Source organism: Carettochelys insculpta, chromosome 29, assembly GCF_033958435.1.
Source record: "Carettochelys insculpta isolate YL-2023 chromosome 29, ASM3395843v1, whole genome shotgun sequence".
Classification (NCBI taxonomy): domain Eukaryota; kingdom Metazoa; phylum Chordata; order Testudines; family Carettochelyidae; genus Carettochelys; species Carettochelys insculpta.
This window is the reverse complement of record NC_134165.1, coordinates 1,607,468-1,833,627: the sequence shown is the minus strand read 5'-3', so window position 1 is coordinate 1,833,627 and position 226,160 is coordinate 1,607,468. Positions and strand designations below refer to the sequence as shown.

General features: G+C 58.8%; 5 protein-coding genes and 1 long non-coding RNA gene across 29 annotated transcripts; 2 read left to right on the top strand and 4 right to left on the bottom strand.

Annotated features, from left to right (window-relative positions):
• Nucleotides 1-1,063: 1,063 nt before the first annotated feature.
• On the bottom strand, nucleotides 1,064-9,274 carry TSPAN16 (tetraspanin 16). Its single transcript, XM_074980386.1, has 6 exons — nucleotides 9,227-9,274; nucleotides 7,531-7,605; nucleotides 6,359-6,466; nucleotides 4,790-4,942; nucleotides 4,161-4,244; nucleotides 1,064-1,122 (listed from the first exon to the last, which is right to left on the bottom strand). The coding sequence occupies exons 1-6, from the start codon at nucleotides 9,272-9,274 to the stop codon at nucleotides 1,075-1,077; spliced, it is 516 nt and encodes a 171-aa protein (XP_074836487.1). The 3' UTR covers nucleotides 1,064-1,074.
• A 93-nt stretch (nucleotides 9,275-9,367) lies between these two features.
• Nucleotides 9,368-24,829, bottom strand: LOC142003389 (uncharacterized). Its single transcript, XR_012642820.1, has 3 exons — nucleotides 24,682-24,829; nucleotides 10,005-10,110; nucleotides 9,368-9,424 (listed from the first exon to the last, which is right to left on the bottom strand). It is a non-coding gene; the product is annotated as an uncharacterized LOC142003389 (long non-coding RNA).
• A 2,120-nt stretch (nucleotides 24,830-26,949) lies between these two features.
• Nucleotides 26,950-76,093, top strand: DOCK6 (dedicator of cytokinesis 6). 11 transcript variants are annotated; one of them, XM_074980327.1, is made up of 50 exons: nucleotides 26,954-27,082; nucleotides 31,860-31,950; nucleotides 34,405-34,580; nucleotides 36,498-36,566; nucleotides 37,061-37,172; nucleotides 37,280-37,492; nucleotides 37,728-37,813; nucleotides 38,449-38,515; nucleotides 38,674-38,823; nucleotides 38,914-38,994; nucleotides 39,382-39,538; nucleotides 40,676-40,800; nucleotides 41,420-41,513; nucleotides 41,863-42,025; nucleotides 44,788-44,905; nucleotides 45,568-45,638; nucleotides 46,100-46,238; nucleotides 46,692-46,793; nucleotides 47,376-47,462; nucleotides 47,843-48,074; nucleotides 48,751-48,915; nucleotides 50,907-51,079; nucleotides 51,285-51,389; nucleotides 51,788-51,877; nucleotides 52,884-52,979; nucleotides 53,271-53,411; nucleotides 53,962-54,075; nucleotides 54,445-54,615; nucleotides 55,250-55,374; nucleotides 56,723-56,892; nucleotides 57,236-57,384; nucleotides 58,187-58,369; nucleotides 59,493-59,619; nucleotides 59,950-60,034; nucleotides 60,120-60,216; nucleotides 60,481-60,615; nucleotides 61,007-61,159; nucleotides 61,714-61,872; nucleotides 62,344-62,444; nucleotides 69,183-69,375; nucleotides 69,860-70,003; nucleotides 70,117-70,248; nucleotides 70,671-70,685; nucleotides 71,954-72,079; nucleotides 72,407-72,496; nucleotides 72,745-72,981; nucleotides 73,430-73,573; nucleotides 73,774-73,880; nucleotides 74,579-74,746; nucleotides 74,995-76,093. In XM_074980327.1, exons 1-50 carry the CDS (start codon nucleotides 27,039-27,041, stop codon nucleotides 75,035-75,037), a joined length of 6,315 nt encoding a protein of 2,104 aa, XP_074836428.1. In that variant the 5' UTR covers nucleotides 26,954-27,038; the 3' UTR covers nucleotides 75,038-76,093. The 11 variants fall into 11 exon arrangements, 10 of the variants coding, with proteins under 10 accessions (XP_074836436.1, XP_074836437.1, XP_074836428.1 ...); XM_074980328.1 differs by having other exon boundaries at nucleotides 53,959-54,075; nucleotides 72,757-72,981; XM_074980326.1 differs by having other exon boundaries at nucleotides 53,959-54,075.
• Nucleotides 76,094-83,289: 7,196 nt separating this feature from the next.
• KANK2 (KN motif and ankyrin repeat domains 2) lies at nucleotides 83,290-98,720 on the top strand. 5 transcript variants are annotated; one of them, XM_074980137.1, is made up of 12 exons: nucleotides 83,290-83,365; nucleotides 89,623-89,738; nucleotides 90,405-91,580; nucleotides 92,844-92,933; nucleotides 93,020-93,095; nucleotides 93,482-93,688; nucleotides 94,225-94,312; nucleotides 95,292-95,511; nucleotides 95,687-95,829; nucleotides 96,037-96,237; nucleotides 96,467-96,613; nucleotides 97,220-97,984. In XM_074980137.1, exons 2-12 carry the CDS (start codon nucleotides 89,702-89,704, stop codon nucleotides 97,280-97,282), a joined length of 2,448 nt encoding a protein of 815 aa, XP_074836238.1. In that variant the 5' UTR covers nucleotides 83,290-83,365; nucleotides 89,623-89,701; the 3' UTR covers nucleotides 97,283-97,984. The 5 variants fall into 5 exon arrangements, 4 of the variants coding, with proteins under 4 accessions (XP_074836238.1, XP_074836241.1, XP_074836239.1 ...); XR_012642806.1 differs by lacking the exon at nucleotides 83,290-83,365 and adding an exon at nucleotides 97,990-98,720 and having other exon boundaries at nucleotides 89,318-89,738; nucleotides 97,220-97,902; XM_074980138.1 differs by lacking the exon at nucleotides 83,290-83,365 and having other exon boundaries at nucleotides 89,316-89,738; nucleotides 94,225-94,309.
• A 5,382-nt stretch (nucleotides 98,721-104,102) lies between these two features.
• On the bottom strand, nucleotides 104,103-129,311 carry LDLR (low density lipoprotein receptor). Its single transcript, XM_074979473.1, has 18 exons — nucleotides 129,172-129,311; nucleotides 121,644-121,766; nucleotides 121,223-121,345; nucleotides 120,442-120,810; nucleotides 119,723-119,845; nucleotides 119,258-119,380; nucleotides 118,857-118,976; nucleotides 118,276-118,401; nucleotides 117,776-117,947; nucleotides 117,069-117,296; nucleotides 116,759-116,877; nucleotides 116,120-116,259; nucleotides 115,597-115,738; nucleotides 115,340-115,492; nucleotides 114,610-114,810; nucleotides 113,440-113,517; nucleotides 106,826-106,983; nucleotides 104,103-105,857 (listed from the first exon to the last, which is right to left on the bottom strand). The coding sequence occupies exons 1-18, from the start codon at nucleotides 129,245-129,247 to the stop codon at nucleotides 105,822-105,824; spliced, it is 2,610 nt and encodes an 869-aa protein (XP_074835574.1). The 5' UTR covers nucleotides 129,248-129,311; the 3' UTR covers nucleotides 104,103-105,821.
• Nucleotides 129,312-148,777: 19,466 nt separating this feature from the next.
• SMARCA4 (SWI/SNF related BAF chromatin remodeling complex subunit ATPase 4) lies at nucleotides 148,778-205,405 on the bottom strand. Of its 10 annotated transcripts, none has more exons than XM_074979413.1 (36): nucleotides 205,240-205,405; nucleotides 200,072-200,167; nucleotides 192,441-192,690; nucleotides 190,829-190,961; nucleotides 188,952-189,350; nucleotides 188,234-188,332; nucleotides 186,968-187,226; nucleotides 186,265-186,391; nucleotides 185,788-185,961; nucleotides 185,296-185,469; nucleotides 184,964-185,131; nucleotides 182,688-182,738; nucleotides 181,194-181,324; nucleotides 180,524-180,581; nucleotides 178,473-178,591; nucleotides 174,734-174,884; nucleotides 173,259-173,422; nucleotides 170,952-171,018; nucleotides 169,955-170,065; nucleotides 168,467-168,709; nucleotides 167,463-167,576; nucleotides 166,270-166,377; nucleotides 164,579-164,665; nucleotides 160,949-160,995; nucleotides 160,274-160,440; nucleotides 159,291-159,454; nucleotides 157,859-158,086; nucleotides 157,542-157,640; nucleotides 157,202-157,279; nucleotides 155,871-156,098; nucleotides 154,533-154,786; nucleotides 152,896-153,004; nucleotides 151,260-151,361; nucleotides 150,825-150,957; nucleotides 150,062-150,201; nucleotides 148,778-149,271 (listed from the first exon to the last, which is right to left on the bottom strand). In XM_074979413.1, exons 3-36 carry the CDS (start codon nucleotides 192,660-192,662, stop codon nucleotides 149,239-149,241), a joined length of 4,941 nt encoding a protein of 1,646 aa, XP_074835514.1. In that variant the 5' UTR covers nucleotides 192,663-192,690; nucleotides 200,072-200,167; nucleotides 205,240-205,405; the 3' UTR covers nucleotides 148,778-149,238. The 10 variants fall into 10 exon arrangements, with proteins under 10 accessions (XP_074835514.1, XP_074835516.1, XP_074835517.1 ...); XM_074979415.1 differs by having other exon boundaries at nucleotides 152,896-153,001; XM_074979416.1 differs by having other exon boundaries at nucleotides 155,880-156,098.
• Nucleotides 205,406-226,160: the final 20,755 nt, after the last annotated feature.

Genomic DNA, 226,160 nt, shown 5'->3' with positions numbered 1-226,160 from the left:
CGGGAAGAAGTGGTGATGAGAGGGGGATTCGCCTTCTGGTACCATACCTGTCCCGTACACCCATGTGATGGGCTGGGGCAGGAGTCCTTTGGGGCAGGTCTCTGGGCTGTGTCATACAGGAGGTCTGACTAGGTGATCACAGTGGTCCCTTCTGGCCTTAAAAATGTATGAATCGCCTGAGCCCTAGGCCTGGTCTGTGCTCGAGCCCTGTGCTGGCATTGCTGTGCTGGTCAGCAGGGGCAAAAGGTGGGCTCTCGGACTGGTGTTGTGCCCACAGAAGCACTTAGTGGAGATGCAGCTGTGCCAGTCAAACTGCACCTTTATGGTATAGTTTGTTCTCCTGTAATGGAGGGGGCATAAACTATATCACGTTGCCACGGAGCTGTGTCTACACTAGGACTGCTTTGCCAGCAAACGCTGCTGTTCCTATAGGGACAAAGTATTTCTCGTGTAACACGTCCTCGACCCTGTGCCTTAACTCCAACCTCCTTCATTCACTCTCCTTTCTCTTCAGTGGCCTGAAATCCTCCATCCCTTTTTCAGTCCTTCTCCAGCAAAAAGAGTCCTGCCTGTGCTGAATTAAAACCTGATCTCTGCTCAGGTAAGCAAGCTGTTGATCGGTATTTTAGGAAGACGAGACAGACCCTAAGAATCAGTTTCCCCATTTTTATTTTCTCTGTTGAAATGGTATTTTCCTCCCAAAGAGATGGGGGCTAAAAAGTAGGCAGATTTCAGTACATTCATCTGTCAGAAGCACACACATAGGATGTGGAGAGTGGTTTTCATATTCAGAGCTCTGAAGGAGGCTTGATCCTGCCTATTGATATGGTTCCCAGGATTTTCTGTTATGAGAATACGGGGCTTGAAATCTGGGTGAATGAAAGTCCCCATGACTGCCATAGGGCAGGATCACTAGTGCTTGGTACTATTTCAGCTTTGTGGTTATGCAGTGCGATATGGGTGGTTTCCCCTCTCTTTTCCTTATCCCCACTGGCCCCAGTGAAACAAAACTCCAGGTGTTTGGGAAATGGATCCAATTGCTCAGGTCCTTTTGCTACGCTTCTTCGAATATTCTCACCCCAGTTTCACGAACAGCGTTAAAGAGACCACCATAGCTGCCAGCTGCAGGGGGAGAGAAAACATATAGAAGTAGTTCATAAAATTCTTAAGGATTATGTCCAAAAATTTCCAACCCTTGGCACCTAAAGGCTGGCATCTAAACTCATGATTATCGTTGCATACATTTTCCACGCAGCGTACAAGGGTTAAATAGTAGTAGGGATGGACCAGAAAGAAGTCAACTAAATGTTGACAAATTTTATACATGCTTACGTACAAATCCAAGACATGGAAATGCTACAATAGGTGAACCCGAGAGCCTGGAATGAAATGAGGCTGTTGATGTAAGAGCCATCACAGACACTTGTTGGAATGGTGATATTCAATGGGACACGGTAATACCAGGAGATAAAATATGTAAGAATGACAGAGTAGGTTGCATTGGTGGGCGGGTGGCACTCTAGGTGAAGAAAAGTGTGGAAGCAAATAGAGTAAAATCTTAAATGAATCAAATAGACTTGGGCTTGTATAATAAGAATGTACTAGAATATATACGTATAATAAGAATATACAGAGGCCGGTAATGGATGACAGGAGAGAGATAAATCAATGATTACCTGCTTTGTTCACTCCCTCTGGGGCATCTGGCATTGGCCACTGTGGGAGGAGAGGGTAGTGGGCTAGATGGACCTTTGATCTGACCTAGTGCGGCCATTCTTATGTTACTGTCCACCTGACCAGGATGGTGACAGTTGCTGTGAAATGCTCAGGAAGATAGAGAAGCTACAAAAACAAACAGTCCAATCATAGTGGTGGGGGGGGGATCTCAACTATCCTCATATTGAGAGGGAACATGTCACCTCTGGATGGGGTTCAGCAATAAAACTTTTTGACATCTCCAACTGCTTTGTGAAACAGCCTGTTCTGGAATCCACAAGAGGAGAATAGCTCTTGATTCAGTCCCAAGTGGTGCATAGAATCTAGTCCAAGAGGTGCAAATTGCGAAACACAGTGGCCATCGTGCGGTCACGTTGAACACCCTTACAGGAGGGAAATGCCAAAGAAACACACCCCAGAAGCATGTCACTTTAGCAAGGGGGGAACTGTGCAAAAGTGAAGAAACTAGTTATGTTGGAAACACAAAAGACCAGTCACAAGAGTGAGATGCCTGCAAGTTGCAAGGAAATCATTTTAAAAGAGCAAAATAAAGACTCGAGTGAAATCTATACCCCAAATGAAAATAAGTAGAGGAAGCATGCAAGGAAGACAAAACTGTTGCAGAAGAGCTAAGTGAATTCTCAGCAGGGGATGTGAGGAGATTCCCACACCCAAGCCAGATCTGAGAAACTGTCCCAGGCTGAGATTCAGTAGAGGTGGCTTCGGAACAAACTGATAAGTCAACCAGTGGGAAGTCACCAGGACCTAATGGTATTCACTCAAGAGTTCTGAAGGAACTCAGACATGAAATGACAGAACTTCTAGTTGTGGCAGGTAACTTATTGCTTAAATCAACTTCTGACACCAGTGCTTAAATAAGACTTTGTAGGTGATCCTGGCAGTTACAGGCCAGTGAGTCTAACTTCTGGACCAGGCAAATTGGTTACGACTACGGTAAAGGACAGAATGGTCTGACACATAGATGGAGACCGTTTGTTGGGGAACAGTCATCACAGCCTTTGTAAAGGGAAATCACACCTGAACAATTAAAATTCTTTGAGGTGGTCACCAAACAAGGAGGATCCAGGAGATACAGTGTACTTTGATTCTCAGAACGTCTTTAACAAGCTCCCTCACCAAAGGCTCTTAAGCGAAGTGAGCTGCCATGGGATAAGAGGGACGGTCCTCGCATGGATCGATATCTGGTTGAAAGACAGGAAACAAAGGATAGGAATAAATGGCCAGTTTTCAGAATGGAGAGAGGGAACCAGCAGAGTTCCCCAGGGGTCCGTACTGGGACCAGTCCTATTCAACACATTCCTAAGTGGTCTGGAGAAGGGGTAAAACAGGGAGGTGGCAAAATCTGCAGAGGGTACAACGCTAGGCAGGATAGTTAAGCCCCAGGCAGACTGTGAGGAGCTACAAAAGGATCTCCCCCACCTAGGCAACTGGGCACCACAGCCGGGGGGCGGGAAGAAAAGAAAACATCCTTCCAGCTCTACCTACCAAACGATGGGATCCAAATGAATTGTTCCCACTTGGAAGGAGAGTTTGGAGACATTGTGGAAACTTCTCTGCAAACACCCACTCAGCATGCAAGTGGCAGCCAAAATAGTGAATTAAATGTGGAGGCCCATTAGGAGAGGGCTAGCGAATAAGACAGAAAATACTGTATTGCCTCTGTGTAAATCCCTGGGATGCCCATGTCTTGAATACCACAGGCACACCTGGTTGTCCCAGTTTAAAGATACATTCCAGTTGGAAGAAGTACACAGCAATGATCAGGGGTCTGGAACGGGCTCTGTGTGTGGAGAGATGGACAAAATAGGTCAGCTCGTCTTAGAAAAGAGACACCAGGCAGGGGGGTGAGAAAGGTCTGCCAAACGGTGAAGGGGTGGAGAAAGCGAATCAGGAAGCGTTATTTACCTCATCACATGACACAAGAGCTGGGGGTCGCCGAATGACATTAGAAGGCCACAGGTTTCAAGCAAACGCGAGGAAGTGTTTCTTCCCGCAAGGCACGATCTGTGGAACTCCCTGCCAAGGGATGTGGTGATGTTGTCAACTATCGCTTGGTTCAGAAGAGAATTACGCCAGTTCCCAGAGGACAGGCTGATGAGCCATGATAGTAGATGATGCCACCTGGTGCTCTGGGTGTCCCTAAACCTCTGACTGCCAAATGCGGGGACTGGACAACAGCGATGGGATTGTTTGGTGATTGTCCAGAAGATGGGAGTCTAGGCGTGAAAGACCATCGGGCTGACCCAGTCTGGCTGTTCTTATGCTTATATAACCCCTTTACATGTAACCAAAGTCAGGCCCTGCTGTGTCAGGCGCTGTACGTACCCATCCTGGATCTGTGTATAGCTGGTAATTGCGCATCACGGGAGTGTTTAAAAGCAAACCTGTCTCTTTAAGGCCAAGCTCACTCAAGTTACACTCACTTGCAGCAGGGCAGCCCCGATGGCAATCCCGCCAAGCAATAGGCTCTTCTCTTTGATCAGGGAAACCAGCTTGCGGAAGCAGCCCTGGAGGGTTAAAAACACGGGGCTGGGCAGGCTGCTTGCAGAGGAATCGGGGTAGCCTGTGCCCTGGTGGGTTCTGCACATTTGCTGGGCAAACTGTTGTATGTTCCCTTCGCAGAGGAAGTGGTGGAGTGCGGGTTGAGAGTGGACTTAGCCCATGTGTGGCTGACTGGCCCGAGGCGTCTGGCTGACCCTCAATCCACAGATCTCAAAGAGATCTGTATTGTCATTCTCGCTCACGTTACAGAGGGGGAAACTGAGGCACAAGAACGGCTTGCCCAAAGCCGTTCTGCAGGACGAACCAACCCAGGGCCCCGCCCACTATGCCCCACAGCCGTCACTTAAGGAGCATAGGAGGTGCTTTCTGGGTTCGGAGTTAGAACTCATTAGAGGCACCGCTCTTGCCGTGAGAGCCCTGCGGCTGCAGGGATACACCCGGGCCACGTCCGCAGCAAGATCACCACCGTGGGGCTCCGCTCCCTCCGATGCCAACAGCCAGCGGAAGTTTTCACCACCTCTTCCCGCTCAGCCACCAGAAGGGCTGCTACCTCCTGGTGGATGACCTCGCTGCTAACGTCGCGTCCGTCGCAGGCTGGGCTCTCTGGCTCCTTGCAGCAGCTTTTGGGATAAGTCAGGTTGGTGCGCATTTGAAAGGCAGAGCCGGAGAAGTCGGTGTAGTTGTGAACACCGCAGCAGTTCAGCTGGGAACGACACACACAAGGGTTGGTTACAATTGTTTAATTTTTCCTTCCTGCCTCCCCTGCCCTGCTGGATCCTGGCCCAATGTCCTCGGTGCCCCCTTTGCTTCAAAGGTGAGTTTACCCAAGAAGTACGTTTAACCCCTCGGTTGCTATCGGACGCCTGTGTTGTAAATGCCGGCTGAAATCCTAAGGCCCATGGTCCGCAGGTCAGACTAGGTGAGGAAAATCCTCCCATCTTGCATGCTGCTGTGGGGCTTTTCCACCTTCTTCCAAAGCATCAGAGAGCAGAGAGATGGGGCAGCTCCTGGGCCTGAGCCATGTGCTCTGAGCAGGAGCAGAGACTGGGGTGGTGGTGGCTGGGGAATCAATTGCTCAGATCACTACATTTAGGATTGGGAAGAAAACCCAGCTCAGAGCAGCAGGGACCATGGGGGGAGAGGGGATGCGTTCCTCCACAGTGCGGGGTGCGGTTGCTGCTGGCGTCGGGGTCTTGTCTTATCTAATCAGCGTCCGGCAGGGCAGGGTGCTGCCTGGACGGCCCCTAAGCTTGGCCTGTGGCTCACAGACAGGTTAGACGCTGAGGATCCAGCTAGGACATCGGGTGGAGTTTAGAGACCTGCGCTAACCGGGAGTCCGACAAGCCATCCCTCCCACCTTTAAATTATATGGGACTCCTGGCCTCAAAACCCTGCAGGGCAGCTCTGCAGCCCATGGGCATCACCCTGGAAGATCCAGCCCGAGGACTCTCTAGCATTTGAGGGCAGGCGGTGAAGATGCCGACCTGGGATTTGATTCCTCGCTACACGACAGGGACTGCTCTGCGTGTCCTTTCCTAGCTGTAGGCCGGGCATACAATAACCCTCCCTTTCCCCTGGCCTGCCTGCTTACATCCAGCTAAGGCCCAGCTGGGACCTCATCACTCCGTCCCCTCTGGGGACCTGAGAAGCTGTGATGTATTTGTAAGGCTGACAGACCCTGGTCATGGGCAGGAGGGTCTGCACCTGCGACCTTATGTGCCTCTTCAGCAGGAGGGAGAAGCCAGCTGGCTGTCAGCTCAAGCTACTGAGCAGACTTCCCTCTCCCTTGGTGTCACTCAGGTTACATGGACGTCACCAACAGCTCAGCTATTACCCCCACAGTACAGATGGGGGTCTGCTGCCCAGAGAGGCCAGGAGACCAGCCCCCTGTCTCACAGGGAGTGCACAGGAAAGGGGGGAATCAAACCAGGATTTTCTGCCCCAACCATCTGCCTGTCCTTCCTCGCACAGTGCCAGGGCTTGTGCCTGTGCGCATACAGCACCAGGCGCCAGAGGCCGGCCTCTAGCAGCTACTAGAATACAGCTAATAAGATGAGGGGTGGGGGACAAACAAGTCGAGTCCCTGAGACAGGAGGTTTGGGGGCAGCAGGTCCCCCACCTTCAGCATGAACGCGTTCCAGCCGTAGGACACGATGTCGTCGTGCTTGTAGCCACTGTATTTCTTCTTCAAGGTCGACAGCGACTTGTCAAGGATGATGCTGCGAGCCTTAAAGGGGGAAGGAAATGGGTCTAGAACTGGACAATTTTTCCTCTTCCCATGCCATCCTGTGCCAGAGCGTGGCCAGATCCCCAGCTGGGGTAGACCAGAACAGCTCCCCCCAGGTCAGCAGAGCTGATCTGACCCACGCCCACTGAAGCTCAAGCCCTGGGAGAGCAAAGTGGCATTGGTAGCGGTTGACAGCCTCAGACGAGCAAGCTGGCCCTGATCCTGCAGCCACGTGCTCACGCACACACTAAACTTCCGGACAGCATTAGGCAGGAGGTGGCGCTAGCTCACAAGGGTTTGTTGGAGCCTTAAGCGCTGTCGGTCTGTGCAGAATCTGGGCCGTAGCTGTGCAAACGTATAGCTTTATCCAGGGCTGTCCCTAGAAGTAGGCAGGGCCTGATAGGCATGGAGACCGGGGCAGCCCCCACTTCCCCTCTGCAGACCCTGTCCCCACCCTGCTCCTTCCCACCCTCTTGCCCAAAGTCCCCTTCTCTGAGGGGGCTACCGGGGGCCTGGCGTGGGGTGGCAGCAGGGCGTCCCCCACCCCGACAGTGGCTCAGAGTGGAGCAGGCTGATGGGTCATCCCCAGGCTGCTCTGGGGTCTACCCATAGGATGGTTGAGGTGCACAGGGCCTGGGGCTGCCACCCTGAGCCATCCTAAGGACTTGACAGCTCTGCTCTTTTCTTCTTGGGTCTCCACTTTCGATACAAGTTGGTCCGAATTCCGCCCGCTCTCAACGATCAGAGCCTGGAGCGGAAACATCACGGACGTTTTTCCTTCACACAACCCGCGTTCCAGCTTTGGAACCTCTGGGCCGGTTCTTTCGCACAGTGCGATTTGGAAGAGGTGGCATGAGATGCTTAAGCTCCTGTGTGACTCAAAACCAAGTCCTGGGGTTTCAAAGGGCCTTATAAAGTTGGATGCTTAACTTCCCTTTGGAATTTTTTCCCCCTTTGGGAGAAAGGAGCCAATCCCAAGTGACTCTGCTTTGTCGAATCTGGGCCTGGATCTTTGTCAGGGAGCACACGCATTTCCCCAGCAAGGGGGAATTCTTTGTACTCACGAAGGAGGTGAAGGCAAACACGACCACAGCGGCTGTGATTTCAGCAACAGAGATGACCAGCATGACTGAGAAAAACTGGGAGAGAGCGGGGGATGGGGAATTGGAAGAAGACCATTACTGCATGCAGGGAAGGCCCTTCTCACACCGACACTACCGAGTGCTGTTGCCGAAAACGGTGACAAAACAGTGCGAGCGTCCACCCTGCAATGTGACTCTTGTCCAGAGAAACGCCATTTTTAGCAACAATTCACTTCCATCCCAAGGGCTTGTCTACACTGGGGCAAAAACCCCCTTTTCCAGGAAAAAACAAGCTTGTGTCCCCACTACAGAGCTTGTTATTCATGAACCACAGGGCGCTTAACTCCCAGTGTAACTCCACCAAAACAACCAACTTTCACCCCCCCGCCTTCAATTTCAAAACTGACTCAGTGTGTTCTAAGCAGAGGTGACTCTGACTTAATTGGCCTCCAGGGAGGCAGCCTGTCCTTGCTCTTGTTTCAAAATTGGGCTCTCTAGTGTGACTGCGCCAGTCTGAAATGCTCTTGCAGCATGAACACTCCTTTCAGAAATAACTGATTTAGGTGTTAACGAAGGTCGCAATCAGCTATTTCTGAAAAACCCCGCAGTGCTGACACAGCCTTCGAGAGACTTTTGGCTTTTCCCCTCCCTTTATGGTCCACAAAGAGGCTGTTTGTTTTGTCGACAGATCTGGCCTCCCCCAGTATCCCACAATGCCCTGCCCTGGGGGTTATGCGGTTTGATCTCTGCTGCCCTGCAGGCCTGCGCCCCTCCCTTTTCGAAGCTCTGGAAAGCATCTGACAGCTGAGGGAGCTGCTCCCTTAGGGAACAAAGAAAGGAGGAATCATTGGACCACTCCTCAGCCCAGGCAGATGGCTGCCGCAGAGGGAAGGGAGCAGGCCACTGTGCAGCTTGGACATACGTAAGCATGGAGAGCTCACCGCCCTACTCAAGATGCAGTGGGAGGACTCGGAGGGCATCCCAAGATGCGCAGGGATCAGCTTGGCCTTCCCACACCACTGCACTGTGGGATGCTACCCACAGTGCATTGCTCACACGGTGGAAGACGGTGCCCCTAAGGTGGCTGTGCGCCGATGACGCAGGGAACCAGTGTGACCCCCCCGGGAGTTTTACTTTGTTGACTTTCAGGCATCAGCAGAACTGGCTGGTGTCGCCAGCCCCTCGGTTTCTTTTGGGAGGGAGGCGGCGGGACACGCAGCGTGAATCACACGGGCCTGCGCTGAAAGGACTTGGCCCCCGGATGAAGGTGAACTGGTCAGCAGGCCCAGCCCATCCAGAGATCCGGGAGAGCTGCTGAGTGCGTCTCTTGGGTGGGCAGAGAGCCGGCACACGTGGTCCGAGCCCCCCCAGGACAGAGGGCTTGGGGAGCGCAGAAGCTGCTCTGAAGTGGCGAATTGCTCTTGTGCAGCTCCCTTGGGATAGGCCGAGTTTCACCCGCGGGGGCCGGAAGAGGACAGTTTGGGATTGCTCTTTCGTTATCTATGAACTCGGATTAGGGCCACATCTGGGGGGTCGGATGCCCAGCCGGGGTAAATCACGTGGGTGCAGCGTGACGGCCCCTGTGACCTCCCCTTATCACGAGGGGGCAAAGACTGCACTCCCCTGCCCGCGCCCCGGGACCCCATCCACCCGGCCAGTGGCACCCGCGTGGTCTCACCGTCAGCAGCAGGCATCTGTTCTCCTTGGCTGCACCACAGCAGGCCATGAAGCCCAGCACGGCCACGGCGCTGCCCACCACGATGGAGAAGTATCCCACATGCACGAAGTACACCGAGCTGGCACCCAGCACCCTGACAAAGGAGGCGCTGCCCAGTTTAATCCACAGGCCCAGCCCGGCCATGGCGCAGCCCACGAGCTGGGGGGAGAAGAAAGGTAGACATGCGTGCAAGGGCGTGCGCTGCTCTGCCCCCGATTCACCCCTTCCCCATGGGCGGGAAGTGGACAGGCCAGCTTGGGAAGCCCCTGGACTGGAGCGGTGAGAGCCAGCCCCTCTGTGCCCCTACCTGGCCAGTCCTACCAAGCAGCCAACGGAGGCTGCTGAACTGCACCCCAGTCCCTACCGCCTGTGGGGGGACAGGAACCGCCGGCGAATGCTGAAGGCCAGCTCCCCTGTTGATGTAAATCAGCGTCCCTCCATCAGTACCAACAGAGACCTACACCAGTGGAGGAGTTAGCCCCTGACCTTGGAGAGGCAGCCTGGCTCTGGACTGACTGGTTTCATTCTCTGCTGTGCCCCTGATCTGCTGCACGATTGTGAACAAGTCTCCCCCCAGCTCTGTGACTCAGTTTCCCCTCCCACACGGTGCCTGGTGAGGCTGTGAGCTCTGCAGGGCAGGATGGTCTCGCACTCTGAGCCCATGCAGACCATGGTACCGGGGGCCCTGGTGCCAATGTAATGCCCCTAAATAGACGTGGGTGGGGTGAAACAGACTCACGAATATAACGGTGTTGAAACAAATCATGACCGTCTTCAGAAAGGCGTAGCCACTGCCGGGGGGAGCCATGGGGGAGCAGACAGCCTGGCCACTCGCAGAGAGGGTTCTGCGTTGGAGAGAGGGCAGAGATGGGTTAGTCTGCTTCCGACAGCAGCTTCTTAACCGGCTCTAGTCCTGCCTTGGGTCCGTGGGAATCCCACTAGCTTAAAACAGGCCAAACCCTTTTATAGGCAGGGAGGTAATTGCCATGGGTAAGGCGGCGCCTGGCACAACGGGGCCCTGATCTCGGTCAGTGTCTGTGCGATTCCCGGCACAACGGGGCTCTGATCTCAGTCAGTGTCTGTGCGATTCCCGGCACAACAGGGCCCTGATCTCGGTCAGTGTCTGTGTGATTCCCGGCACAATGGGGCCCTGATCTCGGTCAGTGTCTGTGCAGCGCCCGGCACAACGGGGCTCTGATCTCAGTCAGTGTCTGCGCAGTGCCCAGCACAACGGGGCCCTGATCTCGGTCAGTGTCTGTGTGATTCCCGGCACAACGGGGCCCTGATCTCGGTCAGTGTCTGTGCAGCGCCCGGCACAACGGGGCTCTGATCTCGGTCAGTGTCTGTGCGATTCCCGGCACAACGGGGCTCTGATCTCGGTCAGTGTCTGTGCGACGCCCGGCACAACGGGGCTCTGATCTCGGTCAGTGTCTGTGCGATTCCCGGCACAACGGGGCTCTGATCTCAGTCAGTGTCTGTGCGATTCCCGGCACAACAGGGCCCTGATCTCGGTCAGTGTCTGTGTGATTCCCGGCACAATGGGGCCCTGATCTCGGTCAGTGTCTGTGCAGCGCCCGGCACAATGGGGCTCTGATCTCGGTCAGTGTCTGTGCGATTCCCGGCACAACGGGGCCCTGATCTCGGTCAGTGTCTGTGCGACGCCCGGCACAACAGGGCCCTGATGTCGGCCACGGTCTGGGCAGCACCCAGCATGACAGGGCCCTGATCTTTCTTGGAAGGCCCAGGCAGCACCTGTCCCAGTGATGCCCCAGTCAGTATGGCATATAAATATCCATCAGTAGTTGCCCTGGGAAGTTGTTGCAGCAGGAGGGAAAGTAACTTCAGTTTTTACAGGTCGTGTCCTACCCTAACCCTCCCCACCGGTAGGAAATGCTGCGTGTGGAGTGGAGTGTAAGGGAGGGCTCAGGGCAGAGCGGTGGGAAGAGGGTGTGGGACTCTGGGTTGGGGGGCTGGCAGACCTATAGCAGAGTCCATGGGACCCACAGCAGGGGACCAGTGGGATTCTGTCTCTGTTCCCTGCATCATGCCCCAGGCCGGGAGCTGGCAGCCCTGCATGTGACGTATCTGCCACCCAGGCCTTCCTTGGGACAGAGACTCCCACGCCTGGCGCTAAGGGAGCAGGCAGGGCAGCTCTGAGCCGGCTCAGCAGCCTGGAGCCTGGCTGTACCCCTGGGACCCTGTGCTGGCGGCCTGTCCACGCCGGCCTGGCTCCTGGCCCTCATACCAGCCGGGGCTCACGTGTCCTTGGGCCTGGCTCCGTGTCCCACAGGCCCTGTGCTGCGACTCACCTGGCACCGGCTGCTTGCCCTGTCGGGATTCCAACCGTCGCCCAACGGCTGTTGGAAGGGGCAGGGGCATGGGGGAGCCAGCTCCATTGTGAGGCAGTGCCTGCCTCCTTCCTCTCTAGGGCCCAGGACTGGGACAGCCAATGGACCCAGTGTGATGGGGTTCAGGGGTCCCCCTGCACTGCACCCCGTCCGCTGGCAGGAGTGACTCTCACTCAGCAGGTACAACAGGAGGTTTATTAGGCAACAGATGCCCAGTTTCTCACAGAAGCGACAGTACAGCAGCCAGAGACAGTCCTTCCAACCCGTCCTGGGGGGAAGACCCCGAGGGGTGCCCCTCTGGGGTGTAGCTTTCCCCCTCCTCAGGCTGGCTGCCTTCCAGCTCCTCTTCCCCTCCTCTAACTGCCGCCCCCGATTCAAAAACCCAGCTCGGCTCCTCCCTCCTCTTTGTTCAGGGCAGAGGTGTTACCTGCCACTTGTAGCCCCAGGGTCATCCTTAGCCACTGGGAGCTGCTCTGCTTGTCTCTCACATCCAGCCTGACTCACGCATGCACTCCCCCCACTCCATCACATCTCTCCCCCCTTCCAGACCGAACTGAACGGGGTCACTTAGCCAGTGACCTGGGGAAGTTCGGGGCCCTCCCTGCGTGACAGGGCATCAGCTATGGTGTTGTTGTTCCCCTTCACATGGACCACCTCCATGTCGTAGTCCTGCAGGAGCAGACTCCACCGCAGGAGCTTGGCGTTGGCCCCTTTCACGTGATGCAGCCAGGTCAGGGGTGAGTGATCGGTGTACACGGTGAAACGCCGTCCAAACAGGTACGGCTGCAGCTTCCCCAGCGCCCACACCATGGCCAGACATTCCTTCTCTATGGCTGCGTAGTTCTGCTCCCGGGGCAGCAGCTTCTTACTCAGGTACACGATGGGGTGTTTCTCTCCTTTGTCATTCACCTGCATTAGCACCGCCCCCAGCCCCATGTCTGAGGCATCGGTGAACACCAGGAAGGGTTTGTTGAAGTCTGGATTTGCCAGCAGTGGGGTCTTGACCAGAGCCTCCTTCAGCGCGCAGAGGGCCTCTTGGCACTGCTCGGTCCAGACCACCTTGTCAGGCTTTCCCTTTTTACACAGCTCCGTGAGGGGGGCTGCGATGGAGCTGAAGTGGGGCACAAACCTCCGGCAGTACCCCGCCATCCCAATGAAGGCCTGGACCTGTTTCTTAGTCTGGGGTGTTGGCCAATCTCTGACAGCCTCCACTTTAGCTGCCTCTGGTTTTAAGCAGCTGCTGCCCACCTTAGCTGCGTCTACACGTGCACGCTACTTCGAAGTAGCGGCACCAACTTCGACGTTAGGCGGCGAGACGTCGAAGTCACTAACCTCATGAGGAGATAGGAATAGCGCCCTACTTCGACGTTCAACATCGAAGTAGGGACCGTGTAGACGATCCGCGTCCCGCAACGTCGAAATTGCTGGGTCCTCCATGGCGGCCATCAGCTGGGGGGTTGAGAGATGCTCTCTCTCCAGCCCCTGCGGGGCTCTATGGTCACCGTGGGCAGCAGCCCTTAGCCCAGGGCTTCTGGCTGCTTCTGCGGCAGCTGGGGATCTATGCTGCAGGCACAGGGTCTGCAACCAGTTGTCAGCTCTGTGTATCTTGTGTTGTTTAGTGCAACTGTGTCTGGGAGGGGCCCTTTAAGGGAGCGGCTTGCTGTTGAGTCCGCCCTGTGACCCTGTCTGCAGCTGTGCCTGGCATCCCTATTTCGATGTGTGCTACTTTGACGTGTAGACGTTCCCTCGCTGCGCCTATTTCGATGTTGGGCTGAGCAACGTCGAAGTTGAACATCGACGTTGCTGGCCCTGGAGGACGTGTAGACGTTATTCATCGAAATAGACTATTTCGATGTTGGCTGCACGTGTAGACGTAGCCCTTGTGGCCCAGGTAGGTCACCTCAGCCATTCCCACCTTGCACTTCCCTGCCTTGATAGTCAGACCAGCCTTCTGGAGTCGGTCCAGCACCTGCTTGACCTGAGACACATGGTCCTCCCACGTCTGGCTGAAGATGCAAATGTCGTCCATTAAGCCAGGAAAAAGCTCTCCATCCCTTTCAGTAGCTGGTTCACCAGACGCTGGAAGGTAGCGGGTGCCCCCTTGAGGCCAAAGGGCAGGACCAGGAACTCGTAGAGCCCCACAGGGGTGATGAAAGCCGACTTGAGCCGGGCATCTTCATCTAATGGCACTTGCCAGTACCCCTTGGTGAGGTCTATGGTGGTGAGGAAATGGGCTCCCCTCAGCTTATCTAAGAGGTCATCGGGCCTGGGCATGGGGTAGGCGTCCGATACAGTGATGGCGTTAAGCTTGCGATAGTCCACACAAAACCGAACAGACCCATCTTTTTTAGGGACTAACACCACGGGAGAGGCCCAGGGGCTGGAGGAGGGTTGGATCACCCCCAGAGCCAGCATGTCTTCAACCTCCCGCTCTATGTCCTGAGCCGTCCTCCCTGTGGCTCTGAATGGCACACACTTGATAGGGGTGTGGGTGCCTGTCTCTATTCGGTGGACAGCCAGGTCAGTGCGTCCAGGTCTGTCCGAGAACAGCTGTTGGTGCGAATGCAGCACCTCCTTGATCTCCGTCTGCTGGGCGGGGGTCAGCTGGTCTGAGAGGGGAATAGACTCCAGCAAGGAGCCGGCTCCAGTCCTTGTGAGCAAATCCACCAAGGGATCACCCCCCTGCCCCTCCCAGTGCCTGCACACGGCCAGCACCAAGTTCTCTCTGTCCCAGTAAGGTTTCATCATGTTCACATGATAGACCCGGTGGCTGTGGGCCCAGTTTGACAGTTCCACCACATAATTCACGTCATTCAGCTGTTTGACGACCTTGAAGGGCCCATCCCAGGCCGCTTGCAGCTTGTTCCGCCGCACAGGTACAAGGACCATCACTTGGTCCCCGGTGGCATAGGCTCGGGCCCTGGCGTTACGGTCATACCAGACCTTTTGCTTCCTTTGGGCCATGGAGAGGTTCTCCCTGGCCAGGCCCATGAGCTTGGTGAGTTTTTCCCGGAAGGTCAGTACATACTGTACCACTGACTCCCCTTCAGGAGAGGCCGTCCCCTCCCACTCTTCTCTGAGCAAGTCCAAGGGTCCCCGTACCCTCCTTCCATACAGCAGCTCAAACGGGGAGAACCCCGTGGATTCCTGGGGCACCTCCCTGTATGCAAACAGCAGGTGGAGTAAGTACTTGTCCCAGTCACGGGGGTATTGATTCATGAAGGTTCTCAGCATCTGCTTCAGAGTCCCATTGAACCTCTCCACCAGCCCATTGGTCTGCGGGTGGTAGGCTGTGGCCCAGGTGTGCCAGACCCCACACTTGTCCCACAAGCTTTGCAGCAGGGCCGACATGAAGTTGGACCCCTGATCTGTGAGGACCTCCTTGGGGAACCCCACTCTGCTGAAAATGGACAGCAGTGCATCTGCCATGGTGTCAGCGTCGACAGAGGTCAAGGCCACTGCTTCTTGGTATCGCGTGGCAAAATCTACCACCACCAAAATATATTTCTTCCTCAAACGCGTTGCCTTCCTGAAGGGTCCCACTATGTCCATAGCCACTTTCTGGAAAGGCTCCTCTATGATGGGCAGTGGCCTCAGGGCAGCTTTCCCCTTGTCCCGGGTCTTCCCCACCCTCTGGCAGGGATCGCAGGACAGGCAATATAAACGGACAGCTGCAAAGATCCCAGGCCAAAAAAAGTTCTGTAACAACCTTCTCCTGGTGCGGTGGATCCCCTGGTGTCCTGCGAGCGGGACATCATGGGCTAGGTACAGCAGCCTGCGCCGGTACTTTTGGGGGACCACCAGTTGCCTCTGTACCTTCCAAGGCTCCGCTTTGCGTCTGGGAGCCCACTCCCGGTACAGGAATCCCTTTTCCCACAGGAATCTCTCCCTGCAGCCCTCCCCCAGCTGTGGAGCTGGGCTGAGACTGGCCAGTTCCCTCAGCTTTCTGCAAGGAGGGGTCTCTCTGCTGCTCTGCCTGGAACTCTTCGTCTGGGGCAGGGGCGGATGCTACTTCCCCATCCCTGCCTGGCTCCAGCACCCCTGGCCTGTGAGATCTGGTTTTTGGGGGCCCCCTTTCTCTCAGGGTTGGCCCCTGTGGCTCCTGTGGCTTTGGCTGGGCCTGTACCCCTGAATCTGGTGAGCGCACCCCTCGTTTTCTTTGGCTATGGGTCAGGACCAGGGCACGAGGGCGTTCACCTGGCCAGTTCTCCAGGTCAGCCCCCATCAGTACATCCGCTGGCAAATGGCTGTGCACGCCCACCTCCTTGGGGCCTTCCTTCTTCCCCCATTTCAGATGCACCCTCGCCATGGGCACCTTGAAAGGGGTCCCATCAATTCCTGTTATCGTCAGGTGGGAATTGGGTATCATGCGGCCCGGTGCCACCACCCCGGGTTGGGGCAGCGTCACGTCAGCGCCTGTGTCCCAGAACCCTCTTTTTTCCTGTCTGCCTCGAGGTGTTTGAGACACTTGCTCCACAGAGGTAGCGCTGTCCCCACTCTGTAAACTGGCCTCTGAGTATTTTGTCCCCCTGAGGAGCTGGTCTGTGGGGCGGACTCGGCCCAATCCGCGTGCCCACTGTCAGCACCACCCACCTTGGCCGCCAGCCCCTCTGGCTTCTGGGACTCCACCCAGTTGACTCCATGACCCCCCAGCCTGCTCAACCTGTCTGGGAGCTTGGGGCACTGGGCTGCTCTATGCCCCTTTCGCCCACAGCGATAACAGCCTGGGTCTTGTTGTGTCCCTCGGGCCGGCTGCTCTGTCCAGGCTCTGCTTGGCTCTCTGGGGGGTGGGTGGCCGGCCCCTCTTTCCTGGGCTCACCCAAGAGGTGGTCCCCTCTGTCGTATGGTCAGGAACCGGTCTCTCTGAGATTCTCGGTCTCTCCAGGACTCCCTCTCCCTCCAGGACTCCCTCTCTTTGTGGGGCTCACTTTCAAACCTGGCCCGGCTGTTTGTGAAGTCATCTGCCAGTTTCCCTGCATTGTGTGAATCCTCTGGCCTCTGGTCCACGAGCCACACCCTCAGGTCAGGTGAGCACATCTCACAGAATCGCTCCACGACCGCCACCTCGATCAGGTCCCCTACGGACTGGACTCCCATTCCGAATGCCCACTTCCGGTAGTATTGCCTCAGGCGGGCGGTTGTATCTACATGGGTTTCCTCTGGCCTCTTCTGCGCCTCCTGGAACTTCTTCTTGTACATCTCCGGAGTCAGCCCAAACTTATGCAGCAGGGCCTGTTTGAACCGTTCATAGTCCCCAGGCTGCAGCCCCACCAGCTGGCTGAGCACCGCTGCGGCCTTCTGGCCCAGCAAGGGGGTGAGGTGCCGGAGCCACTCATCTGGGGGAACCTCATGCAACTCACAGGCTCGCTCGAAGGCGGTAAGGAACTCGTCCATGTCCCCTGGGTCCTGACACTGGGCCAGCACACGCCTCTTCAAGTGACTGGCCACCCCGAGCCGTCTGGCCCTCTCCCCGCTTACCGCAGCTGGGGCCTCTTGGCATCTTGCCTCTGCCATGGCCCGCTCATGCTCCCGCTCTCGCTCTCTCTCCTCCCGCTCTCGCTCTCTCTCCTCCCGCTGTCTCTCTTGTAGCTGGCGCTCATGTTCCCTCTGTCTTTCCTGGGCTTCCAGTTCCTTTAATCTCACCTTGAGCTCCAGCCGTCACAGCTCTGCGGCGGGAGACTCTGCCCGCGATGGACCACCGCTAGCTGAGCGCGACCTGGCGGGCACTGTGTGTGTCTGACGGCGTCGAGCCCCAGCTCCTGTTGGAGAATCCAAAACGCTTCCCGAGGCTGACCAGCCACTTTCTGCCAGGACAGGCTCTGCCCCCCCAGATCGGTCATTCTCTTCCAGCTGGGCAATCAGCTGGGCCTTGGTCGCCTTCCCCACGGTCAGGCCCCTCTCTCTGCACAGCCCCGCTAGCTCTGCCTTCGGGAGTCGGGTATAATCCATCTCCCTGCTGTCTCCCGGGGTATCCACTCACCAGCAGCAGCTGCAGGAATTGCTCTGTTTCCCCTCTGGCTCTTGTGAGGCTCCTTCCTTCTCTTGCGCTCAGTCAGCCACTGCTGGGAGCTCATCCGTGGGTGCAGTGCAGTCCCCCTGCACTGCACCCCGTCCGCTGGCAGGAGAGACTCTCACTCAGCAGGTACAACAGGAGGTTTATTAGGCAACAGATGCCCAGTTTCTCACAGAAGTGACAGTACAGCAGTCAGAGACAGTCCTTCCAACCCGTCCTGGGGAGAAGACCCTGAGGGGTGCCCCTCTGGGGTGTAGCTTTCCCCCTCCTCAGGCTGGCTGCCTTCCAGCTCCTCTTCCCCTAGCCTCTAACTGCCGCCCCCGATTCAAAAACCCAGCTCGGCTCCTCCCTCCTCTTTGTTCAGAGCAGAGGTGTTACCTGCCACTTGTAGCCCCAGGGTCATCCTTAGCCACTGGGAGCTGCTCTGCTTGCCTCTCACATCCAGCCTGACTCACACATGCACTCCCCGCACTCCATCACACCCAGGCCTGGGGCTGGCTCCTGGGCCACAGGCTGTGACCACTGGAGGGTCAGTGTCTAGAGGGTGTCGCTACAGGGCCCATGGCTTGGCATGCTGTCATCCTCACTGAGGAATGGGTGCCCACCGCCTGAGGGCTGTTCCTTTGCTCCTGCCCCTCTGCCACTCCAGCCACCCCTGCCAGGATCAGGGCCATCCCAGCAGAGGCCAAGGAGGCCAGGGACAGCCTGTGACCTGCAACCCTGGACTGCAGCTCCATTCAGCAGGAGATGGGGGATTCTCTTCTGCAGAACCATGCAACTCCCAGGGACACTGCAGCTGGGGTGGGGCACAATGCCCAGTCCCACTGCTCCCTGCATATAAACCCCAGGCTGCAATCCCATAGCAAGTGTCCCATAGGGCCGCTCTGCCACACAGGGGCTATTCCAGCCTCTGCCACAGATCACCTGTGTGACCTTGGCCAAGTTACTTCCCCTCCCTGCGCCTCAGCTTCCCCACCTGTAACATGGAGATTGTTCTCCTTCCTTAGATTCTTTGGCAGCAGGGGCTGTTTATTCAGGTGGCCTCTAGGTGCTGTTGTAACACAAACAATAAACACGGACAAAACAAACTCCCTTCTTCCTTTCACCAATGAACCAAACGCTTGAATTCTAGGAGGACGAGTTTCCCCTTGTGCGAAGCCCACAGGAGTTTGAGATCTTGGGCTGGCTGTAATCCCAGAGACGAGTTTCACTCCAAGACGAGGAAAAGAAACCTTCGTTTTTGCTTCCCAAACCCCAGCTTTGATCATTCCTCCACCCTGCCACTTCCAAACAGCCGCTCCCAATAGCCAAGCTAACAGCTCCTGTGTAGAGCGAGCTACTGCTACGGCCCCTTTCTGTCTTGAGACATGGTGGTTAGCAGTGGCGGTGAGGACCTACGGGCAGGGTTTGAGTCTGCCACTTGTCTCATGGCTCATCCGTCCAATATTGGCTTTGCCCAGTTGATTGCAACAACCGCAAGTCGGTCTATTTCCAAATTCTTGAGTCTGAGAGTTTTTCCTTCTCAGAGGAAGTCCTTTGGCGTGGCTTGCACATACACTACCAACGAGCACAGCTCGGGATTTCACTTATGCACATTCAAGACATTGGCGGGAATTAAAACAGGGCGTCAGGGCAGAAAACCAACTGCTCACCGATGACTCGGTCTTCTCGGAACACGCACAAGGAGGGGGGAAGAAGGGACGTAGAATGTTTGTTGTGCTATGCCTGTGGAAGTGCAGTGGTTCAGGGTTCCTAGACCGTTGGGCAGGGTTAACACTCGAGTGAAAGGAACAAAAATTCACAAGTCTTCCCCCACGTCTCTGCTTTCGTCCCAAGACCAGGGTGTGATGGAGTGGGGGATACCTGTGTGTGTGTGAGTGGCTCACAGAGGGTGAGGGGCTCCTGCTAAGGGTAACCCTGACGACCAGGTAACACCTTTGTACTGCAGACAAAGGAGAAGGTGGAGCCTGAGGGGTTTGAATTGGAACTGGGAGTTGGGAAGCAGTTAGTCTGGGCTGGGAGAGAGAGACAAAGGAGGGGGCCAGGCCCCAGCTCTGGGGGCCCCTCGGGGCCTCCTCTCCCCAACATGGATTGGACTGGCTGTCTCTGCCTGCTGTACTGACTCCTCTGTATGGTGCTGTGTCCTATCGGCTAATAAACCTGCTGTTTTCCTGCTGAGTAAGAGACTCTTCTGCCTGCGGACAGGGTGCAGAGCTTGGGGGACCCCAGAACCCCATCACACTGGTGTCAGAAGTGGGATGTTCTGCACCCTGAGGATGGAGCATCCAGTAGTAAGTGACCGGGGCCCCGGAAGAAGTGGGGCCTGTGAGACCCAGGTGTGCTGAAGGGCAGTGAGGTGCAGTTCCCCAAGGCAGAGGGGCCTGCGGCCGAACCCAAGCAACTGCGGTCGTGGTTCTCAAGAGGGGGTGCCACACCCGAGCAGGGGTTACTCCTGGGAATCTGTTGGAGTCGGTCCCAGAAGGTGGAGGGGCTAAGGGCCCAACCCCCAGAAAACAAGTGACCCACAAGGAGGCTGACGCTAAATAAGTTCTTCCCAAGACAGTGTGCTCATGGTCCTTAAGAGTGGGTGTCACACTAAAGAAGGGGTTCCTCTGGGAGTCTGTTGGAGTCGGTCCCAGAGGGCAGAGGGGCCTACGGCCTAACCCCGGGGAGCTTGTGACCCGCAAGGAGCCTGGAACACTGAAGGGATTCTTCCAGGAATCGTGGGGTGCAGAGGGCATCAGCCTGAGAGCCTGCAACCACGCTGAGCAACTCCGCTGTGAAGTGGCAGCACCTGGAAACTGAAATCGAGATTAAAGAAGCTGGACAAGGCAGCGTGGATGTGCAGTGGCAGAGCTGAGGGTTAAGGAGAATCCTGCAGAGGTGAGCCCGGATCGGGGCAGGGAACCCTGGACTGCCTGGAGCTCTGAACCGAGTGGCCTGCCACAGCTCAAGGAGGGAAGGAGCGATTCCAACCCATCATCTACTAGTGGCCAAGACAAACCTGCGAAGAGTTTTCCAGGCCTGGGCCGAGGAAGGTGCCTGTGTGTCTGTGCAGGAAAGCAGCTGATCCACTGGGAATGGCAAGTTGTCTGTGAGAGAAGCTGCTTCACCTTCTGTGTGTGTGTGGAGACCAGCCGGGGGGCTGGGACAAAGGAGAGAGTGTCTCCCATTGTCTGTCTGTGTTGAACAGCAGCAGCAGCCTGGGGAGAGAGCAAAGCCTGCGTTTGGAAAAGGTGCCAATGAGAAAACTAGCCCATTGTCTGAGGAAGACTTCCCCAGCCTAGGGTGGCTGGAGAAGGATCCACCAGAAAAGAGCATTCCAGGTGTGTCTCTGAATCCAGCCATGGGGGCTGGAGCAGAGGGAATGGCTCTGGGATGGGCAGTGGTATCCCTGCTAAGGACACTGGTCCTTGGTGCAAAAAAAGTGCATCTGCTTCTGGGGAAGTGAATCCTTTGCCTGAGCCTGTGGGGGCTCAAGATGGAGCCAAGATCCCAGAGCTGGATCTGAGGGCAGCTGAAGCCCAGATGGGAAGTGGGCCTACCTCTGTGTCTCTCAGGGGGGATGATGCTTTAACTTGGTCTAATCCAGTTAGTATCATCAGGGAATCCCAGAGACCAGACGATTCTGGTACTTGTTCTTTGCCTGATGCTAAGGTGTTACTGGGAGGGGGTGAGAGGACTCTGTCCTACCAGAGTCATCCTCTCACCAGGACACAAGAACAGATGGGCAATGGAGTTATGCTGAGTGATGAAGATAAAGGAGCTGGTAGCAGAAGGGAGGAAAGGGATCCTAACCTTCTGTCCGGTGGTACTGGCTGTCTGCCTGGAGGGGGATTATGTGGGAATCTGCCTGATGGGCCAGAAGTGATCCTGGGTGTAGGTGAAACCCAGGAGCTGGTTGTGCCTCAAGGGAGCAGTGCCCCTGTGAAGCCAGACAGGGGTGAGTTATTGTTTGGGGGAGCTCTTGAGGAAGAGAATTTCCCTGAAACTTTTCCTGACCCGTCTGTGGGGACTGCAGAAAATGGGAGTGAGGTGAAGGAGAGTGAACAGGAAAGGTGCTTGTCTGTAAGAGCCAGAGCAGCCCTTTGCCTGGGGAGAAGTTTGTTTCAGCTCCTCATGGCCAGGACCTGCCTGAGTGTGAAACCACTGGCTGTGCTCTGGAAGGGTCCAAAGCAGGCAGTGTAAAAGTTTCTCAGGAATTGGAAGCTGGTGCAAGTAAAGTAAAAACTATCAGGGAATGTGAGCAGCCCTGTAAAAACCAAGTAAAACAGCTGCACAGCCAATCTCTGTAGGATGCAGGAGAGCGCCAGCAATTCCCCATCTCCAGATGGTGAAAACACTTATATTCTCATACTGGATTCGACTTCTGATTCCATGGGGAGGCAGTAGTTGGAGGTGGAAGGACAAAGGAGCTTTGGGCCTGGTGGGCCAGTAAGGAATAAACAGGAATTCCTTCATGTGGATTCTGCGTCTGGAACTCACAAAACAACTCTCAGAAAGCAGTTTGGTTTGCAAATTTCCAGGCTGGCTGGGAGGGGGCCGTCTCCCTGAGATCATCAATGGCCCAGCTCTTGTTAAAAGGGAGGGCACAGCCAGAGAAATCAAATTTCCACCCCAGGGGGCAAGGGAAAAGATTAGAACTTGATGGTGCTAAAAAAGGCCTCAGCCATTTATCCCCAAAATACCAGATTCTCAAGGATGGTGCACAAAGGTTGTGGTCTACCAAAGAGCAACGTAAATGTACAGTTGCAATGGGTTTGTTCTGTTACTCACACTAACTGCTGTAACCAAGGGGTGCTGCTACCAAAAGCTGTAAAATTGTACCATGCACTAAATGTTTGAAAAGAGCCATGTGACATAATAACATTGATGTAAAAGCATAAATTGTATGTTGAAGAAGTCTGTAACTCTAAAATGTCACCATTGTTCCCTGTAACTAGTCTTGCAACCTCTCACGTGAGGAGAAACATTCCAAACCTATTGTGTGGCATGGAAGGGGAAACTGAGGCACGCAGCCATTGTGGTGGTCTGGCTAAATGCCAAGGGTGGAAGCATTTGTACCTTCTTTTACTGGACTGTAACTAAATTCCAAACATTGGCCGGAGCAGCTGTATGGGCTGGTGGTCAGATGGGGCAGAACCCAGACCACAAAAGACCTGTTTAATCTGTTGGTGCTGCAGCATCTGTATGGGCTCTGCCCGCCCAACTTGAGAACATGGCTAACGGACCGGAGCCGAAGCAGGGAGACCGACCAACCCAAGGGAACTCAAGGGACTTGCCCGGCTGCATCACATGAAAAGGGCCAAGACCAAGCTCCTAACTTGGAGCCTCCCCCAGCAGAACTATGATGTGGAGGTGGTGCACATCAAGGGGAGAACAAAGGGTACAGCCAATGCCCTGTCACAAGGGAAAAGCCCCGAACTTCCCCAGGTCACCAGTTAAGTGACCCCGCTCAGTTCGGTCTGGAAGTGGGGAGAGATGTGATGGAGTGGGGGATACCTGTGTGTGTGTGAGTGGCTCACAGAGGGTGAGGGGCTCCTGCTAAGGGTAACCCTGACGACCAGGTAACACCTTTGTACTGCAGACAAAGGAGAAGGTGGAGCCTGAGGGGTTTGAATTGGAACTGGGAGTTGGGAAGCAGTTAGTCTGGGCTGGGAGAGAGAGACAAAGGAGGGGGCCAGGCCCCAGCTCTGGGGGCCCCTCGGGGCCTCCTCTCCCCAACATGGATTGAACTGGCTGTCTCTGCCTGTTGTACTGACTCCTCTGTATGGTGCTGTGTCCTATCGGCTAATAAACCTGCTGTTTTCCTGCTGAGTAAGAGACTCTTCTGCCTGCGGACAGGGTGCAGAGCTTGGGGGACCCCAGAACCCCATCACACAGGGTGTGGGGAGTCAGTCTGTGGGGCTACCTAGATGAGCCGCAGTCGGTGCAGGTGCATGTTTTGAGTAGGGTCTATAAGAAGCTGTGGAAGGGGGCATGCTGGTTGCGTTCTCTGCTTTTAGGAGTTTAGACTGACGCCTCTAAGCTCATTTCTTGTTGAGGACACAGGGAAAAAAATCAGATCCAATTTATCCAACTAAACCTTGTGGGGGAAATGGGGTGGAAGAGACACCCCCCCATCCCCCATTTCACTGTAGTGCCATTGGTGCTGGAGCTATCTCGGGGTTCGGCGCCTGACAGCGCTAGGAATGGGAGTTGCAAAGAAACTGCAGTTTACAACTCAATCTTAAGTCCTGGGCTTGGGTGCTCCTTGCCAGAGACACAGACAGAGCTGGATACTCACAGCTGGGCCCACGCATGGCCCATACGGGGACGAGCTCCAGGGCGAAAGCCCCTTCTCGGGGGCTGCTCTCTCCTGGGGTAAAGCTCCTCTGCCGCCTGGGCATGGCCCACCTCAGAGCCCCCAGAGCACCTGTCTGTGCCGGGGACCTGCAGGGTGTCCCCTCACTCTGCCCCCCAAGCCCCCAGGGAGCAGCACAGCCTCATTCCCCAGCCCAGAGCCGGCCTCACACAGGTCGTTGAGCACTGACCCCAGCACAGGACTTCCCCGGCCTGTGGGCCTGGCCTGCCCAGCACTGCCCGGCTGAGTCTGCCCTGCCCCATCCCGCACCCCTGCTTCCAGCCAAGCCTCTCATCCCCCAGCAGCTCCTCCCTCCAGGCCTTTGTCCTCTGGCCAAGCAGCCGGGCTGAGCTGGGCCCCTCTCCGCTCTCCTCTCGCCTTGTCCCTTGGGCTCCGGTAACCCACACGCATGGGGGGCCATGTGGTGGCACCGAGGCCACTTCCAGGGAGGAAGGAGGAGTCTCCTCCCAGCCTGAGCTGCGACCCTGCTGGCTTTTGGCTTGACCAGGTTCGAGGCTGGAGTCCGGCTGTGCCATCCCAGCCGGCACCAGTCACCGGGGGGCCCCATTCTCCAGGCTGCTGGTCTGAGCTGGGCCCTGGAAACCACCCCTCCCTGCGCCCCTTGTTAGAGCCGTGAGGCCGAGTGCTGCCCCTCTGCACGCAAACCTTCGGCCCCCCCACGCCCCACGTCCTCGGAGCCCGTGTAACTCACCCTCTTCGGAGCTAGCCCGTCTCCTCTGCACAACCGTGGGCTCCTATGGTTGCCGCATCCCCACCAGGCTACGCGGGTCTCGGCTGCACCGCAGACCTGCCGCCTCCTGACCGAGGCTTCTCCAGCCAAGAGGTCCGGGACGCCCAGGAGACCCTCGTCTGACAGGCGCCTCTGGCCTCCCCTCTGTCCCTGGCCCAGGGCCTCCCCCCCGGCCTGGCCCCCCCGCCGCTCTGCACCCTGCCGCCCCTCTCTGGTGGCTTGGCAGCAGCTGTCTCTGCACGGAGGGAGGCAGCCCCAGCCTGGCACTAGGGAGCCCAGAAATGAGGCTTGTGGGGGGAGGAGGGTGTCCCTCGCCTCTGCACGCCCCACCAGTTCCTGTCTTGCCACCAGCCATGGCACGGCCGCCCTCAGAGCCTCTGGCTGCCCAGGGAGGGGGCAGCGTGGCCTGGTGGGTAGAGCTGGACTGGGTCCGGGGAGAGCAAGGTTCTAATCCTGGATCTGCCCCTGGTCTGCCCATCATCACCGTGGGTCAGACCCAGGGTTGGTCTCGCCTGGTGGCCTGGCCCAACCAGGTGCTTGGCCGGCACCGCAGAGGGGAGGAGCAGCTCTGGGGTGATCCATCCCTGGCCGTGCAGCCTGGGGTTCAGTGACACCGAGAGAAGGGCCTTGCGGCCAGGGATGCGGCGGCTTCTCTGAACCGGTTGTACTTTCGGGCAGCAGCCGCCGCTGGCTGCGAGTGCCTCAGACTCCGGGGCTGCAGTCAGAGATGTTGTGATGGAGTGGGGGGTACCTGTGTGTGTGTGAGGGGCTCACAGAGGGTGGGGGGCTCCTGCTGAGGGTAACCTTGACGACCAGGTAACACCTTTGTACTGCAGACAAAGGAGGAGGTGGAGCCTGAGGGGTTTGAACTGGAACTGGGAGTTGGAAGCAGTGAGTCTGGGCTGAGGGAGAGAGAGACAAAGGAGGGGGCCAGGCCCCGGCTCCAGGGGGCCCCTCAGGGCCTCCTCTCCCCAAGCATGCATGGGACTGGCTGTCTCTGCCGGCTGCACTGACTCCTCTGTACAACGCTGTGTCCTGTCGGGTAATGAACCCGCTGTTCTCCTGCCGAGTGAGAGTCACCCCTGCCTGCGGACGGGTGCAGAGCTTGGGGGACCCCGAACTCCACCACAGATGTGTCTCCTGGCTCTTGTCCTACGGGCTGGGGGAAGGCATGAGCCCCTCTGCACCCCAGGCTGGAGCCCACGGTCACAGCCTCTGCCTTAGCCCCCCGCCCCAGCTCTGCAATGTTCTCAGGCAGCAGCTGGTCCAGCCCCTCCTCTTTGGGCTGCCCTTCTCCCTGCTTTCGCAGCGCAGCTCCTCCTGGTTTGAGACAGGGAGGGTGGGCCAGAACTGCAGGCAGCTGGGAGACTGTGGGCAAGACCCTGGCCTGCTGTGTGCCTCAGTTTCCCCTCCAGCCTTTCCTCTCTGTAGGCGGTGAGCGCATTAGATCAGGGACTGTCTCAGTGTAGGTCCGGGCAGTGCCCGGCCCGACGGGGCCCTGATCTTGGCAGGGGTCTGAGCAGTGCCTGGTATGATGGGGCTGTGCTCTGGGCTGGGGTCTGGGCAGTGCCAGCTACTACAGGGGCCTGTGCTACAATAGGGCTCAGCGGGCCTTGGGACACATGCTGGGACTCCCATCTCTAGGGTGCTGTCAGGGGCTTGTGGTGTCTCTGTGAAGCGGACGCATCCCTGGCCACAGGTGTGCACGCATGTGTGTGAGTTCACGCGTGTGCGTGGGTGCGTCCAGCCCTCACTATCCAGGCAAAAGACCCTCCAGCCCCACAGAACAATGAACGCCCCTTGGGTCCCCCCTGCCCGGGAGGGGCGGAGTCGGCTGCCCGTGGGGGGTGGGGGCTAAGGTCAGAGCTGTGTCTATGGGGAAAGGGCTGGGTGGGGGGTGTCCCGGGAGCTGGGCTCGTGTTGCGCGCTTGTAGGTCTGCCGGGGCCCGGGCTGTTCTGGTGCCTGGCACGAGGGGTCTGTGTACAGGGGACCCCCAGCGGGCCGGGGGCTGCCTGTAGGTCCCCAGAACATAAGGGCGCTAGGGGAAAGGTCGCGCTCTGCGGGGTCTCCACAGGGGACGTGAGCTCCCCGCAGAGGCAGCGGGGGCCTGTCTATAGGGGCCGCTATAGGGGTCCCTGGGGTGGCCCTATGGGGAGGGGCTGGCTCGGGACGCGCCCCCCTGTGGGGCTCCGGCCGGCAGGTGGCGGCGCAGCCCTGCGGCCGGACCCGGAAGGTGCCGCCCCGGCTCGGCCCCGCCTGCCCAGCCCGGCCGGCCCGGGGCTCAGCGCGGCGCGGGGCCGGCGGCGGGACGGGACACATGGCGGCGGCCGAGCGACGGGCCTTCGCGGGGCGCATCAACCGGTGAGCGCCCGGGCCCCCCTCGAGCCCCCCCGGCCCCCCCTCCCTCGAGCCCCCCTCTGGCCCCTGCCCGAGCCCCCCGGCCCCCGCCTGAGCCCCCCTCGAGCCCCCCCGGCCCCCGCCTCCCTCGAGCCCCATCTGGCCCGTGCCCAGAGCCCCCCGGCCCCCGCCTGAGCCCCCCTCGAGCCCCCCCGGCCCCCGCCCGAGCCCCCCTCGAGCCCCTCTGGCCCCTGCCCAGAGCCCCCCGGCCCCCGCCCGAACCCCCCTCGAGTCCCCCCGGCCCCTGCCCGAGCCCCCCTCTGGCCCGTGCCCAGAGCCCCCCCGCCCGAGCCCCCCACCGCTTCTCCGAGGCTCCCACCCACCTACAGCCCCTGCTCCGTGGGCCCCGCCCCCCTCCCGAACTGCTCCCTTTGCCTCCCATGGCCCGGAGGCCCCACATCAGCCCTGACCCCCGATCTCTCCCCAGCCGAGCCGGGCTGGGCCAGGCCGTGTCCCGCCTTCCCGTCCCTCCACCGGTCGATCGGGGGGGGGGGGGTCACAGCAGGGTGTTGGAACGGGGGGCGGCCCCTGAACCCCTGTCCCTGGCCTCCCCGCTCCCCCGCCTGTCCCTGCACTCCCCATTCCACAGTGGCAGGATCCTGAGAACTGCCCCCCCCAGCCCCGTGAGAGCTGAGCCACATCCCCAGCCCAGGCGACGGGAGTGGGGCAGGAGTCCTGGCCCTGCCTGGGGCACCCGCATGCTGGGGGTCTGTGGGGAGGATGCCAGGACCCGGCCGGTGTCCCCAGTTTACCTCCTGCCCCAGTGTTGGCGGGACTGCGGGGATCACGGCTCGGCTGCCCCGAAAGCTTTGCCCAGCGGCAGGCTGGTCTGGACGGGGCTGTGCGAGGAGGATGGAGCGGGTGCCGGCTGCCCCCTTCCCCGGGTGCAGTGTGGATGGGCGAGGGGGCAGCAGTGGGGCAGAAGGGGGACATGTGGACGGGGCTGGTCTGGGGGCAGCCCTCGGTCCTGCACAAGAGGGGCGGCAAAATGACACCAGGATCTTCACGTGTGTGTGCAAAGCACCGGTGCCCTTTGGGAGCAGGCCCTGGTTCCTGGCACCGCCTCCCCTTCCTGGCAAGCCGGCCCCACTCCTGCCTGTTGTTCCTTCCCAGCGGAAGGAACTGGAGTGGTTTCCTGGTCTCTGCTTGGTGGTGGGGGTGGCCTGCTTTGGCAGGGAGCCTGGGGCAGCTGGGGGGTGGAGGGGGCAGCTGTCTTTTCCTCCAGTGTGCAGTGTGTGGGGCTAACCCTGGGCAGAGCCTGGGACTGCATGTAGAAGCCAGAGGCCGCGCCTGCCCATCCCCCTTGCAAGAGCCGTTAGCGGACATTGACCCACACGGGCTGGAGTCGTGGGTCTTGGCCGCGTCCTCGTCCTTCAGCTGAGAAGCCCGAACACTCCCCGCCCCATCCACCCAGGGCAGTGCAGCCCCATGGGCCAGCCAGGCTGTCTGGCCTGGGGCTGGGAAAGGGAGTGCAGAGGGGCAGAGCTTTCGGCTCCCTCTGTCCGTGGCTGGCTCTGGGGGTGGCCGTGGCCGTGGCCGTGGGGAGGTCTGGGTGGCCGAGCGGGGGTGGCCATGGCCGTGGGGAGGTCTGGGTGGCCGAGCGGGGGTGGGCCGTGGCCATAGGGAGGTCTGGGCGGGCGAGTGGCCTGTCCCCAGCGTCTGTCTGGGCACTGGGGACCACAGCAGCCTGGCCTGGTGGGTGACCTGGGCCAAGTCCTGGGTGCTGCCCTGTGCTTCAGTTTCCCCTCCTGCTTTGTGCCTGGATGAGATTGACTATAAGTGCCTTGGGGCAGGGACCGCCTCGGGGGGCCCCCGTGGAAGTGGCATTCGGGCTTCCCTTGACTTTCCCCCACCCTCCGCCCCCAGAACGTTTCCTTCCTGGGGCTGGGGGTGCCGAGCTCCTGTTGCAGGAGGGGCGAGGGGCTGGCCTCTTTCAGCCCCTGGGGCCATGTGAGGTTGCAGGGCTGGGGTGGCTGGATTCCCCCTCCCCGCACTGCGGGGAAGTGGCTGTTGCCAGCCAGGGCGGGCTGAGCACAGCTGACGTCTGGCCTCTGCCCCGCTGCCCCCCTCCTCCCACGCCGGCTGGGGCTGAGGGCACCGGCTGCAGCTGTGGGGTCCTGGCTGTGCCCGTCCATGGCTGCAGCCGGGCCTAGGACCTGGAGAAGGCTGGGGGCAGGGAGGCGGCAGGCCCGGTGGCCTGGCCCGAGGGGGCAGCTGCTGGCCACAGGGGGTCCCAGTTCCGGTCTGGACCTTAAGCCACCGCCTCCCGCCTGCGTTGGGGTTGCTCTGATTTGCCGGACTCGATGTGTCCAGCCTGCAGTGGAGGGGCTCTGCCTGTGGGGTAGGTGTGAGCCAGTGCCCCGGCTGCCGGGACTCCTCTTGTGCTGTGATTCTGGGGGGTCAGCACCTGGGGGTCCCTTCCTTTCTCTGCAGGGTCGTGCCAAAATCGGGTCATTTCGGTCTCCCCCTGCAGCGAGGGGCCCTGCTTCCCCTGGAGTTGACAGCCCCGGTGGGCTTTCTTCCCTCTGGTTGGGGCACTGCCTGCAGGAGACCTGGGACTCGGCCCCCATCTTCCGGGGGGTGGCAGAGCCGGGTGGTGCCCCGGGGTTGTGGGGTGGCTTGTCTCTGGCTGTATTGTCCTGGGGCAGGCGAGGGGCTCAGACTCTTAGGCCTTGTCTGCGTCCAGCCACAAGCAGGTTCCCGCTGGTATTTCCCACCCGGGCGTGGAATAAAGTTTTTTCTGTGCACCGAGCCGTGTGTGAACGTGCACCACCAGTAGAACACACGCTGCCAGCTGGGGGCTCTGCTGAGCAGCTGGGTCTCACCTGACCCACCCCTGGGCGGCCGCCCCAGCACTCAGCTTACGGGACCGGGGGCCTTCAGCCTCTTGTGAGGTGCTGCACCTGCAGTGCCGGCAGCAGCGAAAGCCAGGGCGGTCGGGGTCCCGCTGGGGCTTGCTCGGGGCACTGGGCCAGGCTGCCGTCCTGGCACTTCCCCTCCCTGCCCCGCAGCCGGGAGCCTGGCCAGTCGGTGGTGGAAAAACATCCTCTCCCCAGGGAGCTGGGCCCGGGGCAAGCCTGGCAGCTGCTGCTCAGAGGTGGAGCCATAGAGCCGGTGGTAGCCTGTGGCGCTGCCTGGCTCTGCCGCCCCTGGGCGGTGCTGCGAGTCCCAGGCCGCGGTGGGGGCAGCGGATCTAGGAGGGCCCTTCCCGCCTGCCCCATTCAGTGCACCGAGGAGGCCTGGCCCCGGCGGGCTGCTCTGGGGCGGAAGCGGCTCCCCCACCCCGGCCCCCAGGGCCCGTCGCTGGCTCGGCAAGCGCTGCGCACGTCGGCAGGGCTGGTGTCCCAGAGCTACGGGCGCTGCGGGGGCCGGGGGGAGGAGCTGGCAGGGGCTAGGACGCCTGGGTTCCTTTCCCGGCTCTGCCCCGACTTCCTGGATTTCTATGGGAGAGAGACAGAGGGGGAGCCAGGCGACCACGGAGCGTCCCTCTGGGAGCCCCTGGCCCAGCTCCGAAGGCCCCCCCAGCTGCCCCTCCGTGGGGGAGCTCTGCGGGTGCGGGGCCGCCTGGCAGTGCCGGCTCGTGCGTCTCCTTTCACGCGTGCCCGGCCGTGCCAGTCTTTGTATCCCCCTCCCCCCCGGGGACTGGAGCCGGCGCCAGGGCTGATGTCACCCGCAGCTGGGCTGACCCCCAGGCTGCCATCCGCTCCTAGGAGCTGCAGCCCTGTGGTCACTGCCAGCCTGGAAGGAAATTGGGGCCACCCTGTGGGGCCCAGGGGATGTGGAGGGCATCAAAGCCCCGCCCCAGTGTGGGAGAGGGTCTCTGCCCCCAGAATGCTTGTGCCAGGGCCACAGGCTTCCTGGGTGCCATTCCTGCCCCCAGCCTGCTGGGTGACACCCCGCCACCCCGTGCTTCAGTTTCCCCACCTGTGAAAGGAGGACAAGCGTGAGCTCCTTTGGCGAGAGTGCGCGGGGGGCCGGGCCGGTGCCGCCCCACGTCCCTCACCAGGGTTGTGTATTGTGGTGGCAGTAGGAGCCCTCACCACGATTGGGTCCCTGCAGGGCTGGGCTCTGCACAGAGCCAGAGCCAGGGAGAGAACCCAGGAGTCCTGGCTCCGAATCACTGGCTCTAACCATTAGACACTGCTCCCCTCCCAGAGCTAGGGAGGAAGCCCAGTTCCTGCCTCGGTGAGCTCACAGAGCGCAAAGAAAAGCAAAGGCGTCAGTATCGGCTTGGTACAGGTGGAGAAACTGAGGCCTGAGCACGTGCCCACGGTCACCTGGGACACCAGCGGCAGAGCCCGAGCTAGGCCAGTCCGCCTGGCGGGGAGAAGGGGCGTTATCACCCCCCTGCTGGAGTGAAGGGACAAGGGTGCTCCCCAGGGCTGCTCCCTGTCGCGGCATGCTGGGGGGCGGGGAAGGGGGGAAGTGCGCCATGGGCCTCGTGTGGCCCAATCTGCAGCATCGGCCTGGGGAGGGGCCGCCGGCCCTGGGAGTGTGGCGTAGTGGTTAGAGCAGAGGCCTGGGACTCAGGTAAGACACCTGGATTCCATTCCTGCCCCTGCGGGTGGGGCCCAGTGGTTGGAGTGAAGAGGAGCAGGGGCCCTGGGTTCTCTTCCCAGCTGAGAGTCACTGGGGGACTGGTCCCCATGCCGTGCCTCAGGGTCCCCTGTGGAGTGGCAGGCCTGGCTTGGAGACGGCCACGCCCCAGCCCGTCTCTAGCCCTGGCCCCCCTCTCTTGCAGGACGGTGGCTGCCGAGGTGCGGAAGCAGGTGTCCCGGGAACATGGCGCTTCCCCGCAGCTCCCCAAGAAACGCGGCGGCTCCCAGCAGTCGGTGAGTCCCCCCGCCCTGGACCCCTGGCAGCAAGTGGCTCGGCACGGGGGCTGGCGCGTGTCGGGGCCCAGCACCGCCTCCTGTCAGTTCTCCATGGCCCCAGTCCTCCCCATGCCCCTCTCGCCCGCCTGTGGCTGCGGGACCCGGGGCTCCCTTGGGCGGCCTTGCGGAGGGGCCTTGGCAGAGAGCTGCTCAGCACCCGTACAGCTGTGCCCAGCCCCTCACCGGCGCCGGCCCCGTGCGGCAGCTGTAGCAGGAGGCGGAGTGTTTGGCGGGGTAGTGGGACTGAGTGGTTAGAGCAGGGATGACTGGGAGCAGGGCAGCTGAGCAGCGGCGAACAGACCTTTCCGTCCGTGTCCTGGGGCGGGTGCCGGAGCGTTGGGGGTAACGCGGCTTATCACTAGCCACTGCGGTTTCCCCTTCCCTTCCCCTGTGGTTTCGGTGTCCTGCCCTCGCTTCCTGCCGGCGCTCGCAGGCAGCTCCGCGCGGAGGCTCCCTCTGGCACAGCTGGGCTGCTACCTGGGCCCGGCTCCCAACGCCCCGGCCAGCTGCGGGCCAGCAGCCGCTTGGGGGCCAGGCCAGAGGCTGCCTGGAGGGGAGTGGGCAGGGCGGGGCTGGGGCTCACTAGGGGGCGCTCTGTTCCCCGCCGGGAGTGGGGCGGGGGGCACTCAGCTGGTGCGTTGAGACGGTACCCAAAGCACACACTGAGTCTGGGTTGGCAAAAGAACTCAGGAGTCCTGAGTCTCCCACTCCGATCATTGGATCCCACTGCCCTCCCAGCACTGCAGAGAACCCAGGAGTCCTGGCTCCCGGCCCCCCTGCTCTAACCACTAGTCCCCACTGCCCTCCCAGCACTGCAGAGGACCCAGGAGTCCTGGCTCCCGGCCCCCTGCTCTAACCCCTAGTCCCCGCTGCCCTCCCAGCACCACAGAGAACCCAGGAGTCCTGGCTCCTGGCCCCCTGCTCTAACCACCAGCCCCCCCTGGTTAAAAGACAGGAAACAAAGGGTAGGAATAAATGGTAAATTTTCACAATGGAAGGGGGTAACTAGTGGCGTTCCCCAAGGGTCAGTCCTGGGACCAACTTGTTCAACTTATTTGTCAATGATCTAGAGAAAGGGGTGAGCAGTGAGGTGGCAAAGTTTGCAGATGACACCAAACTGTTCAGGATAGTCAAAACCAAAGCAGACTGTGAAGAACTTCAAAAAGATCTCAGCAAACTGAGTAATTGGGCAGCAAAATGGCAAATGAAATTTAATGTGGGTAAGTGTAAGGTAACGCACCTTGGGAAAAATAACCCCAATTAGACATACAATGTGATGGGGGCAAATTTAGCTACAACAGATCAGGAAAGGGATCTTGGAATTATAGTGAATAGTTCTCTGAAAACATCCACGCAGTGTGCAGCGGCAGTCAGTAAAGCAAATAGGATGTTAGAAATAATTAAAAAAGGGATAGAAAATAAGATGAAGAATATCTTACTTCCCCTATACAAAACTATGGTACGCCCACATCTTGAGTACTGTGTGCAGATGTGGTCTCCTCACCTCAAAAAAGATATATTGGCATTAGAAAAGGTTCAGAAAAGGGCAACTAAAATGATGAAGGGTTTGGAACGGGTCCCATGTAAGGAGTGGCTAGAGAGACTGGGACTTTTCAGTCTAGAGAAGAGGAGACCGAGGGGTGATATGTTAGAGGTATATAAAATCATGAATGGTGTGGAGGAAGTGAATACAGAAAAGTTATTTACTTGTTCCCATAATATAAGAACTAAAGGACACCAAATGAAATTGATGTGTAGTAGGTTCAAAACTAATAAAAGAAAGTTTTTCTTCACACAGCGCACAGTCAACCTGTGGAACTCCTTACCAGAGGAGGCTGTGAAGGCCAGCACTCTAACAGAGCTTAAACAAGAGCTCGATAAATGTTTGGAGGTTAGGTCCATAGATGGCTGTTAGCAAGGGGTAAGGTACGGTGCCGAGCCTGTTGTCGAAGGCGGGAGATGGATGGCAGGAGACAAATCAGTTGATCATTGTCTTCGGTTCACCTCCTCTGGGGCACCTGGCACTGGCTACTGTTGGCAGACAGGATACTGGGCTAGATGGACCTTTGGTCTGACCCAGTATGGCCGTTCTTATGTTCTTACGTTCACTGCTCTCCCAGCACCACAGAGAACCCAGGAGTCCTGGCTCCCGGCCCCCTGCTCTAACCACCAGCCCCCCACTGCCCTCCCAGCGCAGCGGAGAACCCAGGAGTCCTAGCTCCCGGCCCCCTGCTCTAACCACCAGCCACCACTGCCCTCCCAGCGCAGCGGAGAACCCAGGAGTCCTGGTTTGGTGCCCCCTGCTCTGACCCCTTAGGCCACACTCCCCGCAGCATGGGGTAAGCTGGGTCGCCCTTGGGGCCGCTACAGGCGTCATCCTGCTCTCCTGACTGGTCCGTCGCTCTCCCCCAGGTGCCGCTGACGGAGGTGGTGGAGCCGGTGGACTTCGAGGAGTACCTGGCAACCCACCCGCTGGAGCCGGAGCCTGGCCTGCTCCGTGACTTGGTCGAGTTCCCCAGCGATGACCTGGAGGTGGTCCGAGAGCTGCGGGAATGCCGCACGCTGGAGCCGGGGGTGCCTGACGAGGGGTGGGTGCTGGCTGGGGCTAGATACTGAGCTGTGGTGCAGGGAGGGGGGACCACACCCCGATACTCCCCAGACCATGGGGGTAGGAACTCGGTACTGCCCAGCCACCAGCAGGAGGCAGCACGTCTAGCACTGGGTCCTGCAGCTTGGGGAATTTTGTAATGGGCGGGGGGCCTACTGTGGGCTCCAGGTGTTGTCCTTCTCCTGGGGAAACTGAGGTACCGGGGGCCTGACCAGCCTGGGGGAGAGGCTCAGGCTGAGCAGCATGGCCTGGGCTGTACAAATAGTGGGGTGTGGCCTCAGGCTAAGGGGGTGGCCTGGGCTATACAGACTGGCTGGGGCGGGGCCTCAGGCTAAGGGCGTGGCCTGGGCTGTACAAATAGTGGGGCGTGGCCTCAGGCTAAGGGGGTGGCCTGGGCTGTACAGACTGGCTGGGGCGGGGCCTCAGGCTAAGGGCGTGGCCTGGGCTGTACAGACTGGCTGGGGCGGGGCCTCAGGCTAAGGGCGTGGCCTGGGCTGTACAGACTGGCTGGGGCGGGGCCTCAGGCTAAGGGCGTGGCCTGGGCTGTACAGACTGGCTGGGGCGGGGCCTCAGGCTAAGGGCGTGGCCTGGGCTATACAGACTGGATGGGGCAGGGACTTGGGATGTCAGAGCTCGTGAGTTCTCAGTGCACAGCCCCGTGCTGCTCCAGGCCGCCCCCCGCAGCCGCACCGAGGCTCCGTGATACGTTACGCTGCCTAGTCAGCGGGCGCCGGCCTCGCTCCGGGCCCTGCAGGTTAGGGCTCTGCGCTGTGGGGCTCCCGGCACCGGCTGGGTTTCAGTGCCGCCGCCTCCCGTTCCCCTCTCCCTGCTAACGTCCTTCGCCGCCTTTGGGAAGTGGAGATTCCACCCGGGGACGTTCCCCTCCCGACGAGCCCGGCCCACGGGCTGGCTCCCGCGCCAGAGGCCTCGGCCGCGCCGTTCCCGATCACGTTCTCCCTCGATTTGCTGCCCGAGGCTCTGTCCCCCTCTCGCCCTCTCCCTTTCCTGAGACGCAATCCCCGGTCAAGGCGCGTCCCGTTGTGCTGGCACAACCAACCGCCGGCTGGGCCGCGCGCCGGGACAGGATGACGCCGGACGCCCCGTTTGGTGGCTGAAGCTCTCTCCATCCAGGAGTCCTCGAGCGAACGGGGTGTGGGTTAACTGGTGGCGGCAGAGTGTGACGAGCCGGGCGGGAGTCTCCCAGGTGCCTCCCTCTCCCAGGCCTCATGAAGCGCTTTACACAGCAGGGCGGTCAGCCCTGGGCTGCAGGTGGGGAAACTGAGGCACGGGAGGGGCGTGAGTGCTCCGGGTCACCGGGCCAGCAGCGGAAGCAGGAACGTGGCTGCTGTGGAGGCCCCGGCTGGGAAAAGGGGCACGTGGGTTGGCGGTGTGCCCGCTGCCCCCTGGAGCTGCCCGTGCAGCCCCCTGTGATGGAGTTGGGGGAGTGCATGTGTGAGTCAGGCTGGATGTCTGAGGCAAGCAGCAGCTCCCAGTGGCTAAGGATGACCCTGGGGCTACAACTGGCAGGTGACACCTCTGCCTGAACAAAGAGCAGGGAGGAGCCGAGCTGGGTTTTGAATCGGGGGCGGCAGTTGGAGGCTAGGAAAAGGGAGAGCTGGAAGGCAGCCAGCCGGAGGAGGGGGAAAGCTACACCCCAGAGGGGCACCCCTCGGGGTCTTCCCCCCAGGACAGGTTGGAAGGACTCTCTGGCTGCTGTGCTGTCGTTCTGTGAGAAACTGGGCTTCTGTTGTCTAATAAACCTTCTGTTGTACCTGCTGAGTGAGAGTCACTCCTGCCAGCGGACGGGGTGCAGTGCAGGGGGACCCCTGAACCCCATCACACCCCTACCCCGGTGGAGCAGTGGGAAGCTGAGCCCTGTGTGTTTCCCTCCCGCCAGGAAGCTGGAGGCGCGGGTGCGGGACGCGGTGCAGGTCTACACACAGGACTGGGTCGTCGTGCGGCGGAAGTAAGTTGGCGGCGTGCCAGACCCGGGGCCAGGGCCGGTGCTGCGCTCTGGGTCTGGGACTCGCTGCCCCAGGCCGTGCTGGGCGGGAGGCCGGGCGTGGGCCCAGCGGGTGGCCGGTTGCCCAGGCCTGTGCTGCAGCCAGCTGCCTGCCCCAGCCCCTGGATCTGCTCCGTGCTCTCAGATGGGGGGTGGGGGGTGCCCAGGGCTTGGTCCGCCCTGCCCGACTCCGCCTTGTGATGGGTGCGGCTGAGGGCCGGCGGTCGGTCTGTCTCTCCCTGTCCATCCGTCCGCCCAAGTTACACAGCAGCGGACTCCTGGGGGCGGGCAGCTAGGGAAACCGAGGCACAGCAGGGGCGGTTCGTTCCCGGCTCTCCCTCCTGTGTGCCTGCTGGACTCAGGCGGTGGGATGGCCGTGCTGGGGCAGCCAACAGCCTGCCGTCGCGGGGGGGCTGCGTGGGCAGTGGTGGGTGACACTGAGGCTCCTGTGCCCCCAGGTACCAGCAGCTCAGCACCATGTACAGCCCCCCGCCAGCCGAGCGGCAGCGCCAGCTGCAGAGGGGGCTCTCCCGGCAGGTCTTCGAGCTGGACGAGGTGGTGGAGGAGCCGGTGAGGAGGCCACGGGGGGGTGGGGGCCGGCTGGGGTGACAGGATCGTGGTGGGGGGCGCTGGGGCAGGACCCTGGCTCAGAGCCTGTCCCCGCCCACCCGCCCCAGGAGGAGCTGAAGCGCCGCTCGCCCTCGCTGGACGACACGCCCCGGGGCAGCTGGGCCTCCAGCATCTTCGACCTGAAGAACTCGGCGGCCGACCCGCTGCTGCCGGCCCTGCTGGAGCGCCCGGCCCTGGAGGAGGTCGACCGGCAGAACCAGGAGCTGCGCAGGGAGAACCGGCACCCCGAGCTGCTGGCCCTCTTCCCCACCCCCGACGAGGTGAGTCCCGCCCTGTTCACGCTGGGCACTGCCCACCCCCCACAAAGGGCTCCTGGGGAGAGGGGAAACTGAGGCAGGAGGCTGGGATTTGCCCAGGTTCAGCCGTGGGGTCAGTGGCAGAGCTGGGGCCATCTGGGTGAGGCCAGGCTGCCCACTTGGGCCCTGCCCATGCAGCGGGGCGCTGGGGGGTGCAGGGTCCAAGGGGCTGTTCTCACGGTTGCCCCCCGGCTGGCAGGAGGAGGCAGTGGAGCGCTGCAGCCTGCCCGAGCTGCCCCGGGAGCACTTTGGCCAGCGGATCCTGGTGAAGTGCCTGTCTCTCAAGTAAGTCCTCACCCCTCCCGCCAGCGCCAGAGCCGGGAATCAGGGGTGGGGGGTCCCTGCGGCTGGGAGGGGAGTGTGGCATTTCCTTCCCTGCTGGAGCCAAGCCAGCTGCCTGGGCAGAGCTGGGCTGGGCTAGTGCAGCAGGAGGAGAGGGCTGGGGGTTCCCAGGCTCCCCCCCAGGAATGAGAGCTGAAGGGCCGGCTGTTGGGAGCCTGGGACACCCTGCTCAGCTCTGCTCCTCCCAGGAGCCTTGGAGGGTGTGGAGGGGCAGCTGTGTCCATATTGGAGGGGAAACTGAGGCACTGGGCAGGCAGGGCTCGGCCATCGCTGCGCGGTGAGTGATTGGGGGGTCTAGAAAAGTAGCCCAGGGTTCTGGCTCCCAGCCCCCCCTGCTCTAAGCACTATGCCCTGCTCCCCTGGAGCCAAAATCGGAATGCAGGCATCCTGCTCCCAACCCCTAGGCCATGCTGGTTCTTAAGTGCAGCAGGGTGTGGGGCCAGGGTGATTGCTGGCTGTCGGGCTGGGGACGCTGATGCAGCAGCCGTGGGGTTGGGGCCTCTGATGGAGCGGCTGTGGGGGTGGGGCCTGGGGGACGGTGTGGCTGGGTCTGACAAACGGCATCTCTCTGGCGCCAGGTTCGAGATCGAGATTGAGCCCATTTTTGGGACACTTGCCTTGTACGACGCCAAGGAAAAGAAAAAGGTACCGATGGCTCCTCCCCGGAGCATGTGCTGGGCCGGGATGGGGCAGGGACACAGGGGTGTGGCCTGGGCTGTACAGACTGGGGGGGCGTGGCCTGGGCTGTACAGACGGGGGGGGGGGGGGCGTGGCTCAGGCGGTCACTTGTGTCCCCTCCGTAGATCTCAGAGAACTTCTACTTCGACCTCAACTCGGAGCAGACCAAGGGGCTGCTGCGGGCCCATGGCAGCCCCCCAGCCATCTCCACCCTGGCACGCTCCGCCATCTTCTCCATCTCCCACCCCTCCCCCGACATCTTCCTGGTCATCAAGGTGAGCCTGGGGCGGGTGTGCCCCCCCCCCACTCTAACCACTCGACCTCGCTCCCTTCCCAGCGGGTCACTCCTGGCTCTGCTCCCCCAGCTGGAGAAGGTGCTGCAGCAGGGGGACATTGGCGACTGCTGTGATCCCTACATGGTCCTGAAGGAGACGGATGCAGCCAAGGTAGGGGCTGCTCAGAGCCAGCCTGGGCCCCACAGGACGGCTTGCCGGGGGTCCTGGGCTGGCATGGGGCTGGCCCCCCACACCCTGGGCTCCCCGTGCCCGCCCTGCAGTGCTTCCTGGGCTGCTTTCTGGCATCCCAGCACCCCACTCTTGCTCTAGCCACGAGGTCCAACTGCCCACCCAGGGCTGGGGAGAGAACCCAGGAGTTCTGACTCCCAGCCCCACCTGCACTAACCACTAGGTCCTGCTGCCTGCCCAGGGCTGGGGAGAGAACCCAGGAGTCCTGGCTCTGACCGCAGGAGTGGGAGCTCCCCATGCCCCCTGGGGGCTCGGTGGGGGTGAGCGGGTGTCTCTGCCCGGCCGACTCCATGGCTGTCCCTGCCCCAGAACAAGGAGAAGCTGGAGAAGCTGCGGGGGGCGGCCGAGCAGTTCTGCGGCCGCCTGGGCCGGTACCGCATGCCCTTCGCCTGGACGGCCATCCACCTCCTGAACATCCTCAGCTCCGCCGGGGGCCTGGAGCGCGACGCCGCAGAGGCCGAGAGCGGTGAGCCCAGGGCCAAGCTGTGGTGCTTCTACGCCTGGTGTTTGGCCACCCACACCCGCAGCCGGGTGCTGGGGGGGGCTTGGTGTGGGGTGCTGAGCCCTGTGTTCCAGCCTGGCACCGGGGGATGCTGTGCTGCAGGGAGTGGGCCAGGGCCACTGGGCTGGGGGGCCCGCAGGAGGCCCAGGGCTGTGGGGGTCAGGGGTCCAGCAGGGGGCGCTGTCCCCAGCAAGCAGGCTAGACTGTGGCAGGGGGTGCTGAGCTGCTGGGGGGGATCCCAGAGAGGTACTGGGCTCTGGTGGGAGGGGCGGGGGTCCAGGGGGTGCTGGGCTGGCGGGAGTGGGGGTCCAGCAGGGGGTGCTGGGGGGGGGCAGAGGCCCAGAGGGGCACTGGGCTGTGGTGGGAGGGGCAGGGGCCCAGGGGGTGCTGGGGGTCCCAGCAGGGAGAGCAGGGGGCGCTGGGCTGTGGTGGGAGGGGCAGGGAGTGCTGGAGGGGCCCAGCGGGGGGTGCTGGGCTGGAGGGAGCAGGGGCCCAGTGTGGGGAGCAGGGGGCGCTGGGGGGGCAGGGGCCCAGCGGGGGGCACTGGGCTGTGGTGGGAGGGGTAGGGGGCGCTTGGGGGGCCCAGTGGGGGGTGCTGAGCTGGGGGGGCAGGGGCCCAGCAGGGGATGCTGGGGAGGCAGGGTCCCAGTGGGGTGTGCTGGGCTGTGGTGGGAGGGGTAGGGGGCGCTGGGGGGGCCCAGTGTGGGGAGCAGGGGGCGCTGGGGGGGGCAGAGGCCCAGCGGGGGGCACTGGGCTGTGGTGGGAGGGGTAGGGGGTGCTGGGGGGGCCCAGCAGGGGGTGCTGGGCTGGGGGCAGCGGGGGCCCAGCATGGGGCTCTCTCCCTGGCAGGCAGCTGGGCTGCCCCAAGGCCCCAGCAGCTCTGGGTGACGGAACCCAGACCGGCCCTGGCCATGGGTGGTCAGTGGCACCCGTTCGCCTGTGTCCGAGCGCCGGCCGAGCTGGTCGCCATGGGTCCAGGCGGCTGCGGCCCTCCCCAGAGGTGGCCGCCCTTGAGCGGCAGGGGGAACTGCCGCGGCCCTGCAGCCCCGGCGAGGAGGAGCTGGCGGAGCCCGGGCTGAGCACCGCCCCCCGTCCCCGCAGAGCGCCGGGGCACCTGGAACGAGCGCAGGCGGCGGGCGCTGGAGCGCGTGAGCGCTGGGGAGGAGCTGGGCAGCTTCGGCACCTTCCGTCCTGCCACCCTCACCGTCACCAACTTCTTCAAGCAGGTACCAGCGGGCGGGGGGCACTCCTGCTGCTGTGGGGGTGCGGCCTCGGGATCGTTATGGGCGGGGCTTGGGACATGGGGGGCAGAGGGACTCGGGGTGTGGGGCCAGGGCTTGGGGGGCGGAACCGCTGTGGGTGTGGTTGGCGGTACTGGATTTGTGCGCAGAACTTGGGGAAGTGGGGGCAGGGCTATGGGGGGATTCGGCTGGGGGCGGAGTTTCAGGAAGGAGCTGGCTGGGGGGGCGGAGCTATGGTGGAATTCAGCCGGGGTTTCAGGGGAAGCTGACTGGGGGGTGGAGCTATGGGGGGATTTGGCTGGGGCGGAGTTTCAGGGAGGAGCTGACTAGGGGGCGGAGCTATGGGGGGATTCGGCTGGGGGTGGAGTTTCAGGGGAAGCTGACTGGGGGCGGAGCTATGGGGGGGATTCGGCTGGGGGGTGGCGTTTCAGGGGAAGCTGACTGGGGGCGGAGCTATGGGGGGGATTCGGCTGTGGGGTGGAGTTTCAGGGGAAGCTGACTGGGGGGCGGAGCTAGGCGGCTGTCACAGGGACCCGGCCCCCTTGTGTCTCTGGGGCCGGTGCCAGGCGCCGCCTCAGCTCTAACGCCCACCTGGCCCGTGCAGGAGAGCGACCGGCTGAGTGACGAGGACCTGTACAAGTTCCTGGCGGACATGCGGCGGCCGTCCTCGCTGCTGCGGCGCCTGCGCCCCATCACAGGTGGGGCGACGCGGGCATTGGGTGCCAGCCAGCACCGCCGGGCTCCGTGTGCTGTGGGGGCAGGGGGAGGGGTTGCCACCCTCGGCAAGGGCCCATACGCCGAAGTGAAAGCCTCCGGGGAAGCTGGCTGTGTGGCCTGCAAAGGGTAGGGCCTGCGGGCAGCCACAGAGCCACACCCATCGTGGCCGATGCACCCAGGGCAGCCCCCACAGCTGCTCTAACGTATCTCAGGCCCATGCAACGTACAGCTCCCTGCAGGTCCCGCCTTCTCCCAGCCCTGGCCCCTGGGCTCAGCCGCAGCTCCCCTGCCCCAGGCATTCACCTCACAGCCGCCCCTGCCTCTCCGCAGCTCAGCTCAAGGTGGACATCTCGCCGGTGCCCGAGAACCCCCACTACTGCCTGTCCCCGGAGCTGCTGCATGTCAAGCCCTACCCAGACCCCCGGGTGCGGCCCACCAAGGAGACCCTGGAGTTCCCGGCCCGTGAGGTCTATGCGCCCCACACCACATACAGGTGGGTGGGGCCTGGGAGTGCTGCCCTCCGCTGGGGAGCCGCCAGCCAGCAGCTGGGCACTTTGCAGGCAGGGAGGGCTGGGCTGGCGGGGGGCTGCAGGTTGGGAGTGAGGGGCACGGGGGAGCCAGAGGGGAGCTGGGCTGGCAGGGGCTGGAGTGAGGGGCACCAGGGAAGCCAGGGCCAGGTGGGCAGGAGGCTGTGGGTTGGGAGTGAGGGGCCCCGGCGGGGTGGGGAGGTTTTACCCAATGCCCCTCTAGAACTCACAGTCCCTTCTCTCCAGGAAGCCCCGGGGGGGCAGCTGCTCCCCCCGTTTGTTTATTTCCCGGGGTGATTGGGGGCGGGTCTCGCGCTCGGGACCAGGCCCTTGTGCGGCAGGGCTGTCCCTTGGGAGCTGGGCTCCAGCTGGCTGTGCCTGGCCTCGCGGGGGCCCTTTCTGCAGCTGGCTGGGTGGGGGCTGGGGTAGGGCTGCCCGTCGCGGTGCTGAGGCTTCGTGTGCTGCCCTCGGCCACCTGGTGGGGTCCGCTCACGTCCTGTCCCTGGCATGGCCCTGCAGCTGCAGGAGAGGGGCAGGGTGAGTGCCGGGGGGGAGGGGTGGGGCGCGGCGCAGGGCGCTGTGGTGCAACCTGGGGGGGTGACTGGTGTAGCTGGGATGCCCCCTGGGCTCCATCCCCCAGCAGCACCCAAGGGAGCCAACCATGGGCCCCAGACAGGCCTGACTCCAGCCCCTGGGCTCCAGAGGCTGAGGCTGTCATACCCGAGCACCAGAGATCATAGGCAGCATGGCCTAGTGGCTAGTGCAAGAGCTATTGGGCGCCTGGTGTGCTAGGCCCACTCTGCCTCAGTTTCCCCTCAGGTAGCAGTGGCGCCCTGAGTTGTGCCCCCCTCCCCCTTGGGGGTCTTACCTGCTCCCGGAGCTGGGCCAGCTGCTCCCCCTCTCGGGCCGCACCCCCCAGGGACCGGAGGGTGACGTTCTGCCGCTCCCCGTGCGTCTGGGGAGGGGATGGGGGTGTCAGGCACAATTGGGGGGCATCCCCCATGGGCAGGTCAGGTGCTGGGTGTCCCTTGTCCCCCCACCAGCTGCTGTCTCCCTGACTCCGTTTGTGTTATGCTCTGGCCTCCCCCAGATACCGCCCCCGAGCTGGGGGCCCCCCGGCATCCAGCGTCAGTGTGTGGCCTGGAGCTGAGCCCACCAGGGGGGCCAGGTCCCAGCTGGGGTCACTGGGGGGCTCCCTGCGGGGGTCCCAGGCGGCTGAGCCAGGCTGTGGTTCAGGGCGCCCCCTGCTGGCTGTAGGGTCATCGGACGCCTGGGCCCGGAGCCAGGTGGGGTCAGGGCAGTGTGGAATCAGGAATCCCGGGGGCCTGGCCCCCAGCGCATGAGTTACCTTGAGAGTGGCCAGCCCAGCCAGCGTCCGCTCCAGCGCCTTCAGCCGCTGCGCCAGCCGGAGGTGTTCGGCCAGCGCCACCCGGAGGGTCTGGGTCCTGCTGTGGGTCTCCAGCTGCAGCGCCGCCTCCTCGGCCTGGTGGTGGGGAGAGCCGAGCGCCATGGGGCCAGCGAGCCTGGGCCGGGACAGCAAACGCCTCCTGCCCCTTTAAGGACGGGGAGGCAGGGCAGGGCCGGGCCGTGTAATGCCTGTGCCTTAGTTTCCCCACCTGGGGCTGGTAACCCTGCCCTGCCCTCAGGGGTGATGGCGAGGAGCTGGGGGGCTGCAGCTGGGCAGGGGAGGTGGGAGACCCAGAGGTTAATAGAGATGCCCTCCCCCACCCCCGGGGACACCCGCACATGGGGGAGCCAGGAGCCTCATCCTTGCGCTGGGCTCTGCAGGCGCTAAGGCAGAGGCCCTGGTCCTACAGCTGGGGAAACTGAGGCACCGATTTGCACCCTGAGGTTCTGAGGAAGAGTCCCAGAAGCCCTGGCTCCCTTCCCCCCGGGTGGGTACCTTGAGCCTCTCCGCTGCCCTGCGCAGCTCCTCCACGCCCTGTTGGGCCTGGCGCGCCTGGCGCTGCAGGGCCCCCAGGGAGCGCTGGCAGTGCTGAAGCCGGTGCCTGGCCTGCTCCAGCCGCTGCCCCGTGGTGCCAAGGGTCTCGTGCAGGGCCTGGCTGAACTGCAGCACTCCGTACACCAGGATGTCCAGCTCCTCCTGCGGTGCTGCCCCCGCGGGGGGCACGGCCGCGCTGTGGGGCAGCAGGGCCAGCAGCAGCCCCAGGCTCAGCATTGCTCCGGCACCGGGAGGGCGGCAGTCGGCCTTATGTGGGCCGGGGAAGGTGTAAGGCAGGACTGTTTGGTGAGCGTCTCCTCCCTTGCCCGCCCCAGCAGACTTTGGCAGCTGGCACTGTGCCCGCACTGTGTCCTGACGGCTGCCCCGGAGCACAGCGCCCTGGCCAGGGCAGGGCAGTTGCGAAAGGGGATTGCAGCAGAGAGGCAGTGCGGGGTTAACAGTGGAGCCAGCAGGCACTCCTGGAGCTCCCTGCAGGTGCCATGGGCTGGGGGTGAGGGCAGAGCCCCCCGCACAGCCACAGATCTCCTAACGGGGACGCTACTTGTGCCACTCCCCTCCCGCAGCTGTGGAGAGAACCCAGGAGTCCTGGCCTGGCCCTGCTCTAACCGCTGGACCTCCTTTGCCCTGGCATCAAGCCTTGCCTCAGTTTCCCTGCCTGCCCTGCGGTTGGTGCCCCCTGTCTCAGGCCTCCGGAAGGCACACGCCAGTCCCAGCCCATCACCGCCAGTCCCAGTGACTCCCTGCCTGTCTCTCCCACCCTCCCAGGAACCTGCTGTACGTCTACCCCCAGAGCCTCAACTTCAGCAGCCGCCAGGGCTCCGTGCGCAACATCGCCGTGAAGATACAGTTCATGGCGGGCGAGGACCCCAGCCAGGCCTTGCCGGTGAGTGCTGTGCTGGCCCCACCCCAGAGCTCTCTGGTTCCCCCCGCCCAACGGTGCTGCAGTGGGACCCAGGAATCCTGCCTAGTTCTGGGGCAGCAGAAACGGAGCTGAGAAAGGGCCAGAGATCTAGGGGTGCGGCTGCGATGGGTCTGTCTCCCCCTGCTGCTCCTGTTCTCAGCCTGGCAGCCGAGTCTGGCAGGGAGGCTGTGGCCCTGCATTGAAGGCCACCCCTGGGAGCAGGCAGGCTGTGGTTCCCAGCACCTCGCGGAGGTTTGGGAGCTCACAGCAGCATGAGCAACAGGCTCCGAACCTCCAGTCTGATCGGGGGATTTCAGGGGCCGGGCTCCAGCGTTTCACTCCCTCAGGATGCCCCGAAAAAGGCCGGCGCTGGGTGGGCCCTGTGATCCCTGCAGCGCTGGTGCCCTTCCAGGCTCCTCGTTAGCCCTGAGATCAGGTCGGGGTCCTCTCAGTGATGCTTTTGGAGGGACCCCAGATTTCCAGGCCTATGGTCACGCTCAAGGCACACCTGGTGCCTGACCCCTGGGCAGCACAGTCCCTCTCCCACCTCGCCCTGGGGACGCTGCCCTGTCTCTGCCCCAGCCCAGGGCGGCCAGTCCCAGCCCTGGCCCCTGCCTAGGGTGACGGTGTTTGTCCTTTGCCAGGTGATCTTTGGCAAGTCGAGCTGCAGTGAGTTTGTGAAAGAGGCCTACACAGCCGTGGTGTATCACAACCGGTGAGCACTGCCTGCGGCTGGCCGGCCACTGCTGGGGGGTTCGCTTAGCACAGTAACAGGTCTAGCGGTGTTCGAGGGAAGGGGGAAAGTGGGCTGGATTTGAGGCTGGGGTAGCTATTCCAGTAAACATGGTGACCGCTGGAAGAGTGTATGGGAGCAAGAAGGAGCTGGACTGGATTTGGGAGGAGCTCTTTCTGGCAATACGGTAGGGGTGTCTGGGGGGCTGGATTGGGGGGGGTGGGATATTTCAGTTCCTGCAGTAACTGGTCTGGGCTGGATTGGGGGGGTGGGATATTTCAGTTACTACGGTAACGTGTCTGGGCGAAGGGGGGCGCTGGCCCTGCCTGTGGGTCTCCCTGGGATGTGGGGCTGGGGCCCAGAGCAGCCCCCCAGCCCCGGTTTCAGTACAGCCAGGGCCCCCCCACGGCTCGGGAGCTGACTGTCACTGCCGCTGCCCCCAGGTGCCCCCAGTTCTACGAGGAGTTCAAGCTGCAGATCCCGCCTGCCCTGACAGACAAGCACCATCTGCTTTTCACCTTCTCCCACGTCAGCTGCCAGCCGAAGCCCAACACGCCCCTGGAGACGCCCGTCGGCTACACGGTCTGTGCGGTGGGGTGGGGGCCTGGCCCGGGCTCCTCCCTTATCCCCGTCACCTCCTCAGGCCCCCCACGGGCGCTTCCCTGGCCATGGCCCCCCGGAAGACGGGGGCGTTCGGGGTGTAGCTGAGCTGGAGGTGCCTGCGGGCGCCTGCTGACCCGACCCGTGCGGAGCGGATGCCATCGCTCTAGCTGGGTGCCTGCGCCTCCCAAGGGGTGAGCCCAGCACCTGCCAAAGCAGCTGGGGCGGTACCTCCCCACCGGCCTGGCGCCCGGCCCGCTCGTGGGCCCAGCCTCCCGCCGAGGTCTCCCCGCAGCCCCGAGCCGCTGCACCCCACGCCGGCACACGTGGCCCGGTCGCGTCCACCGAAGCCGCCGCTCGGCAGGGCCTGGGCTTCGGTGCCAGCACCCGCATGGGGTCCGGCTGCCCCGTCTGAGCCCCTCTCTCTCCCGCCAGTGGGTCCCCCTGCTGCAGCACGGCCGCCTGCACACCGGGCACCTCTGCCTGCCCGTGGCAGTGGAGAAGCCCCCCCCCAGTTACTCCGTGCTCACCCCGGACGTGAGTAGACGTGTGCCAGGGACTGCCCCAGGGAGAGGGGTCGGGGCCGGGCCGGGTGAGGGGGGCTCAGCCCGGGAGGGGGGAGGCATCCGTCTTCCTTTGGGCGCCCCCTGCCCTGCCGCTGTTGGGGAAACTGAGTCACGGGGCCTGCGGTGTGGCCAGATCCCAGGCGGGAGCATGGCTGCCCCCCCGGCCTGGGGTGGGAGCAGGGGCAGGGACAGGGCCCCGCAATAGGAGGTGGGACCCCGGCGGGGCGCTGGGACCCACGGCTGAGGGGCAGGGACCCACAAGTGGAGGTGAGACCCTGGTGGGGTGCTGGGCCCCAGGGCTGAGGGGCAGGGACCCACAAGTGGAGGTGGGACCCTGGTAGGGCGCGGGGCCCCACGACTGAGGGGCAGGGACCCACAAGTGGAGGTGAGACCCTGGTGGGGTGCTGGGACCCACGGCTGAGGGGCAGGGACCCACAAGTGGAGGTGAGACCCTGGTGGGGTGCTGGGACCCATGGCTGAGGGGCAGGGACCCACAAGTGCAGGTGAGACCCTGCTGGGGCGCTGGGACCCACGGCTCTCCCTCCCCCGGCAGGTGCAGCTGCCCGGCATGAAGTGGGTGGATAACCACAAGGGGGTGTTTCACGTGGAGCTAAGGGCTGCGTCCTCCGTGCACACGCAGGTGAGGGGCTGGGGCAGAGCTGTGCCGTTCCCAGCAGGGTGGGGGCTGGGGGCTCTGTCTGGCTTCCCAGTGGGGCCGGCTGGGGCGGGGCTGCAGCGCCCCTCGGGAGGTGCTGTGGGTGTGGCCGAGGCACCAGGCCCCACATCTCGTCCTCAGGCCGCCAGCGCCCAGGGCTGCTGGCTCTGCCCCTCATCCCCCCAGCCCCTTGGCATCACAGACTGCCAGTCCTGGCCCTCTCTGCCAGCGTCCCTATGGCTGCCAGGCCAGTTCCGCGTGCGTCCCAACCCCCCCAGGCCTGGACGCCTGGGTCCCCCCGCTGCGGGTGGAGCTGCGCTGTGGTACGAGGAGCCTCCGGGTGCCACTTGCCCCTGCCCCGGCAGGACCCTGCGCTGGATAAATTCTTCACCCTGGGACACATGCTGGAGGGGGGCAGCTTCCCGGTGCGGCTGCCAGACGCGGTGCTGACGGAGGGCAGCCTAGAGGGGGAGCTGCGAGCCAGTGTGGCCGGGCTCCGGGGCGCTGGCCTGGACGCCCTCCTCGCCCACTGCCACCAGCTGCTGGACAAGCTGCTGCTGCTGATGGCTCGCCCGCCCCTCATTGGGGGCCAGATCGGTGAGTGTCCCCTGGCTCCCAGCCCCCGCAGCGACTCGGCCCTGGTCGGTATGCCCGTCTCCCTCCCCTGTGGACCTCCATGCCAGTTGGGGAACGCCCAGCACCCCTCGGGGATCACGCCCCCCTCAAGTGTGGGAGGACGGGGTAGCGAGCACTGGGCTTAATGGGGTCTGGAGAAAGTGGGGGACCCTGTTGCTTTCTGCAGACACAAGTCTGCCTCCCCCAGCGCCTGGGGGGCTGGGCTGGGGTCCCCTCCACCTTCACAGGCCAGGTGGTGGGAGGGGGACATGGAGCTGCAGCTGCTCTGATTGGCTGCTCTACCTTGGGAGGCAGGGCAGAGAGGAAGGCAGCCAATCAGAGGGGGTTCCTCCCACGGGGCTGTATTTTTGGCCAATTGATTGCGCAGCTGTTCTCCAGGGCGTGTGGTGCCCCATGGCAGAGCCCCTGCGGTCAGCCCAGGCCCGGAGACCATTAGCTGTGCTGCCCAGAACGGGGAAACTGAGGCACTGGGTGGGCTTGAGCCCAGCCCGCTGGCCAGTGGCAGAGCCAGGGCGTCTCGTGTGGCAGGGCCAGGGTGGATGGGGACCCACCCCCAGCCCCGGAGGAACCCAGGAGTCCTCTGGCCCAGCTGGGTCCCCCTCCCGGCTCAGTCCTGCTCCCTTTACGTTTCCCCCAGTCAACCTGAGCCGTGCCGCCTTCGAGGCCATCGCCATCATGGTGAACCAGATCCACCGGGGCCTGGAGGCCAGCCAGGACCAGCATGGCCGCAACCCGGTGCTGGCCTCCTATGTCCACTTCGGCTTCCGCCTGCCTGCTGCTGAGCCGGCACTGCCAGGCAGTGGTGAGCAGGGGGTCCTGGGTTGGGGGGCTCTGAGCAGCCGGTGCTGCCAGGCAGTGGTGAGCGGAGGGTCGTGGGGGAGGCTCAGAGCAGCTGGTGCTGCCAGGCAGTGGTGAGCGGGGGTTCCTTGGCGGGGGGGGCTCTGAGCAGCCGGTGCTGCCAGGCAGTGGTGAGCGGGGGTCCTGGGTTGGGGGGCTCTGAGCAGCCGGTGCTGCCAGGCAGTGGTGAGCGGGGGTTCCTTGGGGGGGGGGGCTCTGAGCAGCCGGTGCTGCCAGGCAGTGGTGAGCGGAGGGTCGTGGGGGAGGCTCAGAGCAGCCGGTGCTGTCAGGCAGTGGTGAGCGGGGGTTCCTTGTGGGGGGGGGCTCTGAGCAGCCGGTGCTGCCAGGCAGTGGTGAGCGGGGGTCCAGGGTTGGGGGGCTCTGAGCAGCCGGTGCTGCCAGGCAGTGGTGAGTGGGGGTTCCTTGGGGGGGGGGGGGGCTCTGAGCAGCCGGTGCTGCCAGGCAGTGGTGAGCGGGGGTTCCTTGGGGGGGGGGGCTCTGAGCAGCCGGTGCTGCCAGGCAGTGGTGAGCGGAGGGTCGTGGGGGAGGCTCAGAGCAGCCGGTGCTGCCAGGCAGTGGTGAGCAGGGGGTCCTTGGGGGGGGGGGTTCGAAGCAGCCGGTGCCGCCAGGCAGTGGTGAGCGGGGGGTCCTTGTGGGGGGGGCCCCTGAGCAGCCGGTGCTGCCAGGCAGTGGTGAGCGGAGGGTCGTGGGGGAGGCTCAGAGCAGTCGGTGCTGCCAGGCAGTGGTGAGTGGAGGGTCGTGGGGGAGGCTCAGAGCAGCTGGTGCTGCCAGGCAGTGGTGAGCAGGGGGTCCTTGGGGGGGGGGCTCGGAGCAGCCGGTGCCGCCAGGCAGTGGTGAGCAGGGGGTCCTTGGGGGGGGGCTCGGAGCAGCCGGTGCCGCCAGGCAGTGGTGAGCGGGGGTTCCTTGTGGGGGGGGGCTCGGAGCAGCCGGTGCCGCCAGGCAGTGGTGAGCGGGGGTTCCTTGTGGGGGGGGGCTCTGAGCAGCCGGTGCTGCCAGGCAGTGGTGAGCGGGGGTTCCTTGTGTGGGGGGGGGCTCTGAGCAGCCGGTGCTGCCAGGCAGTGGTGAGCGGAGGGTCGTGGGGGAGGCTCAGAGCAGCCGGTGCTGCCAGGCAGTGGTGAGCGGGGGTTCCTTGGGGGGGGGGGGGGGCTCTGAGCAGCCGGTGCTGCCAGGCAGTGGTGAGCAGGGGGTCCTTGGGGGGGGGGGGCTTGAAGCAGCCGGTGCCGCCAGGCAGTGGTGAGCGGGGGGTCCTTGTTGCGGGGGGGCTCTGAGCAGCCGGTGCTGCCAGGCAGTGGTGAGCGGAGGGTCGTGGGGGAGGCTCAGAGCAGCCGGTGCTGCCAGGCAGTGGTGAGCGGAGGGTCGTGGGGGAGGCTCAGAGCAGCTGGTGCTGCCAGGCAGTGGTGAGCAGGGGGTCCTTGGGGGGGGGCTCGGAGCAGCCGGTGCCGCCAGGCAGTGGTGAGCAGAGGGTCCTTGGGGGGGGGCTCGGAGCAGCTGGTGCCGCCAGGCAGTGGTGAGCAGGGGGTCCTTGGGGGGGCTTGGAGCAGCTGGTGCTGCCAGGCAGTGGTGAGCGGGGGGGGGGGTGGTCCTTGGGGGGGCTCTGAGCAGCCGGTGCCGCCAGGCAGTGGTGAGCAGGGACACCCACCCCTCAGTGTCCAAGGGCTGGGAGTTCGGGGGGGGCGGTGGAGGCAGCAGCTGCTTCTGGGAAGCGGAGGTCTGCTGGGGGGGGGGTGGCTGGGGATAGAAGGGGGATCTCCTGGTAAATTTCCCTCTGGGGGAGCCTCAGGAAAGGGGGGGCTGGGCTGGTATGCAGAGCTGGTGTGGGTCTGGGAGGGGAGTGGTGCCTAGTGGTTAGAGCAGGGGGTTGGTGCCAGGCGGCCTGGGTTCTGCAGGGAGTTGGGCGCCCAACCCCTTGACTCCCCTCTGGCGGGTTTGTTCCAGAGGCCGGGGCGCTGCCCACTGGGGCTACCCAGTGTGCCACCCTGTCCCGTGCCACTGGCCGCCCTGCCAGCCTCACCCTGGCGCGCTCCAAGAGCATCAGCAACAGCAACCCGGACCTGGCCTCGGCGCCCGGCTCCCCAGACCTCGAGGTGCAGAAGATCATGAGCAGCAAAGTAAGGCTGGTGCTGGCTGTGCCCTGGCAGGGGTGTCCTGGTCCCTGCACCCCAGACCCCCCAGCTCTGCCGCTCTCCCCAGGCTGGCCTCACCCCGGGGCGATCGGGGCTGTTCTCCCTCCTCGCTGGGTGCCTCTGGCTCACTATCCACCCTCCCCGGTGACGGTTCTCGCTGCTTTTCTCTCTCCCGCTGGCCGCGGTGCAGGGGATCGACCGCTCGCACTCCTGGGTCAACTCGGCCTACGCCCCCGGCGGGCCCAAGGCCATGCTGCGCCGGAACCCGCCCCGCGCCAGCGCCGACCACAAGCAGGTGCCCGTCTCTGCGTCACTTGCGGCCCACTTCCCGCGCCGGGCGGCACCGGGCTCCCTGTCCACCGAGCCAGGGGAGTCAGGTGCCGCCCGGCTGATTGGCAGAGCACCCACAGCTCAGCTTTGTGCTTCTCTTGGTGGTGCGCGTGCCCTGGGGTGTGCAGTAAAATGTTTTCCCCACACGGGACTGCCGGCGCGGACCCCTTGTGTGTGGCAAGGGTCATGGCACTGCTTCCCTCGCTCTGCCGGGGGCGGGGTGGATGGAGCAGCGCCGTGGATGGGCGGGGGGGGCTCAGCCCAGGCGTGTGGCTGCCCCCGGCGAGCAACCTCGTTCATGTCTCTTCTCTGCTCCACCCTCATCCCATTAACTCCTGTCCATCACCGCCCCGCATCCCGCAGGCCTGCGAGCGAAGCTCTAACCGCCTCTCGTCCTGCCTGGAGACCTGCTCCAGCCAGCTCGCCGCCCCGGCCAGGCCCACCGCCAAGAAGGTAGAGGGGGGCGGCCCAGAGTGAGGCTGGGGGCGAGGGGGGCCCAGGTGCAGCTCAGCTGCAGGTGCCTGGGACAGATCTCACCCACCGCTCACTGTGCTGTGAGCCAGGACTCCTGGGTCCTGTCCCCTGTGCTGGAGGGGAATAGGTGTAAGGCAGCATTCTCTGGGCACGGCTGCAGCAGGGCTCCTGACCACCCCGACTGGGCTCCTCCGCTGCACGGCACCTCAGTCGCCTGCCAGGCCAGCGTCCCACGTGCCACAGCCCGGCCCTGTCACACAGTGAGAGGTTCTGCCCCCCAACCCCACCAAATCCACCCAGGGTCCGGCCGCAGCCCCGGGCCTACGTGCAGCTCAGATCTGAGCAGCTGGGCCCGGCCGTCAGCATCCCGCCCCCGGGGTTGTTAGGACGAGAAAGCCCCAGGGGAGCGTGAAGTCGAGCGGGCCCCTGCGCCAGTCCCCCAGCGCTTGGCGCAGGCTGCAGCCGGCGGGATCCGCAGCTCTGCCAGTGCCCGGAGCCGTCCCCTGCTGGGCCGGGCAGCGACCCACCGGACCCTGCTCACAGCTCCTGACGGACAGAGCTGGGGCAGAGACAGGACAAGGAGGCACCTCGGGGTCCTGTGCCCTTTCCACCAGGCTCCATCTTGCTCTCCTACATCCCCTGCCCTGTGCCGCTGCCGGCCACCCACTCTCCATGTGCCATCTTCTTCCTCCTCCTCCTCCTGCTCGCTGGGGAGCCTCACAAGGCCACCCTCCCCACCAGCCCGGCCTGGCCTGGGGGCAGCCCCAGGGCTGAGCCCCTGCTGCGCACCGGCTGCAGGCCTCGGTTTCCCTCCTGTGCCGGGGGGTGGGGGGGGTTGCAGCCCGGGTGGGGGGCACTGCAGCGATGGGGAGTCCGTGGGGTAAAATCCTGCCCTGCCCCCGTCGGGCCTCGGAGCCGGGGGAGGGAGGGGCTGGCCCCCCCCCGCTGCCGGCCCAGCCCTGTAACGGCGTGTCCGTCTGCCCAGCTGCTGCACGAGGAGCTGGCCCTGCAGTGGGTGGTGAGCACCAGCGCCCTGCGTGAGGCCCTGCTGCGCCAGGCCTGGTTCTTCTTCCGCCTGCTGGTGAGTCGGGGGGCGACCCCCCATCCCCGCCCTTCCCCCGGCTCGGCCTGGCTCAACCTCCTCCTCCCCCCCAGCCCTGTGCAGCACCTCCCAGCCCCCCTCGCCCACCGTAGAGCGGTGCTGCCCCCACTCCACCAGGCCGGCTGTGGGGGCATCGGGGGGGGCAGGAGTTGGTAGCTGCCACTCCCAGGTAGGGATCCTGGGACGACCAGCGCTGCCGGGGGGTTGGTCCCACAGCCCTCGCCATGGCCCCCTGGCCCCCCGTGTGCTCAGCTGGGCTGGCTCCCGCAGGCGAAGAGCATGGCCCTGCACCTGCACCAGGCCGACAGGCTGTCGGCCCCACGCCGCCAGCGCTTCCCCGGCCGCTTCACGGACGACATCGCCGCGCTGGTGGGCGCCGTCAGTGCCGAGATCGCCAGCCGCTGCCACAAGGTGGGTGCTGCCCCTGCTCCGGTGGCCGGCCACCCCCAACGCCCAGCGGTGTCCCCCGCCGATGGCCTCGCGCCCCGCCGATGGCACCCCTTCTGCAGCAGCGTGCCCCCGGCCCGCAGGCCCCTCTCCTCTCCTGCCTCCTGGTATGGAATGCATTTTGTTCCAGGCACTGAAGCAGGCCTGGCTGTGCACCACCCGTGGGAACGCCGCCGGCTACGGGCGGGCGGCACCCGACTCTCTCCTGGGTGGCCGCCCCCGCACTCGGCATATGGGGATCCCTGCCAGCAAACCCCCCATCACCTAGCAGTGTGTCTCCCCGTTCCCCAGCACCTGTGTGACCCCCAGCCATGTCTCTCTCTGCCCACCCACCAACCAGCACCTTGATCGTCCCCCGCACCTTCTGTCTGTCTGTCTCTCTCCATCTGTCCTGCCCTCGCCCCCCGGCACACCCCCAGCCTGGCCCCCCTTCACACCCCACCTATTTCCTGTGGGCTACCCACCCACTCACCATGTTTGAGGCTCCACCCATGTAACCCCCCACCCCCAGCAGGATGTGGAGCTGGCAGAGCGTCTCAACGCCAGCCTGGCCTTCTTCCTCAATGACCTGCTCTCGCTCATGGACCGCGGCTTCGTCTTCAGCCTCATCCGCTGCTACTACAAGCAGGTGGCTGGGCCGGGAGGTGCTCAGGGGGTTTGCCCCACACGTCCTGGGACTGGGGTAGCTCTGCAGGCCATCAGGGTCCGTGCCTGGCGCAGTGGCCTCTGACCCAGGGGTGTCCATCTGTCCGTCCATCCCTCTCCCTCCCTTGGGGCCCCCACACGTCAGTCATTGACTGCCCAGGGCTGGGGGTGGCATGGAAGGCACAGCTGGGCTGGGGGTGCAGGTAGGAAAGGGGGCGGGGGAGGCGGGGGGGCAGGTGGAGGGGCAGGAGAGGGGGCGGGGCAGGCAGGGGTGGCAGGAGAGGACGGGGAAAAGGAGAGTGTGGTTGGGGGTGTCCCCGGAACCCCCCCCGTGACCGGCTGCCCCCCCCAGATCGGAAACCGGCTGCCCAGCACCCAGAACCCCCCCGCCCTGGTGGCTCTGCGCCTGGATTTCCTGCGTATCGTCTGCAGCCATGAGCATTACGTCAGCCTCAACCTGCCCTGGCACCGCCTCTCGCCCCCCTCCTCACCTGCGCCCTCCGCGTGCTCCGCGTCCTCCCAGGTAACCCCGCCCCCTGCCTCTGCTCCGCCCCCACCTCTGGTCCGCCCTGGGTAACCCCGCCCTGCCTGCCTCTGCTCTGCCCACAGGTAACCCCACCTCCCCTGCTCCGCCCCCAGGTAACCCCGCCCCTGCCTGCCTCTGCTCCACACCCCCCCCCCCCCCCCCCACGGTACTCTGCCCTTGCCCTCTCTCTGCTCCACTGCCCAGTTCCCCCCACCGGTGCCTCCCTGCTCCTGGGCCAGTGGGGGGCTGCCTGTCCCAGGGGGGTCGCTGACCCACAACCAAACTCTGCACCTCCCCCCAGCAGAGGCAAATGGTCTCCTGGATCCAGGGGCTTCAGCTCTGTCGTGGAGCAGCCCACACTGCGCTCTGGCTCTGTGCAGCCCCCCTCCTGGGGGGCAGAGGCAGAGGTGCCCACGCTGGGGGGCAGGACTGGGAGCCAGAGGTTGGGAGGCACCCATGGCGGGGGGCAGGACTGGGGGGCAGCATTTGGGGGGTGCCACAGCGGGGGCAGGACTGGGGAGCAGAGGTCAGGGGATAGACAGGTCCAGGCCAGGGGCTGGTTGCCAGTGGACAGGTGATTTCTGGCACCTGGTCCCCTGCACCGTGCCCACACACCCCCTTGTCCCCGCAGGGCCCAGCCCAGGACCCGCGGGTGGCCGGCATGTTCAAGCTGTCGGGGCCCTTCCGCCGGCAGCACTTCCTGGCGGGGCTGGTGCTGACAGAGCTGGCGCTTGTCCTGGAGCCGGAGGCCGAAGGGTGAGCAGCACCTGGGGTCCAGCCCACGATGGGGGGGGGCACTCGGCACCGCACCCGTCATACCCAGCCCCACTGTTGCCACCCCAGTCCTGCTGTCCCCACCCCAGCTGGCACCGCACCCATCACACCCAGCCCCGCTGTCACCACCCCGGCCAGCACCGCACCCGTCACACCCAGCCCCCGGCCAGCACCGCGCCCGTCACACCCACCCCTGCTGTCACCACCCCGGCCAGCACCGCGCCTGTCACACCCACCCCTGGTGTCGTCACACCCAGCACCGCTGTCACCACCCTGGCTGCCCGCCACTGCACACACAATTCCTTCTGACACCCAGTGCCCGTGTGACCATCTCACACAGAGCTGGGTTCTGCCGGCCCCTCGCCCCACGTCCACATGGGTTCCTCCAGCCCAAAGGAGCCGCCCCCGCCCAGGTCCAGGTGTAGCTCGGAGCAGCCGAGCCCGGCCCGGCCTTCGGCATCCAACCCCCAATGGGGTAGGAGCAAGCGAGAGGAAGACAAGGGTGCAAGTAGCATCACCAAAGCCGTGGACGTCGGCTCAGCCGCTGCGCAGTGCTCACCCCGAGGCCCGTCTGCTGTGGCTGGGGGCGCAAGCCCCCCAGGCTCAGCCCGGAGCAGGGGTGCTCCTCGGGGTGAGCTGGGCTGGAGACAAGCGGAGGCACCTCAGGGTCCCTGGTATCCCCTGGCCCATGTGGGGGGACGTCCCTTGTTCTCCCTGCGTGGGAGCCTGGCCGGGGCCTTTTGGGGTGTTCTGCCCTTGGCAGCCTCCCCGCTGCAGGTCAGCAGCCGGACTCCCGAGGCGTGGCTGGGAGGCAGCGCTGCTCCCCTGTGCCACGTCTGCCGCCGTGGTCGCCCTGATGGTGACGTTCCGACACGGGCCCAGAGCTGAGGCTCGTCATGCCACACGAGCCACCTCCCTTGGGGCAGAGCTGGGACGGTGCCGACAGCAGTGGGTCTTCCCGTCATTCGAAAACCCCAGTGTCACTGAGACTGGGAGCCGGACTCCTGGGTTCTCCCCCGGCTTGGGGAGGGCAGTGGGGTGCAGTGGTTAGAGCGCAGGGGGGCTGGGAGCCAGACTCCTGGGTTCTCTCCCAGCTCGGGGAGGGCAGTGGGGTGCAGTGGTTAGAGCGCGGGGGGGGGGGCGCTGGGAGCCGGACTCCTGAGTTCTCTCCCAGCTCGGGGAGGGCAGTGGGGTGCAGTGGTTAGAGCGCGGGGGGGGCTGGGAGCCGGACTCCTGAGTTCTCTCCTGGCTCGGGGAGGGCAGTGGGGTGCAGTGGTTGGGGGGGGGCATCTCCCTCCCAGGTCCCCTCTCACACAGCTTCTTCCTGCAGCGTCTTCTCTGTGCACAAGAAGGCCATCGGCACCCTGCACAACCTGCTGCGCAGCCACGACGCCGACGCCCGCTACGCCGCCCCCAGCGCCCGCGCCTACGTGGCCCAGCTCTACCTGCCGCTCCTCGCCCTCGTCACCGACGCCCTGCCGCAGCTCTACGACTTCAACGGTCAGCGGGGGCTCGCCCCCCTCTTCCCCTCCCCCGCTGGCATGCAGCCCCCGCCCCCCCAACACTATCCACCAGACCCTTTTCCGCTCCCAGCCCCCTCCCTCTCTACCCACTCGGTCCCACTCCCCTCCCAGCTCTGGGGATTGAATCTTGGCTTCCTGACTCCCAGCCAGCCCCACTTTATCCTCCAGACCCCACCCGCTCCCAAGCCTGGGGCGTGAACCCAGGCGTCCGAGCTCAGCGCCAGTTGCCCGGCCCAGCTCCCAGCCCCTCCCTGATCTCTGGGGGGCCTCTCGGCCGGCGGGTGCCCCGCGTGCCCCAGCCCTGCGCTCTCTCCCCCCAGAGCACCACAGCCCGCGTGGGCGCCTGGTCGCCGGACCCGGGGACGACGGGGAAGACCCCAGCACCATCAGCCAGTCGGTGGCCATGGCCATCGCCGGCTCTTCCCTGCCTCACGCCCACCGGGCCAGCCCCTTCCCCACGCCTGCAGGGGTGAGTACCGGGGCATCCCCGGGCCAGACACGGCTCTCACTCCGTGGGGGGAACAGGCGGGTTAGGGGGCGACAGGGACACAGCGCAGAACAGACTGGTCAGCACAGGGCCCAGAAGCCACCAGTACCACCCATCCTGGGGAGAGGGGTCCCCGAGCTGGGCCCTGGCCCCCTTCCCCCCTCTCTGGCCAGACCAGACTGCCCCACCCCAGCGCCTGGGTGTCATTCAACCAGCCAGGCCCCTCTGCCGCCTCTGTCCTGTTCCCCAGGGAAGGAAGTGGGGGGGGGGGGTCACCTGGTTGCCATGGTTACAAAGAGCCGGGAGGACCTGGCCTACCTGTGAGAAACCATCCCACCGATGCTCCTCTCCCCACTAGGCGCTGGGGCTGAGGCTCCCACCTTGGGTTCCTGTGGGACGGCGGGGAACGCACGCGACCTAACCCGGGATTGAAACCCCCCCACCCCCTTCGTCACAGCGGCCTAGAGCCACCCAGGGCATCGGAGCAGCCCCAGGGGCTGCAGACAGGCTGCCCCTTTCCTGGAGATCCCACCTGCCTCCCCGAGCCCTGTGTGGAGAGACCCCGGCGTCCCACCTGCCACTCTAACTGCTAGGCCCCGCTACCCCTGCCAGAGGTGGGAGATTGTCTCGGTGGGGCTGGGCTGCTGACAGCTGAGTGCCCCCAGGTGGAGGGGGCCGGCGGCTTCCGGCTGAATGTGGGGGCCGAACAGGCTGGGAAGCGGGAAGCTGCTGGTGGGTCGCTGGGTCCCTCACCGGCCGGCGCTGAGCCGTCTCCCCCCCGCAGCCCCCCCGCCCACCCAGCGCGCTCTCGGCCGAGGCCACCCGCACCCTGCTGGCCTGCCTGCTGTGGGTGCTGAAGAATGCCGAGGTGGGGGCCCTGCAGGGCTGGTTCGCGCAGCTCCCCCCACTGCACCTCGCCCACTTCCTGGACCTGCTCTACCTCTGCGTGGCTGGCTTCGAGTACAAGGTGGGGGGCCGGGGCTGGGGGACCCAGCAGGCGGGGGCAGAGTTCAAGCAGGCTGGGGGGGGGGTCGGCTCTGGGGGCGGGGGGGCAGGTCTGGAGCAGGGACATGGTGGAGGGAGGTTATCTATGGGCAGGGACCCAGTGGCCATGGGGGGCAGATCTGTGGGGCAGGGACCCAGTGGGGGGGGACCCAGTGGCCATAGGGGGCAGATCTGTGGGGCAGGGACCCAGTGGGGGGGGACCCAGTGGCCATAGGGGGCAGATCTGTGGGGCAGGGACCCAGTGGGGGGGGACCCAGTGGCCATAGGGGGCAGATCTGTGGGGCAGGGACCCAGTGGGGGGGGACCCAGTGGCCATAGGGGGCAGATCTGTGGGGCAGGGACCCAGTGGGCGTGGGCACAGGTCTGGGACAGGGACCCGGTGGCCATGGGGGGCAGACTTTGGGGCAGGGACCCAGCTGGTGTGGGGGCAGGTCTGGGACAGGGACCCGGTGGCCATGGGGGGCAGATCTGTGGGGCAGGGACCCAGTGGGGGGGGACCCAGTGGCCATAGGGGGCAGATCTGTGGGACAGGGACCCAGTGGGCGTGGGGGCAGGTCTGGGACAGGGACCCGGTGGCCATGGGGGGCAGACTTTGGGGCAGGGACCCAGCTGGTGTGGGGGCAGGTCTGCGACAGGGACCTGGGGGGGGACCCTGTGGCAGGGGGGCAGATCTGTGGGGCAGGGACCCAGCGGGCGTGGGGGCAGGTCTGGGACAGGGACCCGGTGGCCATGGGGGGCAGACTTTGGGGCAGGGACCCAGCTGGTGTGGGGGCAGGTCTGCGACAGGGACCTGGGGGGGGACCCTGTGGCAGGGGGGCAGATCTGTGGGGCAGGGACCCAGCGGGCGTGGGGGCAGGTCTGGGACAGGGACACGGGGGGGCAGATTTTGGGGCAGGAACCCAGGGGGCATGGGGGATGGATCCGGGACCTGGTCCCCCAACTCAGCCTTGAGCATCTGGGCCGCCCACAGGCAGGGTCTGTGCCCCAGCCAGGAGACCCCCCAGGGGCTCCACTCTTCCCCGCTGGGGGCGGGGGCCGACTCCCAGGGAGCCCCCAGCCCCGTGCCCAGCCCCGTCTCCCCCCAGGGCAGGAAGGCCTTTGAGCCCAGCAGCAGCCTGGCCTTCCGGAAGTCGCTGGACATGAAGGCGCGCCTGGAGGAGGCCATCCTGGGCACTGTGGGGGCACGCCAGGACATGGTGCGGCGCAGCAGGGGTGAGCCGGGCGGGGGGAGGGGCCGACACCCCCAAACACCTCAACCCCTCCCTGCGCAAGAGCCACAGCGCCGCCGCCTCGGGGGGGGCTCAGATCGGGTCACCACCTGGCTCATTGTGTCCCCAGGCCCCGCCCCCTCCCCCAGGCCCCGCCCCTCCCCTCCCCCCCTCACTCCATTCCCCTCCTTCAGCTGCTTGCACTCTTCCTCCCTCACTTTCCCTGGGCGGGGGGCCAGGAGGCTTAGGGTGGGGGGGCTGCAGAGCTGGGGGCTGCACGTCCCCATGCCCCTGGGGGGCCGGCGGCTCCTGATTCCCCTCCTCCGTCCTGCAGAGCGCAGCCCCCTGGGGGGCCAGGAGAGCGTTCGCTGGCGGAAGAGCCTCACCCATTGGCGCCCCAACTCCGACAAGGTGGACAAGTGCGTGTGGGGCTGGGCCGGGCTGGGGGGAGCGGGAGGACAGAGGCTGGGGGCTCTGAGCCCCCTGCGCTGGCTGTGTCCACAGGAGCCGGGAGGAGGTGGAGCAGGAGTTGCTGCTGGAGGGGAACCTGGCGACTGAAGCCAACCTGGTGGTGCTGGACACGCTGGAGATCATCGTCCAGGTGGGGGCAAGGCGGGATCACCCCCTCCCAGTGTCCTGCCCTGTCAGCGCCAGCTGCGGGCCCAGCCCTCCCATCCCCTCCCCCAGCCGGGATGGAACCCAGGCGTCCTGGCGCCCGGCCCCCCCCACCCCCAGCCGGGATGGAACCCAGGCGTCCTGGCTCCGGCCATCGGGCGCCCACCCCATGCTCGCTGGGGCCAAGCTCCTGGGGGCTGCGCTGCGCTGCAGGCCCTGGCCCCCTGCCCTCACGGCCGTGTCCCCGCAGACGGTGCTGCTGGCGGAGGCCAAGGAGAGCGTGCTGGACGGGGTGCTGCGGGTGCTGCTGCATGGCATGGGCCGTACTCCCAGCGCCCTCTTCCTGCAGCGCTGCTTCGCCTCCCAGAGGGCGCTGGTGAGCAAGGTGAGCCCCTAGCGCCAGAGACCGGGGGGAGCTGGGCCCCTGCACCCCAGGGAGAAGGGCCCTGATCGGAGCTCTGGGGGCGGCTGGGCTGGGCTGGGCTGTCTCTGGTGGCGCCCCATTCCTGTGCCACCAGGAAGCCCCCCGCCCCGTCTCCCACCCGCAGGCAAGGCAAGAACCCAGGCGTCCTGGCGCCCCGCTGCCCTGCCAGCGTCGAGGGGGAACCCAGGCGTCCTGGCGCCCCGCTGCCCTGCCAGCGTCGAGGGGGAACGCAGGCGTCCTGGCGCCCGGCTCCCCACCCCCGACTGCACCTGCTGGATCACCCTGCCCAGGCAGCCCTGGGAGGGGACCCAGGTGTCCGGGTGCAGCTCTAACCCCTCCCCACCCGGCACAGTTCCCGGAGCTGCTCTTCGAGGAGGACACGGAGCTGTGCGCCGACCTCTGCCTGCAGCTCCTGCGCCACTGCAGCAGCCGCGTGCCCGCCGTCCGCGCCCACGCCAGCGCCTCGCTCTACGCCCTCATGTGCCAGAACTTCGCCCTCGGCAACGTGAGCACACGGCCCCCCCCCTCCGCCCCCTCCGGCCCGTGCTGGGCAGGGCCTCCCCCAGCCCCGCCATGGGGCACAGCCCCCCGACCTCAGCCCCCAGCTGGGCAGGGCCCCCACCAGCCCTCCCATGGGGCACAGCCCCCCGACCTCAGCCCCCAGCTGGGCAGGGCCCCCCGCCTCAGCCCCCACTGCTGGGCACAGCCCCCCCGACCTCAGCCCCCCTCCTGGGCACGGCCCCCGCACAGCACAGCCGCCACCTGACCCTTCCCCTTAGCTGGGAATGACCCTCCATGCCTCTGCCCCCCCCAGCTGGGCACAGCCCCCCGATCCTGTAGCTAAGCGCCACCCCCCGCCAGGCAGGGCTGCCTCCCCTGGCTGGGGCAGAGCAGTGGGGGCGGTCGTTGGTCCTTGGAGGCTCCAGGCCCCCCCACTCCTGACCTGGCTGCCTGCTCAGCCCCATGGCGGGGAACTCGGGCACAGCCAGCCGGCGAGATCCCGAGCCGGGCCGGGGGTGGGGCGCTGCGGGCTCCTGGGCTCACCCCGCTCCCCCACAGAACTTTGCCCGGGTGAAGATGCAGATCACCATGTCGCTGTCGTCGCTGGTGGGCACCTCGCCCGGGTGCAGCGCCGAGCACCTCCGGCGCTCCCTGAAAACCATCCTCACCTACGCCGAGGAGGACGCCGGCCTGCGGGACAGCCCCTTCACCGAGCAGGTACGGGGCCTTTCCAGGGGGGATGGGGCCCCTTCGCCGAGCAGGTACAGGGCCCTGCCGGGGGGGCGGGGCCCCTTCGCCAAGCAGGTACGGGGCCTTTCCAGGGGGGCGGGTCCCCTTCGCCGAGCAGGTACAGGGCCCTTTGCTGAGGGGAGGACGGGGGCCTTCCTGGTGGGGGGGGCCTTTGCCCAGTGGGTATGGGGGTGGCTTTGCCAAGTGGTGGGGGGAGACCTTGCAGCTTGGCACCATTACTGATCGGGGTGGGTGGGACCTGCCCTGGTTTGGGGGGACACCGTCCTGCCCCCCCCGAGCAGCTGCGCCTGGAGTGGACTGGGCTCTGGGCATGTGGCAGGCGGGGCTCTGGGGCCTGCGGGGACAGGCTGGCGTGTGGGTGGCGCTGCCGGGGTCCCGGCGCAGCCACGTTCCTGGCAAGGTGCTGGGGGGTGTCTGAGCCCCCCGTCACTCCCCCAGGTGCAGGATCTCGTCTTCAACCTGCACATGATCCTCACCGACACCGTCAAGATGAAGGAGCATCAGGAGGACCCGGAGATGCTGATAGACTTGATGTACAGGTGGGACCCGGACTGCTCCTGCCCTGCCACTGCCCAGCCACGCCCCCTCCTGCCCAGCCACGCCCCCTCACGCCACCCCCCGGCCTCCATAGCCCCCTGCCCAGCCACGCCCCCTCACGCCACCCCCCGGCCTCCATAGCCCCCTGCCCAGCCACGCCCCCTCACCCCCCCCGGCCTCCATAGCCCCCTCCTGCCCAGCCACGCCCCCTCACGCCACCCCCCGGCCTCCATAGCCCCCTGCCCAGCCACGCCCTCTCACGCCACACCCCGGCCTCCATAGCCACCTGCCCAGCCACGCCCCCTCACCCCCCCCCGGCCTCCATAGCCCCCTCCTGCCCAGCCACGCCCCCTCATGCCACCCCCCGGCCTCCATAGCCCCCTCCTGCCCAGCCACGCCCCCTCACGCCACCCCCCGGCCTCCATAGCCCCCTGCCCAGCCACACCCCCTCACGCCACCCCCCCGGCCTCCATAGCCACCTGCCCAGCCACGCCCCCTCACCCCCCCCCCCGGCCTCCATAGCCCCCTGCCCAGCCACGCCCCCTCACCCCCCCCCGGCCTCCATAGCCCCCTCCTGCCCAGCCACGCCCCCTCACGCCACCCCCTGGCCTCCATAGCCCCCTGCCCAGCCACGCCCCCTCACGCCACCCCCCGGCCTCCATAGCCCCCTCCTGCCCAGCCACGCCCCCTCCCGCCACCCCCCCGGCCTCCATAGCCCCCTCCTGCCCAGCCACGCCCCCTCACGCCACCCCCCGGCCTCCATAGCCCCCTGCCCAGCCACGCCCCCTCACCCCCCCCCGGCCTCCATAGCCCCCTCCTGCCCAGCCACGCCCCCTCATGCCACCCCCGGCCTCCATAGCCCCCTGCCCAGCCACGTCCTCTCACGCCCCCCCAGCCTCCATAGCCCCCTCCTGCCCAGCCACGCCCCCTCATGCCACCCCCCCGGCCTCCATAGCCACCTGCCCAGCCACACCCCCTCACGCCACCCCCCCGGCCTCCATAGCCACCTGCCCAGCCACGCCCCCTCACCCCCCCCCCGGCCTCCATAGCCCCCTCCTGCCCAGCCACGCCCCCTCATGCCACCCCCCGGCCTCCATAGCCCCCTGCCCAGCCACACCCCCTCACGCCACCCCCCCGGCCTCCATAGCCCCCTGCCCAGCCACACCCCCTCACGCCACCCCCCCGGCCTCCATAGCCACCTGCCCAGCCACGCCCCCTCACCCCCCCCCCGGCCTCCATAGCCCCCTCCTGCCCAGCCACGCCCCCTCATGCCACCCCCCGGCCTCCATAGCCCCCTCCTGCCCAGCCACGCCCCCTCACGCCACCCCCCGGCCTCCATAGCCCCCTGCCCAGCCACGCCCCCTCATGCCACCCCCCGGCCTCCATAGCCCCCTGCCCAGCCACGCCCTCTCACGCCACACCCCGGCCTCCATAGCCCCCTGCCCAGCCACGCCCCCTCAACCCCCCCGGCCTCCATAGCCCCCTCCTGCCCAGCCACGCCCCTTCATGCCACCCCCCGGCCTCCATAGCCCCCTCCTGCCCAGCCACGCCCCCTCACGCCACCCCCCGGCCTCCATAGCCCCCTGCCCAGCCACGCCCCCTCACGCCACCCCCCGGCCTCCATAGCCCCCTGCCCAGCCACGCCCCCTCACGCCACCCCCCGGCCTCCATAGCCCCCTCCTGCCCAGCCACGCCCCCTCCCGCCACCCCCCCGGCCTCCATAGCCCCCTCCTGCCCAGCCACGCCCCCTCACGCCACCCCCCGGCCTCCATAGCCCCCTGCCCAGCCACGCCCCCTCACGCCACCCCCCCGGCCTCCATAGCCCCCTCCTGCCCAACCATGCCCCCTCACGCCACCCCCCGGCCTCCATAGTCCCCTCCTGCCCAGCCACGCTCCCTCACGCCGCCCCCTCCTGCCCAGCCACGCCCCCCCCTCCCGCCACCCCCCCAGCCTCCATAGCCCCCTGCCCAGCCACGCCCCCTCCTGCCCAGCCACGCCCCCTCACACCCCCCCCCCCCCGGTCTCCGTAGCCCGCTCCTGCCTAGCCACGCCCCCTCACACCACCCCCCTGGCCTCCATAGCCCCCTCCCACCCAGCCACGCCCCCTCACGCCACCCCCCCGGCCTCCATAGCCCCTCCTGCCCAGCCACGCCCCCTCACGCCACCCCCTCCTGCCCAGCCACGCCCCCTCACACCACCCCCCTGGCCTCCATAGCCCCCTCCCACCCAGCCACGCCCCCTCCCGCCACCCCCCCGGCCTCCATAGCCCCTCCTGCCCAGCCACGCCCCCTCACGCCACCCCCCGGTCTCCATAGCCTCCTCCTGCCCAGCCACGCCCCCTCACGCCACCCCCCGGCCTCCATAGCCCCCTCCTGCCCAGCCACGCCCCCTCCCGCCACCCCCCCGGCCTCCATAGCCCCCTGCCCAGCCACGCCCCCTCACACCACCCCCCCCCGGTCTCCGTAGCCCCCTCCTGCCCAGCCACGCCCCCTCACACCACCCCCCCCGGCCTCCATAGCCCCCTGCCCAGCCACGCCCCCTCACGCCACCCCCCCGGCCTCCATAGCCCCCTGCCCAGCCACGCCCCCTCATGCCACACCCCGGCCTCCATAGCCCCCTGCCCAGCCACGCCCCCTCACCCCCCCCGGCCTCCATAGCCCCCTCCTGCCCAGCCACGCCCCCTCATGCCACCCCCCGGCCTCCATAGCCCCCTCCTGCCCAGCCACGCCCCCTCACGCCACCCCCCGGCCTCCATAGCCCCCTGCCCAGCCACGCCCCCTCACGCCACCCCCCGGCCTCCATAGCCCCCTCCTGCCCAGCCACGCCCCCTCCCGCCACCCCCCCGGCCTCCATAGCCCCCTGCCCAGCCACGCCCCCTCACACCACCCCCCCCGGTCTCCGTAGCCCCCTCCTGCCCAGCCACGCCCCCTCACACCACCCCCCCCGGCCTCCATAGCCCCCTGCCCAGCCACGCCCCCTCACGCCACCCCCCCGGCCTCCATAGCCCCCTGCCCAGCCACGCCCCCTCATGCCACCCCCCGGCCTCCATAGCCCCCTGCCCAGCCACGCCCCCTCACCCCCCCCCGGCCTCCATAGCCCCCTCCTGCCCAGCCACGCCCCCTCATGCCACCCCCCGGCCTCCATAGCCCCCTCCTGCCCAGCCACGCCCCCTCACGCCACCCCCCGGCCTCCATAGCCCCCTGCCCAGCCACGCCCCCTCACACCACCCCCCGGCCTCCATAGCCCCCTGCCCAGCCACGCCCCCTCATGCCAGCCCCCGGCCTCCATAGCCCCCTCCTGCCCAGCCACGCCCCCTCCCGCCACCCCCCCGGCCTCCATAGCCCCCTCCTGCCCAGCCACGCCCCCTCACGCCACCCCCCGGCCTCCATAGCCCCCTGCCCAGCCACGCCCCCTCACGCCACCCCCCCGGCCTCCATAGCCCCCTCCTGCCCAGCCATGCCCCCTCACGCCACCCCCCGGCCTCCATAGTCCCCTCCTGCCCAGCCACGCTCCCTCACGCCGCCCCCTCCTGCCCAGCCACGCCCCCCCCTCCCGCCACCCCCCCAGCCTCCATAGCCCCCTGCCCAGCCACGCCCCCTCCTGCCCAGCCACACCCCCTCACACCACGCCCCCCCCGGTCTCCGTAGCCCGCTCCTGCCCAGCCACGCCCCCTCACACCACCCCCCTGGCCTCCATAGCCCCCTCCCACCCAGCCACGCCCCCTCCCGCCACCCCCTCCTGCCCAGCCACGCCCCCTCACACCACCCCCCTGGCCTCCATAGCCCCCTCCCACCCAGCCACGCCCCCTCCCGCCACCCCCCCGGCCTCCATAGCCCCTCCTGCCCAGCCACGCCCCCTCACGCCACCCCCCAGCCTCCATAGCCCCCTCCTGCCCAGCCACGCCCCCTCACGCCACCCCCCGGCCTCCATAGCCCCCTCCTGCCCAGCCACGCCCCCTCCCGCCACCCCCCCGGCCTCCATAGCCCCCTGCCCAGCCACGCCCCCTCACACCACCCCCCCCGGTCTCCGTAGCCCCCTCCTGCCCAGCCACGCCCCCTCACACCACCTCCCCGGCCTCCGTAGCCCCCTGCCCAGCCACGCCCCCTCACACCACCCCCCCCGGCCTCCATAGCCCCCTGCCCAGCCACGCCCCCTCACGCCACCCCCCGGCCTCCATAGCCCCCTGCCCAGCCACACCCCCTCACCCCCCCGGCCTCCATAGCCCCCTGCCCAGCCACGCCCCCTCACGCCACCCCCCCGGCCTCCATAGTCCTCTCCTGCCCAGCCACGCCCCCTCACGCCACCCCCCGGCCTCCATAGCCCCCTGCCCAGCCACGCCCCCTCACGCCACTCCCCGGCCTCCATAGCCCCCTCCTGCCCAGCCACGCCCCCTCACGCCACCCCCCCAGCCTCCATAGTCCTCTCCTGCCCAGCCATGCCCCCTCCTGCCCTGCCACGCCCCCTCACGCCACCCCCCAGCCTCCATAGCCCCCTGCCCAGCCACGCCCCCTCACGCCACTCCCCGGCCTCCATAGCCCCCTGCCCAGCCACGCCCCCTCACGCCACTCCCCGGCCTCCATAGCCCCCTCCTGCCCAGCCACGCCCCCTCACGCCACCCCCCCGGCCTCCATAGCCCCCTCCTGCCCAGCCACGCCCCCTCACGCCACCCCCCCGGCCTCCATAGCCCCCTGCCCAGCCACGCCCCCTCCTGCCCAGCCACACCCCCTCACACCACGCCCCCCCCGGTCTCCGTAGCCCGCTCCTGCCCAGCCACGCCCCCTCACACCACCCCCCTGGCCTCCATAGCCCCCTCCCACCCAGCCACGCCCCCTCCCGCCACCCCCCCGGCCTCCATAGCCCCTCCTGCCCAGCCACGCCCCCTCACGCCACCCCCCGGCCTCCATAGCCCCCTCCTGCCCAGCCACGCCCCCTCACGCCACCCCCCGGCCTCCATAGCCCCCTCCTGCCCAGCCACGCCCCCTCCCGCCACCCCCCCGGCCTCCATAGCCCCCTGCCCAGCCACGCCCCCTCACACCACCCCCCCCGGTCTCCGTAGCCCCCTCCTGCCCAGCCACGCCCCCTCACACCACCTCCCCGGCCTCCGTAGCCCCCTGCCCAGCCACGCCCCCTCACACCACCCCCCCCGGCCTCCATAGCCCCCTGCCCAGCCACGCCCCCTCATGCCACCCCCCGGCCTCCATAGCCCCCTGCCCAGCCACACCCCCTCACCCCCCCGGCCTCCATAGCCCCCTGCCCAGCCACGCCCCCTCACGCCACCCCCCCGGCCTCCATAGTCCTCTCCTGCCCAGCCACGCCCCCTCACGCCACCCCCCGGCCTCCATAGCCCCCTGCCCAGCCACGCCCCCTCACGCCACTCCCCGGCCTCCATAGCCCCCTCCTGCCCAGCCACGCCCCCTCACGCCACCCCCCCGGCCTCCATAGTCCTCTCCTGCCCAGCCATGCCCCCTCCTGCCCTGCCACGCCCCCTCACGCCACCCCCCAGCCTCCATAGCCCCCTGCCCAGCCACGCCCCCTCACGCCACTCCCCGGCCTCCATAGCCCCCTGCCCAGCCACGCCCCCTCACGCCACTCCCCGGCCTCCATAGCCCCCTCCTGCCCAGCCACGCCCCCTCACGCCACCCCCCCGGCCTCCATAGCCCCCTCCTGCCCAGCCATGCCCCCTCACACCACCACCCCCGGTCTCCGTAGCCCCCTCCTGCCCAGCCACGCCCCCTCCTGCCCAGCCACGCCCCCTCACGCCACCCCCCGGCCTCCGTAGCCCCCTGCCCAGCCACGCCCCCTCACACCACCCCCCCGGGGCCCTGCCACCCCCGGGCCTCCATAGCCCTCTGCCCAGCCTGGACCGTCCTGCCCTGCCACGCCCCAGCCCTTCCCCCACGGCCTCAGCGCTTCCCCTATGGTGTCTTCGGCCACACCCCCACTCCCCACTGTGCAGGCAGGAATACCTCTTCCCCCGGACGTGGTACCTCCCTGTGGAACACTGGGGATTCGCCGCTGAATCCTGGGTCCCAGCCCCTTGCTCTAACCACTAGCCCCCACTCCCCACTGTCACCAGAGTGGGGGGTCCCCAGGCCCTGCCCCCCCGCAGCCAGACGCGGGGAAGCAGACGGGGCGACAGGGACACAGCACAGAACAGGCTGGTCAGCGCAGAGGCCAGGTGCCGCCAGTACCACCCATCCTGGGGAGAGGGGCCCAGACCCAGAGCTCCTCCTGCGCCCCCTCTCTGACCCTGCCCCAGCCAGGCTCCTCCTCTGGCCTTTGTTCTGCTTCACCTGATTGCCCTCCACCCGGCTCAGGTGAGGATGTGGGAGTCGGACCCAAAGTTCCCCTCGTCGTATAGCTGTTGGTGCAGGGCCCAGGGAAACCGAGGCACACGCCAAGTCGCTGTGGGACAGACGCACTCGCGTGCAACATGATGCGGGAATAAAATCCCCTTTGTCTCATGCTCCCAAGGCCGGGGAGAGAACCCAGGCATCCTGGCTCCAGCCTCCCCTCTAACCCACCAGCCCCCACGCCCCTCCCAGGGCCGAGGAGAGAACCCAGGTGTCCTGGCTCCAGCCTCCCCTCTAACCCACCAGTCCCTGTGCCCCTCCCAGGGCCGAGGAGAGAACCCAGGTGTCCTGGCTCCAGCCTCCCCTCTAACCCACCAGTCCCTGTGCCCCTCCCAGGGCCGAGGAGAGAACCCAGGTGTCCTGGCTCCAAGCTCCCCTCTCTCACAGGATTGCCAAGGGCTACCAGAACTCGCCGGGCTTGCGGCTGACCTGGCTGCAGAACATGGCCGCCAAGCACGCGTCACAGGGGAACCACGCCGAGGCGGCCCAGTGCATGGTGCACGCTGCGGCGCTGGTGGCCGAGTACCTGAGCATGCTGGAGGACTGCCGCTACCTGCCCGTGGGCTGTGTCTCCTTCCAGGTGAGCGGGGGCTGGAACAACCCCCATCCCCCTCCTGGGAGGACAGGGGAGAGCCCCGGAGTCCAGGCCCCCACACTCCCCACTCTAACCATTAGTCTCTGCTCCCCTCCCAGTGCTGGGGAGAGAACCCCGGAGTCCTGGCTCCCGACCCCCCAGCTCTAACCATTAGTCTTTGCTCCCCTCCCAGTGCTGGGGAGAGAACCCCGGAGTCCTGGCTCCCGACCCCCCATTCTAACCATTAGTCTCTGCTCCCCTCCCAGTGCTGGGGAGAGAACCCTGGAGTCCTGGCTCCGGCCCTAACCATTAGTCCACACTGCCCTCCCAGTTCTGGGGAGACAGCCCAGGAGTCCTGGCTCCTGGCCCCCCCAGCTCTAACAGTTAGTCCACACTGCCCTCCAAGTGCTGGGGAGAGAACCCCGGAGTCCTGCCCCCTGCCCCCTTCCGCTCCACCCCAGCCTGGGGGCTCTCCCCTCTCCCCACACAGGGCATCTCGTCCAACGTGCTGGAGGAGTCGGCGATCTCGGATGATGTGCTGGCGCCGGACGAGGAGGGGATGTGCTCAGGGAAGTGCTTCACCCAGCTGGGGCTGGTGGGGCTGCTGGAGCAGGCGGCCGCCTTCTTCACCATGGTGAGCGCGCGGTGCAGCCGCCCGGAGCCAGCCGGGCCCGGCAGACCCTGGGCTGTGCGGCGCCTGCCCCCGTGCTCACCGGGCGGGGGCTGTGGCCCCTCTGACCCCCGCAGGGCGGGCTGTACGAGGCGCTCAACGAGGTCTACAAGCTCCTCATCCCCATCCTCGAGGCCCACCGGGACTTCCAGAAGCTGGCGGTGCTGCACGGCAACCTGCAGGACGCCTTCAGCAGGCTCGGCAGCCAGGTGAGCGCCGGCGGGCCGGGCCTGGGACTCGCAGCCAGGACGCCTGGGTTCCTCCTGGGGCGGGCAGGGGCGGGAAGACTAGTGGGTAGATTGGGGTGGGGGCTGGGAGCCAGGACTCCTGGGTTCTCCATCTGACTTTGCCCGGCTGCTTGTACCTTTGGGCAGCCCTTCCTGTCTCTGATTCCCCTCTGCACCGTGGGGTGACCCCCGAGCCTGCAGGGACGGCCTGGTCCCTTGGTACAAGCCCCCCCTTGGGGCCAGATGTGATGTGTGGGGAGCAGACCCCAGCGTCCCACCGAGAGCAGGCGGGAGCCTGCCCAGCCCCCACAGGCATCACTCGGAGTGGGGGGGAATCGGGCCATGCCGGGGGGTCCCACTGCCACTGACCTGCTCTCTCCTCTCTCCTGCTCGCCGTCCGTCAGAGCGCTGGCTGGGAGGTAGGACCCTGTGTGCCTTTGTGTGTGCTCCCCGCCTGCCCCCCCTTGTGTGTGTGGCGCCCTCCCCGCCACTTCCGTGCATGGTCCGGGCTGCCACTAACCCTGCACCTGTCCAGCTTGGGGAGGGGAGTGGGGCCCAGTGGTTAGAGCGGGGGACAGGGAGCCAGGACTCCTGGGTTCGCTGCTCGGGGAGGGGAGTGGGGCCTAGTGGTTAGGAGCCATGCGCTCCCTGCTGCGAGTGACCCTGGGTGTGCTGAGTTGGAAGGCTTTGGCTGTCCCAGGCTGAGGGGTCCGGATCCCTGGCTGGAAAGGGCTGGGCCAGGGCGGGAAACCCCCCCGGCTGGGGTGCAGCCCCCTGCCCCAATGCGCCAGCCTGCCGCCTTTCACCTCCCGGGGGGCAGGTCTGGGGGATGGGGGGCTGCATATATTGTGGCTTCAGCCCCATAGCTGGGGGGGAGATCTGTCCCAGCTCCCCCCGGCTCACCTGCTGCTTTCGTCCTCTCTCCCGCCGCCGGCCCCGTCCGTTGCTGCTCCCCCGGCTCCGTCCTGCTGTGGTAAGTCGCCCCCGAGGGGCCTTGCAGAGCTGGGAGGTCCCTGGGCTGTGGCCTCTGAACTGTGGGAGCCCAGCTGGGTGCAGGGGAGGCCCAGAGCCGAGCAGGGGGGCGGGAGACTGTGCCGAGAGGGGAGTGGAAGCTGGTGGTTACGGTGAGGGTGGGAAAGCTGGGAGCCAGGACTCCTGGGTTCTCTTCCCAAATCTGGACGAGCTCTAACCACTAGCCCCCACTTCCCTCCCAGAGCTGGGGAGAAACCCTGGGCTGTCACCAGTGGGCCCCACTGCCCCCTGCAGGCTCCCAGAGCGTCAGCCCCCCCAGCCTGTCAGCGGGGTCCCAGGGCTCCCCTACGGCCGTTCAACCTCCAGAACAGCCAGGAGGCGGCCGGCCAGAGCTGCGGGCCAGGCCTGGGACGGGTCTTGCTGGGGCGCAGCTGGACCCAGATGAAGAGCAGGGGAAACCTCGGGTGGGGCAGGGGCTGAGACAAGGACCGTGCCGGGCACTAGGGGGCGCTGTGCAGCAGGGACAAGGCACTCACGCTCTCCCCTGCTGCCAAGTTGTTGTGTGACGCTGCTGCACTGCACCCCAGAAGTGGCCGCACTTACGGGCGGGCCGAGCCTGTGCAATGCTTCCGGCTGCCGGCTCTTGGCCCCTCCCCTGGCCCGGCCCCGCCCAGCTCAGCTCTGCTTACCAGCCGCGCTCTGCCCCAGGCCCCAGCGCATGTTCGGGACCTATTTCCGGGTCGGGTTCTATGGTGCCAAGTTCGGGGACCTGGACGAGCAGGAGTTTGTGTATAAGGAGCCATCCATCACCAAGCTGGCGGAGATCTCCCACCGGCTGGAGGTGAGCTGGGGGCGGGTGGGGGGCCCGGGGCTGCAGCCGTCCCCGGGGGCTGGGGCTGCCCCCAGGGGTCCTGCTGACACTTGGCGGCTGTCCTGGGTACCTGCACTGTGCCACCCACTGCTCCCGCCCCGCAGCAGCCTTGGGCTGCAGGTGCCTGTCTCCTCCGCCTGTCACTGGGGGCTCTGGGTGCCGGAGCAGATCCCACCTGGCTGGGGCAGGGCTCAGACACCCCAGCCACGCGCTGGGGCTCTGCAGCCAGCCGGGGAAGCCGGCTGGGGCCATGGCCGGAGACTCCCCCGGCTGGGGACTGACTGGTGGCCTCCCCAGGAGTTCTACACCCAGCGCTTCGGGGACGAGGTGGTCGAGATCATCAAAGACTCCAACCCCGTGGACAAGGCCAGGCTGGAGCCTGGGAAGGTAATGGGACCGGCCCCTCCCCCCACGGCACTGGGTGCCGCTCGGACCTGGCGGAGATCAGTCTCCCCCTTTACCCCCCGGTGGTTCTGTGTGGACACAGCAAGACAGGCGCTGAGGCACATGCAGCGCAAGGGGAAACTGAGGCCCAGAGGCAGCTCTGGCCTCACCCAGCTGAGGGGGTGGGGTGAGCCGGGTGCTCCTGCCGGGGCAGCTCCCCAGCCCGCCCCCCTCAGTGTCATCCCCCCCAGGCCTACATCCAGCTGACCTACGTGGAGCCCTTCTTCGATACCTACGAGCTGAAGGAGCGGGTCTCCTACTTCGAGAGGAACTACAACCTGCGCTCCTTCGTCTTCTGCACGCCCTTCACGCGGGACGGCCGGGCCCACGGCGAGCTGCACCAGCAGCACAAGCGTCGCACGCTGCTCACCACCTCGCACGCCTTCCCTTACATCCGCACCCGCCTGCCTGTCGTGCACAAGGAGGAGGTGCGCCCGCCGGCTGAGGGGCACTGGGCTGTGGAGCGCGGGGGCTCTGGGCTGTAAGGCAGGGTCTTGCCAGCGGGTCCTGGGCAGCAGGCTCGGGGGGTGCTCAGCTGTGGGGCAGGGGGCTCAGGGGGTACTCGGGGCTCTGGGCTGCAGGGTGGGGGCTCGGGGCACTCAGGGCACTGGGCTGTGGGGTGGGGGCTCGGGGGGCACTTGGGGCTCTGGGCTGTGATCTCGGGGGGGTCGCTGGGCTGTGGGGCGGGGGGGTTGAGGGGGGTGCTGGGCTGTGGGGCTCAGGGGGCACTGGGCTGCGGGGTGGGGGGCGGCTTGTTGGGGAGCTGGATTATGGGGACTGAAGTGGGGGGTGGCTGGGATCAAGAGTAGGAGGGTGGGCAGCCACCCCCCCCCAGCTGTGCCCTGGGGGCTGAGCTGCCCCCTCCGGCGCCCCCAGATCATCCTCACCCCCATCGAGGTGGCCATCGAGGACATGCAGAAGAAGACGCAGGAACTGGCCTTTGCCACCCACCAGGACCCGGCTGATGCCAAGATGCTGCAGATGGTGCTACAGGGCTGCGTGGGCACCACCGTCAACCAGGTCGGGTCGGGCCGGGCCGTGGGGGCATCGGGCACCGGACGGGACAAGTGCACCCACATGCCCCCGCTGGCCGTGCCCGGCGGCCTCTGCCCTTTGTCCCGGGGGGGAAAGATGGGGCGGAGGGGCACTGGCGAGGTGGCGGGTTGGGCGTGAGGGGGACGGGGTGTCTCTGCTGGCACTGACCAGCCCCCGTTGCCCAGGGCCCACTGGAGGTGGCCCAGGTGTTCCTGGCTGAGATCCCGGACGACCCCCGGCTCTACCGGCACCACAACAAACTGCGGCTCTGCTTCAAGGACTTCACCAAACGGTATCTCCCCTCTGCTCGCTGCACAGCCCCATCTCCCTGCCCCACTGCGCCATCTCCCTGCCCCACTGCACTGCGCCATCTCCCTGCCCCACTGCGCCATCTCCCTGCCCCACTGTGCAGCCCCATCTCCCTGCCCCACTGCCCCATCTCCCTGCCCCACAGCCCCATCTCCCTGCCCCACTGCACTGCGCCATCTCCCTGCCTCACTGTGCAGCCCCATCTCCCTGCCCCACTGTGCAATCTCCCTGCCCCACTGCACAGCCCCATCTCCCTGCCCCACTGCGCAGCCCCATCTCCCTGCCCCACTGCACAGCCCCGTCTCCCTGCCCCACTGCACAGCCCCGTCTCCCTGCCCCACTGCACAGCCCCATCTCCCTGCCCCACTGCGCCATCTCACTGCCCCACTGCACAGCCCCATCTCCCTGCCCCACTGTGCCATCTCCCTGCCCCACTGCGCCATCTCCCTGCCCCACTGCGCAGCCCAGTCTCACTGCCCCCCATTGCACAGTCCCCATCACACTGCCCCCGAACACTCTTACCCTCATCCAGCCCACCATGTCACACTCCTGCCACATCAGACTTACCAGCTCAGCCCCAGCCCCTCTTGGGGTCCCTTTGTGGGGCTCCGAGCCCCCCAGCTCCTCTCCCCTGTGGGCCGGGAGCCCCCCGCCCCGCCCTAGCACCCCCCTCGGTTCCAGGTGCGAGGACGCCCTGCGGAAGAACAAGTCGCTGATTGGGCCCGACCAGCGCGAGTATCACCGGGAGCTGGAGCGGAACTACCAGCGCCTCCGGGACGCGCTGCAGCCCCTGCTCTGCCGCCGCATCCCCCAGCTCTACGCCCCGGTCGTCCCACGCGCCTCACGCCGGTGAGCCCCACGCCGGGCGCTGCAGGCCCCGGGGACAGGCAGAGAGGAGGCAGGTCACGCAGGGAATCCCGGGCAGAGCCAGAAGGGGACCCAGGAGTCTTGGCTCCCAGTACCCGCTCTAACCACTGCACATCACTCCCCTCCCCTCCCCAGGGAATGAATCTAGGACTGCCCTGTTCTCCGGGTGGGGGCTCAGCGCGGGTCCCTTCCACCTGCTGCACTCACGGGCGGTTCCCCTCTCCCCGCAGCAATTCTCTGAACAGGTCGAGCCTGCACAAGCCGGAGGGCTGAGGAGCTGGTGGGACCAGCTGCATCTGCTCTGCCAGCCCAGCGGGGCACTCCCTGGCGGCTCCCCAGTGCCTGGCCAAGTCCCCCACATGGCGCCGACCCCGTCCACCCCCGCTGGCCAGCTCCGCCCCCTCGGCCCGGGCGGGTGCCGCATCGGGGCCGTTCTCTGCCGGCTGGGCGCCAAGGGCAGGCGCGGGCCAGGCCTGGCGTCTCCTGCGGCACACGGCTGGTGGAGGCTGGATGGCCCCAGTCCGGCCGGGGGCCGTGTGTCTGGACCGAGCTCAGCGCAGCGGCCTGGGGCGGAGCGGAAGCGGGTCGGGAGCCCCCGGGAGAGCGGTGCAGCAAGCTGGATGCTGGGTCTGGATGGGGGAGGGAGGCCATGGACAACCCCTCCCCCTCCTCTTCCCAGCAACGGGAAGGGGACCCAGGAGTCCTGGCTCTGCGTGGGCCAGGCCCCCCCAGCTGCTCTCCGAAGCCAAGGCCCCTGGGTGCTTGAGGGTCTCGGCCCCCTAACCTCAGGGGCAGTGAGACACAGCCTCTGCCCAGGCCCTGTGCTGGGGGGGCAGCGGGAGCCTTCCTGCTCCCCAAGTGCCTGGCCAAGCCTCTCCCCCCTCCTCCCCCCACCTTTTTCTCTTCTCACCCTGACACCCCCCAGCGTCTCCCCTGAGCCCCTCGGGGGGTCATTAGCTGAGGTCTGGAAGGAGGGGGCCGGGGGCCGGGTTACCCAGCTGTGAGGCCGTTGGAAGTGAGTCAGGGAATGGGGGCTGCTCGAGCAGCAGTGGGGCACAGGTTTGGGAGGGGCAGGCCAGGGGATACCTCTTCCCCAGTGCCCCATTCAATGGCGGGGGGTTGAACCCCACCAGCACGGCCCCATCCTGCCTCATTCTGAGCCGGGCTCTGCCCCAGAGCCCCCCCACACACACACAAGGGAACATGGGGCCTCCCCTCAGCCTCCTCCTGGCCAGGGCCTGGGGTGAGGCGTCAGCCGGGTTTATTTATAAAGCGATTTAACAATAAAACCAAAACCCTTTTGATTGTTTGAATTCCTGGAGCTGCGTCTGGTTTGTTTTCCAGTGGGGCTGATGTGGGAGGGAGGAGCCGTGCAGACCCCCACCCGGCGCAGGGAGGGGCCATCTGATGGCCGCCGTCCAGTCCTCAAGTGCTGGGCAGCTGCAGTCCCCGCCTGACACGCTCGCGCTCACCAAGGCTTTCTGGGTAAACTGAGGCACAGAATGGCAGGTGGTGCTGCTGGCCAGCGGTAGAGGCTCCCTGGGGAGCCCGTCCCCTGCCACCTGCCCTGGCTTGCAGCTGCACTGCCAGACACAACCAGTTTGGCAGCTTGTGGCACATGATGGTGCCAGGCCTCTGCCAGGTGCGGGACAACAGGCCAAGCGACTGGAGCCGGGTGGGCGCTGCCCAGGCTCACTGGCCAAGTCAGGCCCCACCACAAAGGGGAAACTGAAGTCAGGGACAGCCTTGCCTGGCACTGGGAAAAGAACCCAGCTGGGCTGGGCTCGGCCAGGTGGTGTGCCAGGGGCACAGGGGAAGCTGGTTCCTTGGGGGGATTAGCTGCCCTGGGGCTGTGTCGAGCTGTCAGTGCTCAGATGGGCCCAGCTCAGGGGTTTGATGGTCCCCGAGCAGGAGAAGGCCGGGCACAGACGGGGGACCCAACAGAGCCAGCAGAGGCCTGTGCCGGATGTACCTGGCTGCTGCCTGCGCTCCCTCCCTCCCTCCCCTCTGCCGGGCGCTGCCTGCCCCCTGCACTGTCCCACCCACCCCCCTTCCCCTCTGCCGGGCGCTGCCTGCCCCCTGCACTGTCCCACCCACCCCCCTTCCCCTCTGCCGGGCGCTGCCTGCCCCCTGCACTGTCCCACCCACCCCCCTCCCCTCTGCCGGGCGCTGCCTGCCCCCTGCACTGTCCCACCCACCACCCCTCCCTCTGCCGGGCACTGCCTGCCCCCTGCACTGTCCCACCCACCACCCCTCCCTCTGCCGGGCACTGCCTGCCCCCTGCACTGTCCCACCCACCACCCCTCCCTCTGCCGGGCACTGCCTGCCCCCTGCACTGTCCCACCCACCCCCCTTCCCCTCTGCCGGGCGCTGCCTGCCCCCTGCCCTGTCCCACCCACCCCCCTTCCCCTCTGCCGGGCACCGCCTGCCCCCTGCACTGTCCCACCCACCCCCCTTCCCCTCTGCCGGGCGCCGCCTGCCCCCTGCACTGTCCCACCCACCCCCCTTCCCCTCTGCCGGGCGCCGCCTGCCCCCTGCACTGTCCCACCCACCCCCCTCCCTCTGCCGGGCGCTGCCTGCCCCCTGCACTGTCCCACCCACCCCCCTTCCCCTCTGCCAGGCACTGCCTGCCCCCTGCACTGTCCCACCCACCCCCCTTCCCCTCTGCCGGGCACTGCCTGCCCCCTGCACTGTCCCACCCACCCCCCTTCCCCTCTGCCGGGCGCTGCCTGCCCCCTGCACTGTCCCACCCACCCCCCCTCCCTCTGCCGGGCGCTGCCTGCCCCCTGCACTGTCCCACCCACCCCCCTTCCCCTCTGCCGGGCGCTGCCTGCCCCCTGCACTGTCCCACCCACCACCCCTCCCTCTGCCGGGCACTGCCTGCCCCCTGCCCTGTCCCACCCACCCCCCTTCCCCTCTGCCGGGCGCTGCCTGCCCCCTGCACTGTCCCACCCACCCCCCTTCCCCTCTGCCGGGCGCTGCCTGCCCCCTGCACTGTCCCACCCACCACCCCTCCCTCTGCCGGGCGCTGCCTGCCCCCTCCACTGTCCCACCCACCCCCCTTCCCCTCTGCTGGGCACTGCCTGCCCCCTGCACTGTCCCACCCACCACCCCTCCCTCTGCCGGGCGCTGCCTGCCCCCTGCACTGTCCCACCCACCCCCCTTCCCCTCTGCCGGGCGCTGCCTGCCCCCTGCCCTGTCCCACCCACCCCCCTTCCCCTCTGCCGGGCGCTGCCTGCCCCCTGCACTGTCCCACCCACCACCCCTCCCTCTGCCGGGCGCTGCCTGCCCCCTGCACTGTCCCACCCACCCCCCTTCCCCTCTGCCGGGCGCTGCCTGCCCCCTGCACTGTCCCACCCACCACCCCTCCCTCTGCCGGGCGCTGCCTGCCCCCTGCACTGTCCCACCCACCCCCCTTCCCCTCTGCCGGGCGCTGCCTGCCCCCTTCCCTGTCCCACCCACCCCCCTTCCCCTCTGCCGGGCGCTGCCTGCCCCCTGCACTGTCCCACCCACCCCCCTTCCCCTCTGCCGGGCGCTGCCTGCCCCCTGCACTGTCCCACCCACCCCCCTTCCCCTCTGCCGGGCGCTGCCTGCCCCCTGCACTGTCCCACCCACCACCCCTCCCTCTGCCGGGCACTGCCTGCCCCCTGCCCTGTCCCACCCACCCCCCTTCCCCTCTGCCGGGCGCTGCCTGCCCCCTGCACTGTCCCACCCACCCCCCTTCCCCTCTGCCGGGCGCTGCCTGCCCCCTGCACTGTCCCACCCACCACCCCTCCCTCTGCCGGGCGCTGCCTGCCCCCTCCACTGTCCCACCCACCCCCCTTCCCCTCTGCTGGGCACTGCCTGCCCCCTGCACTGTCCCACCCACCACCCCTCCCTCTGCCGGGCACTGCCTGCCCCCTGCACTGTCCCACCCACCCCCCTTCCCCTCTGCCGGGCGCTGCCTGCCCCCTGCACTGTCCCACCCACCCCCCTTCCCCTCTGCCGGGCGCTGCCTGCCCCCTGCCCTGTCCCACCCACCCCCCTTCCCCTCTGCCGGGCGCTGCCTGCCCCCTGCACTGTCCCACCCACCACCCCTCCCTCTGCCGGGCGCTGCCTGCCCCCTGCACTGTCCCACCCACCCCCCTTCCCCTCTGCCGGGCGCTGCCTGCCCCCTGCACTGTCCCACCCACCACCCCTCCCTCTGCCGGGCGCTGCCTGCCCCCTGCACTGTCCCACCCACCCCCCTTCCCCTCTGCCGGGTGCTGCCTGCCCCCTTCCCTGTCCCACCCACCCCCCTTCCCCTCTGCCGGGCGCTGCCTGCCCCCTGCACTGTCCCACCCACCCCCCTTCCCCTCTGCCGGGCGCTGCCTGCCCCCTGCACTGTCCCACCCACCCCCCTTCCCCTCTGCCGGGCGCTGCCTGCCCCCTGCACTGTCCCACCCACCCCCCTTCCCCTCTGCCGGGCGCTGCCTGCCCCCTGCACTGTCCCACCCACCCCCCCTCCCTCTGCCGGGCGCTGCCTGCCCCCTGCACTGTCCCACCCACCACCCCTCCCTCTGCCGGGCACTGCCTGCCCCCTGCCCTGTCCCACCCACCCCCCTTCCCCTCTGCCGGGCGCTGCCTGCCCCCTGCACTGTCCCACCCACCCCCCTTCCTCTGCCGGGCACTGCCTGCCCCCTGCACTGTCCCACCCACCCCCCTTCCTCTGCCGGGCGCTGCCTGCCCCCTGCACTGTCCCACCCACCCCCCTTCCTCTGCCGGGCGCTGCCTGCCCCCTGCACTGTCCCACCCACCCCCCTTCCCCTCTGCCGGGCGCTGCCTGCCCCCTGCACTGTCCCACCCACCCCCCTTCCCCTCTGCCGGGCGCTGCCTGCCCCCTGCACTGTCCCACCCACCCCCCTCCCTCTGCCGGGCACTGCCTGCCCCCTGCACTGTCCCACCCACCCCCCTTCCCCTCTGCCGGGCGCTGCCTGCCCCCTGCCCTGTCCCACCCACCCCCCCTCCCCTCTGCCGGGCGCTGCCTGCCCCCTGCACTGTCCCACCCACCCCCCTTCCCCTCTGCCGGGCGCTGCCTGCCCCCTCCACTGTCCCACCCACCCCCCTTCCCCTCTGCCGGGTGCTGCCTGCCCCCTGCACTGTCCCACCCACCCCCCTTCCCCTCTGCCGGGCGCTGCCTGCCCCCTGCACTGTCCCACCCACCCCCCCTCCCTCTGCCGGGCGCTGCCTGCCCCCTGCACTGTCCCACCCACCCCCCTTCCCCTCTGCCGGGCACTGCCTGCCCCCTGCACTGTCCCACCCACCCCCCTTCCTCTGCTGGGCGCTGCCTGCCCCCTGCACTGTCCCACCCACCCCCCTTCCCCTCTGCCGGGCACTGCCTGCCCCTTGCACTGTCCCACCCACCCCCCTTCCCCTCTGCCGGGCGCTGCCTGCCCCCTGCACTGTCCCACCCACCCCCCCTCCCCTCTGCCAGGCACTGCCTGCCCCCTGCACTGTCCCACCCACCACCCCTCCCCTCTGCCGGGCGCTGCCTGCCCCCTGCACTGTCCCACCCACCCCCCTTCCCCTCTGCCGGGCACTGCCTGCCCCCTGCACTGTCCCACCCACCCCCCCTCCCTCTGCCGGGCGCTGCCTGCCCCCTGCACTGTCCCACCCACCCCCCTTCCCCTCTGCCGGGCACTGCCTGCCCCCTGCACTGTCCCACCCACCCCCCTTCCCCTCTGCCGGGCGCTGCCTGCCCCCTGCACTGTCCCACCCACCCCCCTTCCCCTCTGCCGGGCGCTGCCTGCCCCCTGCACTGTCCCACCCACCCCCCTTCCTCTGCCGGGCGCTGCCTGCCCCCTGCACTGTCCCACCCACCCCCCCTCCCCTCTGCCGGGCGCTGCCTGCCCCCTGCACTGTCCCACCCACCCCCCTTCCCCTCTGCCGGGCGCTGCCTGCCCCCTGCACTGTCCCACCCACCCCTCCCCTCTGCCGGGCGCTGCCTGCCCCCTGCACTGTCCCACCCACCCCCCTTCCCCTCTGCCGGGCGCTGCCTGCCCCCTGCACTGTCCCACCCACCCCCCTTCCCCTCTGCCGGGCGCTGCCTGCCCCCTGCACTGTCCCACCCGCCCCCCTCCCTCTGCCGGGCGCTGCCTGCCCCCTGCACTGTCCCACCCACCCCCCTTCCCCTCTGCCAGGCACTGCCTGCCCCCTGCACTGTCCCACCCACCCCCCTTCCTCTGCTGGGCGCTGCCTGCCCCCTGCACTGTCCCACCCACCCCCCTTCCCCTCTGCCGGGCACTGCCTGCCCCCTGCACTGTCCCACCCACCCCCCTTCCCCTCTGCCGGGCACTGCCTGCCCCCTGCACTGTCCCACCCACCCCCCTTCCTCTGCCGGGCACTGCCTGCCCCCTGCACTGTCCCACCCACCCCACCTCCCTCTGCCGGGCACTGCCTGCCCCCTGCACTGTCCCACCCACCCCCTTCCCCTCTGCCGGGCACTGCCTGCCCCCTGCACTGTCCCACCCACCCCCCCTCCCTCTGCCGGGCGCTGCCTGCCCCCTGCACTGTCCCACCCACCCCCCTTCCCCTCTGCCGGGCACTGCCTGCCCCCTGCACTGTCCCACCCACCACCCCTCCCTCTGCCGGGCACTGCCTGCCCCCTGCACTGTCCCACCCACCACCCCTCCCTCTGCCGGGCGCTGCCTGCCCCCTGCACTGTCCCACCCACCCCCCTTCCCCTCTGCCGGGCACTGCCTGCCCCCTGCACTGTCCCACCCACCCCCCTTCCCCTCTGCCGGGCACTGCCTGCCCCCTGCACTGTCCCACCCACCACCCCTCCCTCTGCCGGGCACTGCCTGCCCCCTGCACTGTCCCACCCACCCCCCTTCCCCTCTGCCGGGCGCTGCCTGCCCCCTGCACTGTCCCACCCACCCCCCTTCCCCTCTGCCGGGCGCTGCCTGCCCCCTGCACTGTCCCACCCACCCCCCTTCCCCTCTGCCGGGCGCTGCCTGCCCCCTGCACTGTCCCACCCACCCCCCTTCCCCTCTGCCGGGCGCTGCCTGCCCCCTGCACTGTCCCACCCACCCCCCTTCCCCTCTGCCGGGCGCTGCCTGCCCCCTGCACTGTCCCACCCACCCCCCTTCCCCTCTGCCGGGCGCTGCCTGCCCCCTGCACTGTCCCACCCACCCCCCTTCCCCTCTGCCGGGCGCTGCCTGCCCCCTGCACTGTCCCACCCACCCCCCTTCCCCTCTGCCGGGCACTGCCTGCCCCCTGCACTGTCCCACCCACCCCCCCTCCCTCTGCCGGGCACTGCCTGCCCCCTGCACTGTCCCACCCACCCCCCTTCCCCTCTGCCGGGCACTGCCTGCCCCCTGCACTGTCCCACCCACCCCCCCTCCCTCTGCCGGGCACTGCCTGCCCCCTGCACTGTCCCACCCACCCACCCTCCCCTCTGCCGGGCACTGCCTGCCCCCTGCACTGTCCCACCCACCACCCCTCCCCTCTGCTGGGCACTGCCTGCCCCCTGCACTGTCCCACCCACCCCCCCCCCTTCCCCTCTGCTGGGCGCTGCCCAGAGCAGCATGCAAAGGGTGCAGGTGAGCTGCCCAGCCCACCACACAGATGACTCAGTGGCCCCCCATAGTTCAGGCCAAGGCCCGAGCAGCCCCCAGCTCTGCCCCATGTGACATCTGATGCTAGAGCCCAGGCTGCAGGAGCCAGCCCCACGCAGCGGGCACAGGCACGGGCATGGGGGGGAGCAGTGTGCTCAGGGGCTGGGGGGTCCAGCTCCTGCCTCTGCCGCTGCCTGCAAGGGGCCTGGCAACGGCTCCCCCCGGTGTCTGTAACGCCCAGGCCCAGTGCTGCCCACCAGCCCCTTGTGACAGCTCAGCACCAACCACCCGCACCCCAGCCAGGGCCAGCGGCAATCTCGTGCCAAGGGCAGAGCTGGACCCCCACTGCAGCTATGCGTTAACCCTGGCCTAGCCCCATGGGCCCCTGGCACCCCAGCCTGGGCAGCTCTCTGGGCAGGGCCTGGCACAGCTGGGCTGGGGGGAGCGGGGAATGTGAGCACTACCGTCATCCACCTAATAAATGCCATCTGCTAAGCAGCTGGAGGTTCTAATTGGGGCCCTAAATTCCCCCAGAGCCTCCTGGCACCACCGCGGGCTCTGCAGGGCCAGCCATGACCTTGTGGGGCCGGGATCAGGGCCCTGAGGTGCCAGGCGCTGCCCAGACCCGAGGCGTGATCGGGCCCCGACGTGCCAGGCGCTGCCCAGACCCCAGGCGTGATCGGGCCCCGACGTGCCAGGCGCTAGACAGACCCGGGCCGGGATCGGGGCCCCGACGTGCCAGGCGCTGCGCAGACCCGGGCCGGGATCGGGGCCCGATGTGCCAGGCGCTGCGCAGACCCGGGCCGGGATCGGGGCCCAACGTGCCAGGCGCTGCGCAGGCACCAGGAGGCGGTGTCCCCGCTCCCCCGTCGGGCCCCCGGCTCGGTGCTGCCCCTTTTAGCCGGGAGGGGAGTGGCCCGGCCCGGCCCGGCCCGGGGCGGGCCCAGCGGCGCGGAGCAGATCGGGGCCGGGCGCTCGCAGAGCTTCGCAGCCGCTGCCGGGGACCCGGGACCGGCCCGCGGGAAAGGTACCGGCCCGCCCGCCTGCGAGCATCTCCCCGCGCCGCGCCGGAGGGGCTGGGGGCGCCGGCTGCCACGTCCCGCCCGGGCGCGGGGAGCTGGGTGCCAGCCGGGGGGCGCCGGGGGCCGGGCAGCGACCGCAGCGGCCGTCGAGGCCCCCCCTGCCCCGGGCCAGCGGCGGCTCCGGGCCGGAGGGTCCCCGGGCGGGGCGGAGGGAGCCGCCCTCCCGCTCCAGATGTTTGTCTGTAGCCCTGGGGGCGGCCCTGGGCCGGGGCTTTGCCCCCCACCGGAGCCGAGCGGGGCCCGGGCGGCTGCCCCCGCACATCTGGGCGCCGGCGGAGGGAGGCGGGTGGGGGCTGGAGCTGCAGTCGGGGAGTGAAGTCGCCCCAGGGCGCGGGGCGGCCAGGGTCAAGTGCCCGCTGCTGCCAGCGCCCTGGGCCCCCACTGCGCCTCCCCCGGGGAACCGGGCGCTGTGACCGCAAGAGCCCAGGGGGGCTGGTTCTTGGCACGCCTGGGCAGCGCCCGACCCATCGGGGCCCCCTTGAACCGGGCCGGGGCCTGGGCAGCGCTCGGCTCGCTGGGGCCCAGGTCTCGGCCCTGTGCAAGGAATCTCCTTGTTGCTCCTGCAGTTGCGGGGAGGGCAGATCTCCCTGGCCCCTCCGGCCTGGTGGAAATGGGCCGGGTGTAAAAGGGACCCAGGACGGCTCTAAGGGGCTGAGCCGGGCACCGGGCGCTCCTGGAGCCGCCAGGCTGAGGTCCCAGTTGTGGATGTGCAAAAGCGGTTGCAGAAACAGGGCCTTCAGGGAGAGGCTCTGGGTCCTGAATCCCCGCATGCAGCTGGCTCTGGGGCAGAACGTGGCAGCCGCCGTGTGGGCTGCAGAGTGGGGGGGGTCCCGGCTCTGGGGGGCGGAGGAGGGTGGAATTCGGTGGGGAGGGGCCGGTAGTCAGCTGGGGAGGTGGGCGTCTGGGGCTGGTGGTGCTTGGGTGGGTGGCCAGGCCGGAGAGGGGCTGCGCAGCCAGGCTGGGCGCGGCCGCGGGCGGGGGCAGCTGGGGGACGGTGCCAAGGAGCAGCTCAGCGCTGTGATGTCGGCAGAGACGGGACGGCGGATTAGCCCATTAGGGGCAATGAGCAGTTAACTCCTCCATGGCCACCGCCGGGGGGCGCGGAGCTACGAGCGTCTGGGGGGCGTCTCTGGACCCCGCATCGTGTGCCCCAAAGCCCAGTCCAGGGCTCCAACCACTAGGCCCTGCTGCCTCGAGGTCATGCCTGCCGGGCAGCTGCTGCTTCCAGCTTGTGGTGGCACCTGGAGGGAGGGGCTTGGCCGCGGGGCCAGGGAGGGGGCAGGCCCGGGGCCGGGGCCGCAGGCTTCCCTCTCTCTTTCATCCGTGGGTGGAATAAGTTCTGTCGCCTGCACCGCGGCCACCGGCTAAGTGCTCCGCCTGCGGGGAACCCTGCTGGGCCCTGATCCTGCCCCCCGCCCCTGCTCCAGGCCACACAATGGGGCAGGAGCCGCTCCTCTTCCCCAGGGCCTTGGCTCAAAACTAGTGCAAGAGGAGGGCCTGTCTGAGCCCAGCCTGGACGCTGCCCCACCCAGGCCCCCACCTCCACGGCCTGGGGCGGGGGGGGCCATGGGCAGCTGGGCCAGTAGTGCTGGGGGGCGCGGCTTGGCCCCAGGAAGTGGTTGGGGCAACAGCAGCTGCAGGGGAGGGGCTCAGGGCAGGGCTGTGGCCTGGGGGGTGCTGGGGGTTGGGGTGAATCTCTGGGGTACGGCTGCTCTGGGAGGAGGGATTAGCCTGTCTCAGGGGCCGGGGGGCTCGTGGGAGCCTCCCAGAGCAGCCCCCTGAGTGTCCCCTTTGGCACGCCCCAGCGGATCCTGGACCGCCAGCCCCTGAGGCTCCAGAGGACCCCTCCCCAGCCCCTTCCTGACCCCCGTGGGTGCCAAGACCCTGAAGCATGCGGCTGGTTCCCCCTTTGCAACTTCTTTGCTCCCTCCAGCCTTGGTACCAGGACCAGGGACAGCCTGGGGGGGACAGAGGGTCTGTCCTGTGGGGGGTGCAGAGCCCCCCAACCTACAATCTCCCCCACCGCTTCCTTCCCCCAGGCAGAGAGCCCCGGTTTGGCTGCTGGGAAGGGGAGGAGTCCTAGGGACCCCCGTTTGGCGGGGGCTGTTCTCCTGTGGCTCCCCCGCCAATCCCCGTGCGCTGGCCTGGCCCTGAGGGGGCTGAAAGGCGCTGTTGTGCGGCGGAGCACAGGCAGTCGGGGAGGGGACACAATCAGGGCTTTCATGCCAGGCCCAGGCGGAAGGGAAGGGAAGGGGAGTCCCTGAGGGGGCTTTGCGCCGTGTGGGAGGGAGGGGGTGTCTCAGAGCCAGCAGCGGGATGCAGCTGGGATGGGGGCGTCCATGTGTTTCCTTTGTGCCTGCAGACCCCCGGGCGGGAGCCCAGCGCCTGTGAGCGGCAGCCAGCCCCACCCCGCGCCAGCGCCCGCGCCCAGCTGGCCTCTGGGGGCCTTTCTGCTCTAGGGGCGCTGGCTCAGGGTCTCTGCGCAGGGCCGGCTTAGAGGGCGGTGTCTGGGGCTCAGTGCTGGCCAGGTCCCCCCAGCCCAGCCCGGGGCAGGGCACCGGCAGAGAGCAAACCCCTCTTGGTACACCCGGGGGTTCTGATCCACTGCGTACAGCGCCTGGTGCCCGCCCCGCCGCCTCTGCCCAGCTGTGTGAGCGGCCGCGCCCTGCAGCGGGGACCCCGCTGAACAGCTCCCACGCCCCACCCCAGAGGCAGCCGCCTCTCCACAGCAGTAGGGCCGGGGCCGGAGCCAGGCCTGCAGCTCCGGGCGTGAGCGGCTGATGTTGAAACCTGAGCCCAGCCCAGACCCATGTGAGCCCAGCCCGGACTAATTGGTTCCATGTGCGGCCTGGGGCCAGGCAGTGGGGGGAGAGCGGGGAGCGGATCTGCCTTAAAGGAGCCGCAGCGCTGAGGAGTGGGCGGGAGCAGACGGTGTCTCCCCTGACCCCCAGCCAGGCAGCAGGGCCCTGCGCAGACTGGTCCATGTGGGGCGACCACTCAGGCCCAGGGCTGTGATGGGGGGCCGGGCCGGGCCGGGCCCCCTCCCTCCCGGACCTGGAGCAGAAGCCCTGACTGGCAGCCTGCCCCGGCGCCTGCAGCAGAGCTGGGGGGCAGCGGGCTCGGGGTGGGGGGTTAGATCCACCCCAAGAAACCTGAGCAGGGCTGGGGGGACGTGTGTGATGGAAAACACAGAGCCCCCCACTGCAGCACCCCTGCTCCCCCGGAGAGGTCCTGCAGCCCTCGCCCTGCTGCACCGGGAGCCAGGCACACCGGCAGAGCCGGGTTCAGTGGGGCTCCGCTCTCGGGCTCCCCGTACGAGGGAACGAACGCAGTGAACGCCCCTGTGTGCCGTGGGGCAGCACCTGCCCAGGCCCCGGCCAGCCCCACTCCAGCGTCTTCGGCCGGGGCAGCCCCAAGGTGGCCCATCCTTGCTGGGGGCCCCCCACCCCAGGCAGTGCTGGGAGCGGGGCGGGGCTCGGCTCGGGGCCACTCTCCCCGCACCGCTGCCCCCTAGCCCCGCCTGCCTCGCCCAGCCCCAGAGGTGGCCGCACTTGGGGCGGGATCCAGGCCTGGCGCTGGCCGGGGCGGGGCCCAGGGCAGGGAGCCTGGAGCACCAGCTGCGGTCGGGAATGCTGAAGGTTCCAGTGCGGGGGAGCCGGCCAAGTCCCTCCCCGGCTGCTGGAGCCCTGGGCAGCAGCTGGGCGGCATCTGCCTGGCCCTGGCCCTGGCCCTGGCCCTGCCCCTGGCGGGTGGCTCCTCGGTGCGGGCAGGGCCTGGCTCAGCCCATGGAGCTCTGCTCTCCCGCCAGCCCGGCCTGTGGGGAGACCTCGCCAGCAGGGGAGAAGGGGGACCCTGGGGAGAAGGTCGGGCTCTGCCAGTGCCTCGCCCGGCCCAGCCTGTCCTCAGCCTGCCCCTCCCGCGCCCGTCTGCCCGGCTTTCGCCAGCTCTCGGCCTCCTTGCTGCCCACGGCCCGGCCCGAGGGGGCCCCTCTCCTTGGGGTCTGGGCGGCGCCTGGCCCGAGGGGGCCCGGTCTGGGCTCTTGCGGAATCTTGCTGTTTGTTAGCACTAACTCTTCTGTGGCGCAGGGGAGGTGGGAAACGCTGGAGGGCAGGGGCAGAGAGCCTAGTGGTTAGAGCAGGGCTGGGGCAGCAGGACGCCTGGGTTCGCTTGACACTTGGTGCCTTTTGCTCGCAGGGCAGGGCAGGGCCGGCGCCGGAGAGGTGAAGCCGCGGGCGGGCGGGTGGACAGTGTCCCTGGAAGCAGCGTGGTGCCAGCCTGGGCGTCCTGTCTCCCCTGGCACCGGGCCTGGCTCAGGCCTGAGCTGGGAACAACCTTAGACCGCGTCTCCCCACCCCAGCCCTGGGGCAGAGCGGAGCTGGTGCCCCTGCAGGAAGGACCTCCAGGGACTTTTGCCTCTTCACCCCCTGCTCCAGCTGGGGCGCCGCAGGCGGGAGTGGGGAGCCCTGGGCAGGAGCTGGGGGGGGCTGTGGTTGTGAGGTGGGGGGGCTGCGAGGGGGGCGCTGAGTCCAGCCCAGGCTGCAGGAAATTCCCACGTAGCCGCCCGGGAAACTGTTTATTTTTAGAGCAAATCACTGCCATATACGGGAAGGGCCAGAGCGGCGGCCCCCCCAACAGCGCGCCCCACAGCCCCCGCCCTGCCCCCCGCTCGCCCCACAGCACGCCGCCCCCTGCCCCTGCCCGTGCCCTGCCCCCCGCTCGCCCCAGAGCACGCCGCCCCCTGCCCCACAGCGCGCCCCACAGCCCCCGCCCTGCCCCCCGCTCGCCCCACAGCCCCCGCCCTGCCCCCCGCTTGCCCCACAGCACGCCGCCCCCTGCCCCACAGCACGCCGCCCAGCCCCCGCCCTGCCCCCCGCTCGCCCCACAGCACGCCGCCCCCTGCCCCTGCCCTGCCCCCCGCTCGCCCCACAGCACGCCGCCCCCTGCCCGTGCCCTGCCCCCCGCTCGCCCCACAGTGCGCCGCCCAGCCCGCCCCCCAGCACACCGCCCTGCCTCCCGCTCGCCCCACAGCACACTGCCCAACCACCACTCACCCCTCAGCACTCCCCCCAGCCCCCACCCTGCCCTCCCCCCAGCTGGGTCCTGGCTTCTCCAGCCACAAGGCCCAGCGCTGGGGGCGTCGGGTCCCCCCCAGCCTGCAGGCAGGTGCCGAGCAGGGGCCTAGTGAGGCCGGGGCAGAGGGTCCGCGCTGCCCCCATTGGCCGACTACTGCCTGTCCCCAGGGCGCTGCTGGGACGTGACCCTGACGCTGGGGCAGGAGCTGCCTCCCCGCCCCGCGCCAGCCGAAGGGTCAGGCCCAGCCCAGCCCAGCGTGAGACTCTCCCGGCAGCAGGCCCCCAGTCAGCTCCAGGGGTGCCTTCCTGGGCAGTGGGGCCTAGTGGTTAGAGCTGGGGGGCTGGGCTGGAGCCAGGACTCCTGGGTTCTGTCCCACCTCTGGGGGGAGTGGGGTCTAGTGGTTAGAGCAGGGCGCGGCCTTGGGTGCCAAGACTACTGGATTTCATGCCTCCATGCTGGGGGGCCCTGCTCAGGGACCCCCCCCCGTCCCAGCGTGTTCCGATCGCGGCCCAGGGCTCTTTGGGGCAGGACTGGAAGGAGCCAGCTGAGCCTTCGCCACAGCGGTGGCGGGGAGGTCCGGAGGCGCCGGGCGGGGGCCACAGTGGTCGGTGGGAGGCCGATCCCAGGGCAGGCTGGGGAGAGGACGCCCCCTGGACCCCCAGCGAGCAGACGGGGCGGCAGGATCCAAGTGGCTGGCGCACGGCCCAGCCTGGCGGGGCAGGAAACCAGAGGCAGCAGCTGGGAAATGCTGGGGGGGGGTCACTGGCAGGGCGAGGGCGGGGGGGGCCAGAATGCCGGCCCGCTGGGGTCTGGCGGTGAGAGGGAGGGAGCCCGGACCCCTCGGTTCTCTTCCCAGCTGTGCGGGGAGGTCACTGGCAGGGCGAGCGGGGAGCGTCAGACTGCAGGCCAGCTGGGGTCTGCCGGTGCGGGTGCTGGGAACCAGGACTCCTGGGTTGTCTCCCAGCTGTGGATGGGACGGGGCGTGGTGGGGGGAGGGAGCCAGGACTCCTGCTCTCAGCCCTGGGCAGCAGCGGGTGTCTCGCCGCTGGAACCGGGACTCCTGGGCCTGCCGGACCCGGCTGTGCGCGCTGGCTCTCGATGTGCCCCCAGCCGCTGGCTCTCGTTGCAGGTCGCAGGGCAGAGCTGCCCCTTGTCCTAGAAGCTCTGTGGGATCCCAGTGACGGGCTGCAGCCCCGAGACCAGCCAGCATGGCCCAGGTGCTACACATGGAGCCGGGTTTCCCAGGTGGGTGCTTGTGCTCTGGGCACGGCCGGCGGAGGTCAGGTGCGAACCCTGGAGTCCGGGCCAGTCTGCCCTTTACCATAAAGCAGCCTCCCTCCCTGCCCGGTGCGGTGGTGCTGGTTAGTCAGCTGCTGCCTGCAGCTCCGTGCTGGGCAATGGCTGTATAGCCGGCTGCCGTGCCCCACCCCAGAGGTGGCTGCAGCTCCGTGCTGGGCAATGGCTGTATAGCCGGCTGCCGTGCCCCACCCCAGAGGTGGCTGCAGCTCCGTGCTGGGCAATGGCTGTATAGCCGGCTGCCGTGCCCCACCCCAGAGGTGGCTGCATTCTGCCCAGGAGAGAAGGAAGCTGCCTGGGCACCAGTAGATGACACATTGATTTTCTAAGATCTTTTGGGTTCAGCCAGGGCGCCAGGCGCTGGCGAAACCTGAACCCCACTGGCCTGACAGCGTTCCGCCAGTCCGGGCCCCTGGAGATCAGATGCTCCCTAGGACCCCTGGGTTCTGTTCCCAGCTCTGCGAGGGAAGGGCTGTGAGGCAGGACTCCTGGGGCTCAGTCCTTGCACGAGCCTGTCTCGTGCCTCAGTTTCTCTCTCCAGCTGGAGACGGAGGAGAGTTGGCGGAGGCCTGTGCGGCATCGCCCCCCCGCCACTGACCCACTCCCGCTCCACAGGGCAGCCCACGGCGCCCGCCCCGGCCCCGCAGCCGCCGTACTCGGTGGAGACGCCCTACGGCTACCGCCTGGACTTGGATTTCCTGAAGTACGTGGAGGACATCGAGAAGGGTAACACGGTGCGGCGGCTCCCGGTGCTCCGGCGGCCCCGCTACAGCTCGCTGCCCCACGGCACCGGCTCCTGGTGGACCTCCACCGAGTCCCTGTGCTCCACCGCCAGCGTGGACAGCCGCCGCTCCGCCGCCTCCTGCTGCTACCCGCTGCCCGACGCCCGCGTGGAGAGGACCCTGCTGGGGGCCCGCCGCAGGCTGGAGGACCAGGCCGGCTCCACCGCCTCCCTGCCGGCGCTGGGCGGCTCGCGGGCGGGCGGCACCCCGCTGAGCTCGGGGCTCTCCACTCCCGTGTGCCCCACGCCCGGGCACCTGCAGCAGGTGCGGGAGCAGATGGCCACGGCGCTGCGCAAGCTGCGCCAGCTGGAGGAGCAGGTGAAGCTCATCCCGGTGCTGCAGGTGAAGGTCGCGGTGCTGCAGGAGGAGAAGCGCCAGCTGAGCGTGCAGCTCAAGAGCCAGAAGTTCCTGAGCCCCCCGGGCCGGCCCCGGGGCGAGCTCTACATCGCCGCCCCGGAGGGGGAGCCGGAGGGCGGCGGCCGGCGGGCGGGCGAGCGGAAGGAGGTGCGCTCGGTGGGGGTGGGGACGCCGGGCGGGGGCGCCCGGCGCAGCGTCGGGGTGGGGGTCAACGAGGAGCAGCTGGTCCCGGAGGGGCAGCGCCAGGCAGGGCTCGCCCTGGCGGCCAAGGTGGCCGTGCTGGAGAAGCAGCTGCAGGCGGCCCTGCTGGAGCTGCAGGCGGCCCGGGAGGAGCTGGCGCAGGCGGGCCCCGGGCAGCAGCCGGAGACGCCCGTCAAGGCCGACGCGCTCAAGGTGATCCGGTGCGAGCCGGAGGTGGCGGCCAGCACGGCCACAGGCATAGCCCAGCAGCGCCAGCGGGCCCAGAGCCTGCAGCCCCCCGCCGGCCGCCGGGCCCCGCGGCAGGGGGAGCCGGGAGCGCCGCCCCAGGCCACGCGGGTGGAGACCGCCTTCGCCCTGCCGGCCGCCGCGCCTCCCGCCGCCCTCGTCCATGGCGTCAAGAAGATCAGCATCGCAGCCGAGCAGCCGGGCCCGGGCGGCCGAGCCTCGCCAGGTAGGGCCCAGCGCGGGCGCCTGCAGGCGGGTGGGGGGCGCCCCATGGCGAGCTGCCCCCGCCCCCCGCGTAATACACAGGCGGCTTCCGAGGCTGCTTAAAACCAGGCCGCTTGCGGCCCCGGCTGGAGTTTCCTTCCGACTGAGGTGAACCAGGTCAGCCCCGAAAGCCCCTCTGCCAGCCCCAGAGCCCCGGGCACTCGCCCTCCGCCGGGCCCGTCCTTGCAGCCTCCCATCCGAGTAACGGTGGGAGGGGAAATGGGTCTCGTGGTCCAGCCAGGCACAAGTTCTGCTCCCGGTGCAGGCGCAGCCCCGAGGGACGGGACGGGCCCGGCTCCCGCCCACACATGCCCCGTCCTCCGCTGCGCCCTTCCGCCCGAGAGTCTCCGTTGGGCGTCTCGGCCGCATCGCCGAGGGGAGGGCGCCCCGTCCCGAGCGTGTCCCAGCACGACCGCAGGTGCGGAGCCCGGCACAGAGCTGCCAGCAGCTTTCCCTAGGTGCAAACCCCTCCGTGCTCCAGGACAGGTTTTCAGGCCCTCTTAACGTACAGCCCTGGTAACGTCGCACCCCGGCTCTGCTGGGAGGCAGAGCTCATTGCGGCCCGGCCCGGCCCGGCCCGGCCTGGGAGGAGGGGGCCGAGCCGCCTTAGCTCCCGCCCTCGCGCCGGCCTACCCAGGCCCCGGGACGCTTCCAGCAGCCTCGAGGCTGCTCTGCCTCGGGCACCAGAGGGGGACGCCCAGGCGACCGCGAGGCTCCCTCTGTGTTCGCTTGAGGCACCTCAGGCCCTGCAGGCAGAACAGGGGGCACCTGGGTGGGGCGGTCTGCTGGGAACTGGGGGGCGACAGTGGGAGGGGCGGGCAGAGATGTGCACACCAGGCAGTGCAGGACGCCTGGGTTTCCTCCCAGCCTCAGCTGGGGACTGTAGCTTCAAGGCAAGAGCACCCAGGAGCCCGGACTCCTGGGTCCCCCCCTCCCTGCTCAAGGGCCTGCGAGCCCGGACTCCTGGGTCCCCCCCTCCCTGCTCAAGGGCCTGCGAGCCCGGACTCCTGGGTCCCCCCACCCGCTGCTCAGGGTGTGAGAAGGGCTCCGACAGGGCACGCTGAACTGAGGGGAGAGCGTGAGACGAGCAGCTCCCTCGTTAGCTCACCCTTCGCCACACTCACTGCCTCAGCACCGCCCAGGCCTTTGGGCACCAGGCAGGGTGTGACACCAGCACCCTGTGGCCCAGGTGTGTCTGACCCTGCCCCCTTTGCTCCATTTCCAGAGCCCCTCACAGCCACCTGGAAGCCAGTGGCCCCGGACTCTGTCCCAGTCCAGTTGGCTGCACCGTACCCGAGCCCGGCGGAGGACCCAGGTGAGGGGCTGGGTGAGCCAAGGCCTTCAGGAGCAGGGAGCCCAGGACAGTGTCTGACCCCGGCCTCTCTGCTCATCTCCCCACAGCCGCAGCACAGGGGGGCTCTGGAGGTGCCGTGAAGAGGCCGGAGGGGGCCCCACGGCTGGTGGGCATCAACAGCGGGTAAGCGGGACGAGGGAGGCAGAACTGCTCGGCCCCAGGCTGCCTTCCCACCGAGCAGGGGAGGGGCCGGACGCCTGGGTTCTGGCCAGGTTCCCGCTCGTTTTTCCCAGCTGGGGGTGCAATAAATGTGTGTGGAGCTGTGCACCCCCCAGGACAGGCTGGGCGGCCCGGGCTCCGCTCCCAGAGGATGCTGGTTCTAGTCATGCTTGGGGGAGTGGGGTGTAGTGGTTAGGAGCGCCAGGCTGTGGGAGGGGAGCTCGGTGCAGCGGTTCTCAGCCAGGGCCACCTAGGTGGGCCCAAGCAGTTAGCAGAGCTGCACTGGGGTAGTGGTCAGAGCTGGGGCCTGGTTCTGCCCTGAGGCCCGAGTCCCGCCCGCCACCCCCCAGGTACGAGTCGACGTCCTCAGAGTCCAGCACGGCCGAGAACTCCTCCGACAGCGAGAGCACAGCCAGCGAGTACCACGAGGCCAACGAGGGGCTCCCTGCGGGGCAGACGGAGACCCCCAAGCCGCCCGCCCCCCCCCGAGCCCCAGCCGAAGGCGACACAGCAGCTGCAGAGCAAACCCCCAGGGCGGCCCAGGGAAGAGGCGCTGGGTAACTGTCCGGGTCTCTGGGCACTCCTGTGAGGGGGGCAGAGGGTAAAGCAGGGGTCCAACGCACCCGGGTTCTCCCCCAGCCCTGGGAACAGAGAGGAGACTAGTGGTTAGAGCTGGGGGAGGGACTGGAAGCCAGAACTCCTGGGTCCTCTCCAAGCTCTGGGGAGGGAGGGGGACGAGTGGTCAGAGCAGGGGTAGGCCAGGGAGCCAGGACTCCTGGGTTCCCCCTGTGCTCTGGGCGGGGGCTGGGAGCCAGGTTCTCCCCGTGCCCTGAGAAGGGGAGGGGCAGGGGGCCAGTCAGACCCTGCCCCTGTCCAGCTGAGTCCCGCCAGGGTTGTGCCCTGAGCTGCCACCCCTTGGTTCCTGTTTGCCCTGAGCCCCAGGGCCCCCCCAGCTGCCTGGCCCTGACCCCTCAGCACACCCACCATTAACCCCTGGGCTGCTGCTTGCGGTGTCCAGCCGCCTCAGCAGGGCCTGGGATCTGCCCTGTCCCCCGGAGGACTCCCTAGCCCCTGCTCCCGCCTCTCGTTGCAGGGTGGGACTCGGCCCCGAGCTGCACGCGGCCTGTGAGACGGTGCAGAAGTACCTGGAGAGCCCAGACACGCACATGGCCGAGGAGGTGGTAGGCGCAAGCAGGGGCCGGTGTCTAGAACTCGGGGCCTCGGGGTGTGACCAGCTGCAGTTCTCAGGCCAGCCACCGGGGGGCAACGGCCACCTCCCCTGGGCTGGTGGCAGCTGCAGCCAGGACTCCTGGGTTCTCCCTGCGGCCAGGGAGAGGCCCTCGGTGCGGAGGGATTGTGGAGCGCTCAGCCCCCTTTGCAAGGCTGAGCACAGCGTGGGGCACTGAGGCAGGGCAGGGGGCGTGACCGGGGGCAGAGCTGGGCACAGTCCTGGCTCCTGGGCACAACCCCTTGGGCTGCATGGCTCCGCCTGGCTCGGCCCGGGAGCTGCAGGGCGTTGAACAGTGCTGCGGCTGGGTCCGCGTCCCCGGCAGGGGGGACTGCGCAGCGCCAAAGTTAGCGCGTGAAGACCTGGCCGCCTTCTGTGTCCCTGTGTGAGTGCTGCTGAAACCGGCGGAGCTGGGACGCCTGGGTTCTGTTCGGAGGGTGGTGGGGTGTCTGGTAAGAGCCGGGGGGGGTGCGCTGGGACGCCTGGGTTCTGTTCGGAGGGTGGTGGGGTGTCTGGTAAGAGCCGGGGGTGGGGCTGGGACCCTGGGTTCTGTTCGGAGGGTGGTGGGGTGTCTGGTAAGAGCCGGGGGTGGGGCTGGGACGCCTGGGTTCTGTTCGGAGGGTGGTGGGGTGTCTGGTAAGAGCCGGGGGGTGGTGCTGGGACGCCTGGGTTCTGTTCGGAGGGTGGTGGGGTGTCTGGTAAGAGCCGGGGGGGGGCGCTGGGACGCCTGGGTTCTGTTTGGAGGGTGGTGGGGTGTCTGGTAAGAGCCGGGGGAGGCTGGGACCCTGGGTTCTCTCCCTGGCTGTGGGAGGGCAGTGAGGTCGGGTGGTTAGAACGGGGCAGGGAGCTGAGACTCGAGGTCGTCCCCCTGCTCTGGGGGGCCCCTGGGGTCTGTTGGCTGGGGCAGGACGCCTCTCCCCATCTCCCCGCAGAAGGCGGCCTACGGCCTGGTGCTGCAGGACTGGCTGCAGCTCTCCTGCCACAGGGAGGCCGCCCGGGAGGCGGTGGCGGGGCGCCTGGCCGCGTACGGCGCCATCTCCCCGCGGCTGCTGCACTGCGTGGTCAACATGGCAGACAGGAACGGGAACACGGCGCTGCACTACACCGTCTCCCACTCCAACTTCCCCCTGGTCCAGCTGCTCCTGGAGACTGGTGAGGGGCCACGACAGGGGGGCGGGCAGTGGGGGCCGGTGGTTAGCGCGGGGGGGTGGAGGGACAGGCGGGCAGTGGGGGCTGGCTGTTGGGGGTGGGGGTGAGCCCGGACTCCTGGGTTCTGTTCCGGCTCTGGGTCACTCGGCTCTGCTGACGCTGCCTGCTCTGTCCCTAGGCCTGTGCACGGTGGACGCGCCGAACAAGGCGGGCTACACGCCCATCATGCTGACAGCGCTGGCCGCCACCCGCGGCGAGGCGGACATGGCCACCATCCGGCAGCTGCTGCAGCGGGGTGATGTCAATGCCAAAGCCAGCCAGGTGGGGGCGGGGCCACGCGGGGTGGGAGGGGCCACAGCAGGGTGGGAGTGGCCAGGTGTGGGCAGAGAGGGGAGGAGCCACAGCAGGGTGGGAATGGCCAGGTGTGGGCGGGGCAGGGGAGGGGCTGGCCAGTGAGGGTGTAGGGGGTGAGTAGGAGCAGTGGGGCTGAGCAGGCTGACCCCCGCGCCCGACCTGGGTTCCCCGCAGGCTGGCCAGACGGCCCTGATGCTGGCCGTGAGCCACGGGCGGCTGGACGTGGTGCAGGCGCTGCTGGCCTGTGGGGCCGACGTGAACCTGCAGGACGCCGATGGCTCCACCGCGCTGATGTGTGCCTGCGAGCACGGCCACGCCCAGATCGCCCGCCTGCTGCTGGCCGCGCCTGCCTGCTGCGTGGGCCTGGCTGACCACGTGAGTGCCATGCCCCGGGCCAGCTGCAGGGAGGGGGTGGCCCCAGCTTCGCAGTTACAGGGGGGTGGAGTTATGCAAAGGAGGCAGTACCCTGATTTGCATACTTGACTATGAGTGAGTCCCCCTCTGACGGGGAGTCCCACCCCAGGAGTTGTGGGCCAGGGCTGGGGGGCTGCTGTGGAGGTGGGACAGGTCACTGCCCCAGTCGGATCACCCGGTCCCCCCGCAGGACGGCAGCACAGCCTTGTCCATCGCGCTGGAGGCCGGGCACAAGGACATCGCAGCCATGCTCTGCGCCCACGGGAACCTCGCCACGCCGCCTTCCCTGGTGCGTGATACACGCTGCGTGTGGAGAACGCTCACGCCCCTCGCCAGTGTGAGTGGAGCTGGGCCTGGGCCTGGGCCTGTTACACATCACAGGTCCAGCCAGTTGTGTCCCCCACTGGCCCTGCCAGCTTTTAGTTGCTCTCATGGGGGAGGCACCGGGCAGCACTGCCGCAGCAGAGTGCCTGGGAGCTGGGGGGCCAGGCCTAGCTGGGGGACAGCGTCCCCTCAGCACAGCTGCAGGGTCCCTGTGTGGGGAGGTCAGGGCCCTGGGAGGTCGAGCCTGCAGGGGCCGATGTCCTCTCCCAGAGATGGCTGGGGGGGGCCAGTGTCTCGGGTCAGCAGGGGCTGGGGGTGACTCTCACACACACACATGCTCCGCCGGGCAGACAGGATGACGTACCTGCCTCTGCTGGCCGGTGCCGCTCGGAGCCAGCTGGTACCTGCCTCTGGGCCCCAGGTCTCTGAGCTTTGGTGGGCAAACGAGCTGGGCTGGCCCTCAGCAGCCCTGGGTCCAGATTCGGACCCGTTGGGCATGACTGGTGGTGTGTCCCACCCTGGCCCCGTGCCTCAGTTTCCCCACTTGTAAAAGGGGGACAGGGAGAGGGCAAGCAGGACCAAGGCTGGATCTACACGGAAGCCAAAATATTCCTTCCAGACAACCCCAGATCAGCCAAAAACCGAGGCTGCAGCAGCCAGTCTGCCCACCGAGACGCAGTAGCGGAGGATGGACCACCCCACTCCCCTCTCCTAGCAGCAGGGGCCCAGGCAGCCCTGAAGACACCAAACTGTGGGGAGAGGAAAGAGTGTCCAGGGAACGCTCTCCACCCCAAGCACTGATGCTGACAAAGGCCCGTCCCTCCTGCGGTCCAGGCTGTGCTGCCGGAGCCTCTGCTGCTGCTGACCCCGGGAGCAGCTGCTGAGTTAGGATCAGGCTGGGTGGCAGCAATGGCAGGAGTGGAAGGAAGCGAGTGAGGAGGTGGCGAAAAGCACCTGCCCGAATCCCTCATGTTGGAGCCTCCAGCACTCCAGCCCCACGAAGCCAAAACCAGGGCGAGACAAAGCAGGCTGCTCCCGCCGGACAGAGCACAAGCCGGAGCCAAGCTTTGCGGCTGAAATCTGACAACTGCATTTTCCCAGTGTCCCCTGGATTATTCTCCGGGGGCCTCACTCCCCGGCTGGGTTGAGAGGCTCTGCCCCAGCAGCAGCTGCATCTCCTGGACCAGCTTCTGGTAGACACAGGATTCTCGTCCAGGGCTGTTCCCCTCCCCTCTCACCAGCGCCCATTGGGCTGGAGGGTGAGGGCTCTCGGTGCATTGTGAGTACTGCAGCTCCCCTTGGGTAAGTCATGCCCTGGTGCCCTGTGCCTCAGTTTCCCCTCGATTTTTTTTTTTTCCCCATTTTTAAAAAAGCTTTTTTTCTCTTCAGTGTTAGTGTTATTTCCGGGGGAAGCAGCTGGAGGCTGTTTCTAAAAGCAATTGTAAAGGAAGCATCAACTTCCATCCCTCCTAGCGGCTCAGCGAGGGAGCCAGGTCAGTCTGTAGTGTCAGAAAGCAGGCCTGGCGCGCCTTAAACTCTAACAGCGTCGTTTGTTCGGTGCTGCGCCATCGTGGCACAGCCCCACGGCCTCGGCTCTGCCCCCCAACAGCTCCTCCCCTGAGACACGATAGTGTGCGTCTTTCAGGCGCTCCAGGCCTGCTTGCTTGTGTTAGGAGCTGGGCAGCCGCATGGACTCAGTCCCTCACCCGGCCAGCAGGGGCCAGCACCTCCCCTCTGGCCCAGTCGAGCTGTCGGGCACTTCTCAGCCCAGTAACGAGAGGGTTGTGGGTGCCCGACCCCCCCACCTTCCGCCCTGGCCGGAGCCACGAGCCCTCGGCCCGGCCCGGCCCCGGCTCGCTGTAGAGCGAACGTGTATATTACTGGAGCTGCAGCACCTCGGGGCGCAGTCATGGGGCCCCGGCACCAGCCCCGTGCAGAGCAGGGCGGGGGGTGGTCCCCCAGCCGGTACAAAGCCCTGTGTAGTTGTAGAGCTTTGAGGTGCTCTCTGCCCACCACCCCCGGCACGCTTACAGACTGTTTCATTAACCCCCCCACAGGGGGGCAGCACCCGGGGGTGGGGGGTGGGGGGGCAGCTCTTTTTATAGCAGGGGTGGGGGTCTAGTTGCACATACAATTAGATGTATTCGTTGATGCCACTATTACATTAACCCCCCCGCCCTTTGTAACCTGTTAAATAAAGCTAGTGGGATGCCGAGGCCCTGGGGCGGCTCTGTTAACTGTGGGTCGCGGGGGGGTGTTCTATGGGCTGAGCTGAGACCCACTGTCTTGGCCCTGCTCTGCTACTGCCCTCCTGAGTGACCTAGGGTGAGTCACTTGTTGGCTTGGCATGTGAGCTTTCCAGGCAGCACGTGGCCCTTTGTCCCCCCTCCCACCCCCGTTCTTGGTCTGGGTCCACGTAGTGTCCACTGTTGTGCCAGGGGCTGCGTCTCTAATTGCTGCTGTGATACACCTCACTCAGCTGGGGGCCGTTGTGGCCTCCCCGGGCGCCGCGGTGGCTGGCCAGCACTCAGGTGCTCAGCCGAGCAAAGCACCTGCCAGCGTCTGGCCCCTAAGAGCCCACAGCTGGTGCAGAGAGAGGGGCCAGAGCCCTGGTGAGGTTCTTGGAGGCTGGAGGAACAGGCAGAGCCTGAGTCTGTGGTTGCTCATAGTGCGTGGCAGAGTCATGTCTAAACTTGGGTGTGTTGGCTGGGGGGAGACCGAGCATGGGCCAGGGCACTAGGCCGGGCCGAGCAGCAGGTAGGTGCCAGCCCAGCTGGCTGAGGGGCAGGCGGCTGTCCCAGCGGAACGAGAAGGGCGTGTGATGCCGAACTCAGTTACGTGGCTGTTGCGGAGCTGATGCCCATCGAGCAGGCGAGGCAGGTGCTTGGCTGGCACTGAGCCGCGGGCGCCAGGGCCCACAGAGGAGATCTGAGGGTGGGTTGGAAAGGTGGCATGATGTGGCTTTGGTCCTCTGGGGCTGGGTGCTGAGCCCAGAACCTCCCTGCGTGGGCAGGCACGTGCCTGGCTGCCCAGAAGGAGGCTGGAGTAAAACTGCCAGCTGGGCCAGAGGGGCTGTGGGTGTAAGTGCCCCTCGGGCAGAGGGGGTGGTGGCTTGGCACAGCAAGGCCCCTGTACGGGCAGGCAGAGGTGGCGTGGGGCTCCCAGCAGCGCCGGGGCTTTGGGCCAGTGTGGGGGGGCCGAAGGGGCGACAGTGATTTGACTCTGCTGGCACACAGGCGCTGGCAGTAGCAGGCAGCCAGGAAGCTGGGCCAAGGTGTCTTTGGGTTCCTCACCGCCGGTGTTTTCCTGCTACCACCGACGCCTCCACGGGGCGGGGGCCGGGTGCAAAGGGGTTGGCAAACTGGCCCAGCCCTGTGGCGGCTGCGGGGCCGAGGCTGACCAGCTTCCGGGGCAGGCGCGGCGTTGGGCTTGCCGGCAGTTTTCCATGGTGATGCTGCACGGGGCAGCCGTGGGCCACAGCCGTCCAGCTGTGCAGTTGCTTGTGAGCACCGAGCAGGGCAGGGCCCATTGCTAAAGGCCGCCCCCTGGCGGCAGCTGCGCCTGGGCTGGGGACCAGTGAGGCCGAGGCCTGGGAAATGGGCCCAGGCTCTGGGTGCCGGAGTCCAGCTTGGGCTGCAGCAGTGCCCCCCCGGCCGTGGCCCGGGCCCTCCTGTTGATGGTCATGTTTGCCAAGGAGGTGCTGGTGCTGCCGTGAGGGGGTTCAGGGGTCCCCCAAGCTCTGCACCCCGCGGCAGGCAGGAGAACAGCGGCTTTATTAGCGGACTGGGCCAGCGTCGTACAGAGGTGTCAGGACAGAGACAGCCCAATGCATGCGGGGGAGAGGAGGTCCCAAGGGGACCATGTGAGCTGGGGCCTTGCCCCCTCCTTTGTCTCACTCCCCCCCCCCCCCACTAACTGCTTCCTAACTTCCAGTTCCAACTCAAACCCCTCAGGCTCCAGCTGCCCCTTTCGCTGCAGCCCTGAGGGGTGGCAGGAGACCCTCAGCAGGCGCCTCCTTCCCCCCCCCCCCCCCCCAAACTACGGCACTGCTGCCAAAACCCTCTAAACGGGTGCAAGGCACCCAAGCGCTGGCAAACTCATTAGCCACACACACAAACAAAGCTGCAGCTGTCCCCAACCTCACAACAGCCTGGCTGTGAGCTGGCACCGTCCCCCATCTCCCTGGCCCAGCTCAGCCCCGGCACTGGCCTGGCAGGAAGAAAGGGGAAAAAAAAATTGCCTGCGATTTCTCCTCCCCCTCCCACAGCACAGCTGTGCTCCAAACAGGGCAACCTTCTCCCCCACCCCTGCCCCCGGCTGCAGCAGAGCAGGGGTAGAGCCCCTGCCGGGGTGAATTCCTCCTGTTCCCATGTGCCCCTTGTTAGGAGCGCAGCAAAAAGGAGGAACTGGATGACACAGACAGGTGGGGGGGTGTAAAGGGCAGGAGCTCAGTTTAGCAACAAGGGAAGAAGTTGGGCAGACCAGGCTGGGCCGGCGACCAGGCTGGAGCTCAAGGGCACGGGGGGAACCAAGGCAGCTGGGACCCCTGTTCCCTGTAAGCAGAGCGCTTGGGCAGCCATGAACCACAGCTGGAGCACTGGGCTCAGGAAACCTTGTGGGGGGCAGAGAAAGGGAACTAAAGTGATTAAAGGCCTTTTTTAAAAAAAAAAAAAAAAAAAAAAAAGCCCTAGTAGCAGAATGCCAGCCTGAGTAGTGAGTGCCAGCGTGGGGGTAGTGAGTGGGCGTAGTGAGTGCCAGCCTGGGAGTAGTGAGTGGGCGTAGTGAGTGCCAGCCTGAGAGTAGTGAGTGGGCGTAGTGAGTGCCAGCGTGGGAGTAGGGAGTGGGCGTACTGAGTGCCAGCCTGAGAGTAGTGAGTGGGTGTAGTGAGTGCCAGCGTGGGAGTAGCGAGTGGGCGTACTGAGTGCCAGCGTGAGAGTAGTGAGTGCCAGCGTGGGGGTAGTGAGTGGGCGTAGAGAGTGCCAGCGTGGGGGTAGTGAGTGCCAGCGTGGGTGTAGTGAGTGCGTGTACTGAGTGCCAGCGTGGGAGTAGTGAGTGGGCGTAGAGAGTGCCAGCGTGGGGGTAGTGAGTGGGCGTAGAGAGTGCCAGCGTGGGCGTAGTGAGTGCCAGCGTGGGGGTAATGAGTGGGCGTAGAGCGTGCCAGCGTGGGAGTAGTGAGTGCCAGCGTGTGGGTAGTGAGTGGGTGTACTGAGTGCCAGCGTGGGGGTACTGAGTGCCAGCGTGGGGGTAGTGAGTGCCAGCGTGGGCGTTGTGCAGGTTAGAAATGAGCCGGCTGAGCGGGGCCAGGAGAGCAGCTTTCAGGTACCTAGAAGAGGGTCACAAGGAGGCGGGAGAAAAGCTGGTTTCTTTGCTCCTTGTCCTGTGCAGCCATTCGGAGAAACTGCTGAATGGGCAGGTGGTTAACACAGGAACGAATTGCCTGGGGCGGCTGCTGGGCTCCCTGCTTGGAGACAGCGGTTTTTGGGCGGGGGGTGTGACCTGGCTGGCAGCTGGTGTGGCCATGAGGGCAGGGGACTGGACACTGCCCACTGCAGTGCATGCCAGGTCTAGGATGCCAGCAGCGCCCAGCCAGGAAGGTTTTGTTTTGGTTTTTTTCCCCCGCTGCTAGAGGTGCTGACCCTGGTTCGGGGAACAGACAAATTATGCTACAGGGGGCTGGAAAGAGCCTGACACCATTGGCTGGATGCAGCTCTTGGCGCTGGACCTGGGACAAGCCTGACTTTTCCCCAACCCTTGGGGGGCAGGCGCAGCCCCCCCCTCCCCCTGCCTTAGACTTCTTTGCAGGGTTCCTCTTGCCTCTAGTGCAGTCCCTCTCCCCTCCCTGGGCTGGAAGGTTCAAGGCACCCCCCCGCCCGCCAACCAGGTGTAAATCAGTAGCTGAAGCCCAGGCCCCCTCCAAGGGCAGGAGCAGGCCAGGGGCCAACCTGAGCTCTGCTACAACCAGACATATTACTTGCCCAAGTGCTGCTAACAATCTGCCCCCTGGCAAGGCCATGTGTGAATTTTGGCTCCTTTCCCCTGCAGCGCTGGGCCCTGGCCAGAGGCTGCCCTGGGGGCAGGGAGAGCAGGTAGATTATAGTGTACCTCGGCCCTAGAAAGGGCCAGGGCCCCCCCCACCCCCACAGTCCTCTGGTCCCTGCTCCAGCGCCCATGGGTGGATTGGCTTTGGTTCAGGCCCTGTGCAGAACACTGACGTTGTGATGACAAAGTCCATCAACTCAGCGAGGGGGTGAAGCCAAGAAACACCTGTGGAAGGCGCAGCTGGAGCTGCCAGCAGAGACACCGCCCCCCCCCGCAACCAGAACTCTGCTCCTTGGGCAGGGCTTGTGCAGCGCCAGGGACACCAGCTACAGGTGCATTTCAAGGCCTGAGCTCGGAGCTGGTGTAAGGATGGGCTGAGGGATGCCACACGGTCTGGTCACCCTGCCAGTCACTTTTACAGAAAGGTCAAATGTCCTAAGGCAAAGGTGCCAGAGAGGTTTTATCCTGCTCTGCCCCGGTCAGCTGCAGCCACCCTGGGATTTACTCCACCGTCACCTGCAGGGGAAATGCATTCAAACACCAGGGACAAGCCAGCTCCACCTTCGTCACAAATAGCCGGGGAGGGGCAATAAAACAGAGCTGCCATCTCCAAGCCATGGGCGCCTGCAGGCAGCCGTCAGCCTCACCCACCAGTCCTTGCTCAAAGCCAGCAGCGAAGCCCCGCTCGGGCTCGAGAGCCTAACGCATGAGCATATGGCAACCCTGAAGCAACCGGCAGAGCCCTCGCCTGCAGCGTAAGCGGCTGGGGAGCGTTACAAGCGCTGTATGCGGCGGAGGGGGTGGGGGGGGAGGGGGGAAGAGGTGTTTTCTTCATGAAAAATGCCAGGGGAGTGGGCGTTTTGGCTCTGCAGCGACATTTCCCTTTTCGACATACAGCACGTGCTGTTAGGGGGCTGGGCCATACCGATCAATTGATGAACCACATGCCCTCCAGCCCCTTAATGATTCACAGCAGCACAGGAGCCAGGCAGGCAGGAGAGAACCTGAAACGTAGCCCAGCAAGCCAGCAAGAACCTTTGTTTAAACCCCAGAGCCCAGGTCAGGAGAGCAGGTCCTTCCAGGTGAGCAACGGCTCCAGGGCTCACGCACGGCCACCTTTGTGGAGAATCCGAACTAGGGAAACCATTTACCCCCTTCACTAGGGACTACGTTAACTAGCCATTTCTCGGCCTCAAGCATCTGTGCTAATTATGAGGAGGAGGAGGAGGAGGAGGACGATGACGACATGGTGAGGCTGCTCCAGATCGTTTCCAAGCCAAAAATTTAATCGTAAGGCTAGAAATGTTAAACACTCAGATTCTAAAAGTCCCAGGACACGTCCGAGCGCAGCAGCCCCCAGGCGCCATGCACGGAGCAGTGCTAACGTTTCTTTAGAAGAGCCGCAGGCAGGGAGACCCTCCCCTTCAGAGAACTGAAATACAACTAACTCAGCAACCAAGGAATTGAGAAAATAAATAAATTGTATTTTACATCCAAGAAACACCTCCAAACAAACAAACAAAAACATTTACAGACACCAAAGGCTCTTGGGTTGTGTCCAGGACATAGAACATCTGTAGAACCTGTACAGAGCGATTATTTACACCCTTCAGAACAGTGAATCTTTCACAGCTTCAGGCAGGAAAAGGACTGAGCTCTGGACTGGCCCGCAGCGTCGGTCCCCATCCCTCCGTGCAGCCAAGGCTGGAGGTCGCCCTTTTGTTATCGTTCACCTGTAGGTCGGGTAGCATTACCCTGGTCCCCGGCCCTGTGGTGAGCACTAAAGCCGAATTCCCCTCCCCGACTCCAGCAGCCAGGCCGAACAGAGGGACGGGACTGAATCCAATCAGAAAGGCAACGCGGACACCCTGAGCCCACAAGGGTTTGGGAGCCAGGGGCTGGGGTCGTCTGTCCCTAGCCACCCCCAGCAAAGGTCGGTAACTCACCGACACTCAGGAGCAGGCACAGAAGAAAGTCTTCCTCACTCGCTGAAAGCTGAGGAGCGAGAGACGAGCCCGGGGGGCTTTGGTCAGGTGCAGAGAGGAGCTGGTGAACGCTGCACAGCTTTTTAAAAAAAAGTCCCAAGCGGGCGGCTGTAAGAAGCACAGGAGGGATCCCCCCCACCCCCCCAAGGCAGCCAGCGGAGAAGGTATCACGCATCCCAGTGCTAAGGCACGTGCCAGCAGTAAACGGCAATACAGAGTCAGAACAGGCAATTATGGCTTCAGTTTCACACGGCCCTGGCCAGCACAAGCCGGTCCTTGGGCCCAGCCAGCCGGGCAGATCACAGTAGTACGCGTCGGCGCCATGAGGACGCCCCGACCCCTTTCGAACCGTTCTGGGCTTCCTGCCTCGCGCGCCACCAAACCCAGCGGCACAAGGGGAGGTGGGAACCGACTGAGTGCAACAAAAAACCGCAACACCCAAAGCCCTGAAACGAACCAGAAAGTGCAAGGGGGGCAGGCGGAGGGGAAGAACCGTTGGCACAAGGAGCTGGCCAATGGGTCCCTCACCTCCGACCCAGCCCGTGGGCTCAGCAGGAGCCATGCCAGTGTCAGCGACTGAGAGGAGCAGGGCAGGGAGGTGGTGCGCGCGTGCACTGGGGTGGGGTGGGCAGGCTGGATTCCTAGTCTAAGCAGCCAGCTGCTCCCTGCAGGGGCAGGCGCAGGACAAGCCCTGAGGGCAGCACCTGTATGGTTTGGTTTGATAATGTCCCTGATAGATCCGGCTCCCATCCTGCCCCAGCCTGTTAAGTCCTTGAGAGAAATTGACCAGCTGTAGCCAGGGGGACTCCCAGCTTCCATCCAGCAGTGGGTTTCTCCACCCCAGTTTGTCTCCATCATGCGCAAGGAAACCCGCCTCGCCCCTCACACGAGGGGCAGGAGAAGGCCAGCAGGTGCACTGCTGGGCGAGGGGCACAGACCGCATCAGATACAAAAAGTATTAAATATATAAAACATAAAAACCCAAGAGTCAAGCCACGGGCGCCAGCTCCCCGCAGACCCAGCCGTGCCTTGGGGGGGTGGGAGCGCAGGCTCAAGTTACTCAGGAAGTGAGGCGGCCCTGCGGGCAGGCTGGACGGTGGTCAGCGAATCCAAGTCGGGAGTGGGGGAAGAGACGAGAAGCGTCCCCCCCTCCCCCCCGTGGGACGAGCAGCAGTCCGACTCGAGGCAGCGCCAGGCTCAGGCGACGTCGTCTTCCAAGCTGACCATCTGCCTCTGCGAAGGAGACGCGGTTCTGCCGTGAGAGGCGTCTCCTCCGATGGGGTACATCGCGGGAACTCACCAGACCTCCAACCCCACCCCATGGCAGCTCTGCCCTATCTATCTTGGGGGGCCCTGGCTAGCCAGGTGCAGCTGCCATCGGCCAACAGGAGACGGGCACTTCTGCTTCAAAAACGGCTTGTTCTAGAAGGAGAAGCCTCTCTTGGCAGTGTAGGGCACCAGGACGGACTCCGGCTATTCTGATCCCAGCAGCAGGGACCAATTCCGAACCCGTTTTGGTCCGTTTCGTGGTCGTAGGACGTAAAGGGTCAGTTTCTGGACTGCAGCTATTTAAACTGGAAGTTTCACGGCGCTGTAGTTATTGGGCTCCTGACCCCAAAAAGGGGAGGAGGGGCCCAAACCCTGCTTGTAGGGGGGTTGCAGTATTGCCACCCTTCCTTCTGCGCTGCTGCCTGCCGAGCTGGGCACCCGGCCATCATTTTGGCAGCTCTGAAGGCAGCACAGAAGCAAGGGAAGGAATACCCAGAATGGCCTTGCGATCGGCCTGAGAAACACTGGCCTCCCCTGCCAGATCTGCCTACTGCAGGCTAAGAGCCCAGGTTCTACGAGAGGCCCTCAAGTGTCAGCGTCTGATGTGTTTTGCAAGGCTGCACATTTGATCGGGCCCTGCTCATGTGAGCTGCCCCCAGGGAGACGTGGCTTGAGCGTCTCCAGAACGAAACGGACGTCTGGTTTGATCAGTTCCCTGCCGTTAAAGGTGCTCAGAGCCAAAAACTAAAAATCGACAGAAGCTTGAACTGCCAACGCACCAGGCCCCGGCCGTGCCTGCAGCTCTCGGAAGGCTCTCTGCAAAGCACGGACTAGGGACACCCTCTCCGGGGCCCACGGCCCCACAGAAGTGGCATTTTGCAGGTAGGCTTTGGAGGCCAGTGGGGGCAGGGGCAGGGGGCAGGCCAGCTTACCGAGGGGTACGTGTACCCATCCTGGCTCCGGCAGATGTGAACCTCGTCCTCGGTCGTCTTCTGGTAGACGGGGTTGTCGAAGTTGATGCTGTTGGTGTTCTTGAGGCGCCAGTTCTTCCACACCAGGAAAGCGCCGAAGGCCAGTAAGCTGACGAGCACTGAGCAGGGGGAGAGAGAGGGCTCTGCTAGCGCCACTGCTGGAATTTGCCCCTGCCCTGGAAACAGCAGCACAGCCCGGGGAGGGGACACCCCACTGGAGTTCTGCAGAGCCCTGAAGGCTTGCGCGAGCACACCCCATTGCAAGGCTGGCCTGTGGCTCCCGGCCCGGCTGCTGCTCAAATGGGAGCTCAGCAGCTGAATCGGTTTAACGCCGGTGGGGCGGTGGGAGGCAGCCGGCCGTCAAACCTACCAGGCTGTTCCGTTAGTTCAGCGGTGGACGGGCAAGGAGCCACAGGGGGCCTTCACTCACTCTGCTGCCTGAGCCCTCAGGGGGGCAGGACTCGGGTCACACACCCCCCGCCCCGCCAGCAGGACACCTCCACACCAGCCTTCCTTCTGCTGGGCGCAGCTGGCTGCCCGGCGTAGGCTCCCCAGCCAGCGCCACGGACAGAATCGTCCCAGGGGCTGAGAGGGTGTGATGGGGTTTAGGGGTCCCCCTGCACTGCACCCTGTCCGCTGGCAGGAGTGACTTTCACTCAGCAGGTACAACAGCAGGTTTATTAGGCAACAGATGTTCAGTTTCTTACAGAAGCAACAGTACAGCAGCCAGAGACAGTCCTTTCAACCTGTCCTGGGGGGAAGACCCCGAGGGGTGCCCCTCTGGGGTGTAGCTTCCCCCCTCCTTAGGCTGGCTGCCTTCCAGCTCTCCCTTTTCCTCGCCTCTAACTGCCGCCCCCGATTCAAAACCCAGCTCAGCTCCTCCCTGCTTTTTGTTTAGGCAGAGGTGTTATCTGCCAGTTGTAGCCCCAGGGTCATCCTTAGCCACTGGGAGCTGCTGCTTGCCTCGGACATCCAGCCTGACTCACACATGCACCCCCCCCACTCCATCACATTTTTCCCCCCTTCCAGACCGCACTGAGCGGGGTCACTTAGCCAGTGACCTGGGGAAGTTCGGGGCCCTCCCTGCGTGACAGGGCATCGGCTATGGTGTTGTTGTTTCCCTTGACGTGGACCACCTCCATGTTGTAGTCCTGCAGGAGCAGACTCCACCGCAGGAGCTTGGCGTTGGCCCCTTTTATGTGATGCAGCCAGGTTAGGGGTGAGTGATCGGTGTACACGGTGAAACGCCGTCCAAACAGGTATGGCTGCAGCTTCCCCAGCGCCCACACCATGGCCAGACATTCCTTCTCTATGGCCGCGTAGCTCTGCTCCCGGGGCAGCAGCTTCTTACTTAGGTACACGATGGGGTGTTTCTCCCCTTTGTCAGTCATCTGCATTAGCACCGCCCCCAGCCCCACGTCCGAGGCATTGGTGAACACCAGGAAGGGCTTGTTGAAGTCTGGATTTGCCAGCACTGGGGCCCTGACCAGAGCCTTCTTCAGCGCGCAGAGGGCCTCTTGGCACTGCTCGGTCCAAACCACCTTGTTAGGCTTTTCCTTTTTACACAGCTCCGTGAGGGGGGCTGCGATGGAGCTAAAGTGGGGCACAAACCTCCGGTAGTACCCCGCCATCCCAATGAAGGCCTGGACCTGCTTCTTAGTCTGGGGTGTTGGCCAATCTTTGACAGCCTCCACTTTAGCTGGCTCTGGCTTTAAGCAGCCGCTGCCCACCTTGTGGCCCAGGTAGGTCACCTCAGCCATTCCCACCTTGCACTTCCCTGCCTTGATAGTTAGACCGGCCTTCTGGAGTCGGTCCAGCACCTGCTTGACCTGGGACACATGGTCCTCCCACGTCTGGCTGAAGATGCAAATGTCGTCCATGTAAGCCAGGGCAAAGCTCTCCATCCCTTTCAGTAGCTGGTCCACCAGACGCTGGAAGGTAGCGGGTGCCCCCTTGAGGCCGAAGGGCAGGACCAAGAACTTGTAGAGCCCCACAGGAGTGATGAAAGCCGACTTTAGCCGGGCATCTTGGTTTAATGGCACTTGCCAGTACCCCTTGGTGAGGTCTATGGTGCTGAGGTAACGGGCTCCCCCCAGCTTGTCTAAAAGGTCATCAGGCCTGGGCATGGGGTAGGCGTCTGATACAGTGATGGCGTTAAGCTTGCGATAGTCCACACAAAACTGAACAGACCCATCTTTTTTAGGGACTAACACCACGGGAGAGGCCCAGGGGCTGGACGAGGGTTGGATCACCCCCAGAGCCAGCATGTCTTTAACCTCCCGCTCTATGTCCTGAGCCGTTCTTCCTGTGGCTTTGAATGGCACACACTTGATAGGGGCGTGGGTGCCTGTCTCTATTTGGTGGACAGACAGGTCAGTGCGTCCGGGTCTGTTTGAGAACAGCTGTTGATGCAAATGCAGCACCTCCTTGATCTCCGTCTGCTGGGCAGGGGTTAGCTGGTCTGAGAGGGGAATAGACTCCAGCAAGGAGCCGGCTTCAGTCCTTGTGAGTAAATCCACCAAGGGATCATCCCCCTGCCCCTCCCAGTGTCTGCACACGGCCAGCACCAAGTTCTGCCTGTCCCAGTAAGGTTTTATCATGTTCACATGATAGACCCGGTGGCTGTGGGCCCGGTTCGACAGTTCCACCACATAATTCACGTCATTTAGCTGTTTGACGACCTTGAAGGGCCCATCCCAGGCCGCTTGCAGCTTGTTCCGCCGCACAGGTATAAGGACCATCACTTGATCCCCGGTGGCATAGGCTTGGGCCCTGGCGTTATGGTTATACCAGACCTTTTGCTGCCTTTGGGCCATGGAGAGGTTCTTCCTGGCCAGGCCCATGAGCTCGGTGAGTTTTTTCCGGAAGGTCAGTACATACTGTACCACTGACTCCCCTTCAGGAGAGGCCGTCCCCTCCCACTCTTCTTTGAGCAAGTTCAAGGGTCCCCGTACCCTCCTTCCATACAGCAGCTTAAACGGGGAGAACCCCGTGGATTCCTGGGGCACCTCCCTGTATGCAAACAGCAGGTGGGGTAAGTACTTGTCCCAGTCATGGGGGTATTGATTTATGAAGGTTTTTAGCATCTGCTTCAGAGTCCCATTGAACCTCTCCACCAGCCCATTGGTCTGCGGGTGGTAGGCTGTGGCCCAGGTGTGCCGGACCCCACACTTGTTCCACAAGCTTTGCAGTAGGGCCGACATGAAGTTGGACCCCTGATCTGTGAGGACCTCCTTGGGGAACCCCACTCTGCTGAAAATGGACAGCAGTGCATCTGCCACGGTGTCAGCGTTGATAGAGGTCAAGGCCACTGCTTCTGGGTATCGCGTGGCAAAATCTACCACTACCAAAATATATTTCTTCCCCGAACGCGTTGCCTTGCTGAAGGGGCCCACTATGTCTATAGCCACTTTTTGGAAAGGCTCCTCTATGATGGGCAGTGGCCTTAAGGCAGCTTTCCCCTTGTCCCGGCTCTTCCCCACCCTCTGGCAGGGATCGCAGGACAGGCAATACAGACGGACAGCTGCAAAGATCCCTGGCCAGAAAAAGTTTTGTAACAACCTTCTCCTGGTGCGGTGGATCCCCTGGTGTCCTGCGAGCGGGACATCATGGGCTAGGTACAGCAGCCTGCGCCGGTACTTTTGGGGAACCACCAGTTGCCTTTGGACCTTCCATGGCTCCGCTTTGCGTCTGGGAGCCCATTCCCAGTACAGGAATCCCTTTTCCCACAGGAATCTTTCCCTGCAGCCCTCCCTCAGCTGTGGAGCTGGGCTGAGACTGGCCAGTTCCCTCAGCTTCTGCAAGGAGGGGTCTCTCTGCTGCTTTGCCTGGAATTTTTCCGCTCGGGCAGGAGCGGATGCTACTTCCCCATCCCTGCCTGGCTCCAGCATCCCTGGCCTGTGAGATCTGGTTTTTGGGGGCCCCCTTTCTCTCAGGGTTGGCCCCTGTGGCTTTGGCTGGGCCTGTACCCCTGAATCTGGGGAGCGCACCCCTCATTTTCTTTGGCTACGGGTCAGGACCAGGGCACGAGGGCGTTCACCTTGCCAGTTCTCCAGGTCAGCTCCCATCAGTACATCTGCCGGCAAATGGCTGTGCACGCCCACTTCCTTGGGGCCTTCCTTTTTCCCCCATTTCAGGTGCACCCTTGCCATGGGCACCTTGAAAGGGGTCCCATTAATTCCTGTTATCGTCAGGTGGGAATCGGGTATCATGCAGCCCGGTGCCACCACCCCGGGTCGGGCCAGCGTCACGTCAGCGCCTGTGTTCCAGAACCCCGTGACCTTTTTCCCGTCTACCTCGAGGTGTTTGAGACACTTGCTCCACAGAGGTAGTGCTGCCCCCACTTTGTAAACTGGCCTCTGAGCATTTGGTCCCCCTGAGGAGCTGGTCTGTGGGGCGGATTTGGCCCAATCCGAGTGCCCATTGTCAGCACCACCCGCCTTGGCCGCCAGCCCCTCTGACTTCTGGGACCCCACCCAGTTGACTCCATGACCCCCTGGCCTGCTCAACCTGTCTGGGAGCCTGGGGCACTGGGCTGCTCTATGCCCCTTTCGCCCACAGCGGTAACAGCCTGGGTCTTGTTATGTCCCTCGGGCCGGCTGCTTTGTCCGGGTTTTGTTTGGCTCTCTGGGGGGTGGGTGGCTGGCCCCTCTTTCCTGGGCTTGCCCAAGAGGTGGTCCCCTCTGTCGTACAGTTAGGGACCGGTTTCTCTGAGATTCTCGGTTTCTCCAGGACTTCCTCTCCCTTCGGGACTTCCTCTCTCTCCGAGACTCCCTCTCTTTGTGGGGCTCACTTTTAAACCTGGCCCGGCTGTTTGTGAAGTCATTTGCCAGTTTTCCTGCATCATGTGAGTCCCCTGGCTTCCGGTCCACGAGCCACACCCTCAGGTCAGGTGCGCACATCTCGTAGAATCGCTCCACGACCGCCAGCTCGATCAGGTCCTCTACTGACTGGACTCCCATTCCGAACGCCCACTTCTGGTAGTATTGCTTCAGGCGGGCGGTTGTATCTACGTGGGTTTCCTCTGGCCTCTTCTGCGCCTCCTGGAACTTTTTCTTGTACATCTCCGGAGTCAGCCTGAACTTATGCAGCAGGGCCTGTTTGAACCGTTCATAGTCCCCAGGCTGCAGCCCCACCAGCTGGCTGAGCACCGCTGCACCCTTCTGGCCCAGCAAGGGGGTGAGGTGCCGGAGCCACTCATCTGGGGGAACCTCATGCAACTCACAGGCTCGCTCGAAGGCGGTAAGGAACTCGTCCATGTCCCCTGTGTCCTGACACTGGGCCAGCACACGCGTCTCCAAGTGACTGGCCACCCCGAGCCGTCTGGCCCTCTCCCCGCTTACCGCAGCTGGGGCCTCTTGGCGTCTCGCCTCTGCCATGGTTCGCTCATGCTCCCGCTCTTGCTCTCTCTCCTCACGCTCTCTTTTTCATTCCTGGCGCTCGTGCTCACGCTCTCTTTCACGTTCCTGGCGCTCGTGCTCATGCTTTCTTTCCCGTTCCTGGCGCTCACGCTCTTTTTCTCGTTCCTGTCGCTCACGCTCTCTTTCTCGTTCCTGGCGCTTGTGCTCACACTCTCTTTCCTGTTCCTGGCGCTCACGCTCTCTTTCCCGTTCCTGGTGCTCACGCTCTCTTTCCCGTTCCTGGTGCTCCAGTTCCTTTAATTTCACCTCGAGTTCCAGCCGTCGCAGCTTTGCGGCGGGGGACTCTGCCCGCGATGGACCACCGCTAGCTGAGCGTGACCTGGTGGGCACCGCGTCTGTCTGACAGCGTCGAGCCCCTGCTCCTGTTGGAGAATTCGAAATGCTTCCCGAGGCTGACCGGCCACTTTCTGCTGGGACAGGCTCTGCCCCCCCGGATCGGTCATTCTCTTCCAGCTGTGCAATCAGCTGGGCCTTGGTCGCCTTCCCCACGGTCAGGCCCCTCTCTCTGCACAGCCCTGCTAGCTCTGCCTTCAGGAGTCGGGTATAATCCATCTCCCCGCTATTTCCCGGGGTATCCACTCACCAGCAGCAGCTGCAGGAATGGCTCTGTTCCCCCTCTGACTCTTGTGAGACTCCTTCCTTCTCTGGTGCTTATTCAGCCACTGCTGGGAGCTCATCCGTGGGTGCAGTGCATCCCACTTCTGACACCAGTGTGATGGGGTTCAGGGGTCCCCCTGCACTGCCCCCCGTCCGCTGGCAGGAGTGACTTTCACTCAGCAGGTACAACAGCAGGTTTATTAGGCAACAGATGTTCAGTTTCTTACAAAAGAAACAGCATAGCCGCCAGAGACAGTCCTTCCAACCTGTCCTGGGGGGAAGACCCCGAGGGGTGCCCCTCTGGGGTGTAGCTTTCCCCCTCCTTAGGCTGGCTGCCTTCCAGCTCTCCCTTTTCCTCGCCTCTAACTGCCGCCCCCAATTCAAAACCCAGCTCAGCTCCTCCCTGCTTTTTGTTTAGGCAAAGGTGTTATCTGCCAGTTGTAGCCCCAGGGTCATCCTTAGCCACTGGAAGCTGCTGCTTGCCTCGAACATCCAGCCTAACTCACACATGCACCCCCCCCCCCCCACTCCATCACCGTGCCAACACCGGGAACGTACCCAGCGGCAGGACGATGGAGAGCACGGTGGAGCCACTGCGCCTGTTCATGTTGGTTTCAACGGCGATGCCGCCACGCACTGGGGAAGAGGAGAAGCCGGTTAGCAGGCGACAGACGGGCAGGAGCCAAGGGATCGCTGGAGTTGGGCCGGCTGCATTGCAGGCTCTCCAAGCCCAGAAATCCCACAGCCGTGGGATCCTGAGCAATCCAGCTTTGCTGGGAGTTAGAGCCCCTGACCGCTTTCCTCCACGGCCTCTTTTTACAGGTGGGGAAAACAGAGGCACCGAAGCCCCATGGGGGGCCTGGCCGGGATATGAACCCAGGAGTTCCCACTGCCCATCTTCAGCTACACTCTCCTCCGCCCTCTAACCCTCCCCAGCCCCGCGCAGGTTTTCCCAGTCCATGGTGGGGAATAAAATTGATGCACCCAGGGAGGTTCAGACGTGCACCACCCATGGAAACACTGCCAGCCGCGGGCGCTCTGCTAATCTCTCCTGGGCGGCTGCCCAGCTTACAGGGAACGCTGCTACCAGACCCGAATACCACTGAAGCCAGGCGCTTGGATGCCAGCGTTCACCATGAGACCAGGGGCAGGCAACACACGGCCCGAGGGTTGCCCCTGGCCTGCGCGAAGACTGTGGAGGGGGAGCTTTGGGTACCACCCATCCCTAGCAAAATCTCTCCACTTCCATTGGCCAGAAAGCAGCCAATGGGAGCTGAGATGTTTTGCTGGGGGCGGGGGCACTACAGTGCAATTTCTCAGCTCCCACCCACCCGAGCCTGCTTCCGGCCCCGCCCCACCCCACCTCCCTCCCTCCCTGACCCTTCACGTGCTCTTCCCTCCCTCCCCCAGGCCAGAATCCTCTTCTGCACCCACAGTCCTGCCCGGAGCCTGTGCCCCACTACCCCAGGTCCCAGCTCCTCCTAGTCCCCTACGCTGCCTTCTGCACCCAACAGCCAGCCCAGACCCCACAGCCCCTCCACAGAGGAGTGCGGCCCTTGACCACTTGGCAAAGCCTTGGAGTGGCCCCCTACCCCCCACGTTAGACCATACAGCCCTCCCCAGATTTGGAGCAGAACCCGGCCCCTCTGCTCTAACCGCTAGGCAGCATTCCCAGTCCCAGACCAGGGAGGCCTCTGCCCCGCCGGTGCTCTGGAGAAAGGCGCTCACCCTTCTGGGACAGGGTGACCATCTCCGGCGTGGTGAGCTCCGGGCTGGGCCCCGTGCGGGTGCTCTGTACTCCAAGAGTGGCTGCGGGGGGCCTGGCCGTTTGCCTCAGGGCGCTGGTCGTGGTGAGCGGCCAGGCCGAAAGCCTGGTGCTGGTGGCAGCTCTTCCAGGGGTGGTGCGGGGCCCCATAGGCGCTTCAGGCTCTGCAGGGCGGAGTGGAGGATTTAGCGGACGAGAGGGATTTTCCTGCCTGGGAGGTGAAGCTTCTGCCCCCCCCGTGACACAGATGTCAGTGAGTGCAGGGGGAATCTTCCCAGGGCGGCCGCTCTAACCACTAGGAAACACTCCTGCCCATGCCAAAGGGCCGGACCCACCAGACCGCTCAGGCGGCGGTTTCCCCAGGTGTGCTGTGAGAACGGTCCCGAGCGGCCCCGAAACGCCCCCAGCTCCCAGGCCGGGCCTCTCTGCAGAGCCACCTGGGAGGAAAGGGACGACCCCCTGCCAGGGGGCTCCAGCAGCAAGGCTAACCGAGTCCCAGCCGGAGCAGGCCTGGCCTGGCCCGGCCCTGCCCTCCCCCACTCCCCATGGTTAGCTGGTGGCACGCGCCCCCCCCACCCCGGGAAGGCCACAACCCCCGGAAAAGTGACGCTCGGGAGCAACGCTCCAGCTCCAGGAGCGGGAGCGCCAGGGCCCAGTGACGTGCACGCCAGGAAGCACCACGCCCCCGCTTACCTCTGGCGCAGCTCCGCATGTCTGCCGCGAGGGGCTGGCCGTCAGGGCAGGCGCAGGTGTACTTGGGCGAGTGGGGCGTGATCTGGGGGGCCGGGAGGCACAGGTACTCGCAGCCGCCGTTGGCCAGGGGGTGCTTCTGGCACCAGTTCACACCTGGCAGGGCGCCAAAGCAGAGGGGTGAGCCCCGACCCCCAGGGAGAGCCCCTCCCCCGCCCGGCAATCCCCCTCCAAGGGGTTGGGGGGGGCACCTGCCGCACCTGCCGGCTGCTTCAGGTTGTGATACAAGACGAGATCCTCGGGGGAGAACAAGTCCTCGGCCAGCCGGGTGACATTGGCGCCTGTGAGGCGGTTGGCACTGAAGATGGCCTCGTTGAGAATGTCCGTCCAGTACACCTTATCCTGAGGTGGGGTGAGAAGATGGCCCCCCCACGTCAGCCCCTCGCTCCTCTGGGCAGCGCCCCACCCACCCTGCCCCAGTCCCACAAGAGCAACACCTGGCCGCCGGCTGCAGAGCAAGTCACAGCACTGGTCACGGCCCAGAGCAGAGCCCCGGACCTCCCGAGGTCTTGCACAAACCTGCCCCAGCTCAAGAGTTGGCAAAGAGCTGGCTCAGCACGTGGAGTGCCAGGATCGCTGCTGATCCAGCCCAGGGGAGGAACAACCCTTCTAAAGAGGCCTGGCCAGTAGGGGGGCAGGGCCACCCCCAGAGCAGGTACCTTGTTTTCACACCTGGGATGTTTATGTCCCCCCGCCCCAGGAGCGCAGTGACCCCAGACTCACCTCGAAGACGGTGACGGCGAAAGGGTGAGCCAGCTGCACCTCATCCTCCAGGACGGTTGTGCGGCTCTCCCCGTTGACACCCACACTGGAGATGGAGTGCAGCTTGGAGTCCACCCAGTAGAGACGCTGGTTCACCAGATCTGAAAGAAGCCAAGCCAGGCGCAGACCCTTCGTTATGGGTCGTCTCAGGGAGCAGCCGGATTCTCAGACGCCCCCCACCCCCACTGCCCGGGAGCGTCTTGGGAGCTTTGTTTTGGGCTCCAGACTCGAAGATCTCAGCCAACAAAACCTCCGGCACCGACACCCCAGCTGGCTGTACCCGGAGGAGGCTAGAGCCTTTTGTCCAGCCCGTGGAAGTGGTGGGCAGGAACAGGGCCGGCGGGGTCACCGCGTCCCAGGGCGCAGTTTGGTCGATCACTTGGAGTTCCCGTGGGCGCCTCCCCCCCGGGACCCAGAGCAGCGCTCCTGCCAAGTGTTTCCATCCGTGAGTGGAATAAATTTTGTTCTGAGCACTGAGGTGTGCGCACCACCCCCAGCAACGCTGACTGGGGGCGCTCTGCTAACCGGCTGGGCGGTGCCCAAACGCCTGCTGGGCAGCAGCTCAGCTCTCAGGGACCACGGCCCCAGAGCCGCCCCTACCTAGGGTTATGCCGTTGGGCCACTCGATGCCGACCCGCACCAGAGGAAAGCTGTCCACGCCGTTCAGCCCACTCTTGGCGATCTTTGCCGCAGCCCCCCAGTCCGTCCAGTACATGAAGCTGCAGAGAGGGAGGCACGAGGCGCGGTCAGACAGCGGCGCGCCCCCGGAGGCGGGAGAAGCTGCAGCCCCGGTCCCGCAGCTCGTGGAAACACCCGGCGCCAACCAGAGCCCAGGGCGTCCCCTTGGCACGCAGGCAGCTCACGCCTCCCCCCCCGCCACCACACCCGAGGGGGCGTCCGCGCCTCGTACCCGCTACTGGGGTCCACCACGATGGCCCGGGGCTTAGAGCCGGGCTCCTCGATCAGCGTCTTCCGCTTGGTGCCCTCCCGGTTGGCCACGGAGACGGTGCCCAGGACAGAGTCTGTCCAGTAGATGTTGCCATGGACCCAGTCCACTGCCAGGCCGTCAGGGGCTTGGAGGCCAGTGCTGATCACTGCTGTGTACTGGGTGGCGTTGTCGGCCTGGTCTAGCCGGGTGCTGCGGGAGGGGGAAAGAGACTGATTGGCACAGCCCGGGGCACCAAGCGGCGCCTCGCAGCAGGGCCAGGCAGCACCAGGGACCTGCACGGTCGCTGCCAGACAAGGGGCCCGGGGACAAGGCATCGGCTCCAGCAGTCCTGAACTGGGGACCCGCTACTGTCTTCCCAGCCAGCAGGGAAACCAGCTTTCCTCTGTGCACCCAGGCACGTGCACTGTGCACCACCCCCATCTCTCCTGGGCGACCGCCCCTGCGCTCCGTGCACAGGAGACGCCCCCCTGTGCCCGGGACACGGACGGCCCAGGAGGGGCGCGCCTGGCTTCTCGGGGGGGGCTGCAGAAGGGATTCCAGGGCCCCTCCCGAGGGAAGGGGGATCAGCCTCTCCACAGGAGCAGCTGGCAGCTTCCCTGCCCTGCGGAGCTGGGGGACGGCCGCTCGGGGCTTCTCACGCCGCGCCCGGCCCGGCCCAGCCCCCTCACCTGTAGATTTTCTTCTGGGACAGGTCGGACCAGTAGATTTTGCGCTCGGCCATTTCCAGGTCCAAGGCCACCGCGTGCTTGAGGTGGGAGACGACGCTGCCATAGTCCTGGCGGTCCAGCGTCATGCGCCGCACCTCGTTGCGGTTGGTGAAGAAGAGGTACGCCACGGTGCCTGGGGAGCGACGGAGGCCGTGGGACGGGGCCAGCCGGCAGAGCCCCTGGCTCCCCGGCCAGGCCGCGCTGGAACGTCCCAGCGAGACAGCCCGACACCCGCTGTCGCTGTGGCAACAATGCTACAGCCGCCCGGGCTGTGCCTGCCTGACACCAAGCGCCAGGAGACAGTTGCCTTCTCCTCGACAGTTCTCTGAAGCAAACCCCCTGCTTGTGGGTCTGGCAGGAGTCACCCCAGCCCAATGCGAGGAAGGGGCTTCAGAAGCCGGGACCGCTGAGGCAGGCCTGGTTTGCCTGCACCGTTGCCTGCGAGCTGCCCCCCCACTTACCGATGGCCTTGCAGGTTTTGGTGGTGGGGTCCAGCTGGTACCCATCGCTGCATTCACACTTGTAACTTCCCTGCAGGTTCACGCAGATCTGGCTACAGGCATCCGGGTTCTGACACTCGTCAATATCTGAAAAGACCCCCAGAGGTCAGAGACCGGCCGGCCCAGCCGAGAGGTCACACAGGCAAACAAGGGGGTTTTAAGCTCCCGGGGCGTGTGCGATTGTGGGATCCCGGGGCTGGGAGAGAGGCTGAGGTACTAAATGGGATCTCCCCCGAGCAGGGGTTCAGCAAGGGAGCCAGCTTTAACACTGCGATAAGCTGCCAGCTCGCACCCGTTTCAGCGCCAGGACAACAGCGAGTGTCAGAGGCCTGAGCAGGGCACAGGGTGAGCCGGCTTGCTGTGGTAGCTCCGTGCTGGGACAGGGGGCGGAAGGGAGACGCCCCCCGCCCCCATCCCGGCTGCTGCCCACGTGGGGTTGAATGGGAACTCTGCTCCCACAGGGCGAGGGGAGATGAGCACCGCTCCAGGCCCACAGCTGGCTGGGGACCCTCACGCCGCAGGCAGGGGGACGGACGACCCACCTTCACACTGCTTCTGGTCGACCAGCCGGTAACCCTCAGGGCAGAGGCACTCGTAGCCGATCTTCAGATCCTTGCAGATGTGGGAGCAGCCGCCCTTGTTGGCCAGGCACTCGTTGGTAGCTGGAAGGGGCCCAAGCGGGTGTGAGCTGGAATGCCCCATCCCTGACCCACCCCTAGAGCGGGCACTGGGCAGAGGGGTTGTATGCCCGACACCAAGCGCCCGGAGGATCTGGGGCAGTCACAACCAGCACAAGAGCCACTTGGGACGCCCGTTAAACAGAGGCGGAGGCAGCCACGCTCCCCAAAGGGCCACGCCCTTGTGGGTCCAGCCCCCGCCCCTTAAAGCTGAGCACGAGGCCACTCGTGACACGGATGGCCCTGGCGCCTCCTCCCCCGCTTACCGCATTCCTTGATGGGTTCGTCCGACCAGTCCCTGCAGTCCCGCTGCCGGTCGCAAACCCTCTCCAGCGCGATGCACTCCCCAGAGCGGCACTGGAACTGGTCAGGCCCGTTGCAGGCCGTCACTGGCGGGGAGGAGACAAGCCCGGCATGAGGCTCTGAGGAGCTCTGGGGCTGCCCCTCGCCCTGGATGGCCGCCTGCGCAGGGAGGGAGAGGCCTGCGAGCCACGTGCCTCTCCACCAGCAGGGTCGGGCCAGCCCACTCCACCCGCCTGCAGCCCCCAGAGCTGGGCTCAGCGCGGTGCTGGCCAATGCCCAGGGTTGAGCCGCGCGGGCGGAGAAAAGTGCCCCATCCCCAGGTCTCTGCAGCCCAGCTGGGCTGGGACCTCGGCCCTGCTTGTGACAGGCCAGAGCTCCGGGGCCTCGGGGCAGAAAGCAGCTGGGACCCGGCCCGGGCCCCCACTCACCGTTCTCGCAGCCGACCTCGTCGCTCATGTCCTTGCAGTCGTACTCCCTGTCACACTGCCGGCTGCCGTGCACGCAGGCCCCGTCACCACATTGGAACTCGTCCGGCCGGCACGTGGCCTTGGCTGCGGGCAGGGGCAGGACGGCAGAGACTTGAGGTGGCGTTTCCCACCGCCCAGGAAAACCCAACACAAGTTCCGCCCCCCAGCCCTGATGGGGGGATTTTATTTAAACCCGAGCCCCTGCCACAGGCTGCAGCCGCCTGCAGGACCGGTCCCCTGGCTGCTAACCAGCCACGCACAATTCACCCCCCAGCCTCGGTGCACCAGCAGCTGGGAACGGGCAACCAGGGAGGGACCTTGTTCCGCCCACCCCGCAGGGCGCCTGGCGCTGGCCTGGGTCTGGGGACAGGGCCCTGGATGGGCCTCTGGGCCAGCCACTGGGTCCCCAGCTCAGTGGTCTCCTGAGACGCGTTTTCCGCCCCAGCTCAGCTCGCACACGACTGCTGGGGCGGAGGGGAGGGGGCTGCTCCTTGCCAGGGCCACAAGTGGGGCCCAGCATGAAACGCTCACTCGGCCCGCGCAGGCCAGATCCCCCCTGCGCCCCAGGCTTCAGCCGGGCCCCACCCTGCTCAGCGCCTGGGGCTTCCCCTGGCCGGGCCAGTAGGAAACAGGCTGATCGCCCGCCAGCCACTTCCCGGGGCCCCGCCCGGCCCGCGTACCACAGTCCTCCTCGTCCGAGCCGTCGCGGCAGTCGCCGCCGCCGTCGCAGCGCCAGCGGGCGTGGATGCACTCGCCGCTGCCGCAGTGGAACTCCAGGGGCGAGCAGGGGCTGGGGCTGGGGGCCCCCCCGCAGGTCTGGGGCCACTCGTCGGAGCCGTCGGGGCAGTCGGGGTCGGCGTCGCAGGCCCACAGCTTGGGGATGCAGACGGAGTCGTTGCACTGGAACATGCGGGGGTTGCAGGTCGGGGGGGGGCAGGCGGCCTCGTCGCTCCCGTCCTCGCAGTCGTGGTCCTCGTCGCACACGAAGGCCAGGGAGACGCACTGCCCATTGCGGCACTGGAACTGGTCGTCTGCGCAGCGCTGGGGGGCTGGGGGAGGGGGGCAGGAATCAGCCACGTGCTGGGGGCCCCCTCCAGCGCCTCCCGACCCCCTCAGTCGCCAGCCTGCAGTGCGCACGGGGGCCTGGGCGGGCGTGTTAGTTATCGCAGCCCAGGCACCAGCCTGGCGCTAGGTGCAGCACGGGGGAGAACCCCAGAGTCTGGCTCCCGGCCCCCTGCTCTAACCACCAGCCCCCACTGCCAGCAGCCGGTGCTAACCACTAGCTCCCGCTCCCCTCCAAGCACAGAGGAGAGAATCCTGCAGTTCCCTGCCTCCTGCCAGACCAGACTGGTCCCTCCCGTCCCCAGGAGTCCCAACCCCCACGTGCCCGCTCAGACCACGAGGCCGCGCTCCCTGCCTAACACCGGCACACCAGGAGCCCCCGGAGAGCCGGCGACGTACCACAGTCCTGCTCGTCTGAGCCGTTCTCGCAGTCCTGCTGCCCGTCGCAGCGCCAGGAGTCGGGCAAGCACCGGTTAACGCGGCCTCCACAGCTGAACTCCCCCGATCGGCACGTCACCGACTCTGCAGGAGAGAAGCAGGTTCAGGGCTGGCGCTCCCGGTGAGCTGAGCGCTGGGGCGGACGCCCAGGGAGAGCAGAGAGCCTGCACTGGGCGTTTCCCGGGGTGGTGCACATCCGCGCATGCCTCCGTGCGTAAAGTTTATTCTGCGCACAAGGGGGAAAGAGGGGACACTGCACAGGGCTGGAGAGGGCGGAGGCCTGCGCCTGCCAGCACAGCCCACCAGCCCCTGCCCCTGGCCGGGTGCTTAGCCTCCCCTGAAAGCAAGGGGTGCGACCGTCACGGGCGCGGCGGCCACTCACTGCAGGTCTCCAGCCACTCGTCCGAGCCGTCCTGGCATTCGGTGCTGCCGTCACACACCCACTTGGAGGGGATGCACCCGCCGGCCTGGCACGGGAACTCCTTCTCGCTGCATTGCTCCGCTCCTGCGAGGGGGCAGGGAAGGGGAGTGGGCGTTAGCTGGGGGAGCAGCCCGGGGCACTCCCGGCCACGCAGCCCGTGCAGACAGATGCGGCCCGAGAGGCTGATTTCAGCCGTTATTTAGAGCAGTTAAATGAATTACAGTAAGAGTCCCTGGGCTCTCTGGATTCACAGCAGCTGCGGCTCTGGCCCCACACCCACCCGCGGGTGATGCGGCAAAGCTAGAGTCTCGGGAACCATGGACACCAGGTGTTACCCCAGCTCCGACCTGACCCCTGCTTCCCAGGGGGTCGGCCCCCGCCCTGCTCGAGTGCGTCCACGAGCAACTGATTCAGGGCTCCGGTGAGCCCAGGGGACGGCGGGTCCTTGCCCTGCTGGGACCGGAGAGTGGGGCAGGCCCAAGGAGCCAGCACCGAGGCTGGGGAGATGTCACGGCGAGGCAGAGGTGAGCCAGAAATTCAATGGCCCGATCCGACGTCAGGGGCAGCTTTGTGAGCGCCTGAGCCGGCTGCTCCTAGTCGACGAGGAGGAGCCGGAGTAAGCGGAAGGCTCCGCTCCGCCAGTGCTTCCTGCCAACTGGAGGCTTGTGACAGCCACACGCTAAGCGCCAGCTCCTGGAGTCACAGGATTTACAGCCTCCCCCACCCCACCCCAATTGTTTTATTTAAAGAGCAACTGTCCTGCCCTTGTGGCGCTGGGAGGAGTGGAACCCGCCCCAGACCTGAGGCTCTCTCTGGCCGACACCATTCAATGTCACAACACCCCGTAGGGCGGGCGCAGCCACTGATCAGAGAACAGCCTGGGGGTTAAGTGACTAGGCCAAGGTTGCAGAGGCAGAGCAGGGCTTGACCCCTAGGGCTGGAACAGACCTCGGGGGGCCATCAAGTCCAGCCCCCCGTTTAAAGCAGGACCGAGCCCCCCTCAATCGCCCCAGCCAGCGTTTCGCCAAGGCGGGGCGGAGATTCTGCCAGCTGACCCGCTCGCAGACACTTCTTCCTAGTGTTCAGCCCGGGCCTCCGCCACCACAGCTCGAGCCTCGGTCACCACCGAGCGCCGCCTCTCTGGAACCCGCCTGCGGGCAGCTGCTGTCGAACCCCCCCGCCCCGCTCTTCTCCCAGCTCACAGGCCGCTGCTCGAACCACAGCTCCTACCCCAGGAGGCTCCACTAAAGACCATGATTTTCTGAGGCCCGGGGCCCGTTTGGGCTCAGCCAGAAGGTTTGAAACTCGGGGCGGGGGGGGGGGGCGACAGCAGTGACGACCCCGAGAGCCCGGGGCGAGCTGGGCAGGAGGCTGTTCTGCCCTGGCAGGGCCGCACCTTGCTCCCGGACCCGACACGCCCGCGAAACTAACACACGCAGGAGCTGACTCACGGGGCGCTCGGCCCCTCCCGGCTTTTGCTCCTCCCCAGCCGCCGAGTTGCAGCTGACTGAGTGACCCTCCCGGCACGCCCCATTCCCACCGGAGCATCACCCGGCTGTTGCCACCCCGCCCGCAGCACGAGGAGGAGGAGCCAGGATCACCCCACCAGCTCCCAGGCTTATCTCAGGTCTCGGAGCTGGGCTGAGCTGAGCACCCGAAGGGCGCGTCCGTCCCCAGCCCGGCTCCAGCACAGCTGGTCTGAGCCCTCTGCAAACACAACCCTGGGGACAACTTCAGCACCAGAGGGACCCCCCCCTTTGGGTCACCCGAGTTTAGACAGTGCTCAGCCGCCAGCGGCCCACCCCCGCTCCCGGCCCAGCCAGAGCCTGCAGCTGCCAGGGTGAACCAGACGCGGACCTTGGCACCGGTTTTGTCGGGAGCAGACTGGAGCCTTTGGTCCCCAAGGGAGGGCTTATGGGTTACCGGCCCTGAGCATGGAGCCCTCGCCGGGAGCCGGGATCCTCCCAGATTTGCAAGTCACAGGGCAGGAGGCAGCCGGGGTCTGGGCTCCTTGCGGCTACTTTCACCTGCCACCGGCACAGCAGCGAGCCGCAACGGCCACAGGGGGAGGATCTCGGCTGGCCGCTCTGTCACCTTCCGCCCGCAGCCATGAAAGCGCAGACCAGCACCTGCTCGCCCAGCAGCAGGTCCTGGAGAGGGCTGCCCACAGGACACCGCCGCTCTGCGCAGCACACGGCCTGGCCCTTGGGAACACCACTGCCACAGGCTTGGTTGCACTGATCCCGGTGGAAAATCCCCCCCAGCCGGTACTTACACAGACCCCAGTCCCCACGTAGACAGCCCCAGGCACACGGGCAAATGCCTCCACCTCCGGGGGCAGGGGACCACGTGGCTGGAGACCCTCCCCCTCCGCAGACACCGCGCCAAGGCCAGCCTCCCAAAGGGTGTCAGACAACGTCGGGTGATGGCCCAGTGGGCCTGGGAAAGCCACGGCAGCTCGGTCCGGGGAAGTCTGTTCCCAGCAACATGGCAGCCACCCAACGTGGTGCAAAGCCTTCGACTTCAGCCATCGCCTTTGGCGCCCAGCGCCCAGCCAGACCCCAGCCCTCCAGGGGCCAGCACCTGTCCCAAGCCAGAGCAAACGGCTGGCAGCTCTGCTGGTTACAGGGCGGCTTTGGTCACACACACACACCAAGGGGCACTGCAGAGGCGGCGTTGCCCCGTGGTCGAGTCACTGCAGCCACCTCTTTCAGCCAGGCCCTGATGCTGCACCAGCCGTTTGGCCCCCCCAGCAGACAGTGTACAGAGAACGTTGCCGGCAGCCCCCGAGCTAAGCCCACCATTCAGGCGTCTCAGGCCCAGGCCTCCAGTGCCTCCATGTGTCTGGCAGGAGCATCCCGGGACAGGCAGGGAGGTGCCGCAGCCAGCGCTCCTAGTAAGCGGCTGCACAAGCACCGGGCTTCGGAGAAACTCAAGTGCCACTCAGCCGATGAGCAGAGAGCGCCCGCGGCTCGGCTGTGCGGTTCTATTGGTGCTGCACGACTGCACACGCCCCAGTGCCCATAAGTGCACTGCACACCTGGCGGGAAGAGAGTAGCAGGAACCCTGTCTGCAGCCACACGGCGCATGGCCTGCCGGCTTCCCCTCCAGCCCCTGCGCCGAGAACCGCTCGCTCTGCCGCACCAACGGAACGCGGCTTCAACGAGGGAAGCCGGCTAGGCCGGGCCAGCTCCTAGGGAACGCCGGGCACCGGCCGCCGGGCCAGGCCGGGCTGGGCCAGCTCCTAAGGAATGCCGGGCACCGGCCGCCGGGCCAGCTCCTAGGGAACGCCGGGCACCGGCCACCGGGCCAGGCCGGGCTGGGCCAGCTCCTAAGGAACGCCGGGCACCGGCCGCCGGGCCAGCTCCTAGGGAACGCCGGGCACCGGCCACCGGGCCAGGCCGGGCCAGCTCCTAGGGAACGCCGGGCACCGGCCACCGGGCCAGCTCCTAGGGAACGCCGGGCCCCGGCTGCGGCAGCATGCGACCGGCTGAACTGATTCCCCAGGGTCAGTGGAACGGGGAGGCGGATGAGAGGGCCAAGGGCAGCCAGCATCTCATCCGGCCCGGCCCACTGACCGTGGGAGTGGCGCTTCAGCACGCCAGCTGGGGCTGCCCCGGCCCAGGCGCCCGTACACGAGCCCTTCCAAACGGACACGCAGCTGAAACCCACTTCCTGTTCACCACCGCTCAGTCCCTTCCCTCGAGCGCCAAGTCGCAAGGCAGTTTCCTGTGCCTGTCCCGCCACTCGCCCCGACGCAGGCTCTGCTTCGCGCCAGTTCCCCGGCCCGCCAGCAGCCGGCGTGCGCGGTGCAATGAGCAGCCAGGCAAAGCCAATACCCTCTTCGCAGCGGAGAATTCGCGCTGGTTGCAGACCTGGGGCTGGTGTCGTTAAACCACTCACCTAACCCATTCCCGCGCCAGCCGATTCCTAACCCGCTTTGCTACCGCCTCGGTGAGGAGCACCAGACGCGCCGCTTAGCGATGCCAGCGGCCGGGCTGCCGCGTCTGCTGCTCCATGCCACAAGATCAGGACAAAGCCACCACTCCAGGCCCTGCTCGCTTTGGAAGAACGCCTGCCAGGCTGGCTAATCGCTTGACTTGCTGGCAAAGCCAGTCACTTGGCTCAGCTCAGAAGTCGGGAGCATCCCCTCCCTGTAGCAACAGCGTCAAGCACTTGCCGGCAGCTGGAGGGATGAATGGGACACGCGCTCGGTGCCAGCGCCTCTACGCCATCCAAAAAGCCGCCTGCAGTCAGTCGTGCCATTCTGCGGTGGGTCATGAGCCATTGAAACCCAGCGTGGCTCCATTCAGCCTTGCGACAGGAGCTGGGGCGGCCACACAGAGACACGCGGGAGCCCAGAGGGCCTGGATCACCCAACCAACCTGCGCAGTTGGCAGGAGTCCATCCCTCCTCCCACTCCAGACCAGGAACAAGTCACAAGGCCAAAACCAAGCAACTACCAAGTACCTGCGTAGTTACTCTGCAGACTTCCGAGCAGCTTTACAAAGGCCCCCCCCCGAGTTAGGCTGCTGGACAATGGGAGTTAAGCACCTGGTGCAATTTACAAGAGACCCAAATGGCCTCTCCGGTGCCTAAACACCGCCAGCGATCTGGCCCTTAACCTAACGTCCGCCCTCAGAGCCCAGCTCCAGGGGTGGCCGGGGAGCAGCCTCAAGCATCTCTCCAAACAACACAGGCAGGAAACGCCGGGGGAGCCCGGCTGGTAGCGTGAGCCACGAAAGGTGCCACGCTAGCTTGGGATTGGGAAGAATTCAGACAAGGGGCCACCAAAACGATCGGGTGCGTAGGAGGAGAGGTTAATAAGGCTGGGACTTGGCAGCTCGGAAGAGAGCAGACTAAGGGGAGACAGGACAGAGGACTAGAAAACCTGCCTGGCGGAGAGAGCGAGTAAGGAAAAGTGATTCACGCGTCGCTATAACACAAGACCTGGGGCCGCCCACTGAAAATCAGCAGCAGCAGGTTTAAAGCCAACAGACTGTTTGCTCATGCAGCACCATCAGACAACCTGTGGAACTCCCTGCCGGAGGATGTCGTGAGGGCCCAGGCCATAGTGGGCTTCAAGAAGAGAACCGGATATATTCCTGCAGGTCAGGGCCACTGCCTACTGACTGGGGTGGTAGGAATGGAGTACCGGCCTCGGCCTGTCCGACGCTGGGAACAGGCGACAGGAGGGATCACTGGGTGCTTCCCTGCTCTGCTCGCTCCCTCCAAGGCACCTGGCGTTGGGCTCTGTCGGCCGACAGGACCTGGGCTGGACAGGCCTTTGCTCTGACCCACTTCTCACTGACACTCAGCACAGCTGGCTGAGCTGAAGAGTAAAACGGGTTTACCAGGGCATGCCTGTGTCTGGTGACACCTGCGGCCCAGACAGGTCCTAGGGCAGCGACACCGCTCTCGCTCACGGACGCCGTCACAACCCCCCAGCGGAGAAGCCAGAGGCATTCCCCTACAGTCGCTTTAGTCCCTGTACGCACCCCGTTCCAGGGGTGTAGCCGCCCCGTGTCTGTGCCCGCCCTGGGGATTCCCTGCACTAGGGTTTTTGGCTACAGAGCTAACTGGGGGCACACGGCAACGCTCCAGAGACCCCCGGGGAGGCGGCGCTGGAGATTTGCCCACAATGACATAACAACTGGCTACCACGTCATGCACCAGTGAGTCACTTGGCTTTCTCCACCAGAGCGCAAGTCCGCGGCCCCTGCTGCAGAGAGCGGCCCCAAAACAGACCACGAGCTCACTCCGGCACGGGGATTTCTAAGAGGCGGAGGGAGACCCCGGCCCAAAGCCACCCAAGTCAGGGTAAGAGCACAGCCGTGCTAAGCCCCCGCTAGGCGCTCTGGAATGGGGAGCCGGAGGTTTTGCCAGCGCCCCAGCTCGCTCAGACCAGGCACCAAGGCTTTAAAGGGGCATCGCAAGCCCAGCCCAGCGTGGACAGGAGCCAGGCGATCGATTCGGGAGCGGCTACAGCGCTGTGCTACTGAGCTGAGCAATGAGCTGCTGGGATCAGCTCGCACCGCGCCCTGCTCTGCCTTGGCTTTTAAAGCGTGGGGGGTGGGGGGAACCCATAAGAGACTGCAGGGAAAGGGCAGGTTGGGGGGTGGGGGGGCGAAGACACACCCGCCTACCCTACAGCAGCAGGCACGGCCCCTGGCACCTCGTGCACCCCTCCGTGCGCATGCTGGTACCCCAGGCACGGGCGTGCACAGCACCACAAGCACAGGGCTCACCAGGGAGGCAACGGACCCGGCCATGGGAGGTTCACGTGGGAGCAGAGCCCTGGGCGGGCACAGCCCGGTAACAGCCCCGGGCATCTCCTAGCAGGGCGCCTCTGGCACACCGCCGGGCCCCTGCCTGGCGAAGGGCTTTGGGCTCAGGGCCGCAGCGGTGTGGCTCAAATCGGTGGCTAAGGGCAGCGGCTCCCTCCAGCGCACCCGCCGGGCTGGGCCACGGAGGTGAGCTGGGAGCAGCTGCAACCCCAAGTCGGGGGGTGGGGGGCAGACACCCATGCCCTGCTCCCCCCTCACCGGGAGGGGATACAGGGGCAGGACACAAGGGGGGGAAGGGAGGGGCTGCCTGGGCTATGGGGGGCAGACAATCGGGGGGGAGGCTCATGCGGAGAGGGAGTTTGATGCAGAGCCTGGGGGGGGCTGCAAAGACCCTGAGGGTTTGGGGGGCTCGATCCAGGGGGGCTCCTCAGATGGGCTCTGCCCCCCAGCTGCCATTGGCCAGAGGGGCCGAGCCTCCCGGGTGGCCAGTTACCGCCCCAGCCAATGGGCAAAGGCAGAGCCAAGCCTGGCCAGGCAGGGGTGGGAGGGGAGGGGAGGAGCAGAGCTCCCCGCCCCCCCACCCATCCCGGGGGACCCCCCAACCCCGCGTTCCCCAGTCCCCGGCACCCCCACACGCTGCTCGCCGCGTGAACCTCGGTATCCACCCCAGGCCCCCCGTACCCCCCGGTCTCCCCCCGGCACACAGGGCAAGACAGCGGCCACCCCGCACCCCCGCCAGGCGCCCGCCCTGCACCCCCAGACCAGCCCCCCAGCGAAGTTTGACGTTTCCCACGAAACAACCCCCCAGCGATGCCGGGTCCCGTCGCCGCCGCCCCCGACCCCCATTCATTCAAGGGGGCGCCGCAGGGCGAACCCCTTCCCCGGGCAGGCCGGCCGAGGCCCCGATCCGGTCTCCCCACTCCCCGGGCCTGCGCCGCCCCCGGCTGTTCCCACCGGGCTTCCCCGGCCGGAGGGGAAGCAGCTGCGCCCCTCAAACGGGCGGAGCCCCCCCAGTCTCCCAGCCCCCGCGGGCGGGCGGGGGGCGCGGCGGGACTGCACCCCGCCCGAGAGAGGCCCCCGGCTGGCAACGCGGAGCGGGGCCCGAGCAGAGACCAGCGCCGGCCCCCGCGGGGGCTCCCCACGTGCTCCCCACAAGGGGGGTCCCCCCCCGCCGCACAGGACCGGCCCCCCCGCGAGCTCACCTGAGCGGGCCGCGCTCCCCGCCCGGACCAGCAGCAGCAGCAGCAGCAGCAGCCCCGCGGCGCCCGCCCGCCCCATGCTCCGCTCGGCTCCGCTCCGCTCGGCTCGGCCCGGCCCGGCTCAGCCGCCGGCACCTTTCAAGGGCCCCGGGGGTGGGGTTTGCAGTGGGGTGATGTTCAAACCGCCCCACGTCACCGGCCGGGGCGGGGCCGCGAACGGGCGATGTGACATCGCTCGGCCCTTAACCCTTCGCGCCCCGCGGGAGGGGCCCCGATCCGCCCCCGGGCCGGGCCACGAGCCGCGGCGGGAGGAGCAGTCCGGCCGGGAGCCCCCTCGGGACAGCGGCGTCATTCGGGCAGCGCTGCCCTGGGGGGCCCCGGCCGAAGGTGAGGCCCCCCCCGCGCCCCCCAGCCCAGCCAAGGGGCTCCGGGCCGGAGAGGTGCACGGGCCAGTCTCCAAGGGGCTCCGGGCCGGCTTGTTGCGTGGGAAGCACTGCCCCGCCCCCCCCCCCGCCCCGGCATTAACCGCGGGTGATTCTCGCCCCCCCCCGCTGTCCCCACACAAGCTAAGACAGCAGTTCCCACCCTTTTCACTAGTGCCGACCCCCAACCGTGCACGGACCCCGACCTCCCCCCAAACTGTAGACAGACCCCCAACCACCCCCCAACCATGCACGGACCCCCCAGTCACCCCCCCAACCATACACGGACCCCCAATCACCCCCCCAACCATGCACGGACCCCCCAGTCACCCCCCAACCTCCCCCAAACTGTACACAGACCCCCAACCACCCCCCAACCATGCACAGACCCCCCAGTCACCCCTCCAACCATACACGGACCCCCCAGTCACCCCCCAACCCCCCCCAAACTGTACACAGACCCCCAACCACCCCCCAACCATGCACAGACCCCCCAGTCACCCCTCCAACCATACACAGACCCCCCAGTCACCCCCCCAACCATGCACGGACCCCCAGTCACCCCCCAACCTCCCCCAAACTGTACACAGACCCCCAACCACCCCCCAACCATGCACAGACCCCCCAGTCACCCCCCCAACCATGCACGGACCCCCAGTCACCCCTCCAACAGTGCATAGACCCCCAACCTCCCTCCAAACTGTACACAGACCCCCAATCAATCCCCCAACCATGCACAGACCCTCAATCACCACCCAACTGTGCACGGACCCCCCCGACCTCCCCCCAAACCATGCACAGATCCTCCAATCACCCCCCAAACCGTGCATGGACCCCAATCACCCCCCAAATTGTGCACAGACCCCCAATCACCCCCCCAACCGTGCACGGACTCGTCACCCCCCAAACTGTGCATGGACCCCCAACCTCACCCCAAACTGTACACAGACCCCCAATCAACCCCCCAACCATGCACGGACCCCCAGTCACCCCCCAACATCCCCCAAACTGTACACAGACCCCCAATCAACCCCCCAACCATGCACGGACCCCCAGTCACCCCCAACCTCCCCCAAACTGTACACAGACCCCCAATCAACCCCTCAACCATTCACAGACCCCCAACCTCCCCCCCCAAACCAGGCACAGACCCTCAATCACCCCCCAAACTGTGCACAGACCCCAATCACCCCCAACCGTGTGCTGACCCCCAACTGCCCCCCACCCATGCACAGACCTCCAACCACACCCCCACCCATGTGCAGACCCCCAGCCAAGCCAGTTCTAGCTGCTCCCAACAGGCCATTCAGTGACAGAGGAGAGCCCTGGTTTCCGGACAGCCGTTCGTGGCTCTGTAAATTGACCATATTCGTTTCTTATTCACGAGGCCTGAATTCGTTCCGCAATAACCCGCCGTGGTACCACTGCACGTTTACGTAAAACGTATTTCTGGCGATTGTTTTGATGCAGCTTTTGTTTCTCTCCCTGCTGAGCCCCCTGCAGGGCCCTAGCGGACGCCCCCCCCCCCCGACCCCGGGACCTGGTAAATAAATGTGTTAAGCCGCGTCTACACGTGCCGGCAACTTCGAAATAGCCGCGCCAACTTCAAAATAGCGCCTGCCATGGCTGCACGCGTCGGGCACTATTTCGAAGTTGAAATCAACGTTAGGCGGCGAGACATCAAAGTCGCTAACCCCAACAGGGGATGGGAATAGCGCCCTACTTCGACGTTGAACATCAAAGTAGGGCACGTGTAGACGATCCGCGTCCCGCAACATCGAAATAGCGGGGTCCTCCATGGCAGCCATCAGCTGAGGGGTTGAGAGACGCTCTCTCTCCAGCCCCTGCGGGGCTCTATGGTCACCGTGGGCAGCAGCCCTTAGCCCAGGGCTTCTGGCTGCTGCTGCCGCAGCTGGGGATCCATGCTGCATGCACAGGGTCTGCAACCAGTTGTCGGCTCTGTGGATCTTGTGCTGTTTAGTGCAAGTGTGTCTGGGAGGGGCCCTTTAAGGGAGTGGCTTGCTGTTGAGTCCGCCCTGTGACCCTGTCTGCAGCTGTGCCTGGCACCCTTATTTCGATGTGGGCCGCTTTGGTGTGTAGATGCTCCCCTGCAGTGCCTACTTCGATGTGGTGCTGCCCAGCGTCGATGTTGAACATCGACGGCACCAGCCCTGGAGCACGTGTAGACGTTATTCATTGAGATAGCTTATTTCGATGTAGCATTCACGTGTAGATGTAGCTTTAGTCTTTGAGGCGCCAGAGGACTGCTTGTTTTGTGGGAGGCCGCAGACTGGCAGGGCTCCCCCTCTGGAATCAATCCGGAGGGAGCTGCAGCCCAGGCCCCCGGTCAGCATGTGTGAAGGCACTGGCGTGGGAGCCCCTTTGTTAGTTTTAAGGTGCTCCAGGCCCCTTGTTATTCATGAAGCTTCTGGCTAGCAGGCCCACTCCTGGGAGGCTCTGTCCCAGGCCCTGTCCCTTGCTGCTTCCTGAGGAGGTGCTCAGAGCACCACGCAAAGGTGAATCGTTCTCCGGCCCGGCGTTCCCTGGCTCCTTGCGCAGAACCACATTTATTCCGCCGCCAGATGGAAAACACTGGAGGAAGCCCTGCTCCTGCCCCAACTGCAATGGAGACAGTTCGGTGGTAGAAAACTGGGGCTTGGGGCTTGGCCTGCAGGGAGGCAGCCGGCGCCAGTCTATTCCCAGCGCAGCACGAGGCCTGAGCCTCCCTTCGCTTCCAGTTGCACCAATCAGGATAAACACCCCTAAAGGCCAACGAGTTACACCGGCATAAGAGAGACAGGGAGCACTCGCTCCCCTCTCTGTTCCTGCTGCCTTACCTTGGCTTAAAGGTCTCCCACCTCCCCTGATCTGCCTGCTCTGACCTGGCCGTGGTGCGTTCTAGGCCTTTTATTTTCTTGCCACTTGGGCAAGAATCTGAGGCAGAGAGCAGGCCAGGATGGGCCTCGCCCAGCACTGGGAGGAGCCGAAGGGCGAGAGGGCAGCCGATGGGGAGCTATTTCAAACCAGTGCAAAGAAATCCAACGCCCGTTCTCTTCGATAGCACTGTCTGTCGCTGGAGGTCGGAGGGCTTTGCCAAAGGCAGAAGCCTTATCCCCATTTTACAGATGAGGAAACTGAGGCACAAAGGGGCAAGGGGACCTGCCCAAAGTCAGCCAGCAGGCCAGAGTCCCAGCCCCTCGCGAACACGGCCCGCTTGGGGTGGCTAGGGTAGGGCCAGCAGAGACGCTGAAATTGCCAGGCTCAAGGGCCTCCACACCAGCCCCAATTTCCCAGCTGTGGGAAATTTCAAAGGTAATTTCCTTCCTCAAGGCCTCATCCGGAGAGGAGCTGAGTGCCCGCAACACCCCCAGAGCCTCCCAGCTGCAGGGCACGCCGTGGGAGGGTCACAGGCTCAGCACCCTGTAGCATCTGGCCCGGTGCCACCTGCCTCGGGTGTGTAACTGAAGTTCCACTTAGGCCTGCCATGCGAGGTGGACTGGAGCCAAGGTTGAGGCCGGGCGTCTCTGCCAGCGGAACAGCGCAGTTCAGCCACCGCAGAGAGCAGGGCCCCTTCTGTGCCAGCCCCTTCCCCGGCTCCTCCCTCATCTGTGGGCCACAGTCTCCCCACACCGCCCTGGTCTGCCTGTGGGAGTCCGGTGTCCGAGGCGGCCGTCGCGGTGTGCCCCCGTTAACGACAGACCCACACAGCCGGGCCCTGTTTGCCACTCCGGGGCCATCCCCAGCCTGCACCGCGGGAGGGCTCACACCGATGGGCACGCTCCTCCCGGCGCCGCACCCCCCGCTCAGGGCCAGGCGCGGGACTGGGGGGACAAGCAGGACAGGGGGGCAGCTGGCACCCAGGGAACGTGGCACGCTCTCCGCCGGGCCAGCCCCGGGCAGGTTGGTAGAGACGGCCAGTGGGATGAGACCCAATCCGCCTGTGTGTCTGCAGATCAGCAACAGCCAGCGCACTCTCTGCTGCCCCAGCCGCTGTCCCTACAGGCTGTTTGCGTTGCTAGTGCCCCCGCCCCAGCGGCTCGCCAGGGCCGGTTTGCCCCCGTCTGCAGGAGAAGCAGGTGCCGTAAGAATCACGGATTTCTTTCGTGCGAAGGTGTTTACTTGCAGAGAACTCGCAGGGGCCCAGCTCCTTGGTCACAGCAGAAAGACGCCAACGGAAGCAGCACCGTTTCCTTGCTGGCTGGTTCCAAGCCTGCCTCCAGCCAGTCCTGTGCCTCAAGGGGCTGCCCCAGGGCCATGCTCACAAGGGCTTTTCTCGCTGGGTGTCGGCTTTCTCCCTCAGGCCCACGCCTCGGCGAGCAACCCACTTCCCCCCTAGCCCTGCACTTGCAAGCAAGGCCCAGGGAAGCCATGCTCCGTGGCTCCCCGGCGCCTCACTGGCCCCAGGCTTCCAGCTGCCTTGGCAATGGCTTTTATTGATTCCAGCGATCACAACGTAAAGGGGCTTAATTGCTCGCTCCCTTTGGCCTCCCTGTCTTTAGACCAGATGGGGAACTGACCCAGCCCTTCCAGCACTCCACTGCTGACAAAAGTGAGACTCACCAGCAGTGACGTCAGGCATTTCTCCCAGAGCTGATTTTCTGGGACACCCCAGCCCTTGCCTGTTGCAACATCCCCGCTTGCTTGTCACAGCTTACACTCATCCTCAGCTCAGATCGCCCTGAGTAATATTATTGGCCCTGAGTGGTAGCGAAGGCTCAAAGAAACCAGCTGAAGGAGGTTCATGCTGCAGAGGCATGGCCCATGAAAGCAGTCAGTCACCCCCACTGCAAGAGCCTGGGGTGAAGGAACACAGCAGAGCTTATCCCTCTAGGAACAAGCCAGGAAGGAACGCAGAGCAGAGCTGCAGGCTGTGATCACGTCTTCCCCATCCCGTCCCGCCTCATGGGTCCCGCCTCCTGCCAGCAAACCATTTCCACCTTGGCGCTGGAAAAAATTCAGAGAAGGGCAACAAAGAAGGCTGGGACTTTTCAGCTTAGAGAAGAGGAGCCTGAGGGGGACAGGAGAGAGGCCTACAGCATCTCCATGGGTGTCGAGAAAGCAAATAAGGAAAAGTTATTTACTTGTTCCCACCACACAGGAACAAGGGGGTCACCCAATAGAATCAATAGGCAGCGGGTTTACCACCGACAAATGGAAGCATTTCGTCACGTAACGCACGACCAGCCCGGCAGCTCCCAGCCAGAGGACGTTGGGGAGACCAGGACTTTGACAGGGTTTAAAAAGGAGCTGGTTAAATACCTGGAGGACGGGTCCATTCATGGCCATTTGCCAGGCTGGGTAGGGAAGGTGTCCGCGGCCGCTGTTTGCCAGAGGCTGGGACTGGGCCACAGGGGAGGGATCACTCAGTGGTTCCCTGTTGTGCTCACGCCCGCTGGGGCACTCGGCGTTGGCCTCTGCCGGCAGACAGGACACTGGGCCAGATGGACCTTTGGTCTGGCCCAGTGTGGCCGTTCTTCGGTCGTTACGTGTGCGAAGGACTCAGGGCACAGCTAACCAGACACCCGCTGGAGGGGGACGAATCGGGGAAGGGTCATTGACTACTGCCCAGACGACAGCTGTCACAGCCAGGTAACGAGGGGAACGTTAACATTCTCCCCTTGTTCTCACACCAGCCCTTGAGCGCTAGGAGCGAAACGCCCCACGCAGTCCTGCTCCCCTTGGCTGCCAGCGAAAGACGCGCTCTGAACTAACTTGGTTTTGCTGCCTGGAGGTTTTCCCGAGTACTTTGTCTGGAACGACCTCGGGCAGAGCCAGCCAAGCCAGGCCTCCAAACCGCGGAAGGAAAAGGATGTTAATTGCAAGCAGCTCCTCTGAGCAGCCCCTCAGGACGTCCCATGTACCACAGAGCAGGCGGGCCGCCCTGCAGCCAGCACCACCAGTGCTTTGCGTCGAGAGAACCGGCCTCGCCAAGCCGCCGGCGGGACCGAGACATCACCCAGCGGGAAGGTGGGACCTTCCAGCCCTGCGAGAGGTGTCGCTGTGGGACCAGCCACAGGGAGGTGGTTGTTCGTTACCGTTCAGCACATGGTATCAGAGAGGTGGCCGGGTCAGTCTGTAGCTTCAGAAACAACAAGAAGTCCTGTGGCACCTGAGAGACTAACATATTTTGGAGCAGGAGCTTCTGTGGGCAAAGACCCCCCTCGTCAGACGTTTGGTACGTTAGCGCCTACGGGCAGACTTGACGGTGAGCCAACGCACAGAGGCCTGGCGACTCAAAGGGCCCGGAGCTGCCCAGCTGGGCTGGGGACCACACCTGGTCCGGGCAGGGCTACGGTAAGGGCAGACTGCCTGCAGCCTCACCCTTTCTGCTTGAGGCCCCCCTTCCGGTGTGCAGATCCGCCTCCCCCCACCTTGCTCCAGGTCCCACAGTGGCCATAGGCCCAGCTGCAAACCATCTGTGCAGAGACCAGCATTTCAACAGACCAAGACTTGTGTTACCCAGCTGGAGAACTGGGGCTCGTCATTCAGCACCATCGAAAGCTGCGTCCTCCTGGCACTGCTCCTGCTCTTGGGCAGCAAATTCTCCCCTCGCCCCACAAGCCCTGGAGCTTTGCTTGCCTCACCCCGCTCCCCGGGGAGGAGGCCACTAACTGGACGGGAACCATCTGATGCCATTCAACAAGGAGAAGGGCAGAGTCCTGCACCTGGGGCAGAAGAATCCCAAGCATTGGTACAGGCTGGGGACCGACTGGCTCAGGAGCAGTGCGATGGAAAGGGACCTAGGGGTTCTGGTGGATGAAAGGCTGGTTATGAGTAAACAGTGTCCCCTGGTAGCCAAGAAGGCTAGTGGCAGACTGGGGTGCATCAGGAGGAGCATTTCGAGCAGGTCTGGAGAAGTGGTTGTTCCCCTCTATTCGGCACTGGTGAGGCCACACCTAGAATATTGTGTCCAGTTTTGGGCCTCCTAGTATAAAAAGGATGTGGATGTGCTGGAGCAGGTTCAGCGGAGGGCAATGAAAATGATCAAGGGGCTGGAGCAAATGGCGTATGAGGAGAGGCTGAGGGATTTGGGCTTGTTTAGTTTACAGAAGAGGAGGCTGAGGGGTGATTTAATAGCAGCCTTCAACTTCCTGCAGGGGAGCTCTAAAGAGGATGCTGAGAAACTGTTCTCAGTGGTGTCAGATGGCAGAACAAGGAGCAATGGGCTGAAGTAACAGAGGTGGAAGTTGGATATTAGGAAAAACTCCTTCCCCAGGCGGGTGGTGAAGCACTGGAATGTGTTGCCTAGAGAGGTGGTGGATTCTCCATCCCTCGAGGTTTTTAAGTCCCGGCTGGACGAGGCCCTGGCTGGGATGACTTAGTAGGGATTGATCCTGCCTGAAGCAGGGGCCTGGACTAGCTGACCTCCTGAGGTCCCTTCCAGCCCTAGGATTCTATCATTCCCTTTACCGGGCAGCTGCTGCCTGCTGAGGTGGAGTATCTCCAGCAGTGGAAACCCGATGCCTCTGCTGTCGGAAGATCACACGCTCCAGAGCTACAGCCGCACTGAAGAGCCAGCTTAGCCTGCCAGCTGGGCATGAAGGGACCTTGCGGGCTGTGAAGACCTACTTAGCACTTTCCATCAGGAGATTTCAAAAGGCTCAGCTCCTCCAAAGGCATGTAGGTGCCTAAATCCCATTGGGCACCTAAATCTCTCTGTCAAAGCACTTGGACAAGGACAGCCATATCATATCCCTGTTTTATAAATGGGGGAAGCTGAGGCACCGCACTGCCATGCCAGCCACCCGCCCCCAGAGGTTCACCGTACGCCGTCACGGTTTAGGAAATCCATCTGACGTAAGTGAAACGAGTTAGTCTGAATCAGTCTTAAGACGCCTCCTTCAAGGGTTTGATGGACATTTCTTTTTTAGCTTCATTGCTTCAACTGCCAGCAAGCCTGATCCCGCGACAGGGCCACATTGTGCAAACAGAAAGGCGAGCCCCAGCCTCCCGGCTCGTACCCCAACACAAGAGGTGGAAGACAGAAAGGTGGCGGGGGGCAGAGGAAACAGACGTCGTATAAGCAAGGCTGGGTGGGGGCGGGGGGCTAATAGCCTCATTGGTGATGTGGAGAACAACAAGAAGTCTTGTGCCACCTTAGAGACTAACAGCTGTTTTGGAGCATGAGCTTTCGTGGGCAGAGCCCTGCTTCGGCAGACGCCTGAGGTCCAGCTCATGATACACACATCTCATGCGTCTGACAAAGCGGGTCTCTGCCCACGAGAGCTCATGCTCCAAAATAGCTGTTAGTCTCTAAGGTGCCACGAGACTTCTTGTGTTTGTCGAAGCTACAGACTAACATGGAGACCGCTCTGATATTGGTGATGTCGTCGTCTGTCAGCAGACACAGCTTAAAATTAGAGTCCACCATCAAATGCTCTTGCTGGGAGGTTTGTAACGTACCACAACCGCTTCAGCTCCAGAAAAAACCACACACAAAAGCCAGAGGGAGAGAAAGCAGGCTGCTCCCGGCTGCGCTGCGGCCCACCTAGTCTGCTCGACAAAGTCAGGCGAACATAAGCATTGTGTCTGCCCTTCCAGCTGTCTGCCATTGGCACAAGTGTCCCAGTCCAGCCGTGTGGGAACATGACCTCCCTGGATGGCTTTGTACTGAGGATGATACCCTGGGCTGCTGCATGGCCAATGGTGGCCCTAACAGTAACAGTCCTCCCAGAAGTGTCTCACAGTGCCAGCCACTGACTGCTCGACTCTGACCTCCACTGCCCGCCCAGGGGTCATGGCCTGGGAGCCAGTGGGGGCTGTGCGGCACAGGCGCTCGTCCGAGCTCCCTCTCCCTGGCCACGTCGGAGCTCAGGGACTGGTGCTGGCTGCTTGCAATGGAGTGGATGTGCTGAAAGGCTGGATCACCGGGACACAAAGGCCTCAGCAACAGGGGGACTCTGACGGGCATTGCTCAAAGGGGCCTGAACTCCCAGAGGGCCCCTGTCAGTGCTGGAAACTTGCCAGGGCAGCGTTGGCCCAGGGCCAGGGTCTGGTGCCCCCAGCAGAGGTCCAGCCCCCGACAGCTGCTCCGTGCCTCACGGACGGGCCACCTGTCACCTGAGCAGCAGGCTTGGGAGGAGCAGCCTCCAGCCGCGCGAGTGCGGGGTGCCCTTGGGTACATCACGGCCACGGCGTTGTGCCTCAGGCTCCCACGCATCACGAGAGGACTAATCATCAGCCGCCAGGGGCTGGTGTAAGGCCAAATGCCTTTATGCTTCAGGCTCCTTGGCTGACGTGCCTACAGCCACGGGCCACGCATGCAGCTGGGCATGTGGTATGCAGGCTGTCTACGCCCTCTCTGGCCCGAGGCGGCTACGCGGGCTGCAGGTGGGCTGAGAGCCCCGCGAATGTCCTTATCCACCTGCGTGTCAAAGGCACCGCGCTGCTTGGCAGGCGCTGCGGGGCCCGGGGGCTGGGCACGGCCTGCCTCAGCACCCGCCCAAGGAGGGCACTAGCCTGGCACCGCAGAGCCACTGGCGTTTTACTGGCAGTGCGCAAGCGGCTGCCTTGGCAGCATGCGGGTTATGAGACAGGTGCATGGACATCATCAGCTCTGGAGACCTTGACCGCTTCGGCTGCAGCGTGCGTCATGGCGGAGAGCCTGGCCATAAACTTCGCTGCCTCTGCAAGGCCAGGGGCTGCGCGTGCCTGTGTCAGACTGCGTCTGCCTGTAGCACTTGCACATACGGGGATGCCTCCGTAAGAGCCCACGTCAGGGGCGTCCCAGGAGCTCAAGACAATCTGGCCACGCGTACGGCGTCCCCCCACCCCTCGAGCCAGTCCAGAGCGGAGATGAGCAGCGCTCCCTCCAATTGTTTCCGTCCGTGGGTGGAATGAATTTTGTTATGTGCACCAGCAACAGAAACCCACGCTGCCCACTGTGGGCGCTCTGCCAACGAGGGGACGTGCCATGAAGAGCCCAGAACTCCCGACACACGGGGTTGCACCTCTGCTGATTGGCCAAACCGCCACCTCCAAACGCAGAGGTCCTGGTTTCCTTCTCTAACCACAAGCCAGACTGTCTCCTACGGCTGCCTGGGCCCCTCTTCCCGGCTCCGACCCCTGGACTACACTCCCTCCTAGTACGCCTTAGCCTTGGTAGCTGCAGCCTGGTCCCTGGCTCTCCTTCACTGGGCGCGCCCCCTTCCTACCTTCCTTCCTCTGGGGGCCCTTTCTAGCCCCTCGGCCCAGACCTGCCTCACTCCCATTGCAAGGAGGGGCTGAGCCCGGCCGCGCAGGGTAGGTAAGACACTGTGGCAGGAGTTAGGTCTCTGCATCAAGCAGGCCTCTGCGCCCTCTGACACGGCCGGGTCTGGCGTGGCCAAAGCCTCAGGGTCCGGCTGGAGCATTTTCCTTCTAGGGATTCTATCTCCTGCTCCCTCGGCAGCCTGCCCAGCTGCTCTGGAGGGTTCGTCTTCCTGCGCCACCCTGCCCCTCAAACCTGCGCCTGAAACCCCCGGGAGCCACCTGCCGTCTCCGCCGCTTTCGCCCTGCAACGGGGACCTGACCGCAGGGCGTGCTGCAGAAACAGAGCACAGGCCTCAGCCTGGACCGAGTGGGGCGGGGGCATAGGGCTGAGCTCTACGGAGCTGGTGTCCCCCCCGTCTCGCCGATCTAGCATCCTGCTGAGAAGTCCAAATGGGAGCAACCCTGTCGGCCCAGGGGCGCGTGTGCAGTGCAGGCCAGGTGGCCGAGGAGGAGCACGCCGACCGGGGGAGAGTCTCTGCTCTGCTGCAGACACCCTGGGGGCCGTGGGCAAGTCTCTGGGCTGGATCTTTAGAGCCACTGAGGCTCTGCTCTGGAGGTCGGGTTTTCCAAAGCAACCCAGGCCTGGACCCTCTGAGGCACTTCAGTGATTCGCTCCCATGGCAATGGGTGAGGCCCATCGGCACCACACCAGCTTGGCGGCTGCGTTCCCTGTAAGCAGCGTGCTGGGGCGGCCGCCAGGGGAGGGTCGGGGCCGCCCAGCTGATTGGCACAGCACCCGCAGCCAGCAGCATGTTGCTATGGGAGAAGCGCGTCTGCACGCCCCTTGGTGCACAGAACAGACATTATTCTGCACATGGACAAAATTAGCAGGACCCCAGCTTGGAAGGGGCCATTCCTCAGTGTCCCCACCTGGCCCATGGGGAGCCTGAGCCTTCCTTTCTCGCATGGTCATTGCCTGTGAACACTCTGGGGCAGGGACCTGCTCAGGGTGTGTTTGTGCGGTGCCTGGCTCAGCGGGGCCCTGGCCTGAAGCCTCCCGACCAGGCTGCAGTACGCCCGTGCGCCGAGGGGCGTTTGTTGCTGTTTGTAGCAGGGCCCTAGGCACCACGGCGCAGGGAGCAAAGGAGGGTGACGAGGGTCAGGCTGGGGTGCGCGACCAGCCACCGGCTCTGTTGAGCTCCGCTCCATTAGCCCGGTTCCAGCAGACGCTGCTGCTCCCACCCGGCCTGGAGCTGGCACTGCCATGCACAAGCCCACAGCCCTGCCCAGATGTGGGGCTTACCCCACTCCCGGCCCCTTGGCCCCACGGGAAGGGGTGAAAGTCTCTGCACCCCGAGTTTGCAGGGGTGGAACCACTGTCATCATCTCTGGTGAGGGGCTCCAGGGGCAGGGAGCCTGGCTCAGCTGCTGTCCCACCCCGCACCCTGCGGGGACAGCACCAGCGCTGCCGCGCGTCTGCCAGGGTTGCTTAGGTGAGCAGGCAAAGCAGCTCTCGCAGGCCACCCCAGAAGGGAGCCCCAGCCCCAGCCTCGCCCACTGGCTGCACTCGAGGAATCCGAAGCCAGCAGCCGCTAACCGGGAGCCAAGGCGGCAGGTTTACCTTAAAGGGAAATCAGGCCACTTGGTGACTCCTCCCTGCTCCTTTGCTGGTTGGCTGCAGCAGCGCTGGAGGAAAGGAAGGAGGTGATGCGCTGAGGGGCTCCTCCCCAGAGCCAGCTGCTGGCACTGGGCTGGGAGACACTTTCCTGTGGGCGCTGGCTGCCTGGGCTGTGGGCTGGGAGGGCGTCTCAGGAATCCGCTTCCCCAGGACAGAGCAGCCCAGATTCTGCATTTGGTTCTCCTGGGCATGTCCTGGGGTCCCGACCAGCCTTCTGCATAGGGGCAGCTCCTTCCCCCCCAGGCTGGGGGCTGGGCTGCCCTCGAGTTCGAGGGGCGCCCCGGCTCATCATAACCTCCCCGGCTTGGCATGGGCGTGGGGGTTTGCCCCATCCCTGGAGGTAGTGTACATGCACTAGAGGCCTTCAGCCACCTTTGGGAGCGGCCCTGCCGCAGGACCAGCCCCCACTGCTCAGACGGGTCCCTGCTGGGGGCAGCGAAGGCCTCTGGGTGTCCCCACGCAGCTGGTGCCGGCTTGCAAAAGTATTGCAGCAGGCTGAGGTCGGTGTCGTTAATTCCTGCCCGGAAAGCAGGCCCTTGGTGCACCACACAGCCGCGGGGGGGGACCCAGAGCACGCAGCTGGCTGCTGGGAGGTCGGCCCCGGGTGGCCTGGCCAGGCACTAAGCAACAGCGCGGTCTGACGCGGGGTCGGTTTATCAGAATGGGCATTTAGTGTGGGGCCGTAATGGGGGTGCAGGTGCTCAGATTAAACCCAGACTATTCTGGGTCCGCCTAAATCAATCAGGAACAGGGACCAGCTGAACCGAAGTCACCCTGAAACCAAAGTCCCTGTCCCCAGCAGGGTTTAAAGCAGCGCACACGGCTGCCGGCCGGCGGGCCCTCCAGCAGGTAGGAGCAGCAACGGCCACGGCTGAAGCTGGCCCGGTGGCTGTCGTCTGGGGTGCGCGGTGCTAATGCAAGGAGGGGTTGCAGCTGAACCCAGGTGGGTGGGGCTGCATCAGCCCAGCTCTGCCTGCCCACCAGATTCATTTGCAGCCAGCTCAGGGACAACGCAACGTCCGTGGGTGTCGGTGGAGCCGTATCCCGGCAATGAGGGTGACTTAATCCTCCGGCTTCGGGTGAAGAGCCAGCAGAACCTGCTGAGCCTGTACAAGCAGGGCCAGGAACCGGGGGCCGGGCTCAGCTCTTCCTCCGGTGCTTGCTGCCTCTCTGTGCTCTGCCCAGCCCAGCCCCTGCTGCACTGGGGGGCTGCTACCCACCTGGAGCAGCTCCTGCCCCCAGCTGCCCCCCTCCCCCGCTTTCACAGCTGCACCAAAATCTCCTGCAAGAGAAGAACACCAGAGGCCAGAGCCCTCCTGCAGAAGCCCAAGGGCAGATGGGCAGAACGTAAACAAGTGTGGTCCCTGGTACTCGAGCAAGGCCAGGTCTCTGGGGAGAGGGGCCTGCGGGCCCCCTGCCCTGACTGACGCCCTCGCCCAGCTGCTGGCAGACAGGGCTGGGCAGCGCAGCTGCCACGGCCGTTGCTAAGACACAGCACCGGCGCAGACGCTGCTGCCTTAGCGACAAAAGGCTCCCGCCGAACAGCAGGGCTCCGACGGGGTCCGACGGGAGCAGGCGGCTGCGCTGGAGAAGTTGCTATTAGCCTCCACCTGCAGTGCAGAAAGCCCCCCATCCCCTGGCCTCCTTCCCCAGAGCAGGCAGTGGAAGGGCCTTGATCTTCAGCCAGGACTTCCCCAGCCCAAAGCAGATGGGCAGCCCTGCAGAGCCCGCCTGGGAAGAACCGCAGCCGTGGCTAACTCACCCCCGCGCGGGGGATCTCTCTATCCCAGCACCACCACAGCTGGCCGCCAGGCCCTCACCAGGGTTCTTCTCGATCCCTCCAGCAGGTAGAGCAGGGCTATTACACCATTGCACAAGGGGGAAACTGAGGCACAGAGCCTGCCTTGCCTGGGGCAGAGCAGAACCCAGAAGCAAAATGCTAACCATGCCAGCAGTTTGCCAAGGGCCTGGCAATGAAGGACATGGCTCCTAATGAGGTGGACCAGTCGCTGACAGAGACGTATGGGCGCACGGGAAAGGTCTGGGTTCGAACACAACTTGGAAGTGGACGCAGCTGAGAGCAAAGATCGTAGGCCAGGCCCACGGTGGGGAATGAGCCAGGGCAGCCAGGCCTGGAAGAGAGAGTGGGTGCCGTGGGGATGTGTGACAGCAGGGCGGGTGAGCTCCCAGCAGCACCTGGAACCGAAGAGTTAACTGCGCCTGGGATCCATGAACGGAGCCGAGAGCTCATTTCACCTCTATCTGCTGCTGGAACCCGGGGGTCTGTTCTGCCGTCTACAGTGCGCATCTGACGGCTGGGTGAGGAAACCCGCCTGGCCAGAGATGCCAGGAGCGCCACCCGTCCGGCTGAACCCAGCCGTGGCTAAGGGGCCGTGCCAAGCACCCCCGAGGGGTGAATATGTAGTCCAGGGCCCTGCAGAGGGAGGGTCCAACCCGACCCCGTGGCGGGAGGTCAAAGCTAGACGGACAGACGGGAAAGACGAGGGACGCGTTCAGCGGGGAGGGTGACAACTGCAGGAACATTCCCCAGGGGCTGGGGTGGCTGCTTCATCAGCAACGATTTTCACAGCAAGCTGGGGCGTTTCTAAGCTCTCTGCTCTTGGACAAAAGTCAGCATAGTTTCTGCAGAGGGAAGTCGTGTCTAACTAATCTATTAGAATTCTTTGAAGGGGTTAATAAACATGCGGACAAGGGGCACCCAGTGGACATAATATACCTAGATTTCCAGAAAGCCTTTGACACGGTCCCACACCAAAGGCTTTTATGTAAATTAGGTGGTCATGGGATAGGAGGAAAGATCCTTTCATGGATCGGGAATTGGTTAAAAGACAGAAAACAAAGGGTGGGAATAAATGGTAAATTTTCACAATGCAGGAGGGTAACTAGTGGTGTTCCCCAGGGGTCAGTCCTGGGACCGATCCTGTTCAACTTGTTCATCAATGATCTAGAAAATGAGGTAAGCAGTGAGGTGGCCAAGTTTGCAGATGACACCAAGTTGTTCAGGACAGTCAAAACCAAAAGGGATTGTGAAGAACTACAAAAAGATCTCAGCAAACTGAGTGATTGGGCAGCAAAATGGCAAATGAAATTTAATGTGGGTAAGTGTAAGGTAATGCATGTTGGCAAAAATAACCCAAATTACACGTACTACATGATGGGGTCAAATTTAGCTACGACAGATCAGGAAAGGGATCTTGGAGTTATAGTGGATAGTTCTCTGAAGACATCCACGCAGTGTGCAGCGGCTGTTAGTAAGGCAAATAGGATGTTAGGAATTATTAAAAAAGGGATCGATAATAAGACAAAAGATATCATACTTCCCCTATATAAAACTATGGTACGCCCACATCTTGAGTACTGCGTGCAGATGTGGTCTCCTCACCTCAAAAAAGATATATTGGCATTAGAAAAGGTTCAGAAAAGGGCAGCTAAGATGATTAGGGGTTTGGAACGGGTCCCATATGGGGAGAGGCTGGAGAGACTGGGACTTTTCAGTTTGGAAAAGAGGCGATTGAGGGGCGATATGATAGAGGTATATAAAATCATGAATGGTGTGGAGAAAGTGAATATAGAAAAATTATTTACCTTTTCCCATAATACAAGAACTAGGGGACACCAAATGAAATTGATGGGTAGTAGGTTCAAAACTAATAAAAGGAAATTTTTCTTCACACAGCGCACAGTCAACCTGTGGAACTCCTTGCCCGAGGAGGCTGTGAAGGCCAGGACTCTATTAGGGTTTAAAAAAGAGCTTGATAAATTTTTGCAGGTTAGGTCCATAAATGGCTATTAGCCAGGGGTAAAGTATGGTGCCCCAGCCTTCAGAACAAGGGCAAGAGATGGATGGCAGGAGATAAATCACTTGATCATTGTCTTCTGTTCTCCTTCTCTGGGGCACCTGGCATTGGCCACCGTCGGCAGATGGGATGCTGGGCTGGATGGACCTTTGGTCTGACCCAGTATGGCCATTCTTATGTTCTTATGACTGACTCTGGGGAGTTCTCAGGCCTGGGTCATCCAGGGGGGTCAGGGAAGATGATCGCAAAGGGCCCTGCCGTCAGAGAGACTCCCACGCCAGTCCAGCCCTCTAACCCACTGGGTGGGCAGGCCAGCCTGAGTCCCGCCTCTCACCCTGGGCTTACCTCCTGCCTTTCCAGCCCTGGGGGAGGCGACCGCTGTTCTCAGCGCATCCACTAGCTACTGCCCCATCCCAGGCCTGGCTCCTCGACCTTACCAGCCAGGGCAGGGGTCCTGCCCTTGCCTTATCTCAGAGGGATGCCCTCAGTACGGCTCCAGGCACCCCAAGGACTTCCAGAGCCCCATGACCCTCTGCTTGAGAGGCACAGCAGGGCACAGGCCACCCCAAGGCACTTCCTCTGACACACTGAGGAGATGGTGCCAAGGGAGCCCCTGATGAGGAGGTCCAGGCCTCCCCTCTCCAGCATCCCTAACTCTACACTCTGCTCAGTGGGTGGCAGCCCCTCATAGGAGGCTGGCAGGGCAAAAGAAAGCATCCATGCCATGCTCAGGATGAGAGCTCCCTCTCTCCCCCAGCCAGCGCCCGCAGAACAGACATCATGCTCTGCGCTGGCAAACCACAACAGGTTCAGCCACACAAGAGCTGCAGGTGGAGCACAGGACATGGGCTGGACTCCCCAGCTAGCTTTCAGCAACAGGTCGGGCCCTAAGTCCCTTTGGAGGTCGGGCTTAGGCTCCCAAGTCACTGGGGGAACTTGAGAAAACGTCAGCCCTTATCGGTGGTTCTTTCCTGGAAAGCCCCTTCCCGTCGCGCTGGATAACCAAGACGACAGCCCCTGAACCGGCAGCTAGCTCTTCAGCTGCGCTGCCTCAGCACCAGGGCCCAGGGCCAACCAGCTCTCCAGCGTGTGCCTCTTCCGCTTGGGGAAATCAACAGCCACAGAGGAAGACAGGGCCACGCTCCCCTCCCGTCACTACCGGGGTGACACAGGGCGCTCTACCGGGGCATGTTCCGGCCAAGAGGAAGGAAGGGGAAAGGACACCGTGCCGAGTGCAGCTGGTGAGTCACTCCTGGCGCAACTGCAGCTGCGGTGGGGCGGAGGCATGGGGAAGGGGGAGAGCGGGATTTCTGGTTGTGTCGCACGCAGGCAGAGGGCGGCAGTGAGCAAAGGGAAGCATGCAGCCAAGTGGCCGGCACGCCAGATGCGCCTGTCCCGGCTCCCCAGACCTCTCCAAAAGGCTGGGCAGCAGAGAGGACTAAGGTGGCGAGATCCTGGGAGGTTTGACCAAGTAACAAGACATCCGTTTAGTCACCCGTTTAGGTTGATGGCGGCCCATCGATCACAGGGCAGAGCAGGGCTACCCCAGGCGCCAGGCTGCTGCGCTGCTCTCAGATCCACGTGGCAAGAATTCCACAGAAAGATCTTTGAGACGAGACGACAGATCCCAGCCGGGAGAGAGGTGACCACCGGTTACGTTCTGAACTGGCCCCGCCGGCGGCCAGCGACCAGTTCATCTTCCTAGTGTGACGGTGCCGATTAAATACAGCTCAGGGGCTTCAGAGCACCGTACCCTGGCTCACGGAGGGGAGGGACCGTCAGGTCACTGGCTGGCTGCAGCTCCCAGGTAGTGTTCCCTGTAAGCACAGTGCTTGGGCAGCTGGCAGCCCCTGAGAGATTCAGGTGCTCCCCTCAGCTGATTAGCAGAGTACCCACGCGGGCAGCCTGTGTTTTCACTGGTGGTGTGCATCTGCACATGCCTCGGTGCACACAATAAAATTTATTCTCCCTGTGGATAGGAAAAATTAAGAGGGAACAGTGCTCCCGTGCGAACCCTCCTGCTTCTTTAAGGGACCTGGTCCGTGTGCTCCACTGAGGACTCGTGCCCCTCACACACGCAAAACATAAGCCACAAATGGGTCCATGTGGCCAAAGATGCTGGGAGAAACGAGGTAAATAACCTTCCTTCCCACTCACCCACTGACTGCCCACGATCTCCACTGTCAGTGGGATGGGTTCTTGTGCCGGCGCAGGCAGGAAAGGGCAGCGGGGAGTCTGGGGGACAGCAGAGAACCTCTTGGAATTGACAGATGTAAGTAAATAATTCCTTGGTAGAGGAGAGAAGTGGATTTTCGTCCTGTCTCAGCCCAGCCCACTGGGAGTTGCTTCTGAGGCATAAATCATTCAAAGAAATCCGGGTGACCTATTAGCTTTAAAATACACCAACAAAAAGGGAGCCCTGCCCCATCCTCCTGGAGCTGAGTTCTCTGTGCCCAGGCGGGATGTAGGCACTGCAGGGGTGCTAAGTCCCTGGCCAGGCCCTGTGCTGTATTTGACTGCACCACCACCTGGCAGAGCTGGCTGGGATGACAGCAACGGCGGGGCTGTCGGCTTGTCACTACAGCAGCGTTCCCCGGCAGGCTCGGGGCAAATCCTGTCTGCGAAGGAGATGGAAATGCTGAGCAGAGGCAGGTCTTTAGAGTGTGCCCGGAACCGCGCCCCACCATCAGAAGTTTTGTCAGCACAATCGATTCACATCTCTGCCCTGCGGGGGAGGAGGAGAAAACCTTCAGCAGCTGACTCGAATGGGATGGGATGCAGAGGTCAGGGCATGAGCTGGTGCTGCCCATCCCAATGAGATGTCAGCGTGAGGGAGGGCACATGAACAGTTTAAATATAAACCACTGTGCTGCCGACCGCTTTACCCAAGTGACTAGGCTGGGCTGCGGATCTTGGGGCGGGCGCGGCAGGACAGCTAGATGCTGCAGAGACAGGGGAACGTAACTCCAAGTCTGACATGACTCATGGGATACAAGGCCTTGACTGTGCCGAGCCTTATCAAAGCGTGGGTGCGTCACAAGCTAGTCATCGCTGGGGATGCCGTGTGGGGGATCGACAGTGTGTAGTACTCTGGGGAGCACGGAGACAGGTGGTCTCGCTGCCAGGCCAGGCACCAGTTGCAGGGCCAACCCGAGGGCGTGGGGGAGGGAGGGGGTGTTTCCATAAGAAGAGAGGAAACCAGCTGAGAACCGGATCACGCAGCAGCAGGAAGGGGGCTTGTGGGCAGCATTTCCGCCGATTTTCCCAGCCACGGGTGGAATAAATTTTGTTACATGTGCCAAAGCACAGCAGATGGGAACCAGCTGTAGACATACACGCTGCTGGCTGGGCCGGGGGCGCTCTGCTAATCAGCTGGACGGCACCTGAATCCGTCCTGGGAAGCCGCCCAAGCACTCAGCTTACAGGGAACACGGCTGGTGGGGCTTAATTAACCAAACATGCCCTGTCAGCGAGCCAGAAAAGCGACCCAACTAAAAATATTAACGTTCTGTTTAATTTATTACTGTTTGAAATCCAGTGACATTGACACACACAGTCACCGCCACCACCCTTGCCGAATGGCGGGCAGCCGGCAGTTTGACCTGCTTAATAAAATACAGTACTAGGAGTGGACTGCTACACACATGCATCCACAGTTTAAAACTACAGTGATTCAATACTGCAACTGAAACAGTACTGCCATAAAAAGAAAAAATAGGTATCAAGTGTTCCCCGATTCATAATTCTCTTAAACAGTTAATGCTGTAACAAACGCTACTGATGTCAGGACGAGGCAAGACACAAACAGTCCTACATCTTCTCTGCAGTATAAATATGGAAGAGTTTTATACAGTTTACTGAAGTCTGACACTACACTTGTTGCTACCCGTTAGCGCTAAAGGGAGACCGCGTGTCCGCTTTGGAAAGATCGACTCTGGTGGTCTAGACCACGGAATGTTGCTCAATCATCTTCGGTGCCACTTCCTGAGCGATCCTGGAAGACAAGAGGAAATGGACGAGGGGAGAGATCAGAGGGGAGAAATTCCAGTGGCCATGAGAAGGACCGAGCGTTTAGTGACAATTTATCCCATCAGTTTTCCTGAGTCCTCTCAGTCCTTGCTCCTCCCGCTCCCCTTACAGCTCCATGTCGGGTACTCTGCGAATACCAAGCCAAATGCATCACTGGATGGAAGACAAGGCTCCTGCCCTGGGCCTGTTACAGTTTAGGTGCAGGCAAGTCCCCTAAAAGGTTTCACTGGGGGCCACAGGGGTGACAGGTGTGAGGAAGGGGGCATTTAGTTGCCTTGCTCTGTTGCGTGAGCACTCTACTGTCCTACAGTAACCCATGTGCGTGCCTCAGTCTCCCTTGGCACTGTACTAAATGGGCATTTCAGTCAGACAGGCTCCCACACACACCATGGCTGATGACCTAAATAAGCTGAGCCTGGCAGGGGATGAGAACAAGTGACACTTTCTGCCTGGGAAGCAAGACAAAGGCTGGTGGAGAAGCTTGGCTGGGGGCTAGGCCCAGCCCCGGGGGAGGAGTCAGTCTGGGCTGGCTTGGGAGGCAGGTCCTTGGCCCCTGCGCTGCCAGGGATGGATTGTACTGCCTGCTTCTGGTTCCGGCGCTCCCCACTCTGTGCTCACAACCCTTCTGCTCTCCCTGCCGGCGGAGTCACACCTGGCCGGGGACGGGGGCACCGAGCACAGCGACACCGCAGCACCAGAGCGACAGTGGGACTGCCTCGGCGGCAAGCGGGGATGGCAGCGGGCAAGTGAGTTACCTCTTCCTGCTCCTCTTCACTATCATCGTCACTAACCACTGGCTTGGCCCGGGAGCCGCGGCTCGTGCGCCTGCGACCCTTCAGCCGGTCTTGTGCTCTCTCCTTTCTGCCCAGCTTGATCTTCACCTTGACGGAGCGAGCTGCAGGGGAGCAGAAGGGGAGAGTCTGAACGCTGGCACGGGGGGCATGGCGCTGCCACCAAGCGACTTCAGCCAGACAGCGCGTAGGTGGCCCTTCTGGAGCGCTTTCCATCGCAGGGTGGCAGCGGGGCCTTGTGCTTACCTTCCGACAGCCGCCGTCTACGCCACAGACACACCACAACAGGCCTTCCGAGCATCGGCTCCCCTCCACCCTCCCCGCTGCATCCCGGCCCGCTGTCCTTGCACTCTGCCGCAGAGCTCCTCACCTACCTGGCTGAGCTGCTCAGGCCTAGAAAGCAATCGGGAGGAGTTACGTTCCCCATGCGGAGAACCAACACGCACGCCCTACTCTTGCCTCCAAGGCAGCCCTGGCGTCTGCCGTCCCCGCCCTGCCCCAGAGCAGAGAGGGCACAGGCAGGGCAGTGTGAGCTTCCCCCAGTCACAGTGCCACTGCCGACGTGCCTCAGCACTGCCCTGGAGAGGAGAGAAGAGGGCAGGGGCCGCGGCCTTACGGTTCGCTCTCTAGCTGGTCCTTCCCCTGTCCCAGACAGTGCGGGGGGGAGGCTGGAACACGGCGGGGACGCGCGCACGCACACACGCGGCAGCGGCCGAAGAGTACTTACACTCTGATTCAGATCCTTCCTCTTCTCCTTCCTCCTCCTCCTCACTCTCCTCGCCTTCACTGTCCTCCTCCTTCTCAATCTTCTGCCTCACGCTGGTGAAGACGGACTGCAGCACTATCGAGTCCTCGTAGATCTAGAGGGGAAGCCGCAGCGGCCTGGCTGAGAGGGGGCAGGCTCCTGCCACCACTCCCTGCTCTCCCACAGCGAGATGCCCGATTCAGCTAAGTGAGGCAGCTCACCCCAAGGCAGGGCACTAGGTGCTCGCTGTGCCCAGGAATAATCCTGCTTTAGCCAAATCAGCTTTTCAGCTTGTATTGCAAGCCAATTAGCTGGCTGGATTAATAGGATTCTAGGTACGTCCCCCCCGAACCGGGCGCCCAGCCCCAGTCGCAGCCGGGGATGAGAGAGGGCGGGTGAGTGCGGCCCTGTACTTACCAGGGAGCCTTCCAGGTTGAAGGTCTGTGCGTTCTGACACAGCAGCATGACGTCCTTCTCCAGGTCATTCAGGCTGCGGTACTTGTGGTTGCGGATGCGTTCCTGAGAAAGGGACAAAGGTCAGACTCCCCTCTCTCACGGCCTGTGATTCGACGCCTGGTGCTGCCCCCAACTGCTCCATGGCTAGATGCCTAGCGCTGCCCTCCGTGTCACCCACAACAGCCTCGCGAGTAGCACGTGCCAAGCGCAGGGCTCCAGAAAGCTCACGGAGGACTTCACGCCGCAGGGGGCTCTCGCATTTTGAGGCCGCCTGCCCCCGGGGGTTTTTGTTTCCTGCACTCCTCATGCTGCCCACGCAGCCTGGGTGGTGGGAACTCTCAAAAGACAGCCTGAAGGAAGCAGTGTTCCTTCCAGCCCAGCTGCAGCACCTCACGCACAATCGGGAGGGCGGCTGGCATCACAGCTGGCTGCAATGGCGCTGACGACAGGGATCATGATGGGAACCTTCCCCCCGCACTGGTAATTAGCACACAGATGTGCAGAGGTACATTGGCCCATCAAGAGAAAGGCCTGCACCCTAAGGGTGTCACCAGGCACGGCTACGGGAAGGGCCTTGAGAGAACAGGCGTGACCAGGAGAGAAGGAGGTGGATCTGCAGGTGTGGGGTGTGAGTGGGGGAAGGAGATGCCAGGAACAGTCAGGACAAGCGTGGATGGAGTCGAGGGACAGGAGGCAGCAGCACTGGGAGCAGGTTTGGGGTGTCACTCAGAAGGCAGAGGGAGGAACACAAGCAATACAAGAGCCAGGCAGACAAGGGTGTTTTTCCAGCTGCCTAGACGCTGCTCCCAGACTCAGACCCCAGCCGGCCTCCATTTTTATTTACTCCCCTGCACTAGTCAATGCTGGGGAAGGACAAACCACATGCTGCTGAATTTCACACTTCACGTGTGACTGGCATGGGCTCGGGCATGACCGCGATGAGGCCAGGGTAAGACCCACTGGAGAACAGAAAGCCATTTCCCCGGCCCACAAAGGGTTAACTGGTGCTAGTCCCCCGGGGTCCCCAAGTCAGCACATACAAGGATGCAGTGAGCTGCAGGATGTGCCAGTGCTTCTCCTAGGGGGCTGGAGAGGAGTTTGGCTCCAACAGAGCCAGGCCCTGGAAATCTGAGGGGAGGGGCTCCCCAGCCAGGGGGCTGGAAGCGTAGCTCGGGCCCAGCAGATGATTGAGGGGCTGGCCCAAAGCACTTGGCACTGTGGCTTGTCCCACTCCCCCAAAACACAGGCGTGTGCGACAGCTCAGCCAGCCGCTCGGAGAAGGGTTCTAGTGGTGGAGAAGACACAGCACTTGCGAGGGTGATTTGGGGAGCTGATCCCACTGTAAGGGTTGGCTCAGGGACGGGCACAGATGGAAACGTTTGAGTGGAGACCACGGACTCAGGGGGCATGTGTGCAGCACCAGGGCAGAGATGCAGGTGGGCTGGGCCCGGAGGGGAAAACAGGGCAGCAACGACAGTGTGACGGGAGAAGAAGAGGGCCAAGGTCGGGCAGGTTTGGGGGCACTGAGCTCCATTAAATCGAGGTGAAGACACGAGCAAGGACCTGAAGTGAGTGCCGCAGGCTCCCACAGGGTTACCTTTATTTTCTTGAAATCCACCGGCTTGCGGATGAGCTCATAGTACTCTGGGAGCTCCTTGCGAGAAGGCAGCTGGATGAAGACTTCACTAAGCTGACGTCCACTACTACTACAAAGCAAGGAGGAAATACAAGATCAAAGACTGAGCCCCTGCCCCTCCCCCAGGCATCATTTCCCAGCCTGCCATGCGGAACTGCTTACAAAACTCCCAAGACACGCTTCTGCCTCGCAGAGCAGAAAACCATACGTCCTTCAGCATGGAGGCCTGCTCAGGGCTGAAGGACAGACAACCCAATATGCTAGCCAAGAAGCTGGCAGGGTTAGGAACTGTGTTGCCTAATGGTCATTGCAGCAAGGGCCTGGGTGCAGCCCTTTTTTGTGACTCTCTGAAAGCAGGACTTGGTCTCCTGATCTCTTTTTCTAAGCAGCACTAAATCCAGTGGTTTATTGATGTGCTGCGAGGAAAATCAGTGCTGGCTTTGCAACAGGGAAGGGAAAGACGTTGCTGTTCCTTAAAAGGCTCCCAAGGCACAGGGGGGTGGGTGGGGAGGGTGTCAGGCTGTCCCAGAAACCCTAAGCACAGCAGGCATCTGCCCACAAGAGCGTCTTCCAGGAGGCGCTCCCTAACGCTACGGCCAGTCCGGATGGTTCTAAACGCACTCAGAATGTAGCACTAAGACATTTAAGACTTTCCCTCAATCCAGGGAATTTTTCCGCACTCTGAGTCAATCAAAAGTAGAGGAGAGAAAAACTATTTGTTCATGGGCCAAGTCAGAGAGCCTGGCCAACCCCACAGGAAACAGTCTGATCTTCTCAAACTGATTCACACAGACCACGTGCTTAGCTCCTGCTCTGCACTGTTACTGCTGCACTGCAGCCCCCCCTCAGAAGACACTGGCACTGGTGTGCCCTCCCGCACGCGTTAGAAGAGCACTGCAGGCTCAAGAGCGCTCTCCAGCCATGCAGTTGTAGCACACAGCAGGCAACAGCAGCGCTGTCACAGTGCTTGTCTTGAAGCTCCCAACAGAATCCCCTCTCACAAGCATGAGCCACAAGGACATTTCAGGCGGAGATGGAAGATACGGAGAAGGACCTAGCAGATCAGCTAATTGCTGGCGAGAAAGGAGTCCGAGACGCGGTGGATTTGTCAATTGCTGCTCTCTGCTTGAGACCCACGCACAAACTGGGTGGAACGAGGCAATTAGAACCTAACTTCCAAAGCTTGCACAACACACATCCTGGGCCCACCCTCCTTGCATTGCCTTAGCTGCACATGACACACACACTGTGAGTTTGCATAGCAGCCCACAAAAAGCCCACAGACGAGTCAGTCCTCTGGCAGAGGAGTTAGCAACTGCCTGTAAGCGGCGTACGGTGGCTTCCGAGCGCCTTGCAAACGTCAGCCACTCCCGGGGCAGGCAGGCAGGCAGGATTACTCCCATTTTAGAGAAGGGGAGTAAGACTGAGGTTCTGTGGGATTATGCCAAGACTGCTCAGGCCGGGACCAGAGTGTGGATGTCCCTGATGACCCCACATCCTCCCACCCTCAAATTTTAACAACCAGGACTCACAAACATGACAAAGGAGCAGACCCTGGGCAGGAGCAGTAGAGTGCGCCCATCCCTTGCTCCCCTTACCTGTCCTTATATTTAATCACAGCATCCACTATCTTCTTCATTTTTTTGGTGAGGTTTGGGGGGTTCGGGGAGAGCTTTTCGGCTGGAGGCCTGCCACGCTTTTTCTGCTTTTTGCTATCATCATCTTTGTCCCGGCTGCGAGTGCTGGTAGTCGGGGTGGCTGAGCCAACATCAACATCGCGCTTGCGTTTGCGGGAAGATTTCTTCTGACGGACTTCCTCCTCGATCTCTTCCAGCGTGCCCTCCTCTATAGCCTACGGAGGGGAGCAACAGAGACGCCGCTAGCACTGAGACTGCTGGGCAGAGGTGCAAAAACTGGCAAGGGACCCCATTCTCTATACTGGGATCCCATATGGCAAAACTAGAAGGGAAGCCCCCGGGTTGGCCACACTCACTGATGCCCTAGCAGTTTTGGGAAGCAGCTGCTCCCTGGTCTCTGCCTTGCTGAGGGACACGCATCTGGTCTGGGGCTTTTCCTCCCAAGAACGGAAGGTGCCTACAGACCTGCTTTCCACGGAGTGCACCCAGCTGATCAGACGGTCTCTAACTGGCCTGACACTGAAACTCAAAGTCAGAAAGTGCCAGGGGGGGTTCTGGGTGAGCGCGGCAGTAATTCAAGGTGAAGAATGTATTTGCTGGAAGGGTACTGGAGGAAAGCAGAGAGAGTCTCCGGGGTTAGCCTCCACTGGGGGAGGGAGGGGAATTCTATTCTCTGCATCTAAAATTTCATCTCCAGCTTCTTGCCCAAGAAGAGCTCTGAAGAGCCCAGTCTTGAGAGGACCATTAACATCTGAGCTGAGGCAGACGACTTCTCCCTGCTCCTGCACACAGACATCCCCTTAGTCAGACTCAACCTCATGACTCCCCAGAGTCCAGCAGGCAGGCACTCAGCTACTCATTGAGAACTTTCTACCTGGGATGCTCGGCCGCTGTGAAAGCAGCGATCAGCTATGGCACGGCTTCAGTTCTTTAAACCTCACTCCAGCCCTGTGTGTGGCGAGGGGAGCTTTTCAAATACCCAGTACCAGCATCAGATGGTCAAACAAAAACTGACCCTAAAAGCAGAAAGATTTGGCAATAAACAAATGGGCTGACAGCATCTCCTGAATCACTGGGACCAATTCATGCTGCTCAAAGCCCTTTGTGGAGATTTGGATAAGAGGCAATTTTCCTCCAGTTGGCAGCGAAGGGTGCCGAGGGACTCGGCTGCACGTTCACAGCAGTTGTTTTAAGCTACGTACCATCAGAGTCTCCAGTACTGGGTATTTTCTGCAGCACACAGACAAAGACACGAGAGCAGCACAGGTTTGAGAAGGTCATTGGAGAACGATGCTGTACCATGTATACCTTGAGCCACTGCTTCTCGGTAAGCGAGTCACTGTAGTCCACCTCCTTACGGTGACGTGACCCTCGCCCAAACATCTTCTCCTCCTCCTCCTCGCAAGTCAGCCTCTCCACTTCAGCATCATCTTTGATAATCCAGGAGGGGAGCTCGTCCTCCTCCATTAGACGGGGCTTTCGTTTAGGGTTGCGCGCTTCCTCCCGCCGGCGGTCCAAGTCCATGCGCTAAAATAAGAGGCGTTTGCTGGGGGGGGGACCACTGGCACAGTGATGGAGGGGTCTGCAGCCATTGCCCAAATGCATCTATCAGGAGGTCAGCTGGCCCATGGAGGCGCTGTTTAGTTGAGGCAGGTCATCTCTGCAGCAGAGGCTGAGTGTCACACGGCTGACCCCTGATGGGCTGGGATGTGACTGACCCTTGGCTTTGGAACTAGTGAGTGGGGCCCAGGCATCCAGCAGGCACCAAGAAGCAGGGAACGCTGCAGTGCAGCCTCTGGTAGGGGGTGCTCCCTTGTGAGACACAATCATGCAGGAGCTGTGCCAGCTGCCATCTTTGCGTGCAAGGCTCTTGGGAAACGTTGCAGGGGGAGAGAAGCAGCAGGAACACACAGTGTGTTTGGCAAGTACCTCTGGACTCATTACAGCTCAACAGATACATCAGGTTAAGAGCTGCATAGGCAAATTAGCCAGCAGGAGACTAACTGCTCTGAAGTAAAAGGAGCTAGAACGGATCACTGGAGCTGGAAACAGACAAGAGCTATTCCTGGGCCTCATCTCATCCAACAGTCTTTGCTAAAGTTGGCTTGTCCCTGTGGAATGCTGTTTGTGCTCTTACAGGTTCTGCCACCTGTCTAGCCCATCACCCTATTATCCACTTATCCAAGCTCCTCACAGGAGCACAGAGGATCTGATGGCAAGCATGGGCCAGACCGGGCCAAAGCCACTCCTCCGTGTGTGTGCCGGGGCATTAGGAGCAGTGGGGAAGATGTGCTGTTCTCTGTGTTCTCATTGAGACACAGGGAACATTCCGTAGCTCTCCTCACCCTGCTGGCGCCTTTCCCCTGAAGGTTTCAATGCTCTTTGCAAACACAGCTCAGTAGCACTTTATGGCAAGTACTTTTCCCCATGCATCTAGGGTAATCTGAGGACAAACCTTTGCACTCTGCTCCCCTCACAGAACCAGGAATAGCGCCCACTAGCTCCCTAGTCCTTATCAAGGCAACGTTTGCTCGAACATAACCAACTCAGCTCTCTCAGCAACAGCCCAGCCTGCAGTGCCCAGGAGAGAGGCAGGCTCAGTTCTCCTCCATGGCCTGAGCCAGGCTCACCATAAAAAGGTCAAATTCCTCTTCGTGCCGGGCAATCATCTGGTTGACCGTTTCATCATCAGGAACTTCATCTTCCTCCTGCAAGATTTCAAACGCCTGGCTTAATGGTGGGAGCAGATGCCGCTGCCGTTCGTACGCTGGGAACTGAACATCGAGCATCGCTACCATCTGACGCCTGTTTGGCTGTCCTTGTGAAATGATTTTCGGTGGTCTCAGTCCAGTGTCTAGTGGACAGGTATCCACATTGCAGAAGACCACCACCAGAGTTGTCAGCTTTGTTGGCGGTCTCAGCAGTGAGGCCAAGGATTGAATGGGCATGGAGACTGAACTACCCCCTCACCTTTAGAGGTGGTTCCTCCAAGTCAGGGTTCAGGCACAGGGTCGAGGCAGTGTGGGGGAAGCTTGTACTGCCACTGCCGCTGCCCGTGCTGTATCTGTTCTGTGGATAAATAGAGGACTTCAGTCTCCAGGGCTGTCAATCCGGCACCTTTCACCGACACTACAATTCACTTCAAAAGAGAAACAAGTGTTCATGCTCTTTCCTTCCAGCCCACATGCCCTTCGCCTCGGGGACACAGAGCAAGGGAGCAAAAGCAGCCACGCGTTCACCATTCATGCTCCGGAGTAGCAGGGAGGGTGGCTGGCACCGCCCCTTACCTCATCCTGCTCCTCGTGCTCCAAGATGGCCTGGAGGAAAGCTCTCCGCTCATGGCTGGAGGATTTCTGGTCGAACATGCCAGCCTGGATGACCTTCTGATCCACGTTCAGCTTGTATTTGGCCGCAGCCAGGATTTTCTCCTCCACACTGTTCACGGTGCAGAGGCGGAGCACACGCACCTCGTTCTGCTGCCCGATACGGTGCGCTCGGTCCTGTGCCTGCAAATCCTGAAGAGGGAGCACGTTGTTTGCATGGTGATCTAAACCCCGCTCTTTCCAAGGTAACACCTGATTCGTTAAATACATCCTAGGAACAGGGTGAACACCTCCCAGAGCTACCTGGAGGACCTCAGTGACCCCAGAGGGTTCTGTTACCTTCACTGGGGAAGTTTAATTAATCTAAGCAGGTTCTTTTGCTGACTGCTCTTATACTTAGTGAGTTAATATACTTTGAAAAAACAGACCACCGTGCATAGCTCTGGCAGCGAATTCTTGTGAGAGTGCCCGTCTACTCAGCCCCCCGCCCCACTGGGGCTGAGCGCCTCTGAAGGGATTCTGACTAGAACTGGTGAACCACAGGGTAACGTCCACAGAGGACAGCAGCAGGTTTCCGAGTCATCATACAACACAGGGAGTGGGTGGGATGGTGGGGGGGAGATCTTTAATAGCAGTCACTGCCACTGCTAAACTGGTAATCACGTTAATTAACGTGCTTAATGATAATTATGGCTCAGCCACAACAGGCTCTCCCAGCAGCCCACCCTGTCAGTGCTGAGACAACTGGGAGACAGGCACCACATGAACAGATGCTTGTATTAGGCTCTGGGCTGCACTCACATGTCAAGGCCACAGCGTGGGGATGCAAAGACCCTGGCAAAAAACGAGCGCTGGTGCTGTGAAGGCAGCCGTGAGGATGGAGGAAAGCAGCAGCAGTGCAGGCGGGGGCACACTCAGCCCCCAGTTCAAGGGGATACTTTTAGTACTGCGTGTGCACTGTGATCACATGCCACCCCTGCCCCTTGCCGCCCCCCAAAAAAAATTGTTCTGGCTCCGATTTAGCTAATGCAGATTAGTTACTTGTAACAGGGAAAGCGCAGCAACCTTGCCAAGAGCAGCAACTCCAGCCTCAGACTGCCTCATAGGCTTTTCGCTTAATTCAAGCTGCTCATGGGAGCTAAAAGCCAGCTTGCTTTGTTCTCGTTTCAACCCAAGGAAAGAACGCTCCCTGCAGCACAGAGACACGTTTAGGGCCTTCTGAGGAAGTTCAATTAGCATTACAGGCACATGGTTCTTCCGAGACCTAAGTGGGGGACACAAGTCCTTCTTCCCCTTGTTCTTTGGGAAATGCAAGCTGGGCGCCTCATGTACACGTAGAAAGACAACCACGCGCAAGCCCACAGCGGGAACTCCATCAATTCAATAGTGTTTTTACCTGGTGTGGATTCCAGTCACTGTCAAAAATAATCACAGTATCTGCAGACTGTAAGTTCAGTCCCAGCCCGCCGGCTCGAGTGCTCAGCAAGAAAATGAAATATTCAGAGCCTGGCTCGTTGAAAGTCTTCAGCAGCATACCACGGTCTTCAGCTTTAGTGGTTCCTAGGCGGCCAGGGAGACGAGAGAGGTTACTATTTTTCGCCCTGCAAAATTCTGTATTTGCAATGGCCTCAGGACTCCACAGAGCCAAGAGGGGTTCTACGGTGCTCAGGAAGAGCTGAGGTCCCACCCTGTGACAACCAGGCCTCCATTGGTGGTGGGGGACCCACATCGTAGCAGCCAAAATCAGCAGTCGTGACAGGCAATTGAGGTCTGTGCATGCAGTTTGTGTGTTGGGCTGGATATAAAATGTCATACAAGGTGGTCAATGACTCAAATGCAGCAGGTTACAAATATCCAGAAGAAAGTTGTTGATGCTGGGCGAAATTCCAAGGCCTACGTGCCACATTAGCCTACAGAACAGGGCTCTTACTGGAGGCGACATTCACCAATTTGAAAAAGGTGGAAGGGGGCAGCTGAATTAGCACAGTGAGTCACCTCCTTAAACTAATCTTAAAAGAAACAAGCATAGGGTATGTGCAACCCAGTTAATCCTTTCTCCCAATTATAGGTTAATGGAGAAACAGGTCTGGGAGCAGGTATGCAATGACAATATTGCAACAGCATAATCTCACCGGTGTCACCAAGCATTAGGACACTATGCTATTGATTATAATAGTTCAGTGGTTTAATTTTATGAATGGGATTGTTAGTTTCATGCACGTTTCATGAGTATGCGCTGCCAAGCACACTGCCTGACAGTGACCCCTGAAAGGGGCTTTGTTATTGGATCATCTGCATGTACAGATAGCTCACTGATAACAGCCAAAGCAGAGCCTACCAGAGGGGACCGCATGTCTCTTGATTACCAGTGAAACTCACCATCCAGCCTGAGGTATTTGAAGCCACGGTATGCAAAGTAATCTTCCATGATGGTCATGAGGGAGGTCATCTGACAGAATAGCAGCACCTTGTGGTTGGTGGCTCGTAGCTTGGGAAGAATCCGGTCTAGGAGCTCAAATTTGCCAGATGCTCGGTACAGGTCTAGTCTAGTTCACAGGAGAAGGTTGGAAATAGGTGAGACTCTGAAGCTAAAACATCCTAGCATGTAAATGAGAACTACTAGTGCTTGATACAGGTTGATCCTCGACTGTCCAGCACCCTTGGGATGTGACCAGTGCCAGATGAGAGAATTTGCTGGCCCACAGGTGGTCAATATTGTCTAGCACATTACCACTGCTTACTGGACTCTTAGAAGACATTTAGGGGTAAATTACAGCTGAGTAACAGCACAGAACACTGAGAGCCACTACTGGTGGCTGGAAACAAACTTCATGGGACCATGGGAAACTTGGCCACACCCATAAGAAGTGGTCATCTGGGTAACTAAAATCATTCTGGATTACGGAAGTTACCTGACAAGAGAATTCCAGATTAGAGAGGTTCAACCTGTACTTTAATATACTAGTCCAATCCAAGCAATTCTCCTTTGACAAACCACATCACCCTTAAATTATCAATCCCTGTCTTTGTAAAGCTCAAAAGCGTTTGACTTACCCCTGCACAATACCTCCAGTGAAACCTAAGTGCTCTGAAAAGGATTCCTGCAACCAAAACCAAAAACACAGTCACACTGATTGCACTAAACTCTTCCATGCAAACACAAAAGTGTCCATCAAATCCAACAAACTCTTGGACTTGCCCTGATGGAAAACTGATCATTAGGTCAAATAGGTCTAATCTCCTTCTTTCCTATGGCTTGGGTAGGTAGGTAGCAACAATTACCAGTTTATATCTAGGTTTGACAGCCAGCATATTGCAACAACAGCGAGCTGCTGAATGTCCTTCAGGCTCTGGCAAAAGAACACAGGGGACACTCAGATAGCGCGTGAGCCATTGTTTGTGCCAGGTTAACACAGCCACAGACAGTTCTTTGCCTCATTTTCCATTTACAGAGGGTTTGTCCCCATCTCCCGTGAGACAATGGCCAGATTGGGTCAGACCACAGGTCCATCTAGCTCAGTCGCTTGTCTTCCGACAGTGGCCAGTGCCAGGTGCCCCAGAGAAAATGAACAGAACAGGGAATCACCAAGTGACCCATTCTCTATTGCCCATTTCCAGCCACTGACAAACAGAGGCTCGGGACATCCTCCCATCCTCACGGCTAACAGCCATTGGTGGACCGATCCTCCATGAATTCATCTCGTTCTTTTTTGAACTCTGTTATAGTCTTGTTATGGCAAGGCTTTGTCACCGACGAGGAACTTTAGAACAGAGCAGGACAACCACCACTTGACGTTCAAATCAAGAGAAGAAAGCGGGGATGGCCAGGCTGCCCTCAGAAAATAATCCTCCAGCACAATCCGTCCAGCTCTCACATGGAACCCTCAAGGAAAATGCAAGAGACGCACACCTCACGCAACGTGGAGATAATCTACTGAGACCGAAGGACAACAACTGGGCTACCCTTGGAGTCAGCTAGAAGTTTTGTCTCGAGACTGAGTGAAGTGGAGGAGACTTGTAGATCACCTATGCTCCACTGGGAGTAGCAGGGTTTAAGTCAAGTAAGTCTCAGTTGTAGTCTTTGTAACATCTTGTGGCAAAGAGTTCCACAGGTTGACCATTGTGTGAAGAAATACTTCCTGTTGTAGGGTTGTAAACTATCTCCCAGAATGTAAAATGTCATCCCAGGTGATCAATGTATCATCAAACACGGCAGGTTCCAAATATCCTGGAGAATGCTGCTGATGCTGGGTTACGTTCCAAGGGGCAACACGAGGCCTATGTATCACATGACTCTACAGAAAACGGCTCTTCCTGGAAGGGACATTCACCAGCGTGAAAGAGGGAGAAGGCAGCAGCTGGTTAGCACAATGAGCTGCCTCCCTAAACTAATATTAAACTTACTGCCTACTAGTGTTTTTGTTGTAAGAAGGAATAAATAACACTTCCTTATTTCTTTTCTCCACACCAGTTGTAACTTTATAGACCTGTCATATTCCCCCTCAGGTGTCTCCCTCCCAAGCAGAGAAGTCCCGGTCTTAATACTCTGTCCTCATACGGCATCGTTTCCATCTCTCTCATCATTTTTGTTTGTCCTTTTCTGAACCTTTTCCAATGCCAATATCTCTGAGATGGGTCAAGCACATCTGCACCGATTATTCAAGAAATGAGCATCCCGTAATAGAAATAGATAGGGCTACTGCACAGTACTTACACAGCAGTGCAGGGAGAGGGATAGCTCAGTGGTTTGAGCATTGGCCTGCTAAACCCAGGGCTGGGAGCTCAGTCCTTGAGGGGGCCCAATTAGGGATCTAGGGTAAATAGATTTTCTATATCTATCTATCTATCTATCTCTCTCTCTCTCTCTCTCTCTCAGGGTGACAATAGGTCTTGCTGAGTGCAGGGGACTGGACTTGATGACCACTGAAGGTCCCTTCCAGGTCTATGGGATAGGAATATCTCCATAAAGACAATAGGATATTTTGTCCTTTTATCCATACCTGCATTATTGATTCCCAACAGCTTGCTTGCTTTTTATTTGACTGCCGCCGCATGCAGAGGTGTCCTAATTCCATTCAGTCCACACTGGTGTTTCTAACATAAATCAAAACTTGGTGGTTCCTCAGCAGGATCGATGACTAGCTGTTTGTTTTGAGCAGCTGAAATACTCCGTGTGACTCTCCACTGACCCTCCGCGTCGAAGTTGGGCGTAAGAGCCTTGATGCAGTTCCATGGATGGTTGTGGGATTTTAATTTTGTCTGTGATGGGTTCTTTGGGTCAGCATGCAGGGGGATCCTTGGCTTTGCACGGACAGGTGTAAGAAAGAGAGATATCTGAGCAGCCCAGATTTGTGACAAGACAGGGAGCCAATTATCTGGAGTCGATTTGAGTGTCCCTGATATTATGTGCATAGCACTATTGAGCTGAGAGTCAAGGAGTTTCAAGAGACCGATAAGAGACACACAGCGGCACGTGGTATTCAGAGACAGACTATACCAAGACCATTGTTGTCGTTCATAGGTCTATGACGGTTCCTCAATTTTCTTATAACTGTGGCACCAGACCTGATATTCTTGAGGTGTTGTTGAAAAGAAACTCCAGGGCAATGTAACACCAAGATCCTTCGGAACAAAAAAGCAGTCCAGTAGCACTTTAAAGACTAACAGAATAATTTATTAGGTGATGAGCCTTCGCAGGACAGACCCGTTTCTTCAGACCACAGCCATACCAGAACAGACTCAATATTTAAGGCACAGAGAAACAAAAATAGTAATCAAGGTTGACAAATCAGAAAAATATTACCAAGGTGAGCAAATCAGAGAGTAGAGGGGCGAAGGGTGGGGGGAGTCAAGATTTGGATTAAGCCAAGTATGCAAAAGAGCCCCGATAATGACCTAAAAAATTCCCATCCCGGTTCAAACCACATGTTAATGTGTTGAATTTGAGCATAAGAGAGAGTTCAGCAGCCTCTCTTTCCAAAGTAGTGTGAAAAAACTTGCTTGTGTGGGTCTGTCCCACGAAAGCTCATCACCTAATAAATTATTCTGTTAGTCTTTAAAGTGCTACTGGACTGCTTTTTTGTTTTGATAGTATGTAGACTAGCACGGCTTTCTCTCTGTTACTATTCAAGATACTTCAGGTTACCCTCATGCCCGACACCTTCAGCACAGAGCTGAGCCTCCAGATCAGTAGTAGCCATTGTTTCATTCAGACAAACAGCCATGTAATCATAAATAGCAACAAATTAATTCACAAGAGATCCAATTGCTACAGGAAGGCCTGGAAAGAATGTGTAGGAATAAAGTCATTTTAAAGCATCTGTCTGGGATCACTTGAGGGTAAAAGACAAACCCAAAGAACAAGCTGGAACACTGATTGTTTTGTGGTCTAGGAGGAGGCTGAGTCCAAAGGGATCACCATGATGATGAGCCTTATTTTACCAATTTTAATTGTATCACTTTACTGGAGGCTCCATGTCTGAATAAGTTAAGGTTGGAGGCTGCAGAGGAATATTTTAAGGTGAGACACAGGAACACTATTCAGCGCTGGTCTGAAAATTTACCGTCCAACAGTGCAAGTGCAGCTTACTTCGTATATTAACCCTTTTTACAAAAACAGCTGACCTGTGCACTATTGGGCCAAGCTCCTCCCCAGGCAACACTGGTACAAAAATACCACATTACCTCTATGTGCTGAAACATATATGGATGGTTACAGATCTTCCGAAGCTGCATGATTGTGTTCATCAGGGTTTTCGTACCACCTTTGCCCTGTGTGAACAGGACACATTATTACACGGGTGTCCAAGCAGACAAAGTCTGAAAGGGAAAGTTGAGGATCTGCTCCACCCCCTTTGCTGTCATGGTATCCTAGGCTCTTGGCAAAATCTAAAATATCAAACGAGAGGAAGCGGATGGGTGCAGCTGAGGACAAAGGCGGAATTATTCAGAGGCTGAATGGATTTGTTGAGCATGTTAGCTTTAGTGGCTTTGTGTGCGCAATGCTCGTGACAGCGAATGGCTCTTACAGCACGGGTGGCACATGGGATGCATCTTCACTCAGATTTCAGAAGCAAATGACACGTAGATCTAGTATCAGAGCTGCCACTTTAGAAGAGGGACCCAAAACCTCCTCTGTACACTAACAAGACTGATTCTCCCAGCCATGTAAACTGCCCAGAACAGCTAGTCCAGGGGTTCTCTCTTTTTCTTTCTAAGACCCATCCTCTGTAACATGTTACAGAAACTCCACCTCCCACTTGTGTCAACTGATTTTCTGCATATAAAGCTCAGGACCAGCATGAGTGGGGAGCAGCCAGGGCCAGTGCGTGGGGCCTCATGCCACAGGGCCTCTGGGACGCTAACTTGCTCAGGCTTCAGTCCTGAGCATGGGGCTCATGACCCTGGGCTGCTGCTTTCTGCCATGGGCCGGAGTACGTCTAATGCCAGCCCTGCTTAACAGACGCACAGAAACCTACTCACAACCCTCCCCAGCTCCAGGGTCCCCAACTCCTGACTGAGAACTACTGCACTAGACAGTGCACCACCGTAACCCCTTGCTTGTAAAGGTGAGCTGTAAGGGGTTGAGGAGCTGCCTTAGAATCCCCTTCTCCAACCCAATTAATAAAGGAACTCTTACGAGGGAGAGGGCTCAGCAGATTCACACTCAAAGAGGGAACACTTCATCTTCAGTTCTTTTTAAATTTGGCCCAACCAACTATTGCCATCTGACAGCTGCCCAGTGGCTTGTGTAAAACAAACTAGTGCTCCCAGCGAAATGCTAACAATTATCTGCAGCACCCTTCATGGTGCCCTTTGGGCAGTCTTGGGAGACACACACAGGTTTAGGTCATGGTAACGTGGCAGAAGCTTGCATTGCCACTGCTCTTGCTGTATTATTCTGTGCACAGAGGCTGTACGGCCATGTCTACGCTGCAGCTGGGATGGTAGTGTGGCTAGTGTCATAACAATATGGCTTTCACACTCCAGGGTAGACCGGCTACAGTAACAGAAGGGATTTTTCTGTTGCTGTAAGAACTCTTTTTCCCCAAACAATGGTTGTAAATTGGCTGAAGCTGTCTTCCACTGATCTAGCTGTGTCTTCCCTGGGGGTTAGGTTAGCACAGCTACAGTGCTGGAAAGGAGAGTTCCCAAAGCACAAAGAGCAGCTGTGCACCCATGAAAGCCAAGAGGGTTTGGGTCCCTAACTTCACAAAAACCATCACCCTAAAACTGTAGCAGCAACGTGAGTGGCAGCGTGGGAAAAAAAAATCCAGTTGCGAAGTGGGCCCCTGTAGGTGAACTGCTTTGGAGCCCTGCTGCATGTAAGTGCAGGGAGAGAGTGTGAGTAGCAAATCTAGGACCTATCGCCACACCTTTTTATCCTTCTCCGAGCCATCGGTGAGCAGCACTCCCTTGGCCTGCATGTGTCTGTACAGTACCCTCTGTAAGGCCGACATGTCACACTTGATCACATACTCAACCTGGAAGAGCAGAGGAGAGTATATCATCACAAACAACAGTAACCAACCCAGTGGAATTCTCGGCATGTTCCCAGCACATCTCACTCCTATCCCCGCTGGCTTGTAGCTCTGCACCTCCACTCCCCTTTGCAGTAGAGCTCCATGACTGCTGCAAAGCTCCTGACTGGGATTTATTTCCCTGCCAAGTAGCACTGCTCTCAAGCTCGCCAGAGTGCTGCCAAGATGCACGTTGACCACAGAGCTTGGGGTGGAGTCATTATGATGCTGCCAGCCCCAGGAGCCGCAGAGTGGGCATACAAGTCATTCCTGTGGCATCACCATCTCCCATCTTCCCCACTTTGAGCCCGGCCACCTCAGTGCTAGAGTTAAGCCACGTAACTGGGTTTGCTCTCATCAGGCTAGCTAACCCTTAGGGATGAGAATAAAGCTGAAAAGCTGCAAAATACCATACCAATGCAACAGTCCCTAGAAAGGAACTAATTTGGCTTTCATAGAAAAAGGAAAATAATTCCAACAGAACTGGGATGAAGAAAACCATAGAAAACAAAAGGTTTTAGGGATGACAAGATGGAATAAGCTGTCAAATGCCAGAGCAAATAGCAAGCAGCTTAACTGACAACTATATGCAAGCTAGAAAAATAAATGGGCTAGTTTATCTAGCTCATCTGCCTATCACAGGGCAGGGCAGGATGGTACATTTGCTACTATTTCCTCCTGTCCAATTGTAAAAGCTCAAATCTTGGAACACCCTCACTCTAAGGAGAAGATATCCCAGCTTCTCCTGTAGCCGCTCACTTCAGCTACATGACAACGTGCCGCAGGGATGCACCATAAAACAAACTTACAAATACTACACTATGTAAGTGCAGCACAGTTCATAGATTTTTAGGTCAGAAAGAACCATGAGATCTAGTCTGATCTCTAGAACAAATGCTAGGCCAGGGAATTTCACTCTATTACCCCTGTATAGAGCACAATAACTTGTGCTTGACTAAAGAACATCTTTTAACCATCTTCCAAATATCTTCCGAAAAGCATGGGGCATGTATGTATGTGCGGACGTGCACCTGCCTTGCAAGCTTTACCTTTTCGGGTAGCTGTGCTTCTACCTCCTTCTTTAACCGTCTTAGCAGAAAGGGACGCAGCACTTTGTGTAAACGACGGATAATCAGAATAGTTTCTTCTTCATTCAAATCCACCTGTTTTTTCCACCCAGGAAATAAAAACGGGTAAAAACTTGTTGAGTCTCTTGCCCCCTCAACGTTTTTCACGACAGAATGCAACATTCCAATAATAACTACCCCTAGCTTTTGTCTAGCACATTTCAACAGAAGACCACAAAGCATTTTGCAAAGGTCATGATCATCATCTTCACTTTACAGATGGGGAAACTGAGGCTTGGAGGGGGCAAGGGACTTGCCTAAGCTCCCAACCCAGCAGGCCAGTGATAGATCTGGGAGTGGAAAAGAAGTAAGGTCTAATGAGTCCCTCCACAAGCTGCGCACCTGATGACTTACAGTTCTGACTAGCCACACTCCTCTCGTAACTGTAAGCTCTCTGATGCAGCGGTACAAGTCTGGGCTCTCCTCTGAAAACCCCAGAGGTTCAAAACTCTGCATTTTTCCCTATGAAATTCTCCTACTTGGTACTCATGCCCCCAGTTGCTATGCTTCCAGAGAGGAGTTTTGAATGACTGCAACCAGCTTACTTAAAAGCCTCGATGATTTTGTGCAACCTGAGAATGCATTTTGACAAGAACCAAGGCAGTGACCTGCTGGGACAGCTGCAGGTCTAGGACAGAAAGACACCTTGCCCTTATTCCAACACCTGCTTATTACCAGTCTCTACTTTATCCCATACTGCTCAAACTCACTTTGTCTAGTGTGCAGCCCCAGAAATTAAAGTCTGAATGAGGAAAATACCACTACCCTATTAGTAAACGGCCTAAGAGTGAGACTGCTGAGCTAGCAGACCAGTTAATAGCTTGAAATTATAACCAAACAGTGTGGGTACCCAGGGATTTGGTGCTTTGTATTAGCACAAAACTGTCTGAATTCAACTGCTGCCAGATGGCTACTTACACACCTACCTTCTCTCCAGTCATGGCAAATGGAGCATTAAACCACTGCTCAAATGTGCTACAGCTCTTGAAGATGGTGGGAAGGAGGAAATTGAGCAGAGCCCACAGCTCTGGCAGTTTATTTTGTAGTGGAGTTCCTGTCAGCAGCAAACGGCGCGGAGCTACGTAGTGTGTGTTGAGGACTTGGGTTAGCTTACAGTGATGATTCTTCATTCTGTGACCTTCATCAACAATCATGTACTTCCAGCGAATCTGCAGAGACAGAATCGCAACAGAGACTGTGGATCAAGGACTGCAGGAATCCCACTTCTAGACACCCGCTCTGGTGCAGGAGAATCACAGTATTCACCATCCATGCAATTATGCCTGCCCAGCGGAAGGGCTGACATCAGAGTCGGGTCAGGTCAGAACTGGATAGTCAAGTCTCATATAAGCTGCTGCTGGAAAAGCATGCCCATTCACGAGCCCTGTCTTTGCCTATGGCACAGAGAACAGATAGCAGAGAGAACAAGAGGAAAAATACAAAGAAAAGGGAAGGGACAGTAATGTGAAGAAATGATTAAGAAAGAGAGATATTAACCAGTTAGTAATTCTAATATCTCTCACACACCATGTACCATCACCAGTAAATCCCCTTAGCTTTCTGGCTGCAGCCAAAGACATTTTATTTATTCAGGAACATGGCACAGTATCAGAAAAGAGAAAGCTGAATTCTCCCTGCTAAGGCCACTCTAGGCAGCAAAAGATGCACCAGTTTAACTCCATATAGTTTAAGCCAATGCAATCCCCTAATCAGTGCAACTTAATTTAGTAGTTCACTGATGACCTCCCGAGGTCCCTTCCAGCCCTAGGATTCTACGATTCAAGTGGTTAACTTCGAGGTTAGGCACTACATTGAAGTAGCCAGCAGAGAGTCTACACGCATTTGTCCCTTTGAAGTTAATTTCGAAGTAGGGAGCCCAACTTCATAGTCCTCACTCCATTCCTGGGAAAGGAGCAGTGCCCTGCTTCAAAGTAGGGTGTGCGTAGATGCTCTACATTGAGGTTGCTTACTTTGAAGATGTACACAGAAGTAAGCAACCTCAGTTATTTTTGTAGTGCAGGCACAGCCAGGGAAGGCTTGATAAAAGACCTTTCCCCAGAGATAACGAGAGCTAGTCTCCGTTACTGAACTGATCCAAACAAACAACTAGTCTTGTGTAGCTTCACACTTCAGTTACACCCTCCCACATGTCTGGGGGAGGAGCTACATAGACTGGCTTGATGGGCAGGAGGTCTAAGAGGACAAAAGACCTGTTAACAGCTTCAACTGACATTATGACTTTGGAAGAGCGTTATTCACACACAAGCCACAAACTGAGAGAGGCCATATGACCAGATCTCAAGTACTTCAGATGTGCCAGGGCTTCCATGTGAAAGATGGCTGACGAAAAGGTGATAGCTGGGGACCAGAGCCCTGAGAAGGGCCGTGGCCTTTAAGGTGCAATTAACACTCACCTTGGCAAGAATGTGCTTATCTTTGATGATGTACTCATAGGTTGTAAGCAAGACATTGAACTTCCCACTTCGAAGCTGAGGTACAAATGCTCGTCTCGCTGCTGGAGAGCCCTGGAAACGAGGAATGGAAGGGGAAAAAAAAAAAATCAAACCAACGTCACTTTAGCAGGGGTATTACTGCGGGCTTGTCTACAGAGTGCAGCAAGACACACTAGAGGAGTACAAATTCTAAAGTGTGCCAACATGCTATGCACTAACTGGCCTGCGTGAACCCTGCTTGCACTTTCTAACAATCCCCTTTCTCTGTGTACACCAACAGCATCTAGACAGGCTACTTCATGGGCAGCACATGGTACACTGTAGAATTCACATCCTTCTAGTCCACTTTACCCAACTGCACAGACAAGGCTGGATTAGCAGCCACAGGGTAGAAAATCCCATGTTCCTGATCGCTCCCCTTCTCCCCCAAGCCTGAGCTAGAATGTTCCTATGGACCAGGACACTTAGATTTGTTCTCTTGTTCAAGTAATTATACCAGGCAGTCACTAAGCTGCTTACTCTTTTGATAAAGGCAACAATGTATTTTTTTTATCAGGGTTGGTTATACAGGTTGAACCTTTTTACTCCGTCACTCTCTGGTCTGGCAACATCTGTGATCCACAATGATTTTAGTTAGCTGGATGACCACTTATCATGGGTGTGGCCAAGTTTCCCATGGTCCAGTAAAGCTTGTTTACAGCCACCAGTCCCGGCTCTCAGTGTTACGTGCTGTTATTTCACTGTAATCTACCCCATTTTTAAAGTGCCCAGTAAGCAGTGGCCATGTTGGTAACGCAGCTAGAGAATCTTGACCTCCTGTGGTCTGGCAAATTCTCTGGTTCAGCATCAGTCAGGTCCCGAGGCTGCCAGACTAGAGAGGTTCAGCCTGGACTGGCACTCAGAGCTCCTTACAGAAGTTTTAATGGTGAGAAGTGCAGGACTGAACCCCAGTACTTGCCTTGTATGAGACCTTCACCACGGAAGGAGCCCATTTATCAAATTCATATGCCCAGTTTGACAAAGTTCTAGAAGAGAGGGAGAGAGAAAACAAGAACTGTAAAACCCACCTTTGCATCATGGACTCCAAGCCTTCAGTAGACCAAAGTAGCTCCCGTTAGTTGGCTACCCCTAAGTCTCCAGCCGCTCCAAAAAAACCAACACTCTTTATGCTAACTAGTTATTCTTGCTGCAAAATCCACTATCCGAAACCCCCAATCACAACCCCAAACAGTTCCCTGTGACAATCGTGAGATGGGGCCACGCCACCTTCTACCCTACAGTACTTGACTCATGGGCGTGCACTGCCATATAGATCCTGCTCTTGCTGCCCACATGACTCCATGCACAAGAGAGAAGATTATTGTCTAGCAGTGTCTGTTGCAGCCATGCCTGCGACCTGTGCCCCTTAGCGGGAGGGACATAAAGGGCATAGCGGTTTCAACAGCCCCTCTGTTCTTTCACCAGTACTAAATCCCTTAGGAGAATCTTGGAGAGCTGAGAAAGAGGATAAGTTGTGGAAACTGTGGACACCACATTTCAAAGAACCAGCTGCTGCCAGGCAAGGAAGTGTTCTTTCTCCCTCGAGTGACTGTCACAGATTCCACACTTGGTCTCTTGCTTAGAAGCGGGTAAGCAGAGTCTGCCTTAACTTGTGACTGCAGAACAGTCCCACCGAAACAGGCATCCACTGGGCAAGCCTCTGCTTAGGAAGGGTGTTCTGTAAATGGGTGGCTCAAACTCCCACAGATATTCCACACGTTTCTGTGTGTGTCCAGGTTAATTTCAATTTAACTCTATTAAGGGCCCAGAAGAGTTGAGATGGTTAAATAGGCCAATTAACTCCACAGGCTGCACCTGGACAAGACACACTGTAAAGTTTCAAAACTGTACTAAGTTTTGAAAGCACCTTACGGTTTAGCTCACAATTACAAACCACCTCCATTCCTGAGGCCTTCCTAATGCTGAGGTTCTAATGCAAAAGACAGTCCGCAGCTCCTCCTGAGGTGTGCAGAAGCTGAGAAACCCAGATTGGGGGTTGACAGAGGGAGAGTGGAGCCAGGAAGGTAGGAAAGGACCAGAGGGGAAGCAGCACGGGAGGCCTTCGCTGGTGACTGGAGCTGGAATCCAGAATAGGGGGCAGGCTCAGGTTTCCTCACCAGCCACTGGGGGTGTGGTGCCAACCAGGCAGAGGACACTGGACTGCCTGATTTGTCCCAGAAAGGCTGTTAAATATCCCAGAAAGGGGAAAATCGCAAAGGGACTGGGTGAGAGGGCCAAGCCACAAGAGGAGCGGTGAGTCCTGAGCATAAGGGACTGCAGGCGATAGAATGACAGGAGAGACACTGCCATAGGAGGGTGCAATACCTGGCCTGAGTTAATCTTCAGGGCAGCTCATAGGGGTTGGTGAATCCCATGACACCATTAGAAAAAGGACTATATTAATACTGCTCTATTATATACAAGGCTAAGACAGCCACACATTACGTGGAACAAGGAGTGCCGGGGTTCCACATTTCTGCCACTCATGGCAAAAATGGACAGAGATGCTTGGGTCACTCAGCTTTTCAGCCCCTGAGCAGCTGTGGAGGCGCTCAGAGCACAGACACAGCTGCATGGGACCCTACTGGAGAGAATAATCCAATTCAGTGCACACTGGGTGCATGTGCCTCAAGAATGGAGCAAGCACTGGAATCTTTCCATGCCCCAGGGAATATACCTGCCTTTGTCTGACAGGCAAACAGGAACAGTTCTGCCACCAATGGGAAGGCCTGAACTCCGATTCTTCACACCAGGGCATTGATTGATTTTTTTAAGTTGATCTACTGAGTTGGGAAGGTGCCTTCAAACTTTTTCTGATTATTCAAATTAATAAAACATAACATCAGAGCATAATTTAATCCACTGGTTGAGAACTTATGAGCCAAAGGACTGACCAGAGAAGGCGTGGGGAACAGCAGCAGCTTCCTGTAGGGCAACTGCAGTGTTATTTAGATTTCTATAGTTGCTTTTATCTAAGGATCTCAAAGCAGTGTATAAAACGCTCTGAAATGCCTCGTTAAGGTCAGTAGCACTACAGTCATTCCGCAGATTGGTAGACTGAGGCAGAGAAGATGAATGAACTCCAAAGTCAGCGTGAGGGACACGGCCAATAATTCCCAACTCCCTCGTCATCTCTGCTCTATCAGACCTTGCTACCTTTTACAGCACAGCTAGAAATAACATTGCCCTCCTACCCTTCCCACATCCGTTCAAGTGTCACACTTACGATAGAGGTACTATAATGAGGAAGGGCCCATTGATGCGCTTGTGTTCCATGAGGTATGTGATTAAAGCGATGGTCTGGATCGTTTTGCCCAAACCCATCTCGTCTGCCAGGATACCGTTCAGGTTATTATTGTACAAAGAGACGAGCCACTCCAAACCTTTAATCTGAATGAAAAGAGAAGGGAGGACAATTTAAAGAATGTTAACGAAAGAGGTGGTGCTCGGCAGAAAAAAAAGCCCCACTTCTCTGTCAGTGATCTGCAACCACTCTCCTTCTGTAACACTGCAGATGAATTATTTACAGATTATTAACCTTCTTGTTTTAGAGTTAATTATCTCAAAGAGCTCTGGGGCAGCAACCCATTCCTCTCCCTTCTGAACTGCACGCCCCACACAGAACTCCCTTTAATGCTCTTTGTTTTATGTGACAGCGGCCAAGTCTGGTTAATCAGTTACTTATTAGAGACCCTCTCTTCCCCAGAAGCATGGGTCATTTTATTCCCATCTGCATCTCCCAGAATCTTAACAATTTTCAGGTTGTTCCCATGGACTGAAGGGAACAATCCTCCATTCCCTGCAGTGGAGGAGAGATATGAGGAGTGAACCAACTGGCTCCTATCTTTATTTCCCAGGATTTCCAGAGCCTACTGATGAACACAAAAAGTCAGCCCTTACAGAGGCCTTTGCATCTTCATAGTACTCCGCATGTATCTAAAAATGCCAGATAACATCTGCTGAGTCATACTTTGGTCCCCATAGGCTTCAAACGATTGAGGCATTATCCCATCACCTTGTCTGGTGCAATTTAGAAGTGTTGGTGGGTGTTTAAAACTTGCCCCCTGGGCTTTTCTGCATCATGGATTTGCTTAGGCTGGTGCTCAGAATTCATCTTATTCAGCTAGTTTAAAAAGGTAAGAAATAGCATCCTGTTCACCCAAGTGCATTTGAACAAATCAGCGCGCAGACACCGCTGACATTTCCAGACAGACCAGTAACGAAGCACAGCACAGGAGTGCCACTTGATCAGAGTGGTGAGGGAAGCAGGACAGGAGCCCAACACCAAGCAGGGTGAAAACAGCTGCCTGAAACAATCTCAGGAGGGTTTTATGCTCCTCACCTAGGTAGAGCAAGGCTGCAATTTGTCTCTCAAATGATGACATTTTGGAAGGGACATTCAATCTCAGCCTCAGGGTTTAAGCCAATCTCTGACTATTAGAGGTGAGGATCAGACCGAAGGTGGGGTCTGATTATCCCACACCTATTATCGCAGAGTTCTAGAAAACCTTTCCTTGAGCTACTGGTCAGAGACAGGACACTGCACTCACTAAGCCTTGGCTCTCATCCCATCTGACCATTCCTAGGTTCTCCACCCAGGGCTGAGCATACCCGTGGTACATCAGACATGCTGTACGTGTGCATAAACTATTGCAGTCACAATCACTCTGAATTAGGGCACTTCCTCCCTCAGTGTCTCACCTGGTATTGTTTGAGGACGCCATTGACCATGAGTGTGGACTGTTTGTCCACTCGTTCAGTGACTGCATGGGCCACAGCGTAGTAAGATTGCAATCCCCTCGCCAGAGCTTGGGAGACCCCATACTCATCATCAACATCTTGCTTAGCATTTCTAAAAAATAAATACATAAAGGGTTTTGAATTGATATGGCGATAATCCTTCTCACTTCCCTGGGAGACAGGCTTCCCCAGGCTCAGTGACCCTCTGGGGGTCCCACAACTGCTTGAGTGTCACCTCCTCTTTTCTCCAAAGTACAAACCAATCAACTTCTTCTCCTCTGAAAGAGTAGTTAAGTCTCTTCTCACCCCGGTTTACTTTTCCCTCTGCCTCATGCTCTCTAGGATCAGGGAGCAAACAATATAATGCCTGCATGTCAGCTCCTTGGAAACAAAGCAGGTAGGATAAGATTTACAGCAGCTCCTATGTGACTTTGGAGCACAAGTCCTGCTGACTTCTGAAGGTCCAAACCACAGTGCACTTTTGAGACAGCGAAACCTTTACCTGAATGGACAGTAAATTCTTACTGCCACCTCATCCAGGAGCTCATGTTTGTTTTAAAGGAATCACCATTACAAAAGTACACGTACTTCACCTATTTCCTGCCAGTTACATTTAGTCTAATGGTTTCTTCTGCGCCACCTTCATTAGCATTTCCTGGTGTGATGAGAATAACTTCCACCTGATGCACCAGAAACTGCAGACAGCAGAGGCTTAGCACTGCAAGCAAATGGTACTGTTTTTAAGTGCAGTTTCAAGTACGCACACTTTTATTTTTGGTTTGTTTTTTGTTTTTGCTTCTCAAACGGAAACTAGGAAACTGCCATTTGAACAAGAAAAGGAACAGGCAAGGCAAAGTTGTTCTGCTGACACATCTCCCCCAGTGTTTGCATGCAAGCAAGCATTATAGCAGGAAAAGGTTTTCAAGTATGGCATATCTAAGTCTTTGTAAATATTAAAAGCTAAAAACTAGGTTACTGCCACAGGAAGGTTAAGTTTTTACAAGCACAGAAGTATTGAGAACTGGAAGTGATAGTTGCTGAAGGAAGCAATAACATGAAACCACCTTGGAATAGTCAGCATTTTCTGTACATGGCAATAACTTTTCTTTTTATTGTAGCAATGCCTGCCACCAGGGGAACCATAAACTCTGTAATCCCTGACTTTTTCACTTGTAAAATGCCAGCACTGCATTACCCTATTTTCTTCCATTTCCTTAGTTTAAAATAACTAGAAGCTCAGATAAGTGCATTTATGCCAATATGGCTATACTATATACATACCCATAGGACATATGGTTTATAAAAACCAGCATGTGGTAAGCTTCATATGAAAGAGGATGAGCATTATGCGACTGTGAATACACTGGATTAATGCAGGTGATTACCTCTCTAGACTGGGTAGTCCCCAGAAAACATAATGGCCAGCTGCTTATTGACAGCTGAGAGATTTTTCTTTATCAAAGCGAACTGTCATGGGATAAAAGGGAAAGTCCGCTCACGGATCAGTATCTGGTTAAAAGGCTGGAAAGACGGGGTAGGAATAAATGGTCAGTTTTCAGAATGGAGATTGGAAACCAGCGGTGTCCCACCCCCGTGGTCTGTATTAACACCTAGCCTATTCAACATATTCAGAAAATGATCTGGAGAAAGGGGTAATTTGCGAGGTGGCAAAATCTGCAGAAGATACAAAACTGCTCAAGTTAGTTACGTCCGAAGCAGACTGGGGACAAACTCATTGAACTTTTGCAATATAAGGGCAGATAATATTCAATGTTGATAAATGCAAAGTAAAACGCATTGAAAACATAATCCCAACTGTACACATAAAACAATGACGTCTAAATTAGCTGTTATCATTCAAGTTTTTGGTGTCGTTGGGACTAGTTCTCTGAAAACATTCATTCAATCAGCAGCAGCAACTGCAAACCAAACAGAAAGTGGGGAATCATTAAGCGACAGAGATTATCTTATTATCGCCATACAAATTCATGGTACGCCCACATCAAGTACCATGAGCAGATATGGTGGTTTCATCTCGAAAGATGTATTGGTTCAGAAAAATGCAACAATAACAATTAGGTGTATGGAATGGCTACCATATGAGGAGAGATTAAAAAGACTGGGATTTTTCAACTAAGGGGGAGGGATATGATAAAGGTCTATATAAATCACGATGGCTGTGAAGAAAGTAAATAAGGAAGGCCTTATTTACTCCTCCTCATAAGAGGAAGTGGTTACCCAGTGAAATTAATAATCAACAGGTTTAGAACAAAAAAAAATATTTCTTCACACAATGCACAGCTGACCTGTGAAACTCCCTGCCAGAGGCTGTTGCAAAGGCCAAGATATATAAACAGGGCTCGAAAAAACAAAAGCAAAACCTAGATAAATTTACGGAGGACACGTTCAGCAATAGCCATTAGCCAAGATTGGAAGGGATGGTGCTCTGGCCTCAGTTTGCCAGAAGCTGGGAATGGGCAACAGGGGAGTGATCACTTGATGATTCCCTGTTCTGTTCATTCTGTCTGGAACACTGGGTGTTGACCGCTGTCAGGAGACAGGATCCTAGCCTAGACAGACCTTTGGTCTGACTCACCACGGCTGTTCACGTATAGCTCAAGAAAGAGAGACTCCTGGAGTTAGAGTACAGGGTTCCAGCCTCACTGATTGATTTTCTAAGAGATCTGCCCTAGTTCAAACAGGATTTCATTCAGGGCAGTCCACCAACTAGCATTATGCATGCGGTCAGACTAGATGATCACAGTGGCCCCTGTGACTGATGTTTGCAAACAGTGTTTTTGTAGCTATTTTGGTCCCAGGATCCTGGAGAGGCGAGACAGGTGAGATACCTTTTACCGGACCTACTACTTGTGAGAGAGGGAAGCTTGTGAACTTACACAGAGGTCTTCTCTAGGCTCTCTAAAACTCATCTTTCACGAACCGGAAAAAGATCTGACCCCACTCCACTGATGTTGGTAAATATGCACCCATGGTTTGTTACACTATTTTCCTCTGAAAACCTTTTCCATTCAGCAATATAGCTAAGGCAGCAATCCCTTCTGAGGAGACCCAAGAATGATATTTTAAATTAAAAAAGCAGTGCCAAATTTTCATTGGACTTTAGTTACCAACTTGTTAGTTTCTCTTCAGTTTTCAAAAACCCTGGATCAATTTACTGATAATAATGTATATGCGCTAATAATAATATATAGCTTCCTAGGAGAATGAGAAACAATGCCCATTAAAATTAACTGGCTTTGCATCTAAATTGATTATGTGGATTTGAGTATCTGAGCTTTAGTCTCTGGTAAAGGCCAACCATAACAAACCAGAGCTCCTAAATGTCATTGTAGGACGCACAGGGAGGAAGCTATAAACTACTGGCAACAGAGATTAAAATGAAAGCAATTCTAGCAGTAAATGACATGCAAAAATTTCAGAGAACTAGAATAGTTGCATGTGCCAGTCACACTGTGAAGCACCTCTTTCACCTAACACTGCCCTTCACGCAGGAACGAGAGCAACAGCAGCTGGAAGTCTCCTTTTGCCAGTTACTCTTGCGTGTAGTAGAGTGATCCAGAATAATGGAAATCAATCCATGCTAATCCTGGGTTGTCTGCCCCCCAGACCCCGAGGGAAAACACAAAGGGCAGCAGGATTCGAAACACTGATGCAGCAAGTGACTACACCTGGGGCTTACTCAATAATGTGCCTGGCATCGACTTCTGACACATCATCGCTGTCTGGATCAGGGATCTTCTTCTTCTCCTCCACAGGCGGGGCAGGTTGAGCAGGTTGTGGCTGCTCCTCTTCCTCCTCCTGCCAGAAATTGAAGGCTACATCACTGGGACTATCAAGTTGCGTGCAACGGAGAAAACAGCATTCTGTATTCTGGCAGCAAGATGGACCTGACCAAATCTGCATAAGCCATTTAACGTGCAACAAACTCTTCAAACACATGCTGCAGACTTTGCAAAAAACCAGCACTCTGGAGACACCTCTCTTCCCTTCCTGTTGCCAAGCATAAAGCTTTCTATGCTAGCTGCAGATGCAGGAGACTTCAATACACCAAGCAATCCTATTTGATTTGTCAGTTTTTATTGCAATATTTTTCTTTTTTTGGTCCTCTGTACTTATAAATGTCAGTCTGTATTGGAAACGAGACTGATCTGATGAAGTAGGTCTGTTCCATGAAAGCTCATCACCAAATATATCATTTTGTTAGTCTTTAAAGTGCTATGTTTCTGCTGCTTTATTTTGCTGGAATACAGACTAACACGGCTGCCTCTCTGTTACTACGAAACTGAAGGACACTATATATAACATGGATGCACTCCGACCAGTCAAAGATGAATATTTGAATGGACTCTCCATGTGTAGGAATTTCCATGAAATGCACACGCAAAGCTACACAATCACTTTGCATCTCCTTATAGACCTAGGCATAACAAATTTACTTTGTGACCATATCTGTGGCCTTTTGGCACCTCTCTCTCTCTCCCTCTCTTTTTATTTAAAAGGCCAAAAAACCTTTGATCACAAGAGAGCAGAAATAAAATATGAGGCTAAAATTTCCAAACATGAGGCATGTACACCCATATTCAGACACCAAAAATAAAAGCAGCTCCTTTTCCAAGGATGGTGAGCACCAGCTTTTCCCATGGACTGCAGTGAGACTTACAGAGTCATGGCAACTTTGAAAAACCATGCTACTTATACAGGTGCCTGTACAAATCCCTTCTGTCTCCTTCCTAAATATGGATGTAGGGGTGAACCCTAAGTGCCCAAGTTTGAACATTTTTCATGCATGGTCCAGAATACTGATCACGCAAAGCTGACCCATGACTGCACCTTACCTCCCACCATACATATGCTAAGAACCTAGGGAGAGGTAACATTCTGGGGATAGAAACAGGGTAATTTTTTTTCTAAATGCAATTGAGCCACTTATTTCCCAAAGTAATTTAAAATTAAACTCTTTTTGAGGGGAGTGGGAACTTCCATTTCACTGACAAAATCATGACTTGTCCCTCACCTGTCAGTGTTGAACAACAGCATAGCATGCTACAAGTAGCAAAACAGTAAGAGCCAGGTAGGTTGACTGAGATTGGGGTCTCAATCTCATTTAGGGGAAGTGGGGAAGAGATTTACCCTGTCCCTATCCCCAAAGTATTACCTCTCCTTCACCCCAGACCACAGAGCATTCAAAGACTCATGGTGTATCTTGAACCTACTACTTTTTGAATATGTGCAGAGTTTCAGAACTCATAAGAAACAGTCACTGCCTTACAGATCAGGGTCTGGATCCTGCGAAGGACAGGGAAAAACCAGGTGGATCACTCCAACATGCCCTGTTCTGTACAGTCCCATTGATGCACTGGTGCTGAACCTTGTTGGAGACAAGACTAAATGAACCACCTGTCTGATGCACTATGGCAGTGGTTTCTAAATGCCAGTGCCAGGGTACTATCAGCAGTAAAGGTGTGCAGGGTTGTGTCCTAATTAAGGCCTGAGACGGAGGAAGAGATGCCAAGCGGAACTACGACAGCGTGAGGTTGTTTTCATGCTGCACGCATTAGCTCTTGCAAAGTTTATTTGTTCTAAATGAACTCGTCTTAAATAAACCAACACTGAATTATATTTGAAAAATAAATACCGAATTAAACTGAAAATCTTTTTAATCCCTCCTGGTTATTTACCTTAAAAACACAAAAGCATAAAAGAAAAGTAACTTAAGGCACAACAACTTACCTCTTCCTCCTCCTCTGACCCACTTTCTTCACTGTCAGACCTCGGAGCTACTTCATATCTAATTAAATACAAACATTAATATTTACCATCAGTTCTGATTCTGACTGAGCAGTGCACAAACACGAGACGAGCTTGGGCTCCAAAGCTTTTGAACGCAAACCAGAGTGAGATTACTGTTATTTTTAACAGAAACTTCAATCTTTTTTCTTTTCTAATCCCAAATTTTAGGACTAGTACCTAGAAAATTCGTTGGGCCTGGGTGATAAACCAGTTAAGTACCTTTTGCAATAGTATTTCCCATGCAATTTTACCAGCTCCCTGACCACTGGAGTAAGGTTAAAGGAATCAATGCTTTCTAAGGGTACAACATACTTTTTCCTACCCTCCGGGACTCTTAAGGAGTGAGCCTGGGCTGACATTTTGGGCTGTTCTTGCCTGAACTCAGTGCAGACCCCAACCCTACAATGGTCTCTGTGAGAGAGGAAAGTCCAGTCTCTGCAGAACTGGGCCAGCATCCCAGGCCCTGAACTAGTGTAATTTCTGACCCATTTCAGCTAGCGCAGGGAACAGAATGTGTAAGCAAAGCCACACAATATATTGAAGCAAATGTGAGGCTGTCATCCTTGTAGCTTAACACCAGATGGCGATCTGGGCACGGGTGATGGCTTACCCTGGGTTCATTTCCAACCAGGCATCCAGCTGTCCCACCTTTGGAGCATCTGTGCCAGTCAGGATTTTACCGCTCTCCACATGGATCACTTTCACAGGGAGATCACTCATCTGGCTGGTCTCATCCAGAGGCTGAGAAAGCACAGCATATTAACATTTTAGTATTCCCCTGCAGGTCAAAGCTACTCTGTGCTCTCTTAGCCAATGCTTTAACACCACATAAATGCTGCTGCAGAAATATTTAGGGGACTGCCACTAAGGTTTTATACCCAAATAAGAGATCAAAGCTTTTTGCTTGTTTTTAAATATTTTGGTTAGCATGTGACACAAAAGTGCTGCTTAGCCCAAAAAAGAAATCAGGGCAATTACTAAGGTATGAAGAACAGAATTCTCTCAATGTGAAACATCTCCAGCTTGTCTAATACCAACTTACTGGCAACTTGGCCCTTCCTGTTTCAAAAGTGAAGTTGCAACTCCTAACATGCTGTAACACAGCAGGGGGTGCGGGGATTTTATACCTAGGGTTATATGGCATGCTTTTCCTGATGCCCTGTACTTCCCTGCAGTTTCCCTAAGTTTCACTAGGCAGCGTTACTGCATAGTGGTAATATGAGTTCACAGATGACACCTTTGTTCCCTGAGAAACAAGACAAACTTGGCCAGTTTGAATTGGAACTGGGAATTGGAAGGCAGTTAGCCTGGACTGGGGGAGAAAGGTAAGCTGGGGGGAGAGAGTCAAGGCCATGGCTCAGGGGCCCTCCTTGCCCCAAAATGGACTGGGCTGATTGTTTCTGGTTGCTGTACTGACACCTTTGTATTATGCCATGTCCTTGTTGACTAGTAAACCTTCTGTTCTACCTGCTAAGCAACAGTCACTCCTGACTGCAGATCGGGTGCAGGCCTGGAGCCCCCAACACTCTGTGACATATGCATGTGTAACTTTCAGAACTTTTGTTCCATTGTGTTCTCTGGGACTGCTCCAATGCCTGAAATCATGGATGGATCTCCCTTATGGTTCTGAACCCCCTTGTAATCTTTACCATATTGACCCTCACACACAGCTGTAGGCAGGAAAGCCACTACCCTGTGACACAGACTTGAGCAACCTCACGGCGGAAAACTATGGCAGAGCTCAGAATCAAATACCCGGCTCCCAGTCCCAGGCTTGTTTCCTAACCACAGCCTTCCTGGCCTACAGCGAGGCACCTAAGGGTTTGTAGGACTGGAGCCTTTGTGAGTACACTGGAGTTGCTGCTGAAGTTAGCAGTGACATGGCAGTTTGGGAAAATTGCCAAAACCTTTAATGCTGGTGAACAGTAAAAGACAGACAAAGTCAAATAAGTTCTGCTTAAGGAACTCTTGAGGTAACACTGGATTTATCGTTGCTCCTTTCCTTGCAATCCAAAAGATCATCACAACTGATCCTTTCAGCACATGGCTACGAAAGGTCTTCTAGCCTTCTTGGCAATACACGGAACAAGTTTCTTATGCTTACTTCGCCATCTGGTCCAATCGCTGGGGTTTGTCCTTCTGCATTCTCCGCCTTCTGAAAGAAAAGAAATATAACTAATAGTGACACATTGCTACTAGGAAGCAAAATCAAACCCATAAGATGAGCTCTGCATTGAATGACATGTTTATAAAGCAAGTATCCCAACTCAAAAGGGGCAGTGTGGGAAGGGAGGGCCCAGAACACTAGAATGGAAAGGGACCTTGAGAGGTCATTGAGTCCAGTCCCCTGCCCTCCCGGCAGGACCAAATACCACCTAGACCATCATGATAGTTGTCTATCCAATCTGTTCTTAAATGCCTCCAGGGATGGAGATTCCACAACCTTCCCAGGTAATTTATTCCAGTGTTCAACCACCCTGACAGTTAGGAAGCTTCTTCCCTAATGTCCAACCTAAACCTCCCATGAGGCAGTTTAAGCCCATTGTTTCTTATCCTACAGAAGTGTTCCAGCTGGAACAGACTTGTGAATTAAGTTCTAGCCTAGAAGTCCACCTTCAAAAGAGCTAACATTTGAGACCAGCTTATCACAGTCATAGAGGGGTAGCAGTGTTAATCTGCAGCTTCACAAACGAGCAATCCTGAAGCACCTTACAGACTAACAAATTTACCTAATGCTACAGGACTGCTCGTAATTAGTACAATAACAAAATATTATATTAGAAGTGATGCTTTTGATTACTACATACAAAACAGCTGCTCAGCTACAGGGTGTGTTTTTTTTTAATGCTATTCATCATCAGAGAATACAAAGCCAGCTCTTGCTAGTAAAAATAATTCTGCACATCTTACTACTAAAAGGCAATCAGAATTGTTCTTTAAAAAAGTTGAGAGATTCCATTTTAAATCTCCTGGAATACAAGTGCCTACTTCCAAAAATCCCCAATACTTTAATACTATTCACAATTCTACCAGCACATCTCCTTGCACTGACCACATGGTTTTCTTCCACAATTACACAATGAAAGAAACCAAAAAAACCTGCTCTTAGTTTTTCCAACTTCCATTTAATCAATAACAATTAACTAAAGGAAAATTTACTGCTAATTTTCTGATGAAGTTACTTTAAGTAAGGAGGCTTTGCTTTAGAAAACTTGCCATACATTCTCTCTAATACAATGACATTTGTTACATTTAATTTGGCAAAACAGGTCAGTCTTCAGTTTCTTTCACTATATATATTACTATGGAAGAAAAATCGCATTGCAACTTGAGGTGTCTGCTGTTGAAAAATTAAGGAAAACAGCACAAAGACTGGTTTTTGAGGCATGTTCTCAAATAGGGTAAACTTATTAGTATAGCAGGTTAGATGATGCACTAGGCTTTGTGTTCTGGAATTCCAAGTTTAAACAAGCATTGGATTATAAGAGAAGTGAGCTTGCTTGTCTCAGCCTAATCACATCTGTGTCTGAACAAGCAGCCTGTCTGAATAACAATCTGTGCTCAGACTTCCTGAACTGCAGAGACAGGACTAATACAGCTCACAAACAAGACATGATAGTAGACACACATGGGCTACGTCTACACGTGAAGCCTACATCGAAATAGCTTATTTCGATGTAGCAACATCGAAATAGGCTATTTCGATGAGTAACGTCTACACGTCCTCCAGGGCTGGCAACGTCGATGTTCAACTTCGACGTTGCGTGGCACCACATCGAAATAGGCGCTGCGAGGGAACGTCTACATGCCAAAGTAGCACACATCGAAATAAGGGTGCCAGGCACAGCTGCAGACAGGGTCACAGGGCGGACTCAACAGCAAGCCGCTCCCTTAAAGGGCCCCTCCCAGACACAGTTGCACTAAACAACACAAGATCCACAGAGCCGACAACTGGTTGCAGACCCTGTGTGTGCAGCATGGATCCTCAGCTGCCGCAGCAGCAGCCAGAAGCCCTGGGCTAAGGGCTGCTGCCCACGGTGACCATAGAGCCCCGCAGGGGCTCGAGAGAGAGCGTCTCTCAACCCCTCAGCTGATGGCCGCCATGGCGGACCCCGCTATTTCGAAGTTGCGGGACACACAACGACTACACGGTCCCTACTTCGACATTGAACGTCGAAGTAGGGCGCTATTCCTATCCCCTCATGGGGTTAGCGACTTCGACGTCTCACCGCCTAACGTCGAAGTTAGTGCCGCTACTTCGAAGTAGCGTGCACGTGTAGACACGGCTAGGAGGAGCAATTTCTGAACCCGTCTTACTTCAGACCTGTCTCCTGATAGAGCTAGTAATTCCAGCAGCAAGAATCTTAATCATTAAGTCACCTTCTTTTTCTTTTTCTTCTTTTTCTCCTTTGCCACCTGTGCGGCCTTGTGTTGTCGCACTAGCTCGGTCAGATTGGCCACATACTCGTCTGTCTGCTGAAGAAGGTATGCCAGACGCTTATCTTTTTTCTGATCGATAAGCTTACGGTATCCTTCTTCATCTTCAGCCTAAAGGAAGAGGGAAGGTTAGCATCCTTTCAGCAGCAAGGAGGTGAAATTTCACCATTTAGAACTTCTATGCAAGCACATTCCAGGCAACTTACACCACCGAGCTAAATCACATCATATGTGCGTGTATAAAAATTGTTTTGCAATCCCATGGGAAACCTTACCATCAACCTGCGCATTCTCTCCTTCTCAATCCTCTCATTCTCCTTCTTCTGCTCACGCTCCGTGTTCGCATGATAAGTGGCAACAGCTTTCGTAAGCTTCTGAATTTTGCCCGTGACGGATCGATGGTATTCTTTGAAATCCTTGGCATGCTGGAGAATGCTATTGAGGTATTCCTGAAGGGACAAAATTATGGTAACTGGGCTAGAAGTCAAGCACACCTGTTCAGCAATCCATGCCTTTTTATGCCGTAAGCCAGGTGATGCATGGATTTAGCAATAAAAAAGATCTTTTTCTCCAATTATAATTTTTAACATCTCAGTAATGACCCACCATTGAATGGCCTCCATACTCGAACTCTCTCTACAGGTAAACAAGTGAGTTATGCTCCTTAATTGCTCAGTTCCCAAGGAAATCCTAAACTGTCTACCCACCTTTGACTATCCTTACCTAAACAACAAGAAAAATGAAGTCACAGGAAAGGTACAACTCACCTGGTGCTTTTGTCTGCGTTTCCGTTCTTGCTCTATCTTCTGTTGTTTCTCCAGTTTCTCTGTGATACGAGCCTCACGCAGGGACTGTCGCTTGCTGCGTTTGTACGCCTTGGCGTTCAGTGCTGTTTCCAGGGCTGTATCTCGTCTCATGCACACCACGACTTCCTGACGTAGCTTTCCAAGAAATTAAAATTTTTAAAAATAATATTCTCTCCCTGTCATTAGGAAAGTGCCCAAGTTTTACATGGCACTAAAGGCTAGAATAACCAGATGATACAAGGCGTAGGAATGGTGGTTCTTGTAGTAAGTTCAATTTTATTCCAAACCAGGAATGGGACACAAACATACACTAATTATCTAATTACTATGCAACCTACATTTGTCTTGTCTAACAAAATCTGCAAGAACTGGCTAACTCCTGCTCTAAAGCAGGCATCACCCATTGGGAAAGCCAGCTGCTGAAGCCTCACAACCTACCTGTCTCTGGAAGTTAAGCAGTCTTAGTGCTTTAAGTTCAATGGTAGCTTTGGTTCTCAGGTCACCAGCCAGGGACCCGGGCAGGTTTTCCAGTTCCTGGATTCTGTGAGCAATGCGAGCCTGCAACCTGTGGAATAAGACAGTTTTGTAGCAGATAAAAATAAACAAAATTAAGTTAAGTCTTGGCACTTGAATCCTTTTACTGTTCAACTGAGGAGACTACCAAACACATCTGGGTTCTATCCAGTCCTTGAGACGCCATATCTCAGGAGCGATGGAGGTTCCTGGCAGCTCTCTTTGGAACACAGGACTCAAAACATAGTTTAACAAGTTGGCATCACAGTAGAACTCCTCTCTAGCATGGCACAGACCTGGGCTCCTTAATCAAAAGTGCCAGGAAAACTTAACCACAAGAACAAGAGCACAGACAGGCAAGTCTGCATAGAAAACCAGAAGATTTCAGGGGGTGCCCTGAAAAGCTCCGAAGTGAATTTATGCGCATTTTCCCTCAGTCCTAGGCTATTCTGGACAGCAAAAGTCAATAGAGACTTTGGCAGGGGTGCAAGGGAAGCCTGGTTAATGGTGAGCGGGCCACTGTATTTGCTAAGAGAGCTGAAGACACCAGTGGGAGAATAAAGAGTGAGAAGCAGCCAGCCACTTGCTATCAGCATCACACAATTCCAACAGAAGCCAGGGCTTTTACCTGTATTCCCTCTCCTGAAGGATTTCCACTGGGTCAAGTCCTCTTGGCTTCTGGATCGGCGTGATACGATTCTGCTTCTGATGGAGCTGCACCATTGGGGCAGGCTGGGCTGGCTGCCCGGGTGATTGAGTTTGGGGTGGCATTACAGGAGATGCTGCAGGCGGTACCGCTGGGGGTGCTGGTGAAGGACGGCCAGTCGGCTGAGGAGGAATCAGTTTCTGAGGTGTGCTAGTGGGGGTTGCAGCATTCGCCATGGGTCCTGTTCAAATACCAAATTGGGAGTGATACCGGGTTTCGTGTTCCCCCCCACCTCTTTAAACCTGGGCCTTGACTAAAATTTTCAGACTGGGATGACTGCAATTAGGTAATTTAGTAAGTGGCCTAAATTTCAGACCTGATGGGCACACACAGCTTCTGTTGGCTTCACCCCCTCTGAAAATCAGGATACTCATTTAGATGACAAGCTTCAGGAATGCCACGTGGAACATTCTGCTTCTAAGTAGCACTGGAGAGCTGATATGCAGACCAGTGATACGGTTTAAGGACAAAAGAACCCCACCAGAGAAAATATTCTGCTTCTGCAGCTGTCCTGTATTTATACTTTATAATACAGGACAGTGCAATGTTCATCCCAACCCAGCTCCTGAACAAGTCATTCAGGCCTACTATTTGTTCCCCAGCCTCTGCTCCCAATCGTCTGGTAAGCCATACACTTCACAGCAGCCAAATGCAATTCCTTCCACTTAGTACAGATGAAGTGCACAACTCTGTACAGCTGTCCCCTATCACGCAGAAGAAAAGCACGTAGATGCCTGAGCCAGCTCTTTGGAAAGAGGATTCACTGGATTCTAACCACCTGATCAAAGTCATTAGGTGGCTACCAGAAAAACCAAACACACACACATGCTCCAGAGACTCCAAAATCTACACTGTAATTAACAGGTTTGTCTTCAGAATCACAAAATCCAAGTGGAGGGTTTTCATAGAGCTCAACTAAAGTGGTAATGTCTCCCAGGGTCCCCCAGGTGGCGAGCACACACTGGAGCAGAAACCAAAATCAAGGTCTAGGATCTGTAGCAACTCAAGTGCTGGAAGAACAAAATAAGATGCACAAAAAATGTTCACATCTCAGTTTTCACTTTAACATGTGCTTCCTCCACATGTCCAAGTAGCACATCCTCATACTACTATCACTGCTCTAGGGAAGGGAACACCAGAGGAATCTGTTGTGATTAACTATTTAAAGAAGCCTATTCGGAGTCTCACCTTCAGGCCACGGCTTTGGGGGTGCACCAGGGGGCTGCCCAGGCATTCCTGGGGGAACTCCTGAGGGTCCAGGAGGGGGCATGTTAGGCCCTCCTATGCCTGCACAAAAGGAGATAAACAAGCGGAAAAAGACAGCAATTAGAAACTCTCTGCAGTGTATTACTCTGGTGCTCCTTGCATGTAGCTAGTCAGAACAAAACCAGGCTCCTTCAGTTTGTTAGTTAGCAAAAGGATGGCCAATATATGTGGACTTTTCCAAGAAGTTTAAAAGAAAGTTCCTGCCCTGAAAAGCTTAGTGTCCCAATTCAGAAAGATTAAAAAACACGACTGCATGATGTGACCCAAGCACAGTGACAAAGGGTGGAATGTTTCCCACAAGACATGTATGTTATACGGGCAGGGAAGGGCTGCTTCTTGGAGGTTGGTTTGTAAGTGTTTGTGAACAATACAAAACAATGTGAATGGAAATATGGAGCAGCGAGGAGAGGGGCTGAGGTGGAGTGCAAGGGAATGAGAACAAAGATGTCGGTAGGGGACCTTGACAAAGATAACGGATCCTTTGTGAATGCAAGATCCAATACATGATGCAGATAAACGTCTCTCCATAAACTCACATAAGGAGCCAAAGAGATAAAGGGAGTTTGCTCAGTCTGGGGGTGTCTGTACTGAAATGGAAGTTTTGAATTTGGACTAAGAAAGTAGCAAAGCTGGTGCTTACCATGAGGTCTGCTGTAATTTGGAGGTGTTGGTCCTGGTCCAGGCCCAGGCCCTGTTCCTTGCACTGGTCCTGTCCCAGATACAGAGGGTGGAGGTAGTGTCGGCATTTGCTGCTGCATTCCAGGCATTGGTCTCTTTCCCTGCACTGCCATCTGAAGATGGTCAGGTAGAGGCTGCCCTCTGGCGAGCATCTTATAGGCCATGATCTGAGCTCTTAACTGGTGCAGCTGGTTCTGGTTAAAAGGAGTTGGGCCCCTGTTCTGTTGTCCTAATGCTTGCGGGTCAGTACCATCCAGCGGGACTCCGCCAGGACCAGATGACATCTGAGAGCCAGAGGATGGACCATTAGCTGGAACTGGGCTGGATGCATGCTCAGAACCACCAAGTGGAGAAGGGTAACCTGGAAAGAAAGATGCAATTACACTGCCGCATGTTGTAGATGTTGCATAATAATACAGACACCCTTTTAAAAATAGTAACAAAGAGTAAGCCGTGCTAGTCTATACACTATCAAAACAAAAAGCAGTCAAGTAGCACTTTAAAGACTAGCAAAATAGTTTATTAGGTGAGCTTTCGTGGGACAGACCCACTTCTTCAGACCATAGCCAGACCAGAACAGACTCAATATTTAAGACACAGAGAACCAAAAACAGTAAGCAAGGAGGACAAATCAGAAAAAGATAATCAAGGTGAGCAAATCAGAGAGCGGAGGTGGCTGGGGGGGAAGGATCAGGAATTAGTTTGAGCGCTCGTCTGCATACTTGGCTCAATCTAATTCTTGATCTTTCCCCCCACCCCTCCACTCTCTGATTTGCTCACCTTGATTATCTTTTTCTGATTTGTCCTCCTTGCTTACTGTTTTTGGTTCTCTGGGCCTTAAATATTGAGTCTGTTCTGGTCTGGCTCTGGTCTGAAGAAGCGGGTCTGTCCCACGAAAGCTCACCTAATAAACTATTTTGCTAGTCTTTAAAGTGCTACTTGACTGCTTTTTCCTTTTAAAAACATTATGGGGAGGAGAAGGAAGAAAGAACAGAGACTAGATGTTTACAACTCCACATTAACTGCTGATAAGGGGCTACATCCACCCTGACTGAATAGACCTTGTCAGCTCTGGCCCTCCACTTTACGGAGACCCCCTCTTTAAATCTTCCTCTGAAACCCCCAACTCACGCATCTGACAAAGCGGGTCTTTGTGCATGAAAGCTTCTGCTCCAAAATAGCTGTTAGTCTATAAGGTGCCACAGGACCTCTTGTTTTTGAAGACACAGACGAACTCGGCTATGTCGCTGATACTAAAGACTAGTTAACCACTCTTAATGGACGTTACAACTAACCAGTGTTCTCCAAGAATGTAATTTCACCAAAACTTGCTTCGAACTAAAGGTCTAAAACAAAACAAAAATAAACCCATTTGAGGATTCACAGAGGAATCTGTTCAGGACAGGCTCACAGACATCCTGGTGGTTGTGAAGATATGCAGGTCTCCTACCTGCAGCATTTGCCATCTGTTCCCTGCTTATAAAGCCACCCTCTCCATGGCAAAGAGCGCACAGGAGCACTTTCAGTGGCAGCAGAGGAAATTACAGGATACGGCTGGGTATCTTTGAGGGAACTGTGTGTTGCAGTTGGCTATGCCAGGACACCAGATGCCCTTTTGTATAACATTCTGCCATGCCAAGGACAGATGCAAGAATACAGAAAGGAACAGATGGCCTTTCACAAAAGTTAGATGTTAGTATCCACATCAATCTCTGCTTTTGCTACCAACCCAAGAAAAGTCCCTCTGAAACAGGAATCAACAAGGAAACTGGACCAGAATTCAGTCTCCTGTTCAGAAACTGGCTTGCAGATCTCACCCAGCCCCCTAGTTCAACAGACCTTGAGAATGCTGATCCATTGGGCTTGGAGGAGGACCCATTCCTGTGTGTCCACCTGGCCTCATTCCTATCCCCTTCATCTGGCTGTACCGAGGGTCATCAGATATTCCCTTCTCATGCATGGAATCCATTGGCTGCAAGAAAACAAGAAACAGTGACTATCTGCTTAAAATAACCCCTATCAAAAAAAATAGCTAAGGTATTCCTAGAGGCAGAGAACAGGCTGCTGCACTGGGGGTATGGTTTGTATTCAGGCTAGTAGTGTGCTATGTAAATTAATGATATGTTGTTTGGAGCATGTTGACCAGCTGCTATCAGCAGCCATCTTCAAAAGGAACCTCTACTTATTGGCCACACTCAGGATACTGTATAAACAACACACAATACAAATATTTAAAGATAAATATGTTTGAGCATGGATGGCATCAGTAAAATTTCCTCAAAGGCTGTAAAATTTACTGTTGGCATCAGTTATGACACTAGCTTGCACTACTGGTTCTCAGTGCCATGATTCTGAGAGGTGCCATAGGTACCTCATTAAGCAATGTCAGCTGTAACTCTCTGAGACTAACACATCACTCCGTGAGCTCTAAGTCCAATCTCTTGTTTGCAGTCCCCGTAACAGCAGCTAAGAAGTAAGTCATGCCTTAACATAGCACACCAGCCTTGAGTCAGGTAAAAAATTAGGGGTTGGACCCTTCTTTGCTTCCTTAGGTTGTATGAAGAGAGCTGAAATGGATGTTTTGTTATTTAAAATGTTTTCCCCTGGTTTATTACAACAACAACAAATAATAAGAATAATGTGTTCTCTGCTCTGGAGTTCTATGATTGGCCAGAGAACTACATAAATTCTAGCACCACAAAAGGTGAGAACTAAAAGGGAAAGATATGTTTAATCAGATTTGAAATGCAAGGTAGAGGGTTGATTTGCTTGCTTGTGTTAGTGTTCATTTAACTCAAATGCCTAATAAACTCCCAGAAGAAAATTACACATACACACAAGTTTCAAATCCGCTGTGGCCCTTTATTTTTCTGTTCACACCTGTAAAGCCCTGCATGGATACAAAATTTGTATCCACATGCAATCTGAGAATATGGTGCATGGATATCCACAGATATAAAGCAGATAACTGCTGCTTTTCGGGTTTCTAGGTACAAAATTTGGATCCACGTCTATCCGTGATCCACACACACAGTCTGTGGATATCTGCCGATTTGTAGAGCTATACATCTGAAATCCAAGTTTTCCAGCAAAACCAGAGGCGATCAGGCTTGGCATATTTTATATCCCTAAGGTATCAAAACCAAAATAAACCAACTTTTCAGGCCTCCTGTATCCATTGTCAAGAAACAGAAATGAGGCAGAAGTCTTTATTTATTATCTTCACGAATCGACTAACTTTCAGTTTTGGTCCACTGTGAAAAATAAGACTTAGAAAGACTCATATATTCCTTTACATTTTACTTGCTATAGGAAACAGCTATTGAAAATTAGGGCAATTCTCAATTGTTTCATTTTATATTCATTTATTTTTTAATCACTAGAAGAAAAGAGGCCATGTATAGATGCTGCCAGGAAAAAAGAAAAACCCCACTCAAATTCCCATGGTTACCTTGTGCATCTGGTGCATGTTGTCCTGAGCATAGCCCCCAGACCCCTGAGGTGGTATAGAGTGTCCTGCTGAAGGTGGTCCAGGGCTGGGTCCCATCATACTATGTGCAGAGCCAGGAGAGGGTCCAGGACTAGGGCCCAACATTGCACCAGGTGATGGGCCAGGTCCAGGAGAAGGCCCTGGGCGAGGAGTTCCTCCCATTGGAGGATCTGGAGTGGACATCTTCAGTGGAATTGCTCAAAGTAGTATCCTAGTGTAAGAGAGCGTACCTCTTTACATAGAGCTGCCAGTGCAAGTCAGTCCATTGCTAACAACATGGAAAACTGACAGTCTGCCTCTTTGGAGAGAGCAGCATCGCCCCATGAAGCCTGAGAAGGGATACTGCTACAGATTTATATATCCACGCCTGGGACACGTGGGCACTATAACAATACATCATAGAAATCAAAATAGTGCTATTTTCGTCCATGGAATGGTGATTGATTAAGTAAGTATCCTGCTGTCCAGCACACGTATCCATCTATGAAATGGCCACATTGCCAAAGAAGAGCATGGAAAATGGGAACAAACTCAGAAGACAGATGTGGAAAACTACCCATATACAGTAAACTCTTTCAAAGCCAGCATTCTGTCACCCGGAACTCTCCAATAACTGGCATTTTAACCATAAGTACATTTTAGTCATGTTTGTCGTAAGTACAGTAGAGTGAAAATACAGTGTAAGTTTACAGTGCACAATACTATTGTTGCTGGTAAATAAAATACTTTGTTTCTTATTTGCTAATTTTGTTTTTCTTTAGTGTTACACAGTGCCAGCTATACCTCTCCACTATCCAGAATATTTGAATATCCGACAGCCTCCCAGTACCAGGCCTGCTGGATATCAAAGAACTTAACTGTACTTGGGTGCACTGAGTCCAAGCAGCCAGACCATGGGAGTAATAGGAATTCCATATGAATGTATACTTTTATGTTGATATAATTAACAGCTTTATTCATGTCTGCGTTTGTAAGAAAGACATATGAATTAGAAACAAAAGATCAGTTAATCCAACTCTCTCTTCCTCCTCCCCTGGCCACTCCTTGAAGCCAGGGCGAACTTGTTCCCTGTGCTGGATCCAATCCAATCTTGATGTCCTAGGGATGCAGTTTCTACTTCTTCATTAAGGAGATGATTCCATAGCCCCACAAATCTCATTTTCAGAAGTTTTCATGATATTAAAGCTAAATTTCCCCCTTAATTTCATCCCACTAACTCTAGTAGTGTCCACTAGGACCACGCTCAATAATCCCCCCCTTTGGTTTCCACATCTTTCAAATACTTGCAAATAGTTATTGTTAGCATGTACAAAGTTCTCTAAAGGCTCTATTTCCTTTTGTATCATGTATATGTAAAGAAGACTTATCACAATAAGGTTTGGTCTATATGCAAAATTACACCAGTCTAACTAAAGATGTTCTTTTATACCAATTTTTGTTAAACTGGTTCAATTTGTTGGGTGGAGACAAACTGATTTAAATCTGGCTTACATTTATGTAGCTTGCATCAGTCAGCAAATTTACAGCTGCAAATTCAGGGATATAATAATTTTAAAATGATACAACAGCGTCCAATGTAAACAATAGTTTAACAAAATTGGTTTTTTTTTTAAACCAAACTGAAATAGTGTTACTTCTGTGTAGACGCTGATTGTAAAGCCAGAAGGAATCATTGCTGCCATCTAATCTGATTAGAAATGTCAACTACTGGAGAATCTATCAAAATCCAGGGTAAGCACTTCCAACACTGCAGACAAGCCTCTGTCGCTCTTCCACCCTTGATACGTTGTGTAGTCTAAATGAAACTCTGGAATTTGCACTCAGTTCAGAATTTTACCCATTCAATGTTACTTAGAGACAGATTAAGACGCTGACAGAAAACACTTACCTATCCATTTAACTGTTTGCAGAAGGCCTGTGCCATAAAGCACTGGTCTGGCTCACAGCCTGTAAAATGCCAATATTTTTAAGGGGTACATCACAAACACATACCAGAAAAACCTCAAAAAGAAAACTTGATACAGAACCTAAATTACCTAGGACAACCTCATGCAGATTCAAATCTCAATCACTGGAATATTTTCAAAATGAGACTGCAAGTCCTGTGTGATCAAACCTAAGAAACTGTGTTGTGTGATGGGACCTGGCTCGTACAGACTGTTAGCAGTAAAACAGAACCCTTCTAGTAGAAAACCCCAGTCCACAAGTGCAACAAACCAAACCAAACTAAAATGCTATCTGATAAACTAGGTAGCCAAGCAGTGATTTTGGGTTTCATTTATTGTTCCATTTAAATTAGAAATTCTCTTTCTTAAATAAAAATTGATAGATCGTATTTCCACCTAGCTATATTTCTGATGTGTTAACAGCAACTGCAACCACTAGTGCATTTATATATATTAAAATCAGCTAAATTCAATGGAAACAATAGCTCCAAAATACAGTTTAGGATAAAGATTCCAAATTACATGCCTTCATAATTCCACCAGAACAGTCTAGACAGAAGTTGTAGGGCTGCTACAACCAAATTTGCTTTGTATGGAGAATGATCTGAGTATAAATATATTTAAAGATTCCTGATGGCTAAAGGGAACACATTTCCCCAGTTAATATAAGCCACGGAGAAGAAAACATTTGCTGTATATTCAGTTTGATCAGGCTTCTTTGGTCCCAGCCCTATCAGAACGAGTTATGGAGGCAAAACCTGTAGAATCACTGCAGTTTCACCTGCCAATGTAGCCATACTGAAGTTTCTACAGGATATAAAATATCTAGATATTCAGCGCCCAGACCAGATGACAGTCTAACAGATCATGCAAGAAAAAGCTTCCCTTGCTTGCATAATATAAATTTCTGATATTTAAAAAAAAAGCCCTCAAGGACATAGTATTATCATTTCTCAAGTTAGACAATCCCAGAGCAATGAGTCTGGGGAAAGATGAATGCAACTATCTGCCACAATCAGCTATCTTAGAACTGTCAAGCCACAGTGAAGCACGTAAATGTTTACAACCAATTGCCACATGGGAAACCAAATCCATTTCTGGATTTCATGCTCTGGCACATATTGCAGCTGTGAGAGCAAAGAGATACCATAAGTGGGAACTAGAAAAACAGAATGCAAAATCGTTCTCCTATATCACCAAGGGTAACAAATCTCAGTCTTTAAAATGCTGAATTTGGGATGTTAAAGGAGGCTTTTTAAATTTGTGTCTCTAGCACATTAATGAATAGAACAATCCAGTCTCCTTTTTTATTACTTTACAAGGTGCATTGCTTGAATATTTGAGAGTTCTCGAGCTTCTTGTTCTTCAGGGGAAAATATACTTGTCATAAAGAATTCATGTTTATTTTTTACAATTGGTGTACTGATAAGGTAGAATGCCTTTTCTAGCTCTCTCTCTGCAGGACAGTCACCTGGTCAACATTAGATGGTAAGCAATATTGCTAGATCAGGTTCTACTGTTGACCCCTGCCGCCTTGTCTGTCCCACCTTTCTATCCCTCATCTGTAAATATGATAGAAAATAAGGGAGTTTCTCAAAGATTTAGCAAGCTTCAACAACAAAAACAAATGGACACTTATATGGAAAGAACACCACACAGGGTACATCTACACTAGGGAGAGTTTTGTTGACAGAACTGGGGTTTTGTCAACAAAACTTGGGGCATCTGCAAAGAACAAGCATTTTGTCAACCGTTTAGCCATGTAGATGCTCTGGAGGACCTTTCTGCTGACAGAGCAAATAATAACAAAAAAATCAATCCACTTTTATGTGTAGACATGATCTGTCAACAGAAGTTTTGTCAGAAGATCTCTTCCAACTGTAACTTCTCTAGACAGATACTTCCAGTGTAGATGTAGCCTCAGTGATGATTACAAAAACTGTGAAAGGGATAGAAAACCTTGTATTTCAGGGCTTAAGACAATCTCTAAAATCTAAACTGTTAGTGGCCAGGATAAGACTCTCATTTGGGGCAGTTTATCTCACTTCTGCAACTAAACAGTATTTTCACCATTCTCAAAAGCATCTGTTACTGACTGCTGCTAGATATGGGATTCTGGGCTAAATGGTCCTCAGGTCAAGTCCAGTCTTATAAATCCTATATTCTTTATATATCAATTTAGCTCTAAAATTCAAAAAAGTCTGCTTGTCAGAGACCTGTAAAAATGTAATTGCTCTCCATTGCCTCCCATCAGTGTTGGGAAGTTTGTTTTAACCGGTGGTCCTTTTCAACGTAAGGGCTGTTACCAAACCACATTTACTACCACGCTTCAGCTGTTGTAAATCAAGACAAAGATGTGAAGGTGTCAGAGTAAGCAGATTTGCTTCTTGTTTACCACAGAATACTCCGATACCACTGAATACTCTGATAAACCCTGACAGAAGTTAGCCAAGTTAGTTATCTGCACTGAGAAGTGGCTTTCCTCTCAGTAAAAACTTCCTGCAGATTGTGGCTTCTACTTGCACTCTGATAAGAGATGTAATTGAATGTTGTAAAAACTGGACCCAGTTTTGCCCTCAGACATGCAGCATCCACAGGGCACATGTGTCTTATTAACCCCAATGTGAGTTTGAAGGAACTGGTCTTTAGAATGTCCTATTCTTGCCTGTGCCCCTACTCACCCTTGGTGCTGCCTCATCTTACCATTCCCAATGTCACCTCTGCTTCCTCAGTGAGTTGAAACTGCTTCTCTGTGGCAGGCAAAGGTTTAGGAATTTGGAGCAGATTCTGTTGTTCCATGCTGCCTTATGGCACTTGAGTAAACCCCATGGGTGATGCCTGAATCACAACAGCTGTGATACCAGCAGTTAGTCGCTACATTGTGACATATTTGGTTTTTGCCCTCAGCATTCCTTTGGGACCCTGAAATTATCGAATCTAGGGCAAGACTGCATACGTAATTAAATTCATTGAAAGCTCGCACCTCCACTAAATGCAGCTCATTGGAAGAATTTGAAGCAAGCAAGAAACAGACAGACAATGCAAGCAGGAGATGGGAGAAAGAGTTGCATGCTAGGTAATCTCTTAGGGTGTGTCTACACTAGAAACTAACTTCATAGTTAGGCGCTACTTTGAAGTAGCCAGCAGAGAGTCTACACATGTTTTTCCCTTACTTCAAATTTAACTTTGAAGTAGGAGCCCAACTTCAAAGTACTTACTCTATTCCCAGGAATGGAGCAGTTACCTGCTTAGAAGTAGGTTGTGTGCAGATGCTCAACTTCCAAGTCCGTTACTTTGAGGTCATACTTCAAAGTAAGCAACTTCAAAGTATTGTTGCGTAGGCAAGGCCTTAGACTAGGAATTCTTGATCATGAGGGACTCACCATCACACAATTTTACCTAAAGATGTGTGCAGCACTTATATTAAAAAGTGCCTGCATCATTTCTCCCCTACTGTGAGAATATCTTGCTGTGAATTCATAAAACCTCTATCTATGACATCACCAAAAGAGATTATGAGATCACAAATCCAACTTTGATTCCTCCACAGGATTATATTCAGGCAAAAAACTATAGAGAAGCAATGCATGGTTTTGATACAAAAATGTTAAGGAAATGCAGGAAAAATGGAAAGAAAAGTGGATTCCAGATTGTAGTTTGATATAATGGAAGCTTTGCAAAATTTGATTTTTAAAATTTAAGCATTGATGAGACTATCAATAATGGTAATCAATTTTAAGCAATTTTTGCTAATTATGACTAAAGTTCTCACAATTGTGTGACATTATGGGGGATAAAGCATTTCCCCCCCAATTTCTAATCTATTTAGATTTTCACAGTTGTGGAAAATTATGAGGGGGCTGTCAATTATTTAACGACAATAGATGTTAACACACAAATCAAACACTACATGTAAAATATCAAAGGAAACAGCCTTCACTCAAACCCTAATAATTTTTCAAATAGCCTTTTTCTTATTCCAGCTGCAAATTTGGATGATCTGTGATAGAAAGATTTTCATTGGTCTGTGTATCTACAGCAAAACTGATGTTTACCAGCATTTGCCAATAAAAATATAATCCTTCCAACCCAGGACAAACACTCAGGTTTCCTCATCAAACACTCAGATCTGAGCACAAATGCAAGTCACAATTTAAAAGAAACATGGGGTTAGTCACAGCTGTCACAGGGAGCACATTTACCAACTGTACTGGTAAACACACTAGACAATGCCCTCGTGTCTAGCCCATAGACAATATGCTTGGGTTTCAGTTATTTAGGAAAAATTATGGCACATCAATTCATAGAAGATGTTAAAAACAAATCTGTTTGTCATGGCTAACCATCCAATGTCAGCAGGATTTTCTTCCCTGTAAGATTTTTCTGCTGTTTTAATAGTCTTACTCCACTAGAAGGGTGCACAGGTTATGGATTCTTTTCCAGTTTAAAGATGCCTCTTTTATTAGCATCCTGTGCATTGGAAAGAGATGCAACACTAGCATTTAAACCTTAGGATTCCTAAGGCGTAAAACATTCCCATTCAGAACAAAGGCAAACCAAAATTAAATAGCACTACCCATAATGTTACTTAAATCTTTGGATATTTTATATTTTTTTATTTAATTTCTCCTTTAGTGTAAAGATATTTAAATGGTAAATCATTGGAAGCAGAAACTGCATTTGTCAGCTGCACCTATATTCATTGTCTTGTGGAATTAAGACGTTGAACAATGACAGCTGCATCTTTCTTCTGCTGCACAGAGCAGACAACCCATCACAGGGACATTTACTTGTTTCCAAGTTACATGTTTAAAGTGACAAACATTCCCAACGAAAGCCAGAAAACTGAAGTCCATGATTTATTATAGATTTTGTTCATCTACAGCTGGGTTTCAGGCATTTTATGGTACCTAGACTTCTTTTTCCACTGATGTCAACTTACAAGGAATCTTATCAATTTCTGACAAAACAAAAACAAAATAACCCTGCATGCTCCCCTCCTCCATTCAAACAGCTAACGGAAAACAAACAACAACTAAATACCTTATTTTGACACAAAAGGAGGATGCTACCCAATTACAGTAGCTACAAAAGTCTGAGCCCCATTCACTGCAGGAGAGTCATAGCTTGTAATGGTTGACCTACAAACCTGCAGCTTACTAACGGACAGGAAAATTTATGAAGGGACATAGTTTTTATTGGCACAGTTGTAAGTTATGTATTACATTCTCTTGCTGTCAATAGATAATGTCATCGGCTTGTTGCACCAGACTAAGATTTCAAATACTTTCAAGGAGCAACTACTGAAATGAAATGATGGTGCTGTACTTTGAGAAATACGAATGTAATTCAAGTGCTCTCGCTAGAAAGAAAATCTGCTCTTAGAGCCAACAAACGAACCCTAAAGACCTGAAATGACACTACAGCACAATTTTTCTCAAGGCACACTGCAGATCTGAAAATGCAGCAACACGAAGATTTTTTTCTCCCCTGGGTTATATGCTCCTTAAACATATTTTTAACATGACTAAAATGGAACAATAGCTGACATTAGAAAGTGGAATAATTGATGTTTCAAAAACCATGATTAAAACTCACCTGTGCAGCCTGTAAACTATCGATACCAGTCAGCAGCCCAAAACTTACCTGTGGACATTGAGGTCTACGATATCGCACAGCCCAGAGTCCGTGTAGTGATGCAGGGGGATTAAGGTCTCAGGATTACCAGTTTTTAAGCCAGTGCTGTAGAAGAAAGCTGGTCATTACTATTCTGCCTGAAACTTGTGTTTTTCCAATGAATAGGTCTGCTTTGTCAACATGTAAAATGACTGGCTCATCTCCTTTCCACTTTCTAATGCTGTAAGAATGAACATTTCACTCAATGAAGTTTTGCTGGTGCAGAGCCAGAAATTTAAGTGAGCTACTGAATATTAATACAATTTGTGCTGTCTTCCTCTAAATCGGAGATCCATCCTGTCACCCAGTCCCAGCTCCTGGGGTTGGAAATTTAAGAACAGCCAGAGAATGGTGCTGCATCTCTTATCATCTTGACTAAACGCCATTTATGGACCCATCAACCATGAACTTAGCTAACTCTCTTTCGAAGCCAGCTATAGTTTCGGTATGCACAACATCCCCTGGCAAGAAGCTCCACGGGTAGACAGCATTGTGTGAAGTAATACTTCCTTTTGTTTTAAACTTGCTGGCTATTAATTTCTCTGGTCAGCTCCTAGGTCTTATTTTATACAAAGAGGTAAGTTACTTTTGTCACACCATCTTGATTTTATAGACCTCTATCATAGCTACCCTGTGTCCCAGTCTTTGGATCTCTCCTTGTATGGAAGCTGTTCCAGACCTGAAACACTTGTGTTGACTTTCTCTCCCCATTTTCCAATTCTAATGTAGCTTTTTTAAGATGGGATAACCAGAACTGCATACAGTATTCAAAGAGGGGACTTATAATGGATAAATAGAGACACAATGCTATTTTCTGGTTTATTATCTATTCCTTTTCTAATAGTTTCAAATACTCTATTAACCTTTTTGACAGCTGCGGCACTTTTTGAGCAAAAATGTTTTGAGGAAAGCAACCACAATGGCAGCAAGATCTCTTTTATTGAGTGGTAATAGTAAATTTAGATCCCATAGTAGGTACTGAGATAATGAGCATTATTTTGCCCTTGTTAACGCTGAATTTCACCTGCCATTTTCTTGCCCAGTCACCCAGCTTAGTGAGGTCCCTTTGTACGTCTTCACGGTCAGTTTTGGACTTTTTTGTATTGTCTACCAAGTTTGCCAAGGCATGGTTTACTCCGTTTTGCATCATTGATGGACATATTGAACGAAGTCCCAGTACAGATCCTTGGAAACTAAGTTCCCCGTAAGCTATGTGCCTGCAGTTTCCCATCAAAGGGGCTCAGGGCTGCTGTAAGGAGAGTTCTCCTCCAAGCTCTGAAGCTGCAGGAGGCGGCTGGGGAATGGGACCCTCCTCGATGTCCTCAGAAGGAAACTCCCCAGGTAAGTCTGAGCAACAACCCCTTACTCCACCGTGAGCCCCTATAACCCTGAACACCCATCCTGCACCCCAAAGCCCTCATCCTTGGCCCCACCTCAAAGCACACACCTCTAGCCCAGAGACTCTACACCCTCCTGTACATCAACACCCAGCTCTGAGCTCCTCCACAAACCTTTAGTCCACATCTTCTGCACCTCAAACACCTCGTCCCCAGACCTACCCAAGAGCCTCTACCACCAGCCAAAGCCCAGGCATCCAAGCCCTCTACCCCAACTCAAAGCTCCCTCCCACATTCAGAACCCCTTTGAAGGTGACGCATCACACACCACTGCTGTGTTGCATATCACCTCCGCATTGGTGAGCATAAAAAAATTCATTCTGCTCGTTGGTGGGAAAAATTAAGAGGAAATACAGTCTACAGAGTTCCCGTAAGCTAAGCGCTTGGGCAACCACCTAGCAGAGAGTCTAATGCCATCCAGCTGATAAACTGTGGGTACACTGCTAATGTTTCTACTGGTGGTGCACATCTGCACAAGCCTCAGTGCTCACAACAAAAATTATTCTGCACATGGATGGAAAAATTCAGAGGGAACATTGCTTGGGGAGGACCTCCTTCTGAAACCGTCTCTACTGTGATACACATGTTCCACTATGCTGAAAAATCCAACCTGTGTAGAAAGGTAATCAAATATGCTACAAGACACTTAAAAAGCCACTCATTTTTAGATGATCTTAATGCAACTCATGAATTTTAAAAAACAGCTGCACAAATCCTTTAATTATATCTCCACTTCTGCTTCTCTTTAGATTCTGATCTTTGAAAAAGGAAAATATAAATTATTTTAACACAGAAAATTAACAGATTCTCTCAGTTAACTCGCCTATCCCCTTTCATATTTTAATGGCAAGAAGATTAGCAAAGCACAGTCACAGTGATCTGAACATGCTACTTACCATTTATCCATCATTACACTGAAGGACCAAAGCAAAGATGAATGCAAAACACATGAAGATCCAGTCTACCAATTAAAAAAAGTGAAAAACCTGAAGAAAATTTTCCCTACACATCACATCTCTGTGACTCTCCTCCATCTCTCAAAGAGACATGCAGAAAATTGGGATACACTTTAAAATAAAGATGCCCAGATATTAGAGGCAATAAAACAATTATGCAGAAGAGAAATTCAGATATTTTTGGGTATCCTCTCTCTCAGAGGTGGGAAAAGAGGGAGAAAACATTTGTAGAAATATCCAACATTTAGAACTACATAGTATTAAATATATAGTCAGACTTCAACATAGGCTAATATTTGGGTCAAGGTAATATACATGAAAACCTGCAGTGCCTCGAAAAATGTAGCATTTTGTAGCCGTTGAATTAAAAGATTCTTTTTATACAAATGATTAGAAACATGCATCAGAAAAATAAGCAGGTCAGACAACGTATTTAAAGACAGTTATTAAATAACAGCTACAAATGATACAAAATACAACAAAGAACCTCTGCCTTAAAACAACAGACTACATTGTTAACTGGTGTGTGACCAAAGATCATACAAATTTGCCCCCAGAACAGGAGATGAATGCGTAAAGTTAAAACCCACAATTAGAATATTGGGACATCAGTAAACATTCCCTTTATTTCCAACCTACTTCTAATCGGAAGCCATGCTATAAACTGAGATCTATTCATATTTAAATGTGTTTTGTGTGTATCAGAGAACCATGGTGAAGAGAACACTGTGAACAGAAGGGTGGTTATTAATGGGTTTTGTGAACATCTCTTTTAAACACTATCACCCCCAAATTCATGTAAGTTGAGTGGAACTGGGCAATTCTTTTTCAACCCTTTTCCCCAACACATCTGACTACAGGCTTTGTATAGGTCTGTGGTTATGTGCCTATTTGGTGCAGCAGCTAATGGCTCCCTTTTCAACCTCCTCACCCAACACATGAGAACGGGGGGAGGTCTCCCAAGAACTCAAAGTCTGAGCCATGGAGTACTTACTACAGGAGAGGATTTCTAGTCTGTCCTGAAAACACAAGTGACTCACTTCTTTCTGTGGATCTGTCCTAGGCAGGTGGAAAATCCTAACCCTTCCCACAATCAATATTTGAATGGAAAGGGTGAACTTGTGCAGTGGACCCACCCCGGATGTTGTAGGCCTAAGGGTTCCAAGGCCAACAACCTCATGTCCCTAAAGAAGCAGAAGGTAGTGGGAGGAAGTACGTAGCTCTTGAGAGCAGTGTAGCACAAGTCCAAGGGCTAGAGGAAAGATATGAGACAAAGCAGTTCCTCAGGGCTGGCAGGATCCCCATCTCATTCTAGGGATAGAGTTGGTGCAAGTGGGTCCCCTGGGAAGAGGAAGGATGCTAACATAGAGGCACTAACCCAATAGAAGGGGGCATGGTGATAGGAGAACCTGTTCACATGGGAACAAAAAGCAGTCAAGTAGCACTTTAAAAACTAGCAAAATGGTTTATTAGGTGAGCTTTCGTGGGACAGACCCACTTCTTCAGACCATAGCCAGACCAGAACAGACTCAATATTTAAGGCACAGAGAACCAAAAACAGTAAGCAAGGAGGACAAATCAGAAAAAAAATGATCAAGGTGAGATTTGTCCTCCTTGATTACTGTTTTTGGTTCTCTGTGCCTTAAATATTGAGTCTGTTCTGGTCTGGCTATGGTCTGAAGTGGGTCTGTCCCACGAAAGCTCACCTAATAAACCATTTTGCTAGTTTTTAAAGTGCTACTTGACTGCTTTTTTTCCCATGTGAACAGGTTCTCCTTTCACCATGCCCCCTTCTATTTTGCTAGTCTTTAAAGTGCTACTTGACTGCTTTTTGTTTTGATACTGTATAGACTAGCACGGCTCCCTCTCGTATTACTGTTCACATTGGGTACGAGATGGGGAGGGCAGAAACCTAGCAGTGATTGATGGGGGGGAAGGTGTGGTGTGGGGCTGGAGGGGGCTTGCTAACAAGGTGGAAGCACGGTGTCCCTGGGAAAAAAGAAGCAGGAAAGAAGCTGATTGGAGAAGGGGGAAAAGCCCCTTGGTGGGGCAGCATTCTGGGAGAACAGAACAGATTGTGAATGAATGTGGGTGGAAGGACCGACTGTTGCTAAAGAACAAGGGCAGCTTGTTGATGCTGATAGAGGAGCAGAGCCCCAGAATGGAGCGAGATCCTCAGAGGGAGCATTGCACCGGGGGTGGAAGTGCTCATGAGGGAAGGGGAGATGCTTGCGGGGGGAAGCGCACCCGAGACGGAGCGATAGTGGGGGAGGAGATGCCCGTGAAAGCAGTGCCCCAGGGCTGGGGGTGAGGGACAGGCGGAAGGCAGATGCTAACCAGGACCAGTGCCCCACGCACGGGGGAGATCAGAGGACACGAAGAGGCAGCACTCCAGGCACAGGGTGCTGAGCGGCAGAGAAGAGACACTATCGGGGAGCGTCCCAACGAGGGGGTGCTAAGCAGGGCAGTGACCCCGGACTGGGAGAGAACATGGGGGGAGGGGCGGCGACAATGGGGGGCCGTGGCTCGGGGTGGGGGGGGGCGCCGATGAGGGACACCGCAGCGGGGCTGGGAGGGAGGATGCTAGTACGGGACAGAGCCGGGGAGGCGGTAGCTGCCGGGGGAGGGTGCGGGGAGCGCTATTACTCGCTCACCCATCCCACACAATGGGCCGGCCAATCGCTCACACAAGGGAAATCGCGGAGGCCTCTTGACCCTCCCGGGCCGCCGTAGCCTCCCCCCGATTCCATTCAATAGAGGAGCCGGCCGGCCCGCCTGAACTCACCGTGCCCGTTCCTTGAGGAGCCGCTCGCGGGGTCCATGCCCGCCGGGGGACGGGCGGGCAGCCCGGGGTCTCGTGCCGGGGGGACAAAGGAACCGCCGCCGCTACTGTGCGTGAGGGAGACGGGGCTCGAGCTCCCCCTAGCGCGCGCCCCCGCCGGAGGCAGCAGCTCGCGCGCTCTCGGCCCACCTCCACTGCGCGCGCCGAGCGGCGGTCTCGACCAATAGAAAGACACCAGTAGGGCTCGTGCTCAACAGACCGCCCTTCCCCCCGGCGCAGCCACGCCTTCGTGTTCGGTGTGAGCGGCGCAGCCAATCAGAGCATGGAGGGGGGTCTGGCGCACCCCCCCCACCCCGCTGTCAGTCAGAGTGGGTGGAGCGCCACGCGCCTTCATCCAATGGGAACAAACCTGACATGTGTCTTGGCCAATGGTTGGGAAAGAGCCTATTTAAGCCCGCCGCCTCTTTCAGAGCTGCAACCAATAGATAAGTGTTTTTGGCTTGTCCCGCCCAAGGTTTATAGTCCGGTGCGCTCCACCAATGGAGGCGGAGGAGAGGCACCTGCGCGAACTCCTTCCATCTAGCCTCAACCGAGGAGGCAAAGCGAGAGAAGCGTTCGAGCGGTGGTGGGCGGGATCGAGGGGTACGTACTGCGCTTGCGCGTCCAGGTGGCGCGCGCTGGCGGCGCGGGTGGGCGTCCCCCTTTCCTCCTCCCAGCGTGTGGGAGCTGCTGCTGCTGCCGCCGCCGCGCGTGCGCAGTGCTAGCGCCACTGCGGCGAGGGGGAGGGGGCTTGGTGGGGTGGAGAAGTGAGGGGACTCAGGAGAGGAAAGTGGCTGAGGGGGAGGGGCTCAGCAGAGGGGGGCAAAGGAGAGGGACCGGGGTTTGGGGGAGGGGCTCAGCAGAGGGGGGCACAGGAGAGGGAGCGGGGTTGGGGGGAGGGGCTCAGCAGAGGGGGGCACAGGAGAGGGACCGGGGTTGGGGGGTGGGGCTCAGCAGAGGGGGGCACAGGAGAGGGAGCTGGGTTGGGGGGTGGGGCTCAGCAGAGGGGGGCACAGGAGAGGGAGCAGGGTTGGGGGGAGGGGCTCAGCAGAGGGAGCGGGGTTGGGGGGAGGGGCTCAGCAGAGGGGGGCACAGGAGAGGGACCGGGGTTGGGGGGAGGGGCTCAGCAGAGGGGGGCACAGGAGAGGGACCGGGGTTGGGGGGAGGGGCTCAGCAGAGGGGGGCACAGGAGAGGGAGCTGGGTTGGGGGGTGGGGCTCAGCAGAGGGGGGCACAGGAGAGGGAGCAGGGTTGGGGGGAGGGGCTCAGCAGAGGGGGCACAGGAGAGGGAGCTGGGTTGGGGGGTGGGGCTCAGCAGAGGGGGGCACAGGAGAGGGAGCAGGGTTGGGGGGAGGGGCTCAGCAGAGGGGGGCACAGGAGAGGGAGCAGGGTTGGGGGGAGGGGCTCAGCAGAGGGAGCGGGGTTGGGGGGAGGGGCTCAGCAGAGGGGGGCACAGGAGAGGGAGCAGGGTTTGGGAGGGGGAGATTAGGGTGTTGATAAGGGTGGGTAGAGAGCTGATGGGCAGGGGAAGCTCGGGGCTGAAAGGAGGGAGAGGAGAATTGGGGGCTGGTGAGAGCTCAGGTTGGGACTGGCAGGCAGGGGGAACTTAAGGAGGCTCAGGAGGGGGAAGAAGGATGAGGGGAATGGCAGGAGAATAGTGGGCTGATGGGCAGGGGAAGCTAAGGGGGCTCAGGAGGGGAGGAGAGGAGGAGGCAGACTGAAGAATGCAAGGGGTGGGATGGAGGCTGAGTGGTGATGGGAGAGAGATGATGAGAGGCAGGAATGGGGTAGACGGGAGCTGAGGGTTCTCTGGAGGTCTCAGATTGGAGATGAAAAGGGTTTTCTTCCATGTGTGAACAAAGCATCTTGTTCAGTCAAGTAAGTTCAGTGACATTGATGGAAGGGGCCTGAGGGGAGACTAGCTACCAGGAATGGGATGAATGAAGAGATGAGAACTTTAGGGTGAAATTCTTCAGGAGTTCTCTGGAAAGGAAATGTATTGGACTGTGGAATGATCCCTTGAGGAATTACAGAAGCTCTAGGACTGGGCCAACCCTTTGAAAAGAGAACTTTGAAGAGAAATCTTGGATAAGAATAGGTGTACTGGGTTAGGTCAATGGGTCACCTAGTCCAGTATCCTGTCTTTGGACCAGGGCCAGTACCAGAGGCTTCAAAGACAATGAATAGAAGTGGGCAGTTATCAAATGAAATTATCAGTAGAATGATAGACTAGGTAATGTAACGGATCTTTACCCGCACTGACATCTGGGATTCTCTTGATCTAACTTGTTCTTTTCCAGCAGGAAAGGCTACAGTGTGGACTATCTCCGGTGAGACTTCCATTTCTGGTCACCCACTTGTGTGGTGTTTGCAGCATCTAGTGAGAAAAACCACCTCAGCACACTAAATATGACGGTTCAAATGTTGTATAGTTCCCTAAACAATCCTTTGATCTTCTGCAGACCCTCTCTTTTGGGGCTCTCAATGTACTTTATAAACACACACTAAACATCCTGTGAGATATACAGAAATATTTCCAGCTATATCTGTGGCAAAATGTAGCACCTGTTGAAGAGCATGGAAAAATGCCATATAATAGTTTAGGGTAGGACAGAAGGAGCTCAATATGTAGTTGAAACCACTGGGGAATTAGGTCAACAAAATGGGTCAGAACACCTACAAATAGCCATGGTTGATGACCAGCTTGTACATTTTATGATTCATCTAAACCTAGCCTTTGCAACAACATGGGACCCAGGAAGTGCACTGATTAAGAGGAGAAAGCACTCGACTGAACCCTTCAACTACTGCCCCAATCTGATGCTGCTCATATGTGAGAGCTGATAGGGTCAGAGGAAACAGTGGTACCTCCAAAAGGTGTTAGCTTAGATGGTTGGTCAACAGATTTCAGAGTGGAAACATGATGGCTGCGTCTACACTAGCCAAAAACATTAGAATGAGGCGCTGAATATGTATTTCAACCCTTCATTAGTAAACTTCGAAATGGCCATTTCGAAGTTTTCAACTAGTGTAGATGTAGCTGATGTGATCATTGAAGTAAGTTGCCTAAAAGTACACGTATGCTGATGAGTACTTCTGTGGAACCTCACCCAGAAATGGAGACAGTTTCCCTTTCCCACAAAATCTAAGCCTATCTTCTGTCTTGCAATTAACAGAGAGAGAGCTGGTTATGGCCCCTGATTCTCTGCTTAGCCCTAAGGGCTTATGTAACCTGCACTAGCTGATGTCTGGAAGCTGAGCAGGGAAAGAACCTGCCCTCAGCTAAATTGTATGCTCTTACAGAGGCAAAAATTCATGTCAGAATACCTGGTAGGATGGATTTTCAGGGTCTCCATTTTTTCTTGTCTTTTGCTGTGTAGGTTTTTAAAAATGTGAGTGCTCATTCATGTGAATTCCTTGCCCAAATTAGGAATCTGGATGACAGACAGAATGGAAAAGGGATGTTAGGTAGTTCTTCCTCCAGCCATGTGAGGATTGGGAACAGAGTGGGAACGAGGACTTACGGAATGTGGGGGAGAGATTGGAGACTTTTGGCATAAATGGAGCACAAACAACTTTTCCTACCACTGCTATGCCTCTCTGGTGTTCAGAGATGTGCAATGGGAAGGGGAGCAAAAAGAGAACAGGAAGAAAAAAAGGAGCACAGGACAGATGTTAACATGTCATGGTTATCCTGGGGAGGAGTGATACGAAAAGAGGAGAGGGAGGCAGTGGGAAATGCCAGAGGGGAAGATAACCAGTTTTGAGGAGAAAACGGTTGAAATTAGTGTTTTCATTCAGAAAGAGGATATTTGTATCGGGACATCTTGCCCAGCTGCTGCTGCTTTCTGCTTCACCTTCTTTATTTCCTTTCTCTGGTCTGCCCCTCCTCTTATTGTCAAGGGAGGTGATTGAAATGTGAGCACCTGTGAAGCTTTTAGCTTTCACACTAGGCTTCTTCACTTTTGACATAGAAACTTCCATCAAATGGTTAAGATGAAGCTTAGGTTTATAATGTGGTTGAAACAAATCCAGACAATAGTGCAATTTCGATCTAAAACTCAGCAGCCTTTTTTAAGGAAGCGTTTTCCCCAATCCTTCAGTGAGGGTGTGGGTGTTAGATGTATCTCTCCGCTTTCAGAATTCTTTAGTCTCTACTGCTCTGAACACAATACAAAGGGCAAAGTTAAAAGAAGGGGGCCCCCTTTTCTATGCCAGAGGCTGCCTTTCCATGCCTTTCTATCAATCTCAGCCTTGACTATTCCACGAGAGAGACATTTCCTAGACACCACAGTCACTGATGACCACATGACGCCACTCTCTACTGGGAACCCACTGACTGCTACACTTACCTACATGCCTCCAGCTTCCATCCAGCACATACCACGTGATCCATGGTTTATAGTCAAGTCCTTAGATACAATCACATCTGCTCTGATTCTACTGACAGAGACCGAAAACATCAAGACCTCTACCAAGCATTCCTAAAACTTAAGTGTACCCATTGGGAGAAGTAAAAAACAGATTGACAGGGCCAGACAAATTCCCAGAAACCAGCTACTTCAAGATAGCCCCAGGACGACCAATAACAGAACACCACTTGTCATTACATGTAGCCCCCAGCTCAAACCCCTGCAATGCATCATTAAAAACCTACCACCTGTTCTGGATCAGGATGCTACACTCCAGAAGGCTCTAGGTGACAGGCCTGTCCTCTCCTATAGGCAACTCCTACCCTAAGAAGGATTCTCACTCGCAATCACAGGCTACCCCACAGTAATACTAATCCTGGAACTTCTCCTTGCAAGAAACCCCACTGCCAACTTTGTCAACATATTTATTCTGGCGATACCATCACTGGACCTAACCACATTCGTTACAACATCAAGGGGTCATCCTTGTGTACCTCAACCAATATTATGTATGCCATTATGTGCCAGCAGTGCCCCTCTGCTATGTACATTGGACAAACTGGGCAAACTCTTTGCCAAAGAATGAATGAATGAATGAACAAATGAATGTATGTACACAGCAGACGTCAGGAATCTCAGTACACATAAGCTGGTCTCTGAGCATTTCAGTGGAGTAGACCATTCTGTTAAAGACCTGAGAATGTGTGTCTTACAACAAAGAGACTTTAAAAACAGGTTGCACAGGGAGATTTGTGAACTGGACTTCATATTCAAATTTGACACATTAACACTTGGTATGAACAAAGACAACAATTACCTCATGCATTACAAGGACTGCTTCCCTTCCTTTGATGCTCATAATTATCTCAGGCAAGACACTTAACATCCCCTACCCTTCACCCTCCTTCAGTCCTGTGTACGTGATTTCAGTTTTTGTTGCAATTTTTTTGGACCTCTGTACTGGAAATGCTATTGCTCTGATGAAGTGGGTCTGTCCCATGAAGGCCCATCACAAAATAAACCATTTTTTTAGTCTTTAAAATGCTACATTACTGCTGTTCTGTTTCCTTGGGGGGGGGGGGGGTGAAGAACCGCTATCAAGTTTGGAATCCTGAAGGAAGGGTGCTAAAAATAAAAGAACGTATTTATAAATATGAATGTTCATCATTGCTAGCTCATTTAAAAGTTGGCCTCACAGCTCAATGTGACAGATCCATGTAACTTGATTATTCCATCTTAAGAGCTTGCACCCGTACAGGCATAAATGAGTTATTCAGCTTTTCCCTCTCATGTTCGTTCCTTGAGAAGCATTAATATTGTTAAGCTGCAATTAACATGCACATTATTAATTGAGCTTTACAGCAGTACATGCTCAGAATGCCATATTATTACCCTTTTTCCCCCCAGAAAAAGCCTATTCAGTTTTCACTGCAGCAGAGACCATTGATTCTGTTGTCACACACCAAAGATTGTTTTCTTTTGTTATTTTACAAAAAGAATTTTAGTGCTTGCTCCAGGTAAAAACGAAGAGAAAAATCTGTAAATCCTACTCTATTATATTAGCCTAAGTCAAGGAGAGCTGCTGACAATGATGGGGAAAATTTGCATTTTCTTGTCTGCTAGCCACTGGTGCTAGAGAGATGCTGTTGGTATGAAATTCATGTGCAGCAAAAGTCGATCCAAGGTTTATTGCCTGTTGACTTTTTTCCCCTCCTTTGTCTTTTGCGACCACCATATTGTTTGAATGCTAATAGACTACCATAGTCCAGGAGAAGCAACAGCAAAACAGCATTAATACATAAGCCTGTAGGATCTGCTTTACATCTACAAAACACTTGAGAGATTCGTAAACTGGGGCAACAAAATAGTGATTTGAGCAAGCCAAACAGCTGGTTGTTGGCAGAGCTTAGACTAGAACTCAGCAGTTCTGAATCTCAGGGTGTGTCAACAGTGTAATCCAAGGTGTGATTGTCACATGGGTAGACAAGTCCAAGATAGCACAGCTGAAAATGACAATCTAAACATAGTGGCATGGGCTAGCGACCCTGTTGCTGTATCTACACTGCTATTTTTATACACGCTACTGCAGCTAAACCTAGTGCAGCTATATCTACATGGCAACAATTACATCTCAGCTTACAATGTGAACTTACCCCCAGGGATCTGATCCCTTCTCTTGCACTGTCCGATGGCAGAAATAAATGAAGGAAGGGATAGTGCAAATGGGCATTTATGAAAGATAACTGTGAATGTAATCAGGTTTGATTTTTTTCTAGGCTGGGGTTGGCAGGAATTCTTTTGTTGTATAATTCAAAGCTTTTTATTGTTGCCATTACAATGACACACTTTAGATTATTTTAACACAGCAAAGTTTACACAAGTAAGAAATTTGAATGAAGGAGTTAGGCTTGTAAAATAAGTATGTTCTGAAAAGCAGCGAATCAGAGGAGGGCTTAGGGTTTGTAGTGGTAGTTAGGCAGTTGCTAAAAGGTTAAATACACTAGGAAGTGGGAGGTGGCGTTATTTCTACATGATTTCAATGGGACCCTTGTTAGAATATCATGTCCACTGCCAGTGTCCATAGTTTCAAAAGAATATTGAAAAATTGGAAAGAGTTCAGAAACAAGACACAAATTACGTATGTACTAGAAAACATGTCTTCCAGCAACAGGCTAAAGAAGTTCACTCTGATGTATTCAAGAGAAGGTTAAGGGATGACATTAACACAATTTGCAAGTGTCTACATGAAAAGATCATTGGTAGATGCTTCCTTGTTAGAAAAGAGACCCAATGATAGGAAGCTGAGGCTAGGTAAACTCATGCATAAATGAGGTGCAAATTTTTAAACAATGAGGGTGAATAATCATTGGAACAAAATTGAAAATCAGGCACTATTTCTTTTTTAAACAGTGTGGGTGATTAACTGCTGGAACCAACTTCCAAGGCATATGGTGGATTCTTCATCTCTTGTCGTCAAATCAAGGCTAGATGTCTTTCTGGAAGATAATATGTTTGGCCAAAAGTAAGTTAAGCTTTTGTCACAGACAAGATATTGGGCTCAATATAGAGATAACTGGGTGAACTGTGAGATTAGACTGAATGATATACTAGGCCCTTCTGGCCTTAAACTCTATGACTAATCAAGACTGGCTGTCTAAGATTTAATATAGCTCATCAATAAGTTATAGAGTTGATGTGGAAACAGTGCAATTCTTTGGCCTGTATTAGGTGGGTCAGAATAAAAGATCATAATACCATCTTACTTTAAGAATTTATAAAGTCTCTGTGTGGGCATAGTAAACAGCAGAATCAGTGTCCATGTTATGTGTTTCAATTTTGGGGTGCCCAGCTTGAGTGTGCCAGTCTTCCTTTTAAAGATGTTGGGCACCCACTGACTTCACTTGGAGTTCTCAATGCTCAGTGTCAAGTGCAGAAACAGTAAAATAAATATATTTTTTTCACACAATCAGACTGTGGAGCTCCGCCAGAGGAAGTCAGGGAGGCCAAGAATCTGGGAAGTTTCAAAAGGAGATTTCACATTGACACAGATGACAAAACTATCCAGCGATACAACTGTCATTAACAAGCTATGTGAGATATTAATTCTCATGTTTCTGGGCTTAGAACAGTCTCTTATGATTAGAGATTAAAAGGGGAATCTTCCCCTAATGCAGGGGAAGATTATTTCACTACTGTTCACAGCAAAGTTTGTACACCTTCCTTTGAAGATGTGATCTTGGCTGCTGGGAAAGATCATATGAGACAAGATGGAGTTTGGGTTTGATCCAACCTGGCAGTTCCTGGTTTATAGAAATCAGGCTTATGGAGCATTATGTTAGTTATGCAAAAACAGAGCCAGTCAAAATGAGTGATGCTGTCAAAAATATGGACCTTAGTTTCTCCATTTTTATAACGTGGATAATACAGTCTCAGAGGGGGTTGTGAGACTTAGTTTGTTTGTAAGAGGGAAAAATGCTTTCTATGCTAAATATTATTTAGCACACAGCTTTTAATTGTTCTGACTGGAGACTGCACTATAAAAAAAACTCACAATGTGTTCAAAATAGTTCCTCAGTTCTGCACACAGCTGCCACATTTCCCCGTTAAATTCTCAGTTGTTTGTTACATTTGTTTTGAAAATACCAAAAGAGATTAGACCACAGTGGAGTCTGATGGTTTGCCAGAAACCTTTGTGGGCCTTTTAAAATTAAAACCATTTTGGTTTACTGGACCATGCTAAAAAGGAACTGTCACGGACAGAAGTGCAGCCCAGAACGTGAACTGGCCTAGTGCCCTGGAACTAGGGGTTAGGATTAGAGAGTCAGGATGGTTTTTTATGGTGAGGAGGAAGCAGAGATTGGAGTTCAGTTTGGTGGCTGCTGCACTTCCTCTAGCCTCAGCAGTGAGTCTGAGTCTGGATCAACTGACTGGGTTCACACTGTGGGTGGTGAGCGAACCGCAGGCTCAGAGAGGCTAGCCACCAGCTTGGCCCACTCCTTCCACCGGAGACCAGTGTTCCTAGTAAGCTGAGCACTTGGCCGGCTGCCCAGGAGAGATTCAGGTGCTGTCTAGCTGATCGGCACAGTGCCCACAGCTGGCAGCCTGTATTTCTCTGTGGGTGACATGCACCTGCGCATGTATCAAAATTTATTCCACAAACAAATGGAAATGGAAAAAATTAGAGGGAACACTACTCCCTTTCCCCTGCAGCAGCCTAGACATTTCCCCCAAGCACTCCAGCACCCTTCTCTCCCATCCCAGGCTGCCCCAAAATTTCCAGCCCTAGAGTGTCTGGCTGGTTGGACACCCCCTCCTTCCCCAAAGCAGTGGGTGGTGCAAACCCAGCTGCCCTCAGTCCCAGGTGCTCTAGCCCCAGCGGGCTTCCAGAAGAGGGTCACTCAAGCCTGGGCTGAGGCCACCTAGCAGCAAGCAGGAGGAGGCGGGGGGTGGGGGGGACTGTACATGGGGCTGTTTGAAGAGGCACAGCCTTCCCCTGCCTGTGCTACCTGCCACCTGTGTCTCATGCTGTGGACTAAAACTATGCAGGTATGCATTCGGACTCCTGCTGGAGCCTTAGGTCTAAAGCCTGGTGAGGCAGGAGGGTCTTATGCTACTAGCATGACCCCAGACTTCTACAGGGCTATTTTTCCCACAGCCTGAGTCAGCTGAGCCAAGCACTGACATTTGCTGCTGGATTTTGGTGGGTTCCCCCCCGCACTGTGTAGACCTACCCCCTTGTGTCTCAAATCCCATTTGTAAATTACCTGTCTTCCACTGTCTTGTCTATTTTGATTATAAACGTTTTGGGCAGGGATCGTCTCTGAGTAGCGGGGTGGTGCCTACTACAGTGGAGCTCCAGTCTTGCAGAGAGCTCTGCGTACTACTAGCACACGCAAATAATAACACAGTGTGCAGTAGAAATGGTAAGAGCGGCATAGAGAGCCCTGCAGAGAGCACAGTCAGCCTGTGAAACTCCTTGCTAGAAGATGTTGTGAAGACAAGGACTTTAAACAGGGTTCAAAAAAGAGCTAGATAAATTCATGGAGGTTAGGTCCATGAATGACTTTTTGCCAGGATGGGTAGGAATGGTGTCTCTGGCCTCTGTTTATCAGAAGCTGGGAATAAGCCACAGGGGAGGGATCACTTGCTAATTACCTGCTCTGTTCACTCCCTCTGGGGCATCTGACATAGGCAACTGTCAGAAGACAGGATACTGGGCTAGATGGACCTTTGGTCCGACCCAGTCTGGCTTTTCTTAGGCAACAATCCAGCACAATAGAGGCATCCAAAATCAGCAAAGCGTTTGAGGTCCCATTGAAGAGAACAAAACATACATCAGCGGGTGATGAGTTTCTTCTTTAACTTCTAATGGTAATTTGCAGCAATTATACAGAGAAAATTTAAGGAAAACAGATTTCTTTAAAAAACAGCCCATCAACAACTATGCTGCTAGTAGCAATTTCCCACACCCCATATCCTCAGTTAACTCAATATTCTGTTCAAGGTGCAAACTCTTCAGCTGAGGAAATGGAGGATCTGGCTCAGAATGATGCCTCAGAAGCGCGTGTGATTTCGTTGGAGGATGTATCAATCATTAAGGCTTTGGATGTGAGACAGAGACCAGAGAAGTAGGAAAATAGTTTTAAAGAGACAAAAGAAACTCAGTCCATACAAATAAGAGAGACACAGAACTGGAAGGGAGCACGGGAGTAGAAGTCATTTAAGTCCAGTCCCCCTGCACTCATGACAGAACTAAACATTTGATGCACTCTTTTTTAAACAAGTCACCCTATATTGGAATCACAGCTGTATTCATATTAGAGGTACTTGCTAGCATAGAATTCTAGAGCTGGTAGAGTTTGAAAAGACATACTTTGCAGAAACTTGCTAAAACTTAACATACAGGATGACCTGTAACTGTGGAAAAATGCTATCAACTCTCTTCCAAGGCAGCATACCAAATTTTGAAACAGGCATGCTGACAGCTTTGTCTGGTACAAGGAAGTGGGAGCATCATCTCACAGAAGGTGCCTTTAAAGAAGGCTTATGTCTGATGACTCATACATCCTCTCTCTTCCCTGCTTTGAGCCCAGAGATGCAAAGCTAGGAGGCAGGACTTGAGAGATCAAAAAGTACTTTCAAAGTAGCAAGAGTGGGACCTTAATTTTTATTCATAGCAGAACTTAGAATTAGAAATCAAGGGCGGAAGATTATACATCTTCAGGGAGATTATTTAGCACTCTATTTGCAGCTTTAAAATTAGCAAGTGAGCCCATTAGGACCTCAGAAGAAGAATAGCATGCTGCAGAAGCTGACTTTGCTACCTCACCTAATAAACTATTTTGCTAGTCTTTAAAGTGCTACTTGACTGCTTTTTGTTTTGCTACCACCTGTTAGAATGGTTTGAACTTGTGAACATGCAGGGCAAATTCATGCCACTGGAAATCTGGGGTTTTTTAGTTTACCTTTTGCTTTTGTGGCTTTAGCAATTACATTTTCAAGCTTACTGCACAGCCATGAAGGCCGGAAACTTGACTTGTTTTCAATGAAAGCTGAGAATTCCATATAAATACCAGTTCTGGCAGGTTGGCCTTTAAGAAACAACAAATATTGTGAGACTTCCATTAAACATGTGCAAGTTGGCAATGCCAACTCTTGTATTCCCTTATAGTAGTCTCCTGTCTGTGTCATATTCTATCTTGAATATGCATGCATTATGGTATATTCAGGTATCAGAGGGGTAGCCATGTTAGTCTGGAGCTGCAAAAGCAACGAGGGGCCCTGTGGCACCTTATAGACTAACAAATGTATGAGCATAAGCTTTCGTGGGCAAAGACCCACTTTGTCAGATGCAGGTATATTCAGGTTGTACTGTAAGCTCTTTCATATCCAGCATTCTGTCATCCAGAACTCTCAAATAACTGGCATTTTAACCATAAGTAAATGTGAGTTATGTTTTCTGTAAGTACAGTGTAGTGAAAGTAAATACAAATACATACAGCATAAGTTTACAGTGTACAATACTATGTTGGTAAATAAAGTTTTCTGCATACATTTGTTTCTTAATATGTAATCTTATTTTTCTTTAGTGTTATGCATTGCTAGGTATACTTCTTTATTATCCAGAATATTTGACTAGCCAGCAACCTCTTAGTCATGGGGCTGCTAGATATGAAAGTGTTTACTGTTTTTACAGTATGACCTTATGGATCTCACAACGTATTTTACTGGCAGCTACTGTGATGGCTGATGCTTAAAAGAAACTTCCACTAAATATGAAACAAAGAGAAATGCTAACAGGTTTGTAATAAGCGTTTGATGGTGTGCAGATAGAGGAGTGTAGGGTGCGAGAAGAGTTTGTAACGGTCTCATGAGAGCAGATCGACCCCTCTGTGAATCCTCAGGAGAATCTAAACAGACCAGTCTGTGCAAGGTGAAAGCTGCAAACTGCCATGGGAACAGCTGCAGAACAAACCGCGCTTGCCAAGATTTCAAGGCTACGCTGGCAGTAGGCCACAAGAGATAGTGATAAGAAATGCATAGGCAATGTTAGGCAATCTTATGTTAATGAGCTCAGCTTTATCAGCTAGTGTTAGGAGGCCTGTTACAGAGCCTCTCCCCGAGCGAAGCTCCGGCGCGTCGGGTTTCCCCCCATGGGTGACTGCGGCGTCTCCGGGGCTCCCGTCGCGGGTGTCACGCGCTTTCAATAAACCAAATATAGCACTCTCCTTCTGGGTGCAGCCTCATCTCTGGGGAACCCGAGCCTGGTTGGCTACAATTGGCGCAGCGAGCAGGGTTCTCCAGGTACGATGCCTTTTTGGTTGAAAGCGGGGGAGGCAGGGAAGCCAGCGCTGTCCCTGCAGCGCATAACAGGATAGCCCTCGACGGAGCGATGGGGGCTGGTAGCGCGGATGGTGGCCTGTTGGGCAGCCCCAGCAGACTGTCCGGAGTTGCAGGAGGTGGCAGGCATGACGCCGGTACAGCTACCTTCAACCCAGATGACAGCATGGCACCTCAACTCCTTGTCATCTTCCTGACTACCTCGCTGACCTCTGCCACACCTAAGCATCTCCTCAGGAATGCCATCCAGTCTATCGTCTCCACTGCTGGTGCCACGGATTGCTGGATGCGTACCCTGCTGAACTCCTCTGCCAGACTGGGAATTGAGTTTGTCCCTCTGAACCTGAATGATTGGTGGGACAAGAGCAACATCTTCTGGTGGGGACCAGTCTGGTTTGATGACAGCAACATCCACTCCTACCTTCGCTGCGGCCCCTGGGGTTCATGCTGCGATAGGGTAAGCCCCTACCTGGATAAGGAATCTGGAAGTTCTGGTTCTGGTTTTGGTTTTGTTATCATACCCTGTAACAGGATGAGGTTTGCTGGAATTTGAGTCCTTGACAACCTTGTCGTCCCGGGTGCTGGGAGGGTGGAACTGAGTGTCTTGCTTGTAATTCCTCGGAGTGGAAGCCATCGCGTGCGAGGAAGCTCCAAGGTTAGGCTGGGCCCTTCTGTCCCGTCCTCCTAGCCAAGCTGGTGTGGGTAGAGGTAACCGGTTTGAACTTTCGTGGAACTGGGTGTCTTGCTTGTAATTCCTCGGAGTGGAAGCCATCGCGTGCGAGGAAGCTCCAAGGTTAAGCTGGGCCCTTCTGTCCCGTCCTCCCACCCAAGCTGGTGGGGGTAGAAGTAACTGGTTTGAACTTTCTGGATTAGACCATAATTCCCATCTGCCTTCCTGTCTAATTGTTCTCTGTCTGAGTGTCAGCAAGGGATGGGGTGGGTCACGGATACCTCTGAGCGTGCACATATGGGCATGGCCCAAGCAGCTACCCACTTCAAGTGGAAACACTGCTTACAGCAGTGCATGCGCTTGGGAGCCCCCACACTTACTGTTCCACACACCCTTCTCCTGGGAACCATTATTTTTAACTTTGCTTTCACTGCTCTCATATGCTGTTGTCAAGTCTGTTCCACAGGTGCACACTGTGTTGCCAGAAGAGCATCAACCACCTCACTTGATTCCTGCTAGCCTCGGCGTTCACAAAGGGGTCGCGGGGAGGAGTGTAGGGTGCGAGAAGAGTTTGTAACGGTCTCATGAGAGCAGATCGACCCCTCTGTGAATCCTCAGGAGAATCTAAACAGACCAGTCTGTGCAAGGTGAAAGCTGCAAACTGCCATGGGAACAGCTGCAGAACAAACCGCGCTTGCCAAGATTTCAAGGCTACGCTGGCAGTAGGCCACAAGAGATAGTGATAAGAAATGCATAGGCAATGTTAGGCAATCTTATGTTAATGAGCTCAGCTTTATCAGCTAGTGTTAGGAGGCCTGTTACAGAGCCTCTCCCCGAGCGAAGCTCCGGCGCGTCGGGTTTCCCCCCATGGGTGACTGCGGCGTCTCCGGGGCTCCCGTCGCGGGTGTCACGCGCTTTCAATAAACCAAATATAGCACTCTCCTTCTGGGTGCAGCCTCATCTCTGGGGAACCCGAGCCTGGTTGGCTACAAGGAGCTAAGAAAAATGAAAGGATTGGTTTTGGGCTTTCCAAAAGCACTGCAGAAGAGGATGTAGCCCAGACAAGTTTCAGAAAAGTAAATTGAATGTTAGGGCAAAGTGTGTGGGGAAAAGAAGAAATTGTGTCCCCACACATCTACAAATCTGGCTTTTTGGTGAGAAAGCAGACTGAATGATTTCTCTCTGTTTACGTACAAAAAGATTCATGTGAGTAACAGAAGTTACAAAGTGGGTGGCTTAATTACATGTCCAGATCTTGCCAAGAGATAATCACTTAAGCTCCCACAATGGTAACAAGCTCTTGCTCTGTTGACAGCAGTCTTGTTGCTTTTCTGTGTGAAGAAAAATCTGGTCAAAAACGCAGTCTGATACTCAAATGCAAACTGTGATATTTATGGATTACAGCCTCTCCAGGGCACCTGACAACTTCCCCACAACAGCCTGTGAGGTAGTTAAGGTCCAGTAGTCACACTTTACAGAACGAGAGAGAGAAGCACAGAAAAAGGGAACTTGCTGGAGATCTTGTGGCACATTAATGAGCTGGGACAAGCTGTATGCCAACCACTGGACCAGCCAGTTTAGAGAATCCTTTGGAGGTATTTAACCATAGTATCTAAAAGAAAGTTAAAGTCTCACAGTAAAATTCTTCAAAGTGCTCAAGTTCCAGGCCCTTATTTCTAGATCCACTAAGGTACTTAGGCAGATAACTCCAATGGGAATTAAGCTGCTAATGCCTTTCAGAATCTGGACCTTTGGCACCTATTGTTTGTGTAACTGTTGCACCAAGGAGCCTAGTCAGGTAGGCACTTGCGTGCTTTTGAAAATCTCCCTAGGCTTCTTGGTCCATCTGTCGATACCGAAATATCTTTTAAACTCTGTTATTGAGCCTTTCAGAACCCATATCCCCTTGTTTTTCTAATGAGGTTTAGTACCCTGGGTGCCTAACTCACTTTTGAAAATGGACTCAGGAGCCTAAATCACTTGAATACCTTGCAAACTCAGGCAAAGCTCACAGGTCTGTCTTCCCCCATGACTGGGGTGATTTTTTTTTTGCTTTCTGTTCAGGCACCACTAGTTTTGAGGAGATGGAAAAATCTTTTCCCCCTCCCCTTTTCTGATCTGAATGCTTTGAGGCGATTTAGGAGGTTCAGAGGGTGGGGGATTAGAACTGGAAGCACTAGTTATTTAGCTCTGTATGTGGAGTTGTTTCTCTTGCCATCATCCCCTACCCCTTTTAATAGCCCGCCAGAAGAGGAAGCAGGGGTAGGTTGGGGGAGGACTTGGTTTGCGGGTTTCTCTTAACTCTTTGCTCTGATTTTGCAAAAAAGACTCATAGTACTTTGAAAGTGCATGAGAGAAATTCTTAAGCCAGGGAGAAAATTGAAGGGCAAGGCCTGTGTTTCTTTGAGGTGAGAGCCTGCTCCTGCAGTAAGTAGCATTTCCTGCTGATGTTATTACTTGAGGCCGTATCGCCTATTGCCACACACACATTTCTGAAAGAGGTTTGGGGAGAAGTCTGGAGGCAGGAAGGAGAGGGGTCAGCTGAGCTTCCCTTGTTCATTTCCTGAAGCAGGCAGGCTGTTGTCCGTTCCTATTTAAACCTGATCTTGTACATCCTGTGCCCAGATCCTAGAACTGGAGCAAGACGGATAGACATCCTTTTTGTCTGAGCAGTACTTTATGCCCAGCATGTAATTCTCACTTCCAGCAGGACAAGAGCACAGCACTGCCCATGGGCTGTCCTCAGAGCTTCTACTCCCCTCCATGACAGTGGTTCTTAACCAGGGGTACACAGAGCTTTTCCAGGAGGTATGTCAGCTTATCTAGATATTTGCCTAGCCTTACAGCAGATGTACAAAGCACTAGCAAAGTCAGCAACAACTCAGATTTCACATAGACACAGACTTGTTTGTACTGGTACGTACATTAGGCACTGAAGTGTAAGTACAATATTTCTGTTCCAAAGGATTTGTTTTATAAATCACAAGGTAGAAAGTCAGCACCCCCACCCCCAACAATACTGCTGGGACACCTCTCTGTATTTCTGTGTAACAGTACGTGCCCACCGGTGGGCTTGAACCTGGGAATTCTGAAGCTTAGTACATGAGCTGCTATGGTTTGAGCCAAGAGCCAGTTGCTTCTCAGCTAAGGCTGTAGAGGAGACTCATTCTCTCTCTGTGTAAGCAGTCTAGGTGCCACTACATGGCACCTAAGTGAGTGGGTTACATAAGCAAGTAGTTTGTAAGTGAGGTGTCCCTTAGGGGTACACAAGGCAAGTCAGACTCCTGAAAAGGGGGTAGTTGTCTGGAAAGTGGAAGAGCTGCTGCTCCACAAGACATTATAGTAGCCCCTGAGCTTAGTGTTGTCCGGGGAGATCAGGCAGCGTCCTTTGCAATAGAAGACAGGCGTTACGGAGTTTCAATGAACATAGCAAAGGGATTTATTTCATTTAGGATGCCAGACACAGCCATAACACTGCAGCTTCCAGACCCCCTAAACTCAGCCTTTGCTGCTGATGGATATGGCCACCCTTCATCTTGGAGGGATAGTTTCCACCTTGAGTGGACATTACAGCTGCTAGCCCTGAGCAAGCCAGCATGGTGAAATCACCACAGTAGCCATTGAGACTCAGACTATCTGCCCAAGTATGTACTTAGGATCTTGGACAGGCCTGCACATGGGCAGCTAGCCCTGGCTGCTGGAGCTACCCTGCCTTTGTTGCATGTCAGCTAAATGCCATTACACTGGTGTTTCCTAAATCCCAGCCTGGCTAAAGCAAATCATGGAAGACACCATATACTAAATCACAGCAACCATGGGTCCAGTCTTCAAGACTCTCTGCCCAGTACTTGTTAGAATCCTTGTTACAACTGGAGGTAGCTAGGAGTTTCTTTCCCATGGCCTGAGATGGCAGGTAGGAGCTGGCCTCAGCTGTGTACCTTACAGTTCCCAAACTGGGGCACCCAGGATTCAAACTATTGATATGATAGCTAGTAATTTAGCAAAGGGGCCAAGGATCCTTTTCTCTCCCCTCTACCCACCTGGGTAACATGGCTACTGGCTGACGGCAGTGGGGGAGGGGATGTTCATGGTTTGGTGGTTCCCTTACTTCTGTCTCCTGCTGGTACAACACACCAGGCCATATAGGATGAGGCAAAAGCAGGCAGTCCAGGGCTTGCTTTCAGATGCTAATTATCTGAAGAACAAACAAGGGAAGCAGCCGCTCTTCTGACAACAGAATTGCTGGGGCCCTTGGCTCTCACCCAGGCAGATGTTCCAATCCTGCTTTTGTTTCATCTATCAGCCTGTGAAATTCCAGGGCGCTCAGCCCTCACAGCTCCTTAGGAGTCATGGCGCTGTGCGGACAATGGGATCACTTGCATGTTCTGTGTGTTGTCCTTGTGGGCATTAAGTCACCACAAACAGCACTTTTGAGGAGCCAGAGAAAGTGACCGTTGTTGTAGTAGGGGAGGAAAAAGCCCATCCATCTTGCTGTGCTTTGGCAGCTGCAGCTGGGCACTCACTTCAAACTTCTCAGTCAGCTGTGAGGCTTCATTATGAAGGCAGGGGTGTGGCATCAGGGAAGGAGGCAAGGCAAGGCTATTAGGGTTTAGGATAGATCAGGGATCACAAACTCACAGACCAGGGGCCATCTGCCACCCGAGCAGTTCCACAATCCAGCCCACACGTGACTGTTCTAACCCCATTGTGCTATCAGTTTTTAATTGCCCGGGGGGGCAGTGGCAGGGCAGGCTAGGGGAGCCATGTGGGGAGGGGAACATTGGTCCTGATTCCTAGTTATCTGCCCCCTCCACCCCTTTTCTCTTGGTTAAGTGTGAACCATTTCCAGGAGAGAGAGAGACTTTCCCATCAACAGTTTACATCCAACACCATTGCTGCTTTATGTCCCTGTAAATTTCAACCAGAACCTCAGACACAGCCGTGGAGGGGAATCTCCTTTGAAAAACCCTCTCTGGGACTTTACCCCTTGCCTAGCAGCGTGCATACCACCTCAGGAACCGATTCATTACTGTAAGACAATGCAAGAGACTTTCCACCAAAAAAAAAGATGCAGCCTCCACAGTTCCTGGGTGCCGCTGATAAATTAATTTCTTCACACTCTTTTTACCGGGATAATAGCTGGCATGATTGCAGTTAATAGCGCTGGAGCAGTTGTCTCCATGACAACATGAGACCCTATTAAAATAACCTTCCTCTTTCTGAGCAAGTCGTTTCCTAGGGACTATAGGAACAACTGAGGGGATGGGAAAAACCGATGCTGGGGCTTGTTTGTACTAACTTCAGGGAGAGGTGGGGAATGTTAGAGCAAGAGATTAGCAGAGCACAGAAAACTCCTAAATGGCCCCTAGTCTGTTTCGCAGGGATCTCTCCAGAGTAAAACCGCAATTTTAGATCCTCGCAGGGCCCAGTTCTCATGTGTCCTCAGGCCCTTTTCTGCCCATCCAGCAGCATGACGTCCTTTGTGACAGTGGGAGCAGATGGAATCAATGTTCACTTTAATGCCCCTTTTCCGGCCTGGAGCAGTGTCACAGAGAATAGACAACTCTGCATTTAAGATTGTGGGGTGAGATGGAGCAGCTTTAGGTCCCTTGCACAGAACAGTCATTCACTCTCCAAACCCTTTACTGGACAGCTGGTGAGATAAGCCCCAGTTCTGGGGAAGAGGACTCCAGCTCCAAGTCACCACTAGGATTCTGCAGAGTCCATCCACATGCAGCTAATTCCCGGACCTGGGCTCTCCAGGGCCCTTATTGTATGGGCTGGGGCAGGAGAAGGTGCTTCTGACATCACTGGCACCCAGTGGGGCTGCTTTAGTCCATCTCTCTCAGCTGAGCTTTGCCAGGCAGATGGCACAGGATTGCCATTACCCCCTTCTTCTTGCCCCAGGCGCTCTCTTGGAAGCTGCCATCTGTCTCCTGCTCCCACCAGTTACCCAGAATAGCCTGGACTGCCTTCCCTACCATCTCCCCTCTGTGGGGGGCACAAGCCTTCTTCACAGCTTTTACTCTCCACGTCTCTACCTCTGCTCTCCTCTTCTGCCTCCTAATTGCTTTGCTTGCTGCAGTAAGATGTGCAGGGCGTAGAACAGCATTATGTAATTTGGGGACGCGGAACTTCTGCTGTTGTCTGATGTTTTGTGACTTATCAGATCTGTAGAGCAACTCACGATTCAGCACTAGCAAAGAAGCTCCATATTCAAAGGTTTTTCGCATTATTAGAGGCAGAGGATAGACAGTACCATGGGGAATATTTTACTCATAACTTGCACACTCAGGCTGTGTCTACACGTGCCCCAAACTTCGAAATGGCCATGCAAATGGCCATTTCGAAGTTTACTAATGAAGCGCTGAAATGCATATTCAGCGCTTCATTAGCATGCGGGCGGCAGCCGCGCTTCGAAATTGACGCTCCTTGCCGCCGCGCGGCGCGTCCAGACGGGGCTCCCTAAGGGGACTTCGAAGTAGGCGGCGTCCTTTCGAAAAGGAGCCCCGTCTGGACGCGCCGCGCGGCGGCAAGGAGCGTCAATTTCGAAGCGCGGCTGCCGCCCGCATGCTAATGAAGCGCTGAATATGCATTTCAGCGCTTCATTAGTAAACTTCGAAATGGCCATTTGCATGGCCATTTCGAAGTTTGGGGCACGTGTAGACACAGCCTGAGTGTGCACATTTATCGAGTGCTCAGAGTACAGGCCTGGGACCATTGCTCATAAGCAGCTCTGGGGTTCTGCCACTGAGTCACTTTGTGACCTTGATCAAGTCACATGCCTCTCTGTGCCTGAGTTTGCTCATCCGTAAACAGGGAAAGTGCTCCACTAATCTCTCTAGGCCAGGCGTGTCAAACTCAAAGCCTGCTGAGGGCCGCACAGATGAAAACAGATAGAAATACATTTTCTCTGATGGCCCTGAAAGCTATCAGAAAGTCACAATTATAATTATTATAGATTATGTTTTAGGTATATTTTATAGTATTTTTTCAGGTCTTGTTTGACTATAATGCAATAATTTTAATTGAGAATTTAATACTTAATATGAATGTTATAGCTTTGTAAGTGTTACTAATAGTTCATAAAATGTGGTGAGTAAAATTATGTGCTCATATATAATATCTATACTATGAGGGCTGAGGGAAAGGGGACGTTGGGGCTAACAAGCAGAAAAAGTATCTGCTTCTTTTCCCATATGTACAGCCCCATAAAAACCCTTCCCCTGGGCTCCTGCCCCCGCAATCCCATACACCTGACCTGTACCCTTATGTCAGTAACCTACTAAATCCAGGCAGGTCTGGCCATAATCAAGACCTTCTTATTGTCCAGTTACCGAACAGCATAGGGCAGGCTCAACAGAAAAGCATGAGAAGCAACTGAAAACCTGACTACTGGGAGAGACTACAACAGAGGTTAACTAGTAAAGTACTCGGATGGAGCAGCCCCCCAAGCCCCAGTGT

Excerpts from the sequence above, each read along its gene's own strand:
- TSPAN16 (XM_074980386.1), bottom strand. The coding sequence starts at position 9,274 with ATGGCCTGCTGTGGTGCAGCCAAGGAGAACAGATGCCTGCTGCTGACG. Across the intron at positions 7,606-9,226 it reads ACAGATGCCTGCTGCTGACG|TTTTTCTCAGTCATGCTGGT; the intron begins GTGAGACCACGC and ends GCTCTCTCCCAG. Across the intron at positions 4,245-4,789 it reads GCGAGGTCATCCACCAGGAG|GGCTGCTTCCGCAAGCTGGT; the intron begins GTAGCAGCCCTT and ends TTAACCCTCCAG.
- DOCK6 (XM_074980326.1), top strand. The coding sequence starts at position 27,039 with ATGGCGGCGGCCGAGCGACGGGCCTTCGCGGGGCGCATCAACCG. Across the intron at positions 46,239-46,691 it reads AGACGCCCGTCGGCTACACG|TGGGTCCCCCTGCTGCAGCA; the intron begins GTCTGTGCGGTG and ends CTCTCCCGCCAG. Across the intron at positions 56,893-57,235 it reads GCAGCTCTACGACTTCAACG|AGCACCACAGCCCGCGTGGG; the intron begins GTCAGCGGGGGC and ends CTCTCCCCCCAG.
- KANK2 (XM_074980137.1), top strand. The coding sequence starts at position 89,702 with ATGGCCCAGGTGCTACACATGGAGCCGGGTTTCCCAG. Across the intron at positions 91,581-92,843 it reads GGGCGGCCGAGCCTCGCCAG|AGCCCCTCACAGCCACCTGG; the intron begins GTAGGGCCCAGC and ends CTCCATTTCCAG. Across the intron at positions 95,512-95,686 it reads CCAGCTGCTCCTGGAGACTG|GCCTGTGCACGGTGGACGCG; the intron begins GTGAGGGGCCAC and ends CTCTGTCCCTAG.
- LDLR (XM_074979473.1), bottom strand. The coding sequence starts at position 129,247 with ATGGGGCGGGCGGGCGCCGCGGGGCTGCTGCTGCTGCTGCTGCTGCTG. Across the intron at positions 121,346-121,643 it reads CGAGTGGCTGGAGACCTGCA|AGTCGGTGACGTGCCGATCG; the intron begins GTGAGTGGCCGC and ends TCTCTCCTGCAG. Across the intron at positions 119,381-119,722 it reads CGAGGTCGGCTGCGAGAACG|TGACGGCCTGCAACGGGCCT; the intron begins GTGAGTGGGGGC and ends CCTCCCCGCCAG.
- SMARCA4 (XM_074979413.1), bottom strand. The coding sequence starts at position 192,662 with ATGTCCACTCCAGATCCTCCAATGGGAGGAACTCCTCGCCCAGGGCCT. Across the intron at positions 187,227-188,233 it reads CCCAAAGCCGTGGCCTGAAG|GACCCATGGCGAATGCTGCA; the intron begins GTGAGACTCCGA and ends GTATTTGAACAG. Across the intron at positions 154,787-155,870 it reads AGTGGCTCAAGGTATACATG|GCTATAGAGGAGGGCACGCT; the intron begins GTACAGCATCGT and ends TCCCCTCCGTAG.